The sequence below is a fragment of the Pristis pectinata genome, chromosome 11, assembly GCF_009764475.1.
Source record: "Pristis pectinata isolate sPriPec2 chromosome 11, sPriPec2.1.pri, whole genome shotgun sequence".
In the NCBI taxonomy this organism is placed as follows: Eukaryota; Metazoa; Chordata; class Chondrichthyes; order Rhinopristiformes; family Pristidae; genus Pristis; species Pristis pectinata.
In genome coordinates this window covers 1,992,150-2,280,507 of record NC_067415.1, presented here as the reverse complement: position 1 = coordinate 2,280,507, position 288,358 = coordinate 1,992,150, and the positions used below count along the sequence as shown (strand labels likewise).

The following is a 288,358-nucleotide window of genomic DNA, read 5'->3' as shown; positions in this document are numbered from 1 at the left end:
TTCCTTATCATCAGGAGGTTGGAGAGCACAGCATTGGACAGCACAGTGGACCAAATGGCCTGCTTCTATGCTATGTGACTCTGACTCTGGGACAACACTGAGGCAGTGCAGCACTGCCAGAGGTGCCTTTTTCCTGCTGAGATCTTGAACTGAGTCCAGCATGCCCTCCCAAAGGGTTACCAGAGATTGTTGGCATCATGTGGAGAAGGCCTTGGGAAGTTCTCCCCTGCAGTTAACATCACTAGAGCAGATGAGCCAGGAGTTCCCGGCAGTGTACTGGGTGCAAATCTGGCCACCACGGTTCAGGAACAACGTGATTGCATTGATTGGGTGCCAGGGCTAGAAAGTTGTAGCTACAAGGAAAGATCAGGCAGGGTAGGATGGTTTTCTGTAGAACAGAGGAGGCTGTGTGGAGACTTAACCAAAGTCATGATGAGCCCGGATAAAAGGAAATCAGTGGGCAAAGATTAAAAGCATTTGGTAAATCTCTAATCGAGGGGAGATGAGGGAATATGTTTTTATCTGGAGGTTGGATGGGATCTGGAACTCTTTGCCTGAAAGAGTGGGAGAAATCGTGCCTAGGTTCGTAGCACCGGGATGTTTGAACAGCCAATTGTGAGCAACGTTGGGCCCCTGAGGTTAATAAGTTTTGATTACACGTGTGCAGATGGAGTTGAGAGACTGATCGGCTATGTTCTGTGGCTATTGGTTTATTATTGCCACATGTACCATTGGTCAGACCGCATTTGGAATATTGTGAGTGATTTTGGGCCCCATGTCTAAGGAAGGACGTGCTGGACCTGGAGAAGGTCCAGAGGAGGTTCACAAGAACGATCCCGGGAATGAAAGGGTTAACCTGTGAGGAGTGTTTGATGTCTCTGGGCCTGGACTCAATGGAGTTCAGAAGGATGAGAAGGAATCTCATTGAAACCTACTGGATACTGAAAGGCCTGGATAGAGTGGACGTGGAGAGGATGTTTCCATCAGTGGGAGAGTCCGGGACCAGAGGGCACAGCCACAGAATAAAGGGACGTCCCTTTAAAACTGAGATGAGGAGGAACTTCTTCAGCCAGAGGGCGGTGAATCTGTGGAATTTGTTGCCACAGAGGGCAGTGGAGGCCAAGTCATTGGGTGGGTTTAAGGCAGAGATTGACAGGTTCTAGATTGGTAAGGGGGTTAAGGGTCACAGGGAGAAGGCAGGAGAATGGGGTTGGAAAATAAAAATCAGCCATGATTGAATGACGGGGCAGACTCAATGGGCTGAATGGCCTAATTCTGCTCCTATATCTTATGGTGACCTGCAGGGGTAAGGACCCAGTGCTGGTCAGTGGGATTGGGCTGTGTGGCTCTCTTTTTGACCAGCAGAGACAAGGTGGGTGAAATGGCCTTCTCTGTTGCAAAGGTTCTATGATTTACCTGGAGACAGTCTTCAAATGTACGGACTGGGTCACCCTTTTATTGGAAAGATGTAATTAAGCTGAAAAGGGCGCAGAGGAGATTTACGAGGGTGTTGCCAGGACTCGAGGGCCTGAGTTATAGGGAGAGGTTGGCCAAGCTGGGTCTTTATCCTTGGAACGTAGGAGACTGAGGGGTGACCTTCTAGAGGTGTCTAAAATCATGATGAGCATTGATAGGGTGAATGCGCACAGTCATTTTCCCAGGGAAAGGGAATCAAAAAATAGGAGGCACAGGTTTAAGGTGAGAGGGGAAAGATGTAAAAGGGAACTTCTTGACGCTGAGGGTGGTGTGTTTAGAGAACGAGCTGCCAGAGAAAGTAATTGAGGCAGGTGCAATAACAACGTTTAAAGGACACTTGGACAGATAACTGGATAGGAAAGGTTCAGAGGGATCTGCGCAAACACGGAAAAATGGGACTAGCTCAGATGGGAATCTTGGTCGGCACAGACCAGTTGGGCTGAAGGGCCTGTTTCCGTGGAGACATAAGAGAGACCGCAGATGCTGGAAACTGGAGCAACACACAATCTGCTGGAGGAACTCAGCGGGTCAGGCAGCATCTGTGGAGGGGAATGGACAGTCGATGTTTCGGGTTCCGGGTGCTGCATCCCGAAGCGCTGCCTGACCCAACCGAATTCCTCCAGGACCTGGTTCCTCCAGGATTACTCGATGACTCTGACCCTAAGTGTCAGTTTCCCAAATGAAAGATACAGTCCAAATGCAAGCAAAGGGGATTAGCGGAGGTGGACAGAAGGGTCAGCATGGGAATGATGGGCGAAGGGTCCATTTCCATGTTCTACAACTCTATGACTCGTTGAACCAGGTGCGAACATGACTGGTGAGACACTGGACAACACAGGGTCCCGGTCAGAAATGGCATCAGCCAGCAGGACCCGCGGATATCCCCTGACGTAGAAAAGCTGGGACTCACGGACCATTAAACATAAATCACAAGGAAAGGATTGAAATATTTATTTTTTTCAATAATGCAGAAAAAGCACAGAAACAATTTAAATTAATTCAGTAATTAAACAAATTGAGTTGCCCTCGCGGTCAATTCTTTCACCGGAATGAATGGGGTTGCTGGGGCTGTTGGTCGTCGAACCCCACCCAGCTTCAGGCAGCAGGTGTCCCGGTCCTGGTGAGAAGTCATTGACCTGGAATGTTAATTCTGCTCCTCTCTCCACAGCTGCTGACTGGCCCACTGAGCATTTCCAGTCTTCCCTGCCTAGGGCATCCGAGGGGAAATCACAGAGCAGTTTGAAGAAATTATTGGCGCACTACTGGCCTTTAGAGTCATAGAGCAATACAGCACGGATACAGGCCCTTCAGCCCAACCAGTCCATGCTGACCACGGTGCCCACCCAGCTAGTCCCAATTTCCTGCATTCGGCCCATATCCCTCCAAACCCCACCCCTCCATGTACCTATCCAAGTGCTTCTTAAATGACACTGTTGTACCTGCCTCACCCACTCCCTCTGGCAGCTCGTTCCATACACTCACCGCCCTCGGCGTGAAAAAGTTGCCCCTCAGGTCCCTTTTAAATCTTTCCCCTCTCACCCTAAACCTATGCCACCTAGTTTTGGACTCCCCTACCCTGGGGAAAAGACTGTCACCGTCCACCTTATCTATGCCTCTCATAATTTTAAACACCTCTATAAAGTTAACCTTCTCCCCTCTCCCATCAGGTAGAAGATACAGGAGCCTGAGGGCACGTACCACCAGACTTAAGGACAGCTTCTACCCCACTGTGATAAGGCTATTGAACGGTTCCCTTATATGATGAGATGGACTCTGACCTCATGATCTACCTTGTTGTGACCTTGCACCTTATTGCACTGCACTTTCTCTGTAGCTGTGACACTTTACTCTGTACTGTTACTGTTTTTACCTGTACTACATCAATGCACTCTGTACTACCTCAATGTAACTGCACTGTGTAATGAATTGACCTGTACAATCAGTATGCAAGACAAGTTTTTCACTGTACCTCGGTACAAGTGACAATAATAAACCAATACCAATACCCCTCGTTCTCCTATGTTCCAAGGAATAAAGACCCAGCCTGCCCAACCTCTCCCTGTAACTCAGGCCCTCGAGTCCTGCCAACATCCTCGTAAATCTCCTCTGCACTCTTTCCAGTTTAACCACGTCTTTCCTATAACAGGGTGACCAAAACTGTGCACAGTGCTCCAAGTGCGGCCTCACCAATGACTTATACAACTGCAACACAATGTCCCAATTCCCCCTCAGTACCCCGCTGGATAATCGGACTTAATCCCCCAGGCTGGGACACGAACCCACGGCCCGGTGAGGGGAGCATCAGTGCGTGATGAAGCTGTGGCATTTTTAACAGGACTGCACTTCAAGAGCATGTTGGTCACCAAGTACTTTGTCAAGTTGAGTCGAGTTTATGGTGGTGTGAACAGGTACGATAAGGTACAGGTACAAAGAGAAACTTGTAGCAGGAGCATCACAGGCACAGAGGTACAGACAACACACACAATATAAATTACACACAAATTATACAAGACAGTGAAGAGAAAGAGAGAAAAAGAGAATTTGCAAAAACGTGATATCAGTGCAAAACCAAGACACAATCAGAGACAGGTCCACGGCAGTACAGGAGGTCCGTAGTGTTCCGCTGCTGAGGTAGGGTTAGAGTTGTGCAGAGTCACAGAAAAATGGAGTCATACAGCACAGGCCCAACTGGGCTCTGCTGACCAATCTGCCCATCCAAACCAGTCCCATTTGCCCATATCCCACTGAACCTTTCCTATCCATGGATCTGTCCAAGTGTCTTTTAAAAGTTGTTATTGTACCTGCCTCAGCCACTTCCTCTGGCAGCTCGTTCCAAATACACACCACCCTTTGTGTAAAAAAGTTGCCCCTCAAGCTCCAATTAAATCTTTCCCCCCCCCACCTTAAACCCGTGCCCTCTAGTTCTTGATTCCTCGACTCTGAGAAAAAGACTGAGCACATTCACTCTGTCTATGCCCCTCGTGATTTTATACTCTATAAGGTCACCCCTCAGTCTCCTACACTCCAGGAAATAAAGTCCCAGCCTGTCCAATCTCTCCCTGTAACTTAGAGAAACAAAGGACTGCAGATGCTGGAATCCAGATGAAAAACACGGTGACGCTGGAGGAACTCAGCAGGCCAGGCAGCATCTGTGGAGAAAAGCAGGCGGTCAACGTCTCAGGTCAGGACCCTTCTTCAGGACTGAAGATAGGAAAAGGGGAAGCCCAATATATAGGAGGGAAAAGCAGAGCAGTGATAGGTGGACAACAGAGGGGAGGTGGGGTGGGCACAGGGTGGTGATAGGTAGATGCTGGTCAGAGATGGTGATGGGCAGGTGTGGGGGAGGAGGGGAGAGCAGATCCACCGGGGGACGGGTCACAGGTAAGGAGAGAGGGAAAAAAGGCTACGAAAGGGAAGAAGAGAAGTAGCCTGGTGGGGGGGGTGTGGGGGGGGGTTGTGGGGAAGGGGGGTGGGGATTACCTAAACTGGGAGAGTTCAATGTTCACGCCGTTAGGCTGCGAGGTTCCAAGACGGAAAATGAGGTGCTGTTCCTCCAGTTTGCGCTTGGAATTCTCTGCAGCGGAGGAGGCCGAGGACTGACATATCAGTGATGGAGTGGGAGGGGGAGTTGAAGTGACCGGCAACAGGGGGATGCAGGTCCCTGTAACTCAGTCCCTCAAGTCCTGGCAACATCCTTGTAAATCCTTTCTGCACTCTTTCTAGTTTAATAACATCTTTCCTATAGCAGGGCGACCAAAACTGAACGCAATACTCCAACTGCAGCCTCACCAGTGTCCTGTACAACCACACCGTGACCTCCCAACTTTTATATTCAAGAGCCTGATGGTTGCAGGAAAGTAGCTGTTCTTGAACCTGGTGGTGTGGGGACTTCAGGCTTCTATACCTCCTGCCCGATGGGAGCTGCGGGAAGATGGCACGGCCTGGATGGTGGGGGATCTTTGATGACAGATGCTGCCTTCTTGAGGCAGCGCCTCCTGTAGATGCTGTCAGTGGTGGGGAGGGCTGTGCCCATGATGGACCGGGCTGCGTCCACTGCTCTTTGGAGTCTCGTGCGTTCCCGTGCGTTGGAACTGCCGTCCCAGGCCAAGATGCAACCAGTCAGGATACTTTCAACAGCACATCTATGGAAGTTTGTTGGAGTGTTTGGTAACAAGCCAAACCTCCTTAAGCTTCTAAGAAAGTAGAGTTGGGACATCTGTTTAGGATGGTGCAGGCACAGAGAAACGCAAGTGTTTCCTTCCTCTTTCTTTGCCCAAGCCGTTTGCTACTCCCCTTCCCAATTTGGCTTTGATTAAGCCAGCAGAGACTGCAATGGGACCTGCTGTGGGCTGTGTCTGTGACTCAGTGCAGCACATAACCAGCATTCCATCCAGGATTTCAAACTTTGCTTCCATAGGTGAATTATCTGGACTGGGAATAGAGTTCACACCAGACAAAATACTTTGGAACTATTAAAACAGGAGACTGAAATCCTTGAGGTGCTTATGATTGTTTAATAAAAACATAATTAAGTCAACAAGGCTCCACTGAAATACTCAGAGGGAACAGAATGTTCAGTGATAATTAGCTCCACAATTAATCTTAACGTGATTAAATTTAACAGCCTCAGTCTCTGGCTCAGTGTTGAGCTCAGTTACACCCCAAGGGCCTTTTAAGATACACTAAAGTAAAACCAGAAATGCACACAAGTCATCTGTCCAAAGAGTCTGCTGAATTCCCTGTTCGGGGAATGTCGGAGTCCAGGAGCCAGGGTATTTAGTGCTGTCAACACTGGATGTGAGTTTGGCCTTGTACCGAGTCAGGGGAACTGGGGAGTGCGTTTGGTCTTATAACCTGAGTCCTGGAGCTCTTAGAAACTTCAACAATGAAACGTGTAGGAGAGAAGGTGAGGAAAACCAGGAAAGCATCACCAAGTTCGGGATTTCTGTAACACTGACAAGTCGTTGGAGAGGCCACATTTGGAACATTGTGTTCAGTTTTGGTCACCCCCTACTATAGGAAAGACGGAGATAAACTGGATGGGGGTGCAGGAAAGATTTACGAGGACGTTGCCAGGACTCGAGGGCGTGAGTTATGGGGAGAGGTTGGCCAGGCTGGGTCTTTATTCCTTGGAACGGAGGAGAATGAGGGGCGACCTTATAAAGGTGTTTAAAATTATGAGAGGCACAGATAAGGTGGACGGTAACAGTCTTTCCCCAGGGTAGGGGAGTCCAAAACTAGGGGGCATAGGTTTAGGGTGGGAGGGGAAAGATTTAAAAGGGACCCTGAGGGACAACTTTTTCCCACAGAGGGTGGTAGGTATATGGAGCGAGCTGCCAGGGGAAGTGGGTGAGGCAGGTACATTAACAACATTTAAAAGACACTTGGACAGGTCCATGGATAGGAAAGGTTTAGAGGGATATGGGCCAAACGAGGGCAAATGGGACTAGTTTAGATTGGAATCTTGGTCAGCATGGACCAGTTGGGCCGAAGGGCCTGTTTCCTTGCTGTATGACCCTATGAGCTTGGATCTAGAAGGTCTGAGGAGGAGATAGGAGAATGGTTCCAAGTTTTGAAACTTCAGTTGGTAAACATCTCACTCTCATTCTGTGACATTTACACACTTTTTGGGATCCACGTCTCCCTGACAAGGCTACCCTTTATTGACCATCACAGATCACCCTTGAAAAAGTGGTTTTGAGTTGCTTGACCCACTGCAGTCCTTCTGGTGAAGGGGCTCCCACGGTGCTGTTGGGGAGGGGGTTCCAGGATTCAGACCCAGTGACGGTGAAGGAATGGAGAGATATTTCCAAGTCGGGATGGTGTGTGACTGGGAGGGGAACCTGCAGGTGGTGGTGTTCCCCTGCACCCACTGCCCTTGTCCTTCTGGGTGGGAGAGGACGTGGGTTTGGGAGGTGCTGTCGGAGTAGCCTGGGTGAGTAACTGCAGTGCGTTGTGTAGACGGTGCACACTGCAGCCACGGTGGAGGGAACGAACGTTTAGGATGCTTTTGGGAGGGTTCTTTGTCCTGGATAATGTTGAGCTTCTTGCTGCTGGAGCTGCACTCACCCAGGCCACACGTCCCTGACCTGTGCCTTGTAGCTGGCGGAAAGAGTTTGCAGAGTCAGGTGGTGGGTCGCTCACTACAGGACCCCCCCCCCCCCCCCCCCCCCCCCGTCTCTAGGCTGCTCTTGCAGTGACAATATTCACATGGCTGGTCCTGTTGAGTTGCTGGTCAGTGGTGACTCCCAGGCCGTTGATGGTGGGAACTCAGCGATGGTCAGACCCTGTGCAGTTGCAGAAGGTGATTGTGTGGCACTTTTGTGGTGAGAATGGTCCTTGCCACATCAGCCTATGCCTGGTGTATTATCCTTCATCAATCGTGGAATTGAATTTAGGAGCCGAGAGGTAATGTTGCAGCTGGTCAGACCCCACGTGGAGTACTGTGCTCAGTTCTGGTCACCTCACTACAGGAAGGATGTGGAAGCAATAGAAAGGGTGCAGAGGAGATTTACAAGGATGTTGCCTGGATTGGGGAGCATGTCTTATGAGAACAGGTTGAGGGAACTCGGCCTTTTCTCCTTGGAGCGACGGAGGATGAGGGGGGACCTGATAGAGGTGTATAAGACGATGAGAGGCATTGATCATCTGGATAGTCAGAGGCTTTTTCCCAGGGCTGAAATGGTGGCCACAAGAGGACATAGGTTTAAGGTGCTGGGGAGTAGGTACAGAGGAGATGTCAGGGGTAAGTTTTTTACTCAGAGAGTGGTGAGTGCGTGGAATGGGCTGCCGGCAGCGGTGGTGGAGGCGGATACGATAGGGTCTTTTAAGAGACTTTTGGATAGGTACATGGAGCTGAGAAAAATAGAGGGCTATGGGTAAACCTAGTAATTTCTAAGGTAAGGACATGTTCGGCACAACTTTGTGGGCTGAAGGGCCTGTAAGTGCTGTAGGTTTTCTATGTTTCTATGCATGTTGTCCATATCTTGCTGCGTGCGGCAGTGGGGGCTGCTTCACGTGCTGAGGAGTTGCAAATGGAAGTGAACATTGTGCAATCGTCAGTGAGCTTCGGATGGAAGGAAGGTCATTGATGAAGCAGCTGGAGGACCTGGCACCGACGAACTCCTGCAGTGATGTCCCAGGGCTGGGATGAATAACCTCCAAGTAAAGTCTGATAAATGTTTGAATTCTTTAATGAAGGTATGGATAGGTGTACGTCGCAGTTCATGTAATACACATGGACGTTCAATTATATCCTGGATAATGGAGGTATCAACATTAAAAAATTATTGGGTGCTTGCTAAACATATGAACATAGAACAGTACAGAACATAGAACAGGCCCTTCGGCCCACAATGTTGTGCCAGCATAGCTAATCCCTCCTACCTACAGAATGCCCACATCCCTCCATTTTCCTCTCATTCATGTGCCCATCCAAGCCCCTCTTAAAAGCCCCCAATTAATTTCCCTCCACCACCCTATCAGGCAACACATTCCAGGCATCCACCACACTCTCAGTAAAAAACGTACCCCTCATGTCTGTTCTGAACCTACCCCCTCTCACCTTAAATGCATGCCCTCTGGTCTTGGATCGCTCAATAATAGGGAAAAGATATTGCTTGTCCACCCTATCTATGCCCCTCATAATTTGATGCACTTCCAACAGATCACCCCTCAGCCTCCGCCGCTCTGGAGAAAAGAGCCCAAGTTTGTCCAGCCTCTCCTGATAACACATGCCCTCTAATCCAGGCAGCGTCCTGGTAAACCTCCTCTGCACCCTCTCTAAAGCCTCGACATCCTTCCTGTAGTGAGGTGACCAGAATTGCACGCAATACTCTAAATGTGGCCTAACCAGAGTTCTATAGAGATGTATCATAGCTTCTTGACTCCTGTACTCAATACCCCGATTAATAAATGCAAGCATTCCATAAGCCTTCTTAACCACCCTGTCTACCTGTGTAGCCACTCTCAATGAACCATGGACTTGCACCCCCAAGGTCTCTCTGCTCTGTTAAGGTTCTTGCCCTTTGGAGTGTACTGCCTCTTGACATTAGTCCTACCAAGGTGTAACACCTCACAGTTATCCGGGTTAAACTCCATCTGCCATTTCTCTGCCCACATCTGCAGCTGATCCGGATACAGAGCTGATTAAAGCAGAGAAAGTCTGACCTAATGAACAGTTGTTCAAACGAGCGAGAGGAGAATATCTTGGTGTACTCCCGGGGTTTCCTTGCAGCTAATACCTCTTGTGACCTATAATTGACCTGGAGACACAGAGATGGCGGATGCTGGAACCCGGAGCAACACACAACCTGCTGGAGGAACTCACCGGGTCAGGCAGCGTCTGTGGGGGCAGAGGGATGGTCAAAGTTTCAGGTCGAGAACCTGCATCAGGATCTGCATCTAGTCTGTTCAGTCCAGGTGAAGGATCTCAACCATCCATTTAGAACATAGAACATGGAACAGTACAGCACTGAAGAGGCCATTTGGCCCACGATGTTGTGCTGATCTTGATGCCAATTTATGTCCTGTGTATCATCCACACCTCTCCATTCCCTTCATATTTGTGTGTCTATCTAAAGGCTTCTTAAACTCCACCAAACTGCCAGCTTCCACCACTACCCCAGTAACCCATTCCAGACACCTATCACTCTCTGTGTAAAAAAAACTTGCCCCTCACGTGGCCTCACTGACCTTAAAATCATGTCCTCTGGTGACACAAGGGAGACTGCAGATGCTGGGAATCTGGAGCAACACACACAAAAAGCTGGAGGATCTCAGCAGGTCAGGCAGCATCCTTGGAGGGAAATAAACAGTCGACGTTTCGGGCCAAGACCCTTCGTCGGGACTGGAAAGGAAGAGGGCAGAAGCCAGACTAAAAGGGGAGGGGGAGGGGGAGGAGCACGAGCTGGGGCAGGTCCTCTGGTGTTTGACATTTCTACTCTGGGGAAAGGATTCTGACCGTCTACCCTATCTCTGCCTCTCATAATGTTAAAAACCTCTATCAGGTCTCCCTTCAGTCTTCAAGGAGAACAATCCAACTTTGTCCCTCCACAGATGCTGCCTGACCTGCTGAGTCCCCTCCAGCGGCTCGTACCTGAGCTGGGCTTGAACGTTTGGGGTTTGCAGATGACACAAAACTCGGACAAGTTGTAAATGGTGCAAAGGGTCGGAATGGCCTCCAGGGGAAGCAGACAGACCATCGAGGACACACAACGGGAGAAATCCAACACAGAGAAGTGCAAAGTAATGAACGCATTTTAGCAGGAAGACAACAGAAAGTTGTCACAGATCTTTGAAGATGACAGCACATCAAGTCAGGGAGTAATACAGCACAGAAACAGGCCCTTCAGCCCAATTTGCCCTTGCCGACCATTGTGCCCACCAAGTTAGTCCCATTTGACCCATATCCCTCTAAACCCCTCCTATCCATGCACTTATCCAGATGCCTTTAAAGGTTGTTAATGTACCTGCCTCGCCCACTTCCTCTGGCAGCTCATTCCATATACGGAGTACCCTCTGGGTGAAGAAGTTGCCCTTTTAAATCTTTCACCTCTCACCCTAAACCTATGCCCTCCATTTTTTAGTTCCCCTTCCCTGGGAAAAAGACTGAGTGCGTTCACCCTGTCTATGCCCCTCATGATTTTATATACCTTGATAAGGTCATCTCTCAGCCCCCTACACTCCAAGTTCTAGCCTGCCCAACCTCTCGCTATAACTCAGGCCCCCAAGTCCTGGCAGCATCCTCGTAGATCTTCTCTGCGCGCTTTCCAGTTTAATGATGTCCTTCCTATAGCAGGGCGACCAAAACTGTGCACAGTGCATCCAAAATGCGTCCATCAGTTTTCACTTCTCTGTGTTGGATCTCACCTGCTGCACATCTCCACTGGTTCCTCTGGTGTCTGTCCCAATGCTTTGCATCATTTTCATCTTTTCCAAGTTTTGTGTTATCTGGAACCCCAAACATGTTGTTCACATTGTTAAACAAAACATACAGGATCCTTTTGTCTAGAAATGGAGGCATTATGTACCAGAGCCAGGTGGTAATGTTGAGAGAGAGCAGGGAGTGCTGATCGGGAGGAGACTTCCTTGCCATAAGTTTGACCTGATGCCAGGAGATGGTGTTGAGGATTCCCAGGACCACTCCCACCCACCTGTACTCCAGTGCGACCCCTCACTGTTGGATGTGTCCTGCAGGTTGCTGGGACCTAAGACCATAAGATATAGGAGCAGAATTAGGCCATTCAGCCCATCGAGTCTGCTCCGCCATTCAATCATGGCTGATTTTTTTTTCTCAACCCCTTCCTTCTGCCTTCTCCCCATGACCCTGAAGCCCCTTACCAGTCACGAACCTGCCCCCCCCGCCGAGTGATTATGATGGAGGGGTGTGGCACATTATCTGCCGGGTATAATCCTCTGAGTCAGGCTGTTGTTTGTCTAATCTGTGAGACCGTTCTCCAAATTCAAACGCCAATCCCCGGGCAGAGGCATCGAAAATAGGACAGGAGGCCATTCAGCCCTTCAGACATGCTTCTCCATTCAATATGATCATGGCTGATCATTCAGATTCAGTCTGGAGACACCAGAGACCGCAGATGCTGGAATCTGGAGCAACACACAGGATGCTGGAGGAACTCAGCGGGTTGGGCAGCATCTGTGGGGGGAAACGGACAGTCGCGGTTTTGGGTCACAGATAAGATTTCTTTATTAGTCGTGTGTATATCAAAACACACAGTGAAATGCATCTTTTGCGTAGAGTGTTCTGGGGGCAGCCCGCAAGTGTCGCCACGCTTCCGGCGCCAACATAGCACGCCCACAACTTCCTAACCCGTACGTCTTTGGAATGTGGGAGGAAACCGGAGCACCCGGAGGAAACCCACGCAGACACGGGGAGAACGTACAAACTCCTTACAGGCAGCGGCCGCAATTGAACCCGGGTCGCTGGCGCTGTAAAGCGTTACGCTACGCTGCCTGACTCACTGAGTTCCTAATGCAGTTGGTTTTTTGATTCAGATTCAGTTTCCTGTTCCAGTTTTCTCCCTGTAACTCTTCATCCCTCTAGCCCTAAGAACAATATCTCAGAATTCTCTACCTAAGAACAATACTGGCTCTACTTCATTAGGAGTTTGAGGAGATTCGGTACGTCACCAAAGACTCTTACAAATTTCTACAGAAGTACGGTGGAGAGCATTCTGACTGGTTGCATCACCGCCTGGTATGGAGGCTCCAATGTGCAGGATCACAAGAGGCTGCAGAGGGTTGTAGACTCAGCCAGCTCCATCACGGGCACAACCCTCCCCACCATCGAGGACATCTTCAAGAGGCGGCGCCTCAAGAAGGCGGCATCCAGCACTAAGAACTGTCACCATCCGGGACATGTCCTCTTCATGTTAATACCATTGGGGAGGAGGTACAGGAGCCACACTCAACGATTCAGGAACAGCTTCTCCCCCTCCGCCATCAGATTTCTGAACGGTCCATGAACCTATGAACACTACCTCGTTATTGCTTTTTGTTTTGCATGATTTATTTACTTCTGTAACTTATAGTCATTGTGTATATATAAACACTGTACTGCTGCTGTAAAACAACAGATTTCACTTCATGTAAGTCAGTGATAATAAACCTGATTCTGATATCTAATGTCTTCTTGAATATAGTTAATAATTTGGCTTCAACTGCTGTCCTGGCGGGGAGTTCCCCACCGTCACTGCTCTCTGGGAGAAGACATTTCTCCTCATTTCAGTCTTATGTGGCTTACCCCTGATCCTTAGACTGTGACCCCAGCCACCAATAGGAACACCCACCCTGCATCTCGTCGGCCCAGTCCTGCTCTTCGTGAATCAGATGTTGTGAGGTTGGAGGTGACTTTGCAGTGTCTGAATTCAATGCTGGGCTCGATGCTGACGTTCTATTCTTTCCGCGTTCGAACATGACTGGAGCAACACGCAAAACGCTGGAGGAACTCAGCGGGTCAGGCAGCGTCTGTGGAGGGAGATGGACAGTCGGCATTTCGGGTCGAGACCCTTCATCTGGACTGGAAAGAAAGAGGGGAGATGGCCGGTATAAAGAGGTGGGGTGAAGAGGTGGAGCTAAGCGCTGGCAGGTGATAGGTGGATCTGGGTCGGGGGGTGATAGGAAAGGTGAGGGAGGGGGGAGTGTGGGAATGATGTGAGAAACTGGGAGGTGACAGGTGGAGGTGACAAAGGGCTGAAGAAGACGGAATCTGATAGGAGAAGACAGAGGAGCACGGAATAGAGGGCAGGAGGTGGGGAGGGGAACCGGAGGGAGGAACGTGTGGGTGATGGACAGATGGAGAGGGCAGGGGGAGGGGAAGAGGTGAAGGGGCCGGGGAGGATAAGGGGAACAAGGGGACATCAGGGAGAGGTTACCACAACCTGGAGAAGTCGATGTTGATGCCGTCAGGTTGGAGACCACCAAGGTGGAAGACGAGGTGCCGTTCCTCTTATCTGCATCCAGCTCCAGTGGAGGAGGCTGTGGACAGACGTGTCGGTGTGGGATTGGGAAGTGGAATTAAAATAGCTGGCCGCCGGGAGATCCTGGCTGGTGCGGTGGACGGAGCGAACAATGCTGTGTCCCCTATGCCTCTCGGAGAAACAGTTACTGTTGGCAGGAGGTTGGGAGACTGGCAGGCACGGAGTGAAGGCAATTGGCAAACGAGGGGAGAAGAGGAGAACGTTCTCCTGCCGGGAGTTACTGGGGTCTGGGCTGTGGGAGCAGAGCCAACTAGAACACTCCAAAAAGATTTCGGTAAGTATCAAGGAGAAATCAGCAGAGGTGTGGGGAAGGCCAAGGATTGGAGAGCTCGTTCAAAGAGCAACAGAGAGTCGATGCAAAGACGCCCTCCTTCTGTGTTGTAAAATGTTATGATTCATTATATACCTTCTGCAGTATATGTTGTGATGTACTTTACCAACTGTACTGCACAACATGCAATACATTGCTAAAAGAAAGTTTATTTTTGGATCAATTTACAATTTGCTGATTAGAGGCAAATGTCACAATACAACAGGAAATCTTTGGCTATATTTATATTTCACTGGTAGAGTTTACTTTCACACAAATTTGTTCTGATAACTCAGGAGCTTCCAGTGAGAATGACTCTCCCCGGAATTACCTGCCTTGATTTTATTCTCCCTACACTGCAAATCTCAATTCAGACGAGCTCAATCTGTACGATCGGGCACTGGGGGTACAATCAGTCTCAGTACTCCCACCATGAGGAGGAGAGGGATTACACAGGATTCCCAACACTGGATCCCTGCGCAAAGTGCCTGCAAGGTTGGGGTAGTGCAGGGATTTGTATTCGCTAGTTTTCAGAGGGGTGTGCTGGTGTTAACATCGTGGGGCAAATGTCTACATGCAGTCGTAACCCAGGCTGGGCAATCTCTATGGATGATTACCGGGGAGGTTCCAACATGCGGCTGCCTCACTGCACTGGCTTCCGTGTGGCTGTCAACGTGTTTGTGTCCGTACCCATGTGGTAATGCCGGCTGGATGTCCACATTCCTCTGCTTTATTTATGTGTTCAAGTATGTGGAGGTGTCTGTGTGTGAGATGTGTGTGAGGTGAGTGTGTGTGATGTGTGTATGTGTGTGTATGCGATGTGTGTGTATGCAATGTGTGTGTGTGTGTGCGATGTGTGTGTGTGTGTGTGTGCGATGTGTGTGTGTGTGTGTGCGATGTGTGTGTGTGCGTATGTGGATGTATGTAATGTGTGTGTGTAATGTACGTGTGTATGTGGATGTGTGTGATATGTGTGTGTGCATGTGGGATGTGTGGAGTGTGTGTTTATGTATGTGTGCATGCGTGTGTGATGTGTGCATTCACATGTGCTTGTCGGTGTGATGAGTCCTGCATGGAACATATTGCTTTCCCTATTCACATGTAGTGATTCTATTGTACAGCAGAGTGTCGATGTAACACAAGAGTTCTGGTGAAGGGTCTTCGACCGGGATCACTGACCATTTCTCTTTCTACAGACGCTGCCTGACCGGCTGAGTGTTCCCAGCATTTCCTGCTTTTATCTCCAGTCAAGCAGTGAGCCTGCTTTTCAACAATGCTGACGGTTTTACAGCAGCAACACATGGATGATAAGTGTGCTGTCTTGTAAATAACCCAACACCTCCTGCGGGCTGACCTGTGTTGGCGCAGTCTGAAGATGTCACAGTGTGTCAGCATGTCAGCTGTGGGCACGTGAGTGTGTGCTCACGTGTGAATCAACCTGTGTCAGTCCGTGTGGTCATGTGTGAATGTGTGTGTGTTCACAAGCCTGAGTGGGTGTACGCGAGAGTGCATTTGTGGGTGGAAGTGTATGTGAGTAGGGACCAGCTCCAGACTCACAGTTAACGGCCTCATGTCCCCAGCTGAGACAGCGGTGGGTGGGTGACGGTGGCAGCAGCGCTGGACGTCAGAGACAGTCGGTGTCCTCAGGCTGGAGGGGAGAACTTAGATTTTGCTGCGGTAGTTTTAATGGGCACAACTGTGACAGGAGAAGAATCTCGCAAAGCGTTCCGGTGGTGAACCAGGCCGTCGGTCAGGCCGGCTCTGGGATGGAGCACTGTCCACCTCCATTCCACTGGTGAACACACTTCCTGCAGCTCAAGTAAACGATCCCACAGTCACCCAACAGATCCCAGAGTCTGCTCATTGATGGGACTGAGCAATGCTGCACAGTGTGGGGGTGGGGGTGAGGGGGGCAAGGGGGAACCAGTCAGGGGCTGAGGGGGCAAGAAATGTAATGTGTGTTAATTTCTGACACTACCCCACTGGTGGCCTGGGGGCCAGGACCTGCAGGGTGGAGGTGCAGCCGTTGGACACACATCGCGGCACACACTCTCCAGAGTCAGATAGGGGTCGGCCTGCCAGATGTCAACAGATTCTTCCGGGAAACACGACAAACACTGCCCGGCAGAGGGTCACGGACTTCCAAACCTCCCACGGACGTGGCCGGAGGATCTGGGGTAGGTCGCGCTCCAAGCACCCCTGCACAAATCTCTCAACAGATCATGGGCAGGACTAAAGGAGCATCGCAGAGGCAGAGGGGCAGTACTGAGGGAGGGTCACACTGTGGGGGGGTCAGTACTGCGGGAGGGTCACACTGTGGGAGGGGTGTTACTGAGGGAGGGTCACACTGTGGGGGGGCGGTACTGAGTGCGCTCTCCCATCGAACCGATGTTGTGATTGTATAAATCCAACGGTGCAGTTGTGGAGAATGTTGGGCGGTGGGGGAGTGTGGGCTTCATCTGGAGCGGTGGGCTGGAGCAGTTTTCTTCTGGGAAGGACTCTGTTTTGCCAGGTGTTGGGAGTCTGTGTTCCGGGCGCTGTGGGAGGGACGGCGCTGATGTTTCATCGCACGGACTGTCTGCTTATCTGGAGAAGACTCCCACCTCTCCTTTCTCCGCACTGCTCCTTTACGGGACTAATTACTGGTGCGCCCTGCTGGGTGTGTCGCTGTTTATCGCACCGGCAGTGTTTTGTGATCACTGACTGCGTAGTGCCTTGTCATGGTGGCTGTAAAGGCTCTAAGGTGGCGGGGCCTCGGTCCTTCGCAGCAGCTGCAGCTCCTGGAGGCATGGATCCTGCCAAGTCGTCACCTTTCAGTCTGGTGTCTTTGTGAAATGCTGTGAACGGTTCTGTGCCTCCGTCAGTCAGTCTGGACAGTGGTTTCCAGGCCATGTCCGAGGCTGTGGGGGTGGGGGGGAGGTGGGCAAGGTGAGTGTTGTTGCGTTTACCAAGATGTTTGGTAGAATTGTATTCTTTTTGTGGTCTGTGATGGAAATTGATTTGAAATGCGTGTGTAATATGTAATAAAGACATCCTAATTGTGAAAAAAGGGGCGGTACTGAGGGAGGGTCACACTGTGGGAGGGGTGGTACTGAGGGGGGGTCACACTGTGGGGGGGGCGGTACTGAGGGGGGTCACACTGTGGGGGGGTGGTACTGAGGGAGGGTCACACTGTGGGAGGGGGCGGTACTGAGGGGGGGTCACACTGTGGGGGGGGCGGTACTGAGGGAGGGTCACACTGTGGGAGGGGCGGTACTGAGGGGGGGGTCACACTGTGGGAGGGGCGGTACTGAGGGGGGTCACACTGTGGGGGGGCGGTACTGAGGGAGGGTGACACTGTGGGAGGGGCGGTACTGAGGGGGGTCACACTGTGGGAGGGGGCGGTACTGAGGGGGGTCACACTGTGGGGGGGGCGGTACTGAGGGAGGGTGACACTGTGGGAGGGGCGGTACTGAGGGGGGTCACACTGTGGGGGGGGCGGTACTGAGGGCAGGAATTGTTGGTGACCTTCTGCCTCTTGCTCCATGTGTTCTCTGACTAAGGTGAGTGAATGTGAAGCAGGGATGGGGATTTGGAGTGTGAACCACCTGCCCCCGACCACAGGATGACAGACACAGACGGGGGGGGGGAGGGCTGCCTCCTCAGTTGCCCCCACCTGTGTAGCACCGGACTTTCTTGAAGCTCCTGGTCAGCCTCCGGAGGTCCCGCTTGCTGCCCTGCCAGTGTTTCACCAGGGTGACCAGCCACCTGCCCTCGGCCTGCAGCCGTCCCATCACCAGGTAGGAAGCACTGCGGTCCCGCAGCACGTCACACGTACAGCTGGAGCCCCCGGCCAACCACAGCTCCTCGCTCAGCTCTCTGGACTCGGCACCCAGCAGAGCTCTGCTCCGTGCCTCCAGGATGATCCTGGCGTCTCCGTTGAGGTAAGCAATGTCCTTGACTTTGACCTTGAGCACTGGGGTGGGTGCAGACCCCGCCGGGAAGGGAAAAAAAAGAAAAAATGAGAGGGGTCAGTTGAAAGATTAATCCCCAACGCCTCAGAATATCCCACATCCTCATCCAAGTCAGTTATAAAAACCACAGTGAGCAGGGGTCCCAGAACAGATCCCTGTGGAACACCACTAGTCACTGACTTCCAAGCAGAATACTCTCCATCTACTACCACCCTCCGCCTTCTGTGGGCAAGCCAATTCGGAATCCATGCAGCCAAGTCTCCATGGATCACATGCCTCATGACCTTCTGGATGAGCCTACCATGGGGAACCTTGTCAACCCCCTTACTAAAATCCATATACACCACATCCACCGCTCTATCTTCATCAATTTGTTTTGTCACCTCCTCAAAAAATTCAGTTAGGCTCATGAGGCACAACTTGCCCCTCACAAAGCCATGCTGACTATCCCTAATAAGACTGTGCTTCTCCAAATGCTTGTAAATCCTGTCCTTAAAAATTCTCTCCAATAGCCTGACCACCACTGACGTAAAACTCACTGGCCTATAATTCCCAGGATTATCCCTATTACCTTTCTTCAACAAGGGAACAACATTTGCCATCGTCCAATCCTCTGGTACCACTCCTGTGGCCAGGGAGGATGCAAATATTATCGTCAACACCCCAGCAATCTCTTCCCTCACTTCCTGTAGGAACCAGTGGTATATCCTGTCTGGCCCCGGGGACTTATCTATCCTGTTTTTCAGAACCTCCAACACTACCTCTTTCTTAACCTCAACATGCTCCGGCACATTAGCCTGTCCTACGCTGACCTCACATTCGTCAAAGTCCCTCTCTCTGGTGAACACTGAAGCAAAGTATTCATTAAGGACCTCCCCCTACCTCCTCCACCTCCAGGCACGTTTCCCCCTTTATCCCTGAGCGACCCTACTCCCACTCTAGTCATCCTCCTGTTCCTCATGTACATGTAGGACGCCTTGGGGTTTTCCTTAATCCTACTCGCCAAGGCCTTCTCATGTCACCTTCTAGCTCTCCTAAGTTCCTTCTTAAGCTCCTTCCTGGCTACCTTATAATTTTCAAGAGCACTGCCTGATTTTTGCCTCCTAAAGCTTAAGTCTGCTTCCTTCTTCCCCTTGACTAAATATTTCACCACTCGTAAACCATGGTTCCTTCACCCTACCATCCTTTCCCTGTCCCAGTGGGACAAACCTATCCAGAACCTCATGCAAGTGTTCCCTAAACAGCCTCTACCTTTCTTCTGTGCATTTCCCTGAGAACATCTGTTCCCAATTTACGCTCCCAAGATCCTGCCTAATACCGTCGTAATTAGCCCTCCCCCAATTAAAAACATTCCCATATTGTCTGCTCCTATCCCTGTCCATGACCATGCTAAAGGTCAGGGAGTTGTGGTCACTATCTCCGAAATGTTCGACCACCGAGAGGTCTGTCACCTGACCAGGTCATTGCCTAGTACTAGATCCAGAATGGCCTCTCTATACCGTGTCCACATACCGTGTCAGGGATCCTTCCTGGCCACTCCTAACAAATTCTGCCCCATCTAAACTTTTTGCACTAAGGAGGTGCCAGTCAATATTAGGGAAGTTGAAATCACCCATGACAACAACCCTGTTATTTTTGCACCTTTCCAAGATCTGCCTACTTATCTGCTCCTCAGTGTCCTGGTGGCTATGGGGGTCTATAGAATACTCCCAATAGTGTGATTGCTCCCTTCCTGTTTCTGACTTCCACCCACACTGACTCAGTGGACGATCCCTCCATGATGTCCTCCCTTTCTGCAGCTGTGACACTGTCCCTGATCAGCAAAGCCACCCCCACCCCCACCGTTCCCTGTCCCTTTTGAAACATCTAAACCCCAGAACATCAAGCAGCTGCTCCTGCCCTTGTGACAGCCAAGGCTCTGTAATGGCCACAATATCATAATCCCATGTACTGATCCATGCTCTGAGTTCATCACCCTTATTCTTAATGCTTCTTGCATTAAAGTAAAGACATTTCCACCCATCCAAATGACTGTGTTTATGACCTATCCACTGTCTATCCTTCCTCACAGTCTCTCCGCATAATGAACCAACTGCTCCATCATCCGACCCAACACTCTGGTTCCCACCCCCCTGCCAACCTAGTTTAAACCCTCCCCAACAGCTCCAGCAAACCTGCCCACAAGGACATTGGTCCCTCTTGAGTTCAGGTGTAACCCGTCCCTTTTGTACAGGTCATACCTTCACCAGAAGAGATTGCAGTGATCCACAAATCTGAAACCCTGCCCTCTGCACCAACTCTTCAGCCATGCATTCGTCTGCCGTATCACCCTATTCTTACCCTCACTGGCACGTGGCACGGGCAGCGACCCAGAGGTTACCACCCTCGAGGTCCTGCTTTTCAGCTTCCTACCGAGCTCCCTACATTCCTTCTTCAGGACCTCATCCCTTTTCCTATCTATGCCGTTGGTACCAATGTGGACCACGACTTCTGGCTGCTCACCCTCCCCCTTCAGAATGCTGTGAATGTATGAAAGGTGTTTTGGTGGTATCTCATCTTGATTTTAAATTAATTTTAAAATTCTAATTTTTTTCTCTCCAGAGTTGCACAGGATTTTCTGTTTATGTAGCAGATGTCCATGTGTTTACCATGAAGAAGATCACAAAAGCTACGGAAATCAGGGAGGAGGACAGTGCTGTCCTGAAGCACATTGATGTAACAGAAGAGCACGTCTCGGCTGCCTTGAGGAACATAAAGGTGGATCAGTCCCCAGGGCCCAACCAAGTGTATCAGTGGATCAGGAGAGGGGTTGTTGCTGGGGCAGGATTGGCTGCTTGATATCCCAGGGTTTAGATGTTTCAATAGGGATGGGAAGGAGGTAAAACGTGAGGTGAATGTCATTGCTAGTCAGGGATAGTCCCAAGGTGGATCAGTCCCCAGGGCCCCACCAAGTGTCGGACACTGTGTGAAGCGAGGCAACAAAATACAGGGCCCTGGCAGAGATTTTTATGTCTTCCTTAGCCACAGTTGAGGCACCAGAGGCTGGAGGGGGGGCTAATGTTGTGCCTTTATTTATGAAGGGCTGCAAGGACAAGCCAGGGAACTACAGGTCGGTGAGCCTGACATCAGTGGTGGGAATGTTAGTGGAGGGGATTCTGAGGGACAGGATCGACCTGCATTTGGAAAGGCGAGGACTGATCAGGGACAGTCAGCATGGCTTTGTGTGTGGGAGATCACGTCTCGCATATCTGATTGAGTTTTTCGAAGAGGTGACCAACAGGATCGACGAGGGGGTAGATGTCTGACAGGGTCCCGTGTGGGCTGGAAGGTGAGACCATGTGGGTGAGCTATCCAATTGGATACAGAATTGGCTAGTGGAAGGAGGCTGAGAGTGGGAGTGGAGGGTTGTTATTCAGACTGGAGGTCTGTGACCAGCGGTGTGCCGCAGGGATTGGTGCTGGGTCCGCTGCGGTTTGTTATCTATATTAACGATGTGGATGAGACTGTAGGTGGCGTGGTCAGTAAGTTTGCGGATGACACCAATACTGGTAGAGTGGTGGACGGTGGTGAGGGTGTCTCAGGTTATACAGGACCTCGATCAACTGGGGAAGTGGCCCAAGGAACGGCAGAGGGGACTTCACTCAGAAAAGTGTGAAGTGATACATTTTGGAAGTTAAACCAGGGCAGGTTTTACACAGTGAATGACAGGGCCCTGGGGAGTGTTGTAGAACAGAGAAACCTCGGACATAGTTCCTGAAAGTGGCAACACAGGTAGACAAGGTGGTAAAGAGGTGTACGGCACACTGGCCTTCATCGGATGGGGCGCTGAGTACAGGAGTTGAGACATCATGTTACAGCGGTTCGAGACACTGGTGAGGCCACGCTTGGAGTGTTGTGGGCAGTTTTGGTCACCCAGCTATGGGAAGGATGTGATAAAACTGGAGAGGGGCAGAAACGATTCACACAGATGTTGCCGGGACTGGGGGGCTGGAGTTATCAGGAGATTGGATAGGCCGGGACTGTTTTCCCTGGAGCGAAGGAGGCTGAGGGGCGACTTTATGGAGGTTTATAAAATCATGAGGGGCAGAGATAAGGTGGATGGTCATGGTCTTTTCCCCAGGGTAGGGGAGTCTAAAACCAGAGGGCACAGGAGAAAGATTTAAAGGGGATCTGAGGGGCAAGTTTTCCACACAAAGGGCAGTGGGTACATGGAACGAGCTGCCAGAGGACGTGGTAGAGGTGGGTACAGTTACAATGTTGAAAAGACCCTTGGACAGGGAGGTGGATAGGAAAGGTTTCGAGGGATTGGGCCCAATTGCAGCCAGTCTCCCCGTGTCTGCGTGGGTTTCCTCTGGGTGCTCCGGTTTCCTCCCACGTTCCAAAGACATACGGGTTAGGAAGTTGTGGGCGTGCTATGTTGGCGCCAGAAGCGTGGCGACACTTGCGGGCTGCCCCAGAACACTCTACGCAAAAGATGCATTTCACTGTGTGTTTCGATGTACATGTGACTAATAAAGAAATCTTTTCCTTATCTTATATAAATAGGACAAGCTCAAGAAGGCACCTTGGCCAGCATGGACAAGTTGGGCCGAAGGGCCTGTTTCTCTGCTGTTCTAACTCTGTGACTCTGTAGCACATTTACACTAATCCCAGTCTATTCTCCCAATCTTCACCCACACACTGGGGGCTACTTAACCCACCAACCCACACGTCGTTGCAATGTGGGAGGAAACCAGAGAACCCGGGGGAAACCCACGCAGACATGGGGAGAACGTGCAAACTCCACACAGACAGCGCCAGAGGTCAGGATTGAACCTGGGTCTCTGGAGCTGTGAGGCAGCAGCACCAATGCACCAATGTTCCATCCTGATTAACTTTAGCCTCCTACAATTCTGGAAATATTTCCCGTTCCCATTTTAAACCGTTACTCCATAATGGCCATGCCTTTGGTCACCCAACCCTAAGGTTTGGAGTTCCCTTTCATAACGTCTCCACCTCTCCCTCTTTGCAGTCAGGTCCTGTGATATCTCTTCCTGTGGATTGCTGCCCAGTGTTTGTATGGTTTATCTCCCTGGAAACCACCAGGATTTAACTTCATAAAGTCTTGCTTTCATCAAAACACAGCAGTTCCCACATGGAAATCCCCACCGTTGAATCTTACCAAAGTCATTCTTGCAGTAATTTGCCAGGATGTCTCTCTCGACTTCTCCCTCTGATTTGCAAGGATCGCAGACTTTCGATTCTGAAATATAAAAGATAGCCAATAGTATACTCATTGAGAACGCACCCCCTCACGGGCACGTTGTAGAGCCTGTTCATGCAATCAGACAGCAAGGTTGGTATAACCGAGAAATCTTCGACAGACCTTCAAGGAATGCAGCTGATGATTTCTGTGCTCTCTGAAATTCACCAGGGCCCCAGTTCCCACTCTCCCTCCAAACTCACCTGGGCCCCAGTTCCCACTCTCCCTCCAAACTCACCGACTCCCTAGTTCCCTCCAAACTCACCGATGCCCCAGTTCCCTCCAAACCCACCTGGGCCCCAGTTCCCTCCAAACTCACCGGCTCCCCAGTTCCCTCCAAACTCACCTGGGCTGCAGTTCCCTCCAAATTCACCGATGCCCCAGTTCCCTCAAAACTCACCTGGGCCCCAGTTCCCTCCAAACTCACCTGAGCCCCAGTTCCCACTCTCCCTCCAAACTCTCCGGCTCCTCAGTTCCCTCCAAACTCACCGGCTCCCCAGTTCCCTCCAAACTCACCGATGCCCCAGTTCCCTCCAAACCCACCTGGGCCCCAGTTCCCTCCAAACTCACCTGGGCTGCAGTTCCCTCCAAATTCACCGATGCCCCAGTTCCCTCCAAACCCACCTGGGCTGCAGTTCCCTCCAAATTCACTGATGCCCCACTTCCCTCCAAACTCACCGGGGCCCCAGTTCCCTCCAAACTCACCTGGGCCGCAGTTCCCTCCAAACTCACCTGGGCCCCAGTTCCCACTCTCCCTCCAAACTCTCCGGCTCCTCAGTTCCCTCCAAACTCACCTGGGCCCCAGTTCCCTCCAAACTCACCGGCTCCCCAGTTCCCTCCAAACTCACCTGAGCCCCAGTTCCCACTCTCCCTCCAAACTCACCGGCTCCCCAGTTCCCTCCAAACTCACCGGCTCCCCAGTTCCCTCCAAACTCACCTGGGCCCCAGTTCCCATTCCCTCCAAACTCACCGGGACCCTAGTTCCCCCCAAACTCACCTGGGCCCCAGTTCCCTCCGAACTCACTGGCTGCCCAGTTCCCACTCTCCCTCCAAACTCACCGGCTCCCCAGTTCCCTCCAAACTCACCTGGGCCCCAGTTCCCTCCAAACTCACCGGGGCCCCAGTTCCCACTCTCCCTCCAAACTCACCGGCTCCCCAGTTCCCTCCAAACTCACCTGGGCCCCAGTTCCCACTCCCTCCAAACTCACCTGGGCCCCAGTTCCCTCCAAACTCACCGGGGCCCCAGTTCCCACTCTCCCTCCAAACTCACCGGGACCCCAGTTCTCACACAGCCTTCAAACATGAAGGGCTCACTAGAAAATTTAATAATACTGTGTAAATCTAAAAAAAAAGTGAATTAAGGGTGCAAATAAAACCGGAGCAGGTCAGGGTGGATGTTCTTCCTTGTTACTATCCAACGTAACTAAGGAATAACATCCAATAGTTCAGAAAACTCTGAGCATGGGAGATGATCAGATTTTTCCTGTGTTGTGGCAGGAGAGCAGGCCAGAGACTGGGTGCCCTGCAGAGACTGACTCACCTTCTGTCTCACCGGACCCTTTCCACCATCTACAGGGACGTGATGGGACACTCTCCGCTGGCCTGGATCCATGCAGTTGCCTCAACAGTCAAGGAGTTCAGCGCCATCCAGGACAAAGCAGCCATTGATTGGTACCCCGTCCCCAGTCCTGGACATTCACCCCCACCACCAACACTGCACCACAGTTACTCCCGTTGGACACCCCACTGCCATGGAGGAGGAGGACGGTAGCTGAAGGGAACACCACCGCCCGCAGGTCCCCCTCCAAGTCATACAACATCCCGGCCATTCCTGCAATGTGACTGGGACTCATTCTTGGAACCCCCTCCCCACCTTCTCAAGGGCAATAGATTAGATGGTGGCCCTGCCAGCAACACCCTGGGCTGTGAATGTACAGGGAAACCGTGTGGGGCCATTCCAGGCAATGATCGCGTTTCCTTCTCTGAACAACTCCTGGGGTTTTATGAAAATTTGGCAGCTTTACACACACTTTTATTGAGACCGTATTTTTAGATTTTTTTCAAAAATTCATTTGGGTTTTCAAACTGTGTTCGGAATTGATTTTGCATTCTCTGGCACTGTTTCCCCAGTGAAATAAGCACGGCCTTCTGCTGTTTGGCAAACAGAGCCCCCATTGATTGGCATATCTTGATTTGGAACCTCTTAAAGAAAAGCTCTGTTTCCAAACTCAGTGCATACCCAAAGGGTTTTACAGCCAATTAGTTGCATTCTGCAACATCGTCACTCTTGAAATGTGTCCAGTTGCAGTGGCCAATTCTTCCCACTGCAAGAATCTCACAGCCATGTCCGGACTCCTGTCTAGACGGTTTGACTCTTGAGCCAACACAGAGCTGCAGGATGCTCGGACTGGGATTGAACACCCATCCTACTTGGGCCTCCAGGAGTCCAGGTGAGGCAAAGCTCACAGAACCCAAGCGTTGACTCCCCTTGGAGGGTTTACCTCGTGAAGTTGTACCTTGGCCATCAATCTAGCCGACAAAAAGATAAACCTTCTGGACAGTCAGCTGCAAAGCTTTCTCCAGAGGGAGCAGAGGAAAATCATTCCTGATTTTTTCCACCACAAGTTTTTGTGACAGGAAGGGCTGTGGAAGCAGAGGCAACATGACCTTTTTAAAGGGAATTGGATTACTGTGGGTAGGGAAGAGCCTGCAGGGCTGTCGGGAGGGAGCATGGAGGAGTGGGATCAGTCGGAAAGCTCCATCAAAGAGCTGGCACGGGATCAATGGGCTGAATGTCTTCCTCCTCCGCTGCTGTATCCCATGAGACCAGAAGACAAAGGAGCAGAAGTCGGCCATTCGGCCCATCGAGTCTGCTCTGCCATTCTATCATGAGCTGATCCATTCTCCCATTTAGCCCCACTCCCCCGCCTTCTCACCATAACCTTTGATGCCCTGGCTACTCGGATACCTATCAATCTCTGCCTTAAATACACCCAATGACTTGGCCTCCACAGCCGCCCGTGGCAACAAATTCCACAGATTCACTACTCCCTGGCTAAAGAAATTTCTCCGCATCTCTGTTCTGAATGGGCACCCTTCAATCCTGAAGTCGTGCCCTCTTGTACTAGACTCCCCTACCATGGGAAACAACTTTGCCACATCTACACTGTCCAGGCCTTTTAACATTCGAAATGTTTCTATGAGGTCCCCCCTCATTCTTCTGAACTCCAAGGAGTACAGCCCAAGAGCCGTCAAACATTCCTCATATGTTAACCCTCTCATTCCTGGAATCATTCTAGTGAATCTTCTCTGAACCCTCTCCAACGTCAGCTCATGAGGAATGGAACCTGAGGCTAAACTATACATGATTCAAGAGGGGAGATGGCAGAGGCCAGAATCTGGAACAACACACACAACAATGGAGGAACTCAGCAGGTCAGTCAGCATCTGTGAAGGGAGATGGACAGTCGACGTTTTGGGTCGAGACCCTTCATCTGGACTGGAAACAAAGAGGGGAAAGAGCCGGTATATAAAATTCAAACCAAAATAAAAATCTGGAAAAAGGAAATTCTGGAAATAAGTGGCTGCTGGGAAAGAGTTGATGTTTTGGCTCCATGGGTCCCGAGCAGAAGTGAAGCCCAGTTACCTTCCTGCTCGACTCTCTCCTCCTCCGAGGTGGCAGAGGGGATACAGAGGTCGTCGTCCATCGGGAAGCGGTTGCAGTCCAACATCTCGGGCCAAGGGAACCCGAAGGCCAGCATGACGGGGGCACAGCTGTCTCTCACCTCCCGGCACAGCGACCGGCAAGGTTGGACGGCCTCCCGGAGCTCGCTGAGGCAGACCGGGGCGAAGAGGGAGCAGAGGAACTTGCGGGTGTCCGGGTGGCAGTGCTTGTTGAGCAGGGGGACCCAGGAGGCAGCCTGCTGCACCACCTCCTTCATGGAATCATGCCCCAGGAGGTTGGGCAGCCTCATCTCGCTGTATCCAACCCCGTGGCATAGCGCCATGGTGTGGGGGATGGGCTTGCAGTCGCTTCTTCCGAAGTCAGAGAATCCGAGGGGGAAACTTGGCACCTCGGCAGCAGGGGCCTGACCCCAGCAGAGTGGCAGCAAGAGACACGTCAGGATCCTCGCAGCAGCCGACGAGGGTGCTCTCTCTACCCAACCTCGGAGAGGCCAAGCGTGCCAATACATGGCCACACCTTGCCTTCCTGCTCAACCAAACCTGACAACAAAGGCAAGAAGGCTCGTTGATGTTGGGGGTTTGAGAAGATTCGTTGGGCCAACAATGGCTCCTTCAGCTTGAAGATAACTTATCGCCTCGGTCAAAGTCTTCAACTCAGAATCTCCCCTCTCCCCCGCAGGTTAAGGGTCAACGTCAGCGGGAAGATCTGGTGCTTCAGAGATTCAGTCTGTCGGGAGGAACCCAGGCCTCTTATTCCGGAAATATCCGTTGCTTGTCATCAGCGGTTGATAAACATCCAGGGGACCTCACTCCTCATTTAGCCTGTGAGTGAAGAGAGAGAGACAGAGAGAAGGGGGGGGTTACCACGAGGGCCTGTCACAAAGTCCCACAGTAAGAAGAGCTTCAGTCGCTGAATTCCTCGGATTCAGTCTCACTCTGCAGTTAAGTTTAAGAGTGAGGATGTCAGCACTGGGCAAAGGGTAAGACGTTCCGCAGAGGGGACGGTTTGGATGCAATGTGTAGCTCCCTTTACATTTAGAATCAGAATCAGATATATTATCATTGAGTCAGATGACATGAAATGTTTTGTGGCAGCAGTACAGTGCGAAGACACAAGGTTTCTGTAAATTACAAAATTAATAAATTGTGCAAAAAATAAAGGAATAACAAGGTAGTGTTCATGGGTTCACGGACTGTTCAGAAATCTGATGGCGGAGGGGAAGAAGCTGTTCCTGAACTGCTGAGTGTGGGTCTTCAGGCTCCTGTACCTCCTCCCCGACGGTAGTAATGAGAAGAGGGCATGTCCCGCGTGGGAAGAGTCCTTGGTGATCCATCACTAAATTTCCCATCAGACAGTCCCAGGGCAGGGACACGGGACCTGGGGGTGGAGCAGTCCAGTGCAAGGTTCTGGTCCGCAGACTCCCAGGACAATTGCAGCGAGGACGAGTGCATGTTCCGTGTAAATATGGAACAGACGAGGTTGCAGCCCCCAGCCTGTTTAAAGGGGCTGTCCCTCACATTCTGGTTACACTTCAGCCCCCGCTCCCGACTTTTGGGCACTAACCCAGTCAATCGGGGGACCTCCTCGTTAATCTGTGCCAGGGCTTGGCCAAGGGGGCCATTCACAGCCTCAGCCAGTGGGCCATCAGGGGATTCTCTGAAGATACATCCAGTGATTACTGACATGGTGTCCACTGTCTCACTGGACATCTTCTGGAACCAGTGATACACCAGGGGCTGGAGTGCATCCTGGATACTGAGGACAACATTTTGTTTTCTTGATGTTTTAATAAAAGTTATTTAAAAAAGAATTACACAAGAAACAATAAAATGGATTAGATGTAGAGTAGGGTACACACTCCCACGGCAGGGACAACATGGGTTAGACACAGAATGAAGCTCCCTCTACACCGTCCCATCACACACTCCTGGGGTCAGACACAGGGTGAAGCTCCCTCTACACTGTCCCATCACACACTCCCGGGGTCAGACACAGGGTGAAGCTCCCTCCACACCGTCCCGTCACACACTCCCGGGGTCAGACACAGGGTGAAGCTCCCTCTACACCGTCCCGTCACACACTCCCGGGGTCAGACACAGGGTGAAGCTCCCTCCACACCGTCCCGTCACACACTCCCGGGGTCAGACACAGGGTGAAGCTCCCTCTACACCATCCCGTCACACACTCCCGGGGTCAGACACAGGGTGAAGCTCCCTCTACACCGTCCAGTCACACTGCCCCAGGGCATGGGTTAGACATAGAATAAATTTCCTCAACACTGTCCCATCAGACAGATTGGGTCAGGGATAACACGCATGAGGCAGACAGAAAGCAGAGCAATGAAGCAAGTGATAGACAAGTAGAAATGGTCTGAGAGAAGAACCGAGTGAACTGGAGAGAGAGGCAGGTAAAAGGGACTGAGCATGGACAGCCAGAAGGTAGAGACAAGAGGTAGTCAAAGAGGGAGATACACTGGAACAAGAAGGCAGAGAGAGCAAAGTAACGAGAAAAACAAGGCAGAGTGGAGATACACAGTAGGAGGGAGAGAGGGGGGAGAGAGAGAGAGAGGGAGGGAGGGAGGATGAGACAGTCGGAGAGAGGGAAGAGATGGAGAGAGTTGGGGGAAGAAAGGGAGAGGGAGAAAAACAGAGAGAGACAGACAGACACAGACACAGGCAGACACAGACAGGCAGACACAGACAGGCAGACAGACACAGACAGACAGACACAGACAGACAGACACAGACAGACAGGCAGACACAGACAGACCGAGCTGAAATGACCTGTGTGGTACAACCTGCCCTGCGCATGCTTTAACCGTCGGACTGCTGTTGACCATTGGAGCCCCTCGTCTCTCCCCACTTTCCCCTCTCGCTTCCTTCAGGTTCTCCAGTCTCTCCTGCTTGGCTGCTGTGTTTTGGCAGCAGCCACTCTCTGATGAAGCCCAGACGTGTGAGGGAGGCACAAGACACAAGTTCCTCCAGCGGTTTGTGTTTTGTGAGGGGGGGTTGGTAAAATTGCCATGTAATAAATCTTCCACCGGCCCCCCTTTGTCCCCGCCCATCACTGCCAGACCGCACTTCTCCTCAGGTCCCAGAACTTGTTTGTGTCCTTGGGGGGTGGGATGCGGGTGGGGGTTGGAGCAGAGTTTTGCATACTTGCCTTGAGGGACTTGTTTTAATTTATTAAAGGCAATGCTTGGCAATGAGGAACGGCGGGGAAGTACGGAGCAGGGATTGTGGCAAAGTGTGGGAGAGCCACAGAACAACACAGCAGGTGTGGGAGAGGCCACTGCGAGAGGCAGGCTGTGACCCCACCGCCCCTCACACTGCCCTCTCCTCTTTGTCTGGACACAATGCAGCCAGTTTGTCAATAGAACCAGTCTCACTTAAATTAGGCTCTCGCATCCCCGTTCCTTTCGCAAGAGCGAACCTTGCATTCAACTTTCCTTCGAGTAATAAGTTTCAGTTAAAAACAAATGTCTTCAATGATTCTCCCTGGGGGAGAGTGGGGGAAGGAGTATGCACGCCACATTTAAAGATTAGCTCACCCTTTACCCAGTTTCACAGGTAGCGTGGTGCAACAGCTAGTAAACCACACAGACATGTGGTCAAACACAGAAACTGGCCTTCGGCCCACAAGGGCTACGGCGACCATTTCAGAATCAGAATCAGATTTATAATCACTGACTTAAGTGACGTGAAATGTGTTGTTTTGCAGCAGCCGTACAGTGCAAGATCATAAAATTACTATAAGTTACAAAAATAAATAAATAGTGCACCAAAAAAGGAACAATGAGGTAGTGTTCATGGGTTCATGGACCGTTCAGAAATCTGATGGTGGAGGGGAAGAAGCTGTTCCTGAATCGTTGAGTGTGGGTCTTCAGGCTCCTGTACCTCCTCCCCGATGGTAGTAACGAGAAGAGGGCATGTCCCAGATGGTGAGGGTCCTCAGTGATGGATGCTGCCTTCTTGAGGCACCCCCTCTTGAAGATGTCCTCAATGGTGGGGAGGGTTGTGCCCGTGATGGAGCTGGCTGAGTCTACAACCCTCTGCAGCCTCTTGCGATCCTGTGCATTGGAGCCTCCATACCAGGCTGTGATGCAACCCGTCAGAATGCTCTCCACCGTACATTTGTAGAAATTTGTAATAGTCTTTGGTGATGTACCGAATCACCTCAAACTCCTAATGAAGCAGAGCCGCTGCGTGCCTTCTTCATGATTGCATCAATGTATTGGGCCCAGGATAGATCCTCTGAGATGTTGACGCCCAGGAACTTGAAGCTAACCAGGAATTTGAACTAATCCAGCACCAATCTCATTGTCTTCTCCCCACATTCCCATCAACTCCCCCTGGATTCTACCCCTCACTCACAATTTACAGCGGATAATTAACCCACCCACCCTGGATGTCATTGGGATGTGGGAGGGAACCGGAGCCCCTGGGGGAAACCCACGTGGTTACAGGGAGAACGTGCAAACTCCACACAGACAGCGCCAGAGGTCAGGATTGAACCTGGGTCACTGGAGTTGTGAGGCAGCAGTTCCACCAGCTGTGTCCCTGTGCCCTAACTGGTAAATTGTTAAATTAATTTATTATTGTCACATGTACCGAGGTACAGTGAAAAACCTTGTTCTGCATGCCATCCATACAGATCATTTCACCACTCAGTACATTGAGGTAGTACAAAGGAAAACAATAACAATGCAGAATAAAGTGTTCATCGTGGACCTCCCTCGAGGTCAAGGATGATGGTCTTTGTTCCGTTGATCTATTTATGGGCTCTCAAGTGGCTTATGAGTCCAATCTTGGAAGTAGCCCACAGAGCGAAGACGCCTGTGCGTGTATTTGTTCAATGTGTACTTGATGTCGCACTACAAAAAGCACATGATGCTTTGCAAATCAACCAACTGACTCCACTGGCATGGAAACCACGATGATTGGAGCTGATGGATTTGTTGCAGCCTTCATCCGCCTTCACAAACATTGACTTCGAAGTAACTTCGTCCGCCTGTTCCACCGTTGAGGTCTTGGTTGGATTGTTCTTTGTCAGGGACCTCACCATCGACCTTACCGCCATGGGTGACCCTACCAGGAGCATAGCTCCAGACAGCATCGCTCTCAGGATCTCAGGACCACACAAGCTTCTCCACCACGACAAGGTGACAAATATTCTCCGTGGATTTGTCACCTTGTTGTGGTGGAGAAGCTTGTGTGAATAAAGTGTTACAGTTACAGAGAAAGTGCAGTGCAGGCAGACAATAAGGTGCAAGGCCATAATGAGGTAGATTGTGAGGTCAAGAGTCCATCTTATGTACTAGGGGACCGTTCAATAGTCTTATAACAGCAGGATAGAAGCTGTCCTTGAGCCTGGTGGTACGTGCCTTCAGGCTTTTGTATCTTCTGCCCAATGGGAGGGGGGAGAAGAGAGAATGTCCAGGGTGGGTGGGGTCTTTGATTATGCCGGCTGCTTTAACAAGGCAGTGGGAAACATACACAGAGTCGGAGATTTTAAGTTCAAATCCCACCTAAGGTTGTCTGGTAATCTGGAATTGATTGTTAGAAACATCTGCATTTAAAATAAAACAACCTCAATAAAGGTAACCAGGAAGCTATTGATTTTGGTAAAAACATAACCAGTTTCCTGATGTTTTGTTCAACGTTCTCACCAAGTCTGGAGTGAGACTTTTCCCATCCTATAACACACTGCCAGTGATTCACCAGGGGCCCTTCACCACTTCCTCAGGATGGACATCTCACAAGGGGAGGCCACTCAGCCAATGCAACTCTGCTGGCTCTTCAAAAGACAGACCAAGCTCCCAGAGCCCCTGGGATGAGAGAATTCCAAGATTCACAACTCCCCTAGAGAAGGAATTTCTGTCAGTTTTTCTCAGACTTTTTGGCATCTCATTCTCATCGACCCCGGTTAATGTTGGGTGAGAGGGGTCGACAAGGGGCATGCCGAGTGTTTGTTTCCTCAGGCAGGAGAACCTGGAGCTGGAGGAAGTGAACCAGGCACGGTGGTGTAGCGGTTAGCATAACACTATTACAGCACCAGCGACCTGGGTTCAATTCCGGCCGCTGTCTGTAAGGAGTTTGTACGTTCTCCCCGTGTCTGCATGGGTTTCCTCCGGGTGCTCCGGTTTCCTCCCACATTCCAAAGACATACGGGTTAGGAAGTTGTGAGCATGCTATGTTGGCACCGGAAGCGTGGCAACACTTGTGGGCTGCCCCCAGAACACTCTATGCAAAAGATGCATTTCATTGTGTGTTTTGATGTACATGTAACTAATAAAGAAATTTTATTGTATCTCTAGATAAGGAGCTGGCATTTTAGGATTGAGATGAGGAGAAGTACCTCCACATAGAACGTTGATCTCACAATCTACCTCGCTATGACCTTGCACCTTATTGTCTGCCTGCACTGCACTTTCTCTGTAACTGTAACACTTTATTCTGCATTGTTATTGTTTTCCCTTGTACTACCTCAATGCACTGATGAGATGAAATGATCTGTATGGATGGCATGCAAAACAAAGTTTTTCACTATACCTCGGTACATGTGACAATAGTAAACCAATTTACCAATTTATATCTCCAGAAGCTTTTACATAGGACCTCCCTATCATTCCAGGAGTCAGACCATACTCACTAACCAAGGCAAACACATTCTCCTTTGTACATGGACACCAAAACTGCACACAGATGTGGTGGTCCCAGAATCCTGAACAATGAATCAGATTCAGAATCAGAATCACGTTTATTGACTTACAGTACACGACATGAAATGTGTTGTCTTGCGGCAGCAGCACAGTACAAGACAGAAACAATTGTAAATTACAAGATAAATAAACAGTGCAAACAAAGGAACAATAAGGTAGTGTTCATTGGTACTTGGACCATTCAGAAATCTGACGGCGGAGGGGAAGAAGCTGTTCCTGAACCGCTGAGTGTGGGTCTTCAGGCTCCTGTACCTCCTCCCCGATGGTAGTAACGAGAAGAGGGCATGTCCCGGATGGTGAGGGTCCTCAGTGATGGATGCTGCCTTCTTGAGGCACCGCCTCTTGAAGATGTCCTCGATGGTGGGGAGGGTTGTGCCCGTGATGGAGCTGGCTGAGTCTACAACCCTCTGCAGCCTCTTGTGATCCTGTGCATTGGAGCCTCCATACCAGGCAGTAATGCAACCAGTCAGGATGCTCTCCACTGTACATCTGTAGAAATTTGCAATGACAAGACTTCCCCACCGTTCACTCCACCCTTTCAGAGAGAAGTCAAGGCCGACATGTCGTTCCACTTCATCATTTCTGCTGCAGTCGTTCGTCCACTTCCAGACAAGAGTTGGTAAAAATTGGTAAATTGGTTTGTTATTGTCACATGTACCGAGGTCCAGCGAAACATTGAAGGCAGGAAAAGGGGAAGCCCAGTATATGGGAGGGAAACGCAGAGCAGTGATGGGTGGACAAGAGAGGGGAGGTGGGGTGGGCACAGGGTGGTGATAGGTAGATGCAGGTCAGAGATGGTGATGGGTAGGTGCGGGGGAGGAGGGGAGGGCAGATCCGCCGGGGGATGGGGGAAAGGTAAGGAGAGAGGGGAAAACAGGTAGAAAAAAGAGAGAGGAGCTGGGAAAGGGAAGTGGAGAAGAAGCGCTGTGGGTGGGGTGCAGGGGGGGGGAGGTGTGTGGGAGGGGGTGGAATTACCTAGAGTGGGGAGAATTCACTGTTCACACCGTTAGGCTGCGAGGTTCCAAGGCGGACAATGAGGTGCTGTGCCTCATCTGTCCCTGGAGGAACAGCGCCTCGTTTTCCGTCTTGGAACCTTGCAGCCTAACGGCGTGAACATTGAATTCTCCCCACTCTAGGTGATCCCCCCCACCCCCTCCCCACTCCCCCCCACCCCACCCACCATGCTCTTCCCTTTCCCAGCCTCTCTCTCTTTTTTCTGCCATTTTTCCCCTCTCTCCTCACCTGTGCCCCATCCCCTGGTGGATCTGCTCTCCCCTCCTCCCCCGCACCTGCCCATCACCATCTCTGACCTGCATCTACCTATCACCACCCTGTGCCCACCCCACCTCCCCTCTCTTGTCCACCTATCACTGATCTGGGTTTCCCTCCTATATATTGGGCTTCCCCTTTTTCTATCTTCAGTCCTGAAGAAGGGTCCTGACCCGAAACGTTGACCGCCTGCTTTTCTCCACGGGTGCTGCCTGGCCTGCTGAGTTCCTCCAGCGTCGTTGCGTTTTTCATCGCGCAAGATCTAATTCCCTTGGCACAGAGGTCAATAACCAGGGGACAGAGGCGTGTAGATTGCTGAGGTTTGAGGGAAGTTGAAGAAGATGTTTCTCTCATTGTTGGGGACTGGAACTCACTGCCTGAAGACGATGGAGACCTTCATCACTAAGTGATACCCGCAAAAACCTTACAGAAGTGTGGAGCTGGAGGGACCAAGTAGTTCCCTAACGCAGGGTCTTGACCTGAAATGTTGACCATCCCTCTGCTTCCACAGACGCTGCCTGACCCGCTGAGTTCCTCCAGCACTTTGTGATTTATTCCAGATTCCAGCATCCGCCATCTCTGGTGTCTCCACCTCCCCATTTTCGGCTGACCTGGTTGCAATGGGTCATGGACATAAAAAAATGTAAGACACAGGCGGAGGTCATTCATAGGTTTGTGGAGTTGTACAGCATGGAAACAGGCTCTTCGGCCCAACTCCTCCATGCTGACCAAGTTGCTTAACTGAGCTGGTCCCATTGGCCTGTGTTTGGCCCATAATCCCTCCAAACCTTTCCGATCCATGGACCTGTCCAAATGTCCTTTAAACACTGTAATTGTCCCCACCTCTACCACTTCCCCTGGCAGCTCGTTCCACACACCCACCACCATCTGTGAGGAAAACTTGCTCCTCAGGTCCCCTTTAAATCTTTCCCCTCTCACCTTAAACCTAGTTTTAGACTCCCCTACCCTGGGAAATGGACTGACCATCCACCATTCGGCCCATTGTGTCTGTGCTGTTCAAACACAAACGATCCAGTTTAATCCCAACCTCCAGCATTTCACCCGTTGCCCTGTAGGTAACATATCTTCACATTGAAGAACTGTTTAAATGTGAGGAGGGTTCCTGCTTCTACTGCTGCTTTCCTGCAGCCTTTGAATGATTTCTCCTGCTATTAATAACAGGTTACGCAGACAGAACAGCGTAATGTACTTCTAACTGCTACTCACACCACCAACGTTTACCAATGCACCATAGAAAGCATCCTATCTGGATGCATCCCGGCTTGGTACGGCAACTGCTCTGCCCAGGACCGCAAGAAACTGCAGAGAGATGTGGACACAGCTCAGCGCATCACGGACACCAGCCTCCCCTCCATGGACTCTGTCTACACTTCTCGCTGCCTCGGTAAAGCAGCTGACATAATCAAAGACCCCACCCACCCTGGACATTCTCTCTTCTCCCCCCTCCCATTGGGCAGAAGATACAAAAGCCTGAGAGCACGTACCACCAGGCTCAAGGACAGCTTCTATCCCACTGTTATAAGACTATTGAACTGTTCCCTAGTACAATAAGATGGACTCTTGACCTCACAATCTACCTTGTTATGACCTTGCACCTTATTGTCTGCCTGCACTGCACTTTCTCTGTAGCTGTAACACTTTATTCTGCATTCTGTTATTGTTTTACCCTGTACTACCTCGATGCACTGTGTAATGAATTGACCTGTACGATCGGGAGGCAAGACAAGTTTTTCACTGTACCTCGGTACAGGTGACAATAATAAACCAATACCGATACCAATATATCAAGTCATTCGATCTCACCCTACCAGAGACACCTCCTTTGTTCTGCCCCTCCCTCCCCCCTGCGCGCCCATCCCTGCTGCTGACAACATACTTGTTCTCCTTCCTTTCCCAGTTCTGAAGAGGGTCCTGGCTCTCCCTCCACATTCGCTGCCTGACCTGCTGGGTGTTTCCAGCATTTTCTGTTTTTATTTCAGGTATCCAGCCTCTGCAGTTTTTTACTTCCAGTTACATCAACAGAAGTAAACATCGGCAGGAAGGCGTTGTATCCACAGCACCAAACATAGGTCAGGGTGCCTCATCTATTCATGGTCAAATAAGGTAAGATAAAATGAGATATTTATAAATCAGTCACATGTACATCGAAACACACAGTGAAATACATCTTTTGCGTAGAGTGTTCTGGGGGCAGCCCGCAAGTGTCGCCACGCTTCCGGCGCCAACATAGCATGCCCACAACTTCCTAAACCGTACGTCTTTGGAATGTGGGAAGAAACCGGAGCACCCGGAGGAAACCCGCGCAGACACACGAGGAGAACGTACAAACTCCTTACAGACAGCGGCCGGAATTGAACCCAGGTCGCTGGTGCTGTAATAGCGTCGCGCTAACTGCTACACTACCGTGCTGCCAGGCTAGATATGTTGAACACACAGGCTCAAATGCAGACTGGTCAAAATGCAGGCTGAAGCATGTTATTTACACAGGATTAAGCACAGGTTATCATGGCTCATACAGCTGGGTTGCAGGTGCAAGTGTATTTATAGGATCAAACACAGGCTGGACTGCAGTATACACAGGTACAGACACAAACAAGCCAAAGCCAACTTCCTTGTGTAGCTGTGGAGTGAAGAGATGTCTCCACGTCTCAGTGCTAACCAGCCCCACGCTTATTCTGAGGCTGTGACCCTGGTGCTGAGTTCCTCAGCCCAGGGGAAGCTCCTTCCCTGCATCCACCCCCTCAAATCTTGTCAGGATTTTGCAAGTTTTGACGAGATCTCCTTTCATTCTTTGAAACTCTTGAGTACACAGGTCCAGCCTACGCAATCCCTCCTGATACAGTAACCCTGCCATCCCTGGAACTTTCCAGTGGATCTTCACTGTCGAACCTCCACTGCAAGTGCAGCCTTTCTCAGAGAAGGAGACCAACACCAGACACAGCAGTCCGGCTGCATTCTCAATAAGGCCCCATACAATTGCAATAAACTTCCTTATGCTGTATTCAAATCACTTTGAAATAAAGGCTCACACAAGCTCAAGGGTTGATATGGAACAGATAAGGGTGGATAAATCTCCAGGACCAGATGAGATTTATCCCGGGATGGTATGGGCGGTGAGGGAGGAGATGGCTGGGGCCCTGATGCAGTTTTTTTGCACTTTGTTAGCCATAGACAAGGTACCAGAAGACTGAAGGACAGCTAATGTTGGTCCTTTGATTGAGGAGGGCAGCATGAATAAGCCAGGTCAGTGATAGGGAAATTAGAGGAGAAAATTTTAAGGGATAGTACATTTGGATCAGAGGCTGACCAGAGATAGTCAGTACATGTTTGTGCAGGGAAAAGCCTGTCTCACTAATGTGATCGAGTTTTCTGAGGAAGATATTAAGAAGATTGATGAAGGTGGATTGGTAGCTGTTGTATATATGGACTGTAGTAAGGCAGTTGACAAGGTCCTGCACGGTAGGCTGATCCGGGAGGTTAAAGCACACGGGATCCAGGGCAGGCTGGCTAATTGGATCCAAAATTGGCTTGGAGATAGCTTTGTGATTCAAGGATGTTTTCCTGATTGGACATCTGTGACCAGTGGTGTACCTCTGTTGCTGGGACCTCTGTTGTTTATGATGTACATTAGTGGCTTGGCTGGGAATGTAGGAGGAACGATTAGTAAGTTTGCTGATGACACAAAAGTTGGTGGTGCCGTGGATAGCGAGGAAGGCTGTCTAAGGCTACAGCAGGAGATGGATCAGATGGAAAGCTGAGTGGAGCATTGGCAGATGGAATTTAATCCCAACAAGCGCAATGTGATGTACTTTGGCAAGTTAAATAGGGGTAGGGTGTATACTGTAAATGGTAGGGCGCTAAGGAACGGCAATGAACAGAGAGACCTGGGGGACCTAATCCATAGTTCCCTGAAAGTGGCAACGCAGCTTGCTAGGGTGGTGAAGAAGGCGTACGGCATGCTCACCTCAGTAGGGCAGGGACATTATGTTGCAGCTCTAGAAAACACTGGTTGGACTGCGCTTGGAGCACTGTGTGCAGTTCTGGTCACCACGCTGTAGGAAGGATGTGGGTGCACTGGAGAGGGTGCAGAGGAGATTCACCAGGATGTTGCCGGGTTTGGAGGACGTTAGTTATAGGGAGAGATTGAACAGGCTGGGCTTGTATTCCCTGGAGTAAAGCAATAAATTGATAGAGGTATACAAAATAAGAGGCAAAGAGAGGGTATAAAGTCCGAGTCTTTTCCCCTTGGTAGGAGCATCAAAAACAGCTTAGGTTTCGGGTGAGAGGAAGGAGCTTCATAGAGAGTTTGAGGGGCAAGTTTTTTTACACAGAGCATGGGAGATATCTGGAACTCGCTGCCAGAGGAGATGGTGGAGTCAGACACAATCACTGTACCTAAGAGATATTAAGACCGACACTTGAATAGGAAAGTGCCTAATGCAGGCAAATGGAATGAATGTAGATGAGCAGAAAGGTTGGTATGACCGTGCTGGCTGAAAGGGCCATTTCTGTCCTATGCACCATTTGCCTCTTAATCATTACTGCACCTGCATAGTGGCTGAAGTGACTCACTGAACATCAACACCACCTCATCGTAGGCAAAGCTCACCAGCGCCTCTATTTCCTCAGGAGGCTAAAGAAATTTGTCTTTCTTTTTCAATCTTTTTATTAGTTTTCAAATTAATACAGATTGATATATAGCATCAATATTTATACATGTAATACAAAGAGATCAGGATAACAATCATAGCATATATAATCATAAAGAACAATAAAATATTTTAAAAATCTGTAGATCCAACGATCTCTTAGTAAATGAATATAATATAAAAGAAAAGAAAGAAGAAGATTTATTATATAAATTTTTTAAAAAACCCAAATCAATAAAAAAATTATAAACAATATAAACTAAACAAAAAAAACTTTTTTAAAAAAACAAACAACAAAACAAAAGAAAAAACAAAAACTGGGCTAAAATTTCTCAGTAGAAACAGGGCAATATTATGTCGTCAAATCCGTTCCTTCAAGTTGGAAAGTTATTAAAAGGGGATCTACATCATGTGAAAGTATTGAATAAATGGACTCCAAATATCTTCAAATTTAAGCAAAGGATCAACAGTACCACTCCTAATTTTTTCCAAGTTTAAACATGATATAGTTTGAGAGAACCATTGAAAAGTAGTCAGGGGTATTGGATCCTTCCATTTAAGCAAAATGGATTGTTTGGCCATTAATGTAACAAAAGCAATCATACGGTTAGCGGAAGCAGATAAGTGGCCAGACTCTATCCTTGGTAATCCAAAAATTGCAGTAATAGGGTGAGGTTGTAAATCAACCTTCAATACGTTTGAAATAATGTTAAAAATGTCTTTCCAATATTTTTCCAGAAGAGGACAGGACCAAAACATATGTGTCAGAGAAGCCACATTCGACTTACATCTGTCACATATAGGATTTATATGGTGATAAAAACGAGCTAGCTTATCTTTGGACATATGGGTCCTGTGGACTACCTTAAACTGTATCAACGAGTGTCTGGCACACATTGAAGATGTATTGACTAAATGAAGGATTTTCTTCCAAGTCTGTGTAGGTATAAATGTCTGGAGTTCACTTTTCCATTCATTCTTAATTTTGTCTGATGATTCTAGACGTATTTTCAAAATTAAATCATAAGTTATTATTATCAAGCCCTTCTGATAAGGATTAAGACCTAAAATTTTTTCCGTAGTTTCAATTTTGTAAGATGTTGGAAAAGAGGGTATAGTAGTTTTTTAAAAATTTCTAATCTGTAAGTATCGAAAAAAGTGTGATCTAGGCAAATTATATTTGTTAGACAATTATTCAAAAGATGAAAAACAGTTATCAATGAATAGATCCCGAAAACATACTGTTCCCTTCCTTTTCCGTATGGAAAAAGCTGAGTCAGCTCTGGATGGATGAAAGAAAAAGTTAGATTGAATAGGACTTGACAAATTAAATTTCTTCAATCCAAAAAATTTACAAAATTGAAACCATATTCGTATTGTATGTTTAACAATTGGGTTAGTCGTATGTTTACTTAACTTGGTAAGTGCAAAAGGGATTGAAATGCCTAAAATAGAAGCTAATGAAAAGTCAAGAACTGATTGGTGCTCAAGGCATACCCATTTGGGGCATTGAATTACATCAGAATCTTGTATCCAAAAAATTAAATATCTAATATTAATTGCCCAATAGTAGAATCTAAAGTTAAGCAAGGCCAAACCACCATCCTTTTTTAATTTTTGTAAATATTTCTTACTTAACCTTGGGTTTTTATTCTGCCAAATATATGAAAGAATTTTAGAATCAATAGTGTCAAAAAAAGATTTCGGGACAAATGTTGGAATTGCTTGAAATAAATATAAGAATTTTGGTAAAATATTCATCTTAATCGCATTAATTCAGCCTACCAATGATAAAGACAGTGGAGACCACTCAGTAAATAATTGTTTAACATGGTCAATTAAAGGCAATAGATTAGCTTTAAATAAGTCCTGTGGCGACTCACTGTCTAGTCGGGCAAACCGGCTCGGCAGTCGGGTCGCGCGGCGTCGGAGCGACGAGGCCCAAGATGGCGGCGGGCCTCGTCTTTCCGAGCGACGGGGAGAACCCGCGCGCGGGAAAGTCCTGATGACGTAGGACTTACGTCATTGCCGGTTTTTTTGGGCGGGAGTTTTTCTCCCTTAAAGGGCCCGCACAAGGCGGGAAAATAAACCAGTTCTGTTTAGCAATCCTCCGAGTAGAGTCTTGTTTTATTCCGCGGTAGCAACCGCTACATTGGTGACCCCGACGGTCCAAACGGCTTTTGGACCCGCGAAATGGACGACAGCGCAGCAGCCAACGCAGTGGCCCTCAAGCTGCCCACCTTTTGGACACTTCGGCCCAGCGTCTGGTTTGACCAGGCTGAAGCGCAATTCCACCTTCGGCAGATCACCTCCGACTCCACGAAGTACTACCATGTGGTTAGCTCTCTGGACCAGGAGACAGCCGCCCAGGTTGGAGACTTCATCCAGTCACCTCCGGAGGAAGATAAGTACCCGGCTTTCAAAGATCTTTTGATCCGGACCTTCGGCCTCTCCCGTCGTGAGCGCGCCGCCCGCCTGCTTCATCTGGATGGCCTGGGGGACAGATCCCCATCCGCCCTAATGAATGAGATGCTGGCATTGGCCGAGGGACACAAGCCATGCCTGATGTTCGAACAGGCCTTCCTAGAACAGCTCCCCGATGACATCCACTTGTTGTTAGCTGATGCCGACTTCAGCAACCCCCGTGAGGTGGCCGCCCGGGCAGATGTCCTGTGGAGGGCCAAGCGCGAGAGCGGTTCATCCGTCAGTCAAATCACCAGGCCGCGAGCCCAACGCCTGCCTCGCCCGGCCCCAGCAACCGAGCAGCCACGCCCCAGGAACGCAGACGACGACACGGGTGACCAGCTGTGCTTCTACCATCAGAGGTGGGGTGCGGAGGCCCGTCGATGCCGCCCACCCTGCAAGTTTCAGGGAAACGCCAGGGCCAGCCGCCGCTGATGGCTACGGCGGCTGGCCGCCAACAGAGCCTCCTCTTCGTTCAGGACAAGAAATCTGGACGGCGTTTCCTCGTTGATACTGGAGCGGAGGTCAGTATTTTGCCCCCGACAGGCCGCGACACTCGTGACAGGCCACCAGGTCCTCTACTCAATGCCGCCAACGGTACAACGATACGGTCTTTCGGCACCCGTACGCTTCAATTACACTTTGGCGGCAGCCGTTTTACCTGGACCTTTACCCTTGCCACCGTCGCCCGACCACTCCTAGGCGCCGATTTCCTTCGGGCCCACAACCTGTTAGTCGACCTGCGAAGGAAGCAGTTAGTCCACTCTAGCACTCTCCGGACCTATCCCCTGGGAGAAATCAGCCCACCAGCCCCGCGCCTGGACTCCATTACCCTTTCTGGCGACGATTTCGCCAAGCTCCTAGCCGAATTCCCATCGATTTTGGCACCTTCGTTTACAAATTCTCGGCCCACACATGGGGTACGACACCACATCATTACCACAGGGCCACCCCTTCATGCCCGAGCACGACGATTACCTCCAGACAAGCTCCGCCTGGCAAAGGAAGAGTTCCATCACATGGAGGAGCTGGGGATTGTTCGCAGGTCAGACAGCCCCTGGGCCTCCCCCCTGCACATGGTCCCCAAAGCCACCGGAGGGTGGAGGCCCTGCGGCGACTACCGCAGGCTGAATGACGCCACCACCCCGGACCGCTATCCCATCCCTCACATCCACGACTTCGCAGCGAACTTACACGGGGCCCGCATCTTTTCCAAAGTGGACCTCGTTAGGGGATACCACCAAATCCCGGTCCATCCGGATGACGTCCCCAAAACTGCGATTATCACCCCATTCGGCCTGTTCGAATTCCTTCGGATGCCGTTCAGCCTTAAGAACGCCGCGCAGACCTTCCAGCGGCTGATGGACGCGGTAGGCTGAGACCTGGACTTCGTGTTCATTTACTTGGACGACATACTGACCGCCAGCTGTATTCCCGCCTCCGCGATTTCGGCCTCACGATTAACCCATCCAAGTGCCAATTCGGACTTGACTCTATCGATTTCCTCGGCCACAAAATCACCAGCGACGGGGCAACACCCCTACCCGCCAAGGTGGATGCTATCCGCCATTTTGCCCGCCCCGACACAGTCAAAGGCCTACAGGAATTCCTTGGGATGGTCAACTTTTACCATCGTTTCATCCCTGCAGCAGCCCGTATCATGCGCCCTCTGTTCTCGCTGCTGGCTGGTAAGGGCAAGGACATCACCTGGACTGATGAGGCTGCGGCTGCTTTTGTTAAGGCTAAAGACGCCCTGGCAGACGCCACGATGCTGGTACACCCTAGGACTGACGTCCCGACTGCCCTTACGGTAGACGCGTCCAACACCGCGGTGGGTGGGGTACTGGAACAGCTACTCGAAGGCCGCTGGCAACCCTTGGCATTTTTCAGCAAACACCTTAGACCGCCCGAACTGAAGTACAGCGCTTTTGATCGGGAACTTCTAGCGCTGTATCTGGCGGTCCGGCATTTCCGATACTTTCTAGAAGGCAGGCCTCTCACCGCTTTCACCGATCATAAGCCTCTGTCCTTTGCCTTCTCCAAAGTCTCCGATCCCTGGTCAGCTCGTCAGCAGAGACATTTATCCTACATTTCCGAGTTCACAACTGACATCCAACATGTCTCCGGAAAGGATAATGTCGTTGCTGATGCACTTTCCAGACCAACCATCCACAACCTATCCTTGGGTGTCGACTACACGGCCCTGGCTGACGCACAGCAAGCCGACGACGAACTGCCCAGCTACAGAACCGCAGTCTCGGGTCTGCAGCTCCGAGATTTCTTGGTTGGTCCAGGTCAGCGGACCCTACTTTGCGACGTTGCGACTGGTCAGGCCCCGCCCTATTGTCCCTGCAGCCTGGCGGAGACGCGTTTTTGACTCGGTACATGGGTTGGCGCACCCGTCCATCAGATCTACTGTCCGACTGGTCGCCAGCAAGTTTGTCTGGCATGGCCTGCGCAAACAGGTCAGTGAGTGGGCCAGGACTTGTCCGCACTGCCAGACGTCAAAAATCCAGCGACACACCAAGGTCCGCCACAGCAGTTCGAGCCTACCCGTAGGAGGTTCGACCACATACACGTCGACCTCGTGGGCCCTCTGCCGGTTTCAAGAGGAGCCCGGTACCTCCTTACCATCGTGGACCGGTTCACGAGGTGGCCTGAGGCAACCCCCCTGACTGACATCACAACTGATTCCTGCGCCCGGGCGCTGCTCACAACTTGGGTCTCACGTTTTGGCGTTCCGGCCCACATCACTTCAGACAGAGGCACCCAATTCACTTCCAGTCTCTGGGCTGCATTAGCGAACCTGCTAGGGACGCAGCTGCACACCACCACGGCCTACCATCCTCAATCAAACGGGTTGGTGGAACGTTTTCACCGCCATCTAAAATCGGCCTTGATGGCCCGCCTGAAGGGTCCTAACTGGGTTGACGAGCTGCCTTGGGTCCTGCTCGGCATACACACTGCCCCCAAAGAAGACCTCCGCACTTCGTCAGCTGAGCTTGTATACGGGGCGCCACTAGTTGTCCCCGGGGATTTCATACCTGCCCTTCAGGACCAAGGGGAACAACCCCCAGCAGTTCTACAAAGACTGCGCGAGAAGCTCGGCGCCTTGGCCCCGATTCCCACCTCATGGCACGGTCAAGCCCCATCCTGCCAGCCCAAGGAACTACGGGACTGTAAGTTTGTTTTCGTTCGCAGGGGCACACCTCGGGCGCCATTGCAACGACCATATGAGGGACCGTTCCGAGTCATACGGAATAACGGATCCACTTTTATTTTGGACATTGGAGGCAGGGAACAGGTTTTCACGGCGGACCGCCTCAAACCGGCCCATTTGGATCTGCAACAGCCTGTCGAGGGTGGCCACGCCACGACGCAGAGGCCGCCCCCCTAAGCGGCAGCTGGCACAGCCCACGGACCTTGGGGACTGTCTCGCCGGTTCTGGGGGGGGTTGTGTGGCGACTCACCGTCTAGTCGGGCGAACCGGCTCGGCAGTCGGGTCGCGCGGCGTCGGAGCGACGAGGCCCAAGATGGCGGCGGGCCTCGTCTTTCCGAGCGACGGGGAGAACCCGCGCGCGGGAAAGTCCTGATGACGTAGGACTTACGTCATTGCCGGTTTTTTTGGGCGGGAGTTTTTCTCCCTTAAAGGGCCCGCACAAGGCGGGAAAATAAACCAGTTCTGTTTAGCAATCCTCCGAGTAGAGTCTTGTTTTATTCCGCGGTAGCAACCGCTACAGTCCTTATATTTCTTGGTAATTTTAACACCTAAATACGTAAAATAGTCAGTTACCAATCTAAAAGGTAATTGGCTATAAATTGGGGTTTTCATATTCAATGCAAAAAGTTCGGTCTTATTAATATTTAATCTATAGCCAGAAAAAACACTAAGCTGATCTAGTAGTGATAGTACTGCGGGGATAGATTCGTCCGGATTAGAAATATAAAGTAACAGGTCATCAGCGTAGAGAGATATCTTATGAATCATCTGTCTGCGAGTAATGCCACATACATTTGAAGAGTCCTGAAGTGCAATAGCCAAGGGTTAGGCTAAAGAAATTTGGTTTGTCCCCTTTGACACTCACCAACTTTTACCATCCAGATAGAATGATAGAAAGCATCCTATCTGGATGTATCACAGCTTGGTATGGCAACTGCTCTGCCCAGGACTGCAGGAAACTGCAGAGAGTTGTGGACACAGCCCAGTGCATCACGGAAACCAGCCTCCCCTCCATGGACTCTGTCTTTACCTCTCACTGCCTTGGTGAAGCAGCCAGCATAATCAAAGACCCCACCCACCTGGGACATTCTCTCTTCTCTCCTCTTCCATCAGGTAGAAGATACAGGACCCTGAGGGCACGTACCACCAGGCTCAAGGACAGCTTCTACCCCACTGTGATAAGACTATTGAACAGTTCCCTTATACAATGAGATGGACTATGACCTCACGATCTACCTTGTTGTGACCTTGCACCTTATTGCACTGCACTTTCTCTGTAGCTGTGACACTTTACTCTGTACTGTTATTGTTTTTTACCTGTACTACATCAGTGCACTCTGTACTAACTCAATGTAACAGCACTGTGTAATGAATTGACCTGTATGATCGGTATGCAGGACAAGTTTTTCACTGTACCTTGGTAAAGTGACAATAATAAACCAATACCAATACCAAAAAACCAAGTCATAAGGGCCACAGGCACATGGGAACACCACCTCCTGCAGTACTCCTCCAGGTTCCTCACCATGCCCGACTTGGAAATATCTCGCCGTTTTTCACTGTCACTGGGTCTGAATCCTGGAACTCCTCCCCAACAGCACCGTGGGAGCCCTTCACCGGAAGACCTGCGGCGGGTCAAGCAGGCGGCTCACCCCCACCTTCTCAAGGGCAATTAAGGATGGCAATAAATTCTGGCTTTGCTGGCAATGCCCAGATCCTGTAAGTGAATCCATCACTATTTATCAAATGCTCTGCTTTTCAGTTATGTGCACACAGTGACAAAGCCCTGACCGCCTCCTCACAGCTTCAGGGATTCAGGTCTGACCTCATGTTCCCTCTGTGGCGATGCAGGTTTTCCCCGGGTGTCTGGTTCCCTCCCATATCCCAAAGCTGGTGGTTGAAAGAAGTTGGGTAGATTAGATTGGCTGCTGTAAGTTATCTGAAGAACCAGAGGGTGCAGATGCTGGGAACCCAAGATGGAAATAGAAAATGCTGGAAAGGTGGGAAAAGAAACAGAATTCATATTTCAGGTCAAAGACACTTCCTCAGAACTGGAATGGAGAGAAAATAAGTTGCAGAGTTATACAGCACGGAAACAGGCCCCTCTGTCCAACTCGACCATGTTGTCCACCTTAGCTGGAGCCAGTTACCTGTGATTGGCCCATATCCCTCTGAGTTAGTGTTAGGTTGTAGGGAAGACTGTGGGGTGGGTGGGACAAAGGGAATATCTCTGACAGGGCAAGACCAGGGCTGGCCTGTGGACAAGATATTAACAGACAGGGGCAGTTAGGGAGGGAAATGCAAGAGCTTCAGAAGGCAGAGCTGCAGGACGGGCACAGCAGGTCGGGCTGTGCTAATGCATAGAGAAAAACGGAGCCAGTGTCATGGGTGGGTGGCCTGGCCCAGCCTGATGCAGACAGAGAAAGGGAGCTGTTGAATTCAGATTGGGTCCCAAAGCTGCAATGTGACCAGACAAAAGATGCAGTTAAATCAGTACTACGGACAATGGGTCAGGTGGACTCCTTCTGTGGTGATGAGACTGACATTAGCAATAGAAAAGGGTAACTGGAAAGGGCGAGGGGTGCAGCAGAGGTGCAATATTGGACGAGGAGACCTTTCCTCCACAGATGCTGCCTGACCTGCTAAGTCTTTCCTGCACCCTCTATTTTTGTTTCAACACCTGCATCCTTTTGCATTTGGACGCTGTTTTGTATTTTGCAGAAGAAGTTGTGTCTGTGGGGAATTTAACAGGGAATTGCACATCAGGAATTCACAAAAACTTGGAATATTACAGGGGAGAGATCTGCGCATGCGCGGCAGATTGGTCTCAGAGTCGGGCGGTTGATTGACGGGGAGAGGCGGCAGTGACGTCAGCCCGCGATCGAAGGTGGGTGCGGTCCGGACAGACCGGAAACGGGCGGGATGTGGGCGGTGCGGCGAGTGATTGGCAGGCGGCGGGGCTGAGGTCAGGGCGCCCGGCGTTTGATTGGCAGGGCACCGCCGGAAGTTGGGGGCGGTACCGCCGGCGTGGGTCAGGTGACGCTGTGAGGAGGCCGCGGCGGCGCCGCTCGCGTTACCGACATGGGCTGTTGTTACAGCAGCGAGGGCGGCGGCAGCGAGCAGGTGGGTCGGGGCCGGGGCCGGGGCCGGGGCCGGGGCAGCTGGCAGCTGGCAGGTGGCAGGTGGGCTGGGGGCGCTGGGCTGAGGGGTTCCCCCCACTCCCGGACAGGCCCCGGGCTCGGCCGCCCGCTGCCCTCCGCGACAGGTTCTGGGATCAACCCCCACCGGTCAAACCTCCCACAGACACCCCTCACCCCACACCCTCACCCCTCCCCCCCCCACCCCCCCCCCTCACCCCCCCACCCCCCCCCTCACCCCTCACCCCCCACACCACCCCCACCCTCCCACACCCTTCACCCCCCCTCCCCCCACCCTCACCCCTCACCCCACCCCTCACCCCCCCCCCCCCCCCCCCACCCCTCCCCTCCCCCCCCCCCCCCCCTCACCCCTCCCCACCACCCTTCACCCTCACCCCTCACCCCTCCCCACCACCCTTCCCCTCACCCTCCCCACCACCCTTCCCCCCCACCCTCCCCCCTCCCACCCCACACCCACCTCCCCACCACCCCTCACCCTCACCCCTCCCCCTCACCCCTCCCCACCACCCCTTCACCCCTCACCCTCCCCACCCCCTCACCCCTCACCCTCCCCCCACCCTTCACCGCTCACCCCTCACCCTCCCCCTCACTCCCCACCACCCCTCCCCTCCCCACCACCCCTCACCCCCCCCACCACCCCCCCTCCCCAGACACCCTCCCCCTCCTCCCCTCCCCTCCTGCCCCCCTCCCTCCCCCTCCTCCCCCCCCTCCCCCCTCCTCCCCCCCCTCCCTCCCCTCCCTCCCCCCCTCCTCCTCCCCCCCCTCCTCCCCTCTCTCCTCCTCCTCCCCCCCCCTCCTCCCCTCTCTCCTCCTCCTCCCCCCCCCCAGCCCCTCCCCAGACGACACTCCTTCCTCAGACCTCACTCCTCTGGCAGCCGCCCCCTCCCCACCCCTCCCTACCCCTCCCTCAGACCTCCCCTTCCTTCAGCCCTCAACCCCCATCCTTCTCCACTCGGCACCCCCCCACCCCTCAGGACCTCTGCCCCACCCTCGGGGCCCCTACCCGTACCCACCCACTCCTCCCTCAGCCCCCTGGACTTTGACCCCTTCCAGAGTCCATTTCCCACAGTGTAATTTTACACTAATTAACCTGAATCCCAAAACATTTTCCCTTTCAGAGAGTTTGAACCTTTCCCCCCCTGACTGGCGGAGGTGGGTGTTTGGTGACCCCTGAACTTGGGTTGGGGGAGAGAGGGGCCAGAGGGTGACATGGTGAAAGGGAAGTAAATTGATTATCCTCAGACTTCCTCTGCCTTTGGCCATGGCTTCGCCTGCCTGAGCTTTGGAATGACCCACCTTTATGTCATTTCTTAAACAACGTCTCTTAAGCCTTGGGTCATCTTTGCAATTTCTCTTTACTTGACCCTGCCTTTAATTTTATCTTATTCCTTATCTTAGGATGTTTCGCTGAATTAATGAAGTTGTATTGGTTGGTTGTTGTGTGGCCTTTTGGTTCAATCATATTTTTGCCTCTTAACTGCTGCCTGGATTAGAGGGTACGAGCTATAAGGAAAGGTTGGGCAAACTTGGTTGTTCTCCCTGGAATGTCAGAGACTGAGGGGAGACCTGATAGAGGTTTTTAAAATCATGAGGGGCAGAGATAGGGTAGACAGACTGACCCTGTTCCCCAGGGTAGAAATGTCAAATACTAGAGGACATGCCTTTAAGGTTGGGGGGAGGGAGGGGAGAAGGCGACTGTGAGGGTCAAGTTTTTTTTACCCAGAGTGGTAGGTGTCTGGATTGGGTTACTGGAGTGGTGGTGGACGCAGGCAGTTTGGTGGAGTTAGAGGCTTTTAGACAGACACATGAATATGAGGGAATGGAGGGATGTGGATGATTACACAGGAGGACATTTAGTATAAATTTGGCATCAAGATCAGCACAACATCGTGGGCCAAATGGCTGTCCAGTGCTGTACTGTTGCATGTTCTAAAAGTCATGTCAATGTACCAGTTCCTTGTGTTTCCACTGAGGAAGGAGCTGAACATTTCCTATACTAGGGAAACCTGGACTGCAGTGTGTTTAAATTGGTTCTTTTGCTCTGCTGTAATGAAGTGCTCACTCTGCAAGATTGCAGTGTGACAGTTGTCTCCATCTGTTCAAGGGACTTTGGTGAAGTAATCTTGCCTTCCCCCTAATCAGTGTACATGTGGGGGGAGGTTCATTGATATGTTGTTTGATATTGGAAGAGGCTGGAACGTGGGTTCAGATTAGAAAAAGTAATTTTTCACAAACCATTTTTTTTAACAATTTCAAATCAGAAGCCCTGCAACCAATATTAAAAACAGTAAATGCTGGAAATATTCAGCAAGTCAGGCCACATCTGTGGGACAAGAAATAGAGTTAATATTTCAGGTTGAAGATCCTCCCCCTTGACCTGCTGGGGATGTCTTTGTGCTCTGCATATCACAAGCCCCACCTCCCCCTGTCTGTGTTCCCCCTCTTTAACCGTTCCCATTCACTCATTGACCAGATAACATTGTTTACAGCTTATCTCTATGGTCATCATGCCTTCATCTTATCAGACATTCCCCTCCCCCACCTTCCCTGCACTCTTGTCTCCTTCCCAGCAATGAAGGCCATTGGACCTGAAACGTTAACTGTCTCTCTCCCACAGATGCTGCCTGACCTGTTGAGTATTTCCAGCAGTTTGTTAGATTTTTAGATCCACAGGTTTTCTTTTGATTTTTGCCCTGTAATTAATTCCCCTGCTGTAAATACTGAAATAACTCGCATCAAAATTACAGCTGATACCCTGAATGATTGTGATTAAAAATGTTCTGCCCTCCTCCCACCAATCCAGTTGTTGGGAGCTGCACTTCTCGGTTTTAGTTTCAATCATTTAAGAGATCTGAATGTTGCTGGCAAGCTGACGTGAGTTGTACTTGTCCCCCAGCCCTTATTGGAGAACAGGCAAGAATCACAGAGTCACACACCGCGGAAACAGGCCCAATGCCCGTACCGACCAAGTTACCTACCTGAGCCAGTCCAATTTGCCTGTGTTATGCCCAAATCCCTCTAAACCTTTCCAATACATGGACCTGTCCAAGTGTCTTTTAAACATTATAATTGTACCTGCCTCTGGCAGCTCATTCCACACACCCACCACCATCTGCATGGAAAGGTTGCCCCTTGGGTCCCTTTTAAATCTTTCCCCTCTCACCTTAAACCTGTGCCCTCTTGGTTTAGAGGCAGAAACACTCATCTTGTATACCATAGAACAATACAGGACCTTAGGCCCACTGTGTTGTGCCAACCTTTAAACCTCACCTAAGACTATCTAACCCCTTCCTCCCACATATCCCCCTGTTTTAAATTCCTCCATATGCTTATCTAACAATCTCTTGAATTTGACCAATGTACCTGCCTCCACCACAGCCCCAGGCAGCGCATTCCATGCCCCAACCACTCTCTGGGTAAAAAAAACCTTCCTCTGATATCTCCCTTGAACTTCCCACCCATTACTTTAAAGCCATGCCCTCTTGTATTGAGCATTGGTGCCCTGGGAAAGGGGCACTGGCTGTCCACTCTATCTATTCCTCTTAATATTTTGTGCACCGCTATCACGTCTCCCCTCATCCTCCTCCTCTCCAATGAGTAAAGCCCTAGCTCCCTTAGTCTCTCCTCATAATCCATACTCTCTAATCCAGGCAGCATCCTGGTAAATCTCCTCTGCACCCTTTGCAACGCTTCCACATCCTTCCTATAATGAGGCGACCAGAACTGGACACAGTACTCTTAAGTATGGTCTAACCAGAGTTTTGTAAAGCTGCATCATTACCTCGCGGCTCTTAAATTCGATCCCACGACTTATGAAAGCTAACATCCCATAAGCTTTCTTAACTACCCTATCCACCTGTGAGGCGACTTTCAGTGATCTGTGGATATGAACCCCCAGATCCCTCTGCTCCTCCACACTGCCCAGAATCCTGCCATTTACCTTGTACTCCGCCTTGGGGTTTGTCCTTCCAAAGTGTACCACCTCACACTTCTCCACATGATTTTATAAACCTCAGTCTCTTTTGCTCCAGGGAAAACCGTCCCAGCGTATCCAGCCCTCCAGCCCTGGCAACATCCACGTTAATCCTTTATTCACCCTTTCCTGCTTGTTGACATCCTTCCAATAGGTAGGTGACCAGAACTGCGCTCAGTAGTCCAAGTGTGGTTTGCACAGCCGTAACGTGACGTCCCAAATCTTGTATTCGGTGTCCCGACCCATGAGGCAAGTGTGCTGTTTGCCATCTTCCCCACTGTCTTCCTGTGTCTCCACTCTCAGGGGACTATGTACCCCGGGGCTCTCTGTTCAACAACACTCTCCAGGGCTCTGCCATTTTCTGTGCAAGCCCTGCCCTGGTTTAATTTCCCAAAATGTAACCCTTTTCACTGGTCCGAGTTAAATTCCACCTGGCATTCCTTGGCCCACTTCTCCAGTCGACTGTATTGCTGTAGTTCTGCAGTTACAGTGGTCAAACTAGGACCATGAGACACAGGAGAAGATTAGGCAGTTCGATCATGGCTGATTTATTTTTCCTTCTCAACCCCATTCTCCTGCCTTCTCCCCGTAACCTTTGACGCCCTCACTAATCGAGAACCTGTCAACCTCAGCATTACATCCTTGCTTTTATATTCCAGTCATCTTGAAATGAATGCCAACATTGCATTTGCCTTCCTTACTGCCGACTCAACCTGCAAGTTAACCTTCAGGGAATCCTGCACTCGGACTCCCAAGTCCCTTCGCACCTCTGATTTCTGAATTCGCTCCCCATTTAGAAAATAGTCTACGTCTTTATTCCTTCTACCAGAGTGCGTGACCGTACACTTCCCTGCGCTGTATTCCATCTGCAACTTCTCTCCCCCATTCTCCCAACCTGTCCAAGTCCTTCTGCAGACTCCCTGCTTCCTCAATACTACCTGCCCCTCCACCTACCTTTGTATCATCCGCAAACTTGGCCCCACAGCCCTCAATTCCATCTTCCATCTCTTGGAGGGATGAGAATAATTAGTAGGACTGACCACGACACTGTTTAATTTTAATTGCTTTATCTTCTCAGTTGCTTGGGAAAGCTCTGGAATTTCCCGTCTCAACCTCTCCATCTCTTGAGCTCTTCCTCTAAGATGCACATGAATGTCTCTCATAAAAACTTGAGGTCATCGGCTGACCCTAATATCAAGTTTTGTTTGCTGCTTCTGTGAAAGTGTGTTGATGTTGTTTTCTGTTATAAGTGGGTTCTTCTGGGATCAGGACTTCGAACTGCCTTCAATGTATCGATCACATAAAAGGACATTCAGCCCCTCTACTAGTTATGGGATTTGAACTAGTCCCTCAGAAGCAGTAGTCTGGCTTCTGGCTACCAGTCCAGTTACTGACCCACTCTGACTCTCTGGAGACACTTGCATCCAGACAGTCACCAGCAGTGGCTTTTATTCTTGGTTCCTACCTTCCATGAGGTCCCCTCGGGAAGCATGTGTGTGCACCTCCTCTCCCATCAGACTGCTGCCCCTCACAATATTGCCTGAAAGAAGCATCGTTTTCACGGGGGAGCTGGTCTTGGCCAGGCCCACCTCACCGTCCCTCCACCATCTCCAACATTTGGCCTTTGTCCCCCATGCGTGTTTTCCTGGCCCCTGATTCCATCCCTCTCTGTGACTGGTGTCTGGATCTGATCTGGTCAGTTTGCAGCTTCAGTACGTATGCTCCTGAGCTTCTGTCAGAATATCTACTGCGCACCCCCCCAACTTCCCCCCCATACTGCCAAACTTGCCCCATCACTCGCTCCGACGTGCCTTGGATTTGCTGAGGCCTTCGTTGTTGCTGCCATCGGACCTGACTCTTCTACCACTGACCTGGGTGGCCTCACATTCTGCGCCTTTCCTCCAAAGGTTTGCTGCTCATGTCCAACCCCTCACCAAGCCCTTTCTATCCATTGTGTGTTGACCTAATTTAACCTCCACTCAACAAGACCTCACTTTGAAAAACCTCATCCTGGTTTCCAAATTCTCCCATAGCTTCACCTTTTGCTGCCACTGAAACCTCCAGCTCTGGCTCTCTCACACCTCTGCTCTCCAATTCTGGCCTCTTGATATTCCCTGATTTTAATTGCTGCAGTTATGGCTGCTGTGCCTTGCCTTAGAGCTCTGGAATTTCCTGTCTCAATCTCTCCATCTCTCCATCTCTTCTCAGATGTACGTGAACGTCTCAAACAAATGACCCTAGCGTCAAATTTTGTTTGCTGCCTCTGTGAAAATATGTTGATGTCGTTTTCTGTTGTGTTTTCCTCTGGGATCAGGGCTTTGAGCTGCATTCAGTATATTCACGTAACAGGCCATTCAGCCCCTCTACCCCATGCCAGTATTTCTGGTCCACAGAAATGTGCACCAGTTCTTGCCATTCCCCCCCCTCCCCCACACTCTTTCCTCCCTCGTGTGTTCACCCAGCTTCCCCTCAAACCCGTCTCAGCCACTCCCTGTGGGAGCAAGTCCCACATTCTCCCTTGTCTCTGGTTAAAGAAGTTTTTCAGATCTGCTGTTGGACCCACTGAGTTCCTCCAGCAGCTTGTTCATTGCTGCAGATTCTGGCATTGGCAGGCTCTTGAGTCTTTCTCAAGTTCGTAACTGGATTTATCACACCCCTGTTGATATTTGTGACCTGTGGATTTTGTTTCCCAGCAAATAAGAACACCTGTCTGTCACAGAGCGATACAGCACAGACACAGGCCCTTTGGCCCAACCAGTCCATGCCGACCACGGTGCCCACCCAGCTAGTTCCAATTCCCTGCGTTCGGCCCATATCCCTGCAAGCCCCACCCCTCCATGTACCTATCCAAGTGCTTCGTAAATGACACTGTTGTACCTGCCTCACCCACTTCCTCTGGCAGCTCGTTCCATACACTCACCACCTTCTGCGTGAAAATGTTGCCCCTCAGGTCCCTTTTAAATCTTTCCCCTCTCACCCTAAACCTATTCCCCTCAGTTTTGGACTCCCCTACCCTGGGGAAAAGACTGTTACCGTCCACTTTATCTATGCCTCTCATAATTCTAAACACTTCTATAAGGTCATCCCTCATTCTCCTACGTTCCAAGGAGTAAAGACTAAGTCTGCCATTTCACATCACCGGAGTAGTTCCTGACAGGTCACATCGTCGAAGAAAGATACTGCATGGAAACAGGCCCTGAGGCCCACTGAGTCCGTGTGAACCATTGAGCACCCTTTTTAAAACCATTTTATTCTCCCCACATTCCCATCAGTGGACATTTAACCCACAAACCCACGTGTCTTTGGGATAGAGTCAGAGAGAGAGCTCAAACCATGCAGTGACAGGAGAGTGTGCAACACTGGAGGTCGGGATTGAACTGGTCCCTGTGTTCTGTCTCTGAGAGAGTGCTCCGGGATTGAGTTAGGAGATGGGGGTGCGGTGAGCTGTCTGCAGCATCTGATCTGTCCTACAGTGTGAGGAGAATGCGGCAGTGAGAATTCTTCCCGGTCCCTGGGGCTGAACACAAGCCGTCCTTTGGTAACAAATGGGTTCTGTTCTTACAGACGTCCTTCAGTCGATTCTGTTCATGAGTCAAAATACACAATCACTGGATGTGGTAACCATGCCTCAGTATTGTATAAAGTCATAGTTATACGGCATAGAAACAGGATGTTCAGCCCAAATCGTCCATGCTGACCAAGTTACCTGGCTGAGCTGGTCCATCTGCCTGCGTTTCGCCCATATCCCCCTCAACTTTTCCTATCCGTGTACCTGCCCAAATCTCTTAAACCGTAATTGTCCCCTCCCCTCCCGCTTCCTATCACTGGCATCAAAAACACATGAGAATGATTTGAAAGAACAATAACTGAAAGTGGGGAGAGAGAGGAAACTAGCTCTGCTCTTTGTACATACGTCGGACTTTTGAATTTAATATTGTGGCTGTTTGTTGGTACGTACAGGTGTCCGTAGGTCGGGTCTTTGTGACCTGGCCTGTACTGTGTCCCTGGTTCTCTGGTGGATAAATGGTTCCTGTTAAGTGTCAAAGTAAAATGAGTTAACCTGGTCTGTTGGCAAACAAAGCTCATTGTGTCTTGCTGCGTACAGAGGCTGATCTCACTCCTGATGGGTTAGTTTTTCAGACAATGAGTCCCGTTTCTTGTACAAATCTGGTACCAAACCAGTGTAGTGAATTTACTCTACTTGTTGAGTAAAATTGATTGGCTTGTTTTTCTTTTGAGCTCAGATACATCTTGACATGTTATAGTACCTTTCTTAACTTAAGCATATCCCAAAACACCTTGAAGCTAATGAAGTATTTAAAGTGGTAAATCCCACGTTCATCAGGTGCCCAGGTAATTGAGGTACGTGCTTGAGGGTTAATCCTATGGCTGCAGGATTTGGAGATTAATCATTCTATCTTTCTACGGGAGACTATTATGGTATTTTATTGAGACGAGCAATGAGACCTTAGTTTAATGTGATTCTCCCCATTTCTATCGAACTAGCTTTCCCTGGTCTGTGAATGACCCCAGCTTCTCCACTCTGTGAAGTCCTGTTTCTTGAGCCCATTGCAGCAGGTCTTCTGTACCCCCCAATGCTCCATTGCCTTGCTTAAAGCACGATGCCCAGTTTTGGACCAAGTACTTCAGGTGGGGCTGAACAGAGATTTGCAAAAGCTTTGCATAATCTCTTGGTTTTTATAGTCTGTTTATAAAGCCTTAAAATGCAGTAACTTCTGAATTTGTCCCACCACTTCTGTAGATCTGTTCCTGTACCCTCCTCAATATTGTACCTGTTGATGTACATCACTTCATACGGGTGTAAAGTTACAGCTGCCTGCTGCACCGGCCTGTCTGTTTCCTCCTGAAGTCTATTAATATCTCCACTCTTTACTCAACACCCAAATTTCATGCTGGCTGCAAATATCAAAAATACTCGACGCTGGAGTTCAGGAGCAGGGTTTCCCTGCGCTGTGTGAGAAGTCCAGCTTCTTGAGAGTTAGGCCTCTTTGTTCTGGACCCCCTGGGTCGCCTCCAAACCCAAAACTGGAGGAAAGAATCTCTTCATTATCAAGTCGTTTAATTGTCTAGATTACCTCCTTCTAGAGCTTCAATAACCTCTGAAATTTCAGGGTATCGATCCCTGACTTTGTAACCCATCAGGCACAGTAGTGTAGTGGGGGCAGGCACGGCAGTGCAGCGGTTAGCGTAACACTTTACAGCGCCAGTGACCCGGGTTCAATTCCGGCTGCCGCCCGTAAGGAGTTTGTACGTTCTCCCCGTGTCTGCATGTGTTTCCTCCGGGTGCTCTGGTTTCCTCCCACATTCCAAAGACGTATGGGTTAGGAAGTTGTGGGCATGCTGTGTTGGCGCCGGAAGCGTGGCGACACTTGCGGGCTGCCCCCAGAACACTCTATGCGAAAGATGCATTTCACTGTGTGTTTCGATGTACATGTGACTAATAAAGAAATCTTATCCATCTTCATAACTCTAAGCCTGAGAAGAACAGTGGTTTAAGCAAGATTGGAGATGAGGTAGGTCAGTGAGGGGAGACTATGGGTTGGGGGGCAGGGAGCCTGGGGTCAGACTTCATTTGGGCTGCTTGTGACAGCAGACAGCAGTGTTGTGTGGGAATCTGTGGGTGTAAGCGTAGTGCTTAGGATGCTTTCTCTTCCCTCCCCAGGACCGTGAGGAAGGAAAGCCACTGCTAATCCCAGTGAGCAACCCGCCAAGTAAATCATCGGGGGCAGCTGACCACACCTACTCCAGTATTCCTTCATCCCGGTTTCCGGATGAGCAAGCTCTACTGAACACTATCCTCACCAAAACAGCTCAGTGAGTAGCTGCTGGGGGGGGTGGGGGGGGAGGGTGGGGAGTGGGGCGGACACGGTGGTAGGGCCTGGTATAGAGAGGGAGTGGGCAGGTGGTGGCCCAGCCACTCCTGGGAGCCAACACTTGGTTCCAGCTGAGGCAGTGGGAGAAGGAATATTGCCCCTGGCTCCTGCCTGCAAGCAGGGTTGTAGACTTGTGCTAGCAAGGGTGCAAGCATCAGCCGCAAGCAGAGAATCAGAATCACATTTATTATCACTGACTTATGATTGTTTGTGGCAGCAGTACAGTGCCAGACATTAAAATTACAAAATAGTGCAAAATAAAAGGAATAATGAGGAAATGTTTGTGGAACGTTCAGAAATCTGATGGTGGAGGGGAAGAAGCTGTTCCTGTATCATTGAGTGTGCGTCATCAGACTCCTGTACCTCCTCCCTGATGGTAGTAACGAGAAGACGGCATGTCCCGGGTAGTGAGGGTCCTCAGTGATGGATGCCGCCTTCTTGAGGCACCACCTCTTGAAGATATCCTCAATGGTGGGGAGGGTTGTGCCCGTGATGGATCTGGCTGAGTCTACAACCCTCTGCAGCCTCTTTCGATCCTGTGCATTGGAGCCTGCATACCAGGCGGTGATGCAACCAGCCAGAATGCTCTCCACTGTACATCTGTAGACATTTGTAAGAGTCTTCAGTGATGTACAGAATCCCCTCAAACTCCTAACGAAGTAGAGCCACTGGTGTGCTGCCTTCATGATTGCATCAATGTGTTGGGCCCAGGAGTCTATTTAGTAGTATCGTGTTGTTCCTGTGTGGCTGGTACCTGCTGTGCTTTCTCCCAGTCAGTTCCCTGTACAAGCAGCCCACCTGCACACAAAGATATTTCTTTCTGAGCAGCGCGTGAATCGACCACTGGCCCATTCGTTGTGTACAGGACAGCAGTCGGTTGGACTCACTCCCAGTGCCCTGCCTTCACTTGTGTCCCTGCATCTTAAGGCACCATGTTATATAAGTACCTTGTTGTTCATTAGGCCCAAGTTTGTGAACCGGAAAAGAGGTGGGGAAATATTTTAAGCAGTGCGTTGTGTGATCCAGAAACTGCTCTCAGTCAGGGCAGTGGAAGCAGATTCGACAGGATCTTCCAAATGGGAACTGGGAAAGTTGTGAAGTAGAAGAATTCAAGGGTGTGGGGAGAGAGTGAGTGGGAGTGTTCACGGAATCTGTCAAAGAGCTGACACTGTTACAATGGACTCACGATGTATCACAAACTATCCTTCCCCCAGTTTGCCGACCAGACACCAGTTAATTTCCTCTTTGTCCTGGTGAGTGGCAGAGGTGACATTTGGGACAATGTTGTGAACAATTTTGGGCCCCGTATCTAAGGAAGAACGTGCTGGCCCTGGAGAGGGTCCAGAGGAGATTCACAAGAATGATCCTGGGAATGAAAGGCTTAACATATGAGGAGCGTTTGACATCTCTGGGCCTGTACTCGATGTAGTTCAGAAGGATGAGGGGGGATCTCATTGAAACCTATTGAGTACTGAAAGGCCTGGACAGAGTGGATGTGGAGAGGATGTTCCCATCAGAGTCCAGGACCAGAGGGCACAGCCTCAGAATAAAGGGATGTCCCTTTGGAACTGAGATGAGGAGGAATTTCTTCAGCCAGAGGGCGGTGAATCTGTGGAATTCATTGCCACAAACGGCTGTGGAGGCCAAGTCATTGGGTGTGTTTAAGGGATTGATAGGTTTTTGATTGGTGAGTGGGTTTACTGGGAGAAGGCGAGAGAATGTTGGGGGGAAAAGAATCAGCCGTGATTGAATGGTGGAGCAGACTCGATGGGCTGAATGGCCTAATTCTGCTTCTATATTCCTTTATTCCTTGGAACGTAGAATGAGGCGCAACCTTAGAGGTATTTAAAATGATGAGAGGCACAGACAAGGTGGACAGTAACAGTGCTTACCCCAGGGTAGGGGAGTCCAGAACTAGGGGGTATAGGTTTAGGGTGAGAGGGTAAAGATTTAAAGGGGACCTGAGGGACAACTTTTTCACGCAGAGGGTGGTGAGTATATGGAACGAGCTGCCAGGGGAAGTGGGTGAGGCAGGTACAACAGTATCATTTAAGAAGCACTTGGATAGGTACATGGAGGGGTGGGGCTTGGAGGGATATGGGCCGAACACAGGAAATTGGGACTAGCTGGGTGGGCACCGTGGTCGGCATGGACTGGTTGGGCCGAAGGGCCTGTATCCGTGCTGTATTGCTCTATGACTCAATTTCTTCTGGTCTAAGCTGGGCCAAGGGGTGAGGGAGAGGAGTAACAGAGCTGTCTGTAGGCTGCCCCAGGGCTGAGGAGGCTGTGATGTGGATTCTCTCACTGCTGCGGTTACCCATGTCCCAGGGTACGGGTCAGAGGTATTGTTCTCCCCTTGTGCCCGTGTGTGGATGAGACCACTGGTTCTTTCGGTGGTCACCACCCGTGCGCTTCTGCTGTCATCTGCAGTAACCACTCCCACCCCCCGTCCGCTGGACACGTGAAGGCGGGGACAATATGATCATTTGATGCGTCAGGCGGTGACGCTCCGCGTTGCAGGTGACTAACGAGCTGGCCCATTCCCTCCCCAGTAACATCATCGACGTGTCGGCTGCAGATTCGCAGGGCATGGAGCAGCACGAGTACATGGATCGAGCGCGTCAGTACAGGTGAGGCCCGCCGCCTGATCCTGAGGGAAACATCTCCCCCAGTCGGCGCACGGGAAGATCCAACGAGCGGCCAGGGTCAGCCCGGTCGCTGGCTCTGGTGAGTGCGAGGGGAGGTTTGTTCGCGATCTCGGCCCAGAGTGACGGGGCTTTGAAGGTCGTTGAAGGAACGAAAGAAATGGTTGCAGGAACGAGCCCGTGGGGTGTGTACCTGCACATGTTCAGGGCCCGGGACCGTGAAGTCTCACCACTCTGTGGGCAGTGCCAAGTGTGGTCCCAGTGACCGCAGTCTCACCTGCACTGCCACCCAACACTGGCGTTCCCATGGACACCCTCGTCCTTTGAGTGACACGGTGGTGCAGCAGGTAGTGCCGCTGCCTCTCGGCTCCAGCGACCCCGGTTCGATCCCACCCTCCGGCGCTGTCTGTGTGGAGTTGGTACGTTCTCCCTGTGACCGCGTGGCTTCCCCCAGGTGCTCCGGTTTCCTCCCACGTCCCAACGTGCTGGTAGTTATTGGCTGCTGTAAGTTGTCTCCTGTGTAGGTAGGTGTCAGGGCTGTTGATGGGCCGATGTGGGAGAGAGGGGGGAATGGGACTGATGGGATTGCTGTGCTAGGAGCCCGTGTTAATCCAGCAGGCCGAATGGCCTGTGCTGTAGTAAGTTTCATTAAAACCTTGAGCTTGACACCATACATTTGTATTTCTGTGGGGAAGACAAAAGGTTGAGGTATTTGGCAGCTCCGGTACAGGTGCGCGGCCCTGTGCCGTGCCGGGTTTTAACTCTGTGCCATGTTTTGCCAGTACGAGGTTAGCGATGATCAGTGGTTCGACACAGTGCAAACGAGCGACCTCCCTGCCTGCGTTGACCAGCCAGCCGCACCAGGTGTTGGCAAGTGACCCTGTGCCCTATTCAGACATTCAGCAGGTATGTGGCATCACTACTCACTGGTACCTGTGGTGCGTGGGTGGGGTGCACGGGTGGAGGGTTGTCGGTGTGTGTGTTTCATCCAGATGGAATAAGCCCCACTTTTCCGTTCCTGAAGTTGACAGAACTCGGTGGAAGCAGAGGAGCCACCGACTGTGCTGGTGTAACTGTCTCGGGGGGGTGGGGGGGGGTCTGCAGGAGGTGGTTGTGGTGTTGGGGGGAGGGGTGTGGGACGGAGGGAGAGCTGGAGTTCATTGTTGTTCAAGCCCCGCAAGGTTGGGGCATGAAGCATGCTCCCCGTGGGGGGAGGGGAACTGGAGTGGGGTGTCTAAGGTGGCCTTCAGCTGCTCTGAGTTGCTCTTGATGTACGAGACTTGGCCTGACTACAGAACGTGCCTGGTATGTGGGGAGATCAGTGTTACGGGTACCCATGCTTCACTGTGCTTGAACACAGGAGGAGGTGCTGGGTGTAGACAGTGTTTTGTGGTGGGGCAGTTGGTTTGGCAGCAGCATTAAAGAGCAAATGTGAGGAAAGTGTGTGGGCTCCAGTTGGATTGCCTTGCCCTGCCTCCCTCCACACCCCCTCGAGGCAGGGCTCCAGTGGGCGGTAATCACAGCCTGCACACTTACCACTTTGGGTTCACAGACCTGGACAAGTGACCTCTGATCCTCAGTCGCCTGGATCACCACTCAGGAGAAGAACAAGTAATGGGTGAATATTGACCATTGACCACATGTCACCTGTGATCTTCATTTACCCAAAGTTTGCTCATGACTAAACTGTAGCAAAGTCTTCTGACTGCAGTAGGAGACTTTTAACAGGTGTGTAGAATAGTTAGCCAATGTAAACCCTGTGCCTAAAATTCACTCTGTCTACACTTCCTGCTGCCTTGGAAAAGCAGCCAACACAATCAAGGACCCCTCCCTCCCCTATCATTCTCTCCCTCGCCCCGGTCATCCCGTCAGTCTCTTCCCCCCTCACTCCATTGGGCAGAAGATACAACATCTTGAGAACATGGACCACCAGGCTCAAGGACAGCTTCTATCCCGCTGTTATCAGACTCTTGAACAGACCTGTCATACGCTAAAAATGAACTCTCGATCTCCCAATCTACCCTGTTATGGCCTTGCGCCTTATTGTCTGCCTGCACTGCACTTTCTCTGTAGCTGGGACACTTTTTATTCTGCATTCTGTTGTGATGTACTTGTGTATGGACTGATCTGTCTGGACGGCACACAGACAAAAGCTTTTCACTGCACCTTGGTACATGCAACAATAGTAAACCAATGAATTCCAGGGTGACTGGGGAGACAAACACTTATCCCCATTCTCCCTGGACATGATGGGGTGGTATCCATCTATTCTCAATGATCTTGTCCTCTGAGCAGTGCTTGATTTTCTCTTTCTCTCTCTCACCAGGTCTCTAAAATCGCTGCTTATGCATCAAGTGCACTTTCCCAAATCAAAGTGGACGCCAAGGAGCTGGTGGTGCAGTTTGCCATCCCGTGATTCCCCCTCCGGATCCCATCTGCCGAAGACTTTAACATTGGGACTAACTATCCACAGATGTAGACCTTCCGTGCCAGCGTCAGGCCCACACATCACACCTTTTTTAATTAAGCTTCTTCACCTGATTTTTGAACTCTGTATATCTCCATCCTTTTGTTTTTGAGTAAGAGCTTTAAGTGGTTTATGACACTGGCAGACTTTATGAAACACTTCACAGCTTTTATATAGCTGTCCGGCTTTGTTTTCTTCCGCTGTTCAGTGACCAATGGAGTGTCTGTTCACCCTGAGGAGCAGCAGACACTTCAGACAGAATTAACCTTTCATTAGTCCTTGTGACAGGTCTTTCTGTCTTGAGGTATCAGTGTCATAATTTCCCTGCTGATTTCTGTTTTGCTTTTTTGAATTCTAACAATGGCTGTTTCTGAAGATTTGAGAGGTGTCAATTGTGAATAGTTTGGAGTCAATTGTTTTTTTTTTGCCCTTGCCTCTGGTGTGAGGGGAGGGGAGGTGGGGTGGGGGGAGAAGGGTTGCATGAGCATTGCCATAGGTTACTGGTACGCTGGTGCAGAGTTGCTTTGATTTACCTTGTCACCACCTCTCCTTGTGTGCTTTTCTGTATGTGTGTGCATGCAAGCCCGTGTGTGTTTGAGGAGGATTTGCCAGGCTCCTCCTCTGTGATGCAAGTTTCCTCTGCTCTGTGTGGGGTAAGTTCAGTCAGGTTGTGAGTTTTACCTTGGCTCAGGGGTGCATGTTTGTAGATGGTAAGTGAAGGTGAGAAATCTGCTGTGAATTGAAATCTGAATCCCTCACACAGGATTGTATCAAGACAGTGTCAATTAACAGCAGGGCTTTCCACAGCTGAATGCACTGCTGTAATATTTAGTACTGGTATGATCACTGCCCCCACATTGTGCAGGTAACGAGCTCTGTACTGACACCTTTCCGAGCCGTCAAAGGGCAATTGGAAGCTGAACTCGGACCTTTTCAGTAGTTCAAATAGTCACTTGGTTCAGTCAGTCCGTGCTGAAGTCCTGGTGGTTATAACCACAGACACACTGATGTAAAAAGCTGTCTGAGAAAGTTACCGCAGTCTCTGCCCACCTGTTCTGTAACCAATAATGGGGTCCAAAGCTGGAGCTGCATCGAAAGAGCAGAAATTGTAGGACGGTCTCTAGTTGCTTCAAAATATCCTTGTGAAATAGTTTTTATCGACCCCCATTACACATTTGATGGCTCAGTAATCAACTTCCCTCTTCAGTTCTACCAGCAATTATGTGTCGTTTTAATGTAATTTCTTTTAACTTTTGTTTGACTGTTGACTGGACTGAGGCTGCAATCCAGTGACTGGGTTCTGTCTGAGGAATGATGGACTGTTTTTGTTAATTGACTGGGCCCTTTGTGTGTAACTTTACTCCAGTTTGGGATTGGAGAGGTTAAAGTGCGGTGTTGGCTTGGGGGTGTGGGCAGCACAGATAATTGAAACGAATGCCTGTTTCTCAGCCCCGATTCCTAAGACATCTGCGATGTTGAATATAATTATGTGGGTCTTCACTTTCTCACCTTTCACAGCTGATCACTGTTATTGATGTTTAATTTTTAATTGCTTTCCGCTTCCCCTCGAATCTCCACAGTCTGTCTTCAAACCAAATACTTTAATCTGCCGTTGATGTGGGATCCAATTACAAACAGTTTGAGAGACGCTTGTTCCCTGGGAAGGAGTGTGAAGTTTGACTTGCACTTTTGCTTCACAAACGTTAGTGACGTTTCATATTCCAGGGTTGTGGGGTGAGGGAAGTTGTGAAATTTGACCGTCAAGCTGGACACTTGCCAGTCAGTGGAGTGACCAATCACCTTCCCCTCTGCTGTGTAGCACGTTGCTCGGTCAATTTAACTCTGCCTCAACATGAGTGCTTCCTGATGACTGGAGTACAGTTGTCAGCTCTCTCCCTACTGGGGTCGTGGGGTAAGGATCACAGGTCCTTGCCCAAAAATCACCCCGAATCAGTCAGAAAATGGACCCACAGAAGTAGCCTGTTTCCAATGTTCAATCAGATTTGCCTGTTTATTTTCTTGCCCCCCCCCCCCCCCCCCCGGGTAGGTGGGAAAACTTTGTATTTTTTTTGTAGTTTTTGTCTCCCTTCTCCAGTATTTTAATTTAAACCGTGTGGGTAATGTCAGTGCAGAACACAGCAGCTCGTGCTTTGAACAGCTTTGCTGTTTTGACCAATTTCATAGTGGTGTGATGATTCTTTTTTTTAACCAAATAAAATCAGATTTGACTGAGCTGATCTGAGCCCCTGTGGCTTGTTACTTCTAGCACCTGCCTCTCACTTTAAGTATTGGCATCCGTCGAGTCATTGTTGGATCAGTCGGCAACACTTCCCCTCCCTCTCCCCCCCCCCCCCCCCACCCCCCCCCCCCCCCCCCCCCAGGTCAGAGGTTCAACCCCCACTCCAGGGACTTGAGCGCATGTTTTCGACTGGCAGCTCTGGTGCAGTACTGAAGGAGCTCGGCACTGTTTGGACGTTTTGTCTTTTGGATTGAGATGGTGAATTAGGAGTCTCTGTTCCCGGATGAATGTTTGAATGTTTTTTTTAAAAAAAACTTTCAGCACTACTTGAACGTAGAGAGCAGCGTTCCCTCGGTGTTGTGGCCCATATTTATCCATCAATAACATTAAAGGGAGATCTGGTTATTATAGTGTTTGTGGGGTCTGACTGTGCACAAAACACATTCTTTACAGCAGTGACTGTGCTTGAGGCAGTTAAACTGGCTGTAAAATGGTTTGGGATGTTCTGAAGTCCAGCTAATCACCAGTCGATTTCCTCCACTGCATCTGCTCAAGTCTCTGCTGAATTTGCATTCAGAGGTGTGGAGACTTCGACATCTGTCCCTTGAGGCTCAGAGGGCAGAGTCTCCTGTTTATGACCAGTGACTCTCCTTTGCTGTGTCTCTGGAATGGGACTGATTTGGGAATGGCTGTCATGCATTTCACAGTCGTATAACAAGGTGACAATCGCTTTTGCACACTAGGCGGACACTCAGCACAACGCCAGGTGGTGAGGACTTCTGCCACCTTGTTGGGGGGTGGGGAGGTGGTGGCAGATGTTGCAACATTCATTTCAGTTAATTGGTACAATTTGGAATCATAAGTTGAGAAAGATGTGCTGAATTCAACCTGGTCTGGATTAAAAAATAAACTTCAAAAACGCATCAGATTTGTTTGCCTGCTCACACTTCATATGGGGAGAGTCTGCAGAGGTGCACAGCTAGGAAATTCCTCGATTAAAATGTCATATTCTCACCTTTTAACTTGTTCCTGGTTCTCCTGGCTGCATGTGTGAGTTTTTTCTTGATACTGGCTCAATTGGGAAGCAGGGAATTGCAGTGGGATCATCTCAGTTGGTTGGATTTGTGGAACTCCCTCTGCCCTATACTATTTTACAGGCTTAAATACCAACTGACCTGGCTGAAATCCTGGGCTTTGTAGGAGCTGGAGCAATGTCAACTATCCCAACAGCCTCTGGGAGGACTCTGCTGGCTACAGAGAGAGGGAGATGCTGGGAACCACCAAACTTGCACTGTTCAATGGCTGATCATCCAAATTCAGTACTGTTCCTGCCTTCCCCCCTTATCCCTTGATCTCTTTAGCTTTTACAACTTTTCTAACTCCTTCAAAATATTCAATAACCTGGCCTTGACTGCCTTACTGTGGTAGACAATTCCACTGGTTCACCAGCCACTGAGTGATCAAGTTTCACCTTATCCATACTGGGAATAAACATGACCTCAAGGTCTGGACTTCCTCACTATCGGAACACCCCACATCTACTTTGATCAGGCCTGTCAGATGTGATAAGGTTCAGTAAGATTTCCCTTCATTCCATGTCCAATTGTCCTTAATCTCTCCCAGGAATCAGTCCGGTGAGCTCTGAGGCAGTTACTGTACAGCAAGAACATCCCACCTCAGATGAGAAGACTAAAATGGCACCCACTACGCAAGGTGGCGTCTCCCAAAGCCATGTGCAGTTGCAGGAAGACATTAGAGAAACAAAGGACTGCAGATGCTGGAATCCAGATGAATTACACGGTGACGCTGGAGGAACTCAGCAGGCCAGGCAGCATCCGTGGAGAAAAGCAGGCGGTCAACGTTCCCTTCAGGACTGAAGCTAGGAAAAGGGGAAGCCCAGTATATAGGAGGGAAAAGCAGAGCAGTGATAGGTGGACAAGAGAGGGGAGGTGGGGTGGGCACAGGGTGGTGATGGGCAGGTGCGGGGGAGGAGGGGAGCGCAGATACACTGGGGGATGGGTCAAAGGTAAGGGGGGGGTTAGGGGTAGAACAAAGGTAAAGAAAGGAAGAAGCATGGGTTGTGGGGAAGGGGTGGGGAGTTTACTTAAAGTGTTCAATTTGCAGGAAGACATTCTCTCACGCTGAAGGCCAGCAAACCATTTGCCTCCAACTGCAGTTGATGCAACAAGGAAACCCAGATCTTGGGCCTCGCCCTTTCCCTTCCGGCGCTGTGCAGATAATCTCCCAGCTTTTGCCACTAAAGCAGCAAACTCACACTGCGTCTGCCCAGTCCAAATCACAATGGGCCTTCTCTGTAAACTCACAGCTCACCCTCCCTCTCATCCACAGACCTGGAGACATTACATTCAATTCCTTCATCCAGGTCCTTTGTATTGCGGATAGCTGGGGTACAAGCACTGAATGCTGCAGTACCCACTCGTCACTGCCTGCCAATTGGAAAAGGACCTGTTTTATCCCAACATTGGTGTTTTCTTATCCACAGCAGGGTTAACTACCCCCAGCAATTCAACCCCCCCCCCCCCACCCTCTTCTGGTCACTGCCATCAGGGAGGAAGACCCAAACTCAATGATTCAGGAACAGATTCTTCCCCTCCACCAACAGATTTCTGAATGGTCCATGAAGAAAAGATTTATTAGTCACATGTACATCAAAACACACAGTGAAATGCATCTTTTGCGTAGAGTGCTCTGGGGGCAGCCCGCAAGTGTCGCCACGCTTCCGGCGCCAACATAGCACGCCCACAACTTCCTAACCCGTACGTCTTTGGAATGTGGGAGGAAACCCACGCAGACGTGGGGAGAACGTACAAACTCCTTACAGCGGCCGGAATTGAACCTGGGTTGCATGCGCTGTAATAGCGTTACACTAACCACGATAGTACTGCGCCTGCCCTGCCTCATTAGTCCTTTCTTTGCACTTTATTTATTTTTGTAATTTATAGATTTTTATGTCTTTGCGCTGTCCTGCTGCCGCAAAACAAATTTCACTTCGTATGTTAGTGACGCTAAATCTGATTCCCCTCCTCCACCCTGACCCTGACACGTGCACAGGATGAATGCACCTCCCTGTGTGATGCTGGATTGGGTTGGGTTTAGTCAGGTTCAGCTCCTGAATCTGGAACCGGGATATGTGGGGTTTGAGGTTTCCTCCCCGAGCCAGTTGAACTTGGAGCGGAACCACTTGTGCTGTTGTTTCCAGGCTCTGTGCTGTCTGATGCTCTCTGGGTTACTTCACTGCTCAGTGATCTCTGCTGCTGGGTGAATGACACAAGGAGTAGCGGGGGTGGGTCACAGAACCGTTTGCAGTTGGACTGAGAAAGAGGAAGGTGGACCCAAGACCTGAAACTGCAGTTCTGTGATATTGGAGTTCCCAATGACAGCTTCAGCAGGCCATTCAGCCCATCTGTCATGATCCTCCTTCCAAATTATAAGCAAGCCCATTCCTCTTACACTTCCTCAGTTTCCCCTGAAAGCCACCCATTGCCTGGGAATAACGGGTTCTCCATTCTGTGTTGCTGCTTCTGCGAGAAGGAAGTTAACAATTTAAGAGTTATTAAGCTAATTTATGGGGGAAGGAGGAAAAGCTGGTTGAAAATTCACTCCAATGTGAGGATGTTTGACCGGGTGGTGAAGAAGTACCTTGCAGTTTGTAAACATCAACGTGATACGCAGCCCTTTTACCGCCGTTCGTCAGTGGCAGTTCAGCCTTGGTGATCAGAATTCTCATCCAAGTTACCTGCTCTGTTCCCAAGCTCCATATTCAATCTGATCTCAAAAAGTGCAGATGCAGTAAATCTAAAATAAAACCAGAAAATGCTGGGAACACTCAGCAGGCCAGGCAGCATCTGTGGAGAGAGAGAGACTGGTAACGTTTGGGTCAAAGGCCCTTTGTCAGAACAAGGAAAGAGAGAATAAGTTGGTTTTCAGTTGCAGGGAGAGTGGGGGAGGGATCTCCGATAGGGTGAAGCCAGCGTTGCTGGCAGGGATACGCTGTCCGCCAAATGGGGATGTTCACTGATGATTGCACAATGTTCAATTCCATTCATAACTCCTCATGTTAACTATTCTGTGCCTGCAGGCAGCTGGACTCAGACAGCATTCAAGCTGAAAACTGGCCTGTAAGGTTTGTACCACAACAGTGCCAGGCAATGACCATCTTTAATAAGAGTGTCTAACATGATATTAACATCACCATCTGGGGGGGTTGGGGGGGTACCCATGGACGAGAGACTCAGCTGAACCACCCATACAACAACTCAAGAAGCTCAATACTATCCAGGTAGCCTGCTTGATTGGCACCACATCCACCACCAGCACACAGTGGGTATATCTACAAACAATACCAATAGCAGCTCCAGCCCCACAACCTCTCCCACCGAGAACAAGGGCTGGAGGCAGTGGGGAACATTACCACCTGCATGCCCCCACCAAGCTGCACGTGGTGGTGGCTGGCCAATAGGTGACCCTTCATCAGCACCGGGCACACCTTCACTGGAAGAACCACAGCTGTTCAGGTAAAGGTGCAGTACTGCATTGTTGAGGGGAGATAAAGGTGGATTGCAAACGCTGGCCTTGGAGGTGAAGCCTAGATGCTGAAAATAAAAGAAAAAAAACTAGTAGCCAGAATTCTGGACCATTGAGGGTTTTGGATAAGGTGCATGGGGTTTGGAGGGGAACTGAGGAAGATTTTTTTTGACACAGAGCATTGCATGAAGGAGTGGTAGAGGCACAGACCATGGAATGGTACAGCACAGGAACACTGAACATAGATGGTACAGCACAGGAACACTGAACATAGATGGTACAGCGCAGGAACACTGAACATAGACGGTACAGCACAGGAACACTGAACATAGACGGTACAGCGCAGGAACACTGAACATAGACGGTACAGCGCAGGAACACTGAACATAGACGGTACAGCACAGGAACAGGCCCTTCGGCCCACAATGTCTGCATCTTCATGTGTCTGTCTAACAGCCTCTTAAACACCACTGTTGTATCTGCAGAGACACATTCAAGAAGTATTCAGATGAACACTTGAATAGCCAAATAGAAGGGTACGAACCAAGTGCCGATAACTGGGATTAGGGTAGATGGTTAGCATGTACGTGATGGGCGGAAGGAGCTAATGACTCTGTGATAGAAACTCCCCAACACATAGCCACACCCAGAAGGGAAGAGGCATCAAGAAATCTTGTTAACAATCAACACCAATCAATGTGACTTTTAATTACAATTAATTCTGGGCAAGTTGCAGCAAGAGTTGCACTGTTCCCCATTCCCCAACTGTACCCCAGGCTGGGAATCGGGGAGCGTTCAGATGGAACCCACTGCACGCCGGTCGGAAGGGCAGTTGTCTCTCTTGGGATCTACTCGTGGTACCTTCTCCTGGCAGGTCGCTTCTGTTTGGTGAATGACTTCAGGGCGGCAGCAGTGGATCGGTCTTGTTTGGTGATTGTGCTATAATCCAGCGACTTTAGCTGTGGGATAATCCCCACGATGTAGCTCCTTGTCATGGAGAAAGGGAGAGGGAGAGAGAGTGTTAGATTCCAACAGCTGGAGTTTCATGGAATCTCACAGCAGCTGAGGAAGCCACAGTCCGCTCTGTAAAGCGTTGCCCATTTACTCCTGCTGTCAATGCTAACACCTGTTGTTTTAGATATAACAGTTTTAAAATTTGATTATTGTTTTATTATTTATTTACAGCGTGGTAACAGGCCCTTCCGGCCCAATGAGTCCAACACCGCCCATTTTTTTAAACCCATATTAACCTACCCGTACGTCTTTGGAATGTGGGAAGAAACCGGAGCACCCGGAGGAAACCCACGCAGACACAGGAGAGCGCACAAACTCCTTACAGACAGCGACGGGAATCGAACCCCGATCGCTGGCGCTGTAATAGCGTCGCGCTAACCGCTACGCTGCCGTGCCACCCCACCAGTTATGGTTAAATTGTTGGACTCAGTGCCAGTGTTCTGAAAAGTAGATCAGGTTTCAGTTCAAATTCTACCTTGACAGCTGTGGAATTTAAATTAAAACAAAAAATGGGGATTAAAAAAAAATAAAAATGTTGTGACACAGGAGACTGCAGATGCCGGAATCTGGAGCAACACATGCTGCAGGAACTCGGCAGGTCAGGCAGCAACTGTGGGGGGGAAATGGACAGTTGACATCTCAGGTCGAGACCCTTCATCTGGGGAGGTAGTCAGGGTAAAAAGGTGGAGAGAAGGGGTGCAGCAAGAAATGGATCCCGGTGAGGGGAGGGGTGAGAGGCAGAAGGGGGAGGGGAGAGTGGGGATGATGCAGGAAGCTGGGAGGTGACAGGTGGAGGTGACAAAGGGCTGAAGATGACGGAATGGAATGGAGGTGGGGAGGGCAGAGGGGTGTAGTGGGGTGGGGAACCAGTGGGATGAATGTGTGGGTGACAGGTAGATGGGACAGGGTGAGGGAGCGGAAATAAACGTTCAGAAACCCATCTGTTCACTGAAGTTCTTCTGAGAAGGGAATCAGTTCCCTAACCCGGTGTGGACAATGTGTGGCTCCAGCCTACCACCTATCTCCTGAGAGTCCATGAACCTCCAGCTGCTGGAAGCTAACATCTATCTCCCCGCTACCTTTCAGTCCAGATGAAGGGCCTCACACGAGGGACCACTAGAGAGGGACATAAAATGTTGGCAATCTCTACATCCTGTGAAGGAACCAAAAATAACTGTGCTTTAAGTTACAACCCACCCGAGGTGGACTATCAGACAAACCATTCCTCACTGACCTACAACTGCTGCCTTTGAGTATTTACTCAATTCCCTTCTGAGGGCTTCAGTTGAATTTGCTTCCACTGCTCTTTCAGCAGTGTGTTCCAGGTGACAGAAACCCACTACCACTGACTTCCGTTGAGACTGGGGATTTTATTGATTGGGTTAAAACTTTTCAACGAGTATTTTTTCTGCCTGTGAAGTAATTTGAGGTATTGTAGATTGTGAAACAGTTACACAAATTCAAGCTGTTTTAAACCAAAGTTGCACGTTCCGCTGATGCAAATGTTATTCCACCAGTTCCTTAGTCAGACTGACCGGTGGTAACCAATGGCACCAAGTGCACATTTTGTGAGGAGTACCAGGTTAAGTGACACTGAATTCAACCATTCCAATGATTTTGGGAGTCGGACACAAATAAAATCACTGGACAGTAAAATCCCGCCCGGCTCTGTTGTGTTGGAGGAAGGAAAATCGGCCAACCTCACTCTGTCTGGACTGTCGTGACTCCAGTCTCACTCCAACTTGTTGGCCTTTGAGCCCCTCAGTGATTCAGGATAGGAACTCAAAACCGAGCTTGCCGATGTCACTTGAATCCTGATTGACATGGGGATTGGTGTTGGGGAAGGGGGCTGCAGGACAGACCATCTCTGATCTGTATTCAGTTAGAGGGAGGGATGTGCCCACTCTTTGCTGTCCATTCTCCTCCGTCCCCCAACGACCGCCCAAGCTACGGAGGAACAGGACCTCCTGGCAACTCCTGCTGAAATGTGATCGGGTAAACACTTTGTGTCATGGGCAAGAACAAGGCTGGACTATGAAGCACCCCTCGGTCAAAGCCCCTCCCGCCATCCTGAGAGTATGGTTGCTTTGGAGGGGTTGCTCGAGACTTGTGGCATTGTCCCCCAGTGAATGGCCAAAGGCTCCAGGAGGTGGGGTGGATCCTGCTGTGGGTTTGTGCTGAACCTCACTGGGTTAACCAGGCAGGGGCTGTCATGGAGCACTGCTGGTAGAGGGACAAACCCTGGGCAGGTACCTGTATCCTTTCAGCAGCTCCATGGGGTTGCCGTGCAGTGTCAGGCTCCGCAGGTGGGGCAGCGACGCCAGCTTGTCTGCCTCGAAGAGCTCACTGACCCGGTTGCCATGGAAGTTCAGGACTTGCAGGTTGATGCACAGAATCAAGACCTGTTGAGAGATGGAACGATCGACCATCAGACATCGACGAAATGCCCCCTTCTCTCCATAAAACCCCTGGTCTGGAGGGACCGTGGCCTTAGTGCATATAGAGTTGTCTACTGATCATTCGCCAGTCACACTGAAACGTTTGTTCAGTTTGTTCCCGTTCCTTCCCCACGACTCACAGCTGAGTTAGAACACTGTGGGTTCAAATCTCCCCCCAAAGACTGGAGTACAACATCCAGTCTGACAGTCCAGTCCGGTGCTGAGGGAGTACCGCAGCGCAGGAGGGTCAGTGCCAAGAGACCACCGCGCTGTCATCTTCTGAAACAGATGTTACAACAGATCTCTGGTTGACATACATGATCTTTTGACAATGTAGAATAGTAGGAATAATCCTGGTCAATATTTATTCTCGAACAACGCATCTGAAAGGAAGATAAACTCATCATTTTCACATTGCAGTGTGTGGGAGACTGCTGGGCTGAATCTGCCTGCCCTGCCGCCAAGGTGGAAATGGGATTAGCAGGATAGCACTTTGATGCAGATATGATGGGCACACTAGCCTCCTGTGGCATACTTTATATTAGAAATGTTATTTCCTCTATGTTCTCAGGTTCTGGAGAACCAAACTTACTGACAGAGAGAAAACTTGTATGAAGTCTACATGGAAAAGTCATAAACCCAGTTACAGAAGCAGCATTTCGGGAAATAAGGTGATGTTCCTAGGGAACAGGATCAGTTGGATACCACAGGGATTCTGGGCTGAATTTATTAAATGGCATGAGTTCACTCTGGGATATGAGATAAAATGTATTTATAAGATGTTCTTAGTGTAGCAAATTGTCCCAAGGCAATTCACGGGACAGTAATCAGACAGTGGCAGTGAGCCACAAAAGGAGATATTAAGGAGAGCTTGGGTCAAAGAGTTTGGTTTTAAGAGGTAGACAGAGAGGCAAAGAGGTTTGCGGAAGGAGACACAAGAGACTGCAGATGCTGGAGTCTGGAGCAACAGACAAAATGCGGGAAGAACTCAATAGGTCGAGAGCAGCTGTGGAGGCTATAGGTGGAGTTCCAGGGGCAGATGGCTGAAGGTGGTGGAGGCGAAGTGATTGGTAGGAGACTCGCACTAGCCTGGAGGTATGCTGGAGAGACCTTGGAGATCTGAAGTTGGGAGACATGGGAATAATATATTTGAAAAGTTGAAGGTGAGTCTTTCAAAAGAGGTGAGTCCTGGGGCTTTGTGTTCAGTTTCAGCCAGCAGGACCCTTAAAGAGGCACACTTGCATATTGTTAGTTAATAATTGATTGGCTAATTAGCTAATTGGCAGCAGCCAATATAAAGAAGTTAGTGTCAAGGAGAGCAGCCATTTTGGAGTGGCCATTGTCGGAGTAGGGGCTCGGGCTCGGAGAGGTAGAGTAAGTGGCCCAAGTTTGGAGAGTGTGAGAGCAGCTCTCTAGGAAAAAGGCTTCAGAGAGAAGGCATAGGTAAGAACAGGTATTATTTTGTTATTATCATTGACTTGACTTTGGTTCAGGAGGCTTCGGTGAGTGGAGGTTAAGGTGAGGTGAGGTCTTTTTTTCCCTCTTATTCCACAATAGAGCAGTGAAATGACAGTTGGGGCAGTGGTGTGCTCCTGTTGCAGGATGTGGGAAGTCAGCGAGACCTCCAGTGTCCCTGGTGACAACACCTGTGAGAAGTGCATCCAGCTGCAGCTCCTTACAGACCATGTTAGGGAACTGGAGCTGGATGACCTTCAGATCGTTTGAGAGACTGAGGGGTTGATAGACAGGAATTAGAGGGAGGCAGGATGCAGGTAGCTGGGTGACTGTCAGGAGAAGGTAAGGGGGACAGGCAGTCGATTCAGGGTACTCCTGTGGCCATTCCCCTCAATAACACAAATATTGATTGTTTTGGATACTATGTGGGGGGGAACCTACCCGAGGAAAGCCACAGTGGCCAAGTCTCTGGCACTGAGTCTTCCTGTCTTTTTTTCAGGAGGGGGAAGAGGAGTGTGGTAGTGATAGGGGATTTATTGGTTAGGGGAACAGATAGGAGATTCTGTGGACAAGAATGAGACTCCTAGATGGTATGTTGCCTCCCTGGTGCCAGGGTCAGAGATGTCTCAGATTGAGTCCACAGCATTCTTAAGGGGGAGGGTGAGCAGCCAGAAGTTGTGGTCCACATCGGTACCAATGACATAGGCAGGAAGGGTAACAAGGTCCCGCAAAGTGAGTTCAGGGAGTTAGGCGCCAAGTTAAAAGACAGGACCTCCAGGGTGGTGATCTCAGGATTGCTACCCATGCCACGTGCTAGTGAGGCAAGAAATAGGAAGATAGTGCAGTTTAACACGTAGCTAAGGAGATGGTGCAGGAGGGAGGGCTTCAGATTTTTTGATCAATGGGCTCTTTTCCAGGGCAGGTGGGACCAGCACAAATGGGACAGTTTGCAACTGAACTGGAGGGGGACCAATATCCTTGTGGGAAGATTAGGGTAACCCTAACCCTTGCTTGGGGTGGGGGGGTTAAACTGGAGTTGTGCGGGGTTGGAAACCAGAGTGGCAGGGCAGCAAGTGAAGTGGCTGTGGGGAAAGTAGATGTTAAGTCTACAAGCAAAGACAGAAATCAACTGGTTGAAGAACATGGTGGGACTAATGTTCTGAGATGCATCTACTGGAGTAAAGTCAATTTTGATGGCATCAGAAGGGATGCTTTAAGAAGTGAAGTATTGAGAGTACAGAATCTGTATGTTCCTGTTAGAATAAAAGGCAAGGCTAACAGTGTTAGGGAACCTTTGTTATCAAGGGATAATGAGGCCCTGGTAAAGAAAAAGAATGTGGTGCATATCAGGTACAGGCAGTTAGGATCAAATGAGGTGCTTGAGGAGTATAAGAAATGCAAGAGAACACTTGAGAGAGAAATCGGAAGGGGAAAAAAAGGACATGAGGTTGCTCTGGCAGACAAGGTGAAAGAGAATCCCAAGGGTTTCTATAGCTACCAAGAGGATAGCAAGGGTCAAAATTGGTCCTCTTGAAGATCAGCGTGGTCATCTATGCAAGGAGCCGAAAGAGATGAGGGAGATCTTAAGTGAATTTTTTACATCTTTATTTAGAGACAGACAGAACTATAGAACTGAGGCAAAAGAGTAGTGAGGTCATGGACCGTATCTGGATTACTAAAGAGGAGGTGGGGCTTGTCTTGAGGCGAATTAAGGTGGATAAATCCCCAGAACCTGACAAGGTGTCCCCTCAGACCTTGTGGGAGGCCAGTGCAGAAATTGCAGGGGCCCTGGCAGAGATATTTAAAACGTCCTTGGCCACGGGTGAGGTGCCAGAGGACTAAAGGAGAGCTAATGTTGTTCCGTTGTTTAAGAAAGGCTCTAAGAACAAGCTAGGAAATTATTGGCTGGTGAGTCTGACATCAGTTGTGGGTAAATCACTGGAAGGTATTCTATGGAACAGGATGTATAAGGATTAGGATAGACAGGTCCTGAATAGGGATAGTCAACGTGGCTTTGTGCTTGGCAGGTAGTGTCTAATCAATCTTGCAAGCTGCCCCCAGCACATTCTCAGTAATGCAAAAAGACCCACTTCACTGTGTGTTTCAATGTATGTGTGACTGATAAATACCTTGAAATATCTTGAGTTTTTCGAGGAGGTTACCAAGAAGGTCGATGAGGGAAAGGCATGGACATTGTCTACGTGGACTTTAGCGTGGACTTTAGCAAGGCCTTTGACTTTGGCAAGGCCCACATAGGAGGCTGCTCCAGAAGGTTAAGTCACTTGGCATTCAGGATGAAGTAGTCAATTGGATTCAATGTTCGCTTAGCGGGAGAAGCCAGAGAGCGGTAGTAGATGGTTGTCTCTCTGACTGGAGGCCTGTGACTAGTGGTGTGCGGCAGGGATTGGTGCTGGGTCCGTTGTTGTTTATCATCTATATTAATGATGTAGATGATAATGTGGTAAACTGGATCAGCAAATTTGCAGATGATACCAAGACTGGGGGGTGTAGTGGACAGTGAGGAAGGCTATCAAAGCTTGCGGCGTGATCTTGATCAGCTAGGAACATGGACTGAAAAATGGCAGATGGAATTTAATGCAGACAAGTGTGAGGTGTTGCACTTTGGGAAGACAAACCAGGGTAAGACTTACACAGTGAATGGTAGGGCTCTGACGTGTGTGGTTGAACAAAGCAACCTGGGAATACAAATCATTCCTTGAAATTGGCGTCACAGGTAGATAAAGAGAGCTTTTAGTACATTGGCCTTCATAAATCAGGGCACTGAGTACAGGAGTTGGGATGTTATGTTGAAATTGTACATGACGTTGATGAGGCTGAATTTAGAGTTCTGGTCACCTACCTTCAGGAAAGATATCAATAAGCTTGAAAGAATGCAGAGAAAATTTACAAGGATGTTGCTGGGATTTGAGGACCTGAGTTGGGGAAAGGTTGAATAGGGTTGGACTTTATTCCCTGGAGCGCAGAAAAATGAGGGGAGATCTTATGGAGGTATACAAAATTATGAGGGGTATATAGTGTGAATGCATGCAGGCTTTTTCCCCTCAGGTTGGGTGAGACTAGAACTAGAGGTCATAGGTTTAGGGTGAAAGGTGAAATATTTAAGAGGAATCTGAGGGGGAAACTTCTTCACTCAGAGGGTGGTGCGAGTGTGGAACGAGCTGCCAGTGGAGGTGGTGGATGTGGGTTCAATTATAACATTTAGAGGTTTGGATAGGTACATGGATGGGAGGGGTTTGGAGGGAGATGGTCTGGGTGCAGGTAGATGGGACTAGGCAGAAGATCAGGTCAGCGTGGCTGAAGGGCCGTAGTGCTCTGACTCTAAGGATTTGAGGTGATGAAGAAACAAATCGAGCAATATCAACGATACCAACTCAGGAGTTGAGTCATGAGGGATTTACTTCTGGCCCACTGATTGTTGTGTGTTATCACTGAACAAAATCACACAGGTTTGACAGAGTTAATTTAAGCAGAACTTTTCAGGGAAGAAAGGTTCAAACACAAGAAAACACTAAAGAACAGCAAGAGGATGTGCACAAGGTACCTTTCTATGGGAAATCATGTTCCCAGGAAAAGACAGAAGATAGAGTAACTATGGTCAAAATTTCTAAAGAGGAAGAATTGAAATGATGGGAGAGGGTGAGGGTGGGTATATAGGGAGCAGTGTTGCCGACTTGGGGAGCTGGTGGATGGGAAGGGTTGGGAATTTCTGGTGAGGATGTGGCTGTGACTGGAGCACATAGGGAAAATGTGGGGAGATGGGTTGTAGGATAAGGGGAGAAGATGGACGGATGGATTTGGGAATCGTTTTGCTTTGAGCGTAAGCTGATTTTTGCAGCAATCTCCTCTCCTCGGGAATTGGAAAGAAAATTACTGTGGACGCTGGAAAGCTGGAGAAAAAACCTAATGCAGGAGAGGCTCAGCAAGTCAGGCAGCATCTGTGGAGAGAGAATGTTTCTGGTTGATAACCTTTCATTTGAACAAGCTCAAGCAAAATTGTTGACCCACCCCCCCAATCTCTTTCCACAGATGCTGCCTGACCTGGTTCCCAGTGAAATAGCGGCCCCAGGGAGAGAACAGCTGCTTGATTTCACTGACGCACACTGTGCTTACAGGGTCAATGTTGAAGAAGTTGTTGAAGGAGAGGTCGATCCAGAACAAACGCCTGGGCTCCACCAACACGGTGTCAATCAACTGTTTCAAACCACTCAGGTCACTCAGGTTGTTGTGGCTCAGCCGCAAGGAGCAGCTCATCAGTTTCCGCTCCGCCGTGTACTGATTGGGTTTCAGGCCTGTCCGAGGGGTTACTTTAAGGGCATCTGCAGTAGGGAAACAGAGGACCAATTAAATGTGTGCAGACCCACTGCCAGCACTCTTCCCACAGCCTTGGACCAGTCCCAAACCTATCCCACAGCCTCGCCCTCTCTCCACAGCCCCATATCAATCCACAAACTAAACCCACTGCCCCTCTGTCCCCATAGCCCTGTATTTATTCCCACTTCAATCCCACTGCCCTGCTCTGTCCATACATTGCTTGAAATAACAGCTTCTTTCCCACTGCCGTCAGGTTCTTGAACTGACCTGAAAACCCTAATTCTACCTTGGACTATGTTTCCCTTAACTTGCACTGATGCCATTCTGTTTATTATTTGTTTATTTTATTGTACAAGTTCTGTACAATTTGTTATTTTAAGGTCATGTAATTTATGTCTGTAATGTACTGTGCTGCTGCTGCAAAAAGCTAATTTTCATGGCATTTATACCCTGGGTACATATGCCCATGACAATAAACTTGAATTTGAATATTTAACCAGATTTCCCTTGAGCTTGTAATAGTCTCTCCCTGAGATAAAGCATTCCAGGCAACAAACTTCTTCTAATCTCATGACTCTTAGATGACGACGCAACCCCCAGGCCCAGGGTACTACTTGCTGAGAGGAAGGATCAGAAGATTGTGGACCGAACCATGGATGCTCAAAGCTAACTTCAAGACAAGGTCTCTGTACTTTATCATGGGTGAAACAGTTGTCAGGGAGCACTTATCCATTTCCTCTGTCCTCCAAACAATTCTTTCCCTTTCCTATGGGCAGTAGGAAAGTGGAGGGAAATGGACAGTTGATGTTTTGGGTTGAGACCCTTCATCTGGACTTGGTTTTTCCTGCTAGTGTAAACTAACATGTTTTCTCTCTTTGCCAGTTCTGATGGAGGGTTCCAGACCTGAAACATGAAGTGTTTCTCTGCCAGCTGAGCATTTCCAGCATCTTTTTTTGTTTTCACATCTTTGTCGTTCTAGGTGGTAGAGGTTGGGGCTTTGGGTGATGCTTCAGAGAGGTCTTGATATGTTGTTAATGGGAAGGTTAAAGGTGGCTGTGGATTGGCAGGGAAGAAGGTAAATTGGTTTGTTATTCACATGTACCAAGGTATAGTGAAAACTTTGTTTTGCATGCCATCCATACAGATCTTTTCATCACAACTGTACATTGAGGTAGTACAAGGGAAAACAGAATGCAGAGTCACGTTACAGATACAGAAGAAGTGCAGTGCAGCTAAATAATAAGATGCAAGGACCATGATGAGGTAGATTGTGAGGTTGAGTCCATCTTATCGTACTAGGGGACCGTTCAATAGTCTTATGACAGTGGGATAGAAGCTGTCCTTGAGCCTGGTGGTACGTGCTTTCAGGCTTTTGTATCTTCTGCCTGCTGGGAGAGGGGAGAAGAGAGGTAGTGACCCTATCCATCAACAATTTCCCAATTATAGCAAGCCCTCACAGGGAGACAAACACAGTCATAACATGGGGAGCATGAAGACTAGGGTAGTCATAGCTCTGCAGTGGCAAACACAGAACAATCAGTGAGTCATGAATAAAATGAACAGATGGCTTTTGAGAACTAGTCTTGCAGGAATATCTGTAGATGATCATACCAGGCAAAGCATCCAAATTTCTGAAGGAATAATCCACAACTGGACCATACAAGACAGAGTCATATTCTTTTGTGTTAACGGACCTGCAGAAGTAAAGCAAACTCCACTGATTATAGTGCAAAATGCAGTGGGAGATAAACGTTATAAACTGGCAAACAGATGGAGTGGCCCAAATGAATTTAACCCTCCTCACCATCCACCTCAGATTTTTTTGCTCCAACTGCATTTATATAGCATCTTTGACATACCAGAGTGTCCTTGTACTTTTCACCAAATAAAATTTGTATTTTACCAAATAAATTCTGATATTGAGCCACAGAGGGAGATGTTATGGCACGGAACAAAAAAGTTAATTTAAAAAAAAACATCCAAAGCAAAGTTTTGCCACCTGACTAAAACAAAGCAGCAAATAACCAACTCTCAATCCACTCTTGTACATTATCTAACCTTGTTTGTGAGCCTCCTGTGTGGGACCTCATCAAAAGTCTTCTGAAAATCTAAATCCACTATATCTGCTGGTTCCTCATCTACTCTACTGGATATATCCTTGAGAAAGCTCAACAGATTGATCAAACGTGATTTCCATTTCATAAATCAATGTTGACTTGATTGAATCATGTAATTATATCTGAAACATCATGTTATCACATCCTTCATTATAGATTCCAGATAGGGTAGACAGTTGGAATCTTTTTCGCAGGGTAGAAATGTCAAATACTAGAGGACGTGCATTGAAGGTGAGAGGGGGAAAGTGTAGAGGAGATGTGCAGGATGTTTTTTTTTCACACAAAGATAATGAGTACCTGGAACAACTGTCAGGGGTGGTGGTGGAAGCAAATACAATACAGGTGTTCAAAGGCTTTTAGACAGACACATGAATATGCAGGGAATGGAGGGAGATGGATCATGTACAGGGACAAGCGATTCAGTTTAATTTGGCACAGACACTGTGGGCCGAAAGGCCTGTTCCTGTGCTGTGCTGTTCTATGTTAACTTCCCTTCTCCCAACACCAGGTAACAAGCTGATGGTTTGCTGTTTCCTTTCCCTCTCTCTTTTGAGGACAGTGAAGGTCAGGTCAAGGGGAGCCGGAGGAGCATTTACAGGACTGCTTTGAATTGGTGGACTGGACCGTATTCAGGGATTCATCTTCGGATCTGAATGAATGTGCCACGGCCATCACCGACTTCATCGAGACCTGTGTGGATGAGTGTGTGCCGTTAAGAACATAACGAGTTTTCCCAAACCAGAAGCCCTGGATGAACCAGGAGATTCAGTCTGCTGAGGGCTAGATCAGTGGCACTCAAGACCGGCGATCCAGAACCCTACAAGAAGTCCAGGTACGACCTACGGAAGGCCATCGTGAGAGCAAAAAGGCAATTCCGTGTGAACTTTGAGACACAATTGGACGCACAACAGCTGTGGCAGGGTTTCCTTACTCTTTCCTTACAGCATTACCATAACTTCCTATAAGGTGAAACCTAACGGCATAAATGGCAGTGATGTTTCACTCCCTGATGAGCTCAGTGCCTTTTATGCACGCTTTGAAAGGGAGAATAACACTACACCTGTGTGAATCCCCACAGCATCTGGTGACCCTGTGATCTCTGTCTCAGAGGATGATGTCAGAACAGCCATAAAGGGGGTGACCCCTCACAAGGCATCAGGCCCCGACAGTGTACCTGGCAGGGTACTGAAAACCTGTGCCAACCAACTGGCTGGGGTGCTCAAGGTCATCTTCAACCTCTCATTGCTGCAGTCGGAGGTTCCCACCTGCTTCAAAAGGGCATCAATCATACCGGTGCCCAAGAAAAGCAGGGTGAGCAGCCTCAACAACTATCGCCCGGTAGCACACACATCTACTGTGATGAAGTGCTTTGAGAGGTTGGTCATGGCCAGAATTAACTCCTGCCTGAGCAAGGACCTGGACCCGCTGCAATTTGCCTGCTACCACAACAGGTCTACAGCAGACGCAATCTCATTGGCTCTCCACTCAACTTTGGAGCACCTAGGTAACAGGAAAGCATACGTCAGGCTGCTGTTTATCAACTACAGCTCAGCGTCCAACACCATCATCCCCACAGTACTGAGCAACAAGTTTCAAAACCTGGGCCTCTGTACCTCCCTCCGCAACTGGATCCTCAACTTCAGAATCAGGTTTATTATCACTGATGCACGTCGTGAAATTTGTTGTTTTGTGGCAGCAGTACAGTGCAAAGACATAAAAATTACTACAAGTTACAAAAATAAATAAATAGTGCAAAAAAGGAATAATGAGGTAGTGTTCATGGGCTCATGGACCGTTCAGAAATCTGATGGTGGAGGGGGAGAAGCTGTTCCTGAATCGTTGAGTGTGGGTCTTCAGGCTCCTGTACCTCCTCCCTGACGGTAGTAACGAGAAGAGGGCATGTCCCGGATGGTGAGGGTCCTTAGTGAACGACGCCGCCTTCTTGAGGCACCGCCTCTTGAAGATGTCCTCGATGGCAGGGAGGGTTGTGCCTGTGATGGAGCTGGCTGAGTCTACAACCCTCTGCAGCCTCTTTTGATCCTGCACATTGGAGCTTCCAGACCAGGCAGTGATGCAACCAGCCAGAATGCTCTCCACCGTAAATCTGTAGAAATTTGTAAGAGTCTTTGGTGACATATCAAATCTCCTCAAACTCCTAATGAAGTAAAGCCGCTGGTGTGCCTTCTTAGTGATTACATCAATGTGTTGGGCCCAGGATAGATCCTCCGAGATGTTGACACCCAGGAACTTGAAGCTGCTCACCCTTTCCACCACTGACTCCTCAATGAAGACTTGTGTGTGTTCTCCCAGCTTCCCCTTCCTGAAGTCCACAATTAATTCCTTGGTCTTGCTGACGTGCAACTTTATAATCTTTTCTTCATTGGTAGATGACACAAAAATTGGTGGTGGTGTTGTGGACAGTAAGGAAGGTTGTCTAATGCTACAGCAGAATACAGATCAGGTGGAAAGTAGGGCAGTGCATCAGCAGATGAATTGAATCCCGACAAATGGGAGATGATGGATTTTGGGAAGTTGTATGGTGTGGACATGTCCAGTAAATGGTGTGGTGGTAAGGAGGAGGGCCTATGGTTCCAAGTCCATAGTTCCCTGAAAGTGGCAACACAATGTTCTTGCCTTCATAGGCTGGGGCATAGAATACAAGAGTCAGGACATTATATTGCAACTTTACAAAACTTTCAGCCACACTTGGGAGTAGTGTGTGCAGTTCTGGAAGGATGTGGCGTGCTGGAAAGAATGCAGAGGAGATTCACCAGGATGTTCTCTGGATTGGAGGCCGTAAATTATGGACAGAGATTGAATAGGCTGGGCTTGTGTTCCCTGGAGAGGAGGAGGCCAAGGTGTGAAGTATATACTATGAGTGGCATAGATAGGATAGATGGTCAAAATCTCTTTCCCAAGGTAGGGGTATCAAAAACAAGTGGGCAGAGGTACATGGTGCAAGGAAGGAGTTTTAAAGGGGATCTGAGGGGTAAGTTTTTTGTTTACGCGGAGAGTGGTTGATGTCTGGGACTCTCCTCCAGAGGAGGTGGTGAATCTGATAGTCACTGCGTTTAAGAGATATTTGGAATGTACTTACGTAGGCAATGCATAGAAGGATGCGGTCCTAATGCAGGCAAATGGGACTAGTGTAGATGGATAAAAAGCGTCCGCATGTATACAGTGGGATGTAGATCAGTTGCAGATATGGGCAGAGAAATGGCAGATGGAGTTCAACCGAGCCAAATGTGAAGTGTTGCACCTTGGTAGATCAAATGTAAAGAGACAGTACACTATTAATGGCAAGACCCTTAACAGTGTTGATGAGCAGAGGGATGTTGGGGTTCAAGTTCAGAGCTCCCTGAAAGTGGCTGCACAGGTTGATAGGGCAGTAAAGAAGGCGTACGGCATGCTTGCCTTCATCAGTCACAGCACTGAGTCCAAGAGTCAGGAAGTTGTGCTGCAGCTTTATAAAACTTTAGTTAGGCCACATCTGGAGTACTGCATTCAGTTCTGGTCGCCCCATTATAGGAAGGATGTGGATGCTTTGGAGGGTGCAGAAGAGGTTTACCAAGATACTGCCTGGATTAGAGGGCATGAGCTTTGAGGAGAGGTTGGACAAACTTGGATTGTTCTCTCTGGAGCGGTTTATAAGGTTATGAGAGGCATAGATACAGTAGACAGCCAGTTTTTTTTCCCTTGGGTTGAAATGTCTAATACCAGAGGGCATGCATTTAAGGTGATAGGGGTAAGTTCAAAGGAGATGTGCAGGGCAAGTTTTTTTTACACAGAAAGTGGTGGGTGCCTGGGGTGGTGGTGGAGGCAAATATGATACAGGTATTCAAGAAGCTCTTGAATAGACACATGAATGTGAGGGAAACGGTAGGGTATGGACATTGTGTAGGCAGAGGGAATTAGTTTAGTTGGTCATTTTATTACTAATGTACTGTAATTGGTTCAGGACAACATTGTGGGCCGAAGGGCCTGTTCCTGTGCTGTACTGTTCTATGTCTATGGACATGAAGGGCCCATTTCTGAACAACTCATTTTTAATACTAAATTTAATTCCTACTCTTATCCATGCTTGGATCACTTTTGCTGTTGTTTGTGTGTCTTAAAGGAATGTATATTTGAAACAAGTCATGTACTAATTCTTTAAGTGCCAGTCATTGTCAGGCCTTTTAATGTAGTTTCCCAGTCTCCCACAGCCTCTTGCCTTTGTATCTTCACAGACTCCTTTGTTTAGACTGAACCCCTTGGTTTCAGATTGAACCACATCACTTTTCAACTTATTGCAATACAAGAAAAATAGGAGCAGGAGTCGGTCACCAGGCTGCTCGAGGATGAGGCGTTCAACTATGGCACTCTCTGGTTTGGCGATAAGGAAGTTGGACAAACTTGTATTGTTTTCTCTAGAGCACTGGAGGTTGAGGGACCATCTGCGAGAGGTATATAAAATTACAGTCCAGATGTTTGTTTTGCTACGTGAAACTGAAAAGCACAGATAGGGTAGATAGTCTTTTTTTCCTGGGGTAGAAATGTCAAATACTAGAGGGCACAGCTTTAAGGTGCGAGAGGGAAAGTTCAAAGGAGATTTACAGAGCAAGGCTTTTTGGAGTGGTAGGTGCCGGGGAAGTGATGGGAGTAGACAGGATAGCAATATTGAGGCCTTTAGACAGGCAGGGGATGGAGGATTATGGATCACAAGACAAAGGAGGAGCATCAGGCCATTCAGCCCATCGAGTCTGCTCCGTGCAGGCAGATGGGGTTAGTTCCCGTGTTGTTCTATGTCCCATCTACAAACCATCTCCCGCCCACAATGTGAACAGAAGTAGTTTCGAGCACCGATGTGTGGTGGTGGAGTTCCCCCAGCCCTCTGACGGGCCACTGCCCCGGGTGTAACGGGCGACCCTCCGGCCTCCACCCGTTGTCAAGGGCAACGGGACAAACGGGCCGCGAGGTGGCCGCTGGGAACCGTAGTCCGTTCCCTCCGGCCGCGCAGCGCTGCCAGCCGCCAGCGGACTACAACTCCCAGCAGGCACCGGGCTCGCCGCTCCTCACAACCCCCGTGAATCTTCGGCCGGTATGGGCAGTCTGCCACTCACCGCGAGTGAGGGTGGTTGGATGACGGAGCCTCGGCGGCGCGCTGCTCGATGGCTGAAGCCCAGTGGAGGGTGTCGGCGCTGTCGGTCGCCATCGCCCTCAGCGCTCCCGCCACATTGCCGGCGGCTCCCCTCTCCGCCGCACGCACAACGTCATCACGTCACGGCAGGACCCGCCCACTCTACGTCGGGGGCGGGGCTTTATCGGCGTCTCCATGACATCACACGGTAGACGAACGATACCCGGATGGAAATGACGTTACAGCGCAATAATTGGATTCCGAGAGCAGGCCATCGGCCTGCAACGTTCCCTGTGCTGCTCCCTCGGCAGCGGCTGCCCGGCCTGATGACCATCACCGGCATTCGCTGTTTTTATTTCAAATTTCACCCTCCCCAGTATTTTGCCCCGGAATTACCCGGATGTACAGGAGGCGGGGCATGGATGGAATGCCCGGATAGTGACGTCACCCACCCGCCGGCTGAGGGGGCGGGGCACCGGCGGGGGTACCCGGATGCGGGGCACGTGACCCGCCCTCGGCCAATGCGCGGGAAGCGCTCGGGTTTGAAAGGCGAGTGACGTCAGAGGCCGGGTACCCGCGGATCGGCGGCGCCGCAGGAAAGTCCGGGGATCGGCGGTCTGACCAGGCCCCGGAGGCCGCCGCGGCTGGGTAGGGAATCAATGTAAAGTGAAGGGTGGGGGGAGTGTTGTCGTGGGTGAGGGGGGCGGGGAGGGATGTGTCGGGGGGAGGGGTGTGGGGGGGAGTGTAGGGGGTGGGAGGGCTGTCGTGGGGAGTGTCATGGGGGTGTCAGGGGGGAGGGGCGGGATGCGGGGGGAGTGTTGTTGGGGGAGTGTCGGGCGGGGGGGAGGGGTGTGGGGGGGGTGTCGGGGGGCGGGGGGAGTGTTGTTGGGGGAGTGTCGGGCGGGGGGAGGGGTGTGGGGGGGGTGTCGGGGGGCGGGGGGAGTGTCGGGGGCGGGGGGAGTGTTGTTGGGGGAGTGTCGGGCGGGGGGAGGGGTGTGGGGGGGGGTGTCGGGGGGAGGGGGGAGTGTCGGGGGCGGGGGGAGTGTTGTTGGGGGAGTGTCGGGCGGGGGGAGGGGTGTGGGGGGGAGTGTAGGGGGTGGGAGGGCTGTCGTGGGGAGTGTCATGGGGGTGTCATGGGGGAGGGGCGGGATGCGGGGGGAGTGTTGTTGGGGGAGTGTCGGGCGGGGGGAGGGGTGTGGGGGGGTGTCGGGGGCGGGGGAGTGTTGGGGGAGTGTCGGGCAGGGGGAGGGGTGTGGGGGGAGGGGTGTTGGGGGAGTGTCGGGGGCGGGGGGAGTGTTGTTGGGGGAGTGTTGGGGCGCGGGGGGAAGGGGTGTGGGGGGGAGTCGGGGGCGGGGGGAGTGTCGGGCGGGGGGAGGGGTGTTGGGGGAGTGTCGGGGGGCGGGGGGGAGTGTTGTTGGGCGAGTGTCGGGCGGGGGAGGGGTGTGGGGGGAGTGTCGGGGGGCGGGGGGGGAGTGTTGTTGGGCGAGTGTCGGGCGGGGGAGGGGTGTGGGGGGAGTGTCGGGCGGGGGGAGGGGTGTCGGGGGGAGTGTCGGGCGGGGGAGGGGTGTGGGGGGAAGTGTCGGGGGTGGGGGGAGTGTTGGGGGGCAGGGGGAAGAAGGGTGGGGGAGCGTTGGAGAGGGTGTTGGGGGGTGGGGGGAGCGCCTTTGGGGAGGGGGGAGCATCAGGGGAGAGAGGCCCTCCTCTCTCTCTGGAATGCCCTGAGCTGGCACTGACTTGATGGGTCAAGGTGACTTCCCGCGTTGTAAGGAAATGTGGAAATGACATTGTCATCACCAGGTTGTCAGGATTGAATTTCCTCGAATAAAAGGGGCCGGAGTAGCACAAGGAGACGTGTAATGAAATGACCACAAACAGTGGTAATGAATGAAAGTGCTCATTGGCTGGACGGGCTGGGCCTGTTTGCCCTGTGGTTACAAGACTAAGGGGTGAGCTCACAGGCATGTAAAGTCATGAGAGGCACAAATGGTCTTCTTCCTGCATTAGGGGAGTCTGAAACCAGAGGACACAGGTTTAAGGTGGTTGGGGGGAAAGATGTAGAGGGGATCTAAGGGACAGGTTTTCCCACCGAGGGTGGTGGGTGTATGGAACGCGCTGCCAGAGGAAGTGGCAGAGTCAGGTACAATTACAGTGTTTAAAAGGTATTTGGACAGGTACATGGATAGGAAAGGTTTAGGCAAATAGGACCAGTTCGGACAGACATCTTGGTCGGCGTGGACAGTTGGGCAGAAGGGCCTCTTTCTGTGCTGTGTGATTCTGTGACTCGATCCCAAAGCAAATTATTGAGGTTGCTGGAAATCTGAAATGTCTACAAATGCTGGCAATACTCACATTGAAGTAGAATGTGGAACAATTTGTGGCCATCCATTTTGGTGCACAAAACGGAATTTTTAAAAAAAATGTCTGGTGACACTTTGGAAAATACTGATTTTTTTTTCAATGAGCCTGGTTGTCCTTGTAGACAAGTCACTAAGCTAAGAGAAGGCAAATGACGTTGGTCTTTATTCTGAAAGGATTTGAGTGCAGGAGTAAAGAAGTCTTCTGAAATTATACAGGGCTTTGGTCATGGAGCCATACAGCATAGAAACAGGCCCTTTGGCCCAACTGGTCCATGCCGACCAAGATTCCCATCTAAGCCGGTCCCATTTGATCCCGATCCCTTTAAATCTTTCCTGTCCGTGTTTCTGTCCAAATACTTTTTATATGTTGTTCATATACTTGCTTCAACCACAGATAGCACTGATTATTGTGTACAGTTTTTTGTCTCCGTACCCAAGGGAGGATATACTTGTTGTGGAGGATGTACCACAAAGGTTCATCAGAATGGTTCATGGGGTGGTAGGTTTTCTGTATGAAGGCAAATTGAGTCGACAAGACCTGAATTCTCTGGAGTTTAGAAGAAGGAGAGGTGATTGATTGAAACAGACAAAATTCTGAAAGGCTCAACAGAGTGAACAGGAGGAGGGTGTTTCCTTTGGTAGATGATACCAGAAGCAGGGCCACAATCTCAGATCAAGGGGTGGCAATTCCAAAGATGGATCAGGAGAAATGTCTTCATGTAGTGATAGGAGTTTGTAAAATTATGGGTGACATAGGTAGAGTAGACAGCTAGTATCTTTTTTTCCATGATTGAAATACTAGAGGGCATGAATTTAAGGTGAGAGGGGATCAGTTTAAAGGAAATGTGCTGGGCAATTTTTCTTTTAAAGAATGGTGGGTTCCTGGAATGTGCTGCCAGTGGGGGGGAGGAGGGGGGGCACTTAAGAGGCTCTTAGACACATGAATGTGCAGAGAAGATAAGATCTTTATTAGTCACATGTACATCAAAACACACAGTGTTTTGCATCTTCTTGCGAAGAGTGTTCTGGGGGCAACCTGCAAGTGTCGCCATGCTTCTGGTGCCAACATAGCATGCCCACAACTTCCTAACCTCTACATCCTTGGAATGTGGGAGGAAACCAGAGCACCTGGAGGAAACCCATGCAGCCACGGGGAGAACGTACAAACTCCTTACAGACAGCGGCCGAAATTGAACCCGGGTCGCTGCCGCTGTAAAGCATTACACTAACCACTACACTACTGTGCCTTTTGTGTAGGCAGAAGGGATTAGCTTAGTAGGCTTTTAATTACTAGTTTAATTAGTTTGGCCCAACATCGTGGGCCGAAGGGTCTGTTCCTGTGTTGTACTGTTCAATGTTCTAGTGGGTGGTAAATCTTAGGAATTCCATACCCCAGACGATTGAATTCAGTGACTGAACCACCACATTCGAAACAATGATGGATTATTAGATATTAATGGGCTTGGTGTATGGAGGTGGTGCATGTGAACTTTGAGGATGAATAGTGGAGCACACTCACAGACCAGCTGTTTTGCTTCAATTCCTAATTTGTTTTTACGTGAGGCTATAAGAAGTTGAGGTTGTTTTTGTTGAAGACCAAGAGGACATTTGTCAAAGTTAACAAAACAAAACTTTCATTTGTTGTTTGAAGGTCCAGAGGATGCTGTGAGGTTGAAGGTGTAATGTGGATAGAGTTGTTGAGATCTACATCACACAATTAAAGGGCAATGGAAACAGAGCTGATAGAAGTTTCAAAAGCCAGAATGGATAAATACTTTAAATGGCAAGATTTGCAGAGTTATTGGGAAGGAGCATAGTGAGACTAATTGAGATCCAATTCAGAGTATGCATGCTGGGCTGATGGGCTTTCTGTGCTGCTATCGTTAAGTGAAGTTGGTACGTAACCAAGAACAATTATCATCACAATGGCAGAGGTTTTTAAGACCAATTATCTTTGTATGATCCAACATTGATTATTTTGATCGGAACTTCCCTTTGACAGAGAAAACTATTTTAAAAATAAGGTGTGACACAACGTTTCTAGGCATTGTTTACCAGCTTGAGTACGACATTTGACATGGTGGTGGCACGTGACCCTTGAGAGGGAAATAAATCAGGCCCTGTCTGACGAATCAATATTTGGAGATCTGCTCTGTGTAAACGTGTACCTCGAGTATGATGCTTTTCCCAGTTGAACCTCAAAAGAATGATGGGGAGAATTCCTGCCACTGGTAGAGCAGAATATTCTAGAGCGAAGGGAAATGTAAAATAATACTCAGTTACAAACAATTGTTTGTTATCTCTATCGATCAGTACTTTCGAAGGTCAGCCTGGCACAGACAGTGAGGCCTTTCCATTGGTAATTCAAGATTACGTTGTGACTCTTAGTTTTCCCTTTTGGCTGTTGCTAACTCTAAAGCTGCATTAACAAATGAGGGAAGAGTTCAGTATAAACTGCTGCATTTTCTTTTCATCAAGAAACCAGTCAATTTCTGTGATGTTGCAGATGGGGAGCTGAGACTAAGTGTTGACCTGGGGGTTAGAACATAGAACATCATAGGAACGGGCCCTTTGGCCCACTGTGTCCATGCTGACCATGATGTCAAATTAAATTAAACCTCTCTGTCTCTCGTGATCCACACCCGGTGTGTTCCTGTGCCTGTCTAAATGCTTCTTAAAAGCTATTATTGTGTCTGTTTCCACCACTACCCCCGGCAGCCCATTCCAGGCACCCACCACTCTTTGTGTGTTTTTCCAAAAAAAACTTGCCCTGCACATCTTTCAGCTCTTCCCCTCTCACCTTAAAGCTGTGTCCTTTAGTATTTGACATTTCTAACCTGGGAAAAAGACTTTGTCTACCCTATCTATGCCTCATAATTTTCTAAACCTCTGTCGGGTCTCCCCTCAGTCGCCGACACAAAAACAGTCCAGGTTTGTCCAACCTCTTCTTGTAGCTTGTGTCTTCTAATCCAGGCAGCATTCTGGTGAACCTCTTCTGCACCCTCTTCAAAACCTCTACATCCTTCCTGTAATGGGGTGACCAGAACTGTACTCAATACTTCAAGTATGGCATAGACTCTGTCTATACTTCGTGCTGCCTCGGTAAAGCAGCCAGCATAATCACAGACCCCACCCACCCCGGACATTCTCTCTTCTCTCCTCTCCCATTGGGCAGAAGATACAAAAGCCTGAAAGCATGTACCACCAGGTTCAAGGACAGCTTCTATCCTGCTGTTATAAGAATATTGAATGGTTCTCCAGAATGATAAGATGGAGTCTTGACCTCACAATCTACCTCATTATGATCTTGCACCTTATTGTCTGCCTGCACTGCACTTTCTCTGTAACTGTGACACTTTATTCTGCATTCGGTATTGTTTTACCTTGTACTACCTCAGTGCACTGTGTAATGAATTGATCTGTACAATCAGTATGCAAGACAAGTTTTTCATTGTACCTTGGTACAAGTGACAATAATAAACCAATCACAATTGTACTCAATGCCCTGAAGTTGCAATAAAATTCTAGAGCAAATTCCTTCCTCTTCTCCATTAAATTTCCACTCTGTTCTTCTGCACACTTTTATAATGGTAACGGAATCAGATTTGGGTTTACTATCACTGTCCTGTATGATGCGAAATTTGTTGTTTTGCGGCAGCAGTCCTGTGCGAAGACAAAAAAATTATTAAATTACAAAATGAATAAATAGTGCAAAACTGAAGAACAATGAGGTAGTGCTCATGGACAGTTCAGATATCTGATGACAAAGGGGAAGAAGCTGTTCCTGAATTGTAGTCTTTGTAATGCCACATTTGTGGGGAGAATAGAATTATACTCTGTAATTTACTTGGAAATTCGTTGTACTTGTGTTGCAATGTAAAGATTTCGCAGTAAGTGTGTGAGAGATACAAAATATTTCATTACAAGTATAGATTATCTTGCATTTTCATTAACAACTCTGGGTGAGAACTATTTGTAAGTTGAGTTCCAGCAAATGGGTAGCATTGGTTTCTCCTTCCCAGTTCTGATTTAAGGTGTTTGATAAGGTTCCGCATGGAAGGCTCATTCAGAAAGTCAGGAGGCATGGGATCCAGGGAAACTTGGCTGTGTGGATTCAGAATTGGCTCGCCCATAGAAGACAGAGGGTGGTGGTAGATGGAGCGTATTCTGCCTGGAGGTCAGTAACCAGTGGTGTTCCACAGGGGTCTGTTCTGGGGCCCCTGCTCTTTGATTTTTATAAATGACTTGGATGTAGAGGGGTGAGTTAGTAAGTTTGCTGATGATTCAAAGGTTGGTGGTGTTGTGGATAGTGTAGAGGTTGCTGTAGATTACAACAGGATATTGATAGAATGCAAAGCTGGGCTGAGAAGTGGCAGATGGAGTTCAACCCGGATAAGTGTGAAGTGATACACTTCGGGAGATCAAATTTGAAGGCAGAATACAAGGTTAACAGAGGGATCTTGGGGTCCACATCAATAGGGTGACAATGGCTAACACTAGGGGGCATAATTTTAAGGTGACTGGAGGAAGGTATAAGGGGGATGTCAGGGGTAAGTTTTTTACACAGAGTGGTGGGTGCGTGGAACGCACTGCCGGCAGAGGTTGTGGGGGCAGATACGTTAGGGACATTTAAGAAACTCTTAGATAGACACATGAATGATAGAAAAATAGGGGTCTATGTGGGAGGGAAGGGTTAGATAGATCTTAGAGCAGGATAAGATGTTGGCACAACGTTGTGGGCTGTAGTGTTCTATGTTCTAAAGGGTCTTCAACCTGAAATGTTACCTCTGTTTCTCCTCCTAGATGGTGTCTGATCTGCTGAATGTTTCCAGTATTTTCTGCTTTCTGTTTTGGATTTCCAGCATCTCCAGTTCTTAATTCTCTTTTCAAGGTTCAGAAACCATCTGAGAATTTCTCTTTTATATCATAGATTTTAATCAACAGTTTTAAAACACATTAAGTTCTTTGGTTCCACCTAGACATGCAAACCTTGTACTTCAAGGGCAGAGTAAGTTAAAGAGAAAGGGGCTGTCCTAATATAGAAGTACTTCTAAATTTATTTGAAACTTTTGTAGTTTCTGTTAACAGCAGTGGCACTCAATATCCAGGGGGTACAGATTTAATGTGATTGATACCAAAAAAAATTGAAGATTTTATTTATCAGACAATTTGTTATCAGAATATGCTGTCGGGTTCATTAAAGGGAATAGGATAAATATTTGAAAAGGCAAAGAAAATCCAGGGTATTTTGAAGGATCAGGAAGTGGGATGAACTGGAGAGGAGTCACAGGTGTGATGGTCCAAATGTAGGAATTTAAAATGGGAAAAGTGACAAATTAGTGATGAGAATTATTTGTACATTTTAAATTGGCAACTTTGAATTTAGACAGTGTTAATATATGTACAATCAGAGCATTGTTGGATTTGGCAGACCTGAGCAATATTGGACGGAGAAGGTGGAGCCTCATTTGAAATGTGCAGTGTAAGGGGAATGAAAGTCTGTAATTGCTTAACTCTGAGAATTGAACTAATGTACAGATAGGGATCTGTGACCTTGGGCTAGTCCGCTTTGATGAGTTTAGAAGCTGGTTTTGTGGAGTGAAGGAATTTGGCATTCCTTACCATTTTTACAAACACTTCTTGTTTATAAACATAATTTTTTTTTGCTTTTGTCTCTCCCTCCTGTGGCTCTGCCCATGGCCCCTCCCTCTAATGTTGAGGTTTGTTTTATGTAGCTTTGATGGAAGGAATTTTTTTGTAGTGTGTATGTGTTTTAAATTCCCTTTTACGCTCCTTTCACATAACTGGAGTCAGGGAGTAATACAGCACAGAAACAGGCCCTTCGGTCCAATGTCCATGCCAGTCCCGCCAAGCCAGTTGCATCTGCCTGCGTGTGGCCCATATCCCTCTAAACCTTTTCTATCCATGTATCTGTCCAAGGGTCTGTTAAATGTTGTTATTGTACCTGCCTCTACCACTTCCTCTGGCAGCTCGTTCCACATGCACACCACCCTCTGCGTGAAGAGGTCGCACCTCTGGTCCCTTTTAAATCATTCACCTCTCACTTTAAACCGATGCCCTCTAGTTATTAAATTAGCTTCTCTAGTTATTAAACTTGGTATTAAATTTGAGTTTGGATTGTAATGGCCTGGCATTAAATTGGTAAGTTGGTTTATTGTCACATGCACCTAGGTACAGTGGAAAAACTGTTTCATTCCATAAAGATCATTTCATCACATCAGTGCATTGAGGTCGTACAAGGGAAAACATTAACAGAATGCAGAATAAAGTGTTACAGTTACAGAGAAAGTGCAGTGCAGGCAGACAATAAGATGAAATGCCATGACAAAGTAGATTTGAAGTCAAGAGTCCATCTTATCGTACTAGGGGACCATTCAATAGTTTTATAACAGTGGGATAGAAGCTGTCCTTGAGCCTGGTGGAATGTGCTCTCAGGGTTTTGTATCTTCTGCCTGATGGGAGTGGGGAGAAGAGAGAATGTCCAGGGTGGGTGGGGTCTTTAATTATGTTGGCTGCTTTACTGAGGCAGTGAGGAAGTGCAGGCAGTGTCCATGGAGGGGAGGCTGGTTTCTGTGATGTGCTGGGCTGTGTCCACAACTCTCTTCAGTTTCTTGCAGTCCCGGGCAGAGCAGTTGCCATACCAAGCTGTGATGCATCCAGATAGGATGCTTTCTATTGTGCGTCGATTTTAAAAATTGGTGAGTGTCAAAGGGGACATGCCAAATTTCTTTAGCCTCCTGAGGAAGTAGAGGTGCTGGTGTACCACCTTGGCCGTGGTGTTTACGTGGTTGGACCAGGACAGGCTATTGGTGATATTCACTCCCAGGAACTTGAAGCTCTCAACCCTCTCGACGTTGGCACTGTTGATGTAAACAACAGTGTGTGCACCCCCCACCCCTTTTCCTGAAGTCAATGACCAACTCTTTTATTTTGCTGAGGGAAAGGTTGTTGTCATGACACCATGTCACTAGGCTCTCTATCTCCTTCCTGTACTCTGAATTGTTATTTGAGATTCGGCCCACTACAGTGGTATCATCTGCAAACTTGTAGATGGAGTTGGAGCAGAATCTGGCCATACAGTCATGAGTATATAAGGAGCAAAGTAGGCTCAGATTGTTGGACAGGAGAAGTGAGCAGAACAAGCAGAGTGATATTAGTTCAGTCTTCTGAATTATATTGATCATAAAAGTAGAAAAATATTAGAGGCAGATATTTTTCTGAGATATTCACAGCTGAGAACAATTATTGGTTAGGAGACTGGTGGTTACAACAATGAGGAGTTAAGAGTGAGGAATAATCAATGCATAATTCAGCAGGGGCAGTGAATACATTTCAGAACAGCTGTAATGATGTGAGCTTAAATGAAGTGCTGGGGAAACAAAATTTGGGCCATTTGTTTGTGCTTGCCTATTGGTTACTTGTGCTCACTGACCAGCATGAGCTCCCAATCCAACAATGCTTCGGTTTTTGAAAGTCCAAATCCCGATTGGCCTCATCACCCCATCTCCATAATACAGCCCGTCTTCGGGTTACAAACGCCTGACTTACAGACACTGATAGTTATGAATGAACTCCCATAATATTAAATTCAAGAGTCTGATGTACATGTTCCTATGTACAGCAGAATTAGATTCCCCTCTCTGCACTCTTAGTATTGTTCTTTCTCAGTCTTGTGTGCTTTTAATGCCATTCATTACAACACTGGTGGTATGCTTACCATAGATTGACTTTGTGTATTTTCTGACTTGTGGACAAAATCGACGTGGAAGTCTGTAAAAAGTGAACCTGTTACCCGTGATGGCCTGTACCCTTCCCCTGTTCCCTGATCTCTCTCAAACTCCTTCCTTCCCCATGCCCTCTCCCGCCCCCACCACCAATTTGGCCCAACCATCTGCTGAGATCTTGCATTTGTGTTTATTGCCCCACTGCGAAGCATGCCAGGGCTCCAACACTAAGGTGTACAAAAGATGCATTCATTCATCTGGCTGAACTTTTCCTTCTGGAGGGGTATAGGCTGGGGGCAGGTAAATGGGACTAGCCGAATAATGTTTCGGCACAGACTAGAAGGGCCGAATGGCCTGTTTTCTGTGCTGTAGTTTTTCTATGGTTTCTAACCACACATTTTCTCCAGATCAAAGGTGTAGTTATGGGTCCAACTTACTCGGTCTTTTTGTGGAATATGTGGGACAGGTTTTGTTTCAGACCAGCTCAGACCCACTTCCTCAACTCTTTATCTGGTACGTCGATGTCTGGACCGATGCTGTTTCCTGCACTCAGGCCGAAAATTTCATCACCTTTGCTGCCCATTTCCACCCTGCCCTCACCTTTATGTGGTCCATCTATGACCCTTCCCTTCCTTTCCAGACCTCTGGGAATAGACTAGCCATAATCTTCCATTACAAGCCCACAGGCTCCTGCAGCTACCTTACTTATTCTTCCTCTCACCCTGCACCCTGTAGTGACTTGATTCCATTCTCCAAGTTCCTCCAGATCCACTGCATTTGCTCCAAAGATGAGACATTTCAGAGAGGAGACTGAAATATCTTCCCTCCTTCTGCACTATGGCTTCCCCACTATCGTGGACAGTGCCCTTAACCACATCTCATCTATTTCCTGCACCCTTTGCTCTTCGCTCCCTTTCCTCCTGGATAGAGCCAAGAAAAGAATTCTGCTGGTAATCACCTCCCACCGCCTTCAACAAATCATCCTTTTCAATTTCCACCATCTCCAGCACAATCCTACCACCAGACACATTCCCATCCCCGTTCAGCATTTCAAAGGGATTGCTTCCTTCATGACTCCACTCTTCCATCTCCTGGTAACCTTTCTCCCCCTTGTTTATCAAGAACCTCTCTACCTCCAGCTCAAAAAAACACAAAATAGACAACTCTGGTTCCACTGCCCTTTGAAGAAGAGAGTTCTGAAGACTTTCAGCCCTCTGAGAGGAAAAAAAGAATTGCCTCCTCTCCCTTTAAAATGGTGACCCCAAGTTCTAGATTCTCCCCACAAGGGGAAAGCATTCTTTCCGTATTCATCTTTTCACTCATTCAGTTTTGAGCCATAAATCTTTCCAGATAGCATAATCTGGAGGCAGGAGGTATTTATTGACAGTAACAAGTTGCGCAACAGTAGTTGCCAAGGCTATATTTAGGAATCATGACAGTTTGCTTGACATACATGGAATTAAGGTTAGCTGTGGGAAGCTCAGAACACTGTGAATTCATTGAGAGATGTTTGTTTTAGATGGCTAAATAGATCCTGTTATTTATTTCCCAGCACTATATCCTATTGTAAAATACATTATGGTGTTAGGACATTATTCTGTGAGAATGGAAAAGGTCATCGACTATTTAGATTTGGTAAGATTTTGCTTTCTGGACCAACCTACCTCGTGGGACCTTGTCAAAAGCCTTGCTAAACTCCAGTGTGGAACTTGCATTTTAGAATCCACTGCATCGAGGCAAACAATTCATGCGTTACTATTACTTGAATGATATGACTTTTAAGGTTTTTCTTCCAATTATGGAAGAGTCAAAAGAGAGAAATTGTTTCCAATAACTGAAGGGCCTTGAGCTGAGAAACACTGATTATATTTAAATTCATTCTCCTGCTGCAGCAAGGGTAAAGATGTCATATTTAATTTCCTAAAGAACATCTCTGAACTAACTGGGTTTTTACAATAATCTGACAACACATCACTTTTACTGATTCCTTTTTATTTACAGACTTTTTTTTAAGGAAATGGAAACTGAATTCATTGTCAAAGTGCTTTCTTATAATTACAAAGAAATGTAGAATATAGAAGCAGGAACAGGAATAGACCATTTCACCCTTCAAGCATGCTCCACCATTTAATATGATCACAGCTTGATCATCCAAATTCAGTATCCTGTTCCAGCTTTCATAGAACAATCCAGCACAGGAACAGGCCCTTTGGCCCATGATGTTTGTGCCCATCTTGATGCCAAACTAAACGAACCCCACTTGCCCACATGTCTCTATCCCTCCATTCCTTGCCTCTTCATATCCCTCTCTAAATGCTTCTTAAATGTTGCTATCGTACCCGCTTCCACCACCTCCCCTGGGAGTGTGCTCCAGGCACCACTCTGTTTTAAAATAAAAACAAGCCTCACACGTCTCCTCTAAGCTTTCCCCCTCTCACATTCAAGCTATGGTCTCTAGTATTTGATATTTCCACTCATATCCCTTGATCTGTTTCTTTGGGGGGGGGGAGGGAAATGTATATGGCTTCATCTGCTTTATGTGGTAGAGAGTACCCCACTTTCACTGCTCTCCAAGAGATGAAAATTCTCCTGTCTTAAATGGCTTGCCCTTCATCCTTAGACTGGACAGAGAGTCCATAACCATTGGGAACAAATCACGAGGGGATAGATAAGGTGAATGGTCCGTCTTTTAACCCAGGGTGGAGTTGTCTAAGATGGAGGGTAGTGGTGGGAGGGTGTTATTTCTGGCTGGGTTGGTATTGGTTTGTTATTGTCAGTGGTGTTCTGCAGGAGTCGGTGCTAGTAATTGTTTGTTGTTGTCACGTGTACCAAGGCACAGTGAAAAGCTTTTGTTTGCATGCCATCCAGACGGATCATTCCATACATAAGTATATCAAGGTAGTACAAAAGGAAAAGAATGCAAAATGTAGTGTTACAGTCACAGAGAAAGTGCAGGCAGGCAAAGTGCAAGGGCCTTGACGAGGTAGATTGAGAGATCAAGAGTTCATCTTGATCATATAAGAGGTCCATTAAAGAGTCTTATCACAAACAACACAGATGGCACTGTTATGTATACAAATGACCTGGATGAAAATGTAGGTGGGTTGGTTAGTAACTTTACAGAAGACACGAACATTGATGAAGTTGTGGACAGGGAAGAAGGTTGTCAAAGAATACATCGGGATATTTATCAGTTACAAATATGGGCAGAAAAATGGCAGATGGAGTTTAATCTGGGCAAGTGTGAGGTGTTGCATTTTGGGAGGTCAGATGTAAAGGGAAAGGTATATAGTTAATGGCAGGACCCTTGCCAGCATTGATGTACAGGGGGATCTAGGGCGTCCAAGTCCATAGCTCCCTAAAGGAGGCAACACTGTTAGATGGTGGTAAAGGAGGCGTATGGCATGCTTGCCTTCATTGGTTGGTGCAATGGGTATAAGAGTCAGGAAATTGTGTTGCAGTTGTATAAAACTTTGGTTAGGCTGCATTTGGAGTATTGTGTAGTGTTCTGGTCACCCCATTAGAGGAGGGATGTGGAGGCTTTGGAGATGGTTCAGAAGAGGTTTACCAGGATGCTGTTGGGATTAGAGGGTATTAGCTACAAGGAGAGGTTGGACAAACTTGGGTTGTCTTCACTGGAGCGTCACAGGTTGAATGGATAGAAGTTCATAGAACTGTGAGAGGCATAGACAAGGTAGACAGCCTTTTTCCCAGGGTAGAAATGTCAAATACTAGATGTACACTTAAGGTGAGGAGGGAAAGTTTAAAGATGATGTTTGAGCCAGTTTTTTCAAACAGAGTGGTGTGTGCCTGGAACATGCTGGCAGGGGTGGTGGTAGAGGCCGGTCCAATTACAATGTTTAAAAGACTCTAAATGAAGAGATGGTGTACCAAAGCAAAACTCCCTCTGCTGGAGCTTTATAAATCTTTGGGCCTCAAAATGAATGCAAGTATCCAAAGTACAGAGGAGGTCTAACAAGATGTTTTGAGGGCTGAAAAATTTCACTTTTTTTTAGGAAAGATGGGAAAATTCAACTTCTTCATTGAATAGAGGAGTTTAAGAGGTGACTGGATTGAAATTTATGCTGTGTTTTAATAAAGTAGATGAGGGAGGGGGAAATAACTACATAACTCCCTTGGGTGAATAAGAATAGACCATTTGAGCCATTGTGCCTCCTCTCCATTCAATGAGATCGTAGCTGATCTTTTACGACAGTGCTGCATCTCAATAACTAAAAATTTAATGATCTCTTGTCATCCAAGGAGCCTCTGCAGTCCACTTGGATAGTGTATTCCAAAGATTTTCTAAATAAAGAAATGGCTCATCGCTGTCCTGAATGGCCATCCCTTTATTTTGAGACCCCTGGTTCTCTCCCCTGCCTGGGGAAACATCAGCTTCACCTTATCAGGCCCTTAGGAATGTTGTATCTTACAAAAAGATTGCTAATCATTCATCTAAGCTGCTTAATCTCCCCCTGTATGACAAACCCACTATTCCAGGAATCATTCTAGTGAACCTTTGCTGGGCTCTCTATTTTAAATAGTATGTACAGGCCTGGTCTCCCTTTTCCAGATGCAACTCTTGTACTCAAATCTTTTTGAAATAAATGCAAACATATCGTTTGCCTTCCTAATTACTTTCTGAATCTGTGTATTAACTTTGTCATTCTTTTCAAGGACACCCAGATCCCTCTGAACAACAATTTGTAATCTCCTGCCATTTTAAGAAAAACATACTCCACCTTTTCCATTTCTATTTTTTGCTGCCAAATTAGCTGACCTTCATTTTTCCACATTATATTGCATCTACCGTGTCCTTCATTTAGCCTATTTATATCCCCTAAAACCTAAGCATCTGGTCTCCTAGTTGTGTAATGTTAGCAAACTTAGATATATTATGCTTGATCCGGTCATCCAAATCATTGATTATAGATTTTAACCGCTGTGGCCACTGTGACATCCCATGTTACAGTCTTCCAACCTGAAAATGAACCTGTTGTTCTGACTCTTTTCTATCAATTAACCATTGTCAATCCATACTAGTATGTTTTCCAATTTTGCTTAATAAACTCGTGTGATATCCTATCAAAGACCTTCTGAAAGTCCAAAAATACCCCTATGAACTGGTTCACCATTTATCTGTTCTGATGGCTCCAAAGCCCTGGACGCTGGAAAGTTTAAATAAAAGACAATTGTGGAAATAGTCAAAAATCCAGGTAGGACTTTCACAGTAAATGGTAGGGTCCTGGGGAGTGTTGTAGAACAGAGGGACCTTGGAGTACAAATACAGGGTTCCCTGAAAGTGGAGTCACAGGTAGACAGGGTGGTGAAGAAGGCTTTTGGCACGCTGGCCTTCATAAGTCAAAGGCATTGAGTATAAAAGTTGGAAGGTCATGGTGCAGTTGCACAGGATGCTGGTGACGCTGCACTTGAAGTATTGTGTTCAGTCTTGCCATGGGTTTAAGGTGAGAAGGGAAAGATTTAATAGGAACTTGAGGGGTAACTTTTTTTTAAACAAAGGCTATCAGTGTGGAATGGGCTGCCAGATGAAGTGGTAAGGCAGGTACAATAACTTTGAAAAGACTGTTGGATAGGAAAGGTTTAGAAGGCTATGGGCCAAATGCTGGCAAATGGGACTAGCTTGGATGGGGCGTGGACCAGTTGGACTGAAGGGCCTGTTTCCATGCTGTATGACTCCGACTCTCAGTTCAATCAGTAACTGTGGAGGCAAGAAAAACTGATTTAATATTATTGCCTGATGGTCTCTCATCTGCACTGATCAATTCTGATGCAAATTGAAAAGGATGGTTATCTGAAAATTAATAAAGTTAGGGTTAAGGACTGTAACATGGCTAATCAGAAGATGAGATGCTTTTGTTTTGAGCTGAGTAGGAACAGTTCAAGAGGCCCACGACCGGCGTCTGAAAATGTACCAATCGACTGTAATCTCAATACATCGGAAAGATTGACAGAGAATAAGAAATGAGGAAATTAAATTAAAAGGGAAATTGGGAAAGCAAAAAAAAAGCCAAAGAAGATCCAAAATTGTTTTATAATTACATAAAAGGAATAATTAAGCAAAGAATTAAGACTGTCAGGAACTGAAAAGGAAATGTGTGTGGAGGGGGAGGGTGTTGGTAAGATTCCAAATGAATATTTTGCTGCTGTTATCACAGGGTAGAGTCTAATGTTGTAGTTAAACGAATGGGTGTAAAATATTAGATGGGATAATCATAGAAGGCGACATATTAAGGTCTGACAATTTATCAATGAATACTCATTGATAAATTGTCAGACCTGCGTGAAAAGTACATATCCCAGATTCTCAAAAGAAACGAGAGGAAATTGCAGAGACTCTGGCTATGGTTTTTAAAATTATTTCTGGTTGTAGGAGTGGTGCCAGAGGATTGAAGGACTGATAACATTGTACTGTTGTTTAAAAAGGGAGGTCAGGATAATACAAATAATTATACGCCAGTTTGTTTAATCTCAGTGGCGGACAAATTATTGGAATCCATTTTATGGGACAGTATAAACCTTTTCAGAAAAGCACAGATTGATCAGGGTAGTCACCAGGGATTTAAGGGAAGGTCATGTCTGACTCACGATTGACCCTGCTTGTTACCATCTCAGACTTTAATGATAGCAGAGCCCTTGAGGCAGTCCTTGAGGATTGCAGCAAGGCTTTTGACATGCCAGACTCATCAAATAAAAAAAGTGAAAGCTTGTGGGATCCAAGAGAATTGGTCAATTTTGGAGCTAATTTGTCAATTGTATGATGGCTCTTTCTGTGATTATAAGGCTTTGCCGGTGATTTTTTCCAATAGGATTCCACTTTCAACCCTTTTTATAATGTAATTTAAATCTAAATGTAAAGGGTGTAGTTAAAAATAGGTTTGTGAATGATACAAAAATTGGCTATGTACATAACAGTGAGGAGGAAAACTTGTGATTTAACAGCATTAACGTACACAGGGGTCTTGGGATCCAAGTCCATATCTCTCTGAAAGTGGCAACGCAAGTAGGGAGAATGGTAAAGAAGGCGTATGACATAGTTGCCTTCGTTGTTAGGGACATCAAGTACAAGAGTCAGGAAGTCATGTTGCAGCTGTATAAAACTTTGGTTAGGCCGCACTTGGAGGCCTGCATGCAGTTCTGGTCGCCCCACTACAGGAACTGTGAAGAGGCTGGGGAGAGGGTGCAGAAGAGGTTTACCAGGATGTTGCAGGATTAAGAAGTCAGTAGCCGTAAGGAGAGGTTGGACAAACTTGGGTTGTTTTCTCCAAAGTGTCAGAGGCTGAGGGGAGACCTGATAGAAGTTTATAAAACTGAGAGGCATAGATAGGATAGACAGCCAGAATCTTTTTCCTAGTGTAGAAACATTGAATACTAGAAAGCATAGCTTTAAGCTGAGAGGGAGAAAGTTTTGAGGGGATGTGCGGGGTACGTTTTTTTTTGTAGAGTGGTAGGTGCCTGGAATGAGCTGCCGGGTTAGTAGTGGAAGCAGATATGATAGTGGTGTTTACCAGTGCTTCTAGATAGGCACATGAATATGCAGGGTATGGGGGGATATGGATCAGGTGCAGACAGAAAGGGTTAGTTTCAGCGTGGTCTGATTTCCTCCCACATTCCAAAGACGTACGGGTTAGGAAGTTGCGGGCATGCTATGTTGGTGCTGGAAGCGTGGCGACGCTTGCGGGCTGCCCCCAGAACACTCTACGCAAAAGATACATTTCACTGTGTTTCGATGTACATGGGACTAATATCTTGTGTGTAACTTGGAAGGGAACCTGCAAGTGATGTTGCTTCCATGCCCCTGCTCTCCTTGTCCTCCTTGGTGTTGGAGCTGGCTGCTTTGGGAGGTGCTGTTGGAGCAGCAGTGCAATTTGTCCTTAGCACACTGCAGCCATTATGTGCCAGTGGTGAAGGGAATGAATGTTTAAGGTGGTTTGATGGTGTGCCAGTGAAGTAGGCTGCTTTGTAATGGCATCAAGCTGCTGAGAGTCATTGGAGTTGCATTTATCAGGTGGAAAGTGTACCATCGTGTTCCTGACTTGTACCTTGCGGAAAGGCATTCGGATGTCAGGAGTTGACTAACTGCAGAATACCCGGCCTGTGACCTGCTTCAGTAGCCACAGGCTTTATGTGATCGGTCCACTTCGTTTCTAGCCAGCAGTGAATATAGAACACGGAATAGTGCAGCACAGGCTGACCACGATGCCAATCCAAACTAATCCTGTCTGCCTGCACGTGACCCATATCCCTCTATCCCCTGCCTGTTCATGTGCCTGTCTAAATGCCTCTTAAATGTTAATAGCGGGTCTGCTGCCACCACTACTTCTGGCGGTGAATTCCAGGCACATACCACACTCTGCGGGGAAGGAAAATATATATTTACAGGATATTGATGGGGGTCCAGGCAATGGTCATGACAGTGAGCATCAAAGGTGAGGAGTTAATTTGTCTGGAGAAACAAAGGACTGCAGATGCTGGAATCCGGATGAAAAACATTGAGATGCTGGAGGAACTCAGCAGGCCAGGCAGCATCCGTGGAGAAAAGCAGGCTGTCAACATTCCCTTCAGGACTGAAGATAGGAAAAGGGGAAGCCCGATATATAGGAGGGAAAAGCAGAGCAGTGATAGGTGGACAAAAGAGGGGAGGTGGGGTGGGCACAGGGTGGTGATAGGTAGATGCAGGTAAGAGATAGTGATAGGCAGATGCCAGGGAGAGCAGATCCACTGGGGAATGGGTCAAAGGTAAGGAGGAAAAAAGAGAGAGGGGCTAGGAAAGGGAAGAAGAAGGCATGATAGGGGTGGAGGTGTTTGGGGGGGGGGGGTGTACTTAAAGTGGGAGAATTCAGTGTTCAGGCCGTCAGGCTGCAAAGTTCCAAGAGGGACAATGAGGTTCCTCCAGTTTGCACTTGGAATTCTCCTGTCAGTGGAGGAGGCCGAGGTCTGACATATCAGTGATGGAGTGGGAGGGGGAGTTGAAGTGACTGGCAACGGGGAGATGCAGATCGCGGTTACGGACAGAGCGCAGGTGTTCTGTGAAACGGACACCTAGTCTGCGTTTGGTCTCACCAATGTAGAGGAGGCCACACTTGGAGCACCAAATGCAGTCGATGGTATTAAGGGAGGTGCCGGTGAATCTCTGACTCACCTGAAGGAACTGTTTGGGTTAATTTGTCTCTTGTTGAGTTAAGAGCAAATTTACAAGGATGTCGGCAGGACTGGATAACTAGCTGTGTGAAAATCAGATAAGCAGCGTTATTTTCCTTGGAGCAGAAGAGGTGGAGGAAGACTTGTACATGAAACTACAGTGAGTGAGTGAGTGAGGGGGGGGGAGCCACGTCCTTGAGCAGAGGAGAGCCACGTCCTTGGGCAGAGGAGACACTGCGGCTGGAGTGGGACTTGAACCTGCGGCTGGAGTGGGACTTGAACCTGCGGCTGAGTGTGTGTGCAGCAGCCCGAGGGAGGGAGGGAGGGAGGGAAGCGACGTAACAGGAAGAGGCGGCAGCCCGGGCCCAGCACCGTTTCTCCCTGTTAGTTCGCTGTTGTTTTTGTTCGGTCCCTCCCCGGGCAGGCGGCGAAGCGGCGGCGGGGGTGCAGCTGGCTCCGGGCACGTAGGTAGGCGCGGCGCGGCGTGGCGTAGGGAGAGCGAGGGGAAGCTCCCCGGTCCAGGCCGGGGATCGGGCCCGGGCCTCCACCTCTGCACCGACTGCATTGGGGGGGGGGGGGGATCCAGCCGTGGGCCGGCAGCGCCTGCACCAATGCAACATGATCCTTCCCTGCAAACAAAACCCCCGGCGATTGTTGCCAATTCTGCGGCGCTAAAGAATGTTTGTTTCCCACCAAAAATAACCCGGAGGCGGGACCCTGTGTCCATGCTGCAAATGGATCCTTTATTTACCAGGCAGGCCGCTTTGTTGCATTTTGTTGTAACTAATATATTCATTGCACAGATCGGGCGGAATCTGTGGCCACACCCTCTCTGAAATAACAGGAGCCTGCCGTCGTTTCTGTGCGAGCAACTGGGGCGCGCTGTTCCCGCGTCGCCTTCGCCCGGGCCTGTCCCGGGACCGTGCAAGGGAAGGCGAGGAGGGCATGTTCCCGAGGCAGAGTGGCTGCCCCGCTCCACACGGCAGCAGCCTGCCAGCTCCGATGGTCAACGGCCTCGCTGGCTTCTGAAAAACTGAACACTCAACAGTCTGGGGACACGGCCAAGTCTGGCGTTAATTGCCCATTCTTGGTCACTCGAAATCCCTTGCAGAGCTGCAAGGAAAAGGGGGTGGGGAGAAATGGGACTGACGGGGTTGTTCAGCGAAGAGCTGGCACAGTGTCAATGGATAAATGACAGCCTCATTGCCACAGAACTGTTGTGGTGACAGAGCTACCGTGGTACAACATAGGGGTTATCTTTGCCTCTGAAGAGGAGATTTAAAATTGTTTTAGAAAAGGTTACCTTAAGTCTAAAGTTGCTGTACAAAAAGAATGTTTAACTGATATATTTTAGAAGAGGAAATCTTACCCAGTTTGGACTTATTTACAATTCCAATGTTGGTGTGACATTGGAGCTGTACATAGGTCCAGACTGGGTAAGATTTCCTCTTCTAAAATATATCACTTAAACAATTTTTTACAGGAACTTGAGACTTTCAAGGTAACCTTTTCTAAAACAATTTTTTTCAAGTCTCTTTATTTTTAAACAAGCTTAATTTCTAGAGCCCTGTTGGGATTTGATCTTCCATTTTCAATTAGCACAAATCTCGAGTGCAAGAAGCAAATAAAAATGCAGATGCCGGAACTCTGAGACAAAAACAGCAGGACAGGCAGCATCTGTGGAGGAAACAGAAGCAAAGTTTCAAGACGATGATACTTTTTCAGTTCTGATAATGCTTTTGCAGAGGAAATGTCTGTGATATGGCGAAGATGAGTGTTGTCCTGCTACTGATTTCTTTGGGTGCCTGCAGTAAGAGGGAAAAGAAACAGAAACCCGTGTTGGATTTGTGAGAAGCCGAGCACAGCACTTGCTGGAAGACCCAGCTGATGAGCCAGCATCTGTGGAGGGAGGAAAACTGGCCCTACCTCAGAACTGGCCGGTTCTGGCACAAACAGGAACGTTTGGTCACCCAAAGTCATGGTCATAGCAGAGAAACAGGCTGTTAGGGGGCACCCTTCTGAATTAATCCCATCTTCCAGCACTTGGTCCACAGCCTTCTATGCCTAAGTGATTTTGTGCTTGTCTGGACACCACTTAAATGCTTTTAGCAGCCCAGCTTCATCCACTCTCTCAGGTACTTGTCACTCTTTGGGTGATGAAGGTCCCCCTCGTATCCCCTCTAAATCTCTTTTCTCCCTTTACCCAGAATCTATGTCCTCTAGTTTTATCTACTTCAGATATGGGGAAAAGTCTCCTGCAGTCTACCCTATCTATACCCATCATAATTTTGTATATCCCAATCATGTTCCCTCTTAACCTCCTCTGCTCCAGGGAGAACAGACCCAGCTTTTCCCAGTCTCTCCTCTTAACAGTTGCTCCATCGCAGGCAACATATCAGTGAAGGTCCTCTGCTCCCTTTCCAGCACCATCACATCCTTCCATGTTACCATAGGTAACCAGTACATGGTAACCAGTACTGTGCACGGTACTCCAGCTGAGGTCAGACCAAGGTTTTATAAAGTTGAAGTGTAACCCCCCCCACTTCTGTGTTCAGTGCCCTGTCTAATAAAGGCCAGTATCCTGTATACCTTTTAGTTATATTATCTGTCTTTTTTGTCATCTTCAAGGATTTATGGACTTGTACTCCAAGGTCCTTCTGTTCCTTGATATCCCCAAGACTCTACCATTCAATGTGTATGCCTTAGCTTATAAAATACATCACTTACGTTTGTGTGGATTAAAACTCCAACTGCCACTCTTCAGCCCATTTCACCAACACAGCAGCCTAAAACCACCTTTCACACCATCGATAACTCTGTCAATCTACGTCATCCTTGATTAATTAAATGTTAATTTGCCTTGGATCCATGGTCCTAATATTTTGAACCAGTCTCTCACGTGGCACCTTGTCAAAGGCCTTACTAAATTCTATGCTAGTCACATCTACTCCCCTGCCCTCATCAATACACTTTGTTACCTCTTCAAAGAATTCATTCAAATTGCTGGGACAGGATCGACCCTCGACAAAGCCATGTTGGCTGTCCCTGATTCGTCCCTGCCTTTCCAAGTGATTATTAATCCTCTCTCTTGGAATTTTTTTCAAGCATCTTCCGTACGACTCCAGTCATCTGGCACCTTGCTCGTGTCTAGTGAAGATTTAAATCTCAGCCAGAGCTGCAGCGATCTCTTTCCTTTCCCAGAGAAGCCTGGGAGAAATCCCATCCTGTCCTGGGGATTTATCCACATTTAAGCCCACTAAGACATAAGAGTACCTCCTTTATTTATGATGTTATGTTTCGTTGGGACAGAGGAGGCAAAGACGTATTAGAGTGGGGCAACAGGGAGTAGAAACTGAGTTACCCTTGCATTCTGGATGGAGGTATCCTGTGGAGCTGCCATTGATTGTGCTTCAGGTTTTTCCATATTAGAGAACACACAATGGGCACTGAATGGAGTCCTTGCAGAAAGCAGAGTGGGAGGATGGGCTGTTGAGACGTGTAGTCTGTTCTGATGATGACATTTTCCACACCATTGTTTTCCTTAATTGTGGCTTCCCATCTGCCATAGTTGACAGGGTTCTCAAGTATCTGCACTTCTCTCTCCACCAACCAATCGGTTTCTCATGGCACTTTACCAAGCAACTGGAGGAGATGCAACACCTGTTCTTTTAACTCATACCTTTCCAACATTTAGGGATCCAAACAGTTCTTCCAGCTGAAGCAGCAATTCACTTGCACTTTTTCCAGTCCAGTGTATTACATTGGGTGTTCATGGTGTGGTAGTCTCTATCGTGGAGAAAGCATGCAGATTGGGTGACCGCTTTGCAGAGCATCTCTGTTCAGACTACAAGACTGTTGCCTTCACTCTCCATTCCACTTTCACTCTGCTCTCCTGTGTTATCTCAATAATGCCCAAAGTAAGCTCAAGGAAGAGCACATCCTCCACCTAGGTGTGTGGCAGCCCCAGGGACCCAATGTTGAATTTGAGGATTTCGATAATGAGCTTTTCCTGTTTGGTATTGGTTTATTATTGTCATTTGTACTGAGGTGCAGTGAAAAACTTGTCTTGCATACCGATTGTACAGGTCAATTCATTACACAGTGCAGTTACACTGGGTTAGTACAGAGTGCATTGATGTAGTACAGGTAAAAACAATAACAGTACAGAGTAAAGTGTCACAGCTACAGAGAAAGTGCAGTGCAATAAGGTGCAAGGTCACATTGAGGTAGATCGTGAGGTCATAGTCCATCTCATTGTATAAGGGAACCGTTCAATAGCCTTATCACAGTGGGGTAGAAGCTGTCCTTAAGTCTGGTGGTACGTGCCCTCAGGCTCCTGTATCTTCTACCTGATGGAAGAGGAGAGATTGTCCTGGGTGGGTGGGGTCTTTGATTATGCTGGCTGCTTCACCAAGACAGTGAGAGGTAAAGACAGAGTCCAAGGAGGGGAGGCTGGTGTCCGTGATGCACTAGGCTGTGTCCACAACTCCCTGCAGTTTCTTGCGGTCCTGGGCAGAGCAGTTGCTGGACCAAGCTGTGATACATCCAGATAGGATGCTTTCTATGGTGCATCGGTAAAAGTTAGTGAGAGTCAAAGGGGACAGTTTGTGAAAGGACTAGGCAGCTCAGCCTCTGAACAACTTGGCCTCTTTCTTCACAGATGCTGCCTGATCTGCTGGGTGTTGCCAGCAATCTCTTTTCAGAATTCCAGCAAATGCTGTGCTCCATTTCTCAAGGTTCCAACACGTTCTCTTCTCCCTCCCTAACTGCAGGTGTTGAAAGTAATTGTTACTGGGAGCACATTGGTCTCCACCTTATCGCACATATTCCCTCTGATCTATTTATCCCTCCTCCTCTAACTTAAAACACACTTGTTTTATCCCTTTTCCAGTTCCAAAGAAGGAACCTTGACGCAAAACATTGTTTATTTCTCCACAGATGCTGCCCAACCTCCTGAAGGTTTTTGACATTTTCCATTTTTGTCTCTGGGCTACTAATCCAGTGATATCTACTGCATGACTATACCTGGGATATATCTACAATATTTTAAGAAACAGCATTTCCAAATCCCCATTCATCATCTCTGCCTTTCAGAGCACTGGGTCAGCCAGTGAAGAATGATGTAGAGTGATTGTTTTATTGTGTGTAGCTTTGTTGGGATTCTGACACATGTTTTGGAAGGAGGTTTTACCTTACAACTGGGGATGAAGTTGGACTTTGCCTTTTATTTCCATGCTGTGTTTTGCAGTGATGTTGATTAGGATTCATTGCGCACAGGCCTCATAACGGGCTTCAACTTTTTATTTTGACTGCAGTTTGTTCCTGGTTGCATTTTCCCCGACCCACTTGATACGCTTGCCCTATTTTTTTTTGAAAACAAACGAATTTGATTTTGAAACTTTATTGTGTCATTGGGAATCCCTCTTGAAGCTGCTCATTGAGGAACTTTATATTTGCAGCAACATTTTGACAGGGTGGAGCTCAAACTTTCCCGTGCAGCGATGCGGAGTTTTTGGGTATTACTGCACTCTTGCTGGGACAGTTGACATCATGCCAGGCAGCTAATGTATATCCTGGGCTGTAACAAGATGAAAGGCTCTTCTGGTCTCCTAATTGTGTGGATCTTGAAGTTTCCCGGCAGTGGTTCAGGAAGCCTCGGACTTTTGGGGGAAGAGCAATTAATTTTTTCCTTCCTAGAGATGCCCACAATCTGCAAATTGAAAATGGTTTCTAACTCTAGCAGTCTGTTGGGTAGTAAGTTGACAAGTTCTTTTTTTAATTAACGCATTCTTCTGCACCAGCTGGAGCCTGACTTCCATCCCATGACGTGTCATGTATCTCTTGTCCCTGTGGTTAATGGATTTTCCTTTTATTTCCAGATACCCTAACAACACAATGGCAGTGCACAGGACTAAGGCTGAGGCCTTGGTGAAATGGGTAAGCATTCAACTCCATTGTTTGTCTGGTGGGGAATGGCAAAGAAACAGGTCCTTCAGCCCACCATGTCCATACTAACCCCCAAACTCTTTCTGATCCCATTTACCAGCACTTAATCTGTAGCCTCACAATTGCTCATTTAGGCGCTTCAGTGTCCTCACCACACACACACTGGCGGTGTGTTCCAGATTCCAAGCATCCTCTGGGTGGAAAAGTTCTTCCTCAGATTCCCTCTAAACCTCTTGCCCCTTACCCTAAACCTATTCCCTCTAGTTTCAGACACACCTCTGCTGTGGGGAGAAGTTTCCTAGTATCTACCCTATCTCTGCTTTTTGTAGTTTCGTATACCTCCATCGGGTCACCCCTCGGCTTCCTCCACTCCCAGGAAACCAAACCCAACCTCTCGAGATTCTTCTCGTAACTGAAACACCATCCCAGGCCACATCCTGGTGAACCTGCTCTGTCCCCTCTCCAGACATCCTTGTGGCATGGCAACCAGAACAGTGCACAGTACTCAAGCTGTGGCATAACCAACGTTTTATAAGGTCATACCACAGCCTACCTACCCTTGTGTTCCATGCCCTGGCTAATGAAGGCAAATATCCTGATACCTTCTTCACCTTATCTCCCTGTGCTGCCACTTTCAGGGGTTCTTGACTTGTACAACAAGGTCCCCCTATTGTTCAATATTCCCTAAGGTCTTGCCATGCATTGTTTATATCCTCCCAAAGTGTATCATGCTAGTGTATCAGAATGAAGTTCCATCCACCGTTGTTCTGCCCATCTTAGCAACTGATCAATATCATCCTGTAGCCTCACTATCAATAATATTGCTGATTTTCTTTTTGTGTCATCTGCAAACATGTCATACCTCCCTTCATTCACGTTTTAAATTGTTAAACTGGTCACAAGCTTCCAATCACAAAAACAACCCTCACCCACCACTGTTGCCTATCACCAAGCCAGTTTTGGATCCAATCTGCCCTGGATCCCATGGGCTCTAACCTTTTGGACCTTGACAAAGACCTTGAAATCCATGTAGACTACAGCAACCACACTGTCCTCATTACATTTTTGTTATGTTTATAAAACAACATACTGTGGATGGTGAAAATCCAAAGTAAAAATGCAAAATACTGGTAAAGAAATGGGATTGAGGTTTCTGGTTGATAATCTTTCCTCAGGAGGGAGGCTGAAAGTGTATGCTTGTGTTACCACGATCCACCTAGAGACCTTTCCAATTATTGACCACTTAAGAAATTTCAGATACAATTAAATTAATATTTCTAATTCACGCACTCCTTTTTTGACGCTGGGATAATCCTGACTCTTTGCCACATCTCAAAGATCTCATTGAGTGGAAATGGGCATGGTACACAAGCCATGCTCTGATGGGGAGTGGTAGTTGCTGTTCTCTATAGCATAGGCATGCTTTCCCCTGCTTGGCATAAATTGAAATGTGAGTTTGTACTCTCAGATCTACCTTCAATCATTCCTTGTTCAGGATGTGAGCCCAGCTAGCTTTCATTGTCCATCCCCTATTGTTCCTGAACTGAGAGCCTTTTGATAGTTAATCGCGTAACTGGGTCTGAGGATGCACATAAATACAAGGTTAATGAAGGGCATTAGTCTGGCTTTTACCACAATTGCTAATAGTATTTTATTCAAAATACGATTGTATTGTAACATGTATTGTTCCCCAGAGTAAACCTATATCCTCTTTCAAGATTACACCCACGGATTATTTGGAGATTAATAGATGAACCGTGGATACTGTCTGCAGAGTTTAGGAATCAGGTTGGAAGCACAGAGCATCTCTCAGGGTATCATGTTTGTAATACAGTATCTAACTAATTTTATCATGTATAAACGTGGTGAGAATTGCCTTTATGGCACAAAGACTAAAAAGGCAGGGACTGTTAATGTGGAAATACCTTTTAGTTGCAAGTTAAGGAGAACGTGGCAAAACCCTTGGCTCTGTGTTGCGGGTCATTAGCTTTCAAGATTTTACCTTGTTTACTTAACGTTTTGTCTTCTGCTTCTGATGCAGATTAACAGTCTTAAATTGTCAGAAGAAATAGGAAATCTGGCAGCCCTCCAGGATTGTGTTGTCTTCGTGAATCTAGTGTGCAAGATGTGAGTAACTCGACTTCATTGAAGAGCTTTTAAGCAAAGATGATGTGGGTTGGATTAACCAAGAATGTTATTGAAATAAGCCCAAATTTGTAGCATAGTCAGGAAGCTGCAACAGTTTGTATGGTACTTTGTAAGTAGTAAAAGCATCCCAAGGCACTTCCGACCAACGTGACATGGACAGGAAAATCAAGTGTCCTTTTGGGACTACATTGTGTCATGGCTCAGTGGACACCATTCCAGCCTTGGCAGAAGTTTTTGGGTTCAAATCCCACTCCCAAAATTTGGACACAAATATCAGGCTAACTCTCACGGTGCAATCTTTCAGATAAGATGTTCAATCTTTCTATTCAGTAGTAATAAAAAGTTCTACTCTGCACCAGAGACTTCTGCACAATGTTTCAGGATCTATTTATTCAACCAACATCACTGGAAGAAAATATTATATGGGTGTTACAGCATTTTTTTTATTTTCTTGTGCCACTTTGCTATGTAATTTCCTACATTACAGTAGTGACAGCACTTCAGAAGGAATTAATTGACTAAATCTCACCTGGAGGTTGTGAAAGGTGCTCCTGAAATGCAAATCTTAGCTTCTGTGATGGTGATCTTTGAAATGAATGGAAGAGATTTGGAAAAAAATGATTTGGCAATACCTAGCAGGTCAGGCAGCATCTGTGGTGACAGAAACAAAGTTAACATTTTTCAAATCAATGACATTTCATCAGCTCCGGAGAAGTGGGGCGGGAGGGTGGTGGGGGGAGTGTTTTAAATCAATCAATTGGTTCTATTTTGAATGAACACAACAACTGAGCCTCTACAGCTCTCCAGGGTAGAAAATTCCAAAAGTTATCAGCCTTTAGTGTGAAGAAGTATTTCCTTATCTCAGTCCTAAATGGCCTACCCATTATTCTCAAGTTCCACCCTCCAGATTTGCACCCTACAGACGAGGGAAACATCCTCCCTGCACCTAGCTTATCACCAAGTCCTCAGTGACTTGTGCACAAGCAGTCCAAGATCTGTGAACATTGGCACTACCCAATCTATCACCATCACTCTACATTTCTGTTATGTTCGCCAAAATGGATAACCTTGTGTTTTTGCATGTTATGTTTCATTATCTCTCAGTTTTTCACATTGTATTCCATTTGCTTCATTGGAATAGTGTGGGAGGTCAAAGATGGTGCAGCCAGTCAGATGGAGAATTAAGGTGGTGGGAGACTGGAAGCTTGGGGTCATTGTAGCAGACTGAACAGAGGTGTTCTGCAAAGCAATAGCCCAATCTGCATTTGGTTTCCTTGATGGAGAGAAGGTAATGTTGTGAGCAGTTAATGGAATACACTAGATTAGAAGTGCAAGTGAATTGGTGCTTCATGTGGAAGGACTGTTTTGAGACCCTGGATGGTGGGGGAAAGGAATGAGTTAAAGGCCAGGTGCTTCATCTCCTATGGTTATATGGAAAAGTGGTGTGAGAGGGAAGAGTGAAGTAGAGGGTCTCAGAGAATAGTTCTTCTGGACTGCTAGGAGGGAAAAGAGGTGTCTTGTGGTATCTCAGTGAAGATTCATGAAATTATGGAGATCATCTGAATGTGGAGGCTGGTGGGGTAGGAAACAAGGACTAGGGAGCCCTATTGTTTGGAGGATGGATGAGAACAGAAGTGCAGGAAGTAGAAGATATACAGTTGAGAGCCCTATTAACTTAGCGGGGAAGTCACGGTTAAGGAAGGAGGAGGGACTGTTGTGGAAAGTCTCATCTCTAGATAGAATGTAATGAAATCCTTAAGGAAAGCAGGCTGTGAAGAGGTGTAGTTGAGATAGCTGTAGGAGTTGATATCTCAACTCCTTTGAAAGCATTGTGTCACCTGGAGAACCTTGGTTGTCCATCCTATTCATGGACATTCCCTTTGTTCTCTCCACCTCTTTGAAACACACTTGTTTTCCCACTTCTCCAGTTACGATGAAGGGCTGTTGACTTGAAGCGTTACTCGGTTTCTCTTGCTGCAGATGCTGCCTCAACTCTTTCTGTTGTGGCTTTAGATTTTCAACATATGAATTTTTAATTTTCCATTCAAAAGGAATTGGTTTATTATTGTCAAATGTACCGAGGTACAGTGAAAAACTTATTTTGTGAGCCACCCGTATAGATCATTTCATTACAACAGTGCATTGAGGTAGTACAAGGGAAAAGCTATAACAGAATACATGATAGTGTTACAGTTACAGAGTGCAGGCAGACAATAAGGTGCAAGATCATAATCAGGTAGATTGTGAGGTCAAGAATTCATCTTGTAGTACTAGGGAAAGATGGTTATAGGATAGTACAGTTATTGAATCCTTGTCTATCTATGTAAACTCTTTAATAATTAACAATCTTTCTTATTGCAGAAGTGGAAAAGAAAATGCATCACAGATACTTGAAACAAAGTCCATTGAGGAGAGATTCCAGTTCATCTGCAACTTTTTAGAATGTAAGCACTGCAGAAATTACATGCCCAAAGGTGTTCGTGCATTTGATTTGCAGTTATTTTAATCTTGGACGAGCACCTCTGTTTTGTTTTGCTCCAGTGAGCTTTATTTCATTAAATCATACTTAAAGCATTTTTTAATTGAAATTAATAACTAACAAAGGAATTAAGTGATGTGGAAAGCTTGGCATGTTTGCCCTAGTCTCAGATGATAGAATCCATATGGAATGGGATATTTGGTGTTGAAGATTGCTCCTGGGTGATCTGTCTCCACACCTTCTGTAATCAGCAACACAAAACAAAATTCCTGCCCTTCATCGAGCAGCAGCTTGCCCATGCCCCCACCCAACTCAGATAAAGAATGATTGGAACTGTTTGCATATCTTTCTTGTGTTTCAATTTTCAGCACAAGTGTTTTCTGTGCTATGGCTCATGAACAGGACCATTTGGATATCTCTGTAAAGGAGTGGTGTGGGATTGTGTGTGGTGATGTAGGAACAGCCCCTACTCAAAAGTGCGCTGAATGTGGTGTAGGGAAATGAGCAAGAGGGCAAAAAGAAATGAGAACATAGAACCTAGACAGTAGCGCACAGGAACAGGCCCTTTCATCCTCAGCGTTGTGGAGAACTATTAATTAAAAGCATAACTAAACTAGTCTCTTCTGCTTACACAATGTCCATATCCCTTCATTCTCTGCATATTCATGTGCCTATCTAAGAGCCTCTTAAATGCCTCCATATCGTATCTGCCTCCAGTACCACCCTGGGCAGTGCATCCCAGGCACTCTGCACTCTCTATGCTTTTTTTAAAAAAAACTTATCTTGCACATCTCCCTTGAACTTAACCCTTCTCGCTTTAAATGCATGCCCTTTAGTAATAGACATTTTGACCCTGGGGTCCCCACCCTATCTATGCCCCTCATAAACCTCTGTCAGGTCTCCCCTCAGCCTCCACCACTCCAGAGAAAACAACCCAGGTTTGTCCAGCCTCTCTTCATAGCACATGCCTCTAATCCAGGCAGCATCCTGGTAAACCTCTTCTGCAAGGAATTGTTTTTAAAAAAAACATTTGGCCCATTGTGTCTGTGCAAGTGGAGAAAGGCCCACCCAGCTTAATCCAACCTCTCAGCCCTCGTTCTGCAAGCCTGCACATCATAGCTGTTCAAGTCCATATTCCAAGTACTGTTCAAAAATGCTGAGGGTTTCTGCTCCCTGTCACCCTTTCAAGCAGCAAGTTCTAGACCCTGCCACCCTCTAGTGGATCTTTTCCCAATCTCCCCTTGAATCTTTTTCTGCCAGTTACTATGGTCCCTGTGTTTTCTTTGTAAATCCCTCCACTAAAGGAATCAAACCATTCTTCTTTGTGTATCTCTGGCCCCCCATAATTTTGGGCACCTCCAAATAAGTCTCCCCTCAGCCTCTTCTGCTGTAAAGACAGCAACCCTAGCCTCTTCATAGCTACAATCTTCAAGTTGTAGCAACATCCTTGTAAATCTGCTGGGCCAGTGCAGTATCATTCCTATAATGTGGCCAGAAATGTACACATAATTTAAGCTGTGGCCCGATGAGCATTGTGTACAGTCTTTTTTCCAGCATTGGGGAATCAAGAACTAGAGGGCAAAGGTTTAAGATGAGAGGGGAAAGTTTTACTAGGAACATGACCAACCCAGAGGGTGGTCAATATATGGAATGAGCTGCCAGAGGAAGTGGTTGAGGCAGGTACATTAACAACACACAAAAAGTACTTGGACAGGTACATGGATAGGAAAGGTTTAGAGGGATACGAGCCAAACACAGGCAAATGGGACCAGCTTAGACGGGCATCTTGGTCAGAATGGACCAGTTGGGCCAAAGGGCCTGCTTCCGTGCTGTGTGACTCTGAATCCTATAACTGCTCTTCCACTTGTATTTTATGCCTTGGTTAATGAAGGAACACATCCCATATAATCTTTGAACTAAAACAAAAGCAGTCCTGGAAATACTCAGTAGGTTGAGCAATGTCCTGTGGGGAGGGAAACAGAATCAATGTTTCAGGTCAGTAACCTTTGTCATCGATTAGAGTAGTGACCAAGATTCTCCCAGGTTACACGATGCATTTGTGAGCCATCCAGATGATTGGGGTCATCTTGCTGGAGCTGTGAGAGGCAGAACATGAGCTGCTGGAAATCTCAAACAACTGCGAAGGTTGGAAGTACCCAGCAGATCAAGCAGCACCTGTGGAGAGAGAAAGTCTTTGTAGGCATAGTTACAACAGGATATTGATCAACTGGAAAAGTGGGCAAGGAAGAGCAGATGGAATTTAACTTGGACAAGTGCCAAGTGATGCATTTTGGAAAGTTTAAACCAGGCCAGGACATGCACAGTGAATGGCAGGACCCTGGTTCCCCGAAAGTGACGGCACAGGTCGACGGTAGTGAAGAAGGTATATGGCATGCTGGCCTTCATCAGTCAGGGCATTGAGTACAGGAGATGGGATGTCATGTTACAATTGTACAAAATGTTGGTGAGACTGCACTTGGAATATTGCATGCAGTTCTGGTCATCACGCTACAGAAAGGATTCGATTAAGTTGGAGAGGGTGCAGGAAAGATTCACACGGATGTTGCTGGGACTGGAGGGCTGGAGTTACAGTATACTGAGATGCAGTGGAAAACTTTTGCTTGCATGCCATTGAGGCAGATCATGCCATGCATAAGTACATTGAGGTAGTGAAGAAAAAAGAAAACAGAATGCAGAATATAGTGTTTCAGTTAGAGAGTGCAGTGCAGGCAGATAAATCAAGGGCAAGGGCTACAAAAGGGTAGATTGGGAGATCAAGAGTTCATCTTTAACATTTGAGAGGTCCATTCAAAAGTCTGATAACAGCGGGATAGAAGCTGTCCTTGAGCCTGGTGGTATGTGCTTTCAAGCTTCTGTATCTTCAGAACAGATGTGCCTGACACCAAGGAACTGGGAGAGTAGGATCTCTTTTCTCTCCTCTCCCATTTGAGCAGAAAGTACAAAAGCCTGAAAGGATCTCCCGGTGGCCATCTACTTCAATTCCACATCCCACTCCCAAACCGACGTCTATCCACGGCCTCCTCTGCTGCCACGTTACGGTCAGGCGCAGGTTGGAGGAACAACACCTCATATTCCGCCTTGGTAGTTTCCAACCTGACGGCCTCAACATCAATTTCTCTAACTCCCGGTAACCTCTTTCCCTCCCACCTTTTTATTCTCTCCTTTTGTCTTCCCTCATTTCTATGGTCCCCTCCCCCCTTCTCTTTCCTCTTCCCCCACCCTCATGACCTGTCTATCTATTCCCCACCTACTTCCCTTTATTCCATGGTCCACTGCCCCCTCCAGCAGATTCCTCCTCCTTCAGCCCTTTGCCTCTTCTACCTATCACCTCTCAGCTTCTTGCGTTTTTCTCCCCCCCCCCCGCCCCCCACCAACCCCCTACCTTTCCCCTCTGACTTGGACTCGCCCATCACCTGCCTGCATGTGTTCCCCCCCTCCTCTGACCACCTTATTCTGGCTTCTGCCCTCTTCCTTCCCAGACCTGATGAAGAGTCTTGACCAGAAACATCGACTTTTTATTTCCTTCCATGGATGCTGCCTGACCTGCTGAGTTGCTCCAGATTCCAGCATCTGCAGAATCTCTTGTCTCGGCAGCTTCTATCCTGCTGTTGTACGACTGTTGAACAGTTCCCTAGTACAACAAGATAGACTCTTGACCTCACAATCTACATCGTTACAACCTTGCGCCTTATTGTCTACTGGTGCTCCACTTTTTCTGTAGGTGGCACTTTACTCTGCATTCTGTATTATTTTGTGCTGTACTACCTCAGTGCACTGTGTAATGAATTGATCTATCTGAACGGTATGCAAGATGAGTTTTTCACTGTACCTCTGTACAAGTGACAATATCATTCCAAGATGTGTAGTTGAGATAGGTATGGGAGTCTGTTCCCTGGAAACCATAGCCAGAGTCAATCTGATCATGACTGCATTGTATTTTACTTCTGTTCTCTGACTGAGAACATGTATTCTGTCATTTAGTAGCAAGACAGCTTAAAATTATTTCATGTAAACATTGTCTTTGAGTTGCTTACTGCACAACTTGAATGGCTAACAACTGTTCTGTGTTTATAGGTTCAGAGGTTCAGAAGAGTCAGCCAGGTAAGAGTCCCTCTTCCAAGATATTTGGAGTGAAAATGTCCTTGAGGCTCATTGGTTTCCGGAGCTGAGGCTCTGTTGTAGTAGTACTTGGGTATGACTTTTTTTTTGTTTTCCTGGACTGTGTGTTTGTGAGAGAGAGACAGACAGAAAATGTTGAAAATCGGAGCAAAATGTTCTGATAAAAGGTCATTGACCCGAGACGTTAACTCTGCTTCTCTCTCCACAGACGCTGCCTGACCTGCTGAGTGTTTGCAACATTTTCTGGTTTTATTTCAGATTTCCAGTCCTGTAATTTTTGTTTTTTGATGCTGGAAATACCCAGGGTGAAAACATTCGGCAGTTTTTGAAATAGAGGCACAGACTCTGCAGTTCTCAGGACTGAAAGGGGAACTCTGTAGCAGTGCCTCACTGTATGTTGGGGGCAGGCCGTGTTATTGTCTGAGGAAAGCAGAACCTTTCTGGGATGTATGCCCTTCAGCCCCTTCTTCCTGGTCCCTGTACAATCCCATCTCCCTGCACCAATCCAGACTTTCATCGTAATCATACAGCACGGAAACAGGCCCTTCAGCCCAACCATGCTAACCAAGATGCCCATACGCCTTCTAAACTTATACTATCCATGTGCCTGTCCAAGTGTCTTTTAATTGTTAATGTGGCACCTCGTTTCATTACTGACCACCCTCTGCGTGAAGAGGTTACCCTTTTGGTCTATGTATGCCCTCATGATTTTATATACCTCTATAAGGTCTCCTACTGAAGGAATCAAGTTATTCCTTAAGGCAAAATCTTAGCCTGCCCAACCTCTCCCTATAACACTGAGCGGACAGAGATGGGAAACTGACTTCATGCATGCGGTGAAATAGCCAAGAATGGAACTGAAAGGATCCGTTGACTCTGTTTCCAACGTGTGAACAGCTGCCCTGCCTGGCTGCACAAACCCAAAAAAATGCTGAAGAAAAATTTTTTAAAAACCTGCAAATGTGGAAAACAAACAAAAATAGAAAATGCTCGAAACACTCATCAGGTCAGGAAATATCTGTGGAAGGGATAACGCTTGACTTTTTGGAGTTACGTCTTTCCCTTTCCGTAGATGCTGCCTGACCTGCTGAGATCTCCAGCAGTTTCTGTTTCTGCGATGGAATATTGAGCCAAAAGGCAGGACATGTCTGAGGGGGAAGGGGGTGAGGTTAAAACTTTAGTTTTAGTCAGATCACATTTTAAATAAAGTGCCCAGGGATATTCAAACACTGGAGTGTGGATAGAAGTAAAATTGATACAAATGCAGAATGACATTTACAGATGAAAGATCAAAAGCATAGTCAATGTAAGAGAAGAAATGGAAGGGTTTAGGTTGGGAATCCCAGAGCATCGATTTGGCAGCTGAAGGGGTGGTGACCTATGGCAGTAAATTGGTTTATTATTGTCACGTGTGCCGAGGTACAGTGAAAAACTTTGCATGCCATCCATACAGATCATTTCATTACAACAGTGCATTGAGGTAGGAAAAGGGAAAAGCAATAACAGCATGAAGTGTTACAGTTACAGAGAGAGTGCAGTGCAGGCAGACAATAAGATGCAAGGCAGATTGAGGTCAAGGGTCCATCTTATACTAGGGGACCGTTGAATAGATGAATGAGAGACTGGAATTGGGGAGACAAATCTTGTAGGTGGAGATATGGATAAATTGTAGTTTACAGTTGAGGACAAACTCTTAATGGGACTAGGGCCAACCAGCTGTTTGATTTTAATGGTATTTGTCATGTTAACTGTGAAGATAGTGCTGGGTAGCAATATAACTAATGAATATTCCAAGTGAATTCCTTGAGTATGAGACTGACTCTCTTCGTCATCAATATTTGCAGATCGGTGCAGGTACAATCCTGCGGCTGGAAGTGTGGTCTCCTTGCAGAAGATCTTACTTGGTGAAGATGTTGAACTTGAGATGGCAAAGGTGAGCTTGTGGCCTGAACCTGATGCAGTGGTCGAGGGTGCCACAAATTGTATTGAGTGAAAGATATGTTTAATGTGCCTGTTTACACAGATTGCTTCTGTGTGAATTTGTTCCTGTATTGTGGGTGTGGGCATCACCGGCTAGGCTGGTCTTCAGTTTACAAATGTCATTGTGTCAGTTGATCCGTGTGTGTACACACCCTTGTAACTTTTAATCATTGTCTCTTCCTTTTTGTTTTGCAGATGACTGTCCTCCTCCTCCACCTCCATACCATGGCCAAACAAAACCCACACGAGTTTGAGGATCTTGACATAGAAACCCAGGTAAACAAAATACATGCTGCTTCTACCTGGATTCACAAAGTGAGGGTGACGCATTCAAGGCTGCCTATGTTGCTCTGTAGAAGTGATGGTAGTCGTCTTGTTGGTGCCCATATCCAGATAGTGATTGCTGCTTCCACCATGTGCTGGTGATGTGTGAGCTGAGGGAAATTTGAAGGTGATGTTCCCACGGCGGTGTTAGTGAGGGTTACACTGGATGTGGTGCAGATGAAATGACTGTGGGGAGGGGAGGGTTGGGAGGTGGTAGAGATTCTGTATATTCATCCTATCTATGAAGTTGAAGTGCAGCCTTTGTATGCCAGTAATGAATAGGGTGATTATCAGAATCGAGTTTATTATCACCGCCATATGTCGTGAAGTTTGTTGTTTTGCAGCAGCAGTACAGTGCAAGACATAAAATTACTATAAGCCACAAAAAGAAACAGTGCAGAGGAGGAATAATGAGGTAGTGTTCATGGACCGTTCAGAAACCTGATGGCGGAGGGGAAGAAGCTGTTCCTGAATCATTGTGTGGGTCTTCAGGCTCCTGTACTCCTCCCCGATGGTTTTAACGAGAAGAGGGCATGTCCCAGGTGGTGAGGGTCCGTAATGGATGCCACCTTCTTGAGGCACGAAGATGTCCTTGATGGTGGGGAGGGTTGTGCCCATGATGGAGCTGGCAGACTCTACAACTCTATGCAGCCTCTTTCGATCCTGCACATTAGAGCCTCCATACCAGGTGGTGATGCAGCCAGTCAGAATGGTACATCTGTAGAAATTTGCAGGAGTCTTTGGTGACATACCAAATCTCCTCAAATTCCTATTGAAGCAGAGCTGCTGGCTTGCCTTCTTCATGATTATTGGGCCCAGTAATACAAACTAATGAAAATTATTTTTTTTATTGCAATTGCTGGAAATCTAAAATAAAGATTTCTGAGAATGTTGCCAGGTCTCGAGGGCCTGAGTTATAGGGAGAGGTTGGGCGGGTATGACTTCATTCATTGGAATCTAGGAGACTGAGGGGTGACCTTGGGGGTGTGTACAATCATGAGGCACGTAGATAGGGTGAATGCATGTCATTTTCCCAGGGAAAGGGAATCAAAAATGAGAGGGCATATGTTTAGGGTGAGAGGGGAAAGATTTAAAAGGGACCTGAGGGGCAACTTCTTCACGCAGAGGGTGGTGGGTATATGGAACGAGCTGCCAGAGGACAAGGTAGAGGTGGCTACAATGACAACATTTAAGGACATTTGGGCAGGTCTAGGGATATGAAAGGTTTAGAGGGATATGGGCCAAACACGGGCAAATGGGACCAGCTTAGATGGGCATCTTGGTCAGCATGGATGAGTTGGGCCGAAGCGTCTGTTTCCATAATGTATAACAATGACTCTAAAACAGAAAATGATGCTCAGCTTCTGACCTTGTGTCAGAACTGGTAGAAGGGTTTTCGAAATGAAATGTTGATTGTTTCTCTTCCTACCGATGGGGCCTGACCTGCTGAGTATTTCCAACATTTTCATTTAAGATATCTTTATTAGTCACATGTACATCGAAACACACAGTGAAATACATCTTTTGCATAGAGTGTTCTGGGGGCAGCCCGCAAGTGTCATCACGCTTCCGGCGCCAACATAGCATGCTCACAACTTCCTAACCCTTATGTCTTTGGAACGTGGGAGGAAACCGGAGCACCTGGAGGAAAGCCACACAGACATGGGGAGAACATACAAACTCCTTACAGACAGTGGCGGGAATTGAACCCAGGTCACTGGTGCTGTGAAGTGTTATGCTAACAGCTACATTACCTCTGCTTATCCTGGGTGACCTCACCAAGGCACCGACTTTTTGGGCTCCCTGGCACTTGGTCTGAACCTGATAAATAGTGGAGAGGCTTTGAGGGTCAGGAGGTAGTGACTGGTCACTGTGCTAATGTGGTTGGTTAAGTTAACCTTGTCAGTGATGATCCCAAACTGCTGATGTTGGGGAAACTTGGCAGTGGTGATGTTGCTGAATCTTGGAGAACAACAGATCTCATTGATCCACATGTTTATGACTTGGAAGCCCAAGCCTTGATGTTATCCAGGTCCTGTTGTAAACTGGTACGGATAGTTATGTTGTCCACATTTGTGAATGGAAGGGCATCTTCGGCTGGCATAGAAGGCAGCTGTTTGGTCCAAGTCTGTATCGTAAGGGAATGTGGGAAATAACTTTCAGCTGTGCATCTCTTCCCTCATCGCTACACTGGATGTGTCGGTGTGGATTGTGTGCTCAAATCTCCGAGCCACTGAACTCGCAGTCTCCTGACTTAGACGTGAATACTGTCATTGGGTCATGCTAACAACAAAGGGCAGTTGATTAGAGTCAGGCAATCTCTGGAGACTGCCTGAAGCACTGTGGCTGAGAGCTTGGCACAGCTGACAAGGTAAGTGTGTGTAGTGGCAGGTAGTGCAGACTGAGGGCTCAGCGAGGGGCTGTGCACCCCAGAAGGAATGTTCAGGGGACAATTAACCTACAATAGGACGCTGGTGAGGCTGCACTTGGGGTATTGTGTTCAGTTTTGGTCGCCCTGCTATTGGAAAGATGTTATTAAACTGGAAAGAGCGCAGAAACGATTCATGAGGATGCTGCCAGGACTTGAGGGACTCGGTTATAGGGAGAGGTTGGGCAAATCATGAGGGGCGTAACTAGGGTGAATGCACTCAGTCTTTTACCCCAGAATTGGGGAATCAAAAACTAGAAGGCATGGGTTTAAGGTAAGAGGGGAAAGATTTAATAGGAACTTGAGAGGCAATTTTGGCACTCAAAGGGTGGTATCCATGTGGAATCGGCTGCCGGAGGAAGTGGTCAAGGCAGGTACAATAACAGGCAGTTTAAAAGACAGTTGGACAGTACATGGATAGGAGAGGTTTAGGAGGTTATGGGCCAAATGCTGGCAAATGGGACTAGCTTGGATGGGAAATCCTGGTTAGTATGGACCAGTTGGGCTGAAGGGCCTGCTTCCGTGCTGTATGACTGTAATTTTACTATAAATGTAAAAAAACTTTCACAATCAGCAAATTTCCTGATTACTTAAAACTTAGTGAAGCTTAACTCCCTCAAATGTTTATTCTAAATGTGCCATATTGAAGCTGTATGTAATCTTTGATTTATTTTTGGGATGGCAATTGTTCTCAGGTTTATTCAGATCCCACTCCACTTCCTGAAAGGTTTATCTGAAACTGCTTTTTGCCCTCTCGGGATCAGTGGTGAGGAAAAGTTAAAGGCCCTGGTTTGTAGCGTTTTGCATGTTTATTTGTACTACTCTGAAGTTTGTGTTTGACTTCTTCCCACCCCCACTTCCCAGGGTGAGCTTGTGGGCATCCTCCGCTTCGTGCTTGACAATGAAGAGGGAATTCATCTGGACAACAACTTGGCCACATTTTTGCAGAGTCGAGGTAACTAAATGTACTTTTTAAATAAATTTTGCTACAGCAATAAAATGTATGACAAGGACTTGTTGTGAATCTTCCTCAGCTTGTCTTGTGCATCAAGCTTGAGGCACACCCATCAGGACCCTCGGCATCCTGAGAAGGAGTGTTGCAGATCCTGTTTCCAATTTGGAAGTGGTCTACCATAGGGTCTTGACTCTTTCTTCTACCCTCCACCACCACCTGACTCCACCAGTGGGTAATGGATGTGTGCTGTATGATATAATTTATCTGCTGTTAGGAACTGGAGAAGGTCACTTGGCACCTGCGAGGTGATCAGTTGATAATCATGAAATCTCAGACAGGATACCAGGAAGGGCTCACCCCGCTCTCCTTCAGAACAGTGCTATGGAATCTTTCACACTCGCCTGAATAGCAGATTTATCGAAGACGCAAGAGACTGCAGATGCTGGAATCTGGAGCGACACACAACTCGCTGGAGGAACTCAGCGGGTTGAGCAGCATCTGTGGGAGGAAAGGAATTGCCGGTGTTTCAGGTCAAAACCCTGTGTGAGAGTGGAGAGGTGAGCTGGCCAGCAGAGAGGAGAAGGGGAGTGGCGAGAAGGGATTCTGAGGCGATTGGTGGTCTGAGGAGGGGTGTAAGATGATGGGCAGGTAGGAGAGGCGAGCAGGGGTGGCATTGGAAGATCTGTGGCAGGTGAATGATAGATGGAGGCAGGGAGAGAGAAAAACTTGGGGGGGGGGTGCACAAAAAGCAAATGGAGCAAGTTGGGGGGATGGTGAAGATAGGAGACTTTAGACTTGGCTTGGTGTTCCTTCAACATTGGTGAGTCTCGGTCTGGATCAAGTCTCTGGACTGAAGTGGACGTTAAACCCCCTGCCACCTGGCTTGAAGGTGAAAGGGAATGTGTTGCCCAGCTAACCTTGTATCTGCTTGCATTCCCGTATTCGTCACTGTATTGTTTAAACTGCTGCTGCGTTTTGTTTCACCTTTTGATCACCACTTTAGAAGAACGTGACAGCTTTAGAAGGAGGTATCTAATTTTCTTTTTTACTTAACAGCCTCGTCTCCATTGGCTCATCTCCGTAGTGCCAGTTCAGACGAAGTAACCTCGCCAACGTTCTGTGGGAAAACTGGAGGACAGAGAGCCCAGTTTTTGGCATCCAGAGTGTACAGGTCTGTAACACAATATGTTCCTGGTCTTCAGACATTGTTGTATCTTGTTTTGTTGTCATTACAGAAATGCCCATCCAGATAGTCTGATAAAATTGATATGGATTTCTTTCCCCAAAGTAGACTATGTTTACGTTAAAGTAAAATACCAAGACCTGGAAATAATGCATTATTGGACCCGAAACACTAACACTGTTCCTCTCTGCAGACTTCTCTGGGTCAGCTGACTTGTTCCAGGATTTTAGGTGAAAAAAAACCATGACTTCCGCATATCAAATGCCTTGGGCTGTTTCAATGGGACGTTGTACAAAACTTGGCATCAGACCCAAGGGAAGTGGTGAGGAATAGGTGGCTAAATTTAGTTGACGTAGATTTGTAGGAGTGTTTTAAAAGAAGATTTGAAGAGATTTGGGCATTGTTTAAATGTGGGCCAGTATAGATCAGTGATCACAGGGCTGATGAGTGTAAGGAGCCTGGTGTGAGTTGGGTTGGAAACAGAGTTTCAGAAGAGCTCTTGTTTCTGGAAAGGCATGGAGATAAAGACACGGAGACACTTTTGATAACGTGATACACTTTGGAAGAACGAACTTGAAGGCAGAGTACAAGGTTAATGGCAGGATTCTTAGCAGTGTGAAGGAACAGAGGGATCTTGGGGTCCAAGCCCATAGATCCCTCAAAGTTGCTGTGCAAGTTGATGGAGTAGTTAAGAAGGTGTATGGTGTGTTGGCCTTCATTAGTCAGGGGATTGATTTCAAGAGCTGTGAAGTAATGTTGCAACTCTATAAAACTAGACCACAATTGGAGTATTGCGTTGAGTTCTGATTGCCTCATTATAGGAAGGATGTGGAAGCTTTAGGGAGGGTGGAGAGGAGATTTACCAGGATGCTGTCTGGATTAGAGAGCATGTTTTATGAGGAAAGATTGAGCTAGGGCTTTTCCCTTTGGAGCGATGCAGGATGAGAGGTGACTTGATAAAGGTGTATAAGATTGAGGGGCATAGATAGTGGACAGCCAGCACCTTTTCCCCAGGGAAGCAATGGCCAATGCCAGAGGACATCTGGTTGTGAATGAAGGGAAGTTTTTAGGGGAGGTATCAGAGGTAGGTTCTTTACACTGAGAGTGGTGGGTGCCTGCAACGCACTGCTGGGGGCTGATACAATAGGGATATTTAAGACTCTTAGATAGGCACATGGATATAAGAAAAATGGAGGATTATGGGCTGTGTAGGAGGGAAGGGTTAGATTGATCATGGGGTAGGTTTGTACAGGTCAGCACAACATAGTGGGCCGAAGGGCCCGTACTGTTCTAGGTTCTATGAGACTTTCAGGAATAGACCAGCATGGGCTGGCGTGGAGCTGATAATGTGAGCAGGCTGATAATTTTGGTGATGTACCTGAATTAAGTTGAAATTATCAGCACCAAATAGGACTCTTAAGATAGTGAACAATCTGGTTTTTGACTCTGGAAGTAAAGACAATTAATAAAAGAAGTAGTATCCAAGAAATAGTATAGATAGGTAAGTGGTGGTCAGCATCGACAGGAGGGGCCAAAGTGCCTGTTTCTGTGCTGTATGACTCTCATATTGGAACTCTGAAAATGAATGTCAGAAATGCTCCTCGTGTGAGCCAGCCTCTGTGGTGAGTGAAAGATGAACTGTAATGAAGATCTGTAATGGGGATAGACATAGTTTTAATGCTAGGTATCTTGGAATGAGAGTCCTTCACCACAACCTTTTAGCTCAACACCATGTTTAAGCCCCAACCAAAGCAGACAGAAAATGTTGCTTTGTGGAGAATTTCTGGAATACGTCATCCACTGTACCAAATTATTTAAAAGATATCTGCTATATCCAGATCTCTGGGTTTCGGAACAGGAGAAGGACATTCAGTCCCTTAGTCGATTTGTCATTGTTGGATCATGGCTGATCTGCATCATGTTCCCGTCAACCCACCCTGGTTTTCTATTGTTTAATACCACCACTGTCACTGATTAGAACATTGCATTTGACCCTCTGTGTCGCCAGCTTTTTCTGGCAGAAAGCTGCAGACCCCCACAGCCGTCTGTGAGGAGGTGCTTCCTGACATTGACCTTCAACAACCTGGCTCTAACTTATTGTCAGAGGAAACAGTTTGTCAACGTAATCGACGACCCCTTCCCCTCTAGATATTCTCTCTTTGCCCCCCCCCCACACACGCAAAAGACACATAAGCCTGAAAGCACGTACCACCAGGCTCCAGGACAGCTTCTATCCCGCTGTTATAAGACTATTGAACGGTTCCCTAGTACGGTAAAATGGACTCTTGACCTCACAATCTACCTCGTTATGCCCTTGCACCTTATTTGTCTGCCTGCACTGCACTTCCTCTGTAACTGTAACACTTTATTCTGCATTCTGTTATTGTCTTCCCTTGTACGACCTCAGTGCACTGATGTAGTGAAGTGATCTGTATAAGTGGCATGCAAAACAATTTTTCACTCTCTCAGTACATGTGACAATAATAAACCAACTTACCATTTTTATCTACCCCATCAAATCCTTCACTCACTACTGCTAAGCCCAAGCCACATCTGTGCAACCTGTTGTAATGTAACCTTTTTACAGTTTCATGCTCTGACCTTTTTCTTTGCATGTCCATTTGTATCAGTGTTTCAGCCTCCCCACAAAGGGAGAGGAATAAAGGATGGCTCCCGATCATCTCAAACACTTCATAATGAGGATCATTTAAAGTGCAATCACTGTTTAATGCACTGGACATTTTGTTTTAGTGCCTCATAAGACAGCCAGGGGAAATTGACATGAACTTTAGCATTTTGAACCAACTATTTCATAGAGCAGGCAGATTGGTTTCACACAAGATGACTGACATAAGCTGGGGTATTTGTGTGTGTTGTTCCCATCTTAATGTCCTGATCCTGCATGGGCAAGGTTACAGAGGTAAAAATCCAGAGGATGTCCACCTTTGTCTTGACTCCTGAAAGTGGCAATACAAATAGATGGGGTGGTAAAGAAGGCGTATGGCATGCTTGCCTTCATTATTAGGGGTATGGAGTATAAGAGTCAGGAAGTCATGTTGGAGCTGTATGAAACTTTGGCCGCACTGGGAGCATCATGTGCAGTTCTGGTCGCCTGTTTACAGGAAGGATGTGGAGGCTTTGAAGAGGGTGCAGAAGAGGTTCACCAGGATGCTGTCTGGATTAGGGGATATTGGGTGGTTTTCTCTGGAGCGTCAGAGGCTGAGGGGAGACCTGACAGAAATTTATAATATTGAGAGGCATAGATAAGGTAAACAGTCACAATCTTTTTCCCAGGATAGAAGTATTGAATGCTAAAGGACATGCATTTAAGGGATGAGGGGGAAAGTTTAAAGGTGTGTGGGGCAGGTCTTTTACAAAGAGTGGTGGGTGCCTGGAATGTGCTGGTGGAAAAGGATACAAGACGGGCACATGAACATGCAGGGAGTGGAGGGATGTGGACCATGTGCAGGCAGAAGGGATTTAGTTTAATTCGGCATCGTGCCCAGCACAGACATTGTGGGCCAAAGGACCTGTTCCTGTGCTGTACTGTTCTGTTCTTCCTTGCAGTTGTGGACCTTCGACTTCCCCGACGTCACCAATGCGGGACTTCATGCAAACCCCGCAGGTCCAGGTACGACGGATGAAGAAGCAGCTGGCGGATGCGCGAATGCTTCGCGATGATTTGGAGATTGAGCTGACCGAGGCCCGCAAGTTGATCACTGAGAAAGGTAACAGACGCAAAACTACATGTGTGGGATGTGGGCACTTTTTATGGTTTGCCCCCTGTTCGAGAAAGTGGTGGTAGTTCCCCCCCTGTTGAACTGATGCATCCTGGGTCTGTCGCGGCTTAATGAGACTGTTGGATTTTCTGTTCCACTTCAAAGGGCAGTTTAGAGTCAACCCTATTGGTGAGATTAGTCACGTGTAGGCCAAGACTGGATGAGCATACCAGGTTTCCTTTCTGAGCATCCACCACAGCTCAGTATGCAGGACACTCCCCTCTGATTCAGAAAATTCTTGCTCCAAGTTCCAACCCAGTGACTTGAGCACCCAAATCTAGGCTGGCACTCCAGAGCAGCCCAGAAGTGCCTTGCACTGTCAGTGTGGACAGCCCTGAGCCACTGCTACAATCTTTCTGATCTCTCTCTGGCTCTTGCATGAAAATTAGCTACTGCACATTGAAATACAGTGAGGGTCGACACATTTAGAAAAGCACATTGGGTGAAAGAGGCAAAGATGTGCAGCATAACTTTCTCGTCATCTTGTTTCCTTTCACCAGAAACACAAATCTCCATTATGCAGCAGAAGGTTGATCGGCTGGTGAAACTAACAGAGAGGCAGGCCACCGAGGAGCAGCCTGACGAACTCGGCAATCTGAGGGAAAAATGTGAAAGGTATTGGTACAGCTCGTCACTGATGGCGGAGAATTCCTCAGTAGCCTGATGGGGTTGAATGGAGGAGAGTTAAATGGGCTGGTTTACACGAGCTTCTTCCATCATCTCCCCCAGTCACACGTCCTCCTTGACTCTCTCACTCCCAACTCCTTTTCTATATCCATGCTGTTTGTCTCAAATATTCCCCGTGGTGATTTTCATGTTTGGGTTTCTCCCTGTTTCATTTCTTGGTGACAATTGCCTATCAGCAGTTCCAATTTCTGGTCTTGCCCACAAGTAAGTATTTTCTATCTCACCAAACAAAACCTTTCATAATTTTCTTAAGACCACTGTCAGATCATTACCTTTTTTTTTGGAGAGATCAGTCCCAGCTTATTCAATCTTTCCTGATATTTGTATCCTCTTTTGGAATCATTCCACCACATTTTCCTGAAAATCAAAATTGGGGTTTCCAACCTGAAACAATGACTGTGTTCCTCCTTCCACAGATGAGGCCTGGCCTGCTGAGTGTTTCCAGCTTTTTTGGTTTTTGTTTAATATATTTTCCTGATTTGGTAAATTTTTACCAGATTGGTTTATTATTGTCACATGTACTGAGGTACAGTGAAAAACTTTGTTTTGCATGCCATCCATACAGATCATTTCATCTCATCAGTGCATTGAGGTAGTACAAGGGAAGACATATAGACAGAGTAAATGTGAGTAGGCTCTTTCCACCTAGATTCGGAGAGATAAGTGCGAGAGGACATGGCTTTAGGGTGAAGGGGGAAAGGTTTAGGGGGAACTTCTTCACTCAGAGGGTGGTGGAAGTGTGGAACGGGCTGCCATCTGATGTGGTAAATGCAGGCTCACTCTTAAGTTTTAAGAATAAATTGGATAGATACATGGACGGGAGAGGTCTGGAGGGTTATGGACTGGGTGCAGGTGAATGGGACTAGCGGAATAAAGTTTCAGCACGGACTAAAAGGGTCAAATGGTCTGTTTTCTGTGCTGTAGTTTCTATGGTTCTAACAATAACAGAATGCAGAATAAAGTGTTACAGTTACAGAGAAAATGCAGGCAGACAATAAGGTGCAAGGTCATAATGAGGTAGATTGTGAGGTCAAGAGTCCATCTTGCATTTTAGGGTATCATTCAGTGGTCTTATAACAGTGGAATAGAAGCTGTCCTTGAGCCTGGTGGTACGTGTTTTCAGGCAGGAGTTGGAGGCAGGAACTGGTCACACTGCTGCAGATACGGTCTTGCAGATCTCTGCTATTCTTATGGTCATTTGTTCTCTAGTTCACTCCATTCTCCAGTAGCTTTACCTTTGGTGAGGGATGTGTTTTCTCCCAGTTTGTGCACTGTGACCTCCACGCTTTACTGTCACTGTGCAGTGCTTGAAGAATATCTTTCCCCTTTTTTTGATTGCAGGAGCAGGGAAAAAAACTACAAGGCAGTTGTCTGCAGTGTTGTTTGGAGGAATTTATTTTCCAGATACTGGTTTAGAACATAAAACATAGAACAATTATAGCACATTTCAGGCCCTTCGGCCCACAAAGCTGTGCCGAACATGTCCCTACCCTTTAACTATAGAGTTTTTCTATTTGCCATATTCTGCATTTATTAGATGTTCGATCTTCCCCTCCCCAGTTTGTTGAACAGACTGCGTGACACCCAGAAACAGAGTCAGGATCTGAAGACTGAGAAAAGTCAGATGGAGCGAAAAATTGAAAAACTTGAAGAAGAAAACGGCGACCTGTCGTACAAGGTAATCTGCAGTAAAACTTCATGCTGCAACTAACCCTTGCAGGGGTGAGACTACCCAGCCGAATAACTTGCTGCATTTGGGGTCGAAATGTATCACACCTTTCACAACCTCAGTATCATGTGGTGATATATAGTCTGAAATACAGGACACTTACAAAGTAGCAACGTGCAGACAAGTATAATTAATGGCTGTCAACCAGAGACAATAAGTGTGAACAAACTTTCACACTCACCCTCCACCCCAGAGAGCACCTGACGAGGTTTGGGTGGATGGTAAAGGCTGGGGTGGTGATGGTCTGGAATTTCACTGTATTGTCAGTTCTCATCAAGTTAGTTAAAAACAATTTGGCTTTCACAGATCCGTGCTGGCTTTCCTTTGTTAATGCAGAATAATTATTAATTTTGTCTTTATTCTTATTCCCTGTTGTTTTCCCATCACTGCATTTTCAAACTAATGTGTGTATTGGCTGGAATATGCATCCTTCGTTTGAACAGTCCTTCCATCATTGTCCCTGTGTCAGAGGAGGACTACGGCCATTGCTTCTCCCATTTTGACTTTGTTTTCTTCAGCAGTTGGCTGCATCCCATCCATGTACTGCCAACCTCTCTAACACTGGCTTTATATTTTTTTGGCCCATTCTGTATCTCAACTACCTTCTCTTTATGATTTTTGGTGACAAATGATAGGAAGTACTCATTTAGTACCTCAGCCTATCCTACTCCCTCCATACCCAAGATCTCCCTTCTAGTGCCTGATTTCCCCCTATGCCTTCTCATACTACCCATGTGTTAGTGGCTATAGAAGACTTCTGGATTACTCTATCAGCCACCAGTCTCTTCTCACATTCCCTCTGCTCTTTTTAGAATCGTGTCTGATTTTTTTCTGTATTCAGTCTAATTTTCACTCAACCCGATGCTTCCTTTTTTCTTTGTCATCTTACTGATCTCTTTTATCATCCAAAGCTCTAGCACTGATTACCTTGCTCCTTTCTGCCTGTTGTGAAAGGACCTAAGCTCTTTAAAGGTCACTCAATGTGTGTTTACTGTTTTCCCTGCTGACCTCTCGCCACTGCATTTGAGAACCCTGCTATAAGGGAATTTGTCCATCTCTGAGGTGCAACAGCTCCCACCTTCCCTGCAACACTCCCCAATCCCTCAGAAACTCCTTTTGCAGCATTGCTTCAGGCTGTTCACATGCACACTGGTGCACACATCCTGACACATTATGACTTGTGAGCATGCGTCAAGGTTTATCTTCTATTCCTTGAACCGAGTGGTGTATGAGACAACTTTAAAAGGTAGTAACTACACTGGAGATGAAAAACACTGATGCTGGAGGAACTCAGCAGGCCAGGCAGCATCTGTGGAGAAAACCTTTCAACGTTTCGGGTCAGGACCCTTCTTCAGGACTGAAGATAGGAAAAGGGGAAGCTCAATATATAGGAGGGAAAAGCAGGGCAGTGATAGGTGGACAAAATGGAGAGTCTGGAGTCACATGCAGGCCAGTGATGATGCAAGGTTGGCTAATGGGGTTTTGCAACAATCCAGTAGTTTCACAGTCACCATTAGAGTCAGAAAAGGCACTTCGGCCCAACTGGTCCATGCCAACCAAGATGACCATCCAAGCCAGTCCCATTTGCCAGTGTTTGGCCCATAGCTTTCTAAACCTTTCCAATCCATGTACCTGTCCAACTGTCTTTCAAAAGTTGTTATTGTACCTGCCTCAACCACTTCTGGCAGCTCGTTCCACGTAGATACCACCCTTTGTGTTTTTTTAAAAAAGAACATGTTGCCCCTCAAGTTCCTATTAAATCTACTGGTAACAGTATTTTAATTTCACATTTATTTTGTTATCTGGTGTGTAGTATAGACTGTTGTTTCTAGGTAAGTTGTCCAGACTCCAGATACTAGTCCAGTAATTTAATCGCAATGCCCACGTAATGGATTCAGTCGAAAGCCACAGATTACAGCCTTGTTTCGAGATCCTGCTCTTGGTTTTCTTGAATTAACCCACAAAGGCTTTGACTTTCACCAACCAATCAGTTTCCTGCTGTTCTCTGATGTCACTGTGGGTTTTAAACTTTTTCTTTGCAAATGCTCAAAACCACTGCTGTGGCTGCTGGACCCCGGTAAGTCGGCAAACTGTGTTGACACTCTGCACGCCCTCAGCACAGACCCACTGGCGCTGCTCCCTTCCTGCACTGGCAGTGTTGGTTTGGATTTTGTGTCCAAATTCAGTCAACACTTCCAAATTTTAGATTATAGCGCAAGATGTACTTCAGTAGTGAAGTATCTAAAATGAGGCCCTATTAGGTAGAAAGTTTAAAATGTACTTCAGGAGAACCTGCCTGGTGCTGAGTTCTGAAGCAGTGGAATTAGCGTCCAGAGTTTGACATAGTTTTTGCCCTAATCCCAGTGTTCAAAATTAGATTGTGATGTGAGTGAACCAGGAGGGTAAATGTGATTAAGGCTGCTTGCTCCTGCTTGTTTTGGCTTGTTGCCTCTAACTTCTTAGAATGCAATCTTCTGGTCTGTGTTGCCCTCACTATTCCCTACAAATCTGATTAGATTAACCTGGCTCACTTGATAGAAGCCCTCCTCTGGCTCAATGGGTAGTGTGTACATGATGTCCCTTGCATTGTTCAGGGAGTGACATCATAAACAGACAAGCTGGTCATCTAACCTAATTAGCAGTTTGTGGCACTTTGTAGTTGCAGAATTACTCCCATGCCAGACTGATTCTGGGCTTTGAGTAGTGCTTCATTGTGTGAACGTTTTACTGAATGTGGAACACAATGAGCTGTTATTTATAAAGTGCATTTCCCTTTCATTACCAGATCCCTGCATTTGCTCAGTTAATTGATTCAGCAGTTGAAGAGATTTCTTTTGTGGAGATTAGGATTGATTGAGTGCTGAAAGAAATCCATTTTACTACTAACTCATCATTCACAATTGCAGTCGATAGTTTTGCATCAGTGGTTCATTATGCTGTCAGCTGGCAAGTCTTTAATGTTTTGAAAGCACTGAATCTGTCGGGCTAAGACAAGCTCTTGGTTCACTGTCTCAGCTGTTAACCCTTGTGTAGCCTTTGCCTTTGGCAGATGTCATCCTCCAAGCCACTTCTAAAAGGCGTGGGTCAATTATTTGTCATGATTTGATCACCTTATCATGACCTGTGGACCCGGTGTCAGAGGTTATTGGTCACTCAATTGATACTTCTGTTGCATCTCCCAGTCAACCACTTGGATATCAGATGCCTTCAGTCCCACGGTAAAAGTCCTGTTTCCATCTTGCGCTGTAGGTTCGTGACTTGGGGAGTCGGCTGGCGCAATCCCAGAAGGCCCTGAACGAACTGGCGGATGAGCACGAGACAGCCATGCCCCTTTGGGAGGGAATGCAGAAGCAACTGGAGAGTGATCTGCACCTGGCCCTGTCGGATAAAGTACGGTGTGTGTGAGTGTGGCTCTGGGTGTGTGTGTGAGTGTGGCTCTGGGTGTGTGTGTGAGTGTGGCTCTGGGTGTGTGTGTGAGTGTGGCTCTGGGTGTGTGTCAGCGTGCATGGGTCCAAACACATGTAACTGTACTGAAAAGTCTTGAAATGATGGGAAGATATGAGAGCTTTTCCAAAGTGTAGTTAAACAGAATGTCATCATTTTTATTTTCCAATGTATTTGTTCACTGGCATTTATTGGCTGTCCCCAGTTACCCCTGAACTGAGGAGATGGCCAGGAATAAACTACATTTCTGGTCCGGAGCCCCAGAGATCAGACCACTTAAGGATGTGGTCTGGTCTCTGGGATCTTTGAAGGCATAATTGAGTTGGATGCATTTTTCCAACAATCCAGTAATTTCATGGTCACAGTTGCTGATATTTTAATTCCAGATTTATTTAGTCTCTCTGGAGTGGCAGGGGCTGAGGGGAGACCTGATAGAGGTTTATAAAATTGAGAGGCATAGGTAGAGTAGACAGCTGCTATCTTTTTCCATGGGTCAAAATGTCTAATACTAGAAGGCATTTAAGGTGAGATGGGATAAGTTCAAAGGAGATGTGTGGGGCAAGTTTTGTTTTTTATACACAGAGTGGTGGGTGCCTGGAATGTGCTGCCAGGGGTGGTGGTGGAGGCAGATACGATAGAGGTGTTTAAGAGACTCTTAGATAGGCACATGAATGTGCAGAGAGTGGAGGGATATTGGACATTGGGTACTTAGACACTTAATTTGGCACAACATGGTGGGTCTGTTCCTGCGTTGTACTGTTCTATGTACTTGAATTTTCCAAGTAGCTGTGGTGGGATTTGAACATCTCTGCATCATTCGTCCCGAACTCCTGCTGCTAGTCCAGTAACTTAACTGCTGCATTGGTACACCCTTTATCTAAATAGTATTGCAATGTACGGTCACACAGGGACTCTGGTCCAAGAAGGCTGCATAAACAAGGTTTGTATTCCCTTGAGTTTGGAATAATGAGGGTGATCTGAACTGTTTACAACGATAAGATGATTCATTATTTCCTTTAGTGGACAAGTCAAGACCAGGGGGCCGGACAGTTCAGAAGTGATGTTGGGAAATAATTCTTCACACCTTTGTGAAGCGGTCTCTTCCCTCACACTCTGTGGGTGCTGGGCATTGGAGTCAGGTGGCCAATTGGAGACTGAGGCAAGGATCGGGCCATTTTTGTCATTCATACCTGTTGCTGTCAACAGATGGGGAATTGGTCAGTTCTGTGAGCTGCTGTGGTCCACACCAGCTTCTTGACACTGGTATCCATGGGTAAAGTGGAGATTAACCTTATCCTACATCGTTCACCCAATCCCAAAAGGATGAGATGTTACTACCGTCAGGGAGGAGGTACAGGAACCTGAAGACCCACACAACGGTTTAGGAACAGCTTCTTCCCATCTGCCATCAGATTTCTGAATCGTCCATGAACATTACTTCATTATTTCCTTTTTTTTCGCACTATTTATTTATTTTGTAATTTGTAGTAATTTTATGCCTTGCTGCCCCAGAACAAACTTCATGTGGTATAAGATGGTGATAATAAATCTGATTCTGAATTTGCCTGTTTGAGGGAGTGTGCAAGACTCTAGGATCTGTTTGACAGCAACCATTGCCACCAAAAGACACATTACCTGATCTTTCACCTCACTTAGTGTTCATGGGTCCTTGCTATGTACACATTGGATGGGCTCGTTTGTCTGAAGCAACAGTGCTTGTTTAACGTGGAGTGACTTTAAATTGGACTTGATTATCATGGGCATAGGTCATGATGGTGTGTCTTGGGGTGTGGTTGTAGCTTCTGTTCTGAGTGTGTGAAGGATGCTGTGTAGATGGTGTTTGTGTTGTGCCAGATGTTGTGGGGTGCCTGTGTGTCTCTTAGTGTCTGGTGTGAATTTTCATCTTTTTAATTGTGTTCTTTGTCTACGTGTATGTGTGTGTCAGAAACTGATGGAAGAGAAGATACAGATATTGGAAGGAAAAATATCCTTGATGGAAGATCAGCTTGCAGTGGCTGGGGAAAGTTCAAGTGAAGTGAAAGGAGAGGTGATGGGTGATGTTCTTCAGGTAGGTCACATTTTAAAAAGAAATGAGGACTTTGTGTTGAATGGAGACAGTGGCAGTCTGTTATTTTGGAAGTGCTGTAATGAAGTAGTTTTCTTTTGAACCCTTCTCATTATAGATTTATTGAACATGTTTGTATTATGAGTGCCTGGTTAGCTTGATCTGTAAAGGTAGTGAATGACTGCAATCCAGGGGAAAATAGCTTTCATTTCAAAACCACCTTTTACAAAGCTTGAGCGATTCAAAGAGCTCTACACTTCAAAAATGCTTAATTGACTGTAGTTATTGTTGCAATTAAACAACATTGGTGTTTGTAGGATCTTGATTTGCAATCTGACAATTATGTTGTATATTCTATAACAATATTGGTTGAAGGCAGATCTGTTCTTTAGTGATCCAGAGAGGGCAAAGGCTGTCTTGGCTTAACATCTTTCAAAGAATAAACCTCTGACTGTGCAGCGTTCCCGCAACATTCTGCTGGAATCTCAGCCAAGACTTTTCTGCTCAAGTACCTGAGCTGTGGTTTGAACACTGATTTACTGAGGGAGCATCCCATTTAAGATGATGGTGTTGGCCCTCCTAGACTGAAGAAGCACAAAGGTTTAAGCCATTTGACCCATTGACCCTGTGAGACCAATGGAAGAGCATCCAGGGTTATATATGGGATATCATTCGCTTGCCAATCAAAGCTGTTTCTGGGCCAGAAATCACCACCAAGTTTTGCTTCATTTCCAGCCCAATTCATTGTGAAGTAGTCAAGTATTTCATCGTGTTTGTATGTTGCGCTGTCTCGTAACATTGGGACAGGTGGAGCCAATCGGCCTGTTTAGCCATTTAGTCTGGGGGTGGCTTACTGTTCTCTCAATTCCCTCAAAAACGAGGGCATAAGTTTAAGGTGAGAGGAAGGAGTTTTATGCGGAGAGAGTAGTTGATATCTGGAACGTGCTGCCAGAGGAAGTAGTGGAATAGGATATAATCCCTTTTCAAGACACTTCAAGCACTTGAATAGGCAAGGCAGAAAAGTATACGGCCCTATTCTGGGCAAATGGGATTGGTGCAAGTGGGCAAAAGGGTTGGTGTGGAAGTGATGGGCTGCAGGGCCCATGACTCTGCTGTATGACTCTGTGACTCCATTCACCTGTCCTGTTCCCATCCCTTGCCCAACATAACGTTTAGAGGGAGGGTTCAGCTCCAGAATTTGTGCCCCTCTGTGTAAAGGAATGCCCCCAGATTCTACCTCGAACAACCTGACTCCAATTCTCCCCCGTGGACTCCCTTGGCAGGGGAATTGTGTTTTCACTAGCTTACCAGTTTGATCAGATTATAGTTTGTCTTCGTTCAAGTGAATACAAAACATTAAGACTTTGCTTTGTTTTTTTTCCCTTCCAACTTTTATTCCTCCCCCCCCCCACCAAACCCCAACTTATTGTCACTATTGCAGCTGGAAGCTTTGAAGTTGGAGGTATCACAACTGACAGCTAAAGCTGCAGGACTGGAACAAGAGAGCACACTTCACAAAGAGGAGAAGAGCCAGCTAACGGAGACCGTCAGCAGCCTCAAGCAGTCCATCGCGGAGCTGCTTGACCAGAAGGGGGTGCTCGAGCAGGCTGCACGGGTGCAGGAGGAAAGACTCGTGGGGCAACTGGACACCTTGAACGTGGAGATCATGAAGGTGAACAACTCTCTGATGCAGAAGGAACTGGAGCTGGAGGAAGAGAAGAAACTGAGGCACCAGCTGGCTGAGGACTCCCAGAACAAGGAGCAGGTGGCCCAGCAGGCTGTTCTCGATCTCCGCTCGAAACTGGAGACCCTCGGTGAAACCCTGCGAGCAAAGGAGGAAACACTGCAGGGATTTGAGAAGCAGTTGGAAGCTGAACGGGAGAGCACGTTGCAACAAATGACAGCCCTGAAGCAAGAATCCGAGAGGATTTGCAATGAGAAGGTTTCTGTTATCACGCAGTATGAAACCTTGAAAGCAGAGAAGGAGAGTGAAATGGAGAGGCTCAATAAACAAATTCAGTTGTTGGAAGGTAATCAGCTGGGCATCGAAACCCTGGAGAAAGAGAGGAACGAGCTAATGCAGAAGGTGCAGATGTTGGACACCGAAGTTGCAGAGGTGACTTCCAAAAACCAGAACCTCCAGTCTGCCTGCAACGCCCACAAGCAAAGCCATTCTGAGGAGGTTGCAGCTCTTAAAACGGAGCTCCAGGAGACCAAAGGGGAGCTGGAGGAGCACAGGAACAGGTTGACAGGTCTTGCTGAGGCTCTTCAGAAAAACAAGGCCCTTCAGGAGCAGCTCACTTTTCTGCAGAGGACCATTGAGGGGCTGGAGAACGAAAGGAAGCAGTGGGAAGAGGCTCGGGCCTTGGAAGCAAAGCAGATTTGCCAACTGACTCGGGAGTTGAAGGAGCTGACAGAAGAACGTGATCAAACCAAGGCCCAGCTATCAGAGGAACTCAAGCGTCAAGAGTTGGCTCGGACCGAGGCAAAGCAGTCAGTGGACGAGCAACTGGAGAGGTCAGCCGAGCTTCAGAGTAACCTTTCCAATGCCCTGCGGATGGTTGAGGAGAGGGAAAAAGAAGGAGAGAGGTTCCGTGAAGAGGCTGCTTTGTGGAAAGGAAAGTTTGAGGGTGCTCAGCAGAAGGAGGCCGAGTTAGACACCGCAATTGTGGACTTGAAGGAGGCGAGGGAAAAGGCCGAGGCCGAGCTCTTGGAAGAGAGGGCGAAGAACAGCGAGCTTGAGGCCCGCCTGGGTCAGTTGAATGCCGAGGAGCAGGGGAAAGTCTTGGTGCCAGAGAGCGAGCTTTCGCAATTGAAGGAAGCGGCGGCGCAGGAGGCAGAGGCGAGGGCTGACGCGGCCGGCTGGCGGGAGAAGTTTGAAGCGGCCCAGAAGGAAGCATCTGAGCACCTGTCGCAGCAGGAGGAGGAGGCCAGGAGGAACTCCACTGAGCAAGCGCAGGCGCAGCTGGACCTCGCTAAAGCGCGGGCGGAACTGGCCAGCCTGGAGGAGCAGTGGAAGCAGGGGAGCGCCGAGCAGGAGAGCAGAGTCTCCGAACTCGAGGCCAGCCTCGAGGCAGCGCAGAGGGCAGCGAGAGAAGGGGAGGTGCGGGGAGAGCAGCTGCGGGCCGAGGTGGGGTCACTGCGCAACCAGCTGGAGGAGCTGAGGAGGTCGGAGGCAGAGCAGCGCGAGTGGCAGGAGGAGAGAGCGGCAGCCAAGGCAGAGCGGGAGGCCGAACGAGCAAGCAGGGCCGAGATGCAGCAGTTGATCGGCGACCAGCAAGAGCAGCTCGTGGCTCTGCGGAGCGAGCTCTCCAGCGCACTCACTGCCGCGGAAGAAGGGAAGGCCCAAGAGGAGGCAGCGAGGGAACGGATCAAGAAGCTGCAAGAACGAAGCCGGCTCCAGGAGGCAAAGATCAGCCAGCTCCAGGCCGAGGCAGCAGCCGCGCAGAGCACTGGCGAGAAGCTAGCCAGGCAGGAGAGCGAGCTGACACGTTACACCCAGGCCCTGAGCAAGAGGGAGGAGGAGCTGCTCGAGCTGGGCTCCAAGCTGGCCGCAAGCGAGGAGGCAGGCCGCCAGTACAAGCAGAAGGCAGACTCCGCCCAGGAAGAGCTGTGCTCTTCCCGCAGCCTGTGTCAGGAGAGGCTGGCGGACATGAAGGCGCTGCGGTCGCAGGTGACCGAACTGGAGCGCGAGCGCGAGGGGCAGCAGCGAGCGCTGGCCCAGCTGGAGGCCGAGATGAATGCGCGGGGCTCGCGTACCCAGGAACACGAGGCAGCGCTCCGGGCCCAGCTCCGCGACTCGCTGCAAGAGAAGGAATCGGCGGAGCGGGCCTGGAAGGACAAGGTCAGCCTGCACGTGGAGGAGCTCGGGAGGGAAAGGGAAAAGACCCGCGCTCTCGAGTCGGAAATCACGACCTGGCGGGGGAAGTATGTGGAAGAGCAAAGGGAGAGCGCGAAGCTGAGGGAGGAGGTGGCCGCGGTGACAGAGACTGGGAAGAGGCTGCGGGAAACTCTGGAAGCCCTCCGGACAGAGCAGGTGCAGCAGAGAGACTCTGCCACAGAGGCGGCCAGGCTGCAGAACGAGTCACTTCAGGCAGAGTCTGCGGCCCAGAAGCTGATGATCCAGAGCCTGCAGGAGCAGCTGGTCTCGGGGACTCGGGCAGTGGCAGAGCTGGAGCACCGGGCACAAGCAGAGCGGGAGAGTTCCTCCCAGAAGGAAGGGGAGCTGGCCCAACTCCGCAGTGAGATGGCAGAGGTCCGCGCCCAGGCGAATGAGGTGGAGTCCCAGCGCCGGGCGGGGGTGGAGCAGCTGGAGAAACAGCTGGCTGAGCTTCGTGCCGAAGCCGGGCAGCTGCTCGCCCTGAAGCAGCGTTGCCTGGAGCAGGAGCAGGAGATCCAACGGCTCCAGCAGACCAGCAGCCAGCTGGCAGCCTCCCTCAGCTCAGAGTCGGGCTTGGCTCACGGGAGGCTGGAGGCTGAGTTGGCCAAGGTCCGGGAGGCCCACGCCGAGCAGCTGAGCTTGCTGTCCTCCCAACACGCAGGGGAGCAAGCTGCCAGCAGGGAGAGAGAAGAGGAGAGCAGGAGGAGGGTGGAGGAGGTGACCAACAAGTACGAGAAGGCAAAGCTCAAGGTTGTGGATGATCGGCACAAGTTTCAGGAGGAACAAAAGCAGCTAATTGCGCAGGTAAATTCATTCTGCAGTAGATGGAAGCTAGGGAGCTTGTCATAGTTACACAGTACAGAAACAGGCCCTTCGGCCGTTCTCCCCGTGTCTGCGCGGGTTTCCTCTGGGTGCTCCGGTTTCCTCCCACGTTCCAAAGACGTACGGGTTAGGAAGTTGTGGGCGTGCTATGTTGGCACCGGAAGCGTGGCGACACTTGCGGGCTGCCCCCAGAACACTCTACGCAAAAGGTGCATTTCACCGTGTGTTTCGATGTACATGTGAGTAATAAAGAAATCTTTCCAATCTACGTACCTCTGAAGTCTTAGTCGTACGGCACGGAAATGGGCCCTTCAGCCCAACTCATCCATGCCGAGTGAGCCAGCCAGTGAGCTAGTCCCATCTGCCCGCATTTGGCCCATAGCCCTCTAAACCTCTCCTAACCATGGACTTATCTTGATGGCTTTTAAACGTGCCCGCCTCAACCACTATTTCTGACAGCTCATTTCAACTACGCACCACCCTCTGTGTGAAGAAGCTGCCCCTGATGTCCCTTTTAAATCTCTCGCCTCTGATCTTAAACCCCTGCCCTCTTGTTTTTAGCACCCCCTGTGCTAAAAAGACTGTGCTTTCACCCTGTCTATGCTCCAGGTGTTATAATTGTACCTGCCTCTACCACTTCCTCTGGCAGCTCGTTCCTTATACCCACCACCCTCTCTGTGGGGGGGGGAATGTTGCCCCTCACGTCCCCTTTAAGTCTTTCCCCCTCACTTTAAACTAACGCCTTCTACTTTTAGACTCCACTACCATGGAAAAAGTCTGGCCATCCACCTTGATTTTATAAACTTCAATCAGATCACCCCTCAGCCTCCTCTTGCTCCAGGAAAACAGTCCCAGCCTATCCAGTCTCTCCTTGTAACTCAAGCCCTCCAGTCCCAGTAATGTCCTTGTGAATCTTTTCTGTACCTTTCAAGCTTAATGACATCTTTCTTATACCCAGGAGACCAGGACTGCACACAGCTTGTCCTCGGCCCCCTTTAAATATTATTGCTATTTACTGTAAATTGCCTTATCTGCAAATGCATTGTTTCATACCTCTGAATTTCACATGGCTCCAGCTTTGCCAGTCTCTGACTGATCCTGATGTCTGTTACTGATCTTATAGTTTACCATATTGCTGAATTTCATCATGTCTGCATTCAATGTACTGTTGGCCATCGTATGTGTCACACAAGGTGGGGCATCTTTCACTGCGTGTTCTTTCTCAGCTCTCAACTCGGCTCCAGTTTGTAGAAAAGCTTGTGAATAATTTTTTTTACTGATTTAATTCTGTATGTTCATCTCTCTTATCCACCTGCCTTCCCTTCACTCCACCGTGCTTGTACCAGTTGTCTTGTGGTGAGTAATGATGGCACCGTTTAGCAGGAGACCTGTCAGTACACCAAATCATATTCCCCTTCCCTCCCATTTCCAACTCAACTTCCATCCCTGCAATGAGTCCCGTGATTGAGCTGGAAAAAGAGCATGGGAGATCTTCATGCACCCGGAGTAACACACAGCACTGGAGGAGCTTCCTGACGGGCTGAGTTCCTCCAGCGCTCTGTGTGTTACTCTAGGTTCCAGCACCTGCATTCTCATGTCTCCATGCACCCTGAGCAGTACTTGGTCATGTAAGCATTATCTGATAATTAGCACTTGCTGCTTGTGGGATCTCCCTGAATACAGGTTGGCTGCCATGGATCCCACCAAACTACCGAGCTTCATAACAAAGTATAGCAGAATTCCAATAATCAAGTATCCGATTGTTCGGAAATCCTGATGGTTCAGCATCTGCCTAACTCGTTGGTCTAGACTGTGGGCCAGATGTGCAGTTGTAGCTGGGGTCAGCTTCAGGAACACCAGGGGTCAGGAAGGTGGGTATGCTTGTGGTCACTGCTGGGGTCTGGAGTGCTCGTGTGTTTCAGCACGTTTCAACAAACTGAAACATGAAGTTGAAAGTCAGAGTTCCATTTCCTGCTCTCTTTAAACTCTCAGCAGGGCTCAGTTTCCCAGTCCTTCAAACTCAATGGGTTCACTGGAAATGTCTGTGTATTCAGTAGGAACACCATCCAGTAATCAGGAAAATCTAGGCCAGCCCCACAAGTCCCAAAGATGCTGGATTATTGGAATTTTACTGTACATCAGCTATAAGGTGCTTTGGGACATGTTGAACTTGTGAAATGCACTTTTGCAACCTTGAAGTCCTAAGTGCTGGTCTGGTCTGAACCTCTTGCAATGTTTAGGAGAATAGGAAGTGTTTCCTCCCCCGCTGTTGTTTCTCCCTCTCCCTTTCCTTGATGAAGTTACATTTGTGGGGTCTTAGCTCTGGAAACACTTGGATTCGGGTCAGTTTATTAAAGGGATTTATTTGGTTTGTTCCAGATTGCAGATCTGAATCAGAAGCTGGCCCAGCATGATGTAGCGGCTAAAAGCAAGCTGCAGAAGCTCATGGTAAGAGTTGTGCACAGGACCCAGCCTCGCTACTGCCTCTCTCTTTAAATTACAGCAGTCGTATCCAATAAATCAGCGATGAAAAGTTATTTTGGCTCTACCTGCTAATTTTTACAAGTAAAAAATAAATGTGTATTCATTTAACACCAGCTCCATTCAGTAATTGAACAAGTAGAATCAACTGTTGCAGTTCTATAGAACTCTGGTTAGACCACACTTGGAGTATTGTGTTTGGTTCTGGTCATCTCATTATAGGAAGGATGTGGAAGCTTTAGAGAGGGTGCAGAGGAGATTTACCAGGATGTTGCCTGGATCGGAGAGCATGTCTTATGAGGATAGGTTGAGTGAGCTGGGGCTTTTCTCTTTGGAGAGAAGGAGGATGAGAGGTGACTTGATAGAGGTGTACAAGATGATCACAAGACAAGGGAGCAGCAGCAGGCCATTCGGCCCATCGAGTCTGCTCCAAGGAAAGGGAAATAGAAATGGGGAATGGGGGAAGAAGAAGAAAAAAACTATTCTAATCCCAATTACCGGCCTTATCCCCATATCCCTTGATATCCTGACTATTTAGATATCTATCTATCTCCTCCTTGAACGCCCACACTGATCTGGCCTCCACTGCTGTACGTGGCAAGGAGTTCCACAAATTCACCACCCATGATAAGAGGCATAGATCAAGTGGACAGTCAGAGACTTTTTCCCAGGGCGAAAATGGTTAACACGAGGGGACATAATCTTAAGGTGATTGGTGGAAGGTATAGGGGGAATGTAAGAGCCAAGTTTTTTTTTACACATAGTGGTGGGTGTGTGGAACGCACTGGCAGAAGAGGTTGTGGGGGCAGATACATTAGGGACATTTAAGAGACTCTTAGATAGACACATGGATGATAGAGGAATGGGGGGCTATGTGGGAGGGAAAGGTTAGATAGATCTTAGAGCAGGATAAAATGTTGGTGCAACATTGTGGGCTGAAGGGCCTGTACTGTACTGTAATGTTCTGTAACTCCACAGCACAGAAACAGACCCTTCGGCCCGCCAGGTCCATGCTGACCTTTTTGCCCATCTACACTAATCCTATTTGCCTGCATTAGGACCGTGTCCTTCTCTACCTTGACTTTTTAAGGGTCTGTCTAAATATCTCTTAAACGTGGTCATTGTATCGGCCTCCCCCGCCTCCTCTGGCAGCAAGTTGAAGATATCAAAAAAAAATTAGATTCCCTTTAAAACTCCTTCCTCTCCTTAAACCTCTGACCTCTTTTTGATACCCTTACCATGGGAAAAAGATGTTGACTACATCCTATCTGTGCCTCTCTTATCAGCTCACCCCTCAGCCTCCTTCGCTCCAGGGAAAACAAGCCCAGCCTGTCCAATCTCTCCCTATAACTGAAGTCCTCCGATCCAGGCGACATAAGAAACGCTTGTGATCAGATCAAAATGTTCATGTGCTCTCCATTTCATTTTGCCAACAACCAGGCAAAAAAGCTAAAGTAAACTTGAAAGCTGGTGCAAATACATGTGTTGCGATCACACAACTGAGGGCTATGTCCACAGAAATGCCGTTGATCATTCGTAAGGTGCCATATACAGCTGGTGAACTGAATGAAGAGAGGAACCATGATAAAATCCATTTGCTGCTTTAGCTTCATTGTGGGAAAAGCAATGGCACAAAACCTAAACAAAAGGCGCAAGCAATATTGAGAAATGTTTTATTAACAGAATGCATGTCCAGAAGCCTTTGGCTTCTTGAGGCAACTCTTGCCAAGTTGTGGATCGGGGGCCTTGACACTGTCAAGATTTCACACACACAAACGTCTGCACAACCACCAGCTCATACCAATATAAATCCCTTGGACAACATCATTTAAAATATAAAAAGTCTTTGTATCTAGTCATCTCATTGTTTTTTGTGGAGCTTTGCCAAATGAAGAATGCTAAAATTGTCAAAGTCCAATATTTGAGTTGTGAGATGAGTTGGAATAGATGTAGGAGGCTGGGAGAGTGTGGCACAGTTGGATTAGATGGAGACTGATACAGCAGAGACCTAATGAGCCAGATGGGCTCCTCCTGCATTCTGTGTGGCAGGTTTGCCTTGCCATTTTGGATTGTGTGTACCAAGACCATGTGTCCATTGATTCTCCACTCCATTGTGAACGTGCTGTCCAAGTGTAAAATTTGCTTTGCCATTGCAGGCTCGAGATAATGAGACGCAGGAGAAACTGGAACAGCAGGTGATGGAGCTCAGTACACAGCTGAAGGAGAAGGAGGAGATGGTGCAGCATGTCAAGGCCCAGGTTGGTGTCTCTGACCTGTATCCTCATTGAAAAATGTTCCTGTGCTGTTCATGGACCAGGTGTGGGATCTGGCTAATATTTTGCTACGGTTCAGTGAAGTTTTTGAGTTAAGGACATGATGATACAAGTCACGAACTTGCAATTTGTAGAGCTCTTTCGCTGTAAAACCTCCCCAAGGTGCTTCTCAGTAGTGTGGTCACAGAGTTTTCCCGTGAACCACCAGAAGAAAATGACTGAAACCTTGGTCGAGGTCAATCGGAAAGGGACAGAGCAATGGAGTTGGTTTGGTCAAAGTCGTACGGCCCTTCGGCCCACCATGTCTGTGCCAGCCATGGAGTATCAATCAATGCTAATCCCATCTCCCAGCACTTCTGTGCCATGAAGTTCCTGATGCTTATCTGAATACCATTTAAATATTGTGAGAAGCCTGCTTCCATCAACCCCTCAGGAAGTGTGCTTCAGATTTCAGGCACCCTATGGATGAAAGAATTATTCCTCCAATCCCTTCGAATCCCCTTATCCCAAACCTTTGTCGTCTACTTCTACACACCTCCACAAAGGGGAAGTGTTTCGTACTAACTTCCCTATCTATGCTCCTCAATTTTGTACACCTCAGTTAGGTCCCCCTCCCAGCCCATCCCGTCCTTCCTTGTAGCTGAAACGCTGCATCCCAGGCAACATCCTGGTGAATCTCCTCTGCACCCACTGCAGCACCGTCATGTTCTGCCCATGGTATGGTGACCAGATCCACACACCGTTTACCAGCTGGGCCTTCACCAGTGTAGATATACCAGAACATCCCTGCTCTTGGTTTCATTAGCCAGCACATGGAGTGTAGAAAATCTGAGAGATAATTTGTGGAAAGTGGGATTCATTTGGGATGGAACAGCACCAGCTTTAAAGGAGGGGTGTGAGATCATGGGACAGACATTGAGGGAGTGAATGCTAGACAGCCCAAGGTATGGCTTCCACTGGTGAAAGTGGGGAATGCACAAGCTGTCAGACTTGGGGCATAGAAAGAGTCCACTTGGACAGGTGCATGGATAGGAAAGCTTTAGGGGATGTGGGCCAAACGCAGTCAAATGGGACTGGCTTGGATGGGCATCTTGGTTGGCATGGGCTAGTTGGGCCTGAAGGGCCTGTTTCCGTGCTGTATGACTCTGACTGAGTGGTGCTGAGAGAGGTCACAGGTGGGGAAGGGCAATAAAGCAAAATGAATTCAGGTGGGGAATTGGGGCTAATGTTAATCAGCATGCAAAGGGATGCTGGAGAGAGAGTACTGCAACTGATCTTGTTAACTGGTGAGTGTGTTATGTTTACACCCCCTCCCCACCTTCCATAAATACCCACTGAACTGTAGCTGGAGAAGGCAAAGACTCACTACGACAGTAAAAAGATGCTGAGCCTTGAGCTGGCGGAGAAGCTGGAGGCCCGAGAGAAGAACGTCTCCTCCCTGGAGCAGCAGCTGACGGCAGCGATGCAGGAGGGCGCGGAGCTGCGGGCAGAGTCCGAGAGACTGCGCAAGGAGGCGCAGCAGGCCATGAGGGAAGCGAAGGAGGCTAACCAAAAGAACAAGACCCTCTCTGCACAGGTTGGCAATTCCAATGATTTGGGAAACCTTTAAAGTCGGCACTGTGGGAATCTGGAGAGGTTTGGGGGCCTGGTGTACACAGGTCACTGAGTGTAGTCAAATGCAAAAATAATCAAAGAATAAGGGAATTGTAACAGTCGCCCAGAAATATCAAAGGAGGAACCCCCCACTGTGCCCTGGTTAGAACACACTGGAAAAGCCCAGAGAAAACTACCCAACCTCTCCTTATAGCATGGTCGCGTAGTGGTTAGCGTAACGTTTTACAGCGCCAGTCACCCGGGTTCAATTGCCGCCGCTGTCTGTAAGGAGTTTGTACGTTCTCCCCGTGACTGCGTGGGTTTCCTCCGGGTGCTCCGGTTTCCTCCCACATTCCAAAGACGTACAGGTTAGGAAGTTGTGGGCATGCTATGTTGGCGCCGGAAGAGTGGCGACACTTGCGGGCTGCCCCCAGCACATTTCCAGTAACGCAAAAAGACGCATTTCACTGTGTGTTTCGATGTACGTGACCAATAAATAATTATCTTATCTAATGCTCTCTAATCCAGGCAATACCCCAGTGAACCTCTTCTGCATTCTCTCAAAGCCCCCACATCCCTCCTATAGTGTGGCAGCCAGAACAGCGCACAATATTCCAAATGTTGTCGAAGCAAAATTTTATACCACTGTAACATGACTTGCCAACTTTTTATACTCAGCGCACCAACCAACAAGGGCTAATATGCCTTACGCCTTCTTTACCACCCTATCCACATATTGGTTTATTGGCCCATGTTGCCACTGTCAGGGAACTATGAACTTGCACCCCAAGATCCTTCTGTACATCAACGCTCCTAAGGGTCCTGCCATTTACTGCATACTTGCCTCTTACGTTTGACCTCCCAAAATGCAATACCTCGAGTTTGTCTGTATTAAACTCTGTCTGCCATTTCTCCACTCACATTTCCAACTTCAGCAATCTTCATGTTGTCTGCAAATGACATTTTCATTAAAATATACATTACAACCTACCTTGCAGAATGCCACTGGTCACAGACCTCTGGTCAGGAAAACACACCTCCATCACTGCCCTCTGTCATCTGTGACAAAGCCAGCTTTGTATCACTGTGACACAAATGGTGATGAAGGTATAGAATTCTTCCACAAAAAGCAGCATCTGCCACTTCAATTGATCATTTTAAATCTGCGTATTGAATTTCTGAGCAAAGAAGATGTGAAGCTAAGGCCACTGGATGCAGTTAGATTACACACCAGTTTTGATGTCTCGGCTGATTGGCACACTGGGTTTAAATGGCAGTATTACCGGGTTCCTAGTGGAACTCTTGGAAGTCAGCTGGAGTTTCCAGTCCTGATGCAGGGTCTTGACCCGAAACGTCGACAGTTCCTTCCCCACCACGGATGCTGCTTGACCCACTGAGTTCCTCCAGCAGATTGCATATGCTGGAATCTGGACCAACAAACAGCCTCTTATGTCTCTAAAGTTTTAAAGTTTTCAAAGATTTTCGTTAAGTAAATGCTTTATAAAGGAGTGTGGGAACAGGAGTTGCTACGTGTTCTAATTCTGTTGCTGGAGTGGACTGAAAGGTCTCCCATTTAAACTAAGAGGCTGTATGCACCAAGGCATCCTTCAGTGAAGTGAGGATTCCAGTTCCATCCTTGCACAATCAGCCATTCATCTCTGAATTGTATGCAACTTCTGTCTCTGTGATTCTGTCGAATCTGTTTCTGGACTGATTTGGTTTTTGTTCTGACGCTTGGTCAGGTGGAGTTCGCTGACCGGCGGCTGAAGGAGCTCAACAAGTCGCACTTAACTGCTGGCACAAGAAGATCCCGTAGCAACACCGGGAGGGGCTCCTCTCAGGTCGGAGACAGTGAAGCAGATTTCAGCAAGGACAGTATTGAGCTCAGTGACTTGGAGGAGCCAGCTGTAGCATGGAACAATACAGGAGCCAGGTAAAAGAAGGACTTGCACTTGTATAGCACCTTTCATTCTCTCGAGACATCCAAAAGCTCCTGTTTTTGGTAAATTTTACAGCATTTTTGACAGAGGGCAAGTTCCAACAAACTGAAGTGTAATAAATGATCAGAAGTCTGATTGATGGTTGAAGGCTAAATATTGACCCCAGGACAGCAGAGGGAGCTCCACAAAGAAGTCACTGTGGGATCTTTACATTCATCTGGGGTGCTAGCCTGGGCCTTGGCATGTGACAGCGCAGCCGTCCCTGACCTGTGTGATGCTCCCTGAGCACAGGTCCCTCCAACAGCGCGGCACTCATGCCATCTCAAATCAAGTTTGTTGTCATGTGCCCCAGTACAGTGAGGTACAGGTACAATAAGAATCTTGCAGCAGCATCACAGGCACGTAGGTACAGACACACAGAACATAAGTTATACAAGACTCTGTAAAACAACCATGCGAAACAAGACATTAGTGCAAAAAAAAAGTCCATGGTAGAGCATGAGGTGGTCCGTGGTGTTCCGGTGCTCAGGTAGGGTTAGGGTTGTGCAGGTTGGTTCAAGAACCTGATAGTTATAGGAAAGTAGCTGTTCCTGAACCTGGTGGTGTGGAACTTCAGGCTTCTGTACCTCCTGCCCAATGCTGCAAGAAGATGGCATGGCCCGGATGGTGGGGATCCTTGATGTTTCTTGCTCTCTACTGATCTGCTCATTTCCGTACCTTCCCCCTCTCCGCCATGTCAGAGGCTTTTCTCAGATAGTCAGAGGCTTTTCCCCAGGGCTGAAATGATGGCCACAAGAGGACATAGGTTTAAGGTGCTGGGGAGTAGATATAGAGGAGATGTCAGGAATAAGTTTTTTTACTCAGAGAGTGGTGAGTGCGTGGAATGGGCTGCCGGCAATGGTGGTGGAGGCGGATTCGATAGGGTCTTTCAAGGGACTGTTAGATAGGTACACGGAGCTGAGAAAAATAGAGGGCTGTGGGTAAGCCTAGTAATTTCTAGGGTAGGGACATGTTCGGCACAGCTTTGTGGGCCAAAGGGCCTGAATTGTGCTGTAGGTTTTCTATGTTTCTATGCAGGCTGAGCATGCTGACTTGATTCTTCTGTTCCTCAGGAGGGGCAAGGCAGGTTACAAGACCCCTGATGCTGTTCACAAGGGAAATGGATCTCTTGCAACACAGAAACTGCGCAGGAAGTCAGAGTCCCTGGAGTCGCTGTACTTCACTCCACTGCCCCATCGCAGCCAGTCCACGATGGACACCAGCCTCAGCTCTCTGGGGGACCTTAGTCTGGACTCAGCCAAGAAAACCCGATCTGGGCGGAGACGTACCACTCAAGTCATCAACATCCTCATGACAAAGGTATGGGTGGAGACCTGTCCTGACGTGGGAAGGGAAGGGACCACTGAGGGAGAATGGTTTGGGTCCCATTCACAAGGGATGGGAATCAGCAGGTACTGTCTCATTGAAGGCAGGCATGTCTGTCCATAGATCATTGACCTTTTCTTGGTTCTGTCCACACCCTCTGTCACCAGCACACACTAACCACAGTGTGCACTCTTCTCTGGGTGCACTGCAGCAACATTTCTCCAAGTTTTTCCAAGCAGGACCAGACTGGGAGTACAAGAATGTCCAAGGTAGACTTACAGGGCATGTTTGTAGATAAGATTTCTTTATTAGTCACATGTACATCGAAACACACAGTGAAATGAATCTTTTGCATAGAGTGTTCTGGGGGCAGCCCACAAGTGTCGCCACACTTCCGGCGCCAACATAGCATGCCCACAGCTTCCTAACCCCTACGTCTTTGGAATGTGGGAGGTAACCAGAGCACCCGGAGGAAACCCACGCAGACACGGGGAGAACGTACAAACTTGTTACAGACAGCGGCCGGATTTGAACCCGGGTAACTGGCACTGTAAAGCGTTACGCTAACCGCTACACTACCGTGCCTGCCTGTAAACATAAGTTTATTTAATAAGATTGGTGAGCTACACATACAATTAATTGCTTAGGATTATGATGTGGTAATAACTGACCTGGCAGAAAGGGGTTTGAAATATTCTTGGGTACAAGGTGTTTGGGAAAGATGGGGAATGGGGAGAAAAGAGGATATTTCAGTGCTGGAGAGGATACCCCAGAACGATCAAGGCTACAATCTGAGTATTTAAAGTTAACAACAGCACACGTCTGTAAAAACAGAACCATTTGTTAGCCTGTAGTTGGAAACCTATGCAATAGTACCAATATTGTAATCAGAGCTGAATCCATTTCATCAATAAGTCGTAAAGCACACAATCATTCTATGGCAACCACACTTCCACAGTATCATATTAAAATAAACTGGTTTATTATTGTCACCTGTACCGAGATAGTGAAAAACGTTGTTTTCCCTGCTGTATCTACGGATCATTTCATCACATCAGTGCATTGAGGTAGTACAAAAGGAAAACAATAACAGAATGCAGAATAAAGTGTTACAGTTACAGAGGAAGTGCAGTGCAGGCAGACAATAAGGTGCAAGGTCATAACAAGGTAGATTGTGAGGTCAAGAGTCCATCTCAATAGTACAAGGGGACGGTTCAATTGTCTTATAACAGTGGGATAGAAGCTGTCCTTGAGCCTGGTGGTGTGTGCTTTCAGGCTTCTGTATCTACTGCCCGATGAGAGGGGGGAGAAGAGAGAATGTCGGGGGTGGATGAGGTCTTTGTCTACACTTTGCTGCCTAGGTAAAGCAATGCCCATGGAGGGGAGGTTGGTTTCCGTGATGTGCTGAGCTGTGTTCACAACTCTCTACAGTTTCTTGTGGCCTCGGGCAGAGCAAGTGCCATACCAAGCCACGATGCATCCAGAGAGGATGCTTTCTATGGTGCATCTATAGAAATTGATGAGGGTCGATGGGGACATGCTGAATTTCTTTGGCCTCTATTCATTGTAATGAATGGCATCAAAAGCACAGAAGGCTGATTAAAGAGCAACTATTAAAAGTGGAGAAAGGGGAAACTTGTTTGTAGCAGCAAATGTATCTACGTATGTTGGACTTTTAATAATATTGTGGGAGCTCACTCGCATGCAGGGGTGTCCATAAGTCAGATGTTGGTAACCCGGGGATGTGTAGAAGAGTAATTTTGCAGGGAAACTACAGAGGTTGCAGAGCCATAGAGTAGTATTAACGGAGACTTGGGATAATTTTATCACAAGGGGAGGAGTTTCTGAAGTGCATCCAGAAGAATTTTCTTGATCAATATATTCCTGATGAGGAAGGCGGTGTGACTCTGAGAGACTACAGACCTAGTCTGCTCAAACTCTCTTCAGAAGAATCAGTCTGGTGAATGTTGCTGTGCTCCCTCTATCTCAAGTGTTCTCCTTGGGCTGGGAGACCAGACCTTATACAGTATTCCAGATGTAGTCTCACTGGGCTGCTCATATTTTCTTATGACATGGAAGGCCATTTGGCCCATCAAGTCTATTCTTGCTCTGAACACTTGCACCAGTCCTATTCCTCGACTTTTTTTTCTTGTAACCTGTTCTTGCCACAGGCCTATCAACTTCCCTTTCCCTCCTCCCCCACTCTCCTGACACCCACCTTGGTGCAATTGCTCAGTGCAGTTTACAGCAGCTGATTAACCACTCAGCAACATCTTTCGGGGTGTGGGGGTGGACGGACAGACGATGCGGGTGGCCTCATGATTGTGGGGAGATCTTACAGACACCATACAGCATCAAAGGTTAGGATTGCTGGAGCTGTGTAACTCTACTCTTGATTTAAAATCCCTTTACATTAATTTGCTTTCTAATTGCTTGCTAAACCTGCATGTTAACTTTTAAGGGATTTGTGTACAACACCCCAGGTCCCTTGAACAGTTGCACATTTCAATCTCACTGTTTTTTTAAGAAAACTTTTTTCCTACCAAAGTAGATGATCTTGCATTTTTCCATGTTCTATTTTATCGGACAAGTCCTTGCATGTCAACTTAGCCTGTCCGCATCCATCCCCCAAAGCCCCTCTGCAGCTTCCTCACAGCCCGCACTTCCATCTGGCTTTGTACCATCACCAAATATGGATATATTGCATCTGTGGTGCCAATCGTTGGTATATATCATGAACAGCACCCACTGCTCACTGCCTCCCACACTGAAAAAGACTCCCTATTCTTGCTACTTTCTGTCCATTAACCATGCTGGTAAATGACACCTAATTCTGTCTGCTTAATTTTCTTTATTAATCCTTTTGGCACCTCATTGGAGGCCTTCTAAAAGTCCAAATATATGACATCAACTGGTTCACTTCTATCCTACTCTCCTCATTCTAAACTGAGGTGTGCAGGAGTTTCTTGCAGAGGGTGGTGAATCGGTGTGGAGACCAGGCAAACCAGAGAATAAATTCTTGAAACGTACAAGAGAATTTTCTAGGTCAGTGTGTGGAGGAACCAATGAACACAAGAAAATAGGAGCAGGAGTTGGTCACCAAGCCCCTCGAACTTGCCCCACCCTTCCATATGATTGCAGCTGATCTGCCCCAGGTCTCGTCCCTTCTCCTCTGCATTGGTCCCCAAAAGCCCTCATTGTTCAAAAATTTTCTAAGCTCCTCTTTAAATATCTCCAGTGATCTAGCCTACCCAACCCTCTGGGGTAAAGAATTCCATGGTTCTTCTATTGCCCTTGTTACATCCACCTCTAATCCTGATTTACACCCTACCTTACCATTACTGTTTGGAGATGTATACAGTTCCCACTAATGTTCTCTCTTCTTTGCTGTTTCTATAACACCACTCAGAGTGATGCCATGTGATTTTCTGAGCCCTGATCCTTTATCCTTTAATATCAAGGAGACACTGCCTCCTTTCTCAGCTAAAAGTATCCAGGTATATTTAATTCCCAACCTTCATCACTTTCTTGTAATGGCTGTTAGATCGTACCCCTTTCTATTTGTGTTGTTAATTCATCCCCTGTGCAATGAATGCTGCGTGCATTCAGATCAAGAGCTTTCAATTCTGCTTTCTTTCCCCCTCTTATTCTGGTGTGGAAGAGATTTACCAAAATAATCCCAGGGACATCAGTTATATGGACTGACTGAAGAAGCTGGGGTTACTCTGCTTGTAATTCCAAAGATGCATTACACTTTGACTGAAAAATTTCTAGTTTAGTCTTAAACGACCTACCTCTTATTTTGAGATCCTCTTGCCTTGCTCCAGGCTCCTTGTCCAATAATTTGACCACTTGGCTGCTGTAACCCAGAAGCATTTTTCCATTCCCACAATTAATACTAACCTGGAGATTGGCACTAAGGGCTGTCCTTAGCAATAATGCTTATAGCCTAAGAATGAATTAAATCATAATGAACAATCTTGAGCTACTGCACTGCACTTTCTGTAGACTGAACGGCTGTTTGTCTTGGTCAATTTTTTTTTAAACCATGAATGCACAAAGACTTTTCCCAGGGTTGGAGAATCAAGAACTACAGGGCATAGATTTAAGATGAGAAGGGGAGAGATTTAGTAGGAACCTGAGGGGCAACCTTTTCACCCAGAGGGTGGTGTGTAAGAGGGTGGTGTGTATGTAGACCAGAGGGTGGTGTGTATGTAGAGTGATCTGCCAGAGGAAGTGGTAGAGATGGGTGCAGTAAAAAGACACTTGGACAGTTACGTGGATAGGAAGGGTTTAGAGGGACATGGGCCAAATGGGACTAGCTCAGATGGGCATCTTAGTCAGCATGGACAAGTTGGGCCGAAGGGCCTGTTTCTGTGCTGTATAACTCTGACTGTACTAACTGCAGCTCTCTGGCCTTCCTCCCAGAAACAGACAGTCGAGTACGAGGAGCCCAGCACCTCGAGAGCTTCGTTGCTCGGCATCCAGCCCTCAGCCTCCCAGCCGAACATCTCAGACCAGCGTCCTCGGGGTCGCTGGAGGAACCGGGCCCCTTCCGTCACCTCGCTGACGGCCGTCAATCGCTCCATGTCCCAAGACTCGCTGGACGGTGGCAGCAGCGCAGAGGATGTGGGGACTGCTGCCTTGATGAACCTCCCGGGATTCCGGCCTACCACCCGAAGGTCCTCCAGGCTGTCCTCATTTGGCACCGCTGCCTCAAGTACGTTGGCGGGAGAGGGGAATGGGATCGGTGGGGGGGGGGTGTTGGTGGGCTTCGCAGGCTGAGCCAACATCTAATTGTCCCTCAGATGGTGGTGGTGAGCTGCCTTCTGAAACTGCTGCAGCCCTCGAGGTGTGAGAACACACACAATGTTGATAGGGAGGCAGATCCAGTGTTTTGACCCAGTGGCGGTGGAGGAATGGCATCCAAGTCTGGATGGTCTGTGACTTGGACAACTTCCAGGTGGTGGTGTTCCTGTGCTTTTGCTGCCCTCTTCCTTCCAGATGGTGAAGGTAACACACACAACGCTGGAGGAACTCAGCGGGTCAGGCAGTATCTACGGGGGGAGAATGGACAGTTGACATTTCAAGTTGAGACCCTTCATCAGGCCTCATGATTGGTAGAGGTGGTGGGTTTGGAAGATGCGTCCTAGGGAGTCTTGGTGAATTGTTGCAGTGCATCCTGTAGATGGTACAAACTGCTGCCCCTGTGCATCGGTGGTGGAGTGGGTGAATGGTTGTGGACGGGGTACCTGTCAAGCAAGCTGCTACGTCCTGGATGGTGTCGAGCTTGAGTGTTGTTGAAGCCGCACTCACCCAGGCAAGTGGAGAGTGTTCACCACACTCCTGACTTGAGTCTTGGTGGTGGTGGACAGGGTTTGGGGAGTGAGGTAGTGAGTTATCACCACAGGGTTCCCAGCCTCTGACCTGCTCTTGTAGCCACACTGTGTATATGGCTACTGCAGTTCAGTTTCTGGTCAATGGTAACCCCCAGGATATTGATGGTGGGGGATTCAGTGATGGAAATGCAATTGAATGTCAGGGGGTGAGAGCTGGATTTTCTCGTTGGATCTCATTATCGAGGTGCAAATGTTACTTGTCACCTATAAAATATCTTTATTAGTCACACGTATATCGAGACACACAGTGAAATGCATCTTTTGCTTAGTGTTCTGGGGGCAGCCCGCAAGTGTTGCCACGCTTCTGGCGCCAACATAGCATGCCCACAACTTCCTAACCCGTACGTCTTTGGAATGTGGGAGGAAACTGGAGCACCCAGAGGAAACCCACGTAGTCACGGGGAGAACGTACAAACTTCTCACAGACAGTGGCCGGAATTGAACCAGGGTCACTGGCGCTGTAAAGAGTTATGCTAACCGCTGCACTACTGTGCCTGCCTATCAGCCCAGGTTCTGAACATTGTGGAACGATGAGCATCCCTACTTCTGACCTTGCGATTGGAGGAAGGTCATTGATGACGCAGCTGAAGATGGTTGGACGTAGGACACTACCCTGAGAAGATCACAAGACAAAAGAGCAGAAGTAGGCCATTCAGCCCATTGAGTCTGCTCCATGAGCTAAACTAAAACTATTCCGATCTAGCCCCAATTTCTGGCCTTATCCCCAGATCCCTTAATACCTTGACTAATTAGATACCTATCAATCTCCTCCTTAAATGCCCTCAATGATTGGGCCTCCACAGCTTTATGTGGCAAAGAACTCCATAAATTCACTACCCTCTGGCTAAAGAAATTTCTCCTCATTTCTGTTTTAAACCAGTACCCTCTAATTCTAAGACTGTGCCCTCTAGTCCTGGACTCGCCCACCAAGGGAAACAACTTGGCCGCATCTACTCTGTCCAGTCCTTTCAACATTCTAAAAGTTTCTATGAGGTCCCCTCTCATTCTCCTGTACTGCAGTGAGTACAATCCAAGAGCCGACAAATGCTCATCGTATGTCAGCCCTTTCATTCCGGGAATCATCCTTGTAAATCTTTTCTGAACCCTCTCCAACATCAGCGCATCCTTCCTAAGATAAGGGGCCCAAAACTGCACACAGTACTCCAAATGAGGCCTCACCAGTGCCCCACAGAGCCTCATCAACACTTCCTTACGTCTGCAGAGATGATTAACCTCCAACCACCACAACAATCTTGCTTTGTGCTAGGTATGATTCCAACCAATGGAGGGTGAACCCTCGATTCCCATTGACTCCCGTTTAGGCAGGCTCCTTGGTGACACATGACTATGGAGGTAGCTGGTGGAACTGGTTTGGTGTTATCAGCTCAAGGCCTGCACTTTCAGAAGGATTTCATAGACTTTGGGTACGAGGGAGACTTCCCAGCACTATCCCAGTGATGAGTTTGTTCTGTGGAGAGACTGAGTTTGTTCTCCTTGAGCAGAGACGGTTGAAAGGGGAGTTGATAAAGGTGTTCAAAACCTTGATGGTTGCTTCCTATTCCAGTGGCAGGAGGGTTGTTGACCAGAGACCTGGATGAAAGTTTTGGGGGAGAAAAAACAAAGTGGTGATTGAGAAACGCAGGACTGCAAATGCTGGAATCTAGATGGAAAAAACAGCAAGATGCTGGAGGAACTCAGCAGGCCAGGCAGCATCTGTGGAGAAAAGCAGGTGGTCAACGTTTCAGGTCAGGACCCTTCTTCAGGACTGAAGATAGGAAAAGGGGAGGCCCAATATATGGAGGGGGGGAAGCAGAGCAGTGATAGGTGGACAAGTTTCATGTGATGATGGACTTTTACTTGGGCAGATGTATCTGGTATGTGCTGTTTGAAAGGGCAGTTGAAGCAAATTCAATAGGCATCTTCAGAAGGAATTGGTTAATTACTTGGGAATAGTGTTCTGTGGGCAATTGGGAAGGAATTGAAACTAAATGGAGTGCTTGTCCATAAAGCTGGCACAGGCACAATAAGAACACTGGCTGGGTGCCCTCCTCCTCAAACCTGCCCATCGTTCAATATGATCATGGCTTTTCTGCCTCGTCTCCTCTTCTGTGCCAGTTCCCCAGAGTCCTCTGTTCCCTGATCCTTCAAAAATGTACCTACTTCCTCTTTAAATTCCCCCAGTGATCTAGCTTCCACGAGCTTTGGGTAGAGAATTCCAGAGCTTCCAGCCTCTGCTAGAAACTGTTCTAATGCCTCTCGGTTTTAAATGACTGGCCCCTAATCTTGTAACTATTTGAGGTTCTCCCACTGGAAATGCCTCTATGTTTACTCCACCATGTCTCCTTAGAACCTTGTGTTTCAATATTCTAAACTCTGAAGAAGATGGAGCTAGTTTCTTCAGCTGCTCATGATATGGCAACTCTCTCATCCCAGGAATTAGTCCAGTGGGTCTGCTCTGCACTGCCTCCAATGCCAGTACATCCTTTCTTAAATGGACCAAAACAGCATAGTGCTCCCAGTGTGGCCTCATCAGTACCATCTACAACAAAACTTTCCTATTTCTGAACCCTAACTCTCTTGCAATAAAGGCCAATGTGCTGATTGTCTTTCTGATCACTTGCTGCATTTGCTTGTTAACCTTTTGCTGTTTGTGCACAAGAACACCTAGACCCCTCTGTACTTTGGTCATCAGTGGTCTTTCTCCACTTAGATGATAGTCCACCGTTAGGATCCTCTCGGCAAAGTGCATAACCTCATGCTTCCACCCCCCCCCCCCCCCCTCCATTAAACTTCATCTACTCACTCAACCTTAAGTCAGCGATAATAAATCTGATTCTATGATGTGAAATTTGTTGTTTTGCGGCAACAGTACAGTGTAGACACAAAATATGTACATTACAAAAATAGTGCAAAAAAAAGGAATAATGAGGTAGTGTTCGTGAATCATTCAGAAATCTGATGGCGGAGGGGAAGAAGCTGTTCCTGAATTGTTGGGTTTGGGTCTTCAGGCTCCTGTACCTTCCTGATTCCAAATATCCTCACTGTAATACGCTCTTCAACCTATTTTCATGTCACTGGCAAACTTGGATACTTTGCACTCTGCCCCCTCCTCCGGGTTGTTAATATAAATAGTACATAATTGAAGGTCAAGGACTGATCCTTGGAGTGCTCCCCCCTGACACCCTTCCAGCCTGAAAAAGACCAGTTATTTCTAACTCTGGTTATCACACAGAGAACAATCTTCAATCAATGCAAACACATTCTCCCCTCAATACAATGAGCTGTTATTTTGTGCACCTTTTTTATCTGGCACCTTGTCAAATACCTTCTGAAAATCCAAATAGACCACATCTGCAGGTTCCCCTCTGTTGAGACACAAGAGACTGCAGACGCTGGAATCTGGAGCAACAAGCAATCTGCTGGAGGAACTCAGTGGGTTGAGCAGCATCTGTGGGAGTCCTCGATGCAAGGTTTCGACCCAAAACGTCGACAATTCCTTTCCTCCCACAGATGCTGCTTGATCATAGAAGAAACACAGAAAACCTACAGCACAATTCAGGCCCTTCAGCCCACAAAGCTGTGCCAAACAAGTCCCTACCCTAGAAATTACTAGGCTTACCCATAGCCCTCTATTCAGCTCCATGTACCTATCTAACAGTTTCTTGAAAGACCCTATCGTATCTGCCTCCAACACCGTTTCCAGCAGCCCATTCCACGCACTCACCACTCTCTGAGTAAAAAAAACTTACCCCAACATCTCCTCTATATCTACTCCCCAGCACCTTAAACCTATGTCCTCTTGTGACCACCAATTCAGCCCTGGAGAAAAGCCTCTGACTATCTACCCTATCAATACCTCTCATCCTCCGTCTCTCCAAGGAGAAAAGGCCGAGTTCCCTCAGCCTGCTTTCATAAGGCATGCTCCGCATTCCAGGCAACATCCTTGTAAATCTCCTCTGCACCCTTTCTATGGCTTCCACATCCTTCCTGTAGTGAGGCGACCAGAACTGAGCACAATACTCCAAGTGGGGTCTGAGCAGTGACACCTATATAGCTGCAACAATACCTCTCGGCTCCTAAATTCAATTCCCCGATTGATGAAGGAAAATACACCATATACCTTCTTAACAGAGTCAACCTGCACAGCCACCCTGAGCGTCCTCTGGACTTGGACCCCAAGATCCCTCTGATCCTCCACACTGCCAAGAGTCCTACCATTAATACTATATTCCGCCAACATATTTGACCTACCAAAATGAACCACTTCACACTTATCTGGGTTGAACTGCATCTGCCACTTCTCAGCCCAACTCTGCATCCTATCTATGTCCCTCTGTAACCTCTGACAGCCCTCCAAACTATCCACAACACCCCCAACCTTAGTGTCATCTGCAAACTTACTAACCCACCCCTCCACTTCTTCATCCAGGTCGTTTATAAAAATCACTAAGAGTAAGGGTCCCAGTACAGACCCCTGAGGTACACCACTGGTCACCAACCTCCACTCAGAATACAACCCTTCAACAACCACTCTTTACCTTCTGTGGGCCAGCCAGTTCTGGATCCACACTGCAATGTCCCCTTGGATCCCATGTCTCCTCACCTTCTCCATAAGCCTTGCATGGGGTACCTTATCAAACGCCTTGGTGAAATCCATATGCACTACATCTACTACTCTCCCTTCATCGATGTGCTTAGTCACATCCTCAAAAAAGTTCAATCAGGCTCGTAAGGCAGGACCTGCCTTTGACAAACCATGCTGACTATTCCTAATCATACCATACCTCTCCAAATGTTATAAATCCTGCCTCTCAGGATCTTCTCCATCAGCTTACCAACCACTGAGGTAAGACTCACCGATCTATAATTTCCTGGGCTATCCCTACTCCCCTTCTTGAATAATGGAACAACATCCGCAACCCTCCAATCTTCTGGAACCTCTCCCATCTCCATCGACAATGTAAAGATCATCGTCAGAGGCTCCGCAATCTCCTCCCTCGCCTCCCACAGCAACCTGGGGTACATCTCATCCGGTCCCAGCGACTTACCTAACTTGATGCTTTCCAAAAGTTTCAGCACCACCTCTTTTCTAATATCTACATGCTCAAGCATTTCAGGCCACTGCAAGTCCCCACTACAATCCCCTAGATCCTTTTCCATAGTGAATACTGATGTAAAGTATTCATTAAGTCCCTCTGCTATTTCTTCCAGATCCATGCACACTTTCCCACTGCTGCACTTGATAGGCCCTATCCTTTCGCATCTCATCCTCTTACTCTTCACATACTTGTAGAACGCCTTGGGGTTTTGCTTAATCCTGCCCGCCAAGGCCTTCTCATGTCCCCTTCTGGCTCTCCTAATCTCTTTCTTAAGTTCCTTCCTTTTAGCCTTGTACTCCTCCAGATCTCTAACATTACCTAGCTCTCTGTACCTTTTGTATGCTTTTCTTTTCCTTTTGACTAGATTTATTATAGCCTTCGTACACCACGGTTCCTGTATCCTCTCGTGACTCCCCTGTCTCATCGGAACATGTCTATGCAGAACTGCACACAAATACCCCCTGAATATTTGCCACATATCTTCTGTACTTTTCCCAGAGAACATCTGTTCCCAATTTAATCTTCCAGTTTCCTGCCTGAGAGCCTCATAATTCCCTTTACTCCAAGTAAACACCTTTCTAGCCTGTCTGTTCCTATCCCTCTCCGGTGCTAACGTAAAGGAGATAGAATTATGATCGCTGTCACCAAAATGTTCACCCACTGAGAGATCTGACACCTGACCAGGTTCATTTCCCAATATCAAATCAAGCACAGCCTCTCCTCTTGTACACACCTAACAAACTCCACCCCATCTAAACCCCTCACTGTCTGGAGATGCCAATCGATGTTTGGGAAATTAAAATCCCCCATCACAACAACTCTGTTATTCTCGCACCTTTCTAGGATCTGCTTCCCTATCTGCTCCTCAATAACCCTGTCACTATTGGGCAGCCTATATATAAAAAAACACCCAGTAAAGTTATCGACCTCTTCCTGTTCCTAACCTCCACCCACAGAGACTCCGTAGACAATCCCTCCACAACGCCCACCTTTCAGCAGATTGTTTCCTCTCTGCTGATCCTGCTTGCATCCTAAGCTGAATAGCCTCATGTGCGCTCTGGAATGATGAATGAAACACTTCTGGTAGCTGGTGCATGGTCAGCCTATGTTTATCTGTAGTCTTTGATCAGGATTGGACCAAAAAAAGAGAGCAGCTTGCACTAATACAGTATATTGTGGTACTGCACAGATTTACTCACGGGGCCCTATTCACATAAGTTGCTTGTGTTCAAGAAAAATACACCATTAATGCAGGAAAAGCTACAAATGGTCACTGGGGCAAAATATTACTGCATTTACTAGAATTGACCAAGGGAGGGAGACAAACTTGCAACATTAACACCAGCGTGCATTAATGGGCTGAGGTTATGTGCAAACTGTTGAAGTCGTCAGATATGCACAGGGCTCAGGGAAGCTACATACATATTAGGAGCAGGAATAACCCCTCGGGCCTGCTCCACTATTTAATAAGATCATGGCTGATCTGCTTGTATCTTCAACTCTGCATTCCTGAAGAGTTAACATTTCACCTCCTTGCATTATCAAGAATCTCTCTCTCTGCTTTAAACATGTTCAGATTCTGCTTTCACTGCCCTTTCAGAGATTTCACCTCGTCTAAAATGGGCAACCTCTTATTTTTAAACAATGACCTCTGGTTCTAGATTTTCCTACAAAGAAAACATCCTTTTCACATCTGTCACGTTGAGACCCTTCAGGGTGTTTTGATCAAGTCTCGTTCTTCTAAACTCCAGCAGATACAAGCCTAGCCTGTCCTTCCTTTCCTCAGGACTAATTCTTGCCCATTCCAGGTATTAATCAAATGAACTGCAACCAAAACATGCCTTGTTAAGTAAGGAGACTAATATGGTGCACAGTTCTCCTAAGTGTGATTTATCCAATGCCCGAAATAAGATGAGATTTCTTTATTAGTCACATGTACATCAAAACACACAGTAAAATGCATCTTTTGCATAGAGTGTTCTGGGGGCAGCCCACAAGTGTCGCCATGCTTCCGGCACCAACATAGCATGCCCACAACTTCCTAACCCGTACGTCTCTGGAATGTGGGAGGAAACCGGAGCACCTGGAGGAAACCCACGCAGACACGGGGAGAACATACAAACTCCTTACAGACAGTGGTTGGGATTGAACCCGGGTTGCTGGCGCTGTAATAGCGTTATGCTAACCACTACACTACCGTGCCTGCACAGTACAGCACGGGAGAGGCCATTCGGCCTACAATGTTGTGACGATCATAATGCCAGTTTATACTAAATGTCATCCTCCTGTGTATCATCCACATCCCTCCATTCCCTTCATATTCATGCATCTGTCTAAAAGCCTCTTAAACTCCACCAAACTGCCTGCGTCCACTACTACCCCTGGTGACCCATTCCAGGCACCTACCACTCTTTTTTTAAATGTTGCCCCTCATGTTGCCTTTAAATTCCACCCCGCCCCCCAAAAATCTTAAAAGCACTTCCTCTGGTGTTTGACATTTCTACCAATGGGAAAAGACTCTGACGGCCTACCCTATCTGTGCCTCTCATAATTTTAAAAACCTCTATCAGGTCTCCCCTCAGCCTCTGGCACTCTCGGAAGAACAACCCAAGTTTGTCCAACCTCTCCTTATAGCTCATACCCTCTAATCCAGGCAGCATCCTGGTGAACCTCTTATGCACCCGCTCCATGTCCCTCCTATAATGGGGCAACCAGAACCACACACAATACTCCAAAATAAAATAACAGAAACATTTTTCCTGCTCTATATCCTATTCACCTAACAATAAAAACATTCCATGAGCTTTCCTACTCACTTGCTGTACCTGCATACGATCCTTTTGTGTGTCATGCATTGAAGGACCCAGATCCCTCTACCTCAGAGCCCTGCATTATCACAATATTTACATGCAGCCTGTCCCCCAGTTATAAATGGGTTCCATTGTTAAGAGCTGTGAGGTAATGATGCAGCTCTATAAAACTCTGGTTAGACCACACTTGGAGTACTGTGTCCAGTTCTTTTTTTTAAATTTTATTTACAGCGTGGTAACAGGCCCTTCCGGCCCAACGAGTCCACGCCGCCCATTTTAAACCCATATTAACCTACCCGTACGTCTTTGGAATGTGAGAGGAAACCGGAGCACCCAGAGGAAACCCACGCAGACATGGGAGAATGTACAAACTCCTTACAGACAGCGACGGGAATCGAACCCCAATCGCTGGCGCTGTAATAACGTCGCACTAACCGCTACGCTACCGTGCCGCCCTGGACGCCTCATTATAGGATGTGGAAGTTTTAGAGATGGTGCAGAGGAGATTTGCCAGGATGCTGCCTGGTTTAGAGAGTATGCATTGAAGGGAGACTAAGGGAGCTGGGGCTTTACTCTTTGGAGAGAAGGAGGATGAGGGGAGACATGATAGAGGTGTACAAAATATTAAGAGGAATAGATAGAGTGGACAGCCAGCGCCTCTTTCCCGGGGCACCCATGCTCAATACGAGAGGGCATGGCTTTAAAGTAATGGGTGGGAAGTTCAAGGGAGATGTCAGAGGAAGGTTTTTTTTTACCCAGAGAGTGGTTGGGGCATGGAATGCGCTGCCTGGGGTGGTGGTGGAGGCAGGTACATTGGTCAAATTCAAGAGATTACTAGATAAGCATATGGAGGAATTTAAAATAGAGGGATATGTGGGAGGAAGGGGTTAGATAGTCTTAGGTGAGGTTTAAAGGTCGGTACAACATTGTGGGCCGAAGGGCCTGTATTGTGCTGTACTGTTCTATGTTCTGTTACAGATGTCCATAATTCGATTTTGTGCATAAGTCGGAAAATAGACAATCACTCGATACAATAACCTCACCTCCACAGTATTGTAATTAATGGTGTTGATGAGGGCCAGTTAACATGAACATTTATTTATTGTTGTCCCCTGCCTCGTTACAGTGGGACAGAGTCAGGCTGTCCCACGGTCACTGGCTGGTTTTGATGGGCTTGAAGTATCAGTGGATGTTCCATTGAGTATTGTTGCACAATATCAATAGAAGCAATTGCTTGTTAATTTCCAAAGCAACTGTCTTAAGTGGTCACCTGCAGTGAAAATAGTCTGTGTTCTTAAGAGACAACAGAGTCTGATTACTGCAGGGAGGTTGCATGTAAACAGATTTCTCAAGACTGATTCTCATTTGAATTTTATAACATTCAAGTGAGCTCATTTGTATGTGCAGGTGTCCATAAATTGGGCCTTCATAACCCGGGGAGAGCCTGTAATATTTTATTTATCTTTTCCCCCAGATCACTTTTTTTAAAATTTTATTTACAGCGTGGTAACAGGCCCTTCCGGCCCAACGAGTCCATGCCACCCATTTTAAACCCAGACTAACCTATCCATACGTCTTTGGAATGTGGGAGGAAACCGGAGCACCCGGAGGAAACCCACGCAGACACGGGGAGAACGTACAAACTCCTCACAGACAGTGACGGGAATCGAACCCTGATCGCTGGCGCTGTAATAGCGTCGCGCTAACCGCTACACTACCGTGCCGCCCTTCTCAAGACTTCTCCATATTCCTCATGTCTTCGCAACTTACTTCCCTGCCTAGTTTTGTGTCATCTGCAGATTTGGCGCCTTTATCCATCATTGTATAAATTGTAAAAAGTTGAGACGTCAGCACCACTCTGTGCGGCACACTGCTACCCACATCTTATCAACCACAGAATAACCCCTTGCTGCCTGCGCTCTTTCCCATTAGCCAGGCAGTTTTCTACCGTCAATATGTTCACTGCTATACCATAAACTTTTATTTTCAATACCTTGTCAAATGCTAGACTCTTGGGAGTGAACTCTGTGTTTTTATGTACGAGCCAACAGATAATGGAATTCAGTTCATTGGGTTTACTTGCAAGGAGATTTATCAGAATCAGGTTTGTTGTCACTGACCTGGATGATGTGAAATTTGTGGTTTGGTGGCAGCAGTGCAGTGCAAAGACACAAAATTACTATAAATTATAGAAGTAAATAGTGCAAACAAAAAGGAATAACGAGATAGTGTTCATGGGTTCCTGGACTGTTCAGAAATCTGATGGAGGGGAAGAAGCTGTTCCTGAAGCATTAAGTCTGGGTTCTCAGGCTCCTGTACCTCCTCCCCGATGGTAGTAACGAGAAGAGGGCATGTCCTGGGTGGTGAGGGTCCTCAGTGACGGATGTCGCCTCTTGAGGCACTGCCTTCTGAAGATGTCCTCGATGGTGGGGAGGGTTGTGCCCGTGATGGAGCTGGCTGAGTCTACTACCCTCTACAGCCTCTTGCGATCCTGTGCATTGGAGCCTCCATACCAGGCGGTGATGCAACCAGTCAGAATGCTCTCCATCGTACTTCTGTAGAAATTTGCAAGGCTCTTTGGTGACATACCAAATCTCCTCAAACTCCTAATGAAGTAGAGCCACTGGCATGCCTCCTTCATGATTGCATCAATGTGTTGGGCCCAGGATAAACCCTCGGAGATCTCGACGCCCAGGAACTTGAAGCTGCTCACCCTTTCCACTGCTGACCTCTCAATGAGGACTGGTGTGTGTTCTCCTGACTTCCCCTTCCTGGAGTCCATGGTCAATCTTCTGTAGAGCCAGGTGGTCAGTAGTAAATTTCAGGAGTGTGATTATTGGGCTATTGTTGGATTTTGGGATATAGAGAAAAGGGAGAAAAATTGAACTGATTTATAGATTTCATTGAATAATAGAACAGGTTTAAAGGTGCAAGTGTCCTCCTATATCCTTGTAGGTGGCAGCTTGCTTATCCCCCGGAGGCAAGCAAGTCCTCTTTGTTTCCATGACCAGTGCCTGTACCAGGTGATTTCTCTTGCGAGCCTGCCTCGCTAACTCCGTGTGTATCTACATCCACGTGTCTGGAGAAACTCCCTAATGGGTTCACTTCCCTTCTTCCTAACCAACCCCCTGCTTCCCCATCAGGTTCGAACGCATTGTACCCAGGAGGGTGCCAGGATGAGCCCGACCAGTTGGACGACTGGAATCGGATCGCCGAGCTGCAGCGTCGGAACGGGGTCTGTCCTCCGCATCTGAAGACCTCCTATCCTCTGGAACCCAGTGTAAGAAGCTGAGTCTCCTCTTGGCATCTATTTATCAGAGAAATATATTTTCATTTATCTACTCTCTCATTTGTAGAAACACACTACAGTGAACAGACAACTGCACAGGCCCTTCAGCCCACCCTATCTGTGCTGACCGTGATGCCCATCTCCCTGCACGTGGTCCATATCCCTCCATTCCCTGCCTGTTCATGTACCTCTTGTACTATCCCTACACAGACTACTCTGGTCTGTGCTGGCTCTTTCAAAGGGTCCAAAGCCCTGGTTTTTTAAACTTGTTCTCCTCCTCATTAGGATGTTGCATGGACTTCCATGTGAAATCGCTGTCCACATTCTGTCAACTGACTGAAGATTTTACTAATCACCTCCCTCTTTTGTCAATGATTTTGAATCTATAGCCTTTATTTATAAGAAGGAATTGTTCAGGCTAACCTTACGAATGAAAAGTTTGTTGCCCTAAGAGCCTCTGGTCCTTCAATTTTTTTTTCCCTCTCCAGCCATTCCTGTGATGGAGATTGGTAGTGAGCACCTGCTGTCTATTTGACTGTGGAGGGCATCGCAGCCTTTCCCTCCCCTGGAGGGCAGTTTGTGGTCTATATTAAATGCTTAATTTAATCAGTTTAAAAAGTAAACCGATGAACTAATCAGTTGGGATCCCATGCTCCTTCACAAAGCCTCCTGACGTGAAATTAAAGGCTTGTTTCTTGCCCCCTGCCCCACCAGACTGCTGTCGCTGAATCCGTGATTACAGAGGACGAACTGAGGCTTGGAGACCCCAACGAGACTCTCCGTCGGGCCACCCTGCTGCCCAAGGAGATAAACGCTGTCCGCCTAAGGAACCTGGCCACAGACTCCCTCGACCCCAACTGGAAGGGAGTCACCACTCGGCAGCGCAAGCGACTCTCCGAGGAGTCACACCAGGGATCGGGCACCCCTGAGGTAAGGAGCGTAAGAGTCCTTAGTTCTATTTGCTTGGAGGGATGGCTTATTGTGGAGTATAAACCTGCTCCTGCAGACGCCTTGTTCCCTGCTGTAAACTCTGGTGTAATCCCTTCACGCTGGCCTTCATCGGTCAGGACATTGAGTATAGGAGTTGGGGCATTATGTTGCATTTGTGCAAGTCGTTGGTGAGGCTGCATTTGGAATTGGTTTATTATTGTCACTTGTACCAAGGTACAGTGAAAAACTTGTCTTGCATACCGTTCGTACAAATTAATTCATTACAACAGTGCATAAGGTAAAAACATTACAGAATGCAGAATAAAGTGTCCCGGCTACAAAGAAAGTGCAGTGCAAGGTCATAACGAGGTCCATCTTATTGTACTAGAGAATCGTTCAGTAGTCTTGACAGCAGGATTCTTGACCCTGGTGGTACGTGCTTTCAGGCTTTTGTATTTTGTATCCAATGGCTGAGGGGCGAAGAGAGAATGTCCGGGGTGGGAGGGGTCTTTAATTATGTTGGCTGCTTTACTGAGGCAGCAAGAAGTGTAGACAGGGTCCATGGAGGGGAGGCTGGTTTCTGTGATGTGCTGAGCTGTGTCCACAACTCTCTGCAGTACTTTGAGTACTGTGCACAGTTTTGGTCGCCCTATTATCAGAAAGACGTGGTTGAACTGGAAAGAGTGCAGAAAATATTTACGAGGATGTTGCCAGGACTAGAGGGCCTGAGTTATAGGGAGAGGTTGGCCAGGCTGGGTCTTTATTCCTTAGAACGGAGGAGAATGAGGGGTGACCTTATAGAAGTGTTTAAAATTATGAGAGGCACAGATAAGGTGGACGGTAACAGTGTTTTCCCCAGGGTAGGGGAGTCCAAAACTGGGGGGCATAAGTTTAGGGTGAGAGGGGAAAGATTTAAAAGGGACCTGAGGGGCAACTTTTTCACACAGAGGGTGGTGAGTGTATGGAACGAGCTGCCAGAGGAAGTGGGTGAGGCAGGTACAACAGTGTCACTTAAGAAGCACTTGGATAGGTACATGGAGGGGTGGGGTTTGGAGGGATATGGGCCGAATGCAGGAAATTGGGGCTAGCTAGGTAGGCACTGTGGTCAGTATGGACTGGTTGGGCCGAAGGGCCTGTATCCGTGCTTTATTGGTCTACAATGCTATGACTAAGTGGAGGTAAAGCTTGCAATTTTATAGTGCTTTTTCATAGGTTCTAGAACATAGAATATTACAGCACAGTACAGGCCCTTCGGCCCACAATGTTGTGCCAACATTTTATCCTGCTCTAAGATCTATCTAACCCTTCCCTCCCACGTAGCCCTCCATTTCTCTATCATTCATGTGTCTATCTAAGAGTCTCTTAAATGTCCCTAATGTATCTGCCATGTAAGTGTTCCTAATCGTTCTGTATGTTCATGGACAGTTGATGCATTTATTTTTTGAAGTGCATCACTGCTGTAAGCAAAGCCACCTTGGACTTTTGAATTTAATAATATTAGTAATTGGTTTATTGTCACATACACCATGAAAAACTTTGATTGCATACCATCAGACAGATCATTCCATACATAACTACATCGAGGTAGTACAAATGGAAAAACAATAACAGAATGCAGTATGTAGTGTTAGAGTTACCGAGAGTACAGTGCAGGTAGTCAAATAGTCGTACAGCAAAGAAACAGGCCCTTCGGCCCAACTGGTCCATGCTGACCAAGATTCCCATCGAAGCTAGTCCCATTTGGCCCATAACCCTCTAAGTCTTTCCGATCCATGTACCGATCCAAGTACCTATTAAATGTTGTTAATGTGAAGTGCAGGGGTTATGACATTGAGAAATCAAGATTTATCTTCGTTCAAGAGTCTGATAACAGTGGGGTAGAAGCTGTCCTTGAGCCTGGTGGTACATGTTCTCAAGCTCGATGGGAGGGGGGAGAAGAGAGAAACTAGGGGTCTTCGATTATGTTGGCTGCTTTACCGAGGCATCGAGGTGTAGACAGGTTCATCTGTAAAAATTGGTGAGGGGAGTTCGTCTTTGTGTAGGGGTGTCCATAAGTTGGATGTTCTTAACCTGGGGATGGCCAGTTTGAGGATTTCCCTGCCACCACCCCCCCCCCCCCCCCCCCCACCAAATCCCAGCTTTCCACAATCCTTCTGCGTTTAAACAATCTGTTCTATGATTCTTTTTTCCAAGGTAAACCATGTTCTACTTTCCCACATTATATTCCCCTTACCAAGTTTTTTGCCTGTTCACTCGTTGATACCTCCTTGTAAGCACAGCTCCCTTCCCCTCCACTGCTTCTGTATCACCTGTAAATTTGGCAACAGTCCTTCGAGATTGTTGTAAACAGCTGCCATCCCAGCACTGATCCTGGCAACACCCCACTGGTTACAGGTTGCCACTCTGAGAATAGACAATAGACAATAGGAGCAGAAGTAGACCATTCGGCCCTTCGAGTCTGCACCGCCATTTTGAGATCATGGCTGATCCTCAACAATCAATATCCTGTTCCTGCCTTGTCCCCATATCCCTTGATTCCCCTATCTATAAGAAACCTATCTAGCTTCTTCTTGAAAGTGCCCAGAGAATTGGCCTCCACTGCCCTCTGAGGCAGTGCATTCCACAAATTCACAACCCTCTGGGAGAAGAAGTTTTTCCTCACCTCTGTCCTAAATGGCCTAGCCCTTATTCTTAAATCATGCCCCCTGGTCCTGGACTTCCCCAACATCTGGAACATATTTCCTGTCTCTATCTTGTCCAATCCCTTAATAATCCTGTATGTTTCAATCAGATCCTCTCTCAATCTTCTCAATTCCAGCGTGTACGATCCCAGTCTCTCCAACCTCTCAGCATAAGACAGTCCCGACATCCCCGGAATTAACCTCGTAAACCTACGCTGCACGGCCTCTATAGCCAGGATATCCTTCCTTAACCCTGGAGACCAAAACTGTACACAATACTCCAGGAGTGGTCTCACCAGGGCCCTGTACAAATGCAAAAGAATCTCTTTGCTTTTGTACTCAATTCCCCTTTAATACAGGCCAACATTCCATTAGCCTTCATCACTGCCTGCTGCACTTGCTCATTCACTTTCAGTGACTGATGAACAAGGACTCCTAGATCCCTTTGTATTTCCCCCTTACCTAACTCCACACCATTCAGATAATAATCCGCCTTCCTGTTCCTGCTCCCAAAGTGGATAACCTCACACTTATCCACATTAAACTTCATCTGCCAAGTATCTGCCCACTTACCCAACCTATCCAAATCACCTTGAATTCTCCTAACTTCCTCTACACATATCGCACTGCCACCCAACTTTGTATCATCAGCAAACTTGCCAATGTTATTCACAATGCCTTCACCTAAATCATCAACATAGATCGTAAACAGCTGCAGTCCCAGCACCGAGCCCTGTGGCACCCCACTAGTCACGGCCTGCCATTCTGAGAAACATCCATTCACCCCTACCCTTTGTTTCCTATCCGCCAACCAGTTTTCTATCCACGTCAATACCCGCCCCCCAATTCCATGAGCCCTAATTTTACCCACCAATCTCCTGTGCGGCACTTTATCAAATGCCTTCTGAAAGTCGAGGTATACAACATCCACTGAATCTCCCTCATCTATTTTCCTGGTTACATCCTCAAAAAACTCCAATAGATTAGTCAAGCATGATTTGCCCTTGGCAAATCCATGTTGACTCGACCCAATCCTATCATTGCTATCCAATATGCCGCTATTTCATCCTTAATAATGGACTCCAGCATCTTCCCCACCACAGATGTTAGGCTAACTGGACGATAATTCCCCGTTTTCTCCCTCCCTCCTTTCTTAAAAAGTGGGATAACATTAGCCATTCTCCAATCCTCAGGAACTGTCCCCGAATCTAAGGAACATCGGAAAATGATCACCAATGCATCCACAATTTCTAGAGCCACCTCCTTTAGTACCCTGGGATGCAGACCATCTGGACCTGGGGATTTGTCAGTCTTCAGCCCCGTTAGTCTACCCATCACCATTTCTTTCCTAATATCAATCCACTTCAGTTCTTCTGTCACCCTCTGCCTTTTGTCCATTCTTACTTCTGGGAGATTTCTTACGTCTTCCCCCGTGAAGACAGATCCAAAGTACTTATTAAATTCGACTGCCATCTCCCTGTTTCCCATAATAATTTCACCCGATTTAGTCTTCAAGGGCCCAACATTGTTCCTAACTAACTTTTTTCCCTTCACATACCTAAAAAGAAAAGCTTTTGCTATCCTCCTTAATATTCCTGGTTAGCTTGCCTTCGTACCTCATTTTTTCTTCCCGAATTACCTTTTTAGTTAAGTTCTGCTGCACCTTAAAAATTTCCCAATCTTCTATCTTCCCACTCAGCTTGGCTCTGCCAGACTTCTTCCTTTTTAACACAATGCTATCTCTGACTTCCTTTGTCAGCCACAGTGGCCCCTTTCCCCTCTTTGAGTCTTTCCTTCTCTGGGGAATGAACTGATCCTGCACCTTGTGCATTATTCCCAAGAATGACCCCCTTATCCTGCTGCTTGGCCAATCCTCTACCCATATATTAGAACAGAGAACACTACAGCACAGCACAGGCCCTTCGGCCCGCAACATTGGGTATTACTTCCAACATCGTACACATTGAACATCCGAATATACCACAGCTGCTGCCTCCCCTCTACCCACACTGGCTGATGCTTAAAGATCTCTCATAAATTTGTCAGACATAATTTCAGCTTCGTAAAGCCTTGCTGATTCTGCCTGATCAGATCAAGGCTTTCCAGATGTTCTACTATTACCTCAATAATTAATTCTAACATTTTTTAGCGTGTAGCTTTTCCTGGTGCATGTGTAGCACTTTTAACAAAGCTGAAAGCACATACCACCACACTTAAGGACAGCTTCTATCCTGCTGTTATAAGACTATTGAATGATCCCTGAGTACAATAAAATGGACTCTTGACCTCACAATCTACATTGTTATGACCTTGCACCTTATTGTCTGCCTGCACTGCACTTTCTATGTAACTGTGACACTTTATTCTGCATTCTGTTATTGTTTACCCTTGTACTACCTCAGTGCACTGATGTGATGAAATAATCTGTATGGATTGCATGCAGAACAAAATCTCATGACTTTATTTTTCCCTGATTTCCCAGGCCAAGAAACAACTGAGCTGCTTTCCGCGCCCCTTGAGCCCAAAGGAAAAGGACAAGCAAGGCCAGGCGCAGTACGACAACCGATCCAAACGTCTGACTCAGAATAAGGCCCGGAATCAGGTGCGTTCCTCCATCACTTCCTCAGGGAAGCTGGTTTTACCTTAAATAAAGAATCTGCATCTCTAAACACTCTGTAATCAATTCACTGTTCATCAAAATCAGATTTATTATCACTGAATTGTATGATGTGAAATGTGTTGTTTTGTGGCAGCGGGGCAAAGCCAAAATTACTATAAATTACAAAAATAAATAGCACATAAAAAAAGGATTAATGAGGTAGTGTTCATGGACCGTTCAGAAATCTGATGGTGGAGGGGAAGAAGCTGTTCCTGAATCGTTGAGTGTGGGTCTTCAGGCTCCTATACCACCTCCCCGATGGTAGTAACGAGAAGAGGGCATGTCCTGGGTGGTGAGGGTCCTCAGTGATGGATGTCGCCTCTTGAGGCACCGCCTCCTGAAGATGTCCTCGATGGCAGGGAGGGTTGTGCCTGTGATGGAGCTGGCTGAGTCTACAACCCTCTGCAGCCTCTTGCGATCCTGTGCATTGGAGCCTCCATACCAGGCAGTGATGCAACCAGTCAGAATGCTCTCCACCATACATCTGTCGAAATTTGTAAGAGTCTTTGGTGACGTACCAGATCTCCTCAAACTCCTAACGAAGTAGAGCCGCTGGGGTGCCGCCTTCGTGATTACATCGATGTGTTGGGTCCAGGACAGATCCTCCAAGATGTTGACGCCCAGGAACTTGAAGCAGATCACCAAGATGTTTTTTTTGCTCCAGATTCCAGCATCTGCAGTCTGTGTCTGCAAGACTTGCTTTAGCAGGTTTCCTTACCTGAAGCACTGTACAGACACAATCCCTTTATTGAGGGGGAGGGGGGAGATATACGCACATGGGGGGCAGTTCAGAGAAAGTTCACAAGGTTGATTTCTCAGACACCAAGACACCAAGATGTGATCTGGTCATTACCATGTAGCTGTTTGGGAGATATTTCTTCTCCTCACAGACACTCCCTCACCCCCACTCCACCAGTTTACTTATTTGTTTTCTCTCTCTCTCTCAGGATGACAGACGGAAATCCATATCTTACACTGTCTTCAACACGCCTCGGAAGTTGGGCAGCACCTTGCTGCGGAGCATCAATAAGAGGGCCACCCCCAGGAAAACACCCAAGAAAACCCCAAAGAAGTCACCCAGGAAGTCACCCAGATCAAATTCTAAAAAGGTAAATACCTGGTTCAAACGTGGGCAAGTTGTAAAAGCTGGGAAATGAGGAGAAGCTGGAGGGTCCCAGTCTCATCATGTCGGGCCTACGCTGGGCTTTCTTCATGTGGAGATGGTCGTCTGGTTGGGCTTGAGATCGTAAGGAACATGATTCGGTCACGCGGCTCTTCAATAAGATTGTATCTGATTTAAGTCTCGGCTCCTGCCTGTTCCCCATTAACCCTGACTCCACTGTAGCCAAAATAGTAAATTTGAAGCTGTCTGAAGCAGAGGATTCCAAAGATTCCTGCTAGAGGAGAAAATTCCACTTCTTCTCCATCTTAAACTGCTGTGTCCTTTATAGTTGTAGATTTCCCCCAGAAGTGGAAACGTTCTCTCACTCTCCTGCCCCGTCCGAATCTTGTAGTAATAAGGTTGTGTATCATTCTTCTGAACCCCAAGGAGTATGGACCCAATCTGCTCAACCTTTTCTCGTCTGAGAAATCAACCTTGTGAACCTTCTCTGAACTGCCCCCCATGTGCGTATATCTCCCCCCTCCCCCTCAGTAAAGGGATTGTGTCTGTACAGTGCTTCAGATAAGGAAACCTGGTAAAGCAAGCCTTGCAGACACAGACTGCAGATGCTCGAATCTGGAGCAAAAAAAACAAACTGCTGGAGGAACTCAGTGGGTCCAGGAGCATCCCAAGTTCCTCCAGCGATTTGTTTGGTAAAGCAAGACAAGGCCTACATTTGAATTATACAATAAAGGCCAACGTTACACTTGCCTTCCTAAATAACTTTAATATTTTGTTTGCTGTACATAGGGGCCAGATCCTTCTGCATTCTGTAGGCTCCCACCCCCCACCCCCCCATGTTCTGTTTTTCTATTCTACCCACTGGAGTGGATGGCCACATATTTCCGTACTTATTTTGCATAAATCTGACTGCTTCAAGGTTGGTTTTCCAGTTGTTGGGTTACCATTGGTCATACCTGACACAGGTGGGATTTGATCTCGCACCCTCCACGTTCCCGTAGCCGTTCCTGCACCATGCCCTGAGTCTGGCGACTTCCCTACACCTGCAGCTCCCAGAGTGGCCTCCTTTCTCTGTGATCACCTGGGCAGGCCCCCCTTTCTGCAGCCCACCCCTTCAGGGCCTTGCCCTGACGAGTTGCCCAGGTGACGAGCTAGTGAGTGTCCATTGGCTGTATCGCCATCAGTGTGAACCAATCAGTGCATACGTGGCAGGTGAGATTTTCCCATCACGTCTGTGGCCATCGAGTTGTACAGCAAGGAAACAGGCCCTTCGGCCCATTCTATCCATGCTGACCAGTGTCTTTCTAAGCTAGTCCCATCTGCCTGTGTTTGACCCCTATCCCGATTAAACCTTTCCTATGCATATACCTGTCCAAATTTCTTTTAAATGCTGTAAATTTACGTGCCTCTACCACTTCCTGTGGCAGCTTGTTCCATTCACCTCTGTGTAGGGAAAACTTGCCCCTTTAAATCTTCCCCCTCTTACCTTAAACCTGTACCCTCTGGTTTTAGACTCCCCTACCCTGGGGAAAAGACTGTGACTACCCACCCTATCTTTACCCCTTATGGTTTTATAAACCTGTAAAAGGTCATACCTCGGCCTCCTTTGCTTCAGGGGAAAACAGTCCTAGCCTGTCCAGTCCCAGCAACAGCCTTGTTTGTTCATTCACCCTCCCTCTGAGCCCCCTCGTGACCCCCATCAACAATGTGTGGCTCCTTCCTGCATTAAACCCCCTCCAAAACAGCTGACTGTCAACAAACTCCAAGGCAGAGTACAAAGTTAATGGCAGGATTCTGGGCAGTGTGGAGGAGCAGAGGGATCTGGGGGTTCATATTCACAGTTCACTGAAAGTCGCCTCACAGGTGGATAGGGTAGTTAAGAAAGCTTATGGGATGTTAGCTTTCATAAGTCGTGGGATCGAGTTTAAGAGCCGCGAGGTAATGATGCAGCTTTACAGAACTCTGGTTAGACCACACTTACTGTGTCCAGTTCTGGTCACCTCATTATAGGAAGGATGTGGAAGCATTGGAAAGGGTGCAGGGGAGATTTACCAGGATGCTGCCTGGTTTAGAGAGCATGCATTATGAGGAGAGACTAAGGGAGCTGGGGCTTTACTCTTTGGAGAGGAGGAGGATGAGAGGAGACATGATAGAGGTGTACAAAATATTAAGAGGAATAGATAGAGTGAACAGCCAGCGCCTCTTTCCCAGGGCACCAATGCTCAATACAAGAGGGCATGGCTTTAAAGTAATGGGTGGTAAGTTCAAGGGAGATATCAGAGGAAGGGTTTTTTACCCAGAGAGTGGTTGGGGCATGGAATGCGCTGCCTGGGGCGGTGGTGGAGGCAGGTACATTGGTCAAATTCAAGAGATTGCTAGATAAGCATATGGAGGTTAGATAGCCTTAGGTGAGGTTTAAAGGTCGGTACAACATTGTGGGCCAAAGGGCCTGTATCGTGCTGACCTGTTCCATGTTTATATGTAAATGCAGGCAGCTGGGATTAGTATAGATGGGCAAAAGGGTCAGCGTGGACAGGGTGGGCTGAAGGGCCTGTTCGTGTGCTGTACCACCCTGTGACTCTAAAGATCAGGGCAAGGAATTCATTTGAGCGTTTGCGCCAACATTGAGTCAGCCAAGGTCGCCAAAGCCAGGCAGCACGGCTTGCTTTGCCCTCTGACCAACCTTCATTCCTTTCTCCCTCTGCTGCAGGATGCTGGCAAACGCAAATACTCCAGGGGCAAGATTTGAGTGCAGCGGGAAAGTGACCGCGGAGACCCCGATGATATTTATGCTGAGACCCACCATGCCTGCATAACAATCGGCCCAAGTGCTGGCTTACTCTACTTTTTACAAACAATTTGCCTTAAGAGCGAGTAACTAGTTGGACTGAACACCAATCAGTGGAGGAGTGCTGTAGCATCGGGAGTGAGCCCTGATCTTGCCTTGCTCCTTGCTACACACCCACTTTCCTGATTTCAACGCTCATGCTGGTTATTTGTGTTAGAATCACAGCTCAAACTCACTATCAAACTATCTTTTGCATCCTTTTGCGAATCTCAGCTGTTGTAAATTTCCTAGTTGATGCTTTTGAAGCTAGTTTCTCTTTTTTTGGAAAGGCCATTTGATGGCAGCAGAAACCGGGTTTGCACAGGACACGTGAGTGTGCAGCGGACCCCACCGCCTGGACAGGTGGGTGGGTCAGGGGACAGGTGACACAGTCTCGGTGGGTGGGTCAGGGGACAGGTGACACAGTCTCGGTGGGTGGGTCAGGGGACAGAGGTGACACAGTCTCGGTGGGTGGCTCGGGGGACAGAGGTGACACAGCCTTGGCAGGTGGGTGGCTCAGGGGACAGAGGTGACACAGCTTTGGTTGGGCCCTACCTTCCCATCCTTTGACTTTCAATGATGTTGGACTCCGAAGCAGCCCCCACTTCCATCCCCAGCTGATGGTTGGCAGTCCCAGCATATTCCCACAGTTCGTTAGATCGGGGCTGTATAGAAGTGAGGTTTGGGAACGGAAACCATACCTGGAACCTGCCTTAAGGTGGGAAATGTCACTCAGTTATTTGATGCTGATGGCTCCTTGCCCACTGTTTTCTCCCCCATCCTTCGGGCTAAATTAATCGGTGTCGTTAACAAAGAATTTCTCTAGCCCGCTGATTTTAAACCATTGACTGCATTTGTGTCAAATGGTGTGGTGCTCCTCTCTTTAAAAGGAGTGGGAGTTTCTCCCACACTTGATTGGAGCTGATGTCCGACAAGCTGACTTTGCCTCCGTGTGTGCCGGTGCCACCTCCCCAGCTTCTGCCCTTGCCTCCCTCCCCCATCACCTTTTGGTGAAGATTCCCAGAGGATCCTCCTCGGAGCAGATGCAGTGGCTTTAACCTGTGTGTCTATGCCCACTTCCTCTTTCAGCCTGTGTGTGTGAGGCTCTAGCCTTGTACCGAGTGACTTACTCCCCACTCTCTGACCCCGCATCAGAGCATCTGGTCCACCCAACCACCGATCCCCACCTAAACCTCCCCTCGGACTGCATACAGACCCTGCCCTCCAGAGGCTGATGCGCCGAATCTGGAGGAAAGAAAGTGGCTTTGATTCGGATCCCCGCTGTGACCCTTCTCCCAGACGCAACACCCTGACTCGAGTGGAGTGGCTGGAGGTGGAAGGGGGGGGTGGAGGTTGGTATGAAGAGAAGGGAATGAGGGAGGGAGATCTGCCTGCCGGACACGTTGGATCCACCCTGAAGTTTGGTTACACTAAGAGCAGGGAACCTGTTTGATATCACTAATTATCTGCTGCCTTTTCATCCATTGCAAGATTTTCCGAGGAATTAAATTCATTGGTTTTCCAGTGGTTCCTGCGTACAGACTACTGATGCTGACTGTTACTGCTCAGAGATCCTGCCCTCTGTGACTGCTGGAGGTATCCAGCACCCCCACTGCCACAGTCTGACTGGGTTGGAGGCATCTTCTCTGGGCTGCATCCCCAGCCCTGTGCAAGCTTCAGTTTCTGCCTATCTCAGAGCTGTGATATGTATATGTAGTCATTATTAATCTGTGATGGTGCATTTATTATGATAAGCCTGTTTTACGCTCTTGTCGGTATTATGAAGTTGAAGATTGGACTTGAAAGTCAAATGGCTGGTTTCAGTCTGCTGAGCCACACAAGGTTCTAACCCAATCCCGATTGGTCAAGGGCACAAATTAGTTTTATTTTTAAGTTTCCTTTTGCTAATCTGGGAAACGTGTTGCTCCTTTCAAAACAAAACGTACTTGCTTCTGTCCTGTCAGTGTGAAGGGTGTGTGTATACACAAGAGAGAGAGAATGTGTGTATGAGAGTGTGTGTGTACGAGAGTGAGAGTGTGTATCCTTTGCACTTCTCTCAGCACTTGGCTGGTGAGCTGATGGAGTATGTGTGTAAGCTGTGCATGTTTCTCCACACTCTGTGTTTGTGTTCATACATGTGACATGAGTGTGTTTGCACCTGTGTCCTTGTGTACACTGGATGCTGAGCATGTTAATGGAGGGAGTCCACTTCACATTTGCTTGCTTTGAGTCTGACTGGGCACTGCAATGAATTGTTTCTCCGCTGGCTTCAGTGAGAGTTCAGCAGCTCTGTCCAGGTGAGGCTGCCAGGGAAGTGCACTTGTTTTCCTTAAAAAAAAACCCATGGGACTGGTCTTGCTGCCAGTTGGAATGTGCCCTCACCAGCAACCAAGCCCAAACCCTGTGCGGGTCTTCCAAGTAACCACCAATAATAAGAATTGTTTTGCTTGTAGGTGGAAAAGGGAAGGGAGAGGGCAGCCAGACCCGGCCTGTCTCTCCTCTCTCCTGCCCAGCCATTTGACTTTCTTCTTTTCAACCTTGTGTTTGTATTTCATTACTTGCCAGTGGCCACCCCCCCCACCCACCCCCGCCCCCCAAACCCAGAGCACAGCTGGGAGCACAAGCACTTGTACTGACTGAGAACTCGCCAGCTTCTGCTGACTGGCTACTTGGTTTGGCAGTGAATGGGAGGGAGTTTCCAAGTGACCCGGTATCTGGGATTTGTCCACAGACTACAGGGGCACTGGAATGGCCCCATTACTCTGTCAGGAATGATGTACTGTTTTCTGTCTGAAGCAGGCTTTTAAAAACTATTAGTTTTCTTTTTATACAAGATGTCTAGACTGTTTCTGTCTCTCTCTCTAATGTAGCCCTTCTGATTCCACACGGTAATCTTCAATATTTTCTCAACAATAAAATATGGATCAGTTTCATTTTCTTGGAATGTTTTGCTATAAATTGTGGTTTGGTGAATTTAATCTGCTGGGGCTGTGAGGTGGCACTGATCCCGCAGAGAGCTGGATGCTATTACATCTTTCACAAGCTGACGTCTGAGACAGCTTTCCAGCCAGCGAGTCAGTGCTCTGTTGTAGGAAACCAGCACCCAGTTCACATGCAGCTGTAATGTGATGATGATCAGATGACCTGTTTTAGTTGGGGGATAAATATCCTCGAGCGTCGGGGCAAACTCCCTGTGGAACCAGTGGAGCACTGCCTCTGAGCTCTTGGCCATGAACTGGAGATTTAACTTTTCATCCAAAAGCTGGCACCTGTCACAACACAGCACTCTGTGCAGGCTCCGAGTTCCACGTGGCGGGGTGCACAGAGCAGAAAAACAGCCGCAGGGGCCTGCAGATGCTGGAGATCAGGAGCAACACACACGGGAGCTGGAGGAACTCGGCGGGTCAGGCAGCATCCGTGGAGGGGAATGGACAGCATTTCAGGTCGAGACCCTTCATCTGGACTGGAAAAAAGGCAGACAGCCGGTATAAAGGGTGGGGGGAAGGGGAAGAGCTGGCAGGTGATAGGTGGATCCAGGTGGGGGGGGGTGATAGGCAGGTGAGGGAGGGGGGAGAGTGGGGATGATGTCAGAAGCTGGGAGGTGACGGGTGGAGGTGACAAAGGGCTGAAGAAGATGGGAGAGGAACCGGAGGGAGGACCGTGTGGGTGATGGGGCTGATGGATCAGGAAAGGAACAGGGGAATGGTTACCGGAAGTTAAAGAAATCGATGTTCATGCCGTTGAGTTGGAGACCACCAAGCTGGAAGATGAGGTGCTGCTCCTCTCATCTGCATCTAGCTCTCGTTGAAAGTTTCCTTTTCCAAATGTATTTCGCTGCTCCCTCCCCATCAGTGGGCTTGTGGAATGAAACAACACTGAAGGAGCCTCTAGTCCCAGCAAAGCAGCTGAATTTATTATCAACTGTAAGCGTACATCGACAACTCAGAATTATGGCACAAATGATCCTGAGCTCGTGTTGGTGGTTCTTTAAAATATTACAGAGAAAGCACGTAATATTTTAACCTGGATGTGAATGCTTTGCTCCAAATTACAACATGGTCAACAGATTTATGGCTTCTAAACATGGTGCATGCAGTGCTGTGCATATCTTGCGCACATAATCTGTGCCTGTTTACACAAAACACTTAATTTCTATAATGACTTCTGTCCCAAAATACATTTCGACCAATGAAGCAAATGTGGACACTATTGTAATGTGGGAAACAACGGGCAATTCTCGCAGAGCAAGGTCCACAAAGCAGTGCCATTAAAAACCAGCTGATGTGTTAGCAGAGGGATAAATATTGACCAAGACACCAGGAGTTAGCCCTACAAAGTACTGCCTTCTTTCATCTGAGAGCGAATGGGGCTTTGACACCGTGCCACCAAATGAAAACAAGAAAAGTCTAGGGGGACGTGGGACTAGCTTAGCTGGGCACCTTGGCCCTGAGTTACTAGTTCCTGAAGCTTCTTTTATTGCTTTTTGTGCATTTGGTCATCCTGGAAGTGGGACTTAAACCAGAGCTCTGGTTCCAGGCACCTGCAACTTCTGAGGACAAGGAAGCCCAACAGTTTTAGATGTCCTGCATTAAGTCGGCAGCAACTTTGTTCTCTAGGTTCAAATTCTAAGGACTGTTCAGTATGTGTGTGTGTGTGTTTGGGGGTGGGGGAGGGGGGTAGGCAATGAGGAAGAGAATGTTGGCAGATGTCCTGAGTTACTAGTTCACAAAGCTTCCCCTATTGCTTTTTGTGCATTTGGTCACAACATTGCAGAGTCCAGCCTTCCTGAGGTTAGCGTAGCCTTGAGAGCAACACCAGCATCGTTGCATCATGCACGAGTTTCACTCATTTAGTTTCTTGTGGATGAGCTGCCAACTTCTGCTTCTGTTGTGTCTGCTAAATTTGAAAACAAAACTTGGAATCAGCTGTGTGTCTGTTTGGGTACTTCTGGTTAATTCTATTCTCCCTGCTCCTTCCCATTATCTGACTTCCCTTTTGGCAGGGCTGTTACACTCCATCTTCTACCCTGCCCTCTGGTTTCATCCATCAATCCCCCCCCTTGCACTGTCCTCGAATCCTCCTTCACCGCTCACTTTCCCACCCAACTCTGTATCATCCCCAAACTTGGATGTGTTTCTCGCTCTCTTCATCCCAGTCAGTGGTACAAATTGCAAATAACTGAGGACGCAGAGGATGGTTCATTGCCTCTGCCAGTTCTGTAGCCTTCACGATAGTTTCTCCTGTCCTCGTCTCTGCTCTTTTTATATAAAAAATAATTATCCCCTCAGTCCTGTCCATCAGGGCTGTCGATTAATAAACTGAAGGTACAAAGTCTCGCCTGTTCCTGCTTTGTGTGATTTCCCTCACTTCAATGAAAATGCAAGAAGATTAGTTCTATCATTCCTCGCCACGAATTGTACACAGCGCTGATGGCCAATGCTTTCGTTGGGGCTACTCATTAATCAGGGTGCTGCCGCACACACAGGAAGGGAAGATGGTACACGTGTGTGCGAAGTGCATGCCAGCTACAGTTAATCACTTAAACGCTGCTTCAAATTTACTGGATGTTAATCGTTCACCTTTCCTCTATCGTTCACCCTTGTCCCCAGCCTGTAACATCCTTCCTGTAGTGTGACAACCAGAACGGTACACAAAGGGTCTGCTCCCTGAAACATTCACTGTTTCTCTCTCCACGGACGCTGCCTGACCTGCTGAGTGTTTCCAGCATCTTCCGTTTTATTTTTATTTCAGACTTCCAGCATCTGCAGGGTTTTGGTTCTTGTGCTCACAGAGAGAGAATCCAGGCTTCTACCCATTCTGGTTTATATTATACAAAAAAAAAATCACCCCATCTGCCGACTTGCCTAAGGTGATGTTTTTCACTGAGCTTCCGGTGGGATTCATCACCACACAGGTGAACTTGACCCTGAAATCTTCCTGTGTTGTCTTTGTGAACTTCAAACTCTTCTGAATGATTGTCCTTCCGTCTTCGAGCCCAATTCTGTTGAAAAGGGAACAGGAGTCGTGAATGTCGGACAACCGTGTGGGTGCAACATTTCAACATGGGCTGGAAGCAGAGTGAATGTTACTGGGCGAGGAGTGTGAGATTCTCGCCTTCCCTTCCTTGTCATCGACTCCAACCCTGACTGCTGTCTCCTCCCTTTCTTGTACCCTCCAGCCCTCAGTCATCCTCAACCTCCATCCCATGACCTCTTCCACTGCAGGTCCACGATGGCCTGAGTGTTCTCCTGTGCTGTTTTGGTGATTCTTCTGAATTTGTGATCACTTGTCATATCTCCATAAGTGGTGGTGACAACATTTGTTTGGTGATCCCTCCTTTGGCCATCTAACTGCATTAAAGTTGCTTTAGTAATGCAACATACTAGAGGGTGTACATTGACTGGGGAGACTTCAAAGGAGATGTGCAGGGCAAATGTTTTTACAGAGAGTGGTGGGTGCCTGGAATGTGCTGCTAGGGGTGGTGGTGGAGGCAGATACGATAGTGGGGTTTGAGAGGCTCTTAGATAGAATATGGAGGGACGTGGACCATGTGCAGTAGAAGGGATTAGTTTAATTAGGTTTCATTAGCTTAATTTGTCCGGCACAACATTGTGGAGCAAAGGGGCTGTTTCTGTGTTCATACAGAGGGGAGCTCTCGCCAGCAATAAGCTGTGGATCCTGGGAGTGGTAACACACACACACTACTGGAGCAACTCAGCAGGTCAGGCAGCATCCATGGAGGGAAATAAACAGTCGATGTTTCGGGCCGAGACCCTTCATGAAAGGAAGAGACTTCCCTTCATCAGGACTTCCTTTCCAGTCCTGACGAAGAGTCTCGACCTGAAACGTCAACTGTTTATTTCCCTCCGTAGATGCTGCCTGACCTGCTGAGTTCCTCCAGCACTTGGTGTGTTGCTCCAGATTCCAGCATCTGCAGAATCTCTTGTCTTCAATCCTGGGAGTAGTGAAGCCTTCAAACCCAAAGTCAATGAACTTTGTAGGATGTTGAGAGACACAGAATAGTGCAGCACAGGAACAGGCCCTTCGGCCCACCACGCCAAACACGATGCTGAATTAAACTAAACATGGAGCTGTGCTGGGAGGATGAAGTCCAACTACAAATCTGCCAGATATAATTGAACAGCACTGCTGACAGCCCTGAGGGAGTGAATGCCTCCTGTCCATGATCCTTTGCTTCCTGCCCACACCCCCTTGTCCAACTTCCACCACCTGGAACAAGTTTCACCTCTACCTTTCTCCATCCTCTCCCGAAGACAGGATTGTGAGTTATGGTTCCAGTCTTGCTTGGACCCTATTCCACAAGGCTGATCTTCCCAGTCTGTTCTAACCAGGGAACGCCAGGGATGGGGGAATGGGAGGAGGAGTTCCGTCACAAGCAGCTCATCTCCTGGTTGCCTTGCTGTCCTGACTTACTTTTCCTCTCCTTCTGTGACTCTGTGATCCTTGTAGCTTTCCTCGATGAACTGGTTGTCTGCCAACCAGTAAATGATGGTGGGGAATCTGTGGCTACCACTGTTGGCCTTGCAGGTTAGCTCCAAATGTTCCCCTACAAAGAGATAATAGTTGTTACTTGAACCAGCTTCTCAATCCCGGTGTCGGTACAGAGGGAGTGCCACACTGTCTGCGCAATCCTTTGCTACAAATGATAAAAGCACAGCGACACACAAACTAGTGGCCACTGTTTCTCCTTTGTACAAGGGAACAGATAAAAAAGGGTCAACTAATTATCATATTGACTCATCGTCATACAGTCAGACAGCTTGGGAACAGGCCCTTCAGCCCTATTCATCCATACTAGAATTGGTTTATTATCGTCACTTGTACAGAGGTGCATTAAACACCCATTTACACCAATCCTATTCTCCCCACATTCCCACGAGCTCCCACACACTGGGGGGGGGGGCAATTTAAAGTGGCCAATTAACCTACCAACCTGCACATTGTTGGGATGTGTGGAGTAAACTGGGGGGAACCCACGGGGTCACAGGGAGAATGAGCAAACTCCATACAGACAGCGCTGGTGGTCGGGATCGAACTGGGCTCTCTGGCACTCTGAGGCAGCAGTTCTACCTGCTGTGCCACTGAGCCATTGTTCTGAGATTCTGATGTGCACAGATTGGGCCTGCAGTGGAGCAGTTACGCTGCAGTGAGGCATTAATTGGCTCTGTGGCACTCTGGAGTGTTGGGGAGTTGAAAAGATGTTCTGGAAATGCAAAGCTGCCTCTGACAGAGCAGAACAGCCCCACGGTGCAAGTACATTGAGTTGTGATTAACACAACCTCTGCATCAAATCAATGCATTTTGCTGTTCTGAATATATTAACCCTGAGGGAATGTTTTTTATAAAGACTTGCATTCCTATGGCACCATTCACATCCCCTTCAGAACATCCCAAAGTTCTTTGCAGCTGATTGGACTGTGGCCACTGTTGTAGGAAGCACAGCAGTCTATTTGTGCACAGCAAGCTCCCACAAACAGCAACGTCATAATTGTTAGAATGATCAATGCCAGTAAACATTGGCATCAGTGTTTACTGATGGGGTGGGGGGGCATCAGTACTGCCCCCCCACAGTGTGACCCTCCCTCAGTACTGCCCCTCCCTCAGTGTGACCCTCCCTCAGCACCGCCCCTCCCTCAGTGTGACCCTCCCTCAGTACCGCCCCTCCCACACTTTTACAATGATCAGCCGAGATTCCTTGTACTTTCTGACCTTGTTCCTTTGACCAGTTTCCTCTGCTAATTTGGTCGCTATTTTTCGTGTTGTTGTCCCCCCAGTCACTTCTCCCACGTGGTGCACTCCCCGACCCAGGCTGCAGGCACCGAGGGCAGTTCTGGTGTCCCACCAGCACTGCCCCGGAGGGCAGCAGAGCCCGGGAGCTCTGTCCCGAAAGGTGACAGGACACACGGTGCTGTCAGTTTGCCCGGTGGTGCCGAGGATTCATAGACCGGAGACCGGTGTACTTACCGAGCTCGGCGGCGACCGTTTCTCCCGATGGTTCGATAATTCTCGGAATGCTCTTTGTCAACCCTGCAAGAGCAGAAGCAGCTGGGTTAGAGGTGCCTGAGGGAGAACGTGGGGCTGATCACTCAACCTCTTCCCTCAGGTCTTAGACACTTGGATAAGTACATGGGTCGGACTTTAGGGGTCTATGGGCCAAATGCAGGTAAATGGGACTAGCTCAGGTGGATTCCTTTTACCAGCATGGACAAGTTGGGCCGAAGGGCCTGTTTCTGTGGTGTATGAGTCTGTGACCCCCACCATGGGAAAAACATTTTTATAATCTCCCCTCTCCATACCCCTCATGATCTTGTACACCTCCATCAGGTCCTCCCTCAGCCTCCTCTGCACCAAGTACAACCCCAGTCTCTCCTCATAACTGAAGCACTCCATCCCGGTGAATCCCCTCCGCACCCTCCCCAGCACCATCACACCTTCCTCCAGTGTGGTGACCAGAATTGCACTCTGTGCTCCGACTGAAATCTGGCCAACGCTTGCGGTCACAGAGGAGACCAAGCCGAGCAGGTCCAAGGCTGTTGGACCCATTTACAGTTGGCTACTCCCCTCAGGGAACCCCAGGCCAATTGTGACCCCGGTCACCTGGTGAATAAACCAGGGAGGGGGCATGGAACCAACCCAGGTCACTCCCAACAGGCACTCCGTTCCACCGCACAAGCACCTGGTGCGGGAAGCTGGAGTTCGTTTGGGTGGACCAGGACAAACAGATGGGGCCGAATGGCCTCTTGCTGTGATGTAATATCCATGGATCATTGCACACCAGCTGTTAGACACGCCGACCTTGGCATTGTGAAGTTCTTGGAGCAGTGTCCAGTGTGTGCGATCCCATCGACCTTGGCGCAGGGGTCCCAGCAGGGTGACGGGAGATGCCCAGGGGCTGTGCTCTCCTTCTGACAGCTCTGGCCCCGGGGGGGTGGTGGGGGGTCCTAGGCTGAGTTTGGGCTGTTTGGGGTCTGCAATTCTCTCAGTCCAAGGCTGTGGTGCTCGGCTGTTGAGGATGTTCCAAATGAAGCCTGAAGTTTGGATTGGAGGAACCGAGGGATTTGGGGATCTGATGAGTTTGTCATTGGATCAACAGGGAAACAGGCCCTTCGGCCCACCGAGTCTATGCCAACCATTAACTACCCATTTACATCAATCCTCCATTTATTTTACTCTCCCCACATTCCCACCAACTCCCACCAGATTCTACCCCTCACCCACACACTGGGGGCAATTTACAGCAGCCAATTAACCCACCAACCCGCATGTCCTCAGGATGTGGGAGAGAACCGGAGCAACCGGGGGAAACCCACACAGTCACAGGGAGAACGTGCAAACTCCACACAGGCAGCGCCGGAGGTCGGGATCGAACCCAGGTCCCCGGTGCTGTGAGGCAGCGGCTCTACCCGCTGTGTCACTGTGCCGCAGCTAATAATTGGGAAAATGATGCACGGGATTAGCCGTGAGCTCATGAAGGGATAGGACGGACGAGGGACCAAATGGCTTCTTAGTGGACGGTTTCTGTCCGAGGGTCATTGACTTCTAACGTTAGCCCCGTTTCTCTCTCCACAGATGCTGCCTGACCTGCTGAGTGTTTCCAGCACTCTGTTTTGCTTTTACGAAGGTTCCCTCATTCCACACCTACCTTGCTTTTTATTTCTGGTCTTGGTCAGTACTGGAGTGAGGCCGTGCAGCAGGATTAACAGCACCAGGTTGATGCAGAAATGCATGTTGAATCCTGACGGCAAGAACACAATATCCTCAGTGTAACGTCACTGACAGGCAGAAGAACCTGATAACTCTAACAGTTAAACATTCCACTTGATTAAAAGCACTTTTACAAATAATGAAGCCACATAACTGTAATGTAAGAAGAGTCAAATGTGAGATTGGGAGTGTCCATTTGTCCCCCCTCCCCAGCCTGTTCTGCCATTCAATAAGATCCTGGCTGATCAGATCTTGGTCTCAGCTCCACCTGCTCTAACCTACCGCACTCCGAACTTGCAGCATTTTGTATTGCTATCCTTGGATCCACGTGCCTGTGAAGCTGCCGCAAGTTTCTCATTGTACCTGTACCTCACCGCGCTTGTGTACGTGACAATAAACTCAACTTGACCACAGGAGGTAGGACATGGCAAGTTGTTGGTGAGACCACACTTGTTGCACCGTGTGCAGGTCTGCTCGCCCAGCTGTAGGAAGGATGTCATTAAACTGGAAAACATGCAGAAAAGATTTCACAAGGATGTTGCCAGGACTGGAGGGCTTGAATTATTGGGAGAGGCTGAATGGGCTGGGACTGTTTTCCCTGAGGCTGAGGGGTGACCTTATGGAGGTTTATGAAATCATGAGGGGCATCGAAAAGGTGGATGGTCACGGTCTTTTCCCCAGGGTAGGGGAGTCTAAAACTCGAGGGCACAGGTTTAAGGTGAGAGGGGAAAGATTTAAAGGGGATGTGAGGGGCAAGTTTTTTCAAACAGAGGGTGGTGGGTGTGTGGAACAAGCTGCCAGAGGAAGTGGTAGAGGTGGGGACAGTTACAACACTTATAAGACATTCTTACAGGTAGATGGATAGGAAAGGTTTAGAGGGATAAGGGCCAAACACAGGCAAATGGAACTAGCTCAGGTGGACAACTTGGTCAGCATGGATGAGTTGGGCCGAAGGGCTGTTTCTGTGCTGTGTGACACTAAAAATCTACCCTGACATTGTCATGAAACCTGCTGACAAGGGTGGTGCTGTTGTGGGCTGGTGAATTGTCTCAAACATCAGCTCTCAGACGCCTCTTCAAGCCGCCCTCTGGACCATGACCCCACCATCGAACAATTGTCTCCCACACAGTCAAGGAGCTCTTTTCCACAGGACACCTTCCCTCCCCAGTCCCACACTGCTCACTCCTACCTCCTGAACAAGAGCCACAAGTCAGGCTGTCAGGGCAAATGCATCGTTTCACACCGATTGTTGCCTCACTGAACTTATTTCTTCCCACCTTGACTCCCTCGTTTCTCCCTGACCAGTCCCTCTCTTCCCACTTACAACCGTGACACTTTCCAATGTCCAACTGATTCATCGTCACCAGGGGTGTACAATCCCTCCACACCTCTGCCCCACAGCAGGAGGGTCTGAGGGCTTCTTCCTTCAACAGAGGCCCAACCAGCTGCCCTCCACCAAGGCTGAACTTGTTTCACATTGAAAAATGTCTTCAGTTCCACCCACATTCTCCAGATCAAGGTGGCCATGAGCACTGGCACGGACCCAGTTAACGCGGTCCTTTTATGGGATACCTCGAATTGTTGTTGTTTCAGTCTGACTGAGGCTCAGTTCCTCAGCTTTCCCTCCAGTACCTGGACAACTGATCAGTGCTGCTTCCTGCACTCGATAATTCACCACCTTGGTGCCAATTCCCACCTTCACCTGGCCTGTCTCTGAACCTTCTTTCTGGACCTCAATCACCACCTCAGGAGACAGGCTGACCTCCAACATCCGGCACAAACCCACGGACGCCCACAGCTCAGTACAGCACAGGAACAGGCCCTTCGGCCCACCATGTCTGTGCCAACCATGATGCCAGTCTAACTAATCCCTTCTGCCTGCACATGGGCTCCCTCCCTCCATTCCCTGCCTGTTCGTGGGTCTGTCTAAATGCCTCTTAGATGTTGCTGTTGTATCTGCTTCCACCTCCTCCCCTGGCAGCTCGTTCCAGCCACACACCTCTCTCTCTGTGTAAAAAAAAACTTGCCTCGTAAATCTCCTTTAAACTTTCCCCCCTCACCTTTAGTATTTGACATTTCCACCCTGAAAAAGGACTCTGATGGTCTACCCTATCTGCACCTCTCATAAATTTATAAACCTCTATCAGGTCTCCCCTCAGCCTCCGCCACTCCAGAGGAAACAACCCAAGTTTGTCCAACTTCTTATTACAGCTAATACTCTCCAATCCAGGCAACATCCTGGTGAACCTCTTCTGAACCCTCTTCAAAACCTCTACATCCTTCTTGTGGAGACCAGAACTGCACACAATACTCCAAATGTGGCCTGACCAAAGCTGCAATGTGACTTTGCGACTTCGATACTCAGTACCCTGATTGATGAAGGGAAGTACACCGTACACATTCTCCTCCACCTCAGTGGACAGAGCCCTTAACTGCATCTCATCTGTTCCCCACATCTCTACTCTCCAAGCTTGAGGAACAACATCTCGTCTTCCATCTGGACACGTTACAGCTTTCTGGTTTCAACGTGGAGATCTCCAGCTTCAGGTAACCTAACCTCCTGTCTGTATCAGAATGGCAGTTCCTGCCCATCATCATTTTGGATCTTTTTGCAATTCTGGCTGCTGTCTGTAAGGAGTTTGTACATTCTCCCCGTGTCTGTGTGGGTTTCCTCCGGGTGCTCCGGTTTCCTCCCACATTCCAAAGACGTACGGGTTAGGAAGTTGTGGGCATGCTGTGTTGGCACCGGAAACGTGGCGACACTTGCGGTCTGCCCCCAGAACGCTCTACGCAAAAGATGCATTTCACTGTGTGTTTTGAGGTACATGTGACTAGTAATGAAATCTTATCACCCTGTACACCAACTGCCCCATCCTCTGACCTATCACTCAGGTCCCCATCCCCCTGCCAAACTAGTTCAAACCCTCCCCAACAGTTCTAGCAAACCTGCTCGCAAGGATATTGGTCCCCCTCCAGTTCAGGTGTAACCAGTCCCTTTTGTACAGGTCGTACATTCCCCAGAAGAGATCCCAATGATCCAGAAATCTGAAAACCTGCCCCCTGCACCAATTTCTCAGCCACACATTCATCTGCCAAATCAACCTATTCTTACCCTCACTGGCACGTGGCACAGGCAGCAATCCAGAGATTACTGCCCTTGAGGTCCTGCTTTTCAGCTTCCTACCGAGCTCCCTATATTCCCTCTTCAGGACCTCATCTCTTTTCCTACTGACGTCATTGGTACCAATGTGTACCACGACTTCTGGCTGTTCTCCTCCCCCTCTAGAATGCTGTGGACCCAATCCAAGACATCCCAGACCCTGGCACCTGGGAGGCAACGTACTATCCGGGAGTCTCTTTCATGCCCACAGAATCTCCTGTCTGCTCCCCTAACTATAGGGTCCCCTATCACAACCGCTCTCCTCTTCTCCCCCCTTCCCTTCTGAGCCACAAAGCCAGACTCAGTGCCAGCGACCTGACCGCTGTGGCTTTCCCCTGGTAGGTCGTTGCCCCCCCAACAGTATCCAAAGCGGTACACCTGTTACTGAGGGGAACGGCCACAGGGTACTCTGCACTATACTGTAGCACTACATTATACTACACTGTAATACCATACTGCATTCTGTTATTGATGGAGAGATATAGATACATATTTAGATAGATTAACTTGCTTTTCCCTTGTACTATCTCGATGTACTTATGTACGGAATGATCTGTCTGGACGGCACACAAACAAAGATTTTCACTGTATCTCAGCACAAGTGACAATAACAATTCGATTACCAGTTACTCCGACGCCACCTCCCAAACCCACCCAAAGGACAAGGGCAGTGGGTGCAGGGGAACACCACCACCTGCAGGTTCCCCTCCCAGTCACACACCGTCCCGACTTGGAAATATCTCGCCATTTCTTCACCGTCACTGGGTCTAAATCCTGGAACTCCCTCCCCAACAGCACCGTGGGAGCCCCTTCACCAGAAGGACTGCAGCGGGTCAAGCAGGCGGCTCAGCCGCACCTCCTTGAGGGGTATTTCAAGGATGGGTAGTAAATGCTGGTCTTGCCAGCAATGTCCAGCTCCCAAAAAATTAACAACAAGAAAGTACTCTGCCGACATTAGGAAGCTTGTGTACTTAATGGGATTTGAACTCCCTTTTCTAAGATCAGTGGCAGAGGTATCTACTTGCTAGACCAATGCCTCAACCACACTGCTACTGTACATCAGAACCTTTCTCAACCCCTTTAATCTGCTTCCATCTGGAGCCTCTCCTTCCAGTGCAGACTCATGTCTGTCAAAATCCTTCATAATTTTGGACAATGCTGATTCCAGTCAATAAAACTTAAACATTCACCCATTTTATATTCTACTTCTCATTCAAACAGTGAAGCCAAAATGAGTTCTCACCGGTCCAAAGATCCCTGATGTCGGTCATCAGTGGATTACAGCAGATCTTTGATTTGGGTCTTTGTACTGTTGACACAGGATGCGAGTTGGGCTTTTTAAACGGTTACAACTTCCTTTTTTCACAACCACTGACATCACTAATTTCCTCTGTTTATTGTTTACCCTGTAGCTCCAATGTGAATGTCAGTGACATTCCCCGTTTGGTCACAACTGTCATCTCATCGTAGCTCCAGCAACCCATAACAAAAATATTTTAAAATTTGTTCCTTGCGTGTTTCCTGATTCAGCAGCAAGAAGTATTTGGAAATAAAAGGAGGCACTGTACTCATGCTGAGAAAGCAACAAGATGCTGGAGGAACTCAGCAGGCTGGGCAGCATCCGCAGAGAAAAACAGGCGGTCAATGTTTTGGGTCAGGACCCTTCTTCAGGACCACCTGCTTTTCTCCACGGATGCTGCCTGGCCTGCTGAGTTCCTCCAGCATCATCGTGTTTTTCATCTGGATTCCAGCATCTGTGGTCCTTTGTCTCTCTACTATACACATGTTAATGGTTATAGAAAACTATTAGAGTTATACAAAGAATAAGATACAGAAAGAAAGAAGAATACTAAATAAAATACAGAAGGAAGCAAACTAATACCTATCTACCAACCAATGAACCAATCTATACAATGCCGGGGGGACCCTCAGGTGTCCGACAACCTTTCACACAGCCCCCCCTCTCTCTCTCTCTCTCTCTCTCTCTCTCTCTCTCTCTCTCTCTCTCTCTCTCCTCTCTCTCTCTCTCTCTCTCTCTCTCTCTCTCTCTCTCTCTCTCAGCACCAGTCCCGACCCAGCCTAAGGCAAGGTTCCCATTTGCACAAAGAAGTTGCCCTTTTTATACCCTTCAGAACCCAGCATAATTTCTACCCCAGTATTTTCCCACTCAGTCATGGGACCAGTCTGCACCCCTTTATCTCTTGTGACCTTCGGTCTAGGCGCATGTCTGAAAGACAGAGACAGCATGTTTGCAGGATGACACATTTGTCATCGGTATCTGGTGGCTCTCAAGGCTCTGCATCAGTACATTAGAACATAGGACAGTACAGCACAGAACAGGCCCTTCGGCCCACAATGTTGTCCTGACATAGCTAATCCCTCCATATCCCTCCATTTTCCTCTCATTCATGTGCCCATCCAAGCCCCTATAGAATGGTAACAGGCCCTTCCGGCCCAGTGAGCCTGTGCCGCCCAATTACACCCGTGTTAACCTACTGACCCGGACGTCTTTGGAATGTGGGAGGAAACCGGGGCACCCGGAGGAAACCCACGCAGACACGGGGAGAACGTACAAACTCCTTACAGACAGCAGCCGGAATTGAACCCCAATCGCTAGTGTGCCACCCCTGTGAGCAGTCCTCCCATATGTTCTCAAAACACTCCCACGTTACAAGCTGACACCATTTTACACACTCGTGCACATACCAAGGAAGAATCAAACATGACTTCTGTAAAATTTTATTCTGTCCTTACACGACCGCTGTTGGGGAGCAAGCTTGAGTGTTGGGGACCCTTTGAGTCAAAAACATGCACCCCATCAATCCTGCTCCGATACATCAGGATGACGTAGATGCGCAAAGGGTTAACAGTTCAGTCTTGATCTCCGGCACTGTCTGTGTGGAGTTTGCATGTTCCCCCGCTGACCGTGTGGGTTTCCCCCGAGTGCTCCGGTTTCCTCCCACATCCCAAAGACGTGTGGGGTTGGTGGGTTAAGTGGCCGCTGTACATCTCCCCTGGTGAGGGGTAGAATCTGAGGGGAGTTGGTGGGAATGTGGGAATAACAAAGTGGGATTCACTAGGAATAGTGTGAACTGGTGTTGATGGGCAGCAGAGACGATGGGCCGAAGGGCCTGTTTCCATGCTGTATGAGTCTATGACTATCACCTTACTTCTGTCATCTCCTTCTGCTCTTCAGCCCCCCCCAAAATGTCCACAGCCTTCCAATTAGATTAGAGACAGAGTGAGACAGCACAGAAACAGGCCCTTCAGCCTATAGAACCATAGAACCAAACAGCACAAAACAGGCCCTTCGGCCACCATGTTGTGCCGTCCATCAAACCACCCTCACACTACCTAACCCCTTCCTCCCGCATATCCCCCCATCCCGCACTCCTCCATGTGCCTATCCAACAAGCTCTTGAACCTGTCCAATGTATCTGCCTCCACCACCACCCCAGGTAGTGCATTCCATGCACCAACCACCCTCTGGGTGAAAAACCTCCCCCTGACATCTCCCCTGAACCTCCCACCCATAACCTTAAAGCCATGCCCTCTCGTCTTGAGCACTGGTGCCCTGGGAAGGAGGCGCTGACTGTCTACTCTATCTATTCCTCTCAGTATTTTATATACCTCTATCATGTCTCCTCTCATCCTCCTCCTTTCCAGTGAATAAAGCCCTAGCACCTTAAGCCTCTCCTCATATTCAATACTCTCTAATCCAGGCAGCATCCTTGGTCCATGCTGACCAAGATGCCCAACTAAGATAGTCCCATTTGCCCACATTTGGCCCCTATCCCTCTAAACCTTTCCTGTCCATGGACTTGTCCAAGTGCCTTTTAAATGCTGTTAATGTACCTGCCTCACCCACATCCTCTGGCAGCTCGTTCCATACACTCACCACCCTCTGGGTGAAGAAGTTGCCCCTCAGGTCCCCTTTAAATCTTTCCCCTCTCACCTTAAACCTCTGCCCTCTGGTTTATGATTCCCATTCCCTGGGAAAAAGACTGAGTGCATTCACCTGTCTATGCCCCTCATGACTTATATAGTTCTCTAAAGTCACCCCTCAGTCTCCTACACTCCAAGGAATAAAGACCCAGCCTGCCCAACCTCTCCCTGTAACTCAGGCCCTCGGGTCCTGGCAACATCCTCGTAAATCTTCTTTGCTCTCATTCTGGCCTCAATTGTCACCAGTTTCCATCAATGCCAGCAGTGCCTTCAGCTGTCCAGACCCTGAGCTCTCCTCAAATCTCTCCAACTTTGGTCCTGACCCGAAACATTGACAATTCCTTTCCCCACACCTCCCCCCCCCCCCCCCCCACACAGATGCTGCTCGACCCGCTGAGTTCCTCCAGCAGATTGTGTGTTGCTCCAAATTCCAGCGTCTGTAGTCTCTTGCATCTCTCTAGCTCTCTGTTGAACGCTGTGAACCACACTGGTCAAGTCCTGAAGGGTGGAAGTGGGAGGCCGAGTCCGCGGCAGGTAGTGAGGGAACCGATAGGATGGATAACCTACAGTGTTGGGAGAAGAGACTCTCTGTGTGGACACAAAGTTCTGTCAGCACACCCAAGAGCACAAGAGTGGTGAATGGGATTGACTCAGAACCAGGCATCGATGGGGCACAGTGGACAATGATCCTCAATGTCCGCCTCTTAATCTATTACCTGAAGACTCTGCACGTCCCCCACTCTGCCATCAGCCTTGTTTCAGGGAGTCATGCAGAAGGGAACATCTACAGCAAGATCTAAAAATGCAGTATCAACACAATTCCTGCATGATAAACAGCCGGGCCATCCTATCTCACAATCAACACATCAATGTCATCGTTTTGCACTAAAATGGCCTTTGACCTTTATTTGTTCTAATTGTGTTCTTCCTTGTAAAAATTGTGTTTAATTTATGTTTTTCTTGTGAATGCTGCGTATCTGATGCTCTGTGCCTGTGATGCTGCTGCAAGTAAGTTTTTCATTGCACCCGTGCACGCGTGGACTTGTGCGTCCAACAATAAACTAAACTCAAACTTGGACAAACTCTGCCGTCCTTCCACACGGTGGGCTGAAGGGCCTGTTCCAGGTTTGATGTCCTACCTGGTGGTGCAGCGTAGTGGACACTTACAGTGACACCCTGATAACCCAGCCCCCAGGACTCTGGCACATTTCCCAGATACCAGACGTTATGCCTACTAATACCCCTTTCACTTCCCTTTGTATTACATAATACACAGAAGTTTAGTGATTTATTTTCAGCAAACTGCTGAGTTTAAACAGAGTCAGAAACAGAACCTGCTGAGTTCCAGTTTGTGAATTTAGTTTATATACTTCAGCGTGTCAAAACAAAATGGATCACGGAAGCATTCCAGCACAAACCCACCCATGTTGTAGAGTTACACAGCACGGAAACAGGCCCTTCGGCCCAACTCGTCCATGGTGACCAGGATGCCCATCTGAGCTCGTCCCATTTGGCCCATATCCCTCTAAACCTTTCCTACCCATGGACCTGTCTAAACATCTTTTAAATATTGTAACTGTATCTGCCTCTACCACTCCCTCTGGCAGCTCGTTCCACACACTCACCATGCTCTGGGTGAAAAACTTACCCCTCAGGTCCCCTTTAAATCTTTCCCCTCTCACCTTAAACCTACACCCTCTAGTTTTAGACTCCCCTACCCTGGGGAAAACACTGTGACCACCCACTTTATCTTTGCCCCTCATGACTTTACATACCTGTATAATGGCACCCCTCGGCCTCCCTCGCCCCAGGGAGAACAGTCCCGGCCCGTCCGGTCTCTCCTCATAACTCCAGCCCTCCAGTCCCAGTAACATCCTCACGAATCTTTCCTGCACCCTCTCTGGCTTAGTCACATCCTTCCTACAGCTGGGCGACCAGAACTGCACACAGTTCTCCAGGTGTGGTCTCACCAACGTCTTGTACATCCTGACCGATGAAGGCCAGCATGCCAGCTGCCACCTTCACTGCCCTCTCTACCTGTGTGCGACGCTGGGTTCCAGGTTCCTGGCTCACTAACATTATGTCTGATGCTATGAGCTTCTGTGCAGTAAACTTTTATGTGAGATCACATCAAATGTCTCCTGGAAACCAAAATACATCTCCTGGTTCCCCTTTATCTACCCTGTTCATTATATCCTTAACTGATCGATAAAGTTGCCAAACACAACCTCCATTTCAGAAAATGGAGAAGTTTCTGATGTCTTGCATCAGATGTTATAACTGGCGTGCTGCTGCCTGAATAAAGGACACAACCATTTCCCGATGACAGATGTTGCACTAACCTGTCCAAAGCTGACAACTTCCTGTCTTCCCCGGCGGATAAATTTCTGGTTTCCCGAGGCTCGGACTGTTCCAGATTCCAGAACTTTCAAAGAAAAAGTGTTCACTGTTTCTCAAGTAAGAGGAAGTGACGTACTGTGGGGGGGTCGGTACCGAGGGATGGTCACACTGTGGGGGGGTCAGTACTGAGGGAGGGTCACACTGTGGGGGGGTCAGTACTGAGGGAGGGTCACACTGTGGGGGGGTCGGTACAGAGGGAGGGTCAACTGTAGGGCGGTACTGAGGGAGGGTCACATTATGGGTGGGGTGGTACTGAGGGAGGGTCACACTGTGGGGGGGTCAGTACTGAGGGAGGGTCACACTGTGGGAGGGGCAGTACTGAGGGAGGGTCCCACCGTGGGACGGGCGGTACTGAGGGAGGGTCCCACTGTGGGAGGGGCAGTACTGAGGGAGGGTCCCACCGTGGGACGGGCGGTACTGAGGGAGGGTCCCACCGTGGGACGGGCGGTACTGAGTGCGCTCTCCCTTCGAACTGAAGATGTGATTGTATAAATCCAACGGTGCAGTTGTGGAGAATGTTGGGCGGTGGGGGAGTGTGGGCTTCATCTGGAGCGGTGGGCTGGAGCAGTTTTCTTCTGGGAAGGACTCTGTTTTGCCAGGTGTTGGGAGTCTGTGTTCCGGGCGCTGTGGGAGGGACGGCGCTGATGTTTCATCGCACGGACTGTCTGCTTATCTGGAGAAGACTCCCACCTCTCCTTTCTCCGCACTGCTCCTTTACGGGACTAATTACTGGTGCGCCCTGCTGGGTGTGTCGCTGTTTATCGCACCGGCAGTGTTTTGTGATCACTGACTGCGTAGTGCCTTGTCATGGCGGCTGTAAAGGCTCTAAGATGGCAGGGCCTCGGTCCTATGCAGCAGCTGCAGCTCCTGGAGGCATGGATCCTGCCAAGTCGTCACCTTTCGGTCTGGTGTCTTTGAAAAATGCTGTGAACAGTTCTGTGCCTCCGTCAGTCAGTCTGGACGGTGGTTTCCAGGCCATGTCTGAGACTGTGGGGGGGGTGGTGTGTGGGGTGCGAGGTGAGTGTTGTTGCGTTTACCAAGATGTTCGGTAGAATTGTATTGTTTTTGCAGTCTGAGATGGAAAATAATTTGAAGAGTGTGAAAAGATAGACTAACTGTAAAAAAAAGGGGAGGTATGGAGGGAGCACCACACTGTGGGAAGGGCAGTACTGAGGATACTCTCTCAGTACTCTCCCCATCCTCTCACAGTCCAGTGTTATTTAAGTTTAAGTGAGTTTATTGTCAGATGCACAAGTCCGTGTGTGCACAGGTGCAGTGAAAAACTTACTTGCAGCAGCGTCACAGGCACAGAGCATCAGATAAGGAAAGCATAAATTATGCACAATTTTCACAAGAAAGAACACAATTGGAACAAAAAAAATCAAAGTCCATTTTAGTGCAAAATGATCAAAGTGGCCACAGTGTTGCTAAAATGTAGTGATTATGGTTGTGCCCAGTTGGTTCAAGAATTTTTTGAGGATGTGACTAAGCACATCGATGAAGGGAGAGCAGTAGATGTAGTGTATATGGATTTCAGCAAGGTGTTTGATAAGGCACCCCATGCGAGGCTTATGGAGAAGGTGAGGAGACATGGGATCCAAGGGGACATCGCAGTGTGGATCCAGAACTGGTTGGCCCACAGAAGGCAAAGAGTGGTTGTTGACGGGTCATATTCTGCATGGAGGTCAGTGACCAGTGGTGTACCTCAGGGATCTGTTCTGGGACCCTTACTCTTTGTGATTTTTATAAACGGCCTGGATGAGGAAGTGGAGGGATGGGTTAGTAAGTTTGCTGATGACACAAAGGTTAGAGGTGTTGTGGATAGTTTGGAGGGCTGTCGGAGGTCACAGCAGGACATAGATAGGATGCAGAGTTGGGCTGAGAAGTGGCAGATGCAGTTCAACCCAGATAAGTGTGAAGTGGTTCATTTTGGTAGGTCAAATATGATGGCAGAGTATAGTATTAATGGTAAGACTCTTAGCAGTGTGGAGGATCAGAGGGATCTTGGGGTCCGAGTCCATAGGACGCTCAAAGCAGCTGCGCAGGTTGACTCTGTGGTTAAGAAGGCATATGGTGTATTGTCCTTCATCAATCGGGGAATTGAATGTTGCAGCTATATAGGTCCCTGGTCAGACCCCACTTGGAGTATTGTGCTCAGTTCTGGTCGCCTCACTACAGGAAGGATGTGGAAGCCATAGAAAGGGTGCAGAGGAGATTTACAAGGATGTTGCCTGGAATGCGGAGCATGCCTTATGAAAGCAGGTTCAGTGAACTCAGCCTTTTCTCCTTGGAGTGACAGAGGATGAGGAGGGACCTGATAGAGGTGTATAAGATGAGAGGCATTGATTGTGTGGCTAGTCAGAAGCTTTTTTCCAGGGCTGAAATGGTTGTCACAAGAGGACACAGGTTTAAGGTGCTGGGGAGTAGGTATAGAGGAGATGTCAGGGGTAAGTTTTTTGCTCAGAGAGTGGTGAGTGTGTGGAATGGGCTGCCGGCAACGGTGGTGGAGGCGGATACGATAGGGTCTTTTAAGAGACTGTTGGATAGGTACATGGAGCTGAGAAAAATACAGGGCTATGGGTAAGCCTAGTAATCCCTAAGGTAGGGACACGTTCGGCACAGCTTTGTGGGCCGAAGGGCCTGTATTGTGCTGTAGGTTTTCTATGTTTCTATGTAAGAACTGAAAGGTTGAGGGAAGTAGCTGTTCTTGAACTTGGTGGTTCAACAACAATGATTGAATATGAAAATGAACAATGTTGGAGATTTGACATTAACATCTGTAATGATGACTCCCACACGAGACAAATGGTTGCTCCTCTGAGTCAGACATTTCTATGACCCAGATGGTCATGAGTTTCATGTTTAACCTTTTACCATTCACCAATATCTGATGATGGTTAACCTAACTCAGCACAGACTGGACTGGAGTCACTCATTCACTGCTCTTTCAAGGCTTCTTCCCAACCACCCAAGAAGGAAAGTAACGATATGACATTTTCCAGTCAACAGGAAAAAAATTTCTAAATACTTTACCATTCTGGTGACTGTATGTGTAACAAGATTTACTGTGAGTTTCCCCTTCATGTCTAATCTTATTTTTTGGGGAGTTTTGCCTTGTGTGGAGAATCTTGTGGCAATGTTCCAGTAATGTCAACAGGGATTCTCCCTGGCACTGGGACTAAATACCATACCTCTAAATTAAACGGAGTGATTCTGTCCTGAGAGAGCTGACTATTGCACCAGATTGTTTCTGATCAGGAAGTACTTTCAGGAACTATGAAGACGTACATTAACAGCAAGTCCTTTTGCAAAGATCTCCCTTGCATGACATTTGGCTCTGGAGCACGTCATCAATAACAACACATATGTCAGGAGGTTTATCATTGATTACAGCTCAGCCTTCAACATCATAATATCTAAAAAACTCATCTCCAAACTCCTGGCCTTGGGCTTGGAGTTCCCCGTCTGTGACTGGCTTCTAGACTTCCTGACCAGAAGACCTCAGTCAGTTAGCGTTGGTCATAACCCTTCATCCACCCTGACCCTCAACATTGGTGCACCCCAGGTTGTGTGCTCAGTCCCCTGCTCTCTCCCTCTGGCTGTGTGAATCATAGAATCATAGAACAGTACAGCACAATATAGGCCCTTCAGCCCACAATGTTGTGCCGGCCTTTAAACCTCGCCTAAGACTATCTAACCCCTTCCTCCCACATATCCCTCAATTCTAAATTCCTCTATATGCCTATCTAGTAATCTCTTGAATTTGACCAATGTACCTGCCTCCACCACCGCCCCAGGCAGCGCATTCCATGCCCCAACCACTCTCTGAGTAAAAAACCTCCCTCTGATATCTCCTTTGAACTTCCCACCCATTACTTTAAAGCCATGCCCTCTTGTATTGAGCATTGGTGCCTTGGGAAAGAGGTGCTGGCTGTCCACTCTATCTATTCCTCTTAATATTTTACTAACATGTGGCCAGATACAGTGCCAACTCAATCTTCAAGTTCACCGATGACACCACTGTTATTGGCCGGATAAACAACAATGGTGAGACAGAGCACGGGAAAGAGCTCACGAGCCTTGAATCATGGTGTCAGAACAACAACCTAGCCCTTAATGTCAGTAAGATGAGAAAGTTGGTTATTGACCTAAGGAAGCGGGGTGGGGTGACACAACCCTGTCCTCACCAATGGAGCTGCTGTCGAGATGGTCAACAGCTTCAAGTTCCATAGAACCATAGAACACTACAGCACAGAAAACAGGCCATTCGGCCCTTCTAGTCTGTGCCGAAACTTTATTCCACTAGTCCCATTGACCGGCACCCAGTCCATAACCCTCCAGACCTCTCCCGTCCATGTATCTACCCAACTTATTCTTAAAACTTAAGAGTGAGCCCGCATTTACCACATCAGATGGCAGCCCGTTCCACACTCCCACCCCTCCGTGAGTGAAGAAGTTCCCCCTAATGTTCCCCCTAAACCTTTCCCCTTTCACTCGAAAGCCATGTCCTCTCGTACTTATCTCTCCTAATCTGGGTGGAAAGAGCCTACTCACATTTACTCTGTCTATACCCCTCATAATTTTGTAAACCTCTATCAAATCTCCCCTCATTCTTCTACAGTTCAAGGAATAAAGTCCTTGGCATCCCTATCACCAAGAATCTCACTGGTGCCTCCACACTGATGAGATGAGCAAGAAAGCACATCGGCATATGGACTTTCTTAGGCGTCTGAGAAGATTCAGCTTGTCCACAAGGATTCTCTTGAACTTCTACAGATGCACTATAGAAACTATCCTGACAGGTTGCATCTCAGCCTGATGCGGCAACTACTCTGCTCTGGACCGACGGAACCTGCAGAGAGTGGTAAACACTGCCCAGTCCGTCACAGGCTCCTCACCTCCTTCCATCCAGTCTGTCTTCACCGTGTGTTGCATCAGGATGGCTGATAGTATCGTCGGGGATGCCTGACCCCCCGGCCCTTCCCTTTTCTCTCTTCTACCTTCTGGGAGAAGATACAGGAGCTTGAAAGCCCCGATGTCCAGACTCAAGAACAGCTTCTTCCCCACTGCTCTCAGACTCCTGAACCAGTCCCCTCTCTCCCATCCCCTTCCCGGTTGTGCTGCCAGTTTCTCAGACTAACCCCACCTCTTCTGTTATCGTCACTTTAGCATTTCATTTTGCACCACCTCAGCGGGCACTCCAACTTCTGCACCATTCTGTTCTTTTGCACTCGTTGCTGTAACTATTGTTGTATTTATTATCACCGTGTACACTGTTACTCTGTGAATTTCACGCGAACAAGGAATTTCATTGCACCCTGGTGAATATGACATTAAATTAATCTGAATTTGAACAAGCAGGAACTGTGACTTGATAGAAGTTTTCAGTAGGGAAGATGTTGTGAGTAGCAAGGCCTGACCGGAGGGCCTTCAGTGCATGATGATCATTTCTGCACTCAGCATCCATAAGAAGGAAAAAAATCCCACAATGTTATAAAACACAGAACACTCCAGCACAGTACAGGCCCTTCAGCCCACAATGTGGTGCCGACATTTTATCCTGCTCTAAGATCTATCTAACCCTTCCCTCCCACATACCACCCTCCCCCGCCATTTCTCTATCATTCATGAATCTCTTAAACGTCCCTAATGTATGTGACCCCGCAACACCTGCCGACAGTGCGTTCCACGCACCACTCTCTGTGTAAAAAACTTACCCCTGACATCCCCCTTATTCCTTCCTCCAATCACCTTAAAATTATGTCCCCTTGTGTTAGCCATTGTTGCCCTGGGAAAAAGTCTCTGACTGTCCACTCGACCTATGCCTCTTATCATCTTGTACACCTCTATCAAGTCACCTCTCATCCTCCTCTCCAAAGAGAAAAGCCTTAGCTCACTCAACCTATCCTCATAAGACATGCTCTCCAATCCAGGCAGCATCCTGGTAAATCTCCTCTGCATCCTCTCTGAAGCTTCCACATCCTTCCTATAATGAGGTGAGCAGAACTGAACACAATGGCGCCAGTGACCCCGGTTCAATTCCAGCCGCTGTCTGTAAGGAGTTTGTATGTTCTCCCCATGTCTGCGTGGGTTTCCTCCGGGTGCTCTGGTTTCCTCCCACATTCCAAAGATGTACAGGTTAGGAAGTTGTGGGCGTGCTATGTTGGCACCGGAAGCGTGGCGACACTTGCAGGCTGCCCCAGAACACTATGCAAAAAATGTATTTCACTCTATGTTTTGATGTACATGTGACTAATAAAGATCTTATCTTATCTTATCTTATCTTATCTTATCTTGTCTTGTGTGGTCTAACCAGAGTGCTACAGAGCTGCAACATTACCTCACAGCTCTTGAACTCAATACCCTGACTAATGAAGGCCAACACACCATACGTCTTCTTAACAACCCTATCAACCTGCATGGCAAACTTGAGGGATCTATGGACGTGGACCCCAAGATTCCTCTGTTCCTCCACATTGCTAAGACTCCTGCCATTAACCTGGTATTCTGCCTTCAAATTCGATTTCCTGAAGTGTATCACTTCACACTTTTCCAGGTTGAACTCCATCTGCCACTTCTCAGCCCAGCTCTGCATTCTATCAATATCCTGTTGCAATCTACAACAACCTTCTACACTATCCACAACACCACCAACCTTTGAATCATCAGCAAACTTACTAACCCACCCTTCCACATCCTCATCCAAGTCATTTATAAAAATCACAAAGAGCAGGGGTCCCAGAACAGATCCCAGAGGAACACCACTGGTCACTGACCTCCAGGCAGAATACGCTCCATCTACCACCACCCTCTGTCTTCTATGGGCAAACCAATTCTGAATCCACACAGCCAAGTTTCCCTGGATCCCATGCCTCCTGACTTTCTGAATAAGCCTTCCATGAGGAACCTTGTCAAATGCCTTCCTAAAATCCATGTACACCACATCCACTGCTCTACCTTCATCAATGTGCTTTGTCACATCCTCAAAGAATTTAATCAGGCTCATGAGGCACGACCTGCCCCTCACAAAGCCATGCCGACTGTCCCTAATCAGCCTATGTTTCTCTAAATGCCTATAAATCCTGTCTCTAAGAATCTTCTCCAGTAATTTTCCCACCACTGAAGTAAGACTCACTGGTCTGTCATTCCCAGGGTTATCCCTACTCCCTTTCTTAAACAAAGGAACAAAATTTGCCACCCTCAAATTATCTGGCACTACTCCTGTGGCCAGTGAGGACGCAAAGTTTGTCACCAAAGGCGCAGCAATCTCTTCCCTTGCTTCCCATAATAACCTTGGATATATCCCGTCCGGCCCCAGTGACTTATCTATCCTAACGTTTTTCAATAGTTCCAGCACACCCTCTTTCCTCACGTCGACATGCCCTAGTGTATCAGCCTGTCGTACGCCATCCTCTCAAACATCAAGGTCTCTCTCACGGGTGAATACTGAAGCAAAGTATTCATTAAGGACCTCCCCTACCTCTTCCGACTCCAGGCACGTTTCCTCTTTTATCCCTGATCGGTCCTCCCCTCACTCTAGTCATCCTCCTATTCTTCACATACATGTAGAACGCCTTGGGGTTTTCCTTGATCCTACTCACCAAGGACTTCTCATGCCCCCTTCTAGCTCTCCTCTAAGTCCATTTATAAGATTCCTCCTGGCTGCCTTGTAATTCTCCAGAGCCCTGTCTGATCCATGCCTTCTAAACCTCAGGTAAGCTTCTTTCTTCCTCTTGACAAGATATTCTACATCTCTTGTCAACCACGGTTCCTTCACTCTCCCATCCTTCCCCTGCCTGAATGGGACAAACCTATCCAGAGCCCCATGCAAGTATTCCTTAAACAACCTCCACATTTCCACTGTGCACTTCCCCAAGAACATCTGTTCTAGCATCATAATTCCCCCTCCCCCAGTTAAATACTTTCCCATATCACCTGCTCCTATCTCTCTCCAAGGCTATGGTAAAGGTCAAGGAGTTATGGTCACTGCCTCCAAAATGCTCTCCCACTGAAAGATCTGAAACCTGATCCAGCTCATTGCCTAGTACCAGGTCCAGTATGGCCTCTCCTCTAGTTGGTCTGTCCATACTGTGTCAGGAATCCTTCCTGTACACACTGAAAAAAACTCTGCCCCATCTATCCCCTTTACACTAAGGACGTGCCAAATAAATACAAGGCAAGTTGAAATCACCCATGACAACAACCCTGTTATTTTTGCACTTCTCCAAAATCTGCCTCCTGATCTGCTCCTCAGTGTCTCTGCTGCTACTTGTGGGGGTGGGGGGGGGGGGTGGTGAGATCTGTAGAATACTCCCAATAGAGTGAGCACTCCCTTCCTGTTTCTGACCTCCACCCACACTGACTCAGTGGACGATCCCTCCAGGACATCCTCCCTTTCTACAACTGTGATACTGTCCCTGATCAGCAAAGCTGCTCCCCCACCTCTTTTACCTCCGTCCCTGTCCCTTTTGGGGACAGTTATGGTGAATGTCAGGGCTTGCTGCTGTCTGAGAATTGTATTCAACCCAGTTCTCTCCACATCTGGAATAACAACGCTGTCAAACCCTTTGGCCATTCAGCCATTCTTAGGAAAGAATCAGAGCAGTGTTAAGGCCTGGCAATGAACCCAAGCTAGCCCCTTGCTGAGCAGTCTATTCAATCCTATTTTCCAGCTGTTTACCTACACTCCCGTGAATTATCTTCTCTCATGTTCTGAACCACTTCCCTTTGGAAAGCCCTGATCAACTCTTCCACAGCCCTGTGGACCCCACCTTTCACCTATAGTTAATCATTAGGAAAGTGCACCCACGCCTCTGCTTTCTGAGGAGGTTGAGGAGGTTCGGCTTGTCACCAAACACTTGAACAAACTTCTTGATGTACTGTTGAAAGTATCCTGACTGGTTTGCAGCACGGTCTGGGACGGCAATTCGAATGTGTAGGAATGTAGGAAGCTGCAGAGAGTGGTGGAGTCAGCCCAATACATCACGGGCACATCCCTCCCCACCATCGGCAGTATCTACAGGAGGTGCTGCCTCAAGAAGGTAACATCTATTGTCAAAGATCCCCACCATCCGGGCCGTGCCATCTTCTCGCAGCTACCATTGGGCAGGAGGTACAGAAGCCTGAAGTCCCACACCACCAGGTTCAGGAACAGCTACTTCCCTTCAACCATTCGGTTCTTGAACCAACCGGCATAACACTAATCACTACAGTTTTGCACTAAAATGTTTTTTGTTCTAATTGTGTTCTTTCTTGTAAAAATTGTGTATAATTTATGTTTAAATTATGTTCTTCTTGTGAATGCTGCTTATCTGATGCTATGTGCCTGTGATGCTGCTGCTAGTAAGTGTTTCATTGCACCTGTGCACATGATAATAAACGCAACTTTGACTTTTGACTTTAGACTGATAGTGCAAATCACCACTCCCTGTGTAAAGTAGTTGATGTACATGGCTTTGGCCTTTTGCCCATCATTTCTAATCCATGACCCCTGGATATTCATCCATCTGTGCTTCACTTCACCCCTTCCTGGTCTACTAAACCCCTATCACGTCTTCACTGACAGCTCTCAGGAGCTGGGATAGAACATTGAACACTACGGCACAGGAACAGGTCCTTCAGCCCACAATGTTTCTGCCAAGGGTACTATTTTCCCTGTGCGCTTTGTCCTAACTTGAACTCCTAACCGAGATTTCGCAGTTGACTCAGAGTTCCCTCTGACACACTCTGTTTAGGATAGAAACAGTATCGATCGACTCTGTGACAGATTACTCATGTAGAGAGACCATGTAACAAACTTGTGATGTTTAACCAGCTCCAGAATGTCACCATGTGCTGTGGTTAGCTTTTATTTTTATGTGGGCTTTGCAGGGTGAGTCAGCATTTCACCGCCCATCTCTAGTTGCTGTTGAGGAAGTGGGGGTGAGCTGCCTTCTTGAACTGCTGCAGTCCTTAAGGTGTGGGTTAACCTGCAGTGCTGTTAGGGAGGGAGTTCCAGGATTTCGACCCAGCGACGGTGAAGGAACAGCGATATATTTCCCAAGTCAGGATGATGTGTGGCTTGGAGGGCAACTTCCAGTGGTGGTGTCCCCCTTGCTTATGCTGCCCTTGTCCTTCTGGCTGGTAGAGGTGGTGGGTTTGGAAGGTGCTGCCTGAGGAGTCTTGGTGAATTGTTGCAGTGCATCCTGTAGATGGTACAAACTGCTGCCCCTGTGTGTCAGTGGTGGAGTGAGTGAATGGGTGTGGATGGGGTGCCTATCAAGCAGATTGCTGTCCTGGATGGTGTTGAGCTTGAGTGTTGTTGAAGCTGCACTCACCCAGGCAAGTGGAGAGTGTTCACCACACTCCTGACTTGAGCCTTGTAGATGGTGGACCGGGTTTGGGGAGTGAGGAGGTGAATTATCACCACAGGACTCCCAGCCTCTGACCTGCTCTTGTAGCCACACTGTGTATGTGGCTACTGCAGTTCAGTTTCTGGTCAATGGTAACTCCAGGATATTGATGGTGGGGGATTCAGTGATGGGAATGCCACTGCACGTCAGGGAGTGAGAGCTGGATTTTCTTGTTGGATGTCGTTATCAAGGTGCAAATGTTACTTGTCACCTATCTGTCCAGGCCTGGATATGGCCTAGGTCTCGCTGCATTTGGACGTGGACTGCTTCAGTATCTGAGGAGTCACGAATGGTGCTGAATATCAACCCCTCTGTGTAAAAAAAATTTCTCCTCAGATCCCCTTTAAATCTCCACCCTCTCACCTTAAATCCATGCCCTCTTGTTTCTGATACCCCCACCATGGGGAAGAGATCTGGACCATCTACCCTATCTACGTTCACCACATTCCTGTAGAATTCTATCAGCTTCCCCCTCAGCCTCCTTTGCTCCAGGGAACACAAGCCCAGCCTCTCCAATCTCTCCCCATAACCAAAGTCCTCCAATCCAGGCAACGTCCTGGTAAATCTCCTCTGCACTCTCTCCGGCACAACCACATCCTTCCCATAGTGTGGGAACCAGAACTGCACACAGTACTCCAAGATGCTGTCTCACCGGTGTCTTGTACAGTTGCAATGTAACCCTTATATCCTATGCCCTAAAGTATGAAGGCAAGCATGCCATATGCATTCTTCACCAGCTTATTGACCTACATTACCACTTTCAGGGAACCAAAGTACTTGGACTCCAAGGTCTCTTGGTTCATGAACATTCCTTAGTGCCCTTAATATACAGTGGTGTGCAAAGGTTTGGGCACCCCTGGCCAAAAATTTCTGTCACTGTGAATAGCTAAGCGAGTAAAAGATGACATGATTTCCAAAAGGCATAAAGTTAAAGATGACATTTCTTTAATACATTAAGCAAGATTACTTCTTTATTTCCACCTTTTACAGTTTCAAAATAACAAAAAAGGAAAAAGGCCTGAAGCAAAAGTTTGGGCACCCTGCATGGTCAGTACTTAGTAACACCCCCTTTGGCAAGTATCACAGCTTGTAAACACTTCTGTAGCCAGCTAAGAGTCTTTCAATTCTTGTTTGGGGGATTTTCGCCCATTCTTCCTTGCAAAAGGCTTCTAGTTCTGAGAGATTCTTGGGCCGTCTTGCATGCACTGCTCTTTTGAGGTCTATCCACAGATTTTCTCCGAACTTTCCTGCGTCCTCACCACAAAATTCAGTGTCAGAAGTCTGCAAGGGAGCATCTAAACAAACATGATGCATTTTGGAAACAAGTCCTATGGACTGGTGAAGTTAAAATAGAACTTTTTGGCCGCAAAGAGCAAAAATATGTTTGGAGAAAAAAGGGTGCAGATTTCCAATGAAAAGAACACCTCTCCAACTGTTAAGCAAGGGGGTGGATCGATCATGCTTTGGGCTTGTGTTGCAGCCAATGGCACAGGGAACATTTCACTGGTAGAGGGAAGAATGAATTCAATTAAATACCAGCAAATTCTGGAAACAAACATCACACCATCTGTAAAAAAAAGCTGAAGATGAAAAGAGGATGGCTTCTACAACAGGATAACGATCCTAAACACACCTCAAAATCCACAATGGACTACCTCAAGAGGCACAAGCTGAAGGTTTTGCCATGACCCTCACAGTCCCCCGACCTAAACATCATTGAAAATCTGTGGATAGACCTCAAAAGAGCAGTGCATGCAAGACAGCCCAAGAATCTCACAGAACTAGAAGCCTTTTGCAAGGAAGAATGGGCGAAAATCCCCCAAACAAGAATTGAAAGACAGCTGGCTACAGAAGCATTTGCAAGCTGTGATACTTGCCAAAGGGGGTGTTACTAAGTACTGACCATGCAGGGTGCCCAAACTTTTGCTTCGGGCCTTTTTCCTTTTTTGTTATTTTGAAACTGTAAATGATGCGGTGCCCAAACCTTTGCATGCCACTGTACATCCTACCTCTATTTGTTATATATCAGAACTGGCCATTGGTTAGACTGCACTTGGAGTATTGTGCACCATTCTGGTCACTGCACTATAGGAAAGATCATTTAGCTCGAGCGGGTGCAGAAAGGATTCATGAGGATATTACCAGGACTGGAGAGCTTGAGTTCTAGGGAGTGACTGGACAGGCTGGGACTTTCCCTGGAGTGAAGGAGGCTGAGTGGTGACCTTATGGAGGTTTATAAAATCATGAGGGGCACAGATAAGGTGGGTGGTCACAGTCTTTTCCCCAGGGTAGGGGAGTCTAAAGCTAGAGGGCAGAAGTTTAAGAGGGGAAAGATTTAAAGGGGCCCTGAGGGACAAGTTTTTCCACAGAGGGTGGTGGGAATGTGGAACAAGCTGCCAGAGGAAGTGGTGAGGCAGTACAGTTACCATGTCTAAAAGTCATTTTTACAGGTACATGGATAGGAAAGGTTTAGTGGGATTTAGGATAAACACGGGCCAATGGGACCAGCTCACATCAACGTGGATGAATTGGGCCGAAGTTCCAATTCCCCAAATATGCATCACCTCAAACTTGTCAGGATTAAATTCCAAATGTCAGTGCTCCACCCCAACTCTATCTGACCTACCCTGTTGAGGCCTCTGGACTTCCCTCTGCAACTGGATCCTAGACTTCCTCATAGGCAGACCTCAATCACTAAGGATCAGTAACGACATCTCATCCTCACTGATCATCAATCCAGGTGAATCTCGAGGCTGTGTGCTCCACTCTCTATACACTGTGTGGCTGAGCACAGCTCCAGTGCCATGTGCAAGTTCACCAATGACACTCCTGTTGTTGGAAGAATCACAGGTGGTGATGAGTCAGTGCACAGGAGTGAGGTAGGACACCTGGTTGGGTGGTGCCACAACGAAAGTGTTAGTAAAACTAAAGAGCTGATTGTTGACCTCAGGGAGGAGGGTGAACATGCGCCAGTCTACACTGGGGGATCGGTGGTGGAGTGTGTCAGCAGCCTTAAAGTCCCTGGGCATTAACATATCAGACGACCTGTCCTGGGCCCAGCACACAGTTTCAATCATAAGGAAGGTGCATTAGCACCTTTACTTTCTGAGGGAGTTCGGCTTGTCACTGAGCACTCTAAGAAACTTCTATAGATGTACTGTTGAAAGTATCCTGACTGGTTGCATCATGGTGTAGGACGGCAATTCAAATGTGCAGGAGCGCAAGAAGCTGCACCATCATCAAAGATCCCCACCATCCGGGTCGTGCCATCTTCTGGCAACTCCCATTGGGCAGGAGGTACAGAAGCCTGAAGTCCCACACCACCAGGTTCAGGAACAGCTACTTCCCTTCAACCATTTGGTTCTTGAACTGACTGGCACAACACTAATCACTACCTCAGTACAGCAACACTGGGACCACTTTGCACTACAGTGGACTTTGTTTTTTTTTGTTCTAATTGTGCTTTCTTGTAAAAATTATGTATTATTTATGTTTTTCTTGTGAATGCTGCTTATCTGATGCTCTGTGCCTGTGATGCTGCTGCAGGGAAGTTTTTCATTGCACCTGTGCACACACAGACTTGTGCACATGAAAATAAACTCCACTTTGACTTTGTAGATTTAGACAATCATCCTTGCTATCCACACCACCACCAACTTTTGTGGCATCAGCAAACTTACTAATCATACCTCCTAAGTTCACATCCATGTCATTAATATATTTCACAGACAGCAAGGGTCCCAGCACTGATCCCTGTGTACACCACTGGTCACACACTTCCAATCAGAAGGACATCGGACATCCCTCCACCACCACCCTCTGCCTCCCATCACCAAGCCAACTTTGGATCCAATTACCAGCTTGCCTTAGATGCCCTGAGCCTTAACATAGAACAGGCCCTTCGGCCCATGATGTTGTGCCAGCATAGCTAATCCCTCCTACCTACAGGAGGCCCATATCCCTTCATTTTCCTCTCATTCATGTGCCCATCCAAGCCCCTCTTAAAAGCCCCCAATGAATTTGCCTCCACCACCCTATCAGGCAACGCATTCCAGGCATCCACTATTCTCTCAGTAAAAAAAACGTACCCCTCACATCTGTTCTGAACCTACCCCCCTCACCTTAAATGCATGCCCTCTGGTATTGGATCACTCAATAATGGGAATAAGATATTGCTTGTCCACCTTATCTATGCCCCTCATAATTTTATACACTTCCAACAGATCACCCCTCAGCCTCCGCCGCTCCAGAGAAAAGTGTCCATCTAGACCATCTTAACTTTCTAGACCAGCCTTCCATGAGGAACCCTGTCAAATGTTTTTGATTCCATGTAGACAGTATCTACTCCTCTCTCCTGTCAGGTAGAAGATACAAAGGTTTGAGAACACGTACCATCAGGCTCAGGGGCAGCTTCTATCCCGTTATCAAACCCTAGAATGGACCTCTTATATGCTAAAGATGAACTCTATCTCCCATCTGCCTCATCGTGGCCCCTTGCACTGTGTCTACCTGCACTGCACTCTCTCTGTAACTGCACTAGGTACTGCATTCTGCTTTTCTATTCACTATCTCAATGCACTTATGTATGGCATGATCTGTCTGGATGGCACGTAAACAAAAGCTTTTCATTGTGACAATAATAAACCAATTCCAATCTCCTTCTTACCTCCTCAATAAGCTCAAGTTAGTGAGACAGGATTTTCCCTGCTCAAAACCATCCCTAACCAGTCGCCACCTTTCCAAATGTACACGCGTCCTGTCCCTTACAATTTTCTTTACCCAAGAATCAGCTTTCTACATAGGTCACTGAAAGGCTGAGTACTGATCCTTGGGATGTGCTACTTGTCACATCTCTTCAACTGCATGAGTCCACATCTCATATCTCTGAACCAATTTGGTGATACCATTTGTCCAGCAGCTCCTGTTCACATCACTCCACAGCCAGACCTTGGTTGGTTGCTCCTCTCCCTCCCCCGTCTCCGGGTGCTCCATTTCTCCTCTGGGGAATACACTTTGTTAAAGGGTCTATCACACTGGAGCTTGTCATTTGTACCTGCCTGCTGGAACCTGATTAATGCTTGCTGTTCTATCTTCTGACTCTGTAGCAGCAGGGATTTCTGTGGTCTTGACAAAGGGGCCTCCCCAACACACAACTAAGACATTAGCTCCTCTTCCTCTCAGACTTGCTGAGAACTTACTGGCTTGGGGTTTGTTTCTCGAGCTTGGTGCCTCTTCAGTTTGCTGCAGGGACACAATGCACGGACACAATCCAACGTCTACGTTGTTTATTGGTATGAATTGCACCAGTTTGTTTTACAGGACCAGAACACTGCAGTGAGGTTTCAGCACAGGCAATACTGACCATGCCATTCTATTTCCGGGCGAGAGAGGGAAGGGGAAGCAAACACCGTGGCCACAAGGAACTGCGGCCAACATTGACTGAAAGGATTTATTATCCAACCAACCCCGATTGTGGATTCTGACAGAGGACCGACAATGAACAAAGACTGGATGTGGTGTTAGCTGGGATAGTGAGCCTTGTACCAATGAGCAAACATGGTGGCTTTATCTCAAGCTAAGGGCCAGAGAGCTGTTCACTGGCAGTGACCAGTGTTCCATTGACTATCCTAATTGCTTCCATCCATCCAGTCACAACAGGGAGCTCAGTGCTTCACGGGCATCTCTCTGCCCTGTGCTGCTCCATGCGGGACTGATCTGACACACACAAGATTCAGACATCTGCACTTTACAGTTAGGGTGGGTGGGATTCACTGGGAGGCAGCAGCTGAGTCTGTAACTTCCTCACAGCCCAGGGCACAGAGACCACTAATGCCCACCTTAAGGGCAGTGAAAGCCACTTCACTGAAGGGAGACCAGAGGTCGGGGCATCTGGTCTCTCCTTTACCCAGCTGGACTGACGCCACTTTTGCAGACAACATTCCCCCCCCCCCCCCCCCCAATAAAGTCCAATCCTCCCTCCCAGCATCAGAAACGTCACTCCATCACGCCTGTAAAAGCCGCCATTAACGAACAGAAGGGCACCCAAGTCCACCTACATTTACCTCCACCTCTGCCGTCATCACCTGGAGAAAACCTGACCACACGCATTCCCTGGATGTTTGGACATTGGTGTAGAGACTTGGGAGGGGGTGGGGGAGGTGTGAGGGAAGAAGGGAGGGGATGAGATCCCAATGAACTGCTGATCAACTCCCAAGCAATCCAATACAAAAGATCAGAGTGTAAAAATACAGCTTTTTCTCTATATACACATGTAGTATAAAAAAAGGATGGATTTCAACCTTTTGAGAATGTTTTGCTTCTTGTGGAACCAGAACCCTGACCATTCTGCTCTCCTTCCCCCGCTCCCTCGAAGGAACTTTCTCTTCCTTGAAGACAACATTTTCGGCCAATGTAACACACAGTGACCCCAGATGAATGGGATTTTATTCCCCTCTCCAACCAGTGGAGGTCCTGATCCCCAGCTGGCTACAAGACCCACAGAAATCACCAGCCGGGGATGGCCACCCCAACCGCCAAGTCACCGCCCGGACTCTGCAGCAGCCGGTACTACATCCCAGCCCGCGTTCCCGATGTTCTACACCCTGTGCCCACCACAGTCAGAGAAAAGCCACGCTTGTTACTTAGCTCCAAACATTAAATTGCACTCGAGTTCCCCTCAAACCAATGAGTAGATAGCCCTAAATGTGCAAAGTGCTGGGAACCCATTTACTTATTTTTTTAAAAAAAAGAAATTCACAACTTCCAGTCCGTAGGCAGATTGAATCTTCAGAAGGAATGAAACACCATCCAGTCCTACGATTCGGGATTTGCAGTCACTGCAATAACCTGCATATTCGGAGAGGTCATTTAGTCCCTCAAGGCTGGTGGTCAGGAGCAGGAGGCAGCCATGGAGGACGTTGTACAAACAGGTGGCTACCCAGCCCCTCAAGCCTGGCACAGGTTCGGGAGGCTGTTCAGAGCCACAAGCTGCTCCACTCGAAATTGGGAGGAATCAAAAGTTGGCGAATGTAAATCTTGACATCCTTTAGGAGGGAAGAGGGGGGAATAACGCAGTCGGCAAAGCCAGTCCTCTTATTCCTTTGAGCCCAGTGTCCAAATGGCAGGAGGGGAGCCCTCCTCCTCTGCCAGGGCCATCCAACAGAGTTTAACAAAACATTCTGATCGGTGCAATCCATGGAATTGAAGTTTCAGGGAGGTGGGGAGGGGGGCCGAGGGTTAAAAACTCAGGAGATATAGGGGCAAACTTATTCCAGTCCCAGACTGTAGTTGATGCCTTGAACCAGTCCGATGATCACAGGTTGCCAAGCAACTAAGTAACGTAACCAGTCCAGTAACTGGCCATACATGACATGAGGTCGCTCCCAGCTGAGGAAGGAGAACGTTAAAGAAATTACACATTCAAACACGCAGCAGGAAAAAGGGGAAACACAACCAACTTCCTAAATTTATAAAGAGCACAGAGTTGCAAAGCAGAAGATGGAGCAATCTGTGCGTTCAGTGAAGCATGTGACATCGACCCATTCAATGCATGTTGTGGAACACCTCATTAATTCCACAGCACCTGACAGCAGTCAGATCCTGAAGTTTCCAGGAAAACACAGCCATAACTTCTCCACACAATTTCCTGAGCAATGGGGAAGGCAGCAGAAAAGATTTAGTTTAATTTAGCATCGTGTTTGGCTATCACCCCTAACTCAGAATCATGCTAAAGGGAGAATTAGTGAATAAACTCAGTCCCTGGGCCTGGTTGTAGCTAAAAGCAAGCAATTACTGACAACCCACTTCCCCATGCACAACCAATGTGGCCCTTTCTCAGTTCTGCCCTTTGTACATAGAACACCACAGCACAGTACAGGCCCTTCAGCCCACAATGTTGTGCCAACATCTTATCCCGCTCTAAGATCTATCTAACCCTTCCCTCCCATGTAGCCCTCCATTTCTATCATTCATGTGTCTAAGAGTCTCTTAAATGTCCCTAATGTATCTGCCCCCACAATCTCTGCCAGCAGTGCGTTCCACGCACCCACCACTCTGTGTAAAAAAAACTTAGCCCTGACATCCCCCTTATACCTTCCTCCAATCACCTTAAAATTATGTCCCCTTATGTTAGCCATTGTCACCCTGGGAAAAAGTCTCTGACTGTCCACTCGATCTATGCCTCTTATCATCTTGTACACCTCTGTCAAGTCACCTCTCATCCTCCCTCTCTCCAAAGGGAAAAGCCCTAGCTCACTCAACCTATCCTCATAAGACATGCTCTCCAATCCAGGCAGCATCCTGGTAAATCTCCTCTGCACCCTCTCTAAAGCTTCCACATTCTTCCCATAATGAGGTGACCAGAACTGGACACAATATTGTAACTTAGGAAAAGCCAGGCCCTCTAGATTAAGGCACTCCATGTCTGTCTTGTGTTCATCAACCTTACCAGGGAGTCGGACACTGGTGACTGAGCCTTGACCATTGCGCACAATCTTTTCCTTTCAAATCAATATAACCTGCATACACAAGTTGGGATGTTATGTTGCAGTTGTACAAGATGTTGGTGAGGCTGCTTTTGGATATCATGCTCAGGTTTGGTCGCCCTGCTAAAGGAAAGATGTCATTAAGCTGGAAAGAACGCAGAAAAGATTTACGAGGATGTTGCCGGGACTTGAGGGGCTGAATTAAAGAGAGAGGTTGAGCAGGCTGGGACTTCATTCATTGGAGAATCTGGGGTGACCTTATAGCGGTGTATAAAATCATGAGGGGCATAGATAGGGAGAGTGCACAGTCTTTTTCCCAGGGTTGGGGCAATCAAAAACTAGAGGGCAGAGGTTTAAGGTGGGAGGGAAGAGATTTAATAGGAACCTGAGGGGCAACATTTTCTACACAGGTGGTGCGTATATGGAATGAGCTGTCAAGGGAAGTGGTTGAGGCAGGTACAATTATATTTAAAAGAAACTTGGACAGTTACATGGATAGGAAAGGTTTAGGTAGTTATGGGCCTAACGTTGGCAAATGGGACTAGCTGAGATGGGCATCTCGGTCAGCATGGACCAGTTGGGCTGAAGGGCCTGTTTCTGCAGGATCACCCTACAACTCTTTTCCCGTCATGAGCCATATGGAAGCAGCAGTTGGCCACCTGCCTCTTCCAGGCTGCTCCACCACTCATCAAGATGACCTATCCACAACCTTCATGTCATATCCCTGAACTATCCTCATATCCCTCGATTTCCTTAATGTCCAGAAATCTATCCATCTCCGTTTCAAATGGACTCAATGTCTGAGCCTCAACTGCACTGAGGATTCGAAACGTTTCCTCTCCCATCAGTACCAAATGGCCTACTCCTTAATACAGGACTATGGCCCTGATTCTGGACTCTCAGCCAGTTGAGACCCCCCCTGTCGAGCCCAGGAATAATCTGAGAGCTTCTCTTATTCTGAAATATAGAGGACACAGCCCCAGTCTACTCAGTCTCTCTTCACATACCAACCCCCCATCCCTGGAAACAGTCCTCACTGCATTCCCTCCACAGCAAGTACATCCTCACTTATCCTACATCAATAGTTAAAACTGTAAACATTTAGAATATACTGTGGGAACAGAAACTTATGGGATGCTGAACTTGAAAACATTTATAAATGTTTGTCGTTTAATAAACAGACTGTTCCTAGAAGAAATAACATACACGATTTCAATGACGTGCACAAAGACTGCTAATCTGTTAGATCGTGGGTTTGGCTGACATGAAACAGTGCCCAGCTCTGCGTCACATAGCCTGAGAATAGCTGGACAATGCCAGGAGTGATGAGGAGATTTTCTGGACATTCGCAGGGATAAGGGACCTCTGTTCAGTGCAGTGATTGCAGAAGGGAGGGTCCCTCTTCACGGAGCAGGCGGCAAAGGGGAGAATTAACAAACCATTTAAACATAGAACTCTACAGCACAGTACAGGCCCTTCAGCCCACAATGTTTTGCTGCCATTTTACCCAACTCTAAGATCTACCTAACCCTTCCCTCCCACATAGCCCCCAATTTTTCTATCATTCATGTGTCTAAGAGTCTCTTAAATGTCCCCAATGTACATGCCCCCACAACCTCTGCGCCACAACTTACCCCTGACATCCCCCTTATACCTTCCTCCAATCACCTTAAAATTATGTCCCCTCGTGTTAGCCATTGTCATCCTGGGAGAAAGTCTCTGACTGTCCACTCAATCTATGCCTCATCATCTTGTACACCTCTATCAAATCACCTCTCATCCTCCTTCTCTCCAAAGAGAAAAGCCCTAGCTCACTCAACCTATCCTCATAAGACCTGCTCTCTAATCCAGGCAACATCCTGGTAAATCTCCTCTGCACCCTCTCTAAAGCTTCCACATCCTTCCTATAATGAGGCGACCAGAACTGAACACAATACTCCCAAGTTTGGTCTAACCAGAGTTCTATAGAGCTGCAACATCACCTCACGGCTCTTGAACTCAATCCCCTGACTAAAGAAGGCCAACACACCATACGCCTTCTTAACAACCCTATCGATCTGCGTGGCAACCTTGAGGGATCTATGAACATGGACCCCAAGATCCCTCTGTTCCTCCACACTGCTAAGAGTCCTGCCATTAACCCTGTATTCTGCCTTCGAATTTGATCTCCCAAAGTGTATCACTTCACACTTATCCAGGTTGAACTCCATCTGCCACTTCTCAGCCCAGCTCTGCATTCTATCAATATCCTGTTGTAATTTACAGCAGCCTCCTACACTATCCACAACACCACCAACCTTTGAATCATCAGCAAACTTACTAACCCACCCTTCCACATCCTCATCCAAGTCATTTATAAAAAATCACAAAGAGCAGGGGTCCCAGAACAGATCCCAGAGGAACACCACTGGTCACTGACCTCCAGGAAGAATACGCTCCATCTACCACCACCCTCTGTCTTCTATGGGTGAGCCAATTCTGAATCCACACAGCCAAGTTTCCCTGGATCCCATGCCTCCTGACTTTCTGAATGAGCCTTCCATGAGGAACCTTATCAAACTGCTTACTAAAATCCATGTACACCACATCCACTGCTCTATCTTCATCAATGTGCTTTGTCACAACCTCAAAGAATTCAATCAGGCTCGTGAGGCACGACCTGCCCCTCACAAAGCCATGCTGACTGTCCCTAATCAGCCTCTGCTTCTCCAAATGCCCATAAATCCTGTCTCTAAGAATCTTCTCCAGTAATTTGCCCACCACTGAAGTAAGACTCACTGGTCTGTAATTCCCAGGGTTATCCCTACTTCCTTTCTTAAACAAAGGAACAACATTTTCCACCCTCCAATGATCTGGCACTACTCCTGTGGCCAGTGAGGATGCAAAGATCGTCACCAAAGGCGCAGCAATCTCTTCCCTTGCTTCCCGTAATAAACTTGGATATATCCCGTCCGGCCCCGGTGACTTATCTATCCTAATGTTTTTCAATAGTTCCAGCACACCCTCTTTCCTCACATCAACATGCCCTAGTGTATCAGTCTGTCATACACTATCCTCACAAATGTCATGGTCTCTCTCTCTCTCTTTCTGGTGAACACCGAAGCAAAGTATTCATTAAGGACCTCCCCTACCTCTTCCGACTCCAGGCACGTTTCCTCTTTTATCCCTGATCAGTCCTACCCTCACTCTAGTCATCCTCCTATTCTTCACATACATGTAGAACCTACTTGCCAAGGACTTCTCATGCCCCCTTCTCGCTCTCCTAAGTCCATTCTTAAGCTCCCTCCTGTCTACCTTGTAACTCTCCAGAGCCCTGTCTGATCCATGCTTTCCAAGCCTTAGGTAAGCTTCTTTCTTCCTCTTGACAAGATATTGTACATCTCGTGTCAACCACAGTTCCTTCACTCTCCCATCCTTACCCTGCCTTAATGGGACAAACCTATCCAGAGCCCCATGCAAGTATTCCTTAAACAACCTCCACATTTCCTCTGTGCACTTCCCCAAGAACATCTGTTCCCAATTTACACTCCCAAGTTCCTGCCTAATAGCATCAGAATTCCCCCTCCCCCAGTTAAATACTTTCCTATATTGTCTGCTCCTATCCCTCTCCAAGGCTATGGTAAAGGTCAAGGAGTTATGGTCACTATCTCCAAAATGCTCTCCCACCAAGAGATCTGAAACCTGATCAGGCTCATTGCTTAGTACCAGGTCCAGTATGGCCTCTCCTCTGGTCGGCGTGTCCATACTGTGTCAGGAATACCTTCCTGTACACACTGAACAAACTCTGTTCCATTTATCCCCTTTACACTAAGGAGGTGCCAATCAATATCAAGGAAGTTGAAATTACCCATGACAATTTAATATTATAAATGAGAAATGATTCCCATGGCAAGGGGTGGGGGGGGGGGGGGTGGGAAGTGGGTGTCAATAACCAGAGGAGACAGGATTTAGGATAAGCATGGAAAAATACAGCACTGGACAGGCCCATGATGCTGTGCCGATCTTGATGCCAATTTATACTAAATGTCCTCCTCCTGTGTACGTCCATTCCCTTCATATTCATGTGTCTACCTAAAAGCCTCTTAAGCTCCACCAGACTGCCGGCTTCCACCACAATAACCCATTCCAGGCAGCTACCACTGTGTAAAAAAACTTGCCCCTCATGTCGCCTTTAAACTTCCCTCTTCTAATCTTAAAAGGATGTCCTCTGGCGTTTGACATTTCTACCCTGGGGAACAGATTCTGACTGTCTACCCTATCTATGCCTCTCATAATATTAACAACCTCTATCAGGTCTCCCCTCAGCCTCCGACACTCTAGGGAGAACAACCCAAGTTTGTCCAACCTCTCCCAGCTCATAGCCTCTAATCCAGGGAACCCTTCTGCATCCTCTCCAAAGCCTCCACATGCTTCCTATAATGGGGGAGACCAGAAGTGCACACTATACCCCAAGTGTGGTCTGACTGGAGTTCTATACAGCTGCAGCATGACTTCCTCACTCTTATACTCAATACCCCTACCAATGAAGGCAAGCGTGCTGTACGCCTTCCATACCACCTTATCTACTTGCGTAGCCACTTTCAGTGAACTATGGACCTGGACCCCAAGATCCCTCTGTACCTCAATGCTATTAAGGGGCCTACCATTAACTGTATACTTTCTCCTTTCATTTGACCTCCCAAAGTGAAACACCTTGGGTGAGGATAGGTTGAGTGAGCTAGGGCTTTTCCCTTTGGAGAGGAGGAGGATGAGAGGTGACTTGATAGAGGTGTACAAGATGATAAGAGGCATAGATCGAGTGGACAGTCAGAGACTTTTTCCCCAGGGTGACAATGGCTAACACGAGGGGACATAATTTTAAGGAGATTGGAGGAAGGTATAAGGGGGATGTCAGGGGCAAGTTTTTTTTTTACACAGTGGTGGGTGCATGGAACGCACTGCTGGCAGAGGTTGTGGGGGCAGATACATTAGGGACACTTAAGAGACTCTTGGATAGACTCATGAATGATAGAGAAATGGGGGGCGATGTGGGAGGGAAGGGTTAGATAGATCTTAGAGCAGGATAAAATGTCGGCACAACATTGTGGGCCGAAGGGCCTGTACTGTGCTGTAGTGCTCTATGTTCTATGTACCTCACACTTGCCCGGATTAAAGGGCATCTGCCACTTCTCTGCCCATATCTGTAACTGATCTATATGCTGCTGCATTCTTTTATAGTCCTTTACACTGTCCACAACTCCACCAATCTTGATGTCACCGCCAAACTTGCTAATCCACCCATCTACACTTTCAACCAAGTCATTGACATATATCACACACAGAGGTCCTGGCACCGATCCTTGCAGAACACCGCTGGTCATGGACCTCCAGCCAGAATAACAATCTTCCACCTTTTATAAATGGCAAAAAAGATCAACAAGTTGCACTTTTACAGTGCTTTTGTTAAAAAAAAGCATCACAGAGGTCCCAAAGTACTTCATGGGAGCATTATTGAGCAAACGTTGATGCCAAGACAAATCAGGGTAGGTAACCAAATGCTCCAAAGCAGTTTTTTCCTAGTTTGCAGGAGTAACTGAGTTTCCGTTGCCTGTGACTTTAATTCCCACTCCCACCTTTCTACCTGTGGCCTCCTGCACTGTTGGTAATAACAAGTTCCAATGCAAACTTGAGGAACAGCACCTCATCTTCTGTCTGAGCACGTTGCACCTTCCAGACTCAACACTGAAGCCAACAACTTTAGGCAAATTGCTTTCTCAATTGTCTCAGAACTGGTTATTTCTGCTGTAGGTCGGCCATCTGCCGGATTGGCTTAGTCCGCAGCTGCTGCCTGACCTGCTGAGTATTCTTAGCATTTTCTATTTTTATTTCAGGTTTTGAGGAATGCAAGACAAAGGTTCAGGGAGGAATTCTTGGAGCTAAGGCCCCAGGTAGCTGAAGATGATGATGCAGTAATTAAGGATGTTTAGGAAGCCAGAACAGGAGGATGCTGATCCAAGGGTTGTAGTGCAGAGGAAAAAGTGAAGGGTAAAACTACACAGTAAATGACAGGGCCCTGGCCAGTGTTGTAGAACAAAGACCTCAGGGTACAAGTACGTAGTTTCCTGACAGTGGCAAAACTGTAGTCAGGGTAGTGAAGGCATTGGCATGCTTGCCTTCACCATTCTGGGCATCGAGCATAGGAGCTGGGACGTCATGTTACAGCTGCTCAAGTGCAGTTCTGGTCACCCAGCTATAGGAAGATGTCATTAAGCAGGAAAGGGCACAGAAAGGATTCACTAGGATGTTACCAAGACTGGAGGGCTTGAGCTACCAGGAGAGACTGGACAGGCTGAGGCTTTTTTCCCTGGAGTGAAGGAGGCCGAGTGACATTATAGAGACATCTAAAATCACGAGGGACATAGATAAGCTGGATGGTTAGTCTTTTTCCCAAGTGGAATCAAGGACCAGAGGACATCGGTTTAAGACGAGAGGCAAAAGATTTAAAGGGGACCTGAAGGGCAACTTTTCCCACACAGAATGGTGGTGGGTACGTGGAATGAGTTGCCAGAGGGAGTGGTTGAGGCAGGTACAATAACAACATTTAAAAGACACTTGGACAGGTACATGGATAGGAAAGGTTTAGAGGGATATGCACCAAACACAGGCAAATGGGACTAGCTTAGGTAGGTACCTTGGTCAGCATAGACCAGTTGGGCCAAAAGGCCTGTTTCTGTGCTGTAGGACTCTGTGACTCTTCATAGGGACCTGAACCCAGGATGTTTTAAAATTTGAGTAAAAGACCATAGGATTGGTACAGGGAAGGGGCGCCAAGGTAAAAGTTCAAATAGATCTTACCCAATGACTGTGTAGGCGCGAGGGGGTGAACAGCCTGCTTCTGATGTTCTTCCAGGATTGAGGGAAAAGAGTAGGGGAGGAGAGAGAAATGGCAGAACTTTCAAAGAACCAGCACAGGATTAGTGAGGTACATCGCTGCCATTGCTGTAAAACTGCTTGCAGGGTCTAGTCACTCTCTCTTCCAACTAGAATGCCATTTTAATTCAAAAAAGTTCCTGCCTGTATGGACTTTGTTCCCTTTACTGGATCAAATAAACAGTTTCAGCTTTCTTCCACATGACCTGCACTGGTCTAAAAACTTAGTTACAGTTTCAGCTCATAGGTCGTTACTTAGGCTGCTGCAGCGAGAGAATTCACTTTAACCAGGAAGCTTGATTCCTCTGTTGAATCAGGAAAGTTCAGGGGGCTTGTACGTGGCTATTACCTTCCTCAAACAGTGCACACTCATACCTTCACGCAACTATTGCACAGAACTTTCAGGAACAGGGCAGTGTGGGGGAAGAAGCATTTACTTGCAGTTTCCAATCCTGTTCTGGGAATCTTCTGAATAACATGAATGAAGCTGCTTTGTAATGTTAAGTTTCAGGAATGAGGAATCCCAGCGTGACTAAATGATACATGAGCTTCGGGAGTAGGGGAAAGCATCAGCATGCATTTCAATAAGGATGTGTGATAAATGCTGGGACGCAGAGATAGAGAATTAACCCTCCACCTGCCATTTCTCTTTCCAAGCTCAAAGGCAAGTCAAGGAACCATCAACCAGAATGCTGCACCCTGGGCCCACAACCTCGTACATTTACCCAGGGAGATGACCAAACCTGTCCCTCCCCAGATTGGGCCTGACGCTGTTGACTCTTGGAAGGGGGTGGGGTGGGGAAAGGGGAGAGGTTTGGGGCCAGGGTCCATGATCAAAAAGGCATACTCCTCTTCCACAAAGAAGCTATGAGATTGTGGGGCAGAGTCACAGATACACCAAAGAAGCAGAACCTTCCAACAAGTCTGCAGTGACCAACCACTCACTTACGCTAATCTAATATTAAATCCATTTTTTTTATTCTCCCACATTCTCACGAACTTCCCTCCCCTCCCCCCAGAATCCACCACTTGCCCACACACTGGGGGAAATTTATAGCAGCCAATTAACCACCAACCCACACGTCTTTGGGACGTGGGAGGAAACCTTTCCACCTTTACCAAAGGACAAAGACAACAGGCAAATGGGAACACCACCACCCTCAGGTCCTCTCCAAGTCACACACCTCCCTGACTTGGAAACACATTCATTCATTTTACTCTGTCAACCTCCTGGAAGTCTCTGGAGAATGTCATTCGGGGAGTACCCAGTGCGGCAGATCACTGCCACATTGTCACCAACACCCCGACCCTGAAAATAAATTAAATCTGACGAGTTCTTTAACTAGTTCTCCAGGCTATATTGCACTAACTGATTTTTCTGCTCAGGGATAGTGGGCAGAGCACTGGTATGAAGCTCTAGAGTCAAAGCTGTGGACAAACTGAACTTGATGGCCTTTCCTGAGCTTCATCTGCGTTGGTAATTTTCTGTCAGGGAATGACATAACACAGAAGACAAAAAGTCCTGCTCCCCGGGCTGCAGCCGAGATGATTCCAACAACAATCCCATATTGCAATAAGAACACATTTAACCCAAGGTCCTGTGTTAGTAGGAGATCCCAAAGTATTTACATTTTTCCCCCCAAATAAAGTGCAGTAGCGAGTTTGCGCAGAAAAACTCTTGGACAGCAACCGTACATGAAGTAGATTACAGCACCTGGTCAGGACATCAGAGCCAACTCCCTCCTCTTCAAGCCAGAACCTATGGGAGAACATCATCAGATCCTCTATTTTGTCTAGAGTGCAGGAGAGACTCTTCAAACAAGAGCGAGGGGAATTGTCCAATGTCACCCAGCCAATGGTGTCGTCAACACTGCAATTGGATCTCATCTCTAGCCATGTACCACTCAAAATGAGTTAGAGGCTGGGGAATTTAAATCCCTCTCCACAGTCTCAAGTACATGGTCTAGGCTGAAACTCCCAACGCATCAGTGGAGTTGTCTTAGGCAGTCCCTCAGGATCAGTGTTGACTTGCTCCCACTCCAGTTCTGAGGTGACTGATAACACCAATGAGCAGCCCACAGATTTTGCCACAGGCAGATGATGTTTGATGCAGCAGGTGGACAGATGGTCTGGGAGGTGGTCTGCTGCTTCTGTTATGTATGCAGGACGTGTGCTCCTAATGCATGGAGTTGGGGTTTCAGCATCTGACTGCTCCTTCCCCACTTTGACCACTCATTCCTAAGTGTCGGTAGAACATAGAACAATACAGCACAATACAGGCCCTTCGGCCCACCATGTTGTGCTGACCTTCAAACCACTCCTAACACTAACTAACCCCTTCCTCCCACATATCCCTCGACCTTAAATTCCTCCATATACTTATCTAACAATCTCTTGAACTTGACCAACGTATCAGCCTCCACCACCACCCCAGGCAGCGCATTCCATGCACCAACCACCCTGGGTGAAAAACCTCCCTCTGACATCTCCCCTGAACTTCCCACCCATTACCTTAAAGCCATGCCCTCTTGTACTGAGAGCCATGCCCTCTTGTATTGAGCAAGAGGACATGTATTGAGTAGGGATGTTATATTTTTTAAAGCAGGTTTGGAGAATATCCTTGAATCCTTGTCTATCTAGTTATTGCAAAAGAACTTCATTAGCGGTGAAATGCTTTGGAAATGAGCTGTGAATGTGAGCCATATCTTCAAGTACACATGCCTTCTTTTGTATCGTCTATAGCCGAGTCTCTTGATTCACAAGTCAGCTAGATTTTGCAAGGTATATAAAACTTCAGAATAACCACAATTTCACATACTTCCTCCCTCCCCCTACACCAAGCTGTAAACACTACATTGAAACATTCCCTGCAACACATTTCAAAAAGAGCTCAGCTGATTTAAGAGATACCACAACGCTGGGACATTTGTGTCAAAAACAAAGGGCAGTAGTCAGACAGTCTACCGTCCGAGAAGTCAGACCATGTTTAACAACGGGGAACAATGAGCACTTCTCCCCATACCATCGCAAAATCTAGAGCAAACAGATCCATGTTTAAACTTTAGGGAATATCACCAAAGCAAATGTGAACATGTTGGAAGGATCCGAGGGAAATACTGGGGTACAGGTAGGTGGGCTACAATGAAATGAGAAATATTTTCTCAGATCCGTTGACCCTTCCCAGTCATCAGTTGCAGATCCTGCATGAAAACATGCCTGCCTTAGAAAAAGCATGGAAACACAGAGGTGTGTTGGATGTCTCTCTAATCTAACCCATGCTGTACCTGCACTGGAGTGTTTGGGATAATGTAGAGGAAGCTGCAGCTTCTCCATTGGAAGGGAATGGAGAACTGAAGAAAAACCAAAAGATCAATATTTATATTCAGCAAGATGTTTCAGACAGTTAAGAGCATTAACCATTTCTCCCTGCATTGTGGAAGGATACGGGTTACTGAACATCCTCTTTAGATCGACCTTCTCTTTACAGTACGGACAGGTCTGCTTCTTCCCTACAATGCACCAGCCTCGGATGCAGAACTCGTGGAACCTGGACAACTGTGGTTAAGGAGAAGAGAGCAGAGACTGCTGGATCACAGGCCTGTAACACTAAAATCATTGAGAGCAAGCCTGCAGTTTTACACAACACATGCAACCCAAGGATAAAACCGTTTCATATTAAAGACATTGAGAGACTGTTGAGCCTACACCGTGACTGGTCACTTGGCATCATAGTTATTTGACCAACAGCCAGAGTTCTGAACCACTGATTTGGAGACTTGAGTTCGAATCCCACCAGGGCTGCAGGACAAGGCAAATTCAAGTAATTAAATAAATCTGCAAGGAAAAGCTTATGCCTGTAACAGAAACCTTGAAACTGCAGGAATGTCCCTGGTTCATTCAGGGAAGGAAACCTGCTGTCCTTGTTAGGTCTGGCCAGTACATGACTCCCGACTCACCAGTGTGGTTGGCTCAGCTGCCCGAGTTATGAAGCAGGAGGGATAGGCAATCAATGCTGATGCAACCAGTGACACCCACATCTATGAATAATAATCTGAGAATAAATCACCCAGTTTATGTCGATGAACCATTTCATTTGTGTAAGGAGCTTTTTGTTGTGTCATCAATATCCAGATCCAAGTGGACCTGGTACTATCACATAACTTGTGCGCGCAGTTTTGGGCTCCTTATATAAGAAAGGATGTGCTGACGTTGGAGAGGGTTCAAAGAAGATTCACTAGAATGATTCCAGGAATGAGAGAGTTAACATATGAGGAATGTTTGACGGCTCTTGGGCTGTACTCTTGAGCTTCTACCCCACTATGGGGTTCCCTTATACAATGAGATGGACTATGACCTCACGATCTACCTTGTTGTGACCTTGCACCTTATTGCACTGCACTTTCTCTGTAGCTGTGACACTTTACTCTGTAGCGTTATTGTTTTTACCTGTACTACATCAATGTACCCTGTACTAACTCAATGTAACTGCACTGTGTAATGAATTGACCTGTACGATCAGTTTGTAAGACAAGCTTTTCATTGTACCTCGGTACAAGTGACAACAAGAAACCAATACCAATACTCCTTGGAGTTCAGAAGAATGAGGGGGGACCGCATAGAAAGACTTCGAATGTTAAAAGGCCTGGACAGAGTAGATGTGGCAAAGTTGTTTCCCATGGTAGGGGAGTCTAGTACAAGAGGGCACGACTTCAGGATTGAAGGGCGCCCATTCAGAACAGAGATGCAGAGAAATTTCTTTAGCCAGAGAGTGGTGAATCTGCGGAATTTGTTGCCACGGGCGGCTGCGGAGGCAAAGTCATTGGGTGTATTTAAGGCAGAGATTGATAGGTATCTGAGTAGCCAGGGCATCAAAGGTTATGGTGAGAAGGCGGAGGAGTGGGGCTAAAGGGGAGGATGGATCAGCTCATGATAGGATGGTGGAGCAGACTCGATGGGCCGAATGGCCAACTTCTCCTTTGTTTTATAGTCTTATGGTCTTATAACTTGTACCCATGGAGAGCTATGATAGCAAATGGAACTTACCATGTTGCTGCTGTGCTGAGTTTAGCCGGCACAGAGCAGAAGCAGATTTGTAAGAACTTATTTTACCCAAACTGATGTTAACAGAGATCAAATTCACTGAAACCTTGAGAACTTTGGCATCACGGTCAGCACAGACATTGTGGGCCAAAGGGCAACTTTGCACTGCATTTAACCTGTGCTGTATGTAACCTGGGAGAGTTCAATGCTACATCGTAGAGGTAGCTCAACACTGTGGGAGACTATTATGCCGATCTCAGAGGTGTAGGGCTGGAGGAGGCAAGGGGGAAAGTCATGCAAGGATTGCAAGACACTGATGAGATCTTTATATTGGAAAGTTGCCAGACTGGAATAATATTGGCCAGTGAGCATAAAGGTAATGGGCAAGGAGATCAGAGTTTAGTTAGAATATACACTACTCTTTGGATCAAGTTTGAGAGTGGAAGTTGAAAACATCAGAATAGAGTTAGGCAAGGATAGCAATGCTGGACATACTTAGGTCAGGCAGCACTTGTGGACAGAGAAACAGAATTAACATTTCAGCTCTGATGAAAAGTGATCAACCGGAAATGTTTCTCCCTCCACAGATACTGCCTGACCCACTGAGTGCTTCCAGCATTTTGTTTTCAGTTCATTTTTATTTCCAGCATCTGCGTCATTTTTGCTTTCTCTAAAGCCAATTTCAGTGGGGGGGGGGGGGAACTGGAAGAACGAGAATGCTGCACATCAGTAGCTAAGGGAAGCCGAATACAATGGTATTGGTCTTCAGAATGGTTAAATGAGGAAATTTAATAGTTGTGATGGGGTAGAGCTGGGATTCCCAGCAGTTATACAAAATCTGTTATCAGATCAATGTAGAACATAGAACGGTAAAGCACAGAACAGGCCCTTCGGCCCACAACGTTGTGCCGACATAGCTAATCCCTCCTACCTACAGAATGCCCATATCCCTCCATTTTCCTCTCATCCATGTGCCCATCCAAGCCCCTCTTAAAAGCCCCCAATTAATTTGCCTCCACCACCCTATCAGGCAACGCATTCCAGGCATCCACCACTCTGAGTAAAACTAGATACCCCTGACGTCTGTTCTGATCCTACCCCCTCTCACCTTAAATGCATGCCCTTAAATGCATGCCCTTAAATGTAGATAGACCAAATCAATAAAGTTCCATATCTGATCGGCAGAATGGATAACCAAATAGTGAGAAGACTAGAGAACCACTTATCTAAGGCCTGTGGGAAGAAATGGTGTTCAGAGGTATGAGAAATATAAATGTAATGGTATGGGGTATAAGATTATGAGGTGCATAGATAGAGTGGAGAGCCAGCACCTTTTCCCCAGGGTGGCAGTGGCCAATACCAGAGGACATTTGTTTAAGGTGAGCGGAGGAAAGTTTAGGGGAGATGTCAGAGGTAGGTTTTTTGTTTTTAAACAGAGTGGTGGGTGTCTCGAATGCACTGCTGGGGGTGGTGGTGGAGGCTAACACAATAGGGACATTTAGGGACATGGATGTAAGAAAAATGGAGGGTTATGGGCTGTGTAGGAGGGAAGGGTTAGATTGATCATGGTCAATCATAGGTCAGCACAACACCGTGGGCCAAAAGGCCCATACTGTGCTGTACTGTTCTATGTTCTAAATATAGTTGAAGGAAGGCAGAGGAATGTGTGCTAAATATTCACAAGTTTTAAAGCTGGGTAGGTAAATTGATAAGGTAATTATTAAAATTCATGGGACACTTGTATTTGTTAATAGGTGTATTGAATACAAAAGAAAGACATTTGTTAAAACTCTACAAAGCATTGGTATGATTCGCCATCCAAGGGGCGGACCAGACTTTGGCAAGGATGGAGAGATTGCAGAATAGGTTTACTAGGTATTAGTACACTTCATGTGGGGACTGGTTGTTCTTATGGTAGGAAAAGATTAAAAGATTTAATAAAGGCACAAGGATTTAAAGAGGGGCTTTGATATGACAAGTTAGGAGTAAATTCCTCCAGGATGCCTGGGACATGCCCTCTTCACATTACTACCATCAGGGAGGAGGTACAGGAGCCTGAAGACCCACGCTTAATGATTCAGAAACAGCTTCTTCCCCTCCGCTATCAGATTTCTGAACGGTCCATGAACACAACCTCGTTATTCTTTTTTTTGCACTATTTATTTACTTGGGTAATTTACAGTAATTTTGTGTCTTGGCCGCAAAACAGGAAATTTCACATCATATGTTTGTGATAATAAACCTGATTGTGATTCGCCTACAAATGACCAGAGGTCCAAGGTTCAACACCAATGGCATAACAAGAGATTATGAAGAAAATTTTCAGACAGGGCATTTGTATTGACCTGCTGGAAAGACTGGTGGAATCAGATCAAACGGTAACTACTGAAAAGCAACTGGACACATCCTTGAAGAGGGCGAAATTGCAGGGTTATGGAAATCAGACTGCTTTTTTCAAAAATCCGATAACACCCAACAGGGTGGGGCGTTTCCTTCTGTGTAGTTGCATTCGTGACTAAAGCAGGTAGTGAGAGGAGGGGGATTGGATGAAGAAATTGACAGAGCATGATTAAGGGACTGGATAAATACAGAAGAGGGCTGAAGAACCACACAGAGGGAGAGTCAAGAGGATGTGGAAAAAGGAATTAGAACACAGGAAATGAGGGAGAGCAGATTAAGAGCGCATAGAAAGAGTACGAGGGGAGAAATGATTGAATTATTTTAAGCACCTTGATCAACACTTTTTTTTACATTCAAGGGCATTTGTCAGGTTTGTGTGACCTGGAGAGAGCTGGAATGGGGCAAGGAGATCGTGTCTGGGTTGAAAAGGGACTTGAGGTGGGGCTTAGGAGAGTGGGACTGATGGAAGCATAGGGAGGTTGAGGAAATGGAGAGCTATTTCTTTAATGAGAAGAGAATGCTGGAAATATTTAGCAGGTCGGCCAGCACCTGTGGAGAGTTAATGCTTCAGAATTGAGAAAAGTTAGAAAGCAAACTAGCCACGAGTCACTGAGAAGTGGAAGGATGGTAAATGGTTTATTATTGTCACATGTACTGAGATATAGTGAAAAGCTTTTGCTTGCATGCCATCCAGACAGACTATTCCATACATAAGTACATCGAGGTAGTACAAAGGGAAAAGAAGTATTAGGATGCAGAATATAGTGTTAGTGTTACAGTGTTATAGAGAATGTTGATGATAGGGTGGAGAGTAGGAAACACTGAACGACTGGAGTGGCAGTGATTGAGCTGAGAGAGGGTGGTGAAGGCGGTTAATCATCGATGATCTGTACATAGTATAAATAGGAGGCAAATGAAAACAGAAGAAAGAAAATATGGTGGAACTCAGTGAAACTGGGGAAGCAAAATACTGCAGATACTGGAAATCCAAGACAGCATCAGGGAATACTGAAAACACTGGAGAATATTCTTCTGGAGCCACCTTGCTATGTGCACAGCAGCCTCAGTCTCAACTGCCCAAAGACAGCAGCATAGGAACGCAAGGCCACACCTTCATCCAAGTGTTACCTGCAGCTCCATTTACTTATGAAACAGTACTGCTCCTGTGACAGTGCAAAGAAAGTCAAATATTACTACTTTGGGAAGTGTCAGGTTTGGACCCTGCACTGTTTCTCTCCCGAAGGATACACGTGGTTACAGGACAGCTTGTACGTATTTTCTATGATTCCTTCCTCGTTGACATCCACAAAAATCTTTTGTCCACAGACCGCACAGATCTCACTGGAGAGGTGCTTGGTTGGCATTCCTGATGCATTGTAGTACTGTAAGGCAGGAAAAAAAACACTTGTAAACCAGCTGTACTTACTGGAAAAAGTTCATTCTTAATCTTCAAAAACAAATTAACAAGTGCCAGAAGACAGTCATGTATGTACGGAAGAATTTGCATTGATACAGCATTTTTAATGTAACAAAATATTCCAAGACACTTCACAGTAACATAATTAAATGAAATTTGACAGAGTCAAACTGGGAAATTTGGGGCTTGAGCAAAGTTAAGTCAAAGACAGGGTCTCAAGGAAAGTGAAACAGAAAGTGCTGGAACAAGAAGAGGTTGATGAGGAACTCCATGGGAGTTGAAGATATTTATTTATAAGTCACATGTACATCGAAACACAGTGAAATACGTCTTTTTGCGTTACTGAGAACGTGCTGGGGGCAGCCTGCAAGTGTCACCACTCTTCCGGCGTCAACATAGCATGTCCACAGCTCCTAACCCGTACGTCTTTGGGATGTGGGAGGAAACCAGAGCACCCGGAGGAAACCCACACAGACATGGGGAGAACGTACAAACTCCTTGCAGGCAGCAGCGGAAATTGAACCCAGGTCGCTGGCTCTGTAATAGTATTACGGTAACCGCTATGCTATCGTGCCGCCAGACACACCAGAGGTGAATTGCATGAACAGCAATGGGACAAACTGTTGAAGGATACCAAACTTTCCCTCCATAGATGCTGCCTGATCTGCTGAGTTCCTCCAGCATTTTGCATGTGTTGTTCCGAATTGCTTTTACAGCCACAGTAAGCACAACATGGGTGCAATTAAGGTTTCCACTAAAGGATGTTGATGGTGGGAAGCTTGATGATAAACATGCCATTGACTGTCAATGAGAGATCGTTAGAGGTGGTGCAATTAAAATAGCAGGTGATAGAGGGCAGAACTGGAGATAATGCCAGGATAAACCAGTGACTGCAAAGAAGATATTGCAGTTACTGGTTTACTCTGAACATTCTTACATTGGCTGCAATGAAACTTGAGGTTAGAGTCTAAGGGTCAGAGTTGTACAGCACAGAAACAGGCCCTTTGGCCCACCATGTCCATGCCGACCTTTTTACCCATCTACGCTAATCCCATTTATTTGCATTAGGTCCATGCCCTTCTATGCCTCGCCCATTGAAATGTCTGTCCAAATGCCTCTTAAATAAGATGAGATATCTTAATTAGTCACAAGTATTGGTATATTATTGTCACTTGTACTGAGGTACAGTGAAAAACTTGTCTTGCGTACCGATTGTACAGATCAATTCATTACACAGTGCAGTTACATTGAGTTAGTACAGAGTGCATTGATGTAGTACAGGTAAAAACAATAACAGTACAGAGTAAAGTGTCACAGCTACAGAGGAAATGCAGTGCAGGTAGACAATAAGGTGCGAAGTCACAACAAGGTAGATTGTGAGGTCAAGAGCTAATGGATGCTTGATAGTTGAAGCGGATACCATTCGGTTGAATCTATGACTCAGAGTAGAATGTAGAACATTGCAGCACAGTACAGGTCGGCCCACAATGTTAACACACAGTGAAATGCGTCTTTTTGCATTGCTGAGAATGTGCTGGGGGCAGCCCGCTAGCCACTCTTCCGGCGCCAACACAGCACGCCTCCTAACCTGTGCAATTTTTGGAATGTGGGAGGAAACCAGAGCACCCAGAGGAAACCCATGCAGACACAGGGAGAACGTACAAACTCCTTACAGACAGTGGCCAGAATTGAACTGGGGTCACTGGCGCTGTAATACCGTTATGCTAACCGCTAGTGATTGTGTTTGACTCCACCACCTCCCCAGCAGAGAGTTCCAGATATCAACCACTCAGTGTAAAAAACTTTCCTCTCAAATCCCCTCCAAAACTCCTTCCTCTCATCTTAGACTTGTGCTTTCACTTAAATATTTATGATCTCATACATTCCAAAGCACCTTGTGCACAGTGAACTAGCCTGAAGTACAACTACTGTTGCAAAGGCATTTTGTGCAGAGCTAAATTACACAAACAGCAATAGGACAAACTGTTGAAGGATACCAAACTTCCAAGTTGCTTTTAGAACACAGAAAACCTACAGCACAATTCAGGCCCTTCGGCCCACAAAACTGTGCCGAACATGTCCCTACCCTAGAAATTACTGGGCTTACCCATAGCCCTCTATTTTACTCAGCTCCATGTACCTATCTAACAGTCTCTTGAAAGGCCCTATCATATCCGCCTCCACCACTGTTGCCGGCAGCCCATGCCACTCACTCACCACTCTCTGAGTAAAAAAACTTACCCCTGACATCTCCTCTATATCTACTCCCCAGCACCTTAAACCTATGCAGCCACAATAAGTACACCATAGGTGCAATTAAGGTTTCTGGTCAATGGTAATCACTTAGTACGATATAACAATCCCTTAGTATAATAAAGGTGGACTCTTGACCTCAGAATCTACCTCGTTATGGTCTTGCACCTTATTGTCTGCCTGCACTTTCTCTGTAACTGTAACACTTTATTCTATATTCTATTATTTTCCCTTGTACTACCTCAATGCACTGTTGTAATGAAATGACCTGTATGGATAGCATGCAAAACAATTTTTTTTTAACTGTACCTTGGTACATGTGACAATAATAAACCAACTTACCAAGAATGTTGATGGCGGGGAACTGGATGATAAAAATTATATTGATTGTCAATGGGTGATCGCTAGAATCAGATTTATCATCACTGACTTGGAAGACATGAAATGTGTAGTTCCTCTTGGTGGAGTCACTGATTAGCACTTGTGGTGTTGATACCGTTTGTCACTCATCAGCCCATGCCTAAATTTGGCCAGATCTTACTGCATGCAGTCATGGACTACTTCATTTTCTGAAAATAAAAACTGCGAATGATGGAAAGCTGAAAGAAGAACAGAAAATATGAACACACAGCAGTCAGTCAGCCAGCATCTGTGGAGAGAGAAACGACTGGCATTTCAGGTCAAAGAATCTTCATCTGAACTAAAATAAAGTGAGAAAGCATGTTAGTTTTAAATTGCAGAGATGGGAAGGATGGATTGGATAAAGGGAATGTCTCTGTCAAGGTGAGGCCAGGTCTACCAAATTGGTACACTGTTTATGAAGCAGCCTGGTTGATAGATTAATGAAGGCCATTAGAGAATGTAAGCAAAAGGGGACAAGGCTGTTTTAGGGAACTGAAAGCAAAAGGAGAATGTTGGAAAAGCCCTAAAGATCAGGCAGTTTTTTGCAGAGAGTGAAAATTTGCAGATTGATAACATTACAGCAAAACAAACTGTTGCTGATGCAAACAAAGTCACAGTTGTACAGCACAGAAACAGGCGCTTCGGTCCAACTGGTCCATGCCAACCAAGTTGCCTAACTGAGCTAGTCCATATCCCTCTAAACCTTTCCTATCCATGCACTTGACCAAATGGCTTTTAAATGTAATTGTCCCCACCTCTGCCAGCTTGTTCCATATACCAACCATCATGCGAAAAAGTTGTCCCTCGGTTCCCCTTAAAATCTTTCCTCTCTCACTTTAAACCAGTGCCCTCCAGTTTTGGACTCCCCTACGCTGGGGAAAAGACTGAACATCCACCTTATCTGTGCCCCTCATGAATTTATAAACCTCTATAAGGTCACCCCTCAGCCTCCTACGCTCTGGGGAAAAATCCCAGACAATTCAGTCTCTCCTCAACTCAAACCCTCCAGTTCCAGTAACATCTTCAAATCTTTTTTCAACTCTTTCCAGCTTATTGGCACCCTTCCTATAGCAGGATGTGGGATGGAAAATTAAGGTGACAGGCAAATGGAAGTTCATGGTCACCCTTGCAGACTGAACAGAGCTCTATTCCATCCCCACCTCACTGCCCAAGGATTCCCGCATCGTTTTAGCAAGCCCCAATGCAAGTTTGAGGAACAGCACTCATCTCCCATCTGGACACTATTGTAGCCTTTGAGATTCAATATAAAATTAAACTTCAGGTAACTCGCTTTTCTTGTTTGCATCAGACTTGCCAAGGTTACCAGTCTGTAATATGAACTCAAGATTCTCTATGTGGACACATGGACTACATAGACTCAGCCAGCTCCATCACGGGCAACCCTCCCCGCCATCGAGGACACCTTCAAGAGATGGAGCCTCAAGAGGTGGCATCCTTCACTAGGGACCCTCACCATCCGCGACATGCCCTTTTCATGTTCATTGGGGAGGTGGTACAGGAGCCTGAAGACCCACACGATGATTCAGGAACAGCTTCTTCCCCTCTGCCATCAGATTTCTGAACGGTCCATGAACCCATGAATGCTACCTCATTATTCCTTTCTTTTTGCTTTACTATAAGTTACAAAAATAAATAATTTTATGTCTTTGCACTGTACTGCTGCTGCAAAACAAAAATTCACATCATAATAAATGATAATAAATCTGATTCTGCCTAATCTGCTGGGTCTTTCCAACATTCTCCTTTTGGTTTCACTTCTCTACAACAACTGAATTGCATTTCACATCTTCAATATGTCCCATTGTTTAATCCCCTCTAACCTTCCTCGTTAATCAATCGTCTGAGTGAACAGCACAAGCACAGCAAACGCTGGCCTCGCCCTATGAGAGAGGTTTCTGCTGTACTCTCCATCCCTCAAAGTCAACTTGGTTTCCAGTTCTGAAAGGCCATCAAACCGAAATATTAACCATTTTTCTCTCCACAGGTGTTGCGTGAAATGCTGTTCTTTTTTTTAAAAAAATTATTTTCATTTCACTTAGTTTACATTTTTTTTAATAAAGAACATAAGAAATAGGAGCAGGAGTCGGCCACCTGCCCCATCGACCCTGCTCCGCCATTCAATAAGATCATGGCTGATCTGGTCGTGGACTCAGCTCCACCGTCCTGCCTTTTCCCCATAACCCTTAATTCACCTACTGTGCAATAATCTGTGTCTTAAATATATGTAATGAGGTAGCCTCTACTGCTTCCCTGGGCAGAGAATTCCACAAACTCACTACTCTCTGGGAAAAGCAGTTTCTCCTCATCTCCATCCTAAATCTATTCCCCCAAATCTTGATACATGTCCCCTAGTTCTAGTCTCACCTACCAGTGGAAACAACCTTCTTGCCTCTATGTTATTTATCCTTTTCATAACCTTATATGTTTCTACAAGATTGCCTCTCATTCTTCTGAATTCCAGCGAGTATAGTCCCAGACGACTCGATCTCTCCTCATAGGCTAACCCCCTCAACTCCAGAATCAACCTGGTGAACCTCCTCTGCACCGCCTCCAAAGCCAGTATATCTTTCCTCAAGTAAGGAGACCAGAACTGCACGCAGTACCCCAGTTGCAGCATAACCTCTGTGCTCTTAAATTCAATCCCTCCAGCAATGAAGGCCAACATTCCATTTGCCTTCTTGATAACCTGTAGCACCTGCAAACCAACCTTTTGCGATTCAGGCACAAGCGCTCCTAAGTCCCTCTGCACAACAGCATGCTGCAATCTTTCACCATTTAAATAATAATTTGATATCTTATTTTTCCTTCCAAAGTGGATGACCTCACATTTACCAACATTGTACTCCTGACCATTGCCCACTCACTGAACCTATCTATATCTCTCTGCAGACTCGCCACATCCTCTGCACAATTTGCTTTTCCACTCAATTTAGTGCCATCAGCAAACTTAGATACGCTACACTCGGTCCCCTCTTCCAAATCGTTAATGTATATCGTGAACAGTTGTGGGCCCAGCACTGACCCCTGCGGCACCCCACTCATCACTGATTGCCAACCAGAGAAACACCCATTTATCCCAACTCTGCCTTCTACTGGTTAACCAATCCTCTATCCATGCTAATACCTTACCCATAAGATAAGGATGCATGGAGTTGGGGGTAAGTCTTTAATGCAGCACCTTATCAAGTGCCTTCTGGAAATCCAAATATACAACATCCACCTGTTCCCCTCTATCCACTGTGCTCAGTATATCCTCAAAGAACACCAACAAGTTTGTGAAACAGGACCTGCCCTTCCTGAATCCGTGCTGTGTCTGCCTGATGGAACTACTTCTATGCAGGTGTCTCGCTATTTCTTCCTTAATGATAACTTCAAACATTTTCCTGACTACAGACGTTAAGCTAACTGGCCTATCGTTACCTGCCTTTTGCCTACATTCTTTTTTAAAACAGTGGTGTGACATTCACTGCCTTCCAAGCCACTGGAACCTGCCCAGAGTCCAGAGAATTTTGATAAATTATCACAAACACCTCTACTATAACTTTCGCCATTTCCTTTCATTTCTCTATTCTCTGTGGTAAATGCAACTGAGCATCATCTGATACCTTGCCAACATTTACCATTTTTATTGTTCAACATCTATATCAACGACTTGGATGAGAATGTAGCTGGTATGGCGAGTAAGCTTGCAGATGACACCAGAATTGGTGAACAGTGAAGGTGGTTATCTAAGATTGCAGTAGGATCTAGATGAACTGGAAATGGGCCAAGGATTTGGATAGAATTTAACTCTGACAAGTGCAAAATGTTGCACTTGCACAGTAAATGATAGGCCCTGGAGAGTTTGGAGATTAGAGGGACCAAATGCAGGCAAGTGGGACTAGCTCGGGTAAGCATGGACGAGTTGGGCCGAAGGGCCAGTTTCTGTGCTGAATGACACTATCACACTTTTAAACATCATCTTTGTTGGCCTACATTGGCTCTCAGTCCACCAATGTCTCAGTTTTTAAATTCTTTTCCTTTTATTCAAATCCCTCACTTGTCCTCGCCTCCGCTCCAGCCTTGCAGTCCTCCAAGACAGTAAAACTCCCTCTAGTGTCCAAGCAACACACTTTAGCTTCGCAGTTGCCGGAGTGTTCAATTCCTGGCAATGATGACTTTTCCTTGGAACATGGCGAAGGTACACACAGGAAATGCCCAGCTGATCCACCAAGAATTATAGACATTAAATATCTAAAACCTCCAAACCCATAGCCCTCAATTCTCTTAATATCTAAATTGAGGGCTACGAGATTAGTGCAGGTAAGTGATGCTGGGCTAAAAGATCAGCCTCATTAAACAGAGACCTAGAGGTACAAGTACATAGTTCCTTGAAAGTGGTAACTCAGGTAGACAGTGGTGAAGGCAGCAAATGGCATGATCATATTCATGGCCCATGACATTGAGTACAAGAGTTGGGACATCACGCTACAGTTGTATAAAACACTGGTTAGACTGCACTTGGAGTACTGTGGGCAGTTCTGGTTGTCATACTATAGGAAGGATGTGGGTAAGCTAGAGAGGGTCCAGAAAAGATTCACAAGGATGTTGCCTGGACTGGAGGACTTCAGTTAAATGGAAAGATTCAATAGGCTGGGACTAGCTTAGGTGGGGACCTTGGTTGGCGTGGACCAGTTGGGCCGAAGGGCCTGTTTCCACGCTGTATTACTCTAGAAGTCTATGACTTGGGATAGTTTTCCCTAGAGTGAAGGAGTCTGAGGGGTAGCATTATAGAGGTTTATAAAATCACGAGGGGAATAGATAGGGTGAATGCTCAGTCTTTTTCCCAGGATAAACCTAGAGGATTGGTTTAAGGTGAGAGGGGAAGGATTTAAAGGGACAAGTTTTTCTACACAGAGGGCGGTGGGTATATGGAACAAGCTGCAAGAGGTGGTGGTAGAGGTGGGGACAATTATAATGTTTAACAAAACATCTGGATGGGTACCTGGACTGGAAAGGTTTAAAGAGATATGGGCCAAACACAAGCAAAAGGCATTAGCTTACGTTGGCACCTTGGTCAGCATAGACAAGTTTAGCCGATGGACCTGTCTCCATACTGTACAACTAAGAATCTACATCAACATGGTCTTATTGAATGGTGGAGCAGTCAGGAGGGGATGAATGGCCTATCCTCTGTTACATTTCTTATATTCTTATGAACCTACACTACAGTTGCCGAGCATCACAATGCTCACAGCCCCCTACCCACTAACAGCAGTGCAATCTCTAAAGAATACACAATTCTGGGCTTTATCAATAAGAAGAAAAGCATATAAAAGCAGGAAAGTCATTGCTGAACATTTATAAAACACTGGCCCAGCTTTAACTAGACTATTGTGCTCAGTTCTGGCTGCCTCATTATAGACAAGAACACGAGGAGGAGCAGGAGTAGGTCACCAGCCCCCTCAAACTTGTCTCGCCATTCAGTGTGATCTTGGCTGATCTATGCTGGGCCTCTCCCACACCAGTTCCTCATAATCCTCAATTGCTTGATCTTTTAAATATCTATCTAATTCCATTTTAAGTGTATCTAATTATCTGGCCACCACCCGAGGGTAGAGAATTCCAGCAATTCACTACCCTGAGAGAAAATTATAGGCTGTGAAGGTGTTAGAGAGGGTCCAGAAAAGATTGTCAAGAACGGTGCCTGGGATGAGAGGCTATTTTTACAAGGATGGATTGGACAGGCTGTATCTGCTGTCTTTGAGGAGAAGGCAGAGGGAGATTTGACAGAGGTTTAACATGACGATGAGGGGTCTGGACTCAGTAGTGGGTGGGAAGCAGTTGACCAGAGGTCACAGGCATAAAATAAAGGGCAAGAGAGTTAAGAGTGATACAAGAATGCTTTTATTTACACAGTGTGATTGGATCTGGAATGCACTGCCTGATGTGGAGACAGGATTGGGTAAACATACGAAAAGTTTGCAAGGCTACAGAGAAAGAGCTGGAGATGGATCAAACGAGTTGCTCTGGTAGAGAGCTGGCACAGACACAGTGGGTTGAATGGCTTCCTTCTATGCTGAAACTATTCCAGGATTCTCTCTCCTCACCCCATACTCAAGTTCTCATTCTGGACTCCAAACCCCTCCTTGGCCTCAACCCTCATCTCTCTTATCGCCTCCACCTCCACGACCGAGATCTGCATACTTCTGGCACCCTGATCATCTCCAGTTCCCAATGCTCCGTCATTGGTGCTCGTGCCTTCAGCTGCTAATGATTCAAACTCTGGAACTGCCTCCTCTGGCTCACCTCATTTTCTCTGATCTACCTTACTCTCTACCTAGCTTAGTGTCACACTTTACTTGAGAATTCCTCAGTGATAGTAGGGTCAATGGACTGTATTGACCTGTTCCTTTGAGGGAGCAGAAACTTCATCTCCTAACTGTACAGAGGAAGGTGCAAGGTCATTGACACAGTTATACAGTCAGATAGGTGGCAGTAACAAAGTTGCCTCTAGGCTCATTTTACCCCTATTGTGGAGGCCATGTAGTCTGCACACATTTCCGCAAAGTCACGGCTCAATACTCCATAATACAGCCCATAAAACAGAAGCGACACTCCGAAGTCCATTCCATCTTCAGGCTTTATTCTGCAGGGGAAAGAAAAATCATATCAAACGCAATTCCTCGATCTTTCATTCTTCTGCTTTGAATTTCACAGCAGAAACTCCTTGCAATTCCCGTGTCATCCACATCCTCAGGGTAACCCAAAATCTCTCATTTAATACAGCACAGGAACAGGCCCTTCGGCCCACCATGTCTGTGCTGACCATGATACCAATCTAACTAATGCTGTCTGCCTGCACATGGTCCAAATCCCTCCATTCCCTGCCTGTTCATGCACCTGTCTAAATGCCTCTTTAACATTGCTATCGTATCTGCTTCCTCCACCCTTCCTCTGGCAGAGCGCTCCAGGCACCTACCACTGTGTAAAAAAAACATGCCTTGAAGATCTCCTTTAGACTTTCCCTCTCACGCCTTAAACATATGCCATCTAGTATTAGACGTTTCAACCCTGGGTAAAAGACTCTATGCAATGAGGTGGTTTTGAAGGAAAAGTGACCATTGAACTGGTGGGAGCACACACAAAGTGAGCTAGTATGCAGGTGGTATGTGCACTTGCACACTAGTTTACTTCGTGCATGCTCCCACCAGTTCAGTGGTCACTTTTCCTTCAAGTATTTGTATGATATTGATCAGAAGTTCTTTATACTTGGCGAGTTATGTTCCTCAGGGAGAGGATTTTCATTCTGTGTCTGTCAAACAGAAACTCTTACTATGAATATTTCTTGGTCAGTTTAGAGTTTCTCAAGAATGGTAAAGCCTGAAAGTTTCCATCCCACAAACTGCAGGCAAAGTCATACTGGTACATTATGATTAGTGGTTATGTCCAGAATTACCTCTGATCACTGTGGTGCAACACCAGACAAATGTCCATTGAATTCATTTATGTTGCTGCAATTTGCCTACCGCCACAACAGGTCTACTCTCCATTTGCTCTAGAGCACCTTGACAACAGCAGAACATACATCAGGATGCTGTTTATTGATTACAGCGTTACAGTGTTAAACAACAAGCTTCAAAACCTGGGCCTCTGCACCTCCCTCTGCAATTGGACCCTTGACCTCCTTATCAAGAGACCATAGTCCTCAAGGATGCTTAGCCCACTGCTCTGTTCTCTCTACACATGACTGTGGCTAAGCACAGTTCAAAAACCATCTATAAATTTGCAGATGACACCACTGTTGTTGGCAGAATCTCAGATGGTGACAAAGTGGCGTACAGGAGTGAGATAGTTCGACTGGTTGAGTGGTGTCACAACAACAACCTTACACTCAACGTCAGCAAGACCAAGGAATTGATTGTGGACTTCAGGAAGGGGAAGTCGGGGGAACACACACCAGTCCTCATTGAGGGGTCAGTGGTGGAAAGGGTGAGCAGCTTCAAGTTCCTGGGCGTGAACATCTGAGAGGATCTATCCTGGGCCCAACACATTGATGCAATCATGAAGGCAGCACCCCAGCGGCTCTATTTCGTTAGGAGTTTGAGGAGATTTGGAATGTCACCAAAGACTCTTACAAATTTTTACAGATGTACAGTGGAGAGCATTCTGACTGGTTGCATCACTGCCTGGTATGGAGGCTCCAAAGCACAGGATCGCAAGAGGCTGCAGAGGGTTGTAGACTCAGCCAGCTCCATCACGGGCACAACCCTCCCCGCCATCGAGGACATCTTCAAGAGGCGGCGCCTCAAGAAGGCAGCATCCATCACTAAGAACCCTCACCATCTGGGACATGCCCTCTTCTCGTTACTACCATCAGGGAGGTGGTACAGGAGCCCGAAGACCCACACTCAACGATTCAGGAACAGTTTCTTCCCCTCTGCCGTCAGATTTCTGAACAGTCCATGAACACACAAATGCCACCTCGTTATTCTTTTTTTTGCACTATTCATTTCACAGCATACAAGTCGGTGATAATAAACCTGATTCTATCGGTAATCAATGAATCTACAATAGACCCAAATACAAAATGAGGAAAGCCCCAATAGCAGAGCACATTGAGACCCATTGGCCCAAAGAACACATCTCTGAATCACTCTACACTTAGCATAGGAAAATCAGAGGATGATGCAACAAGGGAGGCCATTCACTCATCAGGTCATTGAAGGAGATTAACCTACTATCTGGTGCTCTCTCTATAGTCTATATATTTTTCATGTGTTTTTGTAATTGCTGCTTGAAATGTCCTATTGAATCTGCTTTTACCCCTTTTCAGGTGGCTCATTCCAGAATTCACTGTATCACATTCATCATGGAGACAGAGCACTACGGCACAGAAACAGGCCCTTCGGTCCATCTAGCCCATGCTGCCTGATCTTCTGCCTATTCCCATCTACCTGCACCTGGACCATATCCCTCCAAACCCCTCCCATCCATGGACCTATCCAAACCTCTCTCAAATGTTACCATTGAACCCGCATCTACCACTTCCACTGGCAGCTCGTTCCACACTCACACCACTGAGTGAAGTAGTTCCCCTGAGATTCCCCTTATATATTTCACCTTTCACCCTAAACCTATGTCCTCTAGTTCTAGTCTCACCCAACCCGAGGGGAAAAAGCCTGCATGCATTCACCCTATCCATACGCCTCAGAATTTTGTCTACCTCTATAAGATATCCCCTCATTCTCCTGCACTCCAGGGAATAAAGTCCTAACCTATCCCTGTAACTCAGGTCCTCAAGTCCCAGTAACATCTGTGCAAGTTTTCTCTGCACTCTTTCAAGCTTAATGATAGCTTTCCCATAGTTAGGTGACCAGAACTGCACACAATACTCTAAATTCAGCCTCACCAATATCTTGTACAACTTCAACATAACATCCCAACTCCTGAATGCCCTGATTTATGAAGGCCAAAGAGCCAAAAGCTCTCTTTATGACCCTATCTACCTGTGATGGCACTTTCAAGGAATTATGGATTCCCAGGTCCCTTTGTTCTACCACACACTTCAGAGCCCTACCAGTCACTCTGTAAGTCTTACCCTAGTTTGTCCTCCCAAAGTGCATCACCTCACACTTGTCTGCATTAAATTCCATCTGCCATTTTTCAGCTCATTTACTTAGCTGGTCAAGATCATGGTGCAAGCTTTGATAGCCTTCCTCGCTGTCCACTACGCACCCAATCTTGGTGTCATCCGCAAATTTGCTGATCCAGTTTACCATGTTATCATCTACATCATTAATATAGGTAATAAACAACAACAGACCCAGCACTGATCCCTGCCGCAGACCACTAGTCACAGAAACAACCATCTACTACCTCTCTCTGGCTTCTCCCACTAAGCCAATGTTGAATCCAATTGACTACTTCATCCTGAATGCCAAGCGACTTAACCTTCCGGACCAGCCTCCCACATGGGACTTTGTCAAAGGCCTTGCTGAAGTCCATGTAGATAGTGTCCACTGTCTTTTTCTCATCAACCTTCTTGGTAACATCTCACCTCAATTCCATTACTGACCACTTTTAATCCGTTCTCTGGTCACTGACCTTTGTGCTGCTCCATCAAAACCCTCCAAGACTTTGAAAGTCATTTTGAAAACCTCTTTCTAACCCTCACGTAATGACATCTATCTCAGCTTCACCAGTCCCTCCACAGAGATGTCTGATCCGTAGGGCTGTCCCAGAAAATCTCTCCTGTACCGTCTCCAAGGTTTTGATATCCTTTCTAAAGTGTAATGCTTGGAACAACAAAATACACCAGCTAGGGCCTATATTTTTTTTTATAAACACAGAAGGCAAAAGGATTGCTCTACTTGGAGCTGGAACAGACATAATGGGTCAAATGGCCTCCTGTGCCTTAATAATTCTATCTCATGCACATTGGTTAATGTGATTCCTACAAAAAGGTGTTTTACAGGCTGTAAAAGCACTTTGGGATATCTTGAAATGGATAGGCGATGCAAATGCAAACCTCTCTCTCAAAACTGTACATTCGAGACATGTCAAATTGACACAAAGGTGTCAGCTTACTCCAACCCTGCATTCCAAAATGTTAGTTCCACAAATCTAGATTTGCTTGCACCATCTCCTCAGGTTACATCCCCTGCATTAACCACTCACCAAATTATTGTTCTTGCAGATTAATTTTGAATTTACCCTCCCTATGGTTTTGGTGTGCATGGGGCAGTTGATGCCTGTGGGGAGAGCAAGAATACGGCAAGTGTGAAGATTGATTTTCCTCTCGGCCAGTTGTTAAACAGATTTGAGTACATCTCCCTTCTCGTCCCATTGCACTAACTTGGTCACCTGCCCTTTCGGCACTTTGATCCTACTCTGAAATTTAAACACTTCTGTATCACCATACATAAACTAGAAAGAGTGCAGAAAAGATTTACCAGGACGTTGCCTGGACTTGGGGGCCTGAGTTACAAGGACAGGTTGCGTAGACTAGGACTTCATTCCCTGGAATGTAGGAGATTGAGGGGTGATCTGATGGAGGTGTATAAGATCATCAGGGGCATAGACAGCATGAAAGCACACAGTCTTTTTCCCAGGGAGGGACACTAAAGACAAGAGGGCATAGGTTTAAGATCAGAGGCAAGAGATTTAAAAGGGATGTCAGGGGCAGTTTTTTCACCCAAAAGGTGGTGCGTATTTGGAGTGAGCTTCCAGAAATAGTGGTTGAGGCGGGCACATCAGCAACGTTTAAAAGCCATCTAGACAACACATGGAGAGATTTAGAGGGCTATGAGCCAAATGCGGGTGGATGGGACTAGCTCACTGGGCAACACAGTCAGCATGGACGAGTTAGGCCAAAGGGCCCCTTTCCATATGACTCTATGCTTTGAACATCAAGTTCTCATGTCTAACACTATTTTTGTGTCTCTCTGTAGAGCATCAGGGATGGCAATTTCACAAGTTTGAGCAGTTCCAGCAGATCCAATTAGGGAAAGGGGAACTTGTTTGGAACTGGAAGCGCAGTGGTTTCCAGGTTCTCCACGAAGCTCCCAGCAGGCTCCCTCGTGGCCATCTGTACTAGCTGTGTAATACACAGTTGTGCCACGTAGTCAGGTTGTTTATGGAATGCACAAGCAGCTCCATCTACAGACAGAGTGGCTTCATTACTATTACAGTGGAAAAAAACATGGAACAAGATCCTCAGGCCTCAACAACAATTCACAGGACAGAAACAAGCTGCTCACTTCAACACAGGTCTGTGCTGGACTTTGTTCTCCACACAAGCTACTTCCCACCACCTCACCCTAACCAAGTAACCTATTCCCGTGTCCCTCCCGTTGTTCTAGGTATCCTTTTTACACACATTTCTGCTCAACCATGCCCTGGGGAATAAGGTCCACATTCTCAACACTCCAAGCTTTCTCTCAAATTCTCTAATGGACAATATCTCACATTTCTATCTGCAGGTATTCAAAATATTTAATGCCTTACATAAAAGAAACAGTTTTCAATTGTTGAGGGTAACAGACTTAAGGCTGGATGAGGGAAAATTCTTCTTCACACAAGTAATTCAAAAAAAGAAAACAAAGATAAACATTTCCAAAAAAAGGGAGATTTTCCAGCAATTTGTCCATTTGAGCTCACCAGGGAAGCCCTTATAAACAATAATCTGAAATAAAAGAAAATCTCAAGGTTGAGCTAGTTATTGAAAGCATGCACCAAGTTCTAAAAAAATCTGTATTCAACTTTCCTGATGAGTTTTTTTTGTTGAGGTAACAGAGGGGGCTGATGAGGGAAATGTGGTTGGTGTATATGAACTTCCAAAGGGAGGTAATAGAGTGTCAGATAATAGGCTTGTGCACAAGGTTGGAGCCTTTTTAAAACTCTAGTTAGGCCACATTTGGAGTATTGCATTCAGTTCTGGTCACCTCATTGTAGGAAGGGTGTGGAGGCTTTGGAGGGGGTGCACAAGAGGTTTACCAGGATGCTGCCTGGATCAGAGGGCATGTTCCATAAGGAGAAGTTGGACAAACCTGGGTTGTTTTCTCTGGAATGGAGGAGGCTGAGAGGAGACCTGATGGAGGTTTATAGGATTATGAGGGGCATAGGTTGAGTAGACAGCTGGTATCTTTTTCCCCAGGGTCAAAATGTCTAATACTAGAGGGCATGTATTTAAGGCAAGAGGAGGTAAGTGCAAAGGAGATTTGCAGGCCCTTGAGCCCACAATGTCTGTGCCAACTGGGATGCAAATCTAAACTTCAAAAATCTGCAGATGATGCAAGGCTTGTCATTACAGCAAATGGAAAGCTGGTTGGTGGCAGACTTCAGAGGGCATAACCCACAAGCAAAGCACTGCAGATGGAAGTTCTCGTGCAATATCATCAACCTGAAATGTTATTTTCCACAGATGCTGCTATCACTGCTGAGTATTTCTAGCAATTTTGTGTTTCATTTCAAGAGAGCAACCGGGTGGTGAATTTTGTGGAAACAGATGGCTTTTAATGTAGGAGTATGAAACGTTTTGGTAGGATGCAGAAACAGGAAATCTGAGAACATGGGTACACTGGAACACAGAACAGTAAGAGCACAGGAACAGGCCCTTCAGCCCACAATGTCTGTGCCAACTGGGATGCAAATCTAAACTAATCCCATCTTTACCTCCCAAAATACACCACCTCACTCTTCCAGACTAAACTCCATCTGCCGTCGCTCCTCTCAAATTTCCAACTGATCTGTCCTGCTTTATCCTTTGACAACCTTCCTCACTATCCATAGTTCCACCAATTTTTGTGTCATCTGCAAACTTACTAAAAAGACCACCCACATATTCATCCAAATCATATATACTATAACGTACAGAGGTCCCACCATTGATCACAGAACACCATCTTGTGGAACACCACTGATCCAGTCAGAATAACAACCCTACAACCACTACCCTCTTGTCTTCCATGAATCGAACCTACCAAGTGACTGTGTGACAATATTCTGGATCAGCCTACTATGACGGACCTTGTCAAAACGTCTTACGAATGTTCATGTAGACAACATCCACGACCCTGCCTTCATCAAGCTTTGTTACCTCCTCAAAAAACTCACTCAAGTTTGAGAGACTAATCTTTGACGGGTTTTACAAATAGTGATCAAGTCCAAAGGCAAGGTTATGTTGAACTTCCATAAAACAACTGTTTAGATGCAATTAAATGATTGTATCAAATTCGGGTCACTGCACTGCAAGAAGGATGTGAAAGCCCTTAACAGGGTACAGAGGAGATTTGGTAAATGGTCCCAGGCTGAGGGACTTTAGTTACGTTGGCAGTTCTGGACCAGGACATCCAGATCCCTCTAAAGATAATAGCTCTGCAAACTCTCACCACTTAGCTTATATGCTTTTTAATTTTTTCTATCAAAAAGGACAAATTCAAATTTCTCCCACATTTGCCCACCTTTCTATTTTGTGTAGCTTTCTTATGTCTTCTTCACGACTTACTTTCCTATTTTTGTTTCATCAACAAATTTAGCAACGATAGTAAAAAGCTGAGGTCCCCCAGAACTTACCCGTGGCACAGCAGTCATTACCTCTTGCTGACCAGAAGACGACCCAGTTATGGCTGCCCTGTCCTGCGAGCCAGCCAATCTTCTACCCTTGCCAATATGTTGCTTCCCACACCACAACCTTAAAATTTTCCACAATAGCCTTTCACGCAGCATTTTATCAAATAACTTCTGGAAATCCAGGTATAACACATCCATCTTCTTCCCTTTTATCCACAGCATGATTTCCCTTCACAATACAGGTCCTCCCCAGCTTACGAACACCAAACTTATGTAGAGCCGGTACATAAAAATCGAGTGTTTGGTAGACTCTACTTCCTCAGGAGGCTAAAGAAATTTGGTTTGTCCCCTTTGACCCTCACCAACTTTTACTGATGCACCATAGAAAGCATCCTATCTGGATGTATCACGGCTTGGTACGGCAACTGCTTTGCCCAGGACCGCAAGAAGCTGCAGAGAGCTGTGGACACAGCCCAGTGCATCACGGACACCAGCCTCCCCTCCTTGGACTCTGTCTTTACCTCTCGCTGTCTTGGTGAAGCAGCCAGTATAATCAAAGACCCCACCCACCCAGGACATTCTCTCTTCTCTCCTCTTCCATCGGGTAGAAGATACAGGTGCCTAAGGGCATGTACCACCAGACTTAAGGACAGCTTCTATGCCACTGTGATAAGACTATTGAACGGTTCCCTTATACAATGAGATGGACTCTGACCTCACGATCTATCTTGTTGTGACCTTGCACCTTATTGCACTGCACTTTCTCTGTAGCTGTGACACTTTGTACTGTTACTGTTTTTACCTGTACTACATCAATGCACTTTGTACTAACTCAATGTAACTGCACTGTATAATGAATTGACCTGTACGATCGGTTTGTAAGACAAGTTTTTCACTGTACCTCGGTACAAGTGACAATAATAAACCAATACTAGCGGTATCGATTTGCTAGCTGCTGTGAGGATGCCAGAAGCTTCTGCTCTGTGGGAAATAGTTTCGAGGACACATTCCCAACTTGCAAACTGTTTGGGTTAAGCAAAGTTCACAGGAATTGTACCCTGTCGTAACCTGACCCGTACTATTTTGAATTTACCCAATTACCGTAACTTTTATTGAAGTTTTTAGTAATATCATCTTACATTTTCCTGATGGTGGATGTTAACTTAATTTCCTGTAGTTTCCTTATTTGTCTCTCTTCGTTTTTGAATTAAAGTGTTACATTCACCATTTTCCAGTCAATAAAACTTTCCCTGAAACTAGGGAATTTTATAAAATTAAAACCAGTGTATCAGCGATCTCATCAGCCACTTCCTTTAAGACTCTAGGGTGAAGCCTCTCAGGCTGCAGGAAATCATCAATCTGCAGCTCGAACAATTTGTTGATACCACTACCCCACCCCAGTGATTGTAATACTCCCACCCAATTCCCCCCTCCCAGTTCTCTATTTACAGCTATTTCTACTCTGTTACTTGTATCCTCTATAGTGATGCAAAATACCCATTAATTCAGTTGCCACATCCTTATTTTCCAAAATTATTCTCCAGTCATTATTTTGGGCTAATAGTCACTTTGTCAACTCTGTTATAACCTGTTGCTGTTTTTATATTTCTGTCCAGAAGATACAAAAGCCTGAAAGCATGTACCACCAGGCTCAAGGACAGCTTTTGTCCCGTTGTTATAAGACTCCTGAATAGTATCCTAGTATGATAAAATGGACTCTTGGCCTCACAATCTACCTCATTATGGCCTTGCACCTAATTGTCTGCCTGCACTGCACTTTCTCTAACTGTAACACTTTATTCTGCATTCTGTTATTGTTTTCCCTTGTACTACCTCAATGCACTGATGTGATGAAATGATCTGTATGGATGGCATGCAGAACAAAGTTTTTCACTGTACCTCAATACACATGACAATAATAAACCAATTCCAATTCTAAGCTTTACCTCATATCCTAAATTTTCTTTCCTCATTAATATTTTAGTAATTCTGTGCAGCTTCTTATATTTTGTCCAATCTTCTGACCTCTTCAGACCTGCTACCCACCTTTGCCATATATAGAACATTACAGCACAGTACAGGCCCTTCGGCCCACGATGTTGTGCCGACATTTTATCTTGCTCTAATTACAGTAATAATTCAATAATCCACCACCCTCTTGACTTTGGGGTTCCAGAGTAGCAGCTTTTCTGGAATATTGGATGCTATTACTCATAAAACGCTAATACACTTCAATTTCACTTTGTACATACTGCACTAGTATAATAACCTTTCAAGTAAACATAGTGAGCTAAGAGGAAGCAGGAAATATGCCAGCACCCTGGATTCCGGATCCGGCCGCAAACCAATCCATGTTCCTGACCTCCATTGTTCCGGACCACAACCGTGGCTCCAGCTGCAGACCAGCCAACATTTTGGATTCAATCCCCTAACTTACTGCACAACCTGCTTGCACTCTGGACCACATGCTTACATGCTGAACTGAGCCAGATGCTAGGATTTCCAAACAACTGGAGACTGGATCAATGCAGTTTTACTGTATGTGCTTTATCTTTAAGTTTGATACCGTTGTCTCCCCCCCCCCAGTTAACCATAGGCGATGAGTCCTCCCCTTGGAACCTTTCCCCCTTATTGGAATGAATCCATTCTGCCTATTCTGAGACGTCTCCTTAAATGTCTGTCATTGTCTCTCAATTCACCGATTCCTTACCCTAATTTGCTAGTTCACTTTGGCCAGCTCTGCTTTCAAAAGTCTCACGACAATTCGTTTACTTGATTAATTGATTTTTTAATTTCATGATTAAACAATTCATTTTAATTGAAATTTTCTCTCAATTCACCGATTCCTTACCCTAATTTACTAGTTCACTTTGGCCAGCTCTGCTTTCAAAAGTCTCACTCAACAATTCGTTTACTTGATTAATTGATTTTTTAATTTCATGATTAAACAATTCATTTTAATTGAAATTTTAAATCTTGCTATTGAGCATAATTTTTAAATATTGCAGTTGTATCCAATTCTTTAATCCTGTCCTTAATAACAATTAGACCTTTCTTCCATAATTAAGAACTTTAACTTTAATTAATCACAGACAATTTTTCTTTTGCATGTCTAATTATGACAAATCTAATCTTAGTGACAGAGTCACACAGCATGGAAACAGGTCCTTCAGCCCACCATTTGCACTGACAATCAAGACATTTATACTAATCATAGACTAAATCAATTTTACCCCCTCTACGTTCCCATCAACTGCCCCAGATTCTACCACTCACCCACACACAGGCCAATTTACAGCAGCAATTAACCCACCTAATTCATTACATTTTTAAAATTACACAAAAATTATCAAAAATAAGGAGCGTCAAAAAACAGAGGGCATGGGTTTAAAGTGAAATAAGAGTTTTAAAGATTATTTGAGAGGAAAGCTTTTTTTTTAATACACACACACAGTGATTGATATCAGGAACTCGCTGCCAGAGGAGAAAGAGTCAGTACAATCACTAGGTTTAAGAGATATACGGACAGGCACTTTAATAGGCAAGGCAGAGAAGGATACAGACCTAGTGCAGGCAAATGGGATTACTGTAGAAGATCAAAAAGGTCAGCATGAGCCAAAGGGGCCCATTTCTATGCTGTACGACTACTAAATTTTGTTCTTAACCTTAGAAGTTTTTGGTCCAATTAATTGCAACTAATTTTTTCAATCTTATGATTGGTTTGACAGCTATTTATCATAACTAAATTTAATTGTGATTAAGTGCGATTAGATTCCTCTCTTGTAATTAATTCATCTTAATTGGAATCTATCACAATCAACTTTAAAATTGATTAACTGAACATTAAACTATTTTATAATTAGATTTATTTAACCTTGTAATTAATCCTACTTTTTAAAAATCAATAGCTACTTTAATTTCATTTACTAATTAATAATTATTAGTTTTACCATTAGGAGACTATTGATCTTGCGATTAATCGTGACTAATTTTGTAATTAACTAAATATTTTATTCTGATGTGGTAAATGCGGGCTCGCTCCTAACTTTTAAGAGTAAATTGGATAGATACATGGACAAGAGCGGTCTGGAGGGGTATGGGCTGGGGGCAGGTAAATGGGAGTAGCAGAATAATGTTTTGGCACAGACTAGAAGGGCCGAATGGCCTGTTTTCTGTGCTGTAGCGTTCTATGGTTCTTGCATTGTATGCAGTTAATTCTAATTTCCGGATTATTTTTAATTTGCACTTAAAAAACTAGGCTTTACTGGGAACTCCAGGACACGGACCCTGCGTTACCTCACTTTGCACCTCACCTTGAGATAAGCAGCAGCAATCATCCTATGCTCAGCATCTCCTGAGTGGTGATCTGATCCATCATATTTTCACAATACATAATTCCTCACCCATGGTTATTGTTAAAACCCTTACCATTTCAAAAAGAAATTAGTAATTTTTTTTTTAAAAAGGTAAATGCTCTTACCTAAATAATAAATTTATACCAAAGAGGGTGAACATGACTCCAACATATCCCACAATGCCAGTGGCGTAGCTCAGTTTGTAAAGTAGAAGAAACCATTTATAAACCAACCTGAAACAAAAGAAAAAAAAATCACAAAGGAAAATATGTCCAAGGAAATCAAACAAAAACTGGCTCAGAAAATCTAACATGCAATGAGCTGGACTCTGTTTCCTGGTGGACATGGGTACAATACTCTTTCATATGGCCTTGACATTGATGGGGTTCAATGAAGCAGAGTGAGAGCAGAGTGATACAGAGCAAGTAGACCAAAAGACCCTTGCTCTTCATTCTTTCTTATTTGAAAAGTCCCATATTGATCTAATACAGAGGCTGAAAGGCTAGAGGTCAGCTTCATCTAATTGGGGCTGTCCCTGCCAAGGAAGTATTTGATGGGTTAGTATAGGAGCTTTACTCAGTATCCAAAGTGCTTCATCTGCCCTGGGAGTATTTGATAGGACAGTGATAAAGCAGATAATCTGTGTCATTCTTTCCCTGCAAGCACTGATGGGACTGAGTAGCAGGAGCTTCGTTCCATATCTCACCAGAACTGGGTGTTTTTAGGATGTTTGATGTGCCTGAACAGAGAAAGCATGGGTGACCTAGAAGGCAGGTGGTTAGTTGAGATTGGCTCAGTTTTTCTTTCTGCAAAAGGGTGAAACTGTATTCTTTTAAAAATATTCCAGTGCTACTCAGTATTGCTGCTTGTGGCTGAATTCACAGGATGACATTTTATCCTTCCTGCATGCCCTGTAACATGCAAGTCTTTGTCGTTTTGTCAGTGGTAAATTGACATCATTTTCTCCACTGATCCTTAGAAGCAGCAACTCTGTTTGACCCAGACTTCGAGGAGCTGGGACAGTCAAGGACCAACACAGCATTCTGCAAATAGATGTCATGCTCCGAAAATCCAAGATGCTATTTAATCTTCAAAATAAACCACCAATGGGTCAGTAACTGTGAAAGTTATCATTGCATTTTCCTATTTAGGATTGCTTCCCAATGTTCCAATTAAAAGGACAAGGGCAATTTCATACTGAATGCAATGTCTCACGGTTAGCAGCACCTTCCCAATGACAGAAAAGTTGAACATTAATTGCTTGCATTGCTAGAGAATCTCTTACCCTGTTAGATATCTGACCTTTTAAACCTGAAAACTAGAACAGAAACTACTGCAGTAAATACTGCTTGTATGCGGTATACTGCTATGTGCCAGTAATGCTGCTGCAAGTAAGTTTGTCATTGCACCCTTGCATACATGTACTTCTGCATAGGACAATAAACTCGACTTAACTTAATATTCCAACACACAGCTGAAACTGCGCAGAATGGGTTCAGGTGTGGGGCTGTGAGGCTGTACAACTGCGAACTGACAGATTGGCATCTAGGTTGTGAAAAGCAAGTTTAGGGTGGATGAGGAATCACAGAAACAGGTAAATAGGAGCAGGCCATTCAGCCCTACTCCATCATTCACATGATCGTGGTTGATCATCTATTTCAGCATGCTGCCTTCACCTTCTCGTCATACCCATTGATTCCTTTTCATTAAATATTCTCCTTGAATATGTTTAGTGATTTGGCTCCACAGCCTTCTGTGGGGTAGAAAACTCCATAGGTCTACCACCCTCTGGGTGGGAAAATAAATTCTCCTAACTTGGTCTAAATGGCATATGCCATAACCCACAGACCTCAGGATTTGTTGGCCTTCAGCCTCATTACCCAAGTACTATTTCTTTACTAATACTGATTTCATTCAGTTCTCTCTCTCTGAACCCTTAGCTCCCTAACATATCCTTTTTGAAGAGAGGATAACAGTTTACACAAGAGAGACTGCAGATGCTGCAAATCTGGAGCAACACACAAAATGCTGGAGGAACTCAGCGGGTCAGGCAGCCTCTATAGAGGGAAATGGACAGCTAACTTTTCAGTTCCAGACCCTTATTGTTCTGCCCTTTGTTCCTGATTATAATTTCCCCTTTCCTGACTGCATTAGTGTCCACTAACCTTTCTCTCCCTCAGGTATTTATCAACGTATCGTACTGGAATATATATACAAAGGTAACGAATTTATATAGTACCCTTCCCAAATCAAGGATGTCAAGATTGTTGATGGGACCCCAGTTTAACCTCTCAGTCCAAAACAGTACCTCTGACTGTGCAGTGCTTCTTTGGTACTTCACTTACATTTGACAGCCTGGGCGAGTGATACACGGCTGAAACAACAGCTTACCCCAAACACATTACCTGGGTGTCGTTCTCTCCAGTGGCTTCCGTGTTGCTCGGAAGGTAATAAAGGCCGTGACAACCGAAAACAGTACCCAGATCACTAGGAACCTCCACCAGTGCAGCTTAGCTGTGAAATAGAGGGGCACGACCCACATCTGGAACAGTGTCACCAGCTGCAGGAGGTCAAATGTACAGGTTTAGCATTATACTGTTGAACTCAATGCTCAGCCAAGGAAACCATGTTGAGACTGATCACATCAGCCAGAGCAGTTCCCAGACCCAAAAGGGCAGTGGGCTAATCACAATTAGTAAATCATTCAAACTGTCCCAGCCTGGCACTTGCCCACCCCTCTGCTGCACCTGACACAAGGCTCCAGACAGACAACACCTCTTGAAATGAAAGCCACTTTTGTGAATGTGGACTGGTTATTCACCTGCTTACATTCCACATTTACAATAGAGGTGTATAAGATGATGAGAGGCATTGATCGTGTGGATAGTCAGAGGCTTTTCCCCAGGGCTGAAATGGTTGCCACAAGAGGACACAGGTCTAAGGTGCTGGGGAGTAGGTACAGAGGAGATGTCAGGGGTAAGTTTTTTTACTCGGAGTGGTGAGTGCGGGGAATGGGCTGCCGGAAACAGTGGTGGAGGCGGAAACGATAGGGTCTTTTAAGAAACTTCTGGATAGGTACATGGAGCTGAGAAAAATAGAGGGCTATAGGTAAGCCTAGTAATTTCTAAGGTAGGGACATGCTCGGCACAGCTTTGTGGGCTGAAAGGCCTGAATTGTGCTGTAGGTTTTCCACGTCTATGTCTACAGATGAGAATAACCAGAGCCACAGCCAGGGAGCTTGAAACATTTACTGTAATGCTAATTTGATCTACACAAACAAATGCAAATTCTGAATGGGTGGAGCTCGTTTCACCAGACTGTTGGTAAAGATTCTGTTCCTGGGAGCAAATTGAAGGGATAAGAGTACTGTGTGAAAAGCTGATCATGTGGCACCAATCTTGCTCTGCAGTAGCCGTTCAGCCTATGTCACCGGCTTCCTTTGAAAATTGCCCCCCTCATTCTGTTTCTAAAAATCCAACTTGCTTCTGAAATGTCACAACATCTCAGTGTGTGTAAAGGCAATTTCTTATATCACTTCTGGTGCTTTTCCCAATTATTTTTGATCCATCCCCTTGAAGGACTGCAGGAATAAGAGAACGTAAAACAACTGAGAGGCAGTGTCAAGGAAGTGCAGCTATTTTCCTTTATGAGGTGGAGGCCAACAATTTAACTTGTCCAGGAACAAGGCTAAGATGACTATTCTAAAAAAATGCAAGTGTGAAAAGGATTGGTATGTGATATCAAGGAGTCTGGGGAAAAAAGTAAATCACGGGATTGGGGAAAATTTTCACCAGTCCCCCAAGTGAAGATCTGGCTCTCTTTATCCACCGCTGATTTTCTCGAGCCTTGTTTCCCAATTTATGCCTTGAGGGAATCAACCCTCTTGAGACTGATGTTACCATTGACGTGTACTTGTTAATCAAAGGAAATCTTAGCAGCACTGGCCATATAGAACCATAGAAAACTACAGCACAGAAAACAGGCCATTCGGCCCTTCTAGTCTGTGCCGAAACATTATTCTGCTAGTACCATTTACCTTCCCCCAGCCCATACCCCTCCGGACCTCTCTCATCCATATATCTATCCAATTTACTCTTAAAAGTTAATTTACTCTTAAAAGATATCTATAAAGGTGCTGGAAGAACTACATCTTTCTTGGTAAAATCCTTTAAATGATCCATCCACCCTTCACACTGGAGGTTTTGTTTTAAAATTAAATGTATATGGTCATACCAAAGAGCCTCTCTAATAAATTAAATCAACTGGTGGATGTGAATGGAAGATTACCCAAAAAGGGGCATTAAGTGAAGTAGATTTTTACAAAAACCCACCAGCTTCGTGGTTACTTTTAATGAGATTATCCAGCTCCTTAAGCACGTTTTTCTTTATTTCCTCAGAGAATGCCAGCATCACTGGATAAACCAACATTTATTGCTGCTGCACTCAGTGGTTTACTGGGTCCTTTCAGAGGCCATTTGAGAATTGACATGTCGATGGGTCTGGAGTCACATATCAAGTAAGATTCCCTACCGCGAAGACATGAATGAACTAGATGGGTTTTTATGACAACCTAGCAGTTTGGTGGTCGCAATTTCTGATACTTTCTCTTTTTTCAAAAAGAAAACAAAGGTTCTAGATTTAATTTTAAATGTTTATGGGGTGAAGACCAACATTATAAATTCAGGAACAAGACTTAATTTTAATTTGGGATTCAACTTCGTGTCTCCAGATCTAACAGCCCAGACCTCTGGATACCAGTGCAGTAACTTTAATGACGATGCAAGTATATCCACGATACCACCGAATTACGGTGGAAGTGCATCTTAACTCTACCTATCTGTCCGCTTTGGTTGCATCATCTTTAACAGCCTTATTCAAACAAAAACCCATCAGCTTCAGTTTAGAAATCTACCTATAACCTCTCAGACTCAACAGCTGTTGGAGGGAGGTCATTGGTAGATTTCTAAACGGGTTTCCACTGGCTCTAGCGTGAGGGTGTGAGGCAGCACTCCTGAATGGGCTGGCTCCATTTTCAGAGATGTACCCTCTTGCTCAGGATATTCCAGCCCCTCTCTCCCACATATCCTCCAATCAGAAGAAAACAGTTTCTGCCATCAAACTCATTATTTCCTTTAATCATCTTAAACTCCTCCAGTTAATTCCACCCCACACCCCCCCCCCGAATCTTCTGCACAATGGAAAAGCCTAAGTATTTAAAAGGTTAAATTACAAGGACAATGACAAAGGTTGCACAATTTCAGCGCACTTGTCCTTCACATACTCCCAAAGACAAGAACTATTTCCCAAGGCACAGAGCAAAGCAGAGAAAAAATAAATACACCCTTACGTTGTAGGACTTGGCGTGTCTTTGCTTCCACTGGACCAAAAGAATCTGTGCCACTACCAAAGTAACAATGAGAATGAGCACCATCTCTGCATGCATCGCTTCGTGCCCACGGTGCTTGGCATGCATCCGTGCATGTTCCACCCTGAAATGAAGCAGAATACTGTAAGCAGGAATAGATGACTATTCAGGTCCCCCCCCACCTCCCGCCCAAGCTGTCTTGCCTTTCAATCAGGTTAGAACTATCTGTGCCTTAACACCAGCATCAGTGAAGAGACTGGGATGATCTTTCATTAGCATATAGCAGTTTAGAAGTTTAATTTTGTCACCCTGGGGGAGAGAGTTCCAGATTTAGAACACAGAACAGAATAGTACAGTACAGGAACAGGCCCTTTGGCCCATGATGTTGTGCTGAACCAATTAAGCTAATGACACCTAATTACACTAATCCCTTCTGCCCGCATATGGCCCATATCCCTTTATTCTTTGCATATTCTTGAACACCTCTATCGTATCTGCCTCCACCACCACCCCGGCAGTACATTCCAGGCACCCACCACCCTGTATAAAAAGAAAACTTGCCCTGCACATCTCCTTTGAACTTTCCCCCTCTCATCTTAAATGCATGCCCTCTAGTATTAGACATTTTAACCCTGGGGAAGAGATTCTGACTGTCTACTCTATCCACGCCTCTCGTAACTTTATAAATGTCGATCAGGTCTTCCCTCAGTGTCCGCTGCTCCAGACAAAACAACCCAAGTTTGTCCAAACCCTCCTTATAGCACATGCCCTCTAATCCAGGCAGCATCCTGGTGAACCTCTTCTGTACCCTCTCCATAGCCTCCACATCCTTCCTGTAATGGGGTGACCACAGAAATGAATGCAGTACTTCAGATGTGACCTAACCAGAGTTTTATAATTTCTGCTGCCTTTCTCTTCAAAACAAAACATTTGTCAGTCACCCTGAATGGACTTTCTCAAATTTTAAGATTGCGCTTCGTTCTTAATCCCACCCCCATGGAAGACAACAAGATAGATAGAAACTATTGGCTCCCTTTAAAATCTCATGTGTATTGAGGAAGTGAAGGGTTAAGAATTGCAACCATACCTATAACTGGCAAACAAAATATATATATGCATTTATATTTCTTTAGCAAGGACTAGCAAGCTGCTGACCCACAAGTCAGGTTGGAATGTTCCTTTGTTTCGGGTAACGAACCATTCAGATATGTCAGATGGTGGCGATACTGAGTGTAATTAACATCGAGATGAAGATTTGGTCTGAACAATGAAGGGTGATACCTGCCTTTGAAAGCCTTGATTATAACTCAATTATACTGACAAAAGGTGTGATAGCTGTCTCGGGATCTCTATAGCTTGACCGAAACTCGCGGCACCGTTTGCATGGGACGTGCGTGACAATTCCTGTATAAATGTCTGTCTGCCCTTTGTTCGGGGAGAACTCGGGAAGTGACTCTTAGCGAGTGCTGAAGAGAATTCTCCTAGCGGTGCACTGCTAATAAAGGTATTTGTTCGAATTGACCTCGTGGTACTATGTTATTTACAGCGGACGGAAAGGGAAATTGATTTCGGGACAACAGTATCACCCCTTTAACTTTTTACAATCAAGGCTATACAGCTTAATTGTATGATTTACAATTCAGAAAATTCTGGGATTTAAATGAGTTTTGCTTGCTGTGGCCCAAATCTTGCAATACGCAGTTCTAGCACAAATCACCACCCTCATTATATATCTTCAAACCTTTAGATACCAATAAGATCTTGTAACATTAGTTATCTTAAGTTCACAAGGACAATGCTGAGCTTGAATCACCTGTCAATTTAATGAGTCACCTTCCATTTCAACCTCCATCTTTGACCTTTTACCTGTGCCAATGAAGCCTAATCAAAGCTCAAGGACCAACACTTCATACTCCACGAGGTACTTTGCAACCCTTGATACCTAATATGCACTCAATAATTTCAGGTAACCACCCCATTTCTTTCTCTCTCCCTACAGATGTGATTGTACCATTTTGTCTCAATTTCGTCTTCTTCTAGCTGCCGATATTTTAAAACAAGTTATTGTTACCTTGACAACTTTCGTCTGCACCTTTTCTTCGGCATTTCTTCTGTTTTCTCTACCCCTCCCCCTCTCTACAACTTAATATATATTCCCTTGCTCTGGTGAAAGGTCCTCGCAATGAAGTGTCAATTCTGTTTCACATCAATTCAGGTGGACCCTCTCCAACCTCGTCTACTGCATTTGGGACTTGCAACGTGGCCTCCTCTACAATGGCGAAGCCAAGTGCAGACTGGGTGACCGATTTGCAGAGCACCTGCATTCTATCTACAGTGACTATCCCAAGCTCCCAGATGCATGCCATTCCAACTCCCCTTCCCATCGACCTGTCTGTCCAGGGTAAGGCCCACCACAAACTAGGGGAATAACACCTCATATTCCGCCTGAGTAATCTACAACCTAATGGTATGAACATTGAATTTTCCAATTTCAGGTAACCCTTACCACCTGTGAACCCCTCTCCTCTCTCTCACCTTCCAATCCGCCTTGCCCATTTATGTCCCCTTTGCCACATCCCCGCTCCAGCCCCATCACCTATTTTCATGCCCTGCCCCGTTCCTGGTTACATCCACCTACAACCCACACATTTCACTCACGGGATCCCTGCCCCTACCTGGTTCCATCTGCCCTTCAACTCTCCCATGACATTTCCCATTATCACCTTCATTACTTATCAGATTCTAATACTGGCAGCCACTGTGTTCTTGGTTTTCACACTCACAGTTGCCTCCAGCCTCGCCTCCCCTCCCCACACCTGGCTCCATCTGCCTTATTTTTCTGTGCTTCCACCTATCATCCACCTGTCTCCGTCTCCCAACTCCACCCGCTCATCATATTTCACCCCTCCTCTGTCCAGCAATCACCTACTGGGCTCCTCTTCGCTCCTCCCCCTCTCCTCTTTATACCGGCTACTTATCCTCTTCACTCTCAGTCCTGATGCAGGGTCTTGACCTGAGATAGCGACCATTCCTTTCCTCCCCACAGATGCTGCTCGACCCACTGAGTTCTTCCAGCAGATCTTGTGCTGCTCCAGATTACCGCATCTGCAGTCTCTTGTGCCTCTGTCAGTTCTGTTTCTGTCCCCACCTGATGCTGTCTGACCAGTTAAATGCTTGCAGCATTCTCTGTTCTTGTTATCTGAAGGTCACAGGATCAAAGCCTCCAAATTGAAACCTGAACCTTCTGACGCAGTGGTAAGATTGCATCTGAGCCATGGCCGGTTCTCAGTCCTTTGGCTAGACTGGGGTCCTGCCGCTGGTCCAATACTCCCAGTCAGAGCTGTGGAGCAGTTACATGAAAAAATATCACACCAAAAGGCTACCATTCTTCGCTCTCCAGGGTTAGGAATGAAAGATGTTCACTTAGGCCAAAAGCAGTCACAGCTTCAAGTGAAACTGAAGAAAAAAATTCCCTGAACAAATTACTCTTCACTTGTGGGATTTGCTGCAAATTTACCACCAGCCAAGTCTGGCAACAACAGGATAAAGGAGGGGGGATTTTTCTGAAGACAAATCCCTATATCTGTGAAACATCCAACTTCAGGAGGAAATCATTACCCAAAAAACAGAAGAGGAGCAGGCCACAGGTACTCTGTTTCACTCTGTTGCTTCATCTTCATCAAGACACTCCACACAGGTGCCTCAAATGTCTTCCTTCTTCCTGAACTGTGGCTTCCCCTCTACCATAGTGGACAGAGCCCTTGACTGCATCTTAGCCATTTCCCCACACATTTACTCTCACTCCTCCTCCTGGATGGAGCAGGAATCCTGGCCTTTACCGTCTACCCTAACAGCCTCAATTAACAGATCATCCTTCCAAATTACTAACAGCTCCAACCAAATGTCACCACAAGATGCATATTACCATCCCCTTCAGCATTTCAAAAGGATCACTCCCTTCATGACACACTTCCATCCCCATCAAACCACCCAACCCCGAATTTTACGGCACTTTCCCTTGCAACTGCAGGAGATGCAACACCCGTTCTTTCACCTCTTCCCTTCCCAAAGACAAGCAGTCTTTCCAGGTGATTCACTTGCACTTCATCTGACCTAGTGTACAGCATTCAGTGCTCACAGTGTGGTCTTCTCTACATTAGAGAAACCACATGCAGATTGGGTGACTGCTTTGTGGAGCACCTGCACTCTGTCCATAGGAGTGACCCTGGGCTTCCAGTTGCCTGCTATTTTAGTTCACCATTCCACTCCGACCTCTCTTTCTGTGATCTCCTGCACTGGCCCAATTCGGGGAACATCTTATCTTTTGTCTGGGCACGTTGCAGCCTGCAGGAGTCGACATCATATTCTTCAACTTTAAGTGATTCCCTCTTTCTTTCTCTGAGAGTCAGGACTGGCCATTTTTGCCTACCCCACGTTTTCTTTCACTTGTATAGTCTGGCCTGCTGGGCATTAGCAACATATTACACAAAGTAGTTTAAATGGAGACACAAGAAAGACAGCAGATGCTGGAAATATGGAGCAACACACACAAAAAAAATCACTGGAGGAACTCAGCAGGTCAGGCAGCATCTGTGGAGGGAAATGAACAGTCGACATTTTGGACAGAGACCCTTAATCAGGACAAAGAGGGTAAAAGCCAGGATTAAAAGAGTGGGGGGGAGGGGGAGGGCCATGAGCTGGTGAGTGATAGGCAAATCCAGGCCGGGGGGGGGGTGGGGGGAGGTGGCGGGCAGAAAGAGTGGGAATGATGTGAGAAGCTGGGAGGTGCTAGGTGGAAGAGGCAAAGGGCTGAACCAGAGGGAGGAAGGTGTGGGCGAGGGGCAGGTCATGAGGGCAGGGGAGGTGAAAGGGAAGGGGTAGAGGCCAGAGGGATAAGGGAAAACAAAGGGAGGGGTAGGAGGGACAGAGGGAGTGCTTACAGGAAGTTAGAGAAATCAATGTTGATGCCATCAGGTTGGAGACTACCAAGTCAGAATACAAAGTGTTGTTCGCCTAATCTGCATCTAGCCTCAACTTGGCAGTAGAGGCGGCCGTGGACAGACATGTCAGTGTAGGAATGGGAAGTGGAACTAAAGTGGCTGGCCACCGGGTGATCCTGGCTGTCACAGTGGATGGAGTGAAGGTGCGTCTAGTTTAACTGCCTCTTATCAGCAATATTATTTCACTGCATCAGAGAAATTCTCTTTGTTCCACCCATTGCCTTCCCCCACCTAGACTCAATTGTTTCTCCCCTTTTCAGTTCTGATGAAGGATCTCATATCAACAATGTTAATTGTTCCTCTTTCCACAAATGCTGCCTGACCTGCTGTGTGTTTCCAGCATTTTCTGTCATTTCAGGCCACGTGCTCTCTCCAGCTTGTTCCATCACTACTTCAATTTCACTTTCCTACCCAAACCCAATGGGAGCTTTGCAGACCAACAATCTCAGCTTTATTTGATTTCTTAACAGTATTTATATTAATGAACTTGGATGCCTGGAAATATAAACATCTTGATGTCTACCTTATCAAAGCCCTTCATAAATTTCAAAGACATTTATTAGGTTATCCCTCAGTATTTTCTTTGTTAAAGGAAGGAGTCGATTCAATTTTCCCTCATCACTACAGGCTTCAGCTCTGGAATCATCCTTGTACATTTCTTTAGCACCTTCTCCAGTGCCTCTATCTCCTACCTTACTGTGCATGTGTCTCACCTCCATCTTTCTTCTGGTGACAGGCCTGTCAGGTCGATCTGAAAGAGACAGTAAAGATCGTAAGAGGCAAAGAGTGGTTGGGTTAAACTACATTCAGTTAAGGAAGGACACAGACCAGTGGATGCACAACGCGATGTGCAGGACTCGTGAGGACAAACCAACAGACATCTGGCAGTACTGCAGACCATGGGCATTAATTATTCCCGTCAGCAACCACACACTTTCTGACTTTCAAAACTGATGCCTCACTGGAAAAGAATGTCATCTTGTCTTACTTAAGAACTCATAAATAGTGTGTTTGTGTGGTGGTGGTGCAGAACAAGTAGTGCAGTCACTGAGTTTATTCAAAGCGGGTGAATACTTTCCTGGATATTAGAGGAATCAAGAGATATTGAGATAGGGAAGGAAAACGTGCTGAGGTGGAAGAACAGCCACAATCCTGTTGAATAGTGAAGCAGGTTTGAGAAGCTAAAGTTTGAGAATCTCCAGTTTAATTTTGCATTCACACATTAGCCAGATATTTTTCATATATGAAACCTTACCGTACACAAATTGATCTATAATAGACCGCCTCCACTTCAACATTACTTCTTAGGGAATGCATTGTATTTGGCTGTGCAGTACTTTTGGCACATCCTGAGATTGTGAAAGGTGCTATAAAAATGCAAGTTTTTTTTTGCTCCATGTGAATTGCAGACATCTCTGGATCCATCTAATATCCAGAAATCTATTGAATAAACTCAGTGACTGAGCTGTCTCAGCCCTCTGGGTAAGGAGCACCAAAGATTCACAATTCTGAGTTATGGAGCTTCAGAAACTTTCTACATTATGTTTTGCACTATGTTAGAGCAGACAAAATTCTTACAGAACACTAGGGAAGACTCACCTGCTCTTTGAAATAGTGCTAATGGTACCTTTTTCATCAACCCAATAATGCAAACTGTTTCAACCAAAGGATGCTACCTCTGATAGTGAAAGGCTCCCTCAGCAATACAGCAATGATCTAAGTTACGTGCTCAAGTCACTGCAGTGGTATTTGAACTGAATACCTTCCAGCTCAGAGGCAAGAATGCTACCCACTGAACCACAACCAGCATGGAAAATTTGAAGCAACACACAAAATGCCAGAGGAACTCAGCAGGTCAGGCAGCACCTATGGAGGGAAATGGACAGTCGATGTCTTGGATCGAGAGCCTTCATCTGGATTGAAAGATAGAGGGGAGATAGCTAGTATACAAAAAAGGAGGGGAAAGGTGTGGGAAAATTTGAAACCAAGTACTAATGCTTAAATTAACAGGAAAATAAATGCACTGTTAGTGTTCACTTTAAAATTAGTGCTGCTTAAAAAAAATAAACTATCAATTTAGGTTGATTAGAGTTTTGAGAAAATGAATCGTGCATCAGCCTGTGTTTAACCCTCAGCTAATTCAAACATCTAGACCGAGACTCCACTTTGGACAGGACCTAGGCCAACAATAGTGCAGTATGAGAGGACTGCATGCGAGGGATGAAAGGCTAGGCAGATGGTAAACCTTCCACAACATTATTCCAACAGCAGTGTTCAGCAAATCCTAGACAAAAAGTCCAAGCAAACCATAAATAGACAAACCAGTTATTTAAGTTCTATTTATGGCATCTGAATGTGAAAATTATGGGCTTCCTTTTCTGTTTACAGAGTGACGATCATGTTACGGACTCAGTGAAAGTCCCTTTAAGATAGAGAGTGTGTGTGTATGTGTGTGTGGGGCGTGCTTACGTCAATAGAAGATAAAGGACGTAATGACGTTGTTGAAGAAGTTAGAAGAAGAAAGAGAGAGAGAGAAGGGAGAGAGACACCAGCCTGCTTGTTTTCTCTATCGATGGATGAGAAACAATAACTGTGTTTGCTACTGAAATCCATGTATGGAAGTTGGAAGTAATCCGGTGGAGTTCACTTTGTTGCTGACCTGTAGAAGGAAACAGGTATTTGTATGTGGACGACCACGGTTCGGATGCTTTTCGGGGTGAGGAAGTCACTACCGAGTAAACACTGAAGTGTCGTTTGGGTTCCATCGTGGAACATTTGGATTTCGTATGTACTCTCTCTATGTTTTTCTACATCTACATCTTATCTTCAGACAACGGTGGTTGTTGAAGAAGCCCTTGCTCATGTTTCACCTTATGGCTTGCGGAACTGAACTTTAAGAACCATTCAGGAACTGGGAGTTTTGGACTTTGTCACACACACACACGAAGAGTTTAGTTTTGGGGTTAACGTTCGAGGTTTAACATTCTTGAATTCTAACATACTAACATTTTTACTTTTATTTTACGTATTATCAATAGTAGTGATTAATAAAATAGTTTTTAACACTGAATCATGCTCAGTGTGTTTCTTTTGTTGCTGGTTTGTGACAAAATTGGGGGCTCGTCCGGGATAGTTCCCAAGGTTAACGAGTGTCGTCTGGGATTGTACCCCAGATTGACGAGATTTGTTCGAGATTCAATCCAAAGATTTTTGAGGGAGGTCTGATAAATTCTTTTTAATTGGCTTGTGTGTGTGGAAACCAGCAGCAATGGATATTAAGGCATTTTTGGAGTCACCAACCCAAAAGGGATTGGAGGTGGCGAAAAAGGATGATTTGATAAAGATTGCTACAAGGCTAAACCTTACAGAAGTAAAGCAGTCTATGAGAAAGGCAGATATTCAGAGACTGATAGCTGGCCATTATGTGGAAAAGAAGGTGTTTGAGAAGGAAGTGTTAAAACAGTTTCCTGGCAGTGAAATAGCAATTTCTGAGGCACAGGTGCAGCTGGCAAAGATAGAGGCTGAACGAGAGCAAAATAAATTAGAAGCTGAACGAGAACAAAAGAGATTAGAGGCCGAACGAGAGCAAACCCAGTTAAAGATAGAGGCCGAGCGAGAGAAATTAGAGGCCGAACAAAAGAGATTAGAGGCCGAACAAAAGCTAACTCAGATGAAGATAGAGGCTGATCTAGCAATGAAGCAGATGGAATTGAAGAGGATGGAGCTGGATAGTGAGGAGAAGGAGAAACAGAGGCAGCATGAGTTACAAATGAAGCGTAGGAGTTCGGAATCTGATTCTGATGATGGTTTTTCAGCCAGCAGGGAGGTTCGATTAGTCCCTCCGTTTGAAGAAGATCAGGTTGATCAGTATTTCCAACATTTTGAAAAGGTTGCTGTGAGTTCAAACTGGCCAAGGAAAGGATGGGCTCTTATGGTACAGAGTGTGATTAAAGGTAAAGCTCAAAAAGCTTATTCTGCTTTGTCTGTTGAGGATGCAGCTGATTATACCAAGGTAAAACAAGCTATTTTGAAGGCCTATGAATTGGTCCCTGAGGCTTATAGACAAAAATTCAGAGACTTGAGGAAATCTGCAGATCAGACTTATATGGAATTTGCCAATGGAAAGAGAATATGTTTTGAACGATGGTGCCTGGCTAAAAATGTAGATGGGGATTACGATAAATTGACAGAATTGATACTGGTGGAAGACTTTAAAAGATGTGTTCCAGCTGAATTAACAACATATTTAAATGAAAAGGCAGTGGAAACTTTACAAGAAACTGCTAGGTTAGCAGATGATTATGCTTTAACCCATAAATCCAAATGGGGACAACCTAAAACCTTTCAAAGGAGTTACAAAGACAATCCAGGGAAACCAGAGATTAAATTAGGAGGTAATCAAAAAGGAAAAGATGAAAAGAAGCCAGGGCTGGAGAAACCTGTTGAGCGTACTTGTTATTACTGTAGGAAACCTGGCCACGTGATATCTAATTGTGCCCTTTTGAAGAAAAAGAAGGAAGCTGGGCCCAATGCTTGCTTTCAGGCAATTAAAAATCAAAAAGGTTTAGGAGATGCTGTTAAAGATCAGTCCTTGCAAGAGGGAAAAGCGGAAAAGTTGGAGGAGGTGAGAAAGGAATTCCGTTCGTATGTATCAGAGGGTTTTGTTTCACTGAATGATGAGTCACCCCAGGTGCCAGTGAAAATTCTTAGAGATACTGGGGCTAGTCAATCTCTCTTGCTGGACAGTGTTTTAAATTTGGTGAAGAAAGTGACACTGGTGAGGTAAATCTAATACGAGGCGTTACAGGTGAGACCATGTCTGTCCCTTTTCACAGGGTGATTTTAAAGTCAAAGTTCGTAGAAGGACCAGTCGAGATAGGGATAAGACCTAGTTTGCCAGTGGAAGGAGTTTCTTTGTTATTGGGAAATGACCTTGCAAATGGAGAAAGTGATCCTGTGATACGGTTAACAACCAAACCAAGGATTGATGAGTCTGAGGATGATTCAGATGTTTACCCATCATGTGCGGTGACTCGAGCTAGAGCTAAAGAATCAGCCAAGACAGACAGTCCGGTGCAGTCTGATGTGGTTCCTTGTGACAGTCCTAAACAGGAAGAAAATTTTGATGCCTTATCTGAGACTTTTCTGTCTTCACTGGAGGATCAACATCCTTATAGTGAGCCTGAATTTAAAGATTTGTCTTTATCGAGGAAGGATTTTATGGTGGAACAGACAAAGGACCCTGAGTTGACAGAATTGAAAGAAAAAGCTCTCTCATGTGAGGAGATTGAGAAAGTGCCAACTGGATACTATGTCAAAAATGGAGTGTTAATGAGGAAATGGAGACCTCCTCATGTTCCTGTTACTGAGGAATGGGAAGTTATTCATCAGGTTGTTGTTCCAAAAGTTTATAGGGATGAGATTTTAAACCTGGCCCATAGTATGCCTTTGGGTGGTCATTTTGGTGTGAATAAAACTGTAGGGAAGATCTTGAAACAATTCTATTGGCCTGGTTTGAGAAAAGATGTGGTGATGTTTTGTCGAACCTGCCACACATGTCAGATGGTAGGTAAACCAAATCAAAAACCCCCTGTGGCTCCTTTGAAACCAATTCCTGCTTTTGGTGAACCCTTTTCGAAGGTGATTGTGGACTGTGTTGGCCCCTTACCAAAGTCTAAGACTGGAAATCAGTATTTGTTAACCATCATGTGTGCCACTTCTAGATTTCCAGAGGCAATACCCCTTAGAAATATTAAGGCCAAGACGGTGTCAAAGGCTCTTGTAAAATTTTTTACCTTGTTTGGTTTGCCAAAAGAAATCCAATCTGATCAAGGTAGTAATTTTATGTCAAAAATTTTTCAACAAATAGTCTATGAGCTGGGAGCAAAGCAGATTGTATCATCTGCATATCACCCAGAATCTCAAGGAGCTCTGGAGAGATTTCATTCTACTCTCAAAAATATGCTGAAGACTTATTGCTTTGAAAACACCAAGGATTGGGACGAAGGTATCCATTTACTTTTGTTTGCCGTTAGAGAATCGATCCAGGAGTCAATCGGATTTAGTCCGTTTGAGCTTGTGTTTGGACATAGGGTGAGAGGACCTTTGGAGTTGTTGAGAGAGCAATGGGTTAATGAGGAAGTTCACTTGAGTCTGTTGGACTATGTCCAAAAATTTAAAACTCGGTTGGAGAGAGTCTGCCAGCTAGCGAGAGAGAATTTGAAAACAAGCCAGATAAGAATGAAGACATATTTTGATAGACGTGCTCGGCCTAGGACATTCGCAGTGGGGCAAAAGGTGTTGGTATTTTTCCCTAGCCAAAATAATCCCTTGCAAGCTCGTTTTTCTGGACCCTATGTTATTGAATCTCGAGTGACTGATCTAACATATATAATCAAAACACCAGATAGACGCAAGAAAACACAACTCTGTCATGTAAACATGCTAAAACCTTATTATGAGAGGGATTCAGTTGTGGCCTTGGTGGATGGTGTAAAGGTTGTTTCTAGAATGCCTGATGTTGATGTTGAGGAAGGCCAATTTAGACCAAATATTGTTCCATCGAAACTGAAAAACCAAAATATCCTGGAGAGCCTTGAAACGAAGTTGGACCATTTACAAGTTTCACAAAAACAACAGATGAGAGAATTAATTTTAAAATTTAAAAATCTGTTCCCAGATGTTCCAAACAGAACATCGATAATTACCCATGATGTTGATGTTGGGGATGCAAAACCAATCAAACAACACCCATATCGAATGAATGTAGAAAAAAGTAAACTTGTTGATCAGGAAATCAAATACATGTTGGAAAATGATATTATTAGACATTCTACTTCAAATTGGAGTTCGCCCTGTGTTATTGTACCTAAACCTGATGGAACTGTTAGATTTTGCACAGATTACAGGAAAGTGAATGCTGTAACAAAGTCAGATGCTTACCCTATTCCTAGAGTGGATGATTGCATAGACAGAGTGGGAAAGGCAAAATTTCTTACAAAGATTGACCTATTAAAAGGGTACTGGTGTGTTCCATTAACAGATAGAGGAAGGGAAATTTCAGCCTTTGTAACCCCTTCTGGATTGTATGAATACGATGTTTTGCCATTTGGAATGAAAAATGCTCCGGCAACATTTCAAAGAATGATTAATTCAGTGATTCATGGGTTAAAACATACAGATGCCTACATTGACGACTTAGTGACTGGGAATGATACTTGGGAAGATCACATCTCTGCGTTAGAAAGGTTGTTTGAAAGACTTTCCAAGGCTAACCTTACAGTTAACTTGGCTAAAAGTGAATTTGGCCATGCCACTGTGACGTATCTTGGTTATGTTGTAGGTCAAGGCAAGCAAGCTCCTGTTCAGGCAAAAGTTCAAGCAATATCTGAGTTCCCTATTCCCACAGGTACGAGGACTGTTAGAAGATTTTTGGGAATGGTTGGATATTATCGAAAATTTTGTAAAAGTTTTGCTGATATTGCTCTTCCCCTAACTAATCTTCTGAAGAAGGGAGTAAAATTTGTTTGGACAGATTCTTGTCAAGAAGCATTTGAGAAGCTGAAAGCCATTTTATGCTACCATCCTGTGCTCAGAACACCTGACTTTGAAAAGCCATTTTCATTAGCAGTAGATGCCAGTGATGAAGCTGCAGGAGCTGTGTTATTGCAGAAGGGTGACCTTGATGATATTGACCATCCTGTAGCTTACTTTTCAAAGAAATTTAATGAGCATCAAAAGAATTATTCCACCATAGAGAAAGAATTACTGTCGCTTGTTTTAGCCTTGCAACATTTCAGTGTATATGTTTGCACCGCTCAGAAACCATTGACTGTGTATACAGATCATAACCCATTGGTGTTTCTGAGCCGAGTCAAAAACAAGAACAGAAGGCTGTTAAACTGGAGTTTAATTTTGCAAGAGTTTGATCTCATGATAACTCACATTAAAGGCAAAGATAATGTGATTGCTGATTGTCTTTCTCGATGTTAAATGGGAAACATGTATCTGTACTAATCTGATAGTCTGTAGTTGTGTAGCATGATAATTATTAACATTACTAACTGTATGCGCGGTTAAAATTTTCTTGGGAAAATTTTTTTTTTAGGTGGGAGGTGTTACGGACTCAGTGAAAGTCCCTTTAAGATAGAGAGTGTGTGTGTATGTGTGTGTGGGGCGTGCTTACGTCAATAGAAGATAAAGGACGTAATGACGTTGTTGAAGAAGTTAGAAGAAGAAAGAGAGAGAGAGAAGGGAGAGAGACACCAGCCTGCTTGTTTTCTCTATCGATGGATGAGAAACAATAACTGTGTTTGCTACTGAAATCCATGTATGGAAGTTGGAAGTAATCCGGTGGAGTTCACTTTGTTGCTGACCTGTAGAAGGAAACAGGTATTTGTATGTGGACGACCACGGTTCGGATGCTTTTCGGGGTGAGGAAGTCACTACCGAGTAAACACTGAAGTGTCGTTTGGGTTCCATCGTGGAACATTTGGATTTCGTATGTACTCTCTCTATGTTTTTCTACATCTACATCTTATCTTCAGACAACGGTGGTTGTTGAAGAAGCCCTTGCTCATGTTTCACCTTATGGCTTGCGGAACTGAACTTTAAGAACCATTCAGGAACTGGGAGTTTTGGACTTTGTCACACACACACACGAAGAGTTTAGTTTTGGGGTTAACGTTCGAGGTTTAACATTCTTGAATTCTAACATACTAACATTTTTACTTTTATTTTACGTATTATCAATAGTAGTGATTAATAAAATAGTTTTTAACACTGAATCATGCTCAGTGTGTTTCTTTTGTTGCTGGTTTGTGACAATCACTATATATCAAATTAATTGCTTGGGATGCCCTTTTGGACAGTGAGAAAGAGTTGACAACTTGTAATATACAGTACTCTCTGCTTATAGAGTGCATGTTGGTGCTTCCTGAATAATTAGTCATTGAATTTGGGCTGATAATCTGAGATGATAGTTTAAATTCTAACATGACAGCTGAGAAAATCAAATTCAAATAAATTGACCAAAATAAACCAGTCTGTGGTTGACTCTTGACTGCCCTCTGAAATGGTGCTTAGTTCCAGGGTAATGATCATCAGGCTCGTCAATGACACTTGTGTTGTACCACAATTCACCCATGATCAGTTTCAGAGGCACAGGTTGGGAGGTCAAAGTAGGACTCCAAACTCTTCTAAAAAATGCCTTGGGAGTCTTTAAAAGGACAAGAGGTAGATTAAGGCTTGAATTATCATTCTCTCTGTGAATGTGGCACTCCCTCAATAGTGTATTGGAATCTTGATCTAGATAATAGGTTCCAGCCCACTGAACAGCTAAAATCCATGTCCTTCTGACTCAGAGACAACTGTGGCTAGGAAGATTGCAGGCTCAACTAGGTAAAAATGTATGTGGGTGAGCAATTTGCCTGAAGCAGGGGTTGCAATCACCAAGTATAATTAGCATAATAATGATAGGAAGAGAATGCTATTTACACCCTCCCTTCAATGAGATCATGGCTGATTAGAGACTTAATTCCCTACATCCAAATTTATCACTATCTCAAATCACTGACGAAACACAAATCTAACAACATTGGATTCAATATGAACACACGTCAACTGTTATTTGCTAAAGAGTTCCAAACTACCATCCAATATATGGAGGAATGTTTTTCCACATTGCAGGAATGTTGGAAACACTCAGCAAGTCAGGCAGCATCTGTGGAAAAGAAGATAACTTTTCAGGTTTAAAATTCATCAGAATCCAGGATGAAGGATCTGAGACCTGAAACATTGATCATTTCTCTTTCCATAAACACTGACCTCCTGAGTTTCCAGCATTTTCTGTTTTTAATTTTGGATTTCTAGTATCTGCCAGTTCCATTAATTTTTACTCAATCTTGAACTACTTGGCTATACTATATCCTACATTCCAAAGACAACAGAAAGGCAAAAAGAGAAACTCTGTTCCCCTTAACATCGTGAACACTTCCGTCATATCACCCCCTTAACCTTCTAAGTTACAGGGAACAAAACACTAGTTTAGGAGTTCTCTCATAATTCTCGGAGGCCAGGTAGAAATCTGATAAATCTATGCTGTACCCCTTTCAAGGTCAATCTCTTTCCTAAGCAGTGATGCCCAGAACTGTCCCAATGTGGTCTAACCAGGGCTTTCTGTAGTTCTAAAATACAGTACATAAATGTGACAAACTTCAAGCAATTTGACAATATATTTCTTTGCCATGAATTGCTCCTACGTTGACAAAACCCCCTCCACAATCACTACCAAAGACAGATAAAGCAGTGACAAAATCCATGACCCAGTTAAGATGCTGGGTACTTTTCCACAATTCAAGCACCAGTAGTGATGAAAATATCACTCATCCTCCGCACTGCTGGTATCTCTCGTGATAGTCCTCAAGTTGTATGAAAACTGAGGCAAATCCTTCGCAAGTCAGCAATGGGGGTTACAAGGAAGAGGGCAAATCGATGAATAAACCAAGATTTAGACCACAATAAAGGGACTACATAGCCCATTAATCAATATATCAAAAACCCATCGCTGTGGGCAGTTCATTCCCATGGAAATAAATAAATAATGCAAGGCAATGCAAAATGAGCTTGGAGTTTAACAGTGATTGATGATACCCATTGTGGAAGCCACTGAGCACAAAGTTCACATATGGCTTAACTGATGCTAATACAAGGTGAGAGATGTTGGTGCCAGTGAATGGAACAGTTAGAGCCAGCTGCAGAAGACAACACTGAAATGTCAGCAAGTTCAGAACAGAAGCAGAGCAGCATTTTGTATTCCCCCACAGCTGTTGTTTGGGTGAAACTGCCGATATGAATCCACACCCACTGTGAACACAGCCAAACCTGTACAATTCTCTTGCCTCATCAGTCTAGACTGAAGATAGGTCCTTGCTCAAACGGAAAAGAGCAACATGCAAAACCATTAAACAACCATGTGTGGAATCCCACATCACAAGGGCCATTCAACACAGGGTCTGTGCCAACCCTCAGTGCCAAGTCAGCACTTTAAACTTAATCGACTATTGTGTTCCAGAGATCTAGTGCACAACCTGAGGCAGTTCTACCTTATACACTAGGCACAAACAACATGGCCAATTTGTAATCTAGATGTGATTAAAAGTATTTCTATTTAGCAAATAAAAAAAGGAGATATAGCCACTTGTTAAGCATTAGAGCCCAATGCATACAACATGTATGTGTTTTAGTCTTTTTGTCCATTTGTGCAAAGTGGCAAGAACAGCAGAAAATTTTACTTTGCAAGGACAATAAACAATTAAGTGACAATGACTACATGAAGTACATCTGTCTGTGAGATCATACAAGGAGTTTCCTGCTAAAATCAGCACACAAGGTTAAAGCACTATAGCAACACTTGTAGTTAGTCACCAATATCTATCAGACAACACTGGCTATCCAATGCAGTGCTGAGGGAGTGCCACATTGTCAGAGAGGTCACTTTTTTGTCAGTTTTGGAGCTAATTACTGATGTGGATATTAATGATGCCATGGCAAAACATTGCCTGAAATTCTCCCAGCACTCAGTGACAGCAAGTTACAATCACGTCAGAAAAGTACAGCCACCTCCCCTTGACATTCCCCAATTTCCCACTGTCAATATTCTGAAATTCTCCCAGCACTCAGTGACAGCAAGTTACAATCACGTCAGAAAAGTGCAGCCACCTCCCCTTGACATTCCCCAATTTCCCACTGTCAATATTCTGGAACGCATCATTGACTACAAACTTGATTGGTTCAGCCTCAAACACATGCCTGACCAACAGACCACATTCAGTGAGGATAGGCAGCAACACCTCCGCCACGATTATCCTCAACACTGGTGCCCCACAAGGCTGCGTCCTCAGCTCCTACTCTATTCCTAATACACTCACAATTGTGTGGCCAGATTCTGCTCGAATTCCATCTACAAGTTTGCAGATGACACCACCATAGTGGGCCGAATCTCAAATAATGATGAATTGGAGTACAGGAAAGAGATAGAGAGGCTAGTGACATGGTGTCATGACAACAACCTTTCCCTTGTGGTCAGCAAAACAAAAGAGCTGGTCATTTACTTCGGGAAGTGGGGGGGGGGTGGTTTGCAGGGGCAGTACACATGCTCCTGTTTACATCAATGGTGTTGAGGTTGAGATGGTTGAGAGCTTCACATTCCTAGGAGTAAACATCACCAATAGCCTGTCTTAGTCCAACAACATAGACGCCACAGCCAAGGAAGTGTACCAGCGCCTCTACTTCCTCAGGAGGCTAAAGAAATTCGGCACATCTCCATCAACCCTGACCAATTTTTAAATCGATGCACCATAGAAAGCACCCTATCTGGATGCATTATGGCTTGGTATGGCAACTGCTCTGCCCAAGATCACAAGAAACTACAGAAGGTTGTGGACACAGCTCAGGGCATCAAGAAAAAACTAGCCTCCCTTCCATGGATTTGGTACCTGCGACAACAATAAACCAATTATCCTACAAGAGAAAATTAGAGATTGGATATCCTGCAGAAAACAACTCATCTCCTGACTCCACAAAGCAACTCTATCGGCTTGGCCTGCTGAGCAAGTCCCAGGCACAGTTTGATGAAATTGCTGTACTGGGATCTAACTTGGACCTGATGGTCTCCTTCTGTGTGGTAACAATATTAAAATTCTACAATCCATTAAGCCAAGGGACATTGTAAACAAATTGTTGGGTAGTGAGTCAGTGGCTGGGGAAAGGATGGCAGAAGAAAGAGGTCAGAGAGATGAACAAAAACCACAAGCGTGAACCTGGAACAAGGATCGAGATCTGGCCAAGGGGTTTGGGTATCCCAGGACATCAGCAGTGAGGGAGATGAGCAAATGGCAATGATCTATTAGGAAAGTTAAGAAAAATACTTCTAGCTGATAGAAGATAGACCATTTACACTTTCCAGCAGCAGCCTTGAGAACGTCAGGCTTGTGACCTTTGCAAGTCTCATATGCTTGATGGAATTTTGCCCAACTAATAAGGCAATCGTGTGCCATTTCACATTACTGAGTACACTAAATGTTGTTTGCATTGAAGAGCTAGCAACCATTTCTGACCTTGTCCTTTCAGTCAGATATGAAAATGGCCTAATGCTATTACAGCGCCAGCAACCCGGGTTCAATTCCGGCCAGTGTCTATAAGGAGGTTATATGTTCTCCCTGTGTCTGCGTGGGTTTCCTCCGGGTGCTCCAGTTTCCTCCCACATTCCAAAGACGTATGGGTTAGGAAGTTGTGGGCGTGCTATGTTGGCGCCGGAAGCGTGGCGACACTTGCGGGCTGCCCCCAGAACACTCTGTGCAAAAGATGCATTTCACTGTGTGTTTTGATGTACATGTGACTAATAGATATTATACCTTATCAATTGAGGCATCCCTGTTCTACACTATCCGCAAGGCACACATCAGGTGTGAAATGGGACATATCATGAAAACCAGCCTGTGTCTACACTTCTCGCTGCCTCAGGAAAGCAGCCAACATAGTTAAAGACCCTACTCACTCCAGACATTCTCTCCTCTCCCATCGGGCAGGAGATACAAAAGCCTGAAAGCACGTACCACCAGGCTAAAGGACAGCTTCTATCTTGCTGTTATATGACTATCGAACCGACCTCCTGTATGATAAGATGGAATCTTGACCTCACAATCTACTGTGTTATAGCCCTTGTGCCTTGTTGTCTGCCTGCACTGCATTTTCTCTGTAACTCTTACACTATATTCTACAATCTGTTATTGTTTTCCCTTGTACTACCTCAATGTACTGATGTGATGAAATAGACTGGATGGATGGCGTGCAAAACAGTTTTTCACTGCACCTCAGTACATTGGACAATAATAAATCAATTTACTTCCATTTGCTTAAATGAGTGCAAAACCAACACTCAAGAAAGTCTATACCATCCAGGCCAAAGCACCCAGTCTATAGGCAACAGTGCTCCATCTTAACAATTTCTCTCTGACACTGGCTCTTCAGTGCAAGTGACTTCCAAAGTAGAAAGGTACCATATTTGCTCAGTGCTAACAAAAGGAACATAAGGCTGATTTGCCATACTACCTAGGCAAAAAGCTGGAGGCCTGCAAAGGTCATTAACTTGACCTTCCTTAGACTGACGTACAACCTGAAAAGTTCATTACAGCAACTCACTGTCACTAAAGGTCAAATAGTGAAGTGGGTGTGGGAACAGAGAAACCTGAGTGCACTGGTGCACAAAATATTCTTAAGTTTAATAAAGCATGTGGCATTCTGGGCTTTATAAAGAGACTGAATAGAAAAGCAAGGAATTAAAGTAACAGGAAACTAGCAGAAGGTTGTTACGCAATATGAAGTAAAGTGTACTGTGGACTTCTCCAAGGGTCAAAACAAGGATATTGCTTTCCTTAAATTAATGATTTGGACTTAGGTTACAGGCAAAATTTTCAAATATGCAAATGACACAAAACTTGGAGGGATAGTGAACTGTGAGGATAGGAATAGATCTTGAGGCTTGACGAATGGGTGGATGGCTGGCAGGTGAAATTTAATGCTAAGAAATGTGAAGTACTACAACCTAGGAAAGGTTTAGAGGGATATGGGCCAAACATGGGCAAATGGGACTAGCTTAGATGGATGTCTTGGTCAGCATGGACGAGTCGGGCTGAAGGACCTGTTTCCATGCTGTATTACTCTATGACTATTTTGAGAGAAAGAATGAGGTTTAACGGTAGTGTTTAAAATTAAGCTGGAGTAGTAGCTGAAAGGAAAGAATGAGAGACTAGGAGAGGGTTAGCTGAACAGTCCTCATATCATAGAGCACAGTCCATATTGTGATTTTCCATAACACGAAGTTGCATTATCTGCACGTGCATCAACAAACGCGAGTTGAAAAAAAGTATTTGCCCCCCCCACCCCCCAAACAAATTCTGAGATCCCAAATTTTCTTCCGTATCTCAAATTTTCAGGTAGTGATTTTTGAATTCTGCAAGGGCAAACTTCTGTTACCCAAACAGCAGGGGTCACCTGTACCGTCTCATTCTGGTCACCACAATTTCAAGAACAAGGATGTGAAGACCATGGGCAGGATGCAGAAAGAGTTATTATAATGGTTCTAGGGGCAAAGGACTTCTGTTATACAACAGAGCTGAGAATCTGCTGTTGGACTGACTGGACTACTCTGCTCCCCATCAGCCAAATGGTTGCCTCCTGCACTGTTATGAGTTATGTTTCCACTACAAGTTAATTTTGAGAGTGACTCCTAAACACATAACCTCTTTCACTCAGAAGTAGGAAGGCAGTGGATAGGTTTGAAAACTACCACTCTCCTCACCTAAGTCACACACCATGCTGACAATGAAAGGAAGAATGAGATTGTTGTTCCTTCAATCACTGGGTCTAAATCCTGAAGCTACTTAACGAATAGCACTGTGGGAGCAGGTTCACCAGAAGGACTACAGTGGTTCAAGGAGACAACACTTGCAAGGGCGATTAAGGATGGGAAATAAAAGCTGTTCCTGTAAGTGACAACCAAGTCCCTTAAATAATGATTAAAGTCCTCCCTCAATAAGCATCACTAAAAGCAGATTAACTGATTACTCAATCTTTTGATCTTTGAGTGGCCTGAGTACCAGTGGCACACATTTGCCAAAACAGCAGGGTCTAAACTTCACCATAATTCACTGAATGGAACAGTCATATGGTACAGGAGCCCTTTGTGCATGATGTTATCTGCATCCCTGGTTAATGACTCTTCTGCCACTGGAATTTGGCACAGCAAATAAAAAGTAAAAATAAACAGGGACAGAATGAACTATCTCAGCTCCTATTCCTTATGTTCTTACTTAAAACTGTAAACATGCTTGGCATTAAAGACAGCTCTTTGAACTGTTATATTGGCGACTCTAGGCAGGTCACTGGTGTCAGAAGTACCTTAAGATCATGGTGTTGTTGCAAGTTAGTGCTGCTACCTCACAGCTCCAGTGACTTGGCTTTAATCCTAACTTTGGTTGCTGCCTTTGTAGAGTTTGCGTGTTCTGCTTGTGATCACTTGGGTTTTTGCTGGGTGCTCCAGCTTCCTCCATCCCAAATACATGGATTAACTGGTGGCTATAAACTACCCCTTACTGTATGCAAGCAATAATGAAGAGAGGAGGCGCTGGTCATACGAGATGGAATAAGTTGCAAAGGTGCAGGGAAATAAGGATGAGTGTTGGTTTGCCTTGCTGGAAGCAGGCATGGACCCAATGAGCCAGATGTTCTTCTGTGTTTTAACATTAGTCAAATATCACCCCAAAAACATTTGCATCTTCAATTGTATTGGAATGACAACAATTGAATTGGAAATACAAAAATCAACCTACAAGTGGTTAATTTTACACGCCAGAATGGACAACAGCACACTAAGTTAAAGCACTTTGGAATTAGAGTCATACAGTATGAAAAGAGACCCCTCAGCCCAACTCGTCCATGCCGACTGTTGCCCAGCAAGCTAGTCAAATCTGCCCACGTTTGGCCCATGGCCCTCTAAACCTCTCCTATTCACATACTTATCTAGATGGTTTTCAGATGTTGCTGATGTGCCCACCTTAACCACTATTTCTGGTAGCTCATTCCAAATACACACCACCCTTTGCATGAAGAAGCTGCTCCTGATATCCCTTATAAATCTCTCACCTCAGATCTTACACCTATGCCTTCTTGTTTTCACCACCCCCTCCCTGGGAAAATAGACTGTGCGCTTTCACCCTGTCTATGTCCCTCATGACCTTGTACACCTCTATCAGGTCACCCCTCAATCTCCTATGTTCCAGGGAATAAAGTCTTATTCTACGCAACCTCTCCTTGTAGCTCAGGCCCCCAAGTCCAGGCAACATCCAGGTAAATCTTTTCTGCACTCTTTCTAGTTTAATAACATCTTTCCTATAACAGGGTGACCAATACTGAAAGTGTGGCCTCACCAATATCTTAAGTTTCTTTTATAACATTACGATTCTTTGTTAGTATCAACTGTATGAGCACTATTCCTTTTACTTTGATCTAAGAAAAAAGGATAAAATTTACTTAAAACAAGACTTACATTAACACAGTGCCTTTGGCAGCCTTACATTGTCCTACTGGCTTCTGGCCAATGGTGTACTTTTAAATTTTAGTCATCATTTAATAATCCCAGGCAAGACAGCAACTGACAATTTAAAAGTTCCACACAATACAGCTTTACTCAAAGGCTGAATATATTAAACAGAAAACAATGCAAGATGGCATCAACAAATAGAGAAGAACTGCCAGTTGATTCAATAAAACTGCTGTACAGAAATAGTCACAAGAGTCAAGTGCACAGAGAAAGACCCTTGGCCCACCACATGCATGACAATCATCAAGAACCAACCCACACTAATCTCATTTACCGGCACTTGGTCCAAAGCTACCAAAGCCTTGGTGATTCGAGTGCTCATCTAGATACTTAAAAGTGGAGTCTCTGCCTCCGCCACCACCTCAGGCAGCGTGCTACAAATTCCTATCACCCTTTGGATGGAAACATCACCTCTGAACCTGTTACCCTTAACCTATGCCGTCTAGCTTTAGACACTTGGATTTTATATTTTTAATAACGTACTGTAGAGGAGATTGGATTAAAAAGCAGACATGGAATGACACTGACGATATTGATGAAAAATTAGCAGTCAAAAACGTGAACACTGATAACCTCGCCACTAACACCTGCCTGACCTGCTGAACATTATGTTTTTATGATGGTCATCAGTTGACTGGAAGTTGGATTGCTCTCTCACAGGGTTCTGCAGCGAGCCCTCTCTCTTTAAGCTGACTGATTGTAACGTCAGTAAAACTGAAGCAGTTAAGGAAAAGGCAGAAGCTGCTCCGGGAGGAATGGTGCGGAACAACAGAGGTAATTGATGGCCCCGGTCTGCGCACAATTACGGCTCGGAATTTTAACAGGAGTCCCTCGAGCAGAAGTGAAACACGGCTCCCCGGCGACAGGGATGGGAACTGGATCCCGGAGGCGAGGGCGGGGATCGCACACCCCGACGGCGGGCGGGCAACGGAACAGAGACCGGGGCCAACCCACCGGCGGCGGGGGGCGGGGACGGGGAGTGGGACCGGGACTCGGCTCTCTGGCCGATCCGGGGGGGGGGGGGGGGGGGACGGGAAATGGATCTGGGATCCGGGGGCGGGGGTGGAATCGGGATCCGGCGCCAGGCGGGGGCGGGGATCCTGCTCCCCAGCGGCGGGGAAATGGTGCCCTGGGACCGGGCGGGGGGTAGGATGTGGACCAGGGCCCAGGGATCCTGCTACCCAGCGGCGGGGGACGGGTCCAGGACTGGGCGGGACCGGGACAGGTTGGCGGGCGGGGCGGGGACCGGGGCCCGGTGCGGCGGGGGACTGGTCCAGGACCGGGTCAGGGACCGGGACAGGTTGGTGGGCGGGGCGGGGACCGGGGCCCGGTGCGGCGGGGGACTGGTCCACGACCGGGTCAAGGACCGGGACAGGTTGGCGGGCGGGGCGGGGACCGGGGATCCGTGCGGCGGGGGACGGGTCCAGGACCGGGTCGGACACCGGGACAGGTTGGCGGGCGGGGCGGGGACCGGGGATCGGGGATCGGTGCAGCGGGGGACTGGTCCAGGACCGGGTCGGGGACCCGGGGACCGGGACAGGTTGGCGGGCGGGGTGGGGCCCGGGGATCCGTGCGGCGGGGGACGGGTCCAGGACTGGGCGGGACCGGGTCAGGGACCCGGACACGTTGGCGGGCGGGGCGGACGCCGGGCCGGGGTGACTCGGGGACCGGTTGGCCCGGGGGTTCCCGGCCGGAGTGTGTGCGGGGGCAGGGGCAGGGGCCGGGGCGGGCGGGCGGCGGCGCGACCCTCACCAGCTCCTCCTCCACCTCATGCCCGTGGTCTCCGTGCGGCCTGGGCCCGTCCATTTCCAACACCGCCGCCATCTTTAGCCTGGTAACCAAGAACGGCGCATCCCATTGGCTGAGGAATTACGGCCAATCGGCTGCCACGGTGCTCTCGGGAGGGCGGCTCGGCTGCCTTTCGGCCACGTGAGCCAACGGGATCACGTGACGCGAGCGGCCTCGCCCGCTCGGTGGCAGCTTGGAGTCACGTGACCCCATTGGTGGGAGTTGGCAGAACTTCAGAGTCGGTGAGAACTTTGGTTGTCCTTGGACACAGGAGAGACTGTGGATGCTGCATATCTGCAGCAACGCACAAACTGCATGAGTTGCTCCAACATTTTTTGTGTTGCTGAGGCAGTATCTGAAGTATTGGAATTGGTTTATTATTGTCACTTGTACCGAGGTCCAGTGAAAAGCTTGTCTTGCATGGTCGCCCCCATTACAGGAAGGATGTGGAGGCTTTGGAGAGGGTGCAGAAGAGGTTCACCAGGATGCTGCCTGGATTAGCATGAGTTATAAGGAGAGGTTGGACAAATTTAGGTTGTTTCCTCTGGAGCGGTGGAGGCTGAGGGGAGATCTGATAGAAGTTTATAAAATTATGGGAAGCATAGAGTAGGCAGCCGGGATCTTTATCCCAGAGTCGAAATGTCTAATACTAGAGGGCATGCATTCAGATGAGAGGGGGAAAGTTCAAAGAAGATGTGCAGGGCAAGTTTTCTACACAGAGTGGTGGGTGCCTGTGTTTATTGTGTGTCTTCTGTTCTATGCACGTCCTCTGTTGCGTGAGTCTGGGGGAAATGACATTTCGTTCCGCCATGTGTTTTTGTAGCATGGATGAATGACAATAAAGTAACTTGAACTTGAATGTGCTGCCAGGGGTGGCGGTGGAGGCAAATACGATAGAGATGCTTAAGAGGCTCTTAGATAGGCACACAAATATGCAGGGAATGGAAGGATATGGACCCGTGTAGGCAGAAGGGACTAGTTTAGTTAGGCGTTTAATTACTAGTTAATTATTTCAGCACAACATCGTGGGCTGAAGGGCCTTCTCCTGTGCTGTACTGTAATATGTTCTATAGCATTACTTTTTTTGGCTTATATTGTAAAGGAGTTGGAGTTTAGAAATAGGTTTTGTTACAGTTGTGCAGATGTTGGAGGCCACATTTAGAGTGCTGTGCACAGTTTTGGCTTTAATAGCACTGGAAGCAGTACAAAGAGGATTCATCAGGGTAATTCTTGGACTGAGAAGATTGACCTATCACAAGAGGCTAAACAAATTTGGTCTGTACTCTTAGGAGTTTAGAAGAACGAGGGGTGATTGTACTGAAACATATAAGATTCTGAAGGGGCGTGACAGGGTGGATGTCCAGCTGCCCGAGGAAGTGGTAGAGGTGGGTACAAGTACAGTGTTTAAAGGACATCTGGGCAGGTACATGGATAGGAAAGGTTTAGAGAGATATGGGCAAGGTGCAGGCAAATGGGACCAGCTCAGGTTATTGCTTTTTTGCTTTGTACTACCTCAATGTACTTATGTTTTGGAATGATCTGTATGGATGGTATGCAAAACAATGTTTTTCACTGTATCTCAGTACATGTGACAATGATAAACCAATTACCAACTTGGTCAGCATGGATGAGTTGGGCTGAAGGGCCTGTTTCCATGCTGTGTAACCCCATGACTACACGTTTTCACTCATCTTGAATATAGTTACAAGATAAGGAGGCAATTTAAAACAAAGGTACATAGGAATTTCTTCTTGCAGAGGGCAGCAAATCTCACGGGGTTGTGGATGCTAGGTTATTAGATGTGTTTAAAGAGAAGGTAGATAAATCTTTGAAATTTCCATAGCTTTTTTCAGGGAATTGAGGACTTTGGGAATCTGGTGTAGAGGAGGAGTTGAGGCCAGCATGGATCAGCCATGATTTTCTCCAACAGCGGAGCAGACTTGAGAGGGTAGGTGACCTACTCCTGCTAGAAATGGTCGCTAAGTAAACACTGGCCCACAGACTGGAGAATTTGTTATTATTGGTGAATTATATGGTGACGTTGAAAAAAATGTTTGAAAACCATTAGATTCTAATGGCTAAAACTAGGAGAGAAAGGAATAGTGGGTTAAATGTGATTTAGATATTACTTTATAGGTTTAAGATGTTCTAAACATTGAAGGTTGAATGCCAGCGGTAGCAGTGAAAGCAGGTTTAATTGTAACACTTAAAAGGGAGCTGGGTTTGTGTCTGAAAGAGAAGAATTTGGGGGGTTATTGGAGAAAAGGCAAGGCCAGTGGAACAGGTTGGATTGCTCTAACATCGAGCCAGTACAGACTTGATGGGCTGTATGCCTTCCTGTGCTGTAACCACTCTGTTGTTAATTGCAATAAATAGAAATAAAATGTCTGTTTTATCAGGTGGGGCCTGTACTTGATGTTTGGCATAGACATAGTGGAATGAAAAGGCCTGTTTCTATGCTGTATGACTCTAT

At 47.0% G+C, this 288,358-nt stretch overlaps 6 protein-coding genes across 11 annotated transcripts; 2 read left to right on the top strand and 4 right to left on the bottom strand.

Moving 5' to 3' along the window:
- Positions 1–17,837: 17,837 nt before the first annotated feature.
- Positions 17,838–27,740, bottom strand: LOC127576066 (secreted frizzled-related protein 2-like). Its single transcript, XM_052026409.1, has 3 exons — positions 27,125–27,740; positions 23,398–23,478; positions 17,838–18,238 (listed from the first exon to the last, which is right to left on the bottom strand). The coding sequence occupies exons 1-3, from the start codon at positions 27,669–27,671 to the stop codon at positions 17,925–17,927; spliced, it is 942 nt and encodes a 313-aa protein (XP_051882369.1). The 5' UTR covers positions 27,672–27,740; the 3' UTR covers positions 17,838–17,924.
- A 20,765-nt stretch (positions 27,741–48,505) lies between these two features.
- Positions 48,506–66,805, top strand: lamtor1 (late endosomal/lysosomal adaptor, MAPK and MTOR activator 1). The gene is made up of 5 exons (XM_052026313.1): positions 48,506–48,629; positions 58,321–58,472; positions 61,084–61,161; positions 61,959–62,082; positions 63,503–66,805. The coding sequence occupies exons 1-5, from the start codon at positions 48,588–48,590 to the stop codon at positions 63,590–63,592; spliced, it is 486 nt and encodes a 161-aa protein (XP_051882273.1). The 5' UTR covers positions 48,506–48,587; the 3' UTR covers positions 63,593–66,805.
- A 3,123-nt stretch (positions 66,806–69,928) lies between these two features.
- lrrc51 (leucine rich repeat containing 51) lies at positions 69,929–87,032 on the bottom strand. The gene is made up of 5 exons (XM_052026312.1): positions 86,886–87,032; positions 81,278–81,360; positions 79,466–79,671; positions 73,695–73,843; positions 69,929–71,414 (listed from the first exon to the last, which is right to left on the bottom strand). Exons 1-5 carry the CDS (start codon positions 86,975–86,977, stop codon positions 71,276–71,278), a joined length of 669 nt encoding a protein of 222 aa, XP_051882272.1. The 5' UTR covers positions 86,978–87,032; the 3' UTR covers positions 69,929–71,275.
- Positions 87,033–87,444: 412 nt separating this feature from the next.
- On the top strand, positions 87,445–183,554 carry numa1 (nuclear mitotic apparatus protein 1). 4 transcript variants are annotated; one of them, XM_052025817.1, is made up of 26 exons: positions 87,445–87,550; positions 112,043–112,100; positions 114,151–114,236; positions 116,619–116,701; positions 120,832–120,858; positions 122,721–122,809; positions 123,052–123,132; positions 126,473–126,563; positions 127,620–127,734; positions 131,314–131,474; positions 132,026–132,140; positions 133,773–133,890; positions 137,191–137,331; positions 139,331–139,453; positions 140,892–144,134; positions 146,532–146,600; positions 148,790–148,891; positions 150,252–150,482; positions 152,242–152,432; positions 153,552–153,798; positions 158,233–158,524; positions 170,256–170,392; positions 171,116–171,331; positions 176,495–176,614; positions 177,619–177,780; positions 180,505–183,554. In XM_052025817.1, exons 2-26 carry the CDS (start codon positions 112,059–112,061, stop codon positions 180,541–180,543), a joined length of 6,321 nt encoding a protein of 2,106 aa, XP_051881777.1. In that variant the 5' UTR covers positions 87,445–87,550; positions 112,043–112,058; the 3' UTR covers positions 180,544–183,554. The 4 variants fall into 4 exon arrangements, with proteins under 4 accessions (XP_051881777.1, XP_051881780.1, XP_051881776.1 ...); XM_052025820.1 differs by lacking the exon at positions 87,445–87,550 and adding an exon at positions 93,311–93,436; XM_052025816.1 differs by lacking the exon at positions 87,445–87,550 and adding an exon at positions 106,518–106,631.
- A 942-nt stretch (positions 183,555–184,496) lies between these two features.
- Positions 184,497–195,835, bottom strand: LOC127576022 (interleukin-18 receptor accessory protein-like). Of its 2 annotated transcripts, none has more exons than XM_052026345.1 (6): positions 195,750–195,835; positions 191,285–191,377; positions 189,607–189,669; positions 188,056–188,188; positions 186,486–186,622; positions 184,497–185,514 (listed from the first exon to the last, which is right to left on the bottom strand). In XM_052026345.1, the coding sequence occupies exons 1-6, from the start codon at positions 195,775–195,777 to the stop codon at positions 185,471–185,473; spliced, it is 498 nt and encodes a 165-aa protein (XP_051882305.1). In that variant the 5' UTR covers positions 195,778–195,835; the 3' UTR covers positions 184,497–185,470. The 2 variants fall into 2 exon arrangements, with proteins under 2 accessions (XP_051882305.1, XP_051882304.1); XM_052026344.1 differs by having other exon boundaries at positions 184,498–185,517.
- Positions 195,836–216,513: 20,678 nt separating this feature from the next.
- Positions 216,514–285,951, bottom strand: LOC127575943 (RING finger protein 121). Of its 2 annotated transcripts, none has more exons than XM_052026207.1 (9): positions 285,850–285,951; positions 267,653–267,690; positions 261,922–262,063; positions 258,980–259,134; positions 256,700–256,807; positions 244,675–244,795; positions 235,323–235,456; positions 230,080–230,181; positions 216,514–218,628 (listed from the first exon to the last, which is right to left on the bottom strand). In XM_052026207.1, the coding sequence occupies exons 1-9, from the start codon at positions 285,919–285,921 to the stop codon at positions 218,508–218,510; spliced, it is 993 nt and encodes a 330-aa protein (XP_051882167.1). In that variant the 5' UTR covers positions 285,922–285,951; the 3' UTR covers positions 216,514–218,507. The 2 variants fall into 2 exon arrangements, with proteins under 2 accessions (XP_051882167.1, XP_051882168.1); XM_052026208.1 differs by having other exon boundaries at positions 267,632–267,690; positions 285,850–285,917.
- Between the last annotated feature and the right edge of the window lie 2,407 nt (positions 285,952–288,358).

Coding starts and splice junctions, on each gene's coding strand:
- LOC127576066 (XM_052026409.1), bottom strand. CDS start 27,671: ATGTATTGGCACGCTTGGCCTCTCCGAGGTTGGGTAGAGAGAGCACCC. Junction 23,479..27,124: donor GGAGAGAGTCGAGCAGGAAG/GTAACTGGGCTT, acceptor TTTATATTTCAG/AATCGAAAGTCTGCGATCCT. Junction 18,239..23,397: donor TTACTGCAAGAATGACTTTG/GTAAGATTCAAC, acceptor CACCCACCCCAG/TGCTCAAGGTCAAAGTCAAG.
- lamtor1 (XM_052026313.1), top strand. CDS start 48,588: ATGGGCTGTTGTTACAGCAGCGAGGGCGGCGGCAGCGAGCAG. Junction 58,473..61,083: donor ATCCTCACCAAAACAGCTCA/GTGAGTAGCTGC, acceptor TTCCCTCCCCAG/TAACATCATCGACGTGTCGG. Junction 61,162..61,958: donor GATCGAGCGCGTCAGTACAG/GTGAGGCCCGCC, acceptor ATGTTTTGCCAG/TACGAGGTTAGCGATGATCA.
- lrrc51 (XM_052026312.1), bottom strand. CDS start 86,977: ATGGCGACCGACAGCGCCGACACCCTCCACTGGGCTTCAGCCATCGAG. Junction 79,672..81,277: donor AAATTTGGATGCTTTGCCTG/GTATGATCATCT, acceptor TCCCTACTGCAG/ATGCCCTTAAAGTAACCCCT. Junction 73,844..79,465: donor ACTTCTTCAACATTGACCCT/GTAAGCACAGTG, acceptor ATCTCTCAACAG/GTCTTGATTCTGTGCATCAA.
- numa1 (XM_052025817.1), top strand. CDS start 112,059: ATGGCAGTGCACAGGACTAAGGCTGAGGCCTTGGTGAAATGG. Junction 116,702..120,831: donor CATCTGCAACTTTTTAGAAT/GTAAGCACTGCA, acceptor CTGTGTTTATAG/GTTCAGAGGTTCAGAAGAGT. Junction 170,393..171,115: donor CCTATCCTCTGGAACCCAGT/GTAAGAAGCTGA, acceptor CTGCCCCACCAG/ACTGCTGTCGCTGAATCCGT.
- LOC127576022 (XM_052026344.1), bottom strand. CDS start 195,777: ATGACCGACATCAGGGATCTTTGGACCG. Junction 191,378..195,749: donor CATCAGGGATCTTTGGACCG/GTGAGAACTCAT, acceptor TCTTGCCGTCAG/GATTCAACATGCATTTCTGC. Junction 189,670..191,284: donor GACCAGAAATAAAAAGCAAG/GTAGGTGTGGAA, acceptor CTGCTCTTGCAG/GGTTGACAAAGAGCATTCCG.
- LOC127575943 (XM_052026207.1), bottom strand. CDS start 285,921: ATGGCGGCGGTGTTGGAAATGGACGGGCCCAGGCCGCACGGAGACCAC. Junction 262,064..267,652: donor TCACCAGAAGAAAGATGGAG/GTGAGACACATG, acceptor GCTTCATTTCAG/GGTGGAACATGCACGGATGC. Junction 259,135..261,921: donor GACACGCCAAGTCCTACAAC/GTAAGGGTGTAT, acceptor GACCTCCTGCAG/CTGGTGACACTGTTCCAGAT.